Below are 288358 nucleotides of genomic sequence, written 5' to 3'. Positions count from 1 at the left end.
TCACTATGATGTTCAGGGCAACGGAACCAGCACACCGGCTGTCATACCAGACAGATATGATGGCAAAGGACCTGTGCTGGATTATCTTTGCCATTTCGAAGCTTGCGCTGGAGTTAACCGCTGGACGGAAGTGGAGGCTCTCCAGTACCTGGCTGCCAGCTTGAAAGGAGCTGCTGTCAAAGTACTAGCACAGCAGACGGGACGTCAGTTGACGTACCAAGAACTTGTGAACCGCCTGAAGCACCGCTTTGGACCTGTTTCGCATTCAGAAGTATTCCTGGCAGAACTGCATACCAGGCGACGCAGACCGGAAGAAAGTTTGCAGGAGCTAGGACAGAGCATTCGCGAGCTGACATCCATGGCATATCCTGAATTCGAGGAAGCGGGCCAAGATAAATTGGCTCGAGGTCACTTTCTCGATGCAATAGTTGACCGGGATATCAGAATCGGCCTCTTCCGGGCTCAGCCTCGTACGCTCGACGAGGCCATCCAAGCTGCTCTCAACACAGAAGCCTTCCTGCGGATGGAGAGCGACCGTCGGCAGTATAACCGTGTCTTGTTGTCACAGGAGGAAGAACAAGACGTGGCTGTGAAGGATGGACACGCTGCTGACAAGTCCATGGGGGTGTCTGAAAATAACACCACTCTCATGATCGAAGCAGTCAGCGATCTAATAAAGAAGAGGGAGAAGGAGCAACCAGCGCCAATGCCGAGAAACGACTTGGCATTAAAGACTGAGACACTCCCTAAAAGCGAACAGAAGGAGGACAGTCAGCCTTCTGACAAGGAGGACACATCCAAGGATGGTACGAATCCTTCAGACGACGGGTGCACACCAGCCAGAAAGGCACCCGAACCAGAGACATCTCAACCACCACTACCTAGTTCCGGAGCTTCACTTCTGTCATCCACGTTCCAGAAAGGATTGTACGTGAATTTGAACGTGAATGGGCAGGAGGTGATGTTTCTGGTAGACAGTGGTGCATCGCAGTCATATGTCTCAGAAGGAATGTACCTGCGAATGAGACCCGAGCGAAAGCCACCACTTGAACCAGTGACAAGCATCGTTCGTCAAGCAGATGGATCTCGGCTGAAAACAAAGGGACATGCTACCATAGAACTTCAGCTTGGCTCCTGCTTGTGCCATGTTGACTTGGTAGTAGCTGATATAAGAGCTGAGGGCATCCTTGGTCTGGATCTCTTGATTGGTCTGCAAACCGCGCTAGACTTCCAGAACATGCAGCTGCATACTCCATGGGTATCTCTCCCATGTATAAACAATGAGAGACAGAAATGTGCAGCAACGACAGCACCGACGTTGGTAAAAGGGACAGCGCCAGCCAACCTTACCAGCCTTGCTGAGAACGACACGGAGACCACGCCTCTCGACGAAGGCATATCTCAGAATCGTGTGCCGCCACATCTGGTGGACGTCTGTCAATGCAGTTTGACAGAAACTCCCCCAGAAAGCAATTCATCGGCATACCAGCTTCTGAGAGACGACTCAGAGGTGTTCTGTACAGGCCGAGCAGGGACACGTGTCAGCGTCAGCGCGACAGCACCAGTGGTTGCGGGAAAGCTACCTAGTGGACATCGCCGGTGTGACGACTCTTCCTCACCTGCACGCTATTCTCGGTCACCGGGAAGACCACCTGATTATCTACCCCGATCGAGGAGCCGCTCTCCGTTGAGGCACGTCCGTTCTTCTCGTCGTACATCGGATTCATTCTGGCACACCATGCCAGGGTAATAATGTGACATTTCTCGTGTCGACCTGTCTGCTGCAAGGGAGCAGCCCGGTCAGGAAATCAAATGAAGAGACTGTTGAACTCTTAAAAGATGAGTTTCTGACGAACAATTAGTCTATATTATGACAGTTTTGGACAGCTTTGAACTAAAGACTGTAGCTGTCTCATTACGTTATTATGGACTGTACGTAGAGTTTTGCAAAGGAGCAAAACGTTCAATAATGTTTGTAGTAGTATATTTTGTTGTCATTTTTTGTTCTCTATGGTTCGGCTCCAGGGACGAAGCCTGCATGGGGAGGGAAGCCATGTAACGAAATTCGGTGGAACCGATTCGATTTAACCGTTTCGATTATAATGCGTTATGATCGATTGTGCCTATAGCATAGAAAGGGGGCACTATTGGAACGTTTGGCAAATGCTGTAATGTGGTAGTGCATTATTATGAGTTTTAATATTTATTATTAGATATGTGGTTACTTGTTTGTCATGGGCAAGTTTGGATTATTTCAATACCAACTCCGGTTTAGACCGATGATACATGCCGAATTAAAGTAACCACGTACAAGAGATACTGCTAAAATGTATAATCGTTGTACGAATTTAATAATCACGCCAACATTGCAAATAATTTGAACAACTACTGCGGGTATTTTCCGCGGTGCTCACGGCCGTGCGGGATTGCCTCCTCATTCCGCGATAGGAGGAGAGGCATATAAAGTGGCCGTTATGTGACAAAGTCCGCAACAAGTAGCCCGTGTATGATACATTTCCAATGTGTTGTTATTGTTTGCTTCTATAAGTAATAAACTGTACATGTGTTCCTGTAATGCTGACTACACTGTGTCTTCTTGAGTGTTCTACCACGATACAACAGCTTGGAGAGTGGTGGTACATGTTCCTGAGAAGACCAGCTAACAAGTCATTGGATTTCGGGTATAATGGTAATGTGACTTGTCGCATAGTCCGTGCCCAATCCAAGTTCCAGCCGTCGCCATTGGATTCCGGGTATATTAGTAATGTGACTTGTGCATAGTCCGTGCCCAATCCAAGTTCCAGCAGTCGCCGATGGATTTCGGGAATAGTGGTAATGTGACTTGTCGCATATGCCCTGTGCCCAATCCAAGTTCCAGTCGTCGCCTGAGGAAGTTGGTAACGGTGCGATACAGCACTTTACCCCGTGCCATACCTGTGCCACTATATGGTTGTGAAAGGTGTTCCACGTTAGCGTGACTGAGTTGGTAGCAAAAGTTGGTAGCAGAACTTGGTAGCAAGAATTGGTAGTAACAGTTGGTAACAAAATAAGTGTACCAATTTAACATCCTCTACAAGTGACGCTTGGGAGTGACATACTTTAAGTGATGCTGAACTTGGTATGTGTGCCGCTTGTGTTGGTGAGCTGCTTCCGACACAACATAATACACGGTAGCATACAGACTACTGTAGTAGTTTTAATAATTTAAAGGGATCGTTGTAAACTGCAACAAAACGAACCCCGCCTACTCGGCCATCCTGACACGGCTCGCGGAGACATTTGTACAAACAGTCAAATACACTCTCTTACTTCACGACGAGAAGGCGAGTTCGTCACAATATATATATATATATATATACACTATATAATCATGTGTGTATATGTACATACAGTTATAATATGTAAACATATATGGATGTGTGTGTGTGTGTGTGTGTGTGTGTGTGATAATGATTTGATTCCACGCTTTGCTTCCAGTACTCAAAATATGAGAGGAGGAAATCAGTAATTCATTATTAGTGTCCAACAAGATTTTGTTATGGTTGCAACAAATTTTTACGCATCACGCCGTCTTCTTCCGGATTACAGACAGCAGTTCGCTGGATATCAATGATAGACTACTGATCTCTCCCTTGCATGAACACACACACACACACACACACACACACACACATATATATATATATATATATATATATATATATATATATATTTATGGGCCTACTTCGTTTCTAGTTTCCTTCCCGCTCCATCAAAAATTTGAGGCACTGTAGGACACCTGGAATAAATGAACAAAGAAACAAGATTCCATGCACCAAACAGAGTATTAAAATAAGATCTTCACTCCTGACACACAGAATAGATGAACGCAGAAACAAGTTTCCAAGCAAAAATCAAGTTGTCATAATCACAGGTTAAATCTTATGAGGAACTTGACTTTTGCCGGAAATGTGGACCTTGAATAAAACAAAATTTCGAAATCGATAATCATGGATATAACTCTAAACTACAAGACAAGACAATAGAATAAAAACGGCATTGCATTCATCCCTACAGCATTAGAGTTATCCCTAGTATGCATACACGTTTTGTGTTTGTTTATTTTTTTCTAGGTACAGACATTCTGGACATGCTGAATTTACTACATTTTGTGAAGATGCTCAAAGTCAAAAATCAGTTCGTGACTTCAGAAAAATTACAGGATATTTCTGATATGTAAAATTTACGTTTTACTTTCAATACATTAGAGGGGAAGCTCCTGCTCAATTTCAGATCGTATACTAGACCAACCAATTTGTTAAAATATCCAAGATGTCTTGCAAATGACTGCTATGAAATGTAAAAGTTATTATGTAAGAAAGTGTACGAGCAAAAAAAATAACTTTGACATGACATAAAAATGAATATCCATCAAAATATTGAAATGAATGACTGTTCAATTTCGCTTTTTTTCGACAAGATGTACTGTTCGAGATGTCATTGAGGAGAAGGAATTAGAAATAAATATACCTCAGTATCATGTTTATGACATAGTCGTACCTCCTTATTAAGTAATCTTTACCTCATACTTGATATTCTTCGGAGATCCAGAAAGAAGATGGAAACAGTTAGTTATTCTTATACCACATGTGCAATAGGTTTTATGTTGAGTAACATAAGACAACATTTTTTGTGTGTGTTAATATCTGGCTACCATTTATCTACCTACGTTAACAAAACGCATAATAGGAACAAAAATGTCGTCCCTTCATTCTGTGAAAAGGTATTTCTGTGTGATGTATTCACATACCATAACACGCCTTTTGAGTCATGTCAAATTTCTATTAAGAAAGCAATTTCACCAACAACAGTCCTCACCCTCTATTTTACAAAGAAAACATTATTGCGTGCAAGTTTTAAGCTCTTAATAAATTCATAACGCGTGTATACAAGACACATTAATGTATACCAGAATTCACTATCATATTTACAATCCCCCATACACCACACAATTCTAAAGGAAATAAAGCGTTCTTCCTATCTTTTGTTTAATTGTTTTGTTTTAGCTGAAGAGATTAACTCTACATCAAACTTGGTTATCAGATATTACTAACTGATATTAACAATAAAGGCAACATTAAAGTTTTTCTATATCAACGAATTCTTAAATTTTGCTTGGCACAAGCACTGATAATTTAGATAAGTTGTTCTGAGAAGATGTGTCTTTCCTACTTAGATTCCGATTAAACAAAATGATTCATCTTGTTTTTATATCACAAGTTCCAATCACCGAGATTAAGATCTGGTAATCCCCTTTAAAGAATCGCTCATATCATTTTCTTCATCTCGTGATGAAAGTGTTTAGTTCATCATGTCAGTTGAGTAGTGTTTCTTCTTCATGACGAAGACAAAGCAAGCTGCCATCCACAGGACGACAACGACGACGATAAGGGCGCCGGTTGTCGATTGTTCTTGGATGAATCCTTTCGAATGCTGCCAGGGATTGATATGCGCTATAACTGCTTGGAGTGACGAGAGTAGGAAAGATTTGTGGTTAGAACAATTTCAATTTTCGTGCAAGTAATCGTTTCGTGCGGTGGTTATTCATTATTGAACTTGCAAAATCTTCTTTTCCATGTTATACTCTGAAAAAGGCTACAAAATTAAATACGATATTAAAAAAAAAAATATATATATATATGTATACATATATAAAGGCCCTGAAAACAAAGGCTGCACATACGATGTTAAAAAATACATGTATATTCAAAGCCTTCACAAAGTTTCCTTGATTAACACGCAAGCAGACATCAAGATGTGCATCTAAAATACACCAAGCAAAAGAAAGAAAGTAAACACTTTTTCGAGTTCAAACTTTTCATAGAAATTTTTCATGAAAAACAATATATTTTATACCATGTTAAATCAACCAAGTAGGTCAATATAAAGGGAAACTTTAGGCATGAGTAAAAACATTTGTTTTTGTCCTCCAGGGCAAGAAAGTAAAAATTGGAAAAAAAATGACATGTTGTTTTATTTGCTAATGCCCTTTAAGATTAAAATGATAACAAAAGACCAGTTTAACACAATGAGAGACATGGATAAAATGGCAAAAATAAGTTTACTTTCTCTTTTTCTCTTTATAAACTCAAACGAAATCTAAGTGGAAACTTCAAAGCGGAAATGAAAATTTTCTCTCAACTCATACATAAAGTGGCATAGGGAGTAAGGGCAAAAAGATGAATAAATGAACAGAATATCTTTATTTTACTCATTCAGTTTGGTACCTTGAGAATTCATGAGACAAATTCAAGAACCAAATATAATTTACAATTGTCCTTATTTGAGAAATCAATTCAATATTCTGTCATTTTTGTTGATGTTGCTTCTTCTCTCATTTCGTCTGAATTTGGATTTGACAGAATATTTTTCATTTTTCTCCATTATTTTTAGCTGTTATTGATCTTTTGGGCTTTAAAGATATTATAGGGATCATAGGTATATTTTGTCAACTAAATCCATGTTCTTTATCGGGTTAAATTTGTCTTGTGTTCTTATTGTTACATGGAAGAGCATTTGCGCATGAATGAGAACGTGATCATTTTTGCAAAGAAAACAAAATGTTAGCTCATGGGTAAAGCTTCCCTTCTTATTGACGTACCAAGTCGATAGCCAATTAAGTTACCTTTCATGTGGTATATAATACGTTAACATTTTGCCAATATTCTATGAGAAATATAAACTTGAAAAAAGTGTTTACTTTCTTTTTCTGCTGAGTGTATGTTTATGACTGTAATGGGTAAGAACATTTGATTGTGCTACCTTACCTCCTGTACGAATTCAAAGACATAAAACCATTCAAAACTGTCAGATGTAGGTTGATTTAATTTTGATTTATTCACAAGATGCATATGCATCAGAAAAAAACATGTGTAATATTTCTATTTCTTTTTTAATGTTTACATGGAAAGTTATTTATATGTCATATGTGAATAAGGAGTAATTCAAAGCTCTTGACTGTGACGTCCATGCAGTGATAAACATCTATAAACATTGCATTAAGAAATCGTATTAGCAGCGTGTTTATTCACGTAATTATACTTCTGGGAACAGGAAAAACATCTGTTATATTGAAGTTGTGTGTCATTTGTAATATTCTACAATAGTGTAATAGTGGTAATAGTGTTCATTTTTACAATGCCATATTTCAAGTTTTCTTTTTAGGTTTGGCAACATATTCAAACTATCTTGTACTACAATACTGCTTTACCTAAATATTCCTCTACTTGTAATTTGTTCATTTAGATACTTCTCACCTATAGATTGTCAGTGATTACTAATCTCTTTATGAAACTTTATTGACCACTTACGGGATTTAGTTACTGCGTGAGCGGCTTTTATCATATACAGTTATGTTGTTGCTTTATTTTTTATTTGATTTGGATACAAAAAAAATAGCTTTTCAACAAATGGTTCAAGACACAATGGGTTACAGAAATGGCGATTTTGTTAAACGTTATTCAAACAGTGGTATCTTTTTCCCCTCTGCACGGAGTCAATAGTTTTCATGACTGTTGTCACACGAGCTGTCACTCCTGTGTTCAATTTCTTTAATCAACATTACAGTGCACGACTATGACGACATTCTGGTTACAGCGATATACAAATTTATGTCCCAAAATTACCATCTATATAGCTTAATATAGTTTAAATTTCAGTTTTAACGACATTTTGAAGTTACGAAAGAAAACCATTGGTCCAGAGGACTTCGTTACAACTGGAGTGCACTTTAATTGTACCTGTAGGGCAGAATGTCCTTGAATTTGTAGTTGATCCGAAGTCGTTTTGACCCGTACAGGTCACCCTGGTGCAGGTCTCAGGACGAGGGTCAAGGGTCACAGATGACGAGTTTGACGATGACAGTATTCCACCACTTGCTGTGATGAGAAAGGTGTTGATTGGTGGGGTGGGCTGATACCGATCTTCAACGTGACAGGAAATCGAGAGCAAGTTCCGATAATCTTCCCCTACCAGCTCCTCGAACTCAATATCTAGAACATCACCTGTCAAAGTTGTATAAAAATAAATTGAAAATAAAAAGGTAGCCTATAATTAATAAGATGCACCACAAAAATAGATAATGCGCAAACAATATTATTCAGTGATATCCCTACTGGAAAAAAAAAAACCATTGTGTTCATAATGTGATCACATTGTTGACTTAATGTGAAAATGCTCGAAATTTAACAGTGTGAAGACGATCTCAGATTGTGTTGTGAATTTTCACAGAGTATTTAAACAGTAATGCTCTGTTTCACGCAGTGTAGTGATGATTCACACTGTGAATTACTTATTATTGACATACAACATTAAATCTTTACAAGAGGGCTAAACATGGTTAATTTCCTTTCTATCAAAAAAAAAAGATTGTCACCGAGGATTTGTCACTATGTGAGCTTTTGCAAAATATTTCAAACGGATCCGTCTTCGTGACAATTGATGTCCTCTCATTCATCTTCTCTCTTAGAGAATTCTTCATTAAATTCGTTAAAAAAAAGACGCACTAAGGCATTGGAATCTGACTTAAGTCTGTTTTCGAGACGTTAATACCTCCTTGGCAATATACATCGGAAGAAGCCGTTACACCTAGGGTGTTTCTCCCCGTACACACCACGTTGATACACCTATCCGAACGTGACGTAAGCACGGTGTAAGGTGCATCTGAAGACGACACAATGACGTCATCAATCTCGATTGTGTATGAGTCGATAGGTATCAGTGATTGATGGGCAGGATCGATATGACAAGTGATCGTCAGGTTGTTGTTGTCGTTGTTATCTCCTGGTTCGTCCGTGTATTGTATGGTTATGATATCTTCTGCAGGAGGAGCTGAAAAAAAAAATAGTACATTAAACAGTTTTATCTCCTTTTCCTAATCTATAAACTCACAACTTTGAAAGCTTGATGTTATGTAGTTATTGAAAGCATTCAAAGACAGATTCCAGTAAAGCTATCAAATGTCTTCAGCATCTTTGTGATCTACTAATATGAAGGTATGTATGTAAAAAATGCATCTTTGAAATAAATAGATATAAACATATCAAATTTTGACCATAGAGATCATATTCATTTTATGAAGACTATTCAAACGAAGGAGAAACAAAGAAAAGGGACTGGGAAATGAATTATGACATTAAATGAAGGGCCTACAAATAGAAATCATAAAGCTCCGGAGAACTGCATCTATAGAACTGCATTTTCGAAACAAAAACCTTTCGATGCATACCTCCTGGACAGTAAGATGAATTTGATGACGTCATTCCGTACTGGTTTCTACCAATGCATGTGATATTAATGCATTTATTTGGGCGTGGAGATATGATGACGTAAGACTGGTCACGTGAAGCCCGAAGCGTGCTTTTGCCAGTCTGGACCTCATATTCCTCTATAGGTGGATACGGTTGGTCAGAAGGATCTACTTGGCAATATACAGTTATGTTGCCTGGGTAGTCCTCCTGTCGATTTTCCACAACTCGTATTGATATGATGTCAGCTGCTGGTGAATCTGTAAATTGAAATGACGAAATAGGATTTTGATTAGCCAAAGGTCAAGGGGACCATGCGAAGAGGAACCTGGATGCGGATTCTGGAAGAGGGTTTGGTTTGTGTAGATTGTTTTTTTTTCAGCAAGATGAAAATTTGGGTTTGCATGGTTCCGCAGCCCATAATCTTTCCGAGTTTGTTTACCCTACCTTTTGTAAAAATAGTAACATTCGGTACTATCATCATCTTTGTTTAAATTATGTCAATGCAATCACCAATAGAAGTAGCAGTAGCATCATCGTGATTTTAACAGAAGTTTAGCTGTTTAATGACTACCTTGAGGGCAAAAGTTTGTGTAGTTCGTCGACGATCCGATGTCGTATGACACGGTGCAGCTGACGTTGATACATTTGTTGGGATGAGGGGAGAGGAGGGCTACGGAGTTTTTCGACGACAGGGTAGTCTCGTTGACTTCGATCTCGTAGGTGTGGATGTACGGGTTGGGCTGGTCGTTGGCATCGACGCTGCACGTAATGAGGAGACTTCTCATTTTGCATTCTTCCAGTTCCCAAATGTCAATAGAGACAGCATTCGGACGAGGTTGGTCTGTAAAAGTACAAAGGGTTACATCCTTTTTCAAAGTATCCTTCGTGTAATGCTGTAATGCGTTTCTCATGTTTTCATGGTTCAATATTTCTTCCTTGATATTACTGTATTCCTTGAAATCATTCCGTCTATGCAATTATGGTGACGTCCTCAACAAAGTACACGGTAGGTCCCTACTATCAACGAAATGTCTACGTCACGCAAAAAAAAGAAGAAGAAAGTAATCGATGTGCAATGTCACATCTTCTTCAATTAAAACGAATAAATAAAGTAAAATTAAACAAATTTACGGTAGAAATTTGTGATAGGTTCGTAAAACACGGGGGGGGGGTATACTGAATGTGTTGTTGTCGATGGCACGACGAAAAAGTTGTCGATGGTTCTTGGATGAATCCTTTTGGACACTGCCTACTGTTGACTGCTTGACACAACAAGAGTATACAGATTCTGACAAGAACGTATTTGATTTAGCATTTCTTGCTTGTTTAGCACTAAGCAAGTAAAAAAGAGGATATTCTCTTCAGCCTTTCCAACAGAAAAAGAATTAATTTGTTTAAATCATATCTGTATAATTATATATGAACCTCCACAAGGTTGTCCATATTGAGACGCAAACATATCAAAATGAGAAAACTTTGAGATCCGGGCAGATATTTTTTATACTCCGGTTGCTTGTCAAAATATCTACTTTACGAATTAAAAGATATGCACTGGAGTATCGTTTCGGGTCCACAATGCCTTGCTTTACATTACTATAGATCGGTATGTTTTATAGAGTAATTAAAGTAAAGACGAAAAGGACGAGAAAAAGAAAACTGACATCTCTGGTAAAGCTGATTTTTTTTTTTTATGTATTATTCATATATTTCTTTTTATTTATGTATTTATTTATTCATTTACTTATTTATTCATGTATTTGTTTGTTTATTTATTTATTGTCACCCGCAGTACAAAATGTGGATTTTAAGATCCCAACTGCTGATCTACAATAACAAACGTGTCTGTTGCAGCACAAATTTGTGCAACAATTTGTGAAGAGGGCTGACGGCACAAATTGTCGTCTGCCCTCAATGCACTTTAAAGGGTGTGTACAGTTGTGGTTGAGGTGAGGATTTAACTTTTAAAGTTTTGCGAGAAATTCAGAAACCACTCTATAAGATGTCAAAGAGCATGCATTTCTAAGGGGTATCAAAAATTTATTTCATGAAAATCGGTTTGGAAATGGCTGAGATATCCCAAAACGAAGTGAAACAAAGAGATCCTAATAAAAGCGTGGCCTGTCGCCTTTTATAATTATCATTTTTTTTTTTTTGATATCTCAGCCATTTGAAAACCAATTTTCATCAAACAAACGTTGAATCCTTCAATCTTCTTCAATCAAAACGAATAAATAAAGTAAAATTAAACAAATGTATGGTAAAACTTTGTGATAGGTTCGTAAAACAAGGGGGGCGGGGATACTGAATGTGTTGTTTTCGATGGGACGTTAAGGCGGTGATATCATTATTGACATAGACATTGGAATACCAACACATAACGTACATGGCTACATGCATGCAAATAAGTCATGTTATAGGGCTCACACCTGTAAATAAAATGGAATGTCCCAAACGCCTTCACAAATCCGTACCAAAGATACCGGAATAAATGAAGAAAACAATAAGAATTAAAAACTAAATAGCTGCAGGTATTGAGTACGAATTCTTCTACAAACTGAATTTTGGTTGGAGGATGAAAGTTTTTCTCAAGGAATTTGAAGGGACTATATTTCATTGGGTGCATGTACAGAAAATAGGTGATTCTTTTTTTAATAAAAGGAACTCGTAGTCTGGCTTTGCGGACACTTGGATAGAATTTGAGCTGAAGAACATGCCTTGCGAATTTGATGGATGAAAGGGTATATCTTACTTATCCAGGTTAGTGAAGATGAAACGCCTCATTTCTCCCAGCTATTTTAGAGATATTTTTTTAAAATTTTGAATTTTAACACACGTCACTATTGAGACCGTGTGAGACCAGTGTCGGGCCGTTAACGATCGCCCCGACACTGTACATGCATGCTAACCTAGAAACATTGAAGTACACATTACTCAAATATAGGACCATTCTGAAGCAAATAATTTTCACACAACAGAGGATATGTAATGTACTCTTAAATGAATCCCACAAGGATTGGAACAATCAGTATTCCCACTTATTCTCACTGATCAGTTACTAGCCATCCCCTTTAATCTAAACAACTGGTTATGAAAGTTTTGTATTATTAAAACGCATGGAAAATAATATCAAAGTTCGAAATGTGTATGTGACGTATAATGACCCATGATAGATTATCAAATGATTTTTTTTTCTTAACAAATAATCCGCTCAATTCATCTGTTTTGTATAACTTTGACGGATGATAAGACGATGCATATTGCCAGGCCTCCAAAACCTTGACACCCCCCTCCCCCCCCCCCCCCCCATGGTCTCTATCGGTTTGAATGTGGAATGGCTAGGCAGAATGATTAATTTTACACGAAAATGGAATGAGCATTGTACGTGTATTTCACTTCATACAAACCCTAAGGAAATGCCATGCTTTTGCAGTGCACCATTTTCTTATTTTTTGTGCCAGTACTTTTGAACTATTTGATTTCTGATTGTTGTATAGAGCAGTAAGAGGTAACACAGAATTATAATCTGAACAACTGGCATTGAAAGTGTTGTAATATTCAAACGTATGGTTAAAAGAAAAGCAAATCAAGGTTCAACGGAAATGTTTTTTTTTTAAACAAAAGACCCACTAAAATCATCTGTTTTGTATAACTTTGATGGATGATAGGACGATACATATTGCCAGGCCTCCAAAACCTCGGCATACCCTTCCCCCCCCCCCCCATGAACTCTATTTGTTTGAATGTATAGAGTAATTAGTGGTAACACAAAATTTTAATCTGAACAACTGGTATCGAAATTCGAATTTCAAACACATGGTAAATAATCAAATCCAGGTTTAAAGGAAATGTGAATGTGAGGTGTAATGACCCTTGACAGACTCAAATGATTCTTTTTTTTTTTCATTTTTTCTTTTTTCTTAAAAAAAGATCCGTTAAATCTATTTGTTTCATAAAACTCTGACGGATGATAAGATGGTACATAAAACCTCGGCATATTTGAATGTAGAACCGGTAGGCAGAATAATTAATTTACACGGACATGGAATGAGCATTGAACGTGTATTTCACTTCATACAAACCCTTAGGAAATGCCATGCTTTTGCAGTGCACCATTTTCCTGTTTTGTGTCAGTGCTTCAAACAGTTTGGCATGTGTAATATCGTACGGATCATAACTATGCTTGGTTAATAGCTATACCTATTTTTGATTTTGGGACAAACCTTTATTTTGTCCACCCGCAGGACAAGGTGAAGTCATATCTGATCCTTGTATGATATAGATGATACATTTTCAGGAAGCGTGGCAAAATTTTAATGGTTTTGTATGAATTAGCAGTGATATATACGTGGCCCTGACATCATTGCATGCTTTTGATGGGGTTGTCTCGGCCTCCGAATTGGAGGGAGTCAAGGGACCCCGTGCCCCTAACCTTTTCGTTTTCTTCACTCTTTACACGAACGTACACGCAAATGAATTCTTACATCTTTATTTTTGACGATAATGTCTAGGAGTTGTTTTTTCTGCGCACAAACTCTTGCAATATAGCACGAAATTAACACGAATCTTTGAGAATGTAGCAGTGTTTGGATGTAGCAGTGTTGCATTATGTAATCCCGTGTTTGATGGAATGGTGTCATGTCTTTTATTTTCCTTTTTTTTTCTCCCAACAAATTGAATTGAATTGCATCGACACTATTGTTATTGTATATGATGCTACGGCACGCCACGTGTTTGGTTTGTTTTTTTTTTCTTTTGAAAATAGGGTAACACAAACTGCAGGCCTTGTTTCATATCATGTCATGCCCGCGGTCAATGGCGTCACTTTCTGTCACTAGTTTTTTTTTTTTTCTTTCCTTTTTCTCTTTTTCTTCTTCTACTCTTCTTCTTTTTCTTCTTCCTCTTCTGCAAGCTTTAATTCCTGTGTCATCCCTCAGCTGGGTGGCGTGACGTTGCCTGCTGATTCGCTGAATTGTGAATTAAGCAGAATGATTAAGGACGTACATATATATTGTTATACGAAAGTGAAAACGGGTGTTCTCATATGAGCTATCACTTCGTGTCGGAACTCATTTCGGGCTCTCCACCAGTCCTGGTGGAGTAGAGAGTGATGAACTGTAGCAAAATTATTTAATGATATGTAAAATTGTTTTTTAAAGACTCGGCAAGATGATATATTTTCAGATTTCGATGTAATGGATGTTTGTTTTTTATTTGCGGATCGGTTTATTTTGTTCCTTCTCTTTTGTTAGGAGGATTCTTGTTTTGACTCTGACTTGACGAATAATTGGACTTCTGTTGAATTTAAAGTTTGGGTTCTTCAAATTTTGATGGGGTGGGAAGGGCTCCATTTTATTTTTTTTTTTTGCATGTTCACTACTCATGAATAACAACTATAGAATTATGTGTAATAGGCTGTATTTCTTCCTTGTCTTTGTTGTGTCCCTGTTTATTGTCGGTACTCTGCTCTCTTGTAACCCTTGCACCTTGTCTTCTCTTGCTTCCCTCTCCCCCTTCTACTATTCCTACTCCATTCTTTCCGCAGCGATGCTCTCATTCTTCCGTAGGTTCTTCTGTTCTTTGGGTCATCACCTTGTGCACTCAAACGCACTCTGCATGGTTCTCGCTAAGACTCGAGTTCTGTCTTGCCATTCATCCTTTATATTTTAGATGACGCGCGTTGAAAATTTCCTTTTCAATTTATTAGATATATAGACGAATTTTTTGAAATGTTTTGTCAAGACCCAGTATCACATGCAATTAATGACCCCCAAAATTAAGAGATTCCTGTAGTTTATGATTTTGATTTTGATTTTTATGAAACAGGTGTAGAATTTGTATTTCATGAGAATAATAATGAACAATATTTAAGTTCCAAGTGTTATGCTATGAATCAGTTCAAGTGTTTAATTTTCATGAATGCGTTTGAACATAAGGAGTTTGAACAAGAATTTTGATTATTTTTTTTTTGTTTTTCGGACAATACTCATGACTTATCTTTTTTTTATCATAGATCTTAGTGAAACATGGATTACTCAGGGTATTGCTTCCACATATTCTGTTCCAGGCTATGATTTTATAGATAATAGTAGACGCGATAGAATGGGCGTAGGTGTTGGTTTATATATCAAACAAAACCTTGATTACTTTATGCACAGCGGTTTAAATCCTATGAATGAAGTCGTTGAGTCATTATGTGTTGAAATCAAGGTCGCTCATGCTAACGACATACTTGTATTTAAAATGTATAGACCTCCAAATTCTTATCTACCCTTTACCGGTTTCTGATATCGTTCTTTCAGATTTATCAGATCATTACCCTATTTTCACTCACGTACTCTTTAATAAAAAAAAATACTTCAAATGACCCTGTGTCAACCCTCGTTGGAAAATAAAAATACTTGAAAAGTTATCAATATCGCTCTCAATAAAAATAAGGACAAACCCCGTATTACATGCATTTAATATGATTTATTTGTTGATTATGTTTCTTTAATAGTGAATAGCTTTAATTAGTATTTTTCACATATAGGAAATAATCTTACCCAAAATATTCCACAGACTTGTCAGAATTTTCAAGATTATTTACAAGTCCCCAATCCTAGCTCATTGTTCTGTATGCTTTTGCATAGAATGAATTATAGGTTTTCCCGGTCAATTTCATACTTTTGTCATTCAAATTCATTAATGTGCATTCAATTTCACACAACGCACGCACGCGAAAATATTCGGGCATTCAAATTCAGAATCCGAGCGATCAATTTCATTGATGGGCGTTCTATTACGTTTCCGTGAAATCAAATTCACGATTGGGCATTCAATTTCAAAATGCGAGCACCGACTTTCCTACTCGTGCATTCAAATTCATGAGATAGTCATGTGATAGTTCCATCGAGCTTGTTTGGAGCGTTCAATTTCATTTTTAGGCGATCAAGTTCCTACTTCGTGCAATCAATTTAAGGAGGAAAATGGAGTAGACTTTTAAGAAAGGGAAAAGGGCCAACACAACCAATGAAGGCTCGCATATAGTGTATTTCTTGATTGTTTACAGGTTCTGCACTGTTCTCTGTTCATGTATTCTTTGTTTTTCATCTCAATAAATTTCAAATTGTAATGTCTAATCAGCAGTGCATCCAAACAACACGACAATTTAATCATATTTCGTGATGATACTGCATGCTGACAACGCCCCAACACCAACCACAGAATGACAATTCATTAATCTAGACAAGCTGACACATAGACCCCGTTTACAGTGCGAGGCTCGGCCGCGGCTCTGCCGCGGCCCAGCCCACCTTCATTTCAGTGTAAACGCGCAAAAGGCCAAATGCGAGGCGAAAACTGGCCTCGCATTTGGCCACGCTCTGGAGGTGGTCTCGGCCGCGACCGAACCGCGGCCGAGCCCGGCCTTTTCTCAGTGTAAACGTAAACTGGGCCAAATGCGAGGCCAATTTTAGTCTGGTTTCCAAACCCTCTGCCTGTACTATTTCGCTGTTCAGGATATTAACCCCCTCAACGTCGAAAACTAGTATAGTTTAAGGTGGTTTTGTCCTTCAAAGGATTTTTTTCCTTCAGCAAAGGCCTTTGCCCGAACGGCGACTTCGTCGCCACGGAATTCATTTGGCAAAGGGTCTGAAAACCAGACAATACCAAATTGCATTTGTTTACAAGCAGAGCGCCACTACGACAAAATATTGAAAGGTTTGAATCAAAAGCGCGGCCGAGCCCGGCAGTGTAAACGGACAAAATTGCGGGGCCTGGCCTCGCAATTGAGGCTGGGCTCGGCCGCGGTTCGACCCAGCCCCGCACTGTAAACGGGGTCATAATGATCTCACATAGTCCCGCAAAAGTAAACCAATAAGACAGCAATACACAACAAGAAAGACGTATTAAATGTTCATGTATCATTTTCAATATAGTCGAAATTGTTGGGGGGTTTTCCTCGAAGTTGTCAACTAACCCTCCGTATTATGCTCGTCTGTAGGCCTATACAGTGCCTATAATGTTTGTTTGTTTGTTGTTGTTGTTGTTTTTGTTGTTGTTTTTTTTTTGTTTCATTTTCCATCAAAGAAGATGCCTGGATAACCCATATTCAGCTGCAAAAGCTGGCCTTTCATATGGGGTCTAGTTGGATGTAAGCCTTTGCACCCTGCTCTTTGATGAATAAATGAAGTGGGATCTTTAACGTGCATGAGTTGTGACTCTCTCACACATGGGACCTCCATTTTATGTCCATCCGAGGGATATGTGCCTGTATATTCATTTTCGCTAAGCGTGAGTTCAAAATTTTCAATGAACAGGTGGATCTCTACTGTAAAATAAATAATAATCATAGATTATCCCAACATATTCAAAGCCAAATGAAAAACACATGCAAACACGGCCCCAAACTAACTAAATTCAGGACTTCCTTTAAATTGAATGCAGTTATTTGGAACATGGTTGCCTATTCACGAATTTGAATGACCGACGAGATTCCGTCGCCAGCTTGACATGAATTTTAATGCTCATTGATGAAATGCGTGCTCCTCTCTTAAATTTGAATTCTCCAATACTAAATTTGAATGTTCCGATAGTGAATTTGAATGTTCTGATAGTGAATTTGAATGCTCGGATAGTGATTTTGAATTTGATTGCAGATTCAGTGCTGCGAGCGTGGAATGCGTGCATTCGAATGCTCGGAATAGGAACTTGAATGACAAAAGTATGAAATTGACCGGGAAAACCTATATTAGATATAGTTTAGAATTAGAAAAATAAAATTAAAAAAAATTCTGGATATGACGGCATTTGTAATTTTCTTTTAATAAAGTATTATAGATTATATTGCCGATACACTTGTACATGTATTTGATTTATCCATAAGATAGATGTTGTCCCTGAGGTTATGAAAGTTTCCAAAGTAATTCCTATCCATAAAATGGGGGAAAAGGAAGACATTTCCAACTACAAACCAATATCTTTGCTAACTTATGTTTCGAAAATATTAGAAAGGGTGGTCTACACCAGGCTTTTGAAGTTCTTAGACACCCACAATCCTTGCCTTCCTTGATAAGGTTTCAGAAGCTATAGATAAATTTCCTCATACCATTGGAGTCTTCCTGTACCTCTCCAAGACCTTTGCTACCATAGACCACAGCATACTACTTCACAAATAACATTATGGTATCAGAGGAAAGGCCTTTGAGTGGTTCAGGAGTTTCCTCACCAATCGGAAACAATTTGAATTTATCAACAGTCACACATCGAATATGCAAAATGTTATCTGTGGTGTTCCTCAAGGAAGCTTACTAGGTCCTCTTTTATTTATTCTTTATGTCAATGATTTGTCAAATTCTTCGAGCATCGTTTCTTTTTTATAATTTTTTGCAGATGACACTAATGTGTTTTTATCTGGTTCTGATCGAGCAATTGATACTTGTAACAGTGAATTAATGAAATTACTTCAGTGGATAACACGGAACAAACTGTCAATTAATCTGAAGGAAAAAACTAAATGTCTAATGTTCAGTAAATCTCTGGAAAATTTACCGAGAAGTCTCTTCCATCAAATTTCCAGGCTTGATTCTGGATAATAAGCTCACCTGGGATTTACATATTTCATTTCATTTCATTTCATTTCATATTGATTCTGTATGTCGTGTTATTTCAAGGAATATAGGAGTTATAAACAAAGTTACATTTCATCTTCCCAAAAATGCTCTTTTTATGCTATACTCTACTTTCATACTACCTCACTTAAATTATGGGATACTCGCATGGGGAAACACTTTTTCTGCTCATACGGAAAGAATATTATTATTACAGAAAAAAAAAAGCTTTTCGTATCATTTTGTCACGAATCGTGGAGAAGTCATACTAATGATTCATTTCACGAAAATAATATTGTGAAAATTCATGACTTATATTCTTTGCAATGAGGACTATTCATGTATAAACTCACCAACCATTCTCTCCCCTTCTGATTCCATGTTTATTAAAAACGAAACTGTTCATGCATATCCAACCCGTCAATCCAATGAAAGTCATTTGCCGTTGATTATGACGGTTTTTGCAAAACCTTTATTCTCCTTTTCTGGACCAACATTCCGGAATTCTCTTGATGATAACATAAAAGAAGCTTTAAGTTTTAATAATTTTTCCTTAAAGTTAAAAAGTTATTTAAATACTTCTTATGCAACACGGTAAGTTACTATTTTTTTTCACTTTTGTTTTTCAAAATTGTTGTTGCTGCGGTACTCTTTGTACCTCAGCGAGCCCGAGCTTCTGACCCTCAAGCGCCCTGGTTGTGACCCACCGTTTCCTTCTGCTCCCCCCCCCCCCCCCCCCCGAATTGTCCACCTCTGGCTCACAACCTCCCTCACTTATCTTTTTATCTACTCATCTCTTCTCCCCTTACAAGAGAGCCGCCTCGTGATTGTTAATTTGCATCCTTGTGTGTGCATGTATGTACGTGTATTACTCTGTTTTTCCCCCTATCTCTTAGCCAAATTGCTTCTTTTTTTTTTGCAATTTGATTTTTCCCTTTTTATTAGGGGAGTGCATACTACAAGCTCTGCTTTTTAGCAGTCCCCTCCATTTCCATCAATTTTGTTTCTGCCTTAACTTACCATAATGATATAACATTTATTTGTATCTTTTTGATAATTTACCTGTGTCTTTATTACATGCTATATTCACCACATTGCTGTACCGATTTCGTACATACGTATACACACGCATATATGTATACAGAGAGAGAGGGGGGGGGGGACAACCGCCACCACTATCACACGCGCACAAACATCTAAACACAAACACACAGACACACGTACGCGCACAGGCACACTTATACACACAGACAAACAAACCACTACCCATATAGTCCATGGACCAAGACCCGAAAAATGGGTTATTGGTACCACCTGAGGTTGCGAAACCTTTTTGGTGTCATTTTGTTTGTCGGACATAGATATGCTTATCAAGCAATGATAGCATTTCCAAATGAGTAGCTTAGTCATAATAAATGAATTTTCAACCAATTTGGCCTCGTTTTTATATCCCTACACTTCTGAATCGAAACTAACCGCTATACAAAGCAGAGCAATGTCTTCTGTATGTCCACAGGTGTTCTGTTGTAAAGGCGGTGCGCTTAGTCTTTATTCAAGGCAGCGAAGGGAATATCCAAAGGGTTATGATGTCCACAGCTGTCACGCGGTGCGCTTAGTCTTTATCTAGAACAATGTACCGTTATCATATCTAAAGTTCCTAATAAAAGGGATTATCTACACTGTTTTTATACTACCATCTCAACAAATAGCTACATCAGTTTTAAACAAAAATCACTCTGTTCATTTACAAATTATTTATTAGAATGTCGTGTTTTCACCGGAAAATGATAAATGATTGAAAAATACGGTAAAATTCACGAGGAATTATTTTTTTTTGTAGATAAAGGGATATACACTGTATTATAAACTTTGGACATTCCCTTCGCCGTCTTGAATAAAGACTAAGCGCTGTGGACATCATAACCTTTGGATATTCCCTTCGCTGCCTTAAATAAAGACTAAACGCACCGCGTTTACAACAGAACACCTGTGGACATACCACAGAAAGAATAATTCCGTGGGACATACAGAAGACATTGCTCTTCTTTGTATAGCGGTTAGTCTCGATTCAGAAGTGTAGGGATATAACAACGAGACCAAATTGGTTAAAAATTAATTTATTATGACTAAGCTACTCATTTGGAAATGCTATCATAGCTTGATTAGCATATCTATGCCCGACAAACAAAATGACACCAAAAAGGATTTACCACCTCAAGTGGTACCAATATCTTGCCTGGCCCATGGACTAATATATGCAACCACCACACATGCGCACAGATTCCACACATACTCCAGACACACATACACAGGCTAAGCATACACGCATACGCACGTCACATAGCACCTACACAGCATACACAACACATGCCATGCAGCCCCCCCCCCCCCCACACACACACAAACACACACATACACGTCACACTTACATGAACAAGTCGTACCGACCCCACCCAAGCATAACACAGGAACACCCACCCCAACCATACAATTCGTAGTGCATCTTGGCATTATCTGCTGCAGCTTGGAGACAAAGATTGATGACAATTTGTGTAGCTACGTTTCATTTTGCCTGCACAAATTGTCGCCATTGAGGTCAAAAATTGGGAATAGAACGAGCAGCACAAATTGTCGCCAGGCGACATATTGTGCAGAGGCGACAATTTGTGCCGTCACCCCTTGCACAAACTGTCAGCCTGTGCCGGGGACGACAGTTTGTGCAAGGGCGACAATTTGTGCCGCAACCAACACATGTCAGAAAAAGATGACAGGTTTGAATCGTACCGTTTCCTTTTTCGAAGTGCAGATGAGCAGTCGCGATTTGACAGGTACATTATTTTTGTATCAAAAACCAAAATAGTGACAATTGATGGGGAAAAAATCAGCCATAGCACATCTTCACACTTCTCCAATATTAGTCTTCTTCCTTTCATCTCTAGTAAATGAGAAGCAAAAAACCTTGGCAAATATACGTATAGGACTATGGTCTTTTCAATAAAAGAAATCCTGTATACTCTTACCCTCTGGACAGTAAGATGATATTGATGCAGTCTCTCCGTACTGGTTTCTACCAATGCATGTGATATTGATGCATTTATTTGGGCGTGGAGATATGATGACGGAAGGCTGGTCACGTGAAGCCCGAAGCGTGCTTTCCTCAGTCTGGACCTCATATTCCTCTATAGCTGGATATGGTTGGTTGGAAGGATCTACATGGCAATATACAGTTAAATTGCCTGGATGCTCCACCTGTCGACTTTCTACAACTCGTATTGATATGATGTCAGCTGCTGGTGAATCTGTAAAATGGAATTACGAAATGGGATTTTGATCTGCCGAAGGTCATAAAAGGGCACTGAACGAAGAGGAATCTGGTTCTAGAACCTACAATGGGGAAAGGGTTTTAGTTTTTGTTTGCTTTTTTTTTATTAAACTGACTATCTGTTGAAATATCTGAAGGGTGGCAAATTATACAATAGCAGAACGCTAAGAGCATAAACAATGTCAATCAGTTTTGATACCCAAAGGATATCCATGACATAATCAGACGCAATTAAAAAGCTGTATCTTTTTTTCTGAGCGAGAGACAGTTACCATTTTGGTTCTCTTTTGGATGACGTAAGTATGTGTACGAAGTACCGGTGGCCTACCGGCGAGCTGCGAAACAGCTAGTCTAGCGGGCGACGTATTTTTAACCTAAATCAGTCGTTGATTGCCAGTCAATAGAGGGCGCGACAGTGTGGAAGTACTTGACGTCGCCCGCTAGACTACGAAACAGCGTGCACGCGCGCACAGCGGCCACGCACATCAGTAGTTGAATTGAAATGGCGCTGTGTTTTGGAACGCAGCTGCGAGACCTGTGGCTGTGCAAGAAAAACATAGAATATTTTTTTTTCCAGAATAATTCATAATATCGATAAGCCAAACATCAATTAACAATAGATTATGCTTTGTTATTAGACGTTCCATAAGAACTGATTCTATGAGGCTGAAATGCCCTTTTTAGGGCGTTTTAGCTGAAAATTGTAGGAATCAGCGCGAAGTAGGCCGTACGGCGTAGACCTAGTTCTGCATGACAATAAAGTGATAAAAAAGGTCTGTCTTTACTCAGGACTGACTATGTTAACATTATCTACCATCGTTAGGTAAGAAGCCCGATTAACGAGAAGAGACAGATACGATCTGTCTATTTACTGAGATGACAATTGATTTTGTATTTCGAAATGCATGTGAGTGTCATGTTGTCGCTCAATTTCTCCAAACATCTCCTTCTTAGCGAGTAATTGCGGCGTACGTACGTTGCATGTGATGCACAATATGAAACTGAACTTAGCTGTCTATAATTATGCAAGGATTCTGTCAAAATGGTCGTTAACAAAAGAAAAATGAATGTTCAAATGATTTATGACAAATTGAGGGAAGTGGGATGAGAAATGCAGTTCTTAGATCATACAAGACTACAAATAGTCAGACACACAAAACACACACACATTTCTCAATAACCGACTTCTTTTAGCTTGTTACGTTGCACACCAAAAACATGTAATCTCTGTGTTGCACACTGATTTTCAGCTCCCACGGTAGTCCTCGTTCGCAAAATATTTTAGTGTGGGGCAACACGCATCAATACCTTTTGGAAAAAAAAAAATATTATTGCAAAAAAAAGTCGTTGAGGGTAATCTTTAACTGAAATCTGCGTGCTCATACTGAAAATTTGTTTTGTGATGATAAATTGTTAAAGATAAATGATTTACACTCATTTCAGTTGGGTCAATTTACGATTAAATATAATAATAAAAATTTACCACCAATATTTGATCAAATCGCAATCATGCGGTACACAATTATCCTACTCGACATTCCAGTAAATATCATTTACCATTACTAGGTAAAATTCTCGGCCAAAATACATTCGTTTTCACTGGCCAGAGGTTCTGGAACAGCCTTGATAATACTCTAAAAGATGCTCTGACTTTTCCTTCCTTTAAATCAAAACTGAAAAAAAAAAAATCTTTTTCATCTCCACGAAAACGAATAAATAGATTAAAAAAGTTTTTTTTCTATATTTTCATAAAAGCAAAGAAATAAGTAAATGATAGGTATTTTTATATTATTATGAGTCTGTGTTTTGAGCCAAATTTGTATAGAATTTCAGACTTTTACTCATACCTTGGTGAACTTCCCAGGTAAAAGAATGTAGACCCTGTCTTGTTGTTTATTTCTCTCCCTTTCTTTTTCATGCCTATCTTCAGTTTGATTTCCTGTCTGTTCCGTCCCTGCTTTTGTTCTTGTCTTTGTCGTAGTCCCTTTTTTTCTGATTGTTTCGCCTGACGTTAGGATATAAAAATGTGCATACATGGAGTTCATTACGGATCTTGAGATGCCCTCATCTTCTAGAGTAATTCACTTTTTTTAATACGAGGTATGCTTTTCTTGTGAATTTCTCTTTTCAATGTAGAGTTACAAAATAAGATTGCATTGCTTACTTGTTTATTTATCCAAACCAAAGTAGATATGATTATATTATTGTATTCATGTTTTGTTGAAACTTGTGTGATTCAAAGTTTCGTGGAATATTATGTACTCATGTAAGCGTTATGTATATTGTTTTGTATTACTTCATAATGGAAATAATATCATTTGAATTGAATTGAATTGAATTGGATTGAACAATATCAGACAGCTAACTTCAGTTCTAGATTGTGCACGATCTGTCACGAAGGTCGTGTTTGTGTTTAGCGGCGCTTTCCCTCAACTGATTTCGTTCAAATTCTGGTGAGTGATTGGAAATAAATTATACCCTGTGATTTTCGAGTCATTTTGTTCTGCGGCATGTTTACATGGATATAGGGACCGGGCTAGCTGCTGCGGCACCACCATCTACTGCCGCTTGCACGCCGTCTTCAGCGTCCCCTAACTCCCCGAAATTTCCAAGACATCATCTTTGTCGCTGTCATCACCCCTGGTTTCAGGATCTCTCTACTCAGGTCGAGAATGTCTTACTTAGGACATTTTGAGTCAATAACAAAGTATCAGATTGCTTGTATTTTACAACTTCATTTAACGCGACTGGAAATGCACGCAAACTCATGTTTACAGAAACAGCCGGTGCCCTAATGCTTCGTAGACACAATGACGTCATCGAGTGAGTGGCTTTTCTAGACGAATTCTACACGAATTCCGAGTTGTCTAGAACAATATATTTAGAATGTTAGACTAAAAAACAAATTCGTATTCAGTAAAACTTCTAGTCTTGATGTATAACAAAATTGGCGTGGTAAAAAGTCAGTAGCGTGTTTTCACTCCGCGACGTACGGGGGTTTCAACGACGTGGGAGCGATCTCCTGCTATGTCCGCCGTTCTCGAAGAACACTCCCTACGAAGTGGTTTCGCTGATTCGCTGAACACGGACGTACGTAGACTGCCTCAGGAGTTCACACAAGTTTGCATGCATGCTGCATGCAGCTGCAGCTTGCAGATCTATGCAAACGATTCACAATGCACATCTCACGACTCATGAGCGGCGAGCCTTGTTCTTCGATGTTGTTAAGCTCCTCATAGTTCAAAGTTTAACAATATTACTCATTCAAATTTATATTACGGTATAACATTTTCATTTTAATTATACCCATACTTATAGAGCTCTGAATATTGGTCGAATCCATTGTGGTTATAAGGCCAAACCACCCGGTTAGAGACGACGGAACCTGGATCTGAATATAGAGGCTTGCAATGCACGTGTGATTCAATCATGCGTGCGTGGTGTCTACACTGCAACAAGCGCGCTGATTGGTTGTTGATTCTGTGTCCGGCTTCGTTGCGACCGACATAAATCTGGGCAAGACCCGTTCCAGATTTCTACGCTACGGCAGGCTGCCCGCTGTTACTATAGTAGCCTGGGAGTACACTGAATTGACGGCCAGCGCATAACCGGTCGTCAAAGGATTTGATTGTGCGCGTGTGATGTGTGCGCAAAGGGATGTCTTTTTGTGTGTGCGTATGGCAAGCCGTTTTTACATTTAAAGTTAATTTCTGATATCACAAATTCCATTTTGTGATATCAAAAAATCAAATTTTTGATATCAAGAATTCAATTTGTGATATCAAGAATTAAATTTGTGATATCACAAATTCCCGTAAGTGTAGCACATGAACTTAATTTGTGATATCAAGATATCGAATTTGTGATATCACAAAATCCATTTTTTGATATCACAAATTCAATTTGTGATATCAGAAATTCGAATTTGTGATATCTAAAATTCAATTTGAGATATCACTAAATGAATTTGTGATATCAGAAATTCGAATTTTTGATATCAAAAATAGGTTTCACGTGAAAAACCAATGGTAATTCGTGATATCACAAAATGATTTTTTGATATCACAATTTCGAATTTGTGATATCACGAAATAAATTTGTGATATCACTAATTTCAATTTGTGATATCAAGAATTCTTATTTGTGATATCACAAATGCGAATTTCTGATATTACAAATTCAATTTTGTGATATCACGAATTGAATTATTGATATCACAAAATCGAATTTGTGATATCAGTAATTCACAGGGAATTCGAGCGTTAGTTTTGCGCTGAAATTCAACTGTGAATTCGAGCGTTAGTTGAGCGCAGAAATACACGGGGAATTCGAGCATCAGTTCAGTGCAGTAAATCCCTGTGAATTCGAGCGTTAGTTGAGCGCAGAAATACAAAGTTAATTCGAGCGTTAGTTTTGCGCTGAAAATCAACTGTGAATTCGAGCGTTAGTTGAGCGCAGAAATACACAGGGAATTCGAGCGTCAGTTCAGTGCAGTAAATCCCTGTGAATTCGAGCGTTAGTTGAGCGCAGAAATACGAAGTGAATTCGAGCGTTAGTTTTGCGCTGAAATTCAACTGTGAATTCGAGCGTTAGTTGAGCGCAGAAATACACAGGGATTTCGAGCGTTAGTTCAGTGCAGTAAATCCCTGTGAATTCGAGCGTTAGTTGAGCGCAGAAATACAAAGTGAATTCGAACATTAGTTTAGCGCTGAAATTCAACTGTGAATTCGAGCGTTCGTTGAGCGCAGAAATACACAGGGATTTCGAGCGTTAGTTCAGTGCAGAAAATCGCTGTGAATTCGAGCATTAGTTTAGCGCAGAAATACAAAGTGAATTCGAGCGTTAGTTGAGCGCTGAAATACACAGGGAGTTCGAGCGTCAGTTTAGTGCAGAAAATCGCTGTGAATTCGAGCAGTAGTTTAGCGCAGAAATACAAAGGGAATTCGAGCGTTAGTTTTGCCCTTGAATTCAACTGTGCATTCGAGCGGTTTTGTTTGTTGTTTTTTTTAGCGCAGCAGTACACAGGGAATTGGAACATTACTTTTGAGCTGATATTCAGATGGAAGGTATACTACTGCTAACTTTTTTTAGAACAATGTTCAAAATACCAATAACTATATATGAGAGATTTACACATCCATCATTCCCTAAATGATCGTCAAGGTATATTCGATGAATTATTGATACAAATCAATTGTTTTGCAACATGTTATCATGAATTCAATGATACTATGTTCACTTAGGGCTTACATTTAATTCATCGTTTTGGTCCTCAAATTGTCATCTATTACTACATTATTGTTAATTATGATGCATTTTTCATGTGGTAATCCCCTTTACAGTAGACTCTTCCACCAAATCGATGATAATTATGTGTGGTTGTATGTGTGTGTGTGTTATAAAAGCATATACCATGTGTTTGTATTGCGGAGGACCGACCGAGGGCAATCAACCCTCTGGTCTGTGTATGTCAGCAGCGGAGAATAAGAGAGACAGAGACTGTGAGTCATGCGGGGTGCGAGAGGGAGTCGTAAACTTGCCAATTTAATGTCCACCACTGGTGTCGGCTGGCGGTCACATAAAGCAACGTGTTTCTCCTAAAGACATTTTCTCACTCCTCAAAATCAGTCCTCCAGAACAAAGGGGTGTATCCATTAAAACCAATTGTGTTGGGTGTACAGTTTGCCTGCCCCAGTATGTTTATGATTTTGTAAAATAATTTAAAGTGTAATCATATAGGCAAGTTATTTCAAGAACCAAAACCGGGGAGAACAAAACTGGAACGCACAAGCCCAAAAGTCTTCAGACCAGATCAAGAAGAGTGAAGATATCGAGATCTTATGAGGAGTTTATGCAGCAGTATGCATGGCAAACAAACAGTTAGAATTTGTAGTAAGAAAAAAGCAGTGGTACGAAGGACTTCAATTTTGTTAATCTGTGCAATGAGAAACTTCTCTTATTAACTCGGAGGAGTAACAGGGGGAGGTCGGGAGAGAGTATCTTTCACATGACAGAGTATTAAGAGAAACGCAAACAAAAGTTGTAAGTCAACCAGTCCCTGCCAAATCAGTGGCGAGAAATGGAGGAAAAAAAGAATATAATAATGACTTTGAAGTAATTGACAACATATAAATAATGGCATTTTAGATATGTTGCTAAACGATTTATTTTCATCGATTCTTTTAAAACCAATTCCTAATCACTTTAAATGAAGACGAGTTGCCAAAACTCTTCATTTAGGTTTTTTGTAACTATCGTTATATACTATGTAAAGATAACACCTGAAATTCCATAGGAATATCTGCGCTAAACTAATGCTCGAATTCACAGCGTTTCTGCGCTCAACTAACGCTCGAATTCATTGTTGAATTTCAGCGCAAAACTAAAGCTCGAATTCCCTGTGTATTTCTGCGCTCAACTAACGCTCGAATTCACATTTGGATTTCAGCGCAAAACTAATGCTCGAATTCCCTGTGTATTTCTGCGCTCAACTAACGCTCGAATTCACAGTTGAATTTCAGCGCAAAACTAATGCTCGAATTCCCTGTGTATTTCTGCGCTGAACTAACGCTCGAATTCACAACTGAATTTCAGCGCAAAACTAATGCTCGAATTCCCTGTGTATTTCTGCGCTCAACTAACGCTCGAATTGACAGTTGAATTTCAGCGCAAAACTAATGCTCGAATTCATTGTGTATTTCTGCTCTCAACTAACGCTCGAATTCACAGCTGCATTTCAGCGCAAAACGAATGCTCGAATTCCGTATGTATTTCTGCGCTCAACTAACGCTCAAATTCCCGTTGGTTTTCTGCACTGAACTAAAGCTCGAATTCCCTGTGTATTTCTGCGCTCAACAAACGCTAGAATTTACGGTTGAATTTCAGCGCAAAACTAATGCTCGAAATCAAATTATTTCTTTGCGAAAGATATATGCTGAAATTCCATGTAAATTAATGATATCACAAATTGGAATTAGTGATATCACAAAATGTATTTCTTGATATCAAGAATGTGAATTCGTGATATCTCGAATTGAATTCGTGATATCACGAATTGAATTTGTGATATCACTAATTCGATTTCGTGATATCAAAAATTGGTTTTACGTGATAAACCAATGGGTATTTGTGATATCAAAAATTGAATTTGTGATATCAGAAATTCGAATTTTTTATATCACGAAAGGGAATTCGTGATATCAGAAAATCTTTTTAAAAAGTAATATGGCTTGCCATATGTGCGCCTGTGCTGGCTGTCAATAATTCAGTGTAGCTCTCCAAGGTTCCTCTCGACCGAGTCACATTAAGTCATCAATTTGAACAGAAAGGGACTATTGGCAGAACCAAACGTTGCCCAAATCCTGTTGTCAATACTTTAACTTTACTGTTAAGTCTTCAAATTGAAGAAATATTTCGATTTTAAGTTGATATTTATCCGCGATGCTACCTTATCATGATCCTGAATGCTACAGTACGCAGTCCCATTACGCTATGTGTATGAGGCTGCTGGTCGCAGTTACCGGCGGCACGGTGCTATGATTAATGCCCCAGTCACACAGTGCTTTACGATGGATTACGTCCGCCGCGGATAGATACGAATGAGTGGACGCAGGGTGACGCAGCGTGGACGCAGGCATCCGCAGGGACGTATGTAGACGTTACTGTCCGTAACTCATCCGTAAAGAAACGCAAAATGACGTCGCCAAACCTGCGAAATTTTGAAATGTTCAAAATTTCGCAGAGGGACGCCACGGACGCAAACTTACGCAAGTAACCGTAACCAAACGTAACTATCCGTAACCGAACGTAAGTACCCGTGGCTTGGACGCAGACCATCCGCAAAAAAATTTACCTCCCCTCCGTTTGCGTTCGCTTACGTCTACCGTAAGTATCCGAAATTAATCGCAAGTTAACGTATCACAACAGTTTCGTCCGCTTACGGATATTTACGGACAGCTACGGATGCTGCGGACAATTACGTCCTTCGACGTTTTCCGTTTTCCACTCGCATGGGAACACAGAGACTCGTGGGAAGGCACACTACTCCTGTTGCCAAGCTGTGCCACAGCACCTTTGCCTGAAGGAATGCTACAACACAGTCGGAGCGGTGGAGAGGCAGAACTGCATGGTCAAATTATGAAATTTCTCCCACAATTAATGGCCATTTTAAGTGGCACCCATATACCATAATATATAATCATGACATCGGTTGACTCTTGGTGCTGAACTTTTTTTCTTGTACTCTTCGAATGCATATTTTTCGAAAAAAGCAATATTTTTGGTAGGGGATGGCAACGGCGTAGCCAGGATTTCATCTTAGGGGGGGCGGTTAGTCTGCGATGGAGCGAAGCGACCGAGCCCGAGCGAGCGGAGCGAGCGAGGGGGGGGGGGGAGGGTGTGGGAGGGGGGTGTCCCCCCTCCCACGGTAAGAACTTTTTGCATTTTGATGTTGTAAATGGTGCAATTTGATGCATGTTTTTGCGCGTTTTATCGACGTGAAACAGTCCCACTTGTTTAAGGTAGCAGTTTATTTTGATGTCGATTATTATTGAACAATTTGCCTGTAAAATGGTATAATTTAAATACACTTCTTGTATCAATTATTTTCACTGAATCATGAACGCTACTGAACCCGAGCGAGCGGAGCGAGCGAGGGGGAGGGGAGGGTGTGGGAGGGGGGTTTCCCCCATCCCACGGTGAGAACTTTTTGCATTTTGATGTTGCAAATGGTGCAATTTGATGCATGTTTTTGCGCGTTTTATCGACGTGAAACAGTCCCACTTGTTTAAGGTAGCAGTATATTTTAGTGTAGATTATTATTGAACAATTTGCCTATAAAATGGTATCATTCAAATACACTCTAGTATCAATTCTTTTCACTGAATATCATGAACGCGACTGAACCCGAGCGACCGGAGCGAGCGAGGGGGAGGGGAGGGTGTGGAGGGGGGTGTCCCCCCTCCCACGGTAAGAACTTTTTGCATTTTGATGTTGCAAATGGTGCATTTTGATGCATGTTTTTGCGTGTTTTAACGAGTTGAAACAGTCCCACTTGTTTAAGGTTGCAGTATACTTTACTGTAGATTATCATTGAACAATTTGCCTATAATATGGTATGATTTAAATACACTTCTTGTATTAATTCTTTTCACTGAATATCATGAACGCGACTGAACCCGAGCGAACGGAGCGAGCGCTGGGGGAGGGGAGGGTGTGGGAGGGGGGTGTCCCCCCTCCCACGGTAAGAACTTTTTGCATTTTGATGTTGCAAATGGTGCAATTTGATGTATGTTTTTGCGCGTTTTATCGATGTGAAACAGTCCCACTTGTTTAAGGTAGCAGTATATTTTGGTGTAGATTATTATTAAACAATTTGCCTATAAAATGGTATCATTTAAAAACACTTCTAGTACTACTTCTTTTCACTGAATATCATGAACGCGACTGAACCCGAGCGAACGGAGCGAGCGAAGGGGGAGGGGAGGGTGTGGGAGGGGGTGTCCCCCTCCCACGGTAAGAACTTTTTGCATTTTGATGTTGCAAATGGTGCAATTTGATGCATGTTTTTGCGTGTTTTAACGAGTTGAAACAGTCCCACTTGTTTAAGGTTGCAGTATATCTTGATGTAGATTATCATTGAACAATTTGCCTGTAATATGGCATGATTTAAATACACTTCTTGTATTAATTTTTTTCACTGAATATCATGAACGCGACTGAACCCGAACGAGCGGAGCGAGCGAGGGGGGAGGGGAAGGTGTGGGAGAACTTTTTGCATTTTGATGTTGCAAATGGTGCAATTTGATGCATGTTTTTGCGCGTTTTATCGACGTGAAACAGTAACATTTGTTTGGTATATCATAGCAGTGTATTTTGATGTAGATTATTATTGAACAATTTGCCTATAAAATGGTATCATTTAAATAATCTTCTTGTATTAATTCTTTTCACTGAATATCATGAACGCGACTGAACCCGAACAAGCGGAGCGAGCGAAGGGGGAGGGGAGGGTGTGGGAGGGGGGTGTCCCCCCCCCCCTTCCCACGGTGAGAACTTTTTGCATTTTGATGTTGCAAATGGTGCAATTTGATACATGTTTTTGCGTGTTTTAACGAGTTGAAACAGTCCAACTTGTTTAAGGTTGCAGTATATTTTAGTGTAGATTATTATTGAACAATTTGCCTATAAAATGGTATCATTTAAATAATCTTCTTGTATTAATTCTTACACTGAATATCATGAACGCTGTCTGTTCAGCAATCAAACAGAAAAAGCATGCACACGAGGGTGTAGATAGGGGCATATCCCCTCCCACACGAACGTGATTTTGCGTTTTCAGACCTGAAATTCAGCGATCTGGTGCACATTTTTGGTGCAATACTTTTTCATCGAAGTGTTAAAATCACGGAATTTAGCTCTTATTCCGAATGTGCACCATCTGTGTGTATGTATAAAGTCTAGTGAGGTAGAGCTTAGGGGAAGGGGGATTTCCCCTCCCGCTCGCGGAGCTTTTGCGTTTTTAGAATTGAAATAAAGCGATCTGGGTATAGCCACAGTCTACTTCTATGCATGGCGGAAGGGTAGGGGGGAGGGGCGGGCGAGCAGGAAGAAGGCGTGGGCGAGTGTTATCTCCACCCTTCCCTTCCGATGGAGCTTTTGCCTTTTTAAGGTTGAAATTGAGATATCTCGTATACGCATATTTGATGGAATCAACATTTGGGAAAGCACCAAAAAAAAAAAAAAACTGATGGGGGGGGGACTGAGGGAGGAAAGGGTCGATTAAAAGGGGAAACTCCCCTTATACATGAGGGAACCTTGAGTTTTCGGAATATAAGTGATAAGTCTTGTGCACTCAGAATTATTCATAATTTTTTTGCCAATCTAAAAAGTGTACTAAGCTAGGGAAAGAGGCACAGAGGGGGAGGGTTTGGGAGGGGGTATCCCCCTCCCAAGCACGAGAGATTTTGCATATTTTGAATTAAAATTCAACGATCTGGTGCACACTTTGAGTGAAATATTCAAAAAAATATCTTATTTGATGAAAGGTTGCAAAGGAGACCCGCTTCATGTGCATGCATACAGTATACACGCATTTTTTTTTTCCGCCTCCCAAATCCCCGGTCCAAATCTTAGGGGGGGCGACCGCCCCCATCGCCCCCCCCCCCCCCCCCCCTGGCTACGCCAGTGGGGGATGGGGTGACAGCATTTTATTCACTTTTCTGGCCGGGGAAGGTGTGGGACAGGCTGAGGCAACTATATAAAAAGAGAACGAATTTAGTATTTCTCTATAGTCTTACCCACTTTACGCTCCATCGAATGTGTATTACATTTTTTATAATAATAATAATAATACTAATAATAATAATAATAATAATAATAATAATAATAATAATGATAATGATAATAATAATAATAAAGGACATTTATATTGCGCAGCTACTACTATAATATACTCTACTGCGCATTACAAAATGACATGCATACAAGAAATTCAAACAGAAAATACATTACTTCAAGAGATGACTTGATATTGTACTTGGGTGTGGGAGGGGTGTTTAAAAGTTTTGATGTCTTTTATTTTCTGTAAATTTAATAAGCATTGCTTTATCATAAATATCTCCTTAACATAACCCAGTAAGTCACTAATATCGCTGAACAACGACAGCGTAACCACAGTTTGTCTATTCCATGACTGCAAGTAATATTTTCTCACTCTAATGTTTAACTTTTCGATCTATATTGTATTTAATTTGTGGTATAGTGATGCTATATGTGACCCTGCACCACAAAACACACAAAAAGTCGCCACACAATCATGAAATTTTAGTTGAGAGCATATTCTGAAAGAGGAGACTTTAAGCTTTAAAATGATGTTTTACTCAAATCAAATGGATTCTCTTAACCTATCTAAATACTGGAAAGAATGCACACACTCAGAAAAAGTGTAAACTGAGAAAAGAGGCTGTGAAGTACAGTGTCTATTCAAGCGCTTAATCTTTATCAAGCCGTGCTGGTTGTGCGATGAATGGGACAAAAACAGGATGGAAACCACCGGAGTAACAACAATGAGGGGATTATCAGATTAAACTGAAATTAATAATAATAATAATAATGATAATGATAATAATAATGATAATGATAATAATAATAATAATAATAATAATAATAATAATAATAATAATGATAAGGCCTTATTTACCCAGGGTATCCAAGTCAAGATCGGCTCGGTTGACCCATTTCACCTATTTTCAGTCCTCACACAAAATCAGTGTGTGCGACTTTTTGTTCGTTTTGTGATGCACTGTCACATATATTCTAGTATACACGCATTTTTTTTTTCCGCCTCCCAAATCCCCGGTCCAAATCTTAGGGGGGGCGACCGCCCCCATCGCCCCCCCCCCCCCCCCCTGGCTACGCCAGTGGGGGATGGGGTGACAGCATTTTATTCACTTTTCTGGCCGGGGAAGGTGTGGGACAGGCTGAGGCAACTATATAAAAAGAGAACGAATTTAGTATTTCTCTATAGTCTTACCCACTTTACGCTCCATCGAATGTGTATTACATTTTTTATAATAATAATAATAATACTAATAATAATAATAATAATAATAATAATAATAATAATAATAATGATAATGATAATAATAATAATAAAGGACATTTATATTGCGCAGCTACTACTATAATATACTCTACTGCGCATTACAAAATGACATGCATACAAGAAATTCAAACAGAAAATACATTACTTCAAGAGATGACTTGATATTGTACTTGGGTGTGGGAGGGGTGTTTAAAAGTTTTGATGTCTTTTATTTTCTGTAAATTTAATAAGCATTGCTTTATCATAAATATCTCCTTAACATAACCCAGTAAGTCACTAATATCGCTGAACAACGACAGCGTAACCACAGTTTGTCTATTCCATGACTGCAAGTAATATTTTCTCACTCTAATGTTTAACTTTTCGATCTATATTGTATTTAATTTGTGGTATAGTGATGCTATATGTGACCCTGCACCACAAAACACACAAAAAGTCGCCACACAATCATGAAATTTTAGTTGAGAGCATATTCTGAAAGAGGAGACTTTAAGCTTTAAAATGATGTTTTACTCAAATCAAATGGATTCTCTTAACCTATCTAAATACTGGAAAGAATGCACACACTCAGAAAAAGTGTAAACTGAGAAAAGAGGCTGTGAAGTACAGTGTCTATTCAAGCGCTTAATCTTTATCAAGCCGTGCTGGTTGTGCGATGAATGGGACAAAAACAGGATGGAAACCACCGGAGTAACAACAATGAGGGGATTATCAGATTAAACTGAAATTAATAATAATAATAATAATGATAATGATAATAATAATGATAATGATAATAATAATAATAATAATAATAATAATAATAATAATAATAATGATAAGGCCTTATTTACCCAGGGTATCCAAGTCAAGATCGGCTCGGTTGACCCATTTCACCTATTTTCAGTCCTCACACAAAATCAGTGTGTGCGACTTTTTGTTCGTTTTGTGATGCACTGTCACATATATTCTAGTATACACGCATTTTTTTTTTCCGCCTCCCAAATCCCCGGTCCAAATCTTAGGGGGGGCGACCGCCCCCATCGCCCCCCCCCCCCCCCCCCCCTGGCTACGCCAGTGGGGGATGGGGTGACAGCATTTTATTCACTTTTCTGGCCGGGGAAGGTGTGGGACAGGCTGAGGCAACTATATAAAAAGAGAACGAATTTAGTATTTCTCTATAGTCTTACCCACTTTACGCTCCATCGAATGTGTATTACATTTTTTATAATAATAATAATAATACTAATAATAATAATAATAATAATAATAATAATAATAATAATAATGATAATGATAATAATAATAATAAAGGACATTTATATTGCGCAGCTACTACTATAATATACTCTACTGCGCATTACAAAATGACATGCATACAAGAAATTCAAACAGAAAATACATTACTTCAAGAGATGACTTGATATTGTACTTGGGTGTGGGAGGGGTGTTTAAAAGTTTTGATGTCTTTTATTTTCTGTAAATTTAATAAGCATTGCTTTATCATAAATATCTCCTTAACATAACCCAGTAAGTCACTAATATCGCTGAACAACGACAGCGTAACCACAGTTTGTCTATTCCATGACTGCAAGTAATATTTTCTCACTCTAATGTTTAACTTTTCGATCTATATTGTATTTAATTTGTGGTATAGTGATGCTATATGTGACCCTGCACCACAAAACACACAAAAAGTCGCCACACAATCATGAAATTTTAGTTGAGAGCATATTCTGAAAGAGGAGACTTTAAGCTTTAAAATGATGTTTTACTCAAATCAAATGGATTCTCTTAACCTATCTAAATACTGGAAAGAATGCACACACTCAGAAAAAGTGTAAACTGAGAAAAGAGGCTGTGAAGTACAGTGTCTATTCAAGCGCTTAATCTTTATCAAGCCGTGCTGGTTGTGCGATGAATGGGACAAAAACAGGATGGAAACCACCGGAGTAACAACAATGAGGGGATTATCAGATTAAACTAAAATTAATAATAATAATAATAATGATAATGATAATAATAATGATAATGATAATAATAATAATAATAATAATAATAATAATAATAATAATAATGATAAGGCCTTATTTACCCAGGGTATCCAAGTCAAGATCGGCTCGGTTGACCCATTTCACCTATTTTCAGTCCTCACACAAAATCAGTGTGTGCGACTTTTTGTTCGTTTTGTGATGCACTGTCACATATATTCTTTACATTTATGACGTTTATTCATATTTGAGTTGCACAAATAAAATTCAAACTTCAAGTTCAAAATGTCATATATCTTTTATCATTGTAAAGCAAATTAAAGGTTAACGATTTTTTCCACAACTTGTACGTAATTCAATCAGTGTAATATAAGACAGTCCAAAATGTCATAACCTTGCTGTCATGATACACTGACTTAGCAGGGATCGTAAGAGAAAACCAAATTGTCCATAATTATTCATAACAATCTGTAACTATCCGTAACTATCCGAAAATATCCGCAACTCTCCGCAAGTGTTCAGAACTATTATGTGCCAATTCGTAAGAATATCCGCAAGTGGACGCAAGTATTCGCATCTGGTCGTATCTGTCAGTATCGCCCGCATTTTTTGCCCGCATGTTTTGTAAAAATTTCTGGTGACGGCAAAGGATCCGCGGGGGTCCGCGGGAAAACATGACTTTTTTGGACGTAACGCCGGACGAAGAACATTATGTGACTGGGGCTTAAGCTTGCGCTGGCGTTTCTTCCGCGGTTCAAGTTATACTGTCGTAATTTACCAACGTCAGACATACTCAACAGTCTCGGACAACAAGAGAGGCAATAATTCTGAAATTGACAGAGTGATTTCAGATTGTTCACACTCAGAAGTCGAAAAAAAACGATCGCGGATTGTGATAGCATTTGGCAGCAGCAGACGTAAATGTATGCCTGATCACTCTGATGACAACAATAGCCAATGAATTGCAATGATGGGGTGGACACCAATAAGTACGGCATAGCAGTATTACAATACATATAATATTTCAATAAAATGAAAATGTTATAACATTGCAACTATTTTACATTAATCTTTGACGGATTTTATATAGATATATACCGAAGATTATTTGAATAAAGTAATACAGCATTTGGCAACAGCACTCCTAAAACAGTGTACGGACTCCTGCGGTAGCGCCAACTAGGCAGACCTCGGCAGGCATGCAGATACCGCGCCGCAGTCAGCAGTGCAATTGGAGATCGATGCGTAGTTGGGCTGCGCTCGCGGTGCTCTGCTGAGGAAAGTGAGTCTATGACGTCACGCGCAATGCATACTGGGACAGATAGTACGAAGGGCTGCTCGCGACGGATTCGAACATGAAGAATTACCATATTTAAAAAAAAAAAAATCATAGTATATGTATCTGATGGTCTTTTCTCGTCGGGAAAAGGGTAATAGGTTCATGAAATACTGTTCTTTAAACGGGAAACGGCTGATAATCGTCCGGACTTTCCCTTTAACTTTTGGTAGTGATCCGAAAATTTTGGGGGAATTTATGAAGGATTTTTGATAATTTGGCAGGTAGGGTCAATGAACTTTGGAGTTCAGACTGCGCGTATTTGAGGTTTGCATGCGCGCACTAAATTGCGTGCTCTAGTTTCTGCTAGACTAACAAAAAATACTATGAATAGCATGGCTCTGGGAGAACTAGGAAGGCTTGAAATAGCCTGTACTGTTAAAGAAAGAATGCTTAATTTTTGGTTAAAGATTATTACTGGAAAAGAAAGAAAATATTCATCTATTGTATGTAATATCATATTACTTTTGCATAATTATAAGATATATTCATCACCATGGTTGTTGAAAGTTTATAATACACTAAATGAGTTAGGAGTGTCTTTTGTTAGGAATAACTTTGAAAACGTAAGTTCCTCGTGGGTTAGGTGTTCGATAAAACTTAGATTAAGAGACGAATTTGTACAGAATTGGCAGTCTAAGATAAGTAACAGTTCATGTTGTACGAATTACAGAATCTATAAAACGAATTTATGTTTAGATCCATATTTGTTAGAAATCCCTAGCATGTTCAGACAACTTCTTTCCAAATTTCGCTGCGCCAACCACAGATTGCCAATTGTAACGGGTAGGTATGCTGGTATCGAACATTGTGATCGATTTTGTAGTTTATGTAATTCTAATAGACTAGGGGATGAATTTCACTATTTATTTGAGTGTCATACATTGAATAATGCCAGGAATAAATTCATTAAGTCCTATTATAGAATAAGACCAAACACTTTAAAGATGTCTCAGTTATTTAATTCCAGAAATCGTAGTGAGTTGATAAATTTAGCTAAATTTTGTAAGGAAATAATGAAGCTCCATAAGAAATGATTATTATTGATATCATTATTTGTATTTTTTCATGTAAATATAGCTTTTTACAATGTTTTGCTTTATACTATTGAAATTGCTTTTATCTGCGTTATTGTTGCCCTGCTTTTTTTTTTTAACTGTTTTGTTTGTCTTGCTTCTCTCTTTCCTTCTCTCTCTCTCTCTCTCACTCTTTCTCTCTTCTGGGTCCTGCACCATTCTGTATATTTTGTATATTTTGTAAATATCATGCAATTTTCTGTATATATATATATAATTTACAATGTATTAATGTATTAATTAACTGATTTTATCTGTTACGATGTTTGTTTGAATTTTCTTAAATACCCTGACGTTGGGTGACATGAGAAAATAAAAAAAAAACATTGTCAAAACCATTGTCATTGTCATTGTCATTGTCATTGTCATTGCTAGAGCGAGGCGCGCCATGCAGCTGAGGGTTTATGACGTAACAAAGGCTTCTATATTGGGAAATCGGGCGACTTTCAGCACACAATGCTATAGGTACGTATAGGTGGAAATCACTGATATCTCTATGGAAGAACAAGATCAGTGGTGGAAATGAGCTGCATGCTTGGCGGAGGTCTGGGCTCTCAGAGTGCTTCCCTAGTTACATTTGGTATTGCCATCACTTTTGTGTTAATCATGTCAATGCAATCAACAGTGGCAGTAGCAGCACCATTATCATTTTGAATCATTACAGAAGTTTAGCTGTTTAATGACTACCTTGAGGGCAAAAGTTTCTGAAGCTCCTCGATAATCCGATGTCGTTCGACACGGTGCAGCTGACGTCGATGCATTTGTTGGGACGAGGGGCAAGGAGGACTACGGAGCTTTTCGACGACGACAAGGTAGTGCCATCGACTTCGATCTCGTAGGTGTGGATGTACGGGTTGGGCTGGTCGTTGGCATCGACGTTGCATGTGATGAGAAGACTTTTCAGCGCTGTGCACTCTTCAAGCTGTCGAATGTCAATAGCGACAGAGTTCGGACGAGGTGGGTCTGTACATAGTCAAGTGGTTACGTCCTTTATAATTGTATTCTTCATGTAAAACGTTTTCCATATTTTCAGAGGCAATGTTTCTTCTTTAATCTAAATTCGTTAGAATCACGACGCCTATGCAATTATGGTTACGTTGTCATGAAGGTACAAACTGGTAGATATATAATTTATTGTATGGTTGTTTAAATGTGTGCATGTATACAGGCAAACGGTTTACCTGTTAACCAGATTAGTGGAGAAGTTTCTACGTGGTATAGCGACAGTACATCCATGTGAAAAGAAAGAGCTCACCCAAACTAGAATGTTCTAGGACATAGGTGGTGCCTACATATTTGGCTAAGTGATGCAATACATACAGTGTACACTGTCCTTGCAGCTTAATGTGATTGGTAGTTATTATTAGGTAGACAGAAAATCAGGGTAGGGATCTGGAAGGCTCTTGATGTCACATGTATGTAGCCCCATCGGGCTGGAGAGAATTACAGAACATTCAAGAAGGGGTGAATGAACCTAATATTATAAGCCACAGAAATTCTGCAGTAAGCAGAGCACTCCATGGCCGACGGAACGGAGGGGGTGTGGGCAGGGGGCTCGCCCCCCCCCCCCACTTTTTGTGCACCACACAAAGGACTACATAAAGTGTCATCACTTTGGGCCCCCACTATTTTTAACCCGGAAGTACGTAAAGTGGCACTAAAAAAAATAGATAAAGATCATGAAGTGTGAGCGCGGTATTAAAGGTGATGTTAATGCGCTGAAGACTTTTTTGTTTCTTGATTGTCAGCTGAAGAAACCTGGAAGTGATAGGGGAGAGATGAGCTGAAGTCTTTTTTGCTTTGTTTCGTTATGTTTTTGTTTTGTGTTTTTTTTCTTTTGGCTTGTCAGATCATGAAACCCGGAAGTGGGATCCCTACTTTTGAAAACGCTCCACTGGCCCTGTACTCAACACCTCTGCTCTGAGAACTACGTCACTTCTGGCTCTAAAGAGACTTGTTACAGTCAGTCTTTTGTTACCTGCTGACGAAAAAAAAAAATCGTGACGGGTTATATTAGCGGAGACAAGGGCTGGGAGGCATTTTGGCTGCGGAGAACGGATTCACGTATGTCGGCAATCGACTCCATTCTCATGTCTATATGGACATTGCTACATTGAAGCTGTGACGGACTGGATTCATAGCTGGATATCATTTGCTGGATAATCATTCACGCATCGACTGGACGCGGTCGCCATAACGTCTGGATTCTACACGTGTCGCTGTGGATTTATACTTCGGGATTATACCTTGGATCGCAGTAATTAACCTGTGCCCATTGATTTACGTTTGAGGGATCATTTCATAAATGCATCGGAATCATTCATCTGTGCATCGAACATCATTCGTGAACATTTCCAGAGGATTTTTGTGATTGTGCATTTGGTTGTTACACACGTAAGTGATACTGTAATTGTTTGAATGCGTAATTGATCACTGTATCTGTCATATTGTACTGTATTGTCACAAATGTACACACTAGTAGTTATGTACTGCATACATGTACTGCATGCATGGTTGTTTTAATGTGTATGTACACAGGTTGACCAGGTTAATGGAAAACATTCTATTTGGTATAGATATAGTACATACAGGCTGACCAGATCAGTGGAGAATTTTCTAGGTGGTATACAGTGTAGCTACAGTACATGCATGTGACAGGAAATATAATAGCTCACTCAATCTAGAATGATATCTTACCCAATCTAGAATGTTCTAAGAAGTGCTTACATATTTGGCTGAATGATGCACTGCCCCTGTAGCCCAATGTGATTGGTAGTTATTTTTGGCAATGATGTTATGCACATAGTTAGGCAGTGAGTCATCCAGGATTCCTGGAACAGTCTTGGACTTGCTAGTATGTTCAAGTGTGTGGCCCCAGGTTGGAGAAAATTACAGAATGTACTAGAAAGGGGTGAATGGATATAAAAGCCGGAGAAATTCTGCAGTAGGCAGAGTACCCAACACCTCTGCTCTGAGAGTTACGTCACTTCTGGCTCTGAAGCGACTTGTTATAGTCAGTCCTGTGTTACATGCTGACCTGTTGTGTTTGTGGAGATAAGGCCTGGGAGACATTTTGCCTGCAGATAATTAATTTGCCTACATTGGAGATAGACTCTATTTCTATGTCAATGGACATTGTTGTGTGGATATTCATTCAACGCATCGACTGGACGCGGTCGTCATAACGTTGGATTCTGCACATTTCGCTGTGGATATATAACGTGGACTATTATAACCAGCAGCGCCTCTGGATTTACGTCGGAGGAATCATTCATCGGTGCATCAAGGACCATTCGTCTGTGAATCGAACATCGTATTTGAACATTTTCAAAGGATTACACTATGAACCTTGTGATTTCAGATTTGGCTGTAATGCGTGTAAGTGATTCCATTTCTGTTTTATAATTGTTTCTCTTGATCAGTATTGTACTGATGTGAAAACCGATTACCAGTCTCTACCCACAACATCAGTTGTTAATAAACCGCCTGAACATTAGTTGATTGGTTCTTTTGTGCGATCATTCTCAGTGTGATTTTGGTCGTAACAGTATTGACAAATCATTACGAGTCTGCACCCGCAATATCACTGTTGATGAAACCGTCTGAACATCAGTATATTAAATTAGTTCTTTTGTGCGATCAATCATGCCACATCAGCTTGAATTAAAAGTAACTAATATAGTAAAATCAAACAAATGTATGGAAGATGTTTATTTGAAATGGGACACGAAGTAAGGAGTCTGCGAATTTTAAATTTTCATTAAACAAGAGGAAGGTAATAAAGTTCTTTGCTTGTTAATGGGAAACTTAAAATCACAAACGCTACATCATCATCTCAACAAATTTGAATTTTTTTACCCAATACCAATGTTATTCAAAAGCACGTGAAACTTCAAATCCCATCAATCTTCGTTTTACGTCCGATTTTATTGGAACTAGATCTACTATTAATCTACTTTAGCTCATTTCAGCTTCTTTTGTTTTCCTTTATTTTACTCAACCTATCAAAATCAACGTAGGCATGGAGAAGCCTCGTGCTTAAATCATAGAAATGGGTAATGTTAAACTTACACTGCACGTCCAAGTTGTGCGCCGTCTGGTTTCCATAGACATTACACTGGAGAAGCTTCCCATTGAAATTAGAGTAGGGCATGAATGTCCAAACGCTGCGGACGTTGTACTGTTTAGCCTGATAGTCAGTGTACGTTGCAACCCTGTCGTTGTTGCTGTCAACTGAGGGCGCAAAGTAGGAACATACAAACAAACTAGGGGAAATCCAGTCCAAAAATAAGTTAGTCTGATTAAAGTAAAGTCTTACGAGTTCAATGGTAACAATTTAACTGAAAAAAAGGATAAAAAAATAAAGTTTTGAAATTTCTAAATCTTGCTAATTTCTGCAAAACAGTTCTTGTACAGTGGATATGAATATGCAAATGAGTGAGCTGACCATGTCATAACCTCACAATTTTCTATTGATCGTGTACAAAACAAAATGATGAAAAGTAAATGTTTCTGCTATTGAGGTCTGAAACATGATGTTATTCCTGGTTGAATCACTTCAGAATAGTGATCAGTTATATAATATATGTCAGGATTTGAGCGTCGGGCATAATGGCGTTAGAATAAAAAACTGGAACTATATGGCAAGTTGTGAGGGGATGGCATGCTCACTTTGCCATTTGTTTTATTCATATTGACCGTTCAAAAACTGTTTCCTCAAAAATTAGCGAGACTGCAAAATGTCATAATTACCTTTTTTTATCCGATTTAGATCAAAATTTTACAATTGAATTCTTTTAGTCTGTCTTATCAGACTAACTTATGCATGACTGAATTTTCCTTTTTAATACTCGCTATTGAGGGCCTGTTAATGGATTGTGTCGTTGAGTCATTGTGGAATAAAGTAGAGCGCATGCAGGGAAATGAATGGAAGTAGACAAATGAACGCCTCCTATCCTGTTATATTTGGAGAATGCATCACATATTGCTTTTCTTATAGGTCATTGAACAAGGGCAGTACAGTAACAAATAAGATTACCCCATCTTTTTTGTTATGAGAGAAGTAAACATGTGTGGTCCAAGTAAAACTGCAATAATTTACAATGATAGCATGCGGGGATTTGGAAGAATACATCGATTCAACAAGATAGCGATCACTGGCGATCAAGATTACCACGAAGCAAGGGAAGTACGAATAAGCAATATTCCAAGTAGTAATGCAATCCTGTTGAGGTAAATTACGGGTTTTACTACACTAACCTAGACATGCTGTTGGGATTAAAATCTTAATAATAAAAAAAACACAAAAAACCGTGTGTTCAGCAAAGACTAAGATCCTATCCATCTTATCAGATTAGTTATGCGGCATCACTTTTCCCTTCTTCAAAGGGAGGAGATATCAGCTCGGTTTGACATATTTTCGTTTTTATATAGGAATATTAAAACTAAAAATAGAATAAGATGAGACGGAATTGAAATAAATACAGTAGAGTGTAGCATGTAGTGCTTTGTTTAACGGCGGGCACGGTGCGTTCCTGTCACCTCAAACAATTTGTCATTTCTTCCATCACTACCGGAGCTTATCATTCAGTGTGTGCTGTTATTTTGATTGCTATAGGCCTACTTACTGCGTGTTCCACTGCACCTTACGCCTACGTCTTCATCATGGCCATCGTCAGCACTCTTGCATCCCCACGCTCTTTTGTTGCAATCTCCCAAGAAACTCTCATTACCAGAGCAATCGCAATAGTCCAACCAGATTTTACCGGTCCCTTGTCCAAAATGAGCATTCCCGAAGATTTGCTGTGCGGATTCGAATCCCAGCTGTCTACAGACCACTTGGGCATCACGAATATCAAACCCGTCATCCATCAGTGTGCCCCAAACACCATTACACAGAATCTCAACTCGACCTTCGTGATCTCCAGAGCCTCCTACAAGTCTCACTTTTAACGACAGACATAATAATCACAGAGACAAATTCATTATGTTATATCCCTTGCAAAAACATTTTAGAAGTGCGAAGACACAAACTGGATATCAATTGCTATTCAAAAGTTGACAGGGCTCAGCCTGGGGAATAATGTTCTTCGTCGTGGAAAACACACATAACAGGTGAAACATGAACGTATCGCATCAATTCCATCTTTTCTGATGAATGAAGTCTATTTTTGATATGTCAATCAAATTTCTACAGGTAGCTAAAATATGTTAACAACTACCCAAAACATAAATTGATTGATCATGGATGAGAAGAGTCCTCATCAGAACTCCGACGTGTTCTCCTCAGATAAACAGTGATCATATCACATTGTCTTCAAAGAAGTCATTGCTAACCATCAAAGAATATCAAAATGATGAAATATAAGCCATGCCATCATTCACTACACCTCTGATGCGTTAAATCATCATAATTTTTACGAAAAACAGATTGCTCAACCAGAATTAGCACAGTTAAAATCCCCGTATCATTTCTGCTCTGTACAGACAGAAACTAGCGGTGTGGCATAGTGGATACGACTCCCGACTTCCGATCGGAGGATCCGAGTTCGATTTCTGCTCAGTGCTTATGTCCCTGGACAAGATGTTTTTACCCACAATGTCCCTCTCGACCCAGGTGTATAAATGGGTACCTGGTAACGCCAGGGTAATGATAATAGCAGGGCCCTCAGGTAGAGCAGTGGCAACACTGAAGACTCTACCCTTGGTAAATAAGACCTTGGTTATTATTATTATTATTATTATTATTATTATCATCATCATTATCAACATCATCATCAGTTGCAATTATTATGTTCATGCGTTCATGCCAAATGCGATATTTTTCTCTGGACGCATATAGGCAGGTAGAATTCTTGCGAAGATGGCATGGCATGTAATGCCCCTCGAGACAAGTTGAACATTTGTTTAACTTTCATGGTTCATTCCATATCATTTTTATGATTCTTAATGATACTCCATGGCATCACGTTTGATGACATTACTGCTTCCTAACTGGCTTCCCCGAACTAGAAATAAGTCGAAACAATCGTTCTTATCACTCTATAAAATAAGCTCACTTAATATATTTCTTATTAAATAAACACGATTTCAATCAATCAACTTTAATGTTTTGAATACATATCTGTAAGTAAATAGGTCGATGACTTAATTCACAAATTTGGACACCCACGGACAAAAGGTTTACATTTTGTTGTAAAGACAGGCCATCAAAAGTGGCGAGATTGCAGGATTCATTGTTTTGAGGGATCCTATGAAAGAGATAATATTTGACTCATTCCACATGGGCCCTGTAAGAAAACACAAACTATGTTTTCATTCCGATTCTGGCATTTTTCCAAGTCATACATGATACTCACATTTTCCGCCTTTGCACGACCTATCACAGTCTCCATAGCACGTCCGATGACTTGCGCTCAATTTCTCTCTATTGCCCTACATGAAAAGGGGTAATCATATTGTCCGAATAAGGGTAATGTCGATGAAGTCAGAACAAACCGACTGATATCCAGAAATTGGCGAAAATGGAAGCATCCGAGTGAACCAAATTAGAAACGTTATTACCAAGATAACAAAAAACGCACATACAGATTTATTCGCAATCTCACATTACCAATATTGCAAATTTAATTGAACTTCATGAGATGATGGAACCTGATTAAGAATTAATAGTATCGATGGCTAAAAACTAAAAAAGTAGCGATAGTTGGCGATGTAATTCTGGCTGTAATGCTTTTGATGGAACCATAACAATGGTTTCTTGTTTTTAAGAATTTGATATTTGCGACAATAAAAATAAGTCTAGTCACAAAGGTATGATTTATTGAGTTTCATTATACCTGGACATCAGACTGCCTGGGGTAATGCACTTTGTCAGGAAGAAAATGCAGCTGCTCTAACCATTACAAATGTAACGATAAGTGTATTAAGCCTCGTGTTTTCAATTGTATTGGTGTTATGATTTGATTATTTGAAAGCTTCTTGGCCTAATGGAAGGTGATTTCTAATATTGTAGCCATATTCAAACTTTTTTCCGGTCATGCTATCATACCATCCAAAGTGGATGTAGCCATTTTCTTCAAACGTGGTGTCGACGCCATTTGTAATTTGGACGCCGTCCAAGTACCACGTCATGTCGATGGAAGCATCGACACTTGTAGCCGTGCAGACAGCCGTTGTCTGGCGGTTGGCGCGGAGAGGGGTCGGAACTTCCATTTGTATCGTCGTTGAACCTGAAAGATTAAGATAAGTTTCAGATAATGACTACGTAACATCATAATATTATTATGCATGTCGTCATGAACTGTAATATTTGTTTTTACTTTATAGCCACTAGATTTTGGTATCTAGATACTAGATATTATTTAGAAGGTGTCGTAGGTACCTATATGTAACACTGAAACTCCATGACGGATTTTTTTTTAAATCTATAATTGTCACCCTTTGTTCAAATGTATTTGTAAAATCGCAACTGCTGACGATTTTCCAACATAAAAATGTAGATCAGCAGTTGTGATCTTACAAATATACTTGCACAGAGGATGAAACTTGTGGGTTTTTTTAAATCTATAATAGCATATTTCCACACATCTGCAATGATATTCCCTTGCTTTCAATGAAAATGGACTTACCACCAACTTGTATGAGCAGTTGTAGGAAGCCAAGAATCAGCAAGGTTCGGCTTTCCATCTTGTTTTTGACAGCCCTGAAAGAGAGGGTAAGAGAAAATGTTTTCAAAACTTACACAAAAGAAATATAAAACAACGCAAAGCAATAGCCATAACAATCTATCATTTCTACAACTTCCTTTGCGAAATAGAAGATCAAAGAAGGAGGGAGAATTATTATCATAGCGGGAGCGATAGAAACCAGGGATGGAATGTAATGTGTAACCGAGATACGATCTGCTGGGTAGGCAGACGACGACATGTATCTCATGAAATCTCTATTACAGATGAGCAGAAAGGCTGTGACGACAATATACACTACGTGCAGACGTGAAAACAACGTTAAAGAGGAAGTTATATCGGCCAATATGGCATATCAATCCGCGGTGTAAACCGCCCTCAACATTCATTAATCCATAATGTCTTGAACAGCTCTTGAGAATGTCAGCAAGGGTTTTATCTCGTGTCAGATAAAGGAGTCTGCGTCATTTTATCAACACGGAAAAATATTGCATATCAGTCCGCCGTGCAAACGGTTCCCAACTTCAATTATTCAAGTTGCATACCACAATATATCGATTGGAATTTAAACATAAATGTCCGCGTGGTGTGTTCTGTCATAGACTAACAGTCCTCTTCGATATCTCTTTTTAGCTTTCCCCTCAATTACTATTGTCCTTCATTCCGTAACTTATGCGGTTTGCATCATAACTTCCTGAATGTCTGATGTGTAAATTCTATGTTATCATTTCATAGAAATGTTGATAGCTCCTCTGTGTCAACATGGTCAAAGGGACAAAATTCATACTTGTCATTCTATATTTCTCCTTTTTTCTTGCTGTGTATATATATTTGATGAATGGAAGGTTCTCACGAAAATCTGACAGTTCAGTTGCTGATTTCGATGGACAAAGTCGGAAAGACACATGGTAAATCTTGTAGGATTCTTAACAAAAAAAAATAACAAGGAAACCAATGAAATATGACGCCACATTCTTTGTTCTATATTTATGAATGAACATGTACAAGTGTATAATCATTACATATTAATAGGTATGTACATATGCGTCTTTAGTTGTTGTTGTTTGTTTTTTGTTTGTTTGTTTTCGGGAGGGTTGGGGAGAAGGTTGATCTTTGTATAATCGATAGATAGATAGATAGATAGATAATTTTGACTAAACCTAGTTCACATTAATTATTGAACGATGGCCCTGATGGCAACCATAACATTTATTTAAACTACATTGTGCTCATCTGTACATAATACACATTAGATACAATTATTGAGCTATATTTCGTTGCCGAAATATCATCTGCACATGTACTCTCCACTTAAATACGAGATGTCCATTTTTAGTTATGTGCGCGGTATCAGAGCTGAATTACAGCAGTCGATATCGTTAAAACAGACACAACAGAGCCAATAAAAGGCTTCATGCCATATCCATGCTATTAAGACATGCGTTATCTTTTTTTTTTCATTTTTCACCAGGCATTCAATTACTAACTCTGTGAAGGAGTCTGCGCCTTTGAATCTTTTTTTAAAAAGATATATGTTGAGGCACTTGACCTGAAATTAAAGATTTTCATTAAAATTTTCACAACACAATTAAAATATCAAATTGTGCTAGAATGTAATATTCTAAACCACAATGCTGGTGCTGTGATATCCTGTCGTAGAATCTATGATTGTATGTGTTTCGCATGGCTTGTATAGGTCTACGTAATACACTTAAACAGTCAGAACATAGTTTTGCATGGTCAGTCGTTCTCACGAATGATAGTCCTTTCATATCCTCTTCTTCCGGGTTTGTATTAATGAGAGCTTTCAGCATTTGATACCACTACTTCATATTACTACCTACTTTTAGATGATATGTTTGTCTCCCTGATAATCAGATACGCATGTAGTCCTACATAATATTTACTTATGTAGAATGAATCACAGTGCAAACAACTAACGAACTGTCTCAACTACGCATCATGTATCCAATCTCAAGATCGCATTACGAATAAAAATAGTGTGTTTGGTTCTCAGTGCTGTTTAATACAGGACGTATATTTTATCCATGATTAAGTTACTTTTAATACCAGAACAACAATTGTACTCACATCACTCTGTCACACTAAATGCATTTTTTTTTCTTTTAACTGTCTATTGCTGATAGGAGACAGACAATGGCTCGGAACTCAAAATACATTTTAGGGTTTGCCCTATCAATTTCTAATCTGTATCAAAAAAATAAATAAATGCAAGTTTCTGAACTTCCTTGTAAGTGTTATCATTTCACGTTTATGGTGTATGATATTATATCAGAGAGAGAGAGATAGAGAAGGAGACATAGAGAGAAAGATAGATAGGCGCTGTCTATATGAAAACTTGTAAAACGAACAAAACCAAATAATGGGGGGGGGGGACTTTAAAGTGGTGGATTTTATAACAGGTCTGACACCTGTAAATAAAGTGGAGCAGATACCCGAGATATTCTTTGGAAATCAGGGTAATCACATCGTTTCGGAGAAGGTTCAAAAATTTCTGGAGTGCATGTTACAAAATGCTTTTTGTAATAACCCATTTCCTTTAAGTTGAGTAACTGATTTAGTTATGACTTTTATAATTTTCCTTGCAAAGCCTTTGTTTCTAACTCAGTTTAATCAAGCCCTTTGGAAGGACATTTTTTTTTCTCTACTTATTCCTTGTAAAAAAGAAAACAAAATCTTTATTTGTTCGTTTGTTTAACCAGCCGGAAATTGGCGTATGAGGCGACTACAATCTCAAGTATTATATTTGTGCTTGTTTTGCTTTCTGTCTAGAATACTGAATGGCGTTTCTCTGTCAGACTAATTTTGCCACCCTAAAAGGCATCAACATGCATAATATCTTTCAAACATCAGATCATAATTATATGATGAAAAAAAAAAAGAGGTGGGGGGGAGATGGAGACAGAAAGTGAATGCGTCTGTAATTGTTGGATTTTCCTCATCAATTTAATTTGTGAGATAATTGTATCAAGCAATGATTAGAAAACACTAGAAAACGCTCTGTCAATGGTAAATGGGTTGAAACTCGCGTCAAATTGTAAACCTGACCCAGATAATCTTGTTCAATAATTTGCTTAGACACGTTTCTATCCTTGTAGGATTACGAACAAAGCTCTATCAAACATCTTAAATATCTTCACTGCGTTTTCTCGCGTATTGATTTTTGACGATAGTCTACGATAGCCTACGAATACACTATATTATAGTGTATTCGTAGATTCATTCAACTTGCATCTTCGTCTGTTATATTCGTATATCAAGAGGTGGAAAGAAATATTAGGTATAGCTATGATAATGTTTTATCATGCACCTACTACACACATGGACTATAAATGGGGGTCTTTCTTTGATCAGACCAGCATCGCCGCCACCTGAGTATGTGCATCTTGATGAGTACATTCAGATGTTTGGACAATGACGATTGAGTAATCGATCATTGTCACTGACAAAAGAACCGTTTCCACCATATCGGTTTTATTTTCGCTACGGTGCGGTGCCTTTTCAGACTTAACTGCCTTTGGAAAATCGACAATGATGGGGAGCAGCAAACCTGAAATCATGACAAATTTCGTGTCACAAAATTAGTAACTACTGAAGTGGAAGCTTGTGGACGCGCATGTAACGTTGCTTAATGGTAAGACATACATGTCGTCTACCATTACTGTCCATGTTTACTCTTGAACAATGTGCGAAGAATGGGAAAATTTTAGATTACAAATTATATCAAACCTACCGAAATAGGCCTCATTTCTTTCTCTCGTATAAGAGGGGCCCACATACTACAAGCTCTGTCTTTTTAGTGGGTCCCTCCATTTTTCGCACTTTAAGCAACGGTATACATGTACTTCACTTCGATCAATTCTGTTTCTCTTTTACTATACAATGTATAATTACTATAGGTCCTCAATTGTCGTACAGTCTTTTCATTTCATTATGTTCTATTTACCTTATTCTCTGTTATCAAACGAAGTGAAACATATGTTTTGTCGAAAAATGAAATAAACTTTGAATTGAATTGAAAATTGAATTGAAAATGTACTTGCATTTCCCAAATGAAATTAACTGAGCGATGATTTCCCAATGTATACTCCCACTGCACATGCATTTTTCTTGATTCAAGAGAGTTATAATCTTCTGTGCATGTAGTTTTTAGATTTCTCAAACATGTCAAAGCACCGTGGGTCTTGGTTTTACTCCAGGGTGGCTATCGGTGATGCACGGTGAGATCAAAGCAGGAAAACATCTTTAAAATGTTATTGTGACGCTTTTCACAGAAACGGGTGTTTGAATTAATAAACGAGCGATGTAAGTCCATGTGTGGTAGGTTCATGGTTTATCTATTTTTGCCATGTTATTTTTCGTCATATGGTGTGTCCGTGTATAATATATGCCCATTATATTCATGCTTATAGGCCTACTTTATATCCTTCATTATGTTATGTTGTGTAATTGCCAAATTTTTTGGCCAAATGTGTACTGAAGTCGTTAGCTCATGCTGAAATCACGCTCAATTCTTTATGTTTATTTCTCCATATGGTTTGTCATAATTATACTCAAGACTACTATTCCATGTTTGTATAAAAAGACTGTAAGGCTGCATGAGGAAGACCAATTTAAAGTCGAAAGCTCCTACCACCCGGCTGGCATCGCGTGACATATTTTGTCTTCATTGTCACATTTCATTTTCAGTATTTTCATTTCATTTATTAGGTTTCCACACAAATCATGCAGTGTTGTGTTTACAACATCCGTCAATAACAATGTAAAATGACACATAAGTTATAAGTTATAAGTTCAGTATATACCAAAGAATTTACATAGTACAAAATCAATTGAAATTATTCTCAAGGGTACAGTACATTCATGACAGGTAAGTAAAATTGTGTGTGGAGGGAACCTACATAGAGGCAGATGCTTGTATGAGTAGGTTCCCCGAAAGAAAATCGACACAGCACTCACACACACACTCTGCACGCAAGCAAGCACACCTGGACAAGTGTGCGTGCACTCACACACACACACACACACACACACACACACACACACACACAACGCACGCGCGCAACAAGAGAAGAGAATAAGAAAGAGGAAGAGATCACCAATTAGACCGTCATGGAGACGTAAATGACGGTACCTGCAGCTGCAAGAGGAAAGAATGAAAGACAAAATAAATAAAGTAAAACCATGTTTAAGCCTGTTCTACACTCATGCCGAATAATCCATATCAGTATCCATCATTTCAAATCATCACCAGAATATTGCGAAAGAAGTTTCTTTTTAAGCTTACGTTTGAATGTATACCAACCGGGACTTCGTCGTAATTTGGCATATTCAATTCGCCATACTTTGGGGCCATTATAAATAAAAGTATTCTGTAATATTCGTAACCTGGTTTTCGGTATATGAATCATATCATTCTGTCGTGTGGGATATCTACGTATTTCTTTATTTTTCTTAAATAAAACTCCAAAACTTCAGTCAAAGCACAAATATTCAAACTATCAAACTATACATCAAAACTCCCAAGTTCATTGAATACAAATCATCTATTATATACACACATACACACACACACACACACATATATATATATATATATATATATGTATGTATATATATATATATATATATATATATATATATATATATATATATAAATGTATAATGATAATAATACTGGTATACTTGGTATATACTGTGTGTGCGTGTAATGTGTAATGAGGATTTTTTTTTATTCCATTCATTACTTCCAGTACTCAAAAGGTGGGAGGAAGAGATCAGTATAGTGTGTTAATGGATGCAACAAATATTCACGCATCATGCGTCTTCAGGATTACAGACAGCAATTCGTTGGACCTTAATAATGCACTGATCTCTTCCTTTCATTTTTTAAGTATGTGTGTGTGTGTGTGTGTGTGTGTGTGTAGAATAATTATATATGTATATATGCATGTACGCATGTTTGCATATATGTATATATGCATGTATATATGTATGTATATATGTATGTATATATGTATGTAGGCCTATAGATAGTTTTCATCCCGCTGCCCGCTCCACCAAAAAATCTCAGACACAATAGACGCGATGTCGTGGAATAGATGAACGCAGAAACAAGATTCCAGGCATCAAGCAAATTGCCATTAATTGCAGGTTAAATCTTATGAGTATTAAAACTTAATTTATTATATTATTATATTTGCCGGTGATGTCGAATAATCAACCTCAAAAAGTAATAATAATATAAATAATTAAAATCGCAATGGATACTCCTGTTGCTGAAATCCAAGGCATGTGAGTACAGCTCTAAATTACAATATAAGCCAACGACACGATGGAAAAGGTTTTGCACTAGCAACCCTTATAAAGCATTATGGTTTTCCACAATACGCATGCATGTGTCTTCTTATGGGTATAAACATTCATGGACATATTGAATCTACCGTTTGTGAAGATGCTTAAAATCTCAATTATTTCGTGATTCCAGGATGAAAATTGCAGGATATTTCTAATAGTTTACCTATGCGTTTGCTGTATCAGTTATACTATGCTATGCTATATACTATGCTATACCAGTGACTGCTATGAAATGTACGAGTGATTATGTAAGAAAGTGTACTAATAGACGAACATATACACAGTTTAGGCCTATGACATAGAAAATTAATATACCCATCATGGTATTAGAATTAATGACTGCCCAATTTGGCCTTTTTTCGTTAAGATGTTCCGTCAGAAATGTCATCTATTAAAGAGAACGAATCAGAGTTTAGTACACACCAATACCATCTTTATGATAGAGTCGATCCTCGTTTTAAGTAGTCTTTATCACATAATTAATATTCTTCGACAATTCAGAAAGAGGATGGAAACGGTTGGAAATTTTACATGACATGTGCCATAAATATATCAGGTCACATAAACTACGTATTTTTTTTTTTACTTCATGGTTATCATTGCTCTATATATTCTAACAAAACGTAGTAGGAACAAAATTTCGTCCCTTTATTCTCTGGAAAGCTGTTTCTGTGTGATGCATTCACATAACATAACATGGCTTTCATTCAATTCAAATAACAAAAGAAAAGGAACCTGCTATTTTAAAGAATAGCATTATAGTAACAACGGTCCTCACTCTCTATTCTACAAAGAAAAGATTACTGTGTGCAAGACTCTAAATAAATTCATAACGTGTGTACAAATAGACACATTCATGTATACCAGAATTCACTATAACAGCATTCCCCCACATATACCATACGTTTTTAATGGAAATGAAACGGGCTTCCTGTGTTTTGTTTTATTTTGCTTTGTTTAAGCTGAAGTGATTAACTATACATCTAATTTGGATCTTACTAAATGTTATTAACAAGGACGGTTACGTTAACGGGTTAGTTTTGTTTTTGTTTTTTTAACGAATAACATTTTGTGTGCAAAAGCAATGATAATCGAGATAATCTGTGCTCAAAGCTTGTGTCTTTCCTATTTAAAACAGGTAAGATTTGATTTCCGATAAAACAAAAATTCAGCTCGCTGCTATATCACAAGTTCAATTCCGAGTAATCATTACGCAGATTAAAATCTGGCATTTCCCCTTAAAGAACCTCTTATATCATATTCCTCATCTCTTGATGAAAGTGCCTAGTTCATCATGTCAGTCGAGTGGTGTTTCTTCTTCATGACGAAGGCAAAGCAAGCTGCCATCGACAGGACGAGAACGACGACGATAAGGGCGCCGGTTGTCGATGGTTTTTGGATGAATCCTTTCGAATGATGCCAAGGATTGATATCCGCTATGACTGCTTGGAGTCACGAGAGTAGAAAGATTTGGTGGTTAGAACAATTTCAGTTTTCGTGCGAACAATCGTTTCATGCTTTGGTTATTCATCATTGACCATGTAAAATAATGTTTTTCAACATATACTCTGAAAACAAAGGCCACAAATACAATGCTAAAAAATGTAAAGGCTCTGAAAACAAAGGCTACATATACAATGTTGAAAAATATAAATGCTCTAAAAACAAAGGCTACAAATACAATGCTAAAAAAAGTAAAGGCTCTGAAAACAAAGGCTGCATATACGATGTTGAAAAATATAAATGCTCTGAAAACAAAGGCTACAAATACAATGCTAAAAAATACAAATGCTCTGAAAACAAAGGCTACATATACAATGTTTAAAATTTTTTCACAAAGTTTCCCTGATTAAGACACAGACATCACGACGTGTATTTAATAGCAATATTCATGATTGTAATGGGTAAGAATACGTTTGCTTGTGTTACCTCATCTCCTGTCCAAATTTCAAGTCCTAATATCATTCAAAATTTTCACATGTAAGTTGATTTGATTTTGATTTATTCACAAACTGCATATACATACATTATACCATAATTATGTTTGTTACATGGAGTCATTTATATATCATCTAAATGTATATGAATTAGGAGTGGATCGTCATAAGCAATTGAAAATTCGACTATGACGACCATGCAGTGATATACATCTATGTACTGCATTAACTTTATATAAGAAATTGTGTAACATGCTCTATGTGCAATGCATGTTCAGTTCATATGATATGCTTCTGGGAAAAAGGAAAAACACCTGTTATATTGCAGTTGTGTCATAAGAAATATTCTACAATAGATATGCGCTGGTATATTTGCTTACTTTTGCAATAGGTTTTTCAAGGGTTTTTTTTTTCTAGGTCGGGCAACATATTCAAACTATCTTGTATTATGATATTGCTTTGCCTAAACATTTCTTTCGGTGTATTCTACTTGTTTGGATACTTCTGACCTCTCAGGTGATGACAAGATTGCTAATCTCTTTAATAGATATATCTATTGGAGTTCGAAATCAGTAACCTCATTGACTACTTGCGAAACGTATAGTTACAGCGAGACGGCGCCTGTTATCATATATAAAAGAATGTTGTTTTGGGGTTTTTTCTTTCTTTCTTTTGATTTGGTTTTTTTTTTAAGTTAACATTTCAACGAATGAATCAGGACATGTGTGGTTACACGGATTCGGATGTTTTTGTACATTATTCGAACAGTGGTATCTTTTTCCCCTGTGAACTGCGTTAACAGTTTCCATGACTGTATTGTACTATGTTAAATTCATTTGATTTACTCTCGCTATATTAAACGACACGATTATAATGAAATCCTCGATACGACGAAATAAAAATTTAGGTCCCAAAATTACCGTCTGTATATCTTTTTATATTTTACTAATCAACTTGAACGAAATTTCGAAGTAACGAAATAAAACCGTCGGTCCAGAGGACTTCGTTACAACGGGAGTGCACTTGTACCTGTAGGGCAGAATGTCCTTGACTTTGTGGTTGCTCCGAAGTCGTTTTGACCTGTACAGGTCACCCTGGTGCAGGTCTCAGGACGAGGGTCAAGGGTCACAGATGACGAGTTTGACGATGACAGTATTCTACCACTTGCTGTGATGAGAAAGGTGTTGATTGGTGGGGTGGGCTGATACCGATCTTCAACGTGACAGAAAATCGAGAGCACGTTCCGATAATCTTCCCCTACCAGCTCCTCGAACTCAATATCTAGTACATCACCTGTCAAATTTGTAAAGTAAAAAGAAAAGACACAAAGATTGCCAAAAATTAAAAAGAGGCGACACAAAAATAAAAAGTTAGAGGGATGTATCATGCACAGGCATTATATTCAGTAATATCCCTGCTGGAAAGAACACAGTGTCTCACAGTGTGTTCATAATGTATTCACATTGTCGGTCATGTGAAAACGCTAGAAATTTAACATGATTTCAAGACTGTGGTGTAGTTTTTCACAGAGTGTTCACATAGTAACGCTCTGTTCACCTTGTGTAGTGATGATTCACACTGTGAACTGATTATTTACAATATGTTAACATTGTTAAAACGCATTAAGTCTTTACAAGTGAGCTAAACGTAAGTAATATCCTTTCTATTAAAAGAAACAATAATACAAGACTGAAACCGAGGATTCGTCACTCCGTGAGCTTTAGCAAAGTATTTTAAACGGATCTGTTTTGGTGAAAAATTGATGTCTTTTTATTCATCTCCGTCTTAGCGAATTCTCCATTAAATTCATTTACTAAATATGTATTAAAGATATTCAAAACTGACTTTAGTCGTGTTAGTCGTATCTACTTCCCAGACGTTAATACCTCCTTGGCAATATATATCGGAAGAAGTCGTCGCACCTATAAGGGCGTTTCTCCCCGTACACACCACGTTGATACACCTATCCGAACGTAACGTAAAGACGGCGTAAGGTGCATCTGAAGACGACACAATGACGTCATCAATCTCGATTGTGTATGAGTCGATAGGTATCGGTGATTGATGGACAGGATCGATATGACAAGTGATCGTCAGGTTGTTTTTTTCTGTTTTCTTCTGGTTCCTCCGTGTATTGTATGGTTATAATATCTTCCGCAGGAGGGGCTGATAAAAAAAAAAGATTAACATTAAAACAGTCTTACCTCCTATTCAAGATTTCAACACAAATCCATAGCCACATAACTTTGAAAGCCTGCTGGGAGTTGTTATTGAATGTATTTAAAGACATATTCCAGTCAAGCTATCAATGGCAGCATTATTTTTTTGTGACATACTAATATGAGAGATATTATATGCATCTTTGAAAAAATGAAATATAGAAATATATTTGTCTGACCACATATATTCAATTCAATTCAGTTCAATTCAAACTTTATTTCACTTTTCGAAAAGAACATAAACATTTCATTTTCTTTGGTAACAGAGAATAAGGTTGAATATAATCAACACAAAGTAAATTGAGAAAACATGATAGTGGAACCTTGGGGTAACAAATATGTTGTAATGAAAATTGATTGACTGAAGTGATATAGACGATATAACATTACACAAAATATCGAAAAATGGAGGGACCCACTAAAAAGGCAATGCTTGCAGAATGTGGGCCCCTCAGATACAGAATGTCAATAGAAAATGAACTGATGCAAAAAGGAGAAAAAGATTGGGAATAAAGTCAGGAAAAAAGTCTGGAAGCCCACTAAGAAGACAGAGTAATAGACTATTAGATTCAGACATATTAGATTCATGTTTTTCTTAAAGACCAGTCGAGGAAGGAGAAACAAAGAAAACCACAAGGAAAAAATGATGACACTTTGTATAAAGAGACATCATAAGGCTCCGGAGAACTGCATCTAGGACTGCATTTTATAAACATAAACCTTATGATACATACCTCCTGGACAGTAAGAAGAATTTGATGACGTCATTCCGTACTGGTTTCTGCCGATGCATGTGATATTAATGCATTTATTTGGGCATGGAGATATGATAACGAAAGACTGGTTACGTGAAGCCCGATGAGTAGTTTCCTCAGTATGGACTTCATATTCCTCTATAGGTGGATATGGTTGGTCGAAAGGATCTACGTGGCAATAAACAGTTATGTTGCCTGGATAGTCCGCTTGTTGATTTTCCACAACTCGTATTGATATGATGTCAGCTGCTGGTGAATCTGTCAATTGAAATGACGAAATAGGATTTTGATCAGCTGAAGGTCAAAAAAGGGCACCGAGCGAAGAGGAATCTGGTTCTGGAACCTCGAGTGGGGATAGAGTTTTTGTTAGCTTTTTCATGAAGTAAGATTATTATTTGAGGCGGTTCCGCAGCCCATAATCTTTTAAGTTTGTTTTACCCTACCTTTTGTTTAATGTAAAAATTACATTTGGCACTATCACCAGTTTTGTGCAAAATCATGGCAAATAAGCACTCAACAATTATAGCAGGAGCAGTATCATCGTCATCACCTTGATATGATGATGAAAGTTTACGCTGTTTAATGACTACCTTGAGGGCAAAAGTTTCTGGAGCTCCTCGACGATCCGATGTCGTTCGACACGGTGCAGCTGACGTCGATACATTTGTTGGGACGAGGGGCGAGGAGGGCTACGGAGCTGTTCGATGACGACAGGGTAATCTCATCGACTTCGATCTCGTAGGTGTGGATGTACGGGTTGGGCTGGTCGTTGACATCGACATTGCATGTGATGAGGAGACTTTTCAGGGCCGTGCATTCTTCCAGCTCTCGAATGTCAATAGAGACAGAGTTCGGACTAGGTGGATCTGTACAAATTTTAATGGTTTCATCCTTTTTGATTGTATTCTTCGTTCAAAGCAAGTAAAGCGTTTTTCATGTTTTCAGAGGTAATGTTTCTTCTTTAATCTAATTCTTTTGAATCACGCCGCCCCCTTAAGCAATTATGGTTACGTCCAAATTGCAATCAAATCCATTAACGTAGGCCCTACGTCACGTGCAAAAAAAAAAATCAAACGCCATGCAACATCATCTTCAATTAAAACTAATAAACTCAGTAAAATCTAAATAAGGTATGGAAGAAGTAAGAAGGAGTCGGTGAATGTTAAATCTTCATCAAACAGGAGAAAGGTAGTAAAAGTTCTGTGCTTGTTCTTGGGAGACTTATCGTCATAGACGCTACATCATCATCTCATCAAATTTGAATTTGTGGTTGCAACCAACACCAATGTTATGTGAAAGCACGTGAAACTTCAAACCCCATTAATCCTTTGGGGTTTTTTTTACGTCTGATTCTATTGGAAATACTATTATTCTATTTCAACTCATTTCACCTTCTTTTGTTTTTCTTTATTTTACTCAACTTATCAAATTCAACTTACATATGCAGAAGCCTCGTTCTTAACCCTATTAAGCCCAAGCTATATTGACCCTTCCCAGGACCGCCCCCCCCCCCCCCCCATGTAACTTTTTTTTAATCATTTGACGTATCATCGTCATATTGGGCACATGGGTAGAGCAACTCATATACTATACATGACCGCACATTTGAATTTTCTTAGGGTCACTCATGGAGGGCGCTATTTACCAAATATAAAGAAATACATAGGAAATATGCTGCAAACATGAATTTTCTGTATAATTTCTTTATCCCCACAATATATGTCTTATTGTCGACCAATCATTTTCATATTTGACACAAATGATAAGCAAGTAGAATCGTATTATTTGTTATGGTTGGAATTTCTCAAGGTCACCACATGGGGGCACTGTTCACAACAGCATAAAGAATACAGTATTAGACCAATGATGAAATGTTTGGGATAGGTACATGTATAGTTTAAAATCACATTTTATATTTGCATAATATTGGAATTTTTAGTTTGCAGATAATATGATGAACTAATGATATTACAGGCATAACTTGGCTGAAGGAATCAAAATGGCACAAAAAGAAGGGCATTCTTTGGAAAATACTACTGTTTTTAATTATGTCTATAATATCTATTTTTTATGCCTTTGACACATAAAAACAAAGGAAACAATACAAAACATTTCAGGACCCTAATTACGGGGTCACATTTTCCTTCTTCGGCAAAGAAACGCCAAGAAACTCCCATTTCATACACTGTAATACTGTTACAATGTAATTTAAATTGGAACAGAAAAGGAAGATGCAAAATCTGACTTACATGGTTGTCAGTTTATGGTTGCCATGGCAACCAGCATTATCAAATATAATTGAATTTATAACAAAATGTCTACAATAATATTTTAGGAAAAGTCACCAAATTTGGTTGAAATTTGATTAGGGGGGAAGGAGTGAAAAATGGAAATCTGGTAGGGGGTACAATGTGCCCCCTTCCCCGGCTTGAGCTTTCAGGGTTAAATCATATACACTGTAATAGGAGTGGGCAATGTAAAACTTACACTGCACGTCCAAGTTGTGCGCCGTTTGGTTTCCATAGACATTACAATGAAGAAGCTTCCCATTGAAATCAGAGCTTGGAGTGAATGTCAAAACGCTGCGGACGTTGTACTGTTTAGCTTGATAATCAGTGTACGTTGCCACCCTGTCGTTGTTGCTGTCAACTGAGGGCGCAAAGTAGGAACAAACAAACAAACAAACTTTAATACTCGCTTTTGGGGCCCACAAATGAATCTGGTCGTTGACTCATTGTGGAATAAAATGACGGGATTTTGTAGAGCGCAGGGAAATCAATCGGATATTGAAGTAGACAAATGAACGTCTAACTACCCTGTTATATTTGGAGAATGCTTGAAATATTGCTTTTCTTTGATCTATCACCTATCAAAGTCATTGAACAAGAGCAGAACAACAACAAATAAGATCACCCTATCTTTCTTTTGTTATGTAAGCAGTAAACGTCTGGGGTCTTAAGGCCCGATCACACAGCGCTTTACGGCTTAATCACGGCCAAAACACGTCAAAAAGTATAGTCTCCCGTGAAGCAGACAATGCTGCTCGCGTTGATGTCGAGTTTAAGACGAGTTACGGTCGATTTACAGACGTGGCAGGACGCGGGGATATATCGGAACGGCGTCGGACGCGGTAAAAAGTTTTGGACTACTCAAAATGTTATTCCTCGGACAACCACGGGCTGCACACGTGGTAAAGACGTGCAACACACGTGAAACACACGTGATAATCCTTGTTCCGGCAGTGATTAAAACTTGGGGAGACGCGGTAAGACGGGAAAGTTTAGCGGTCTGTCACGGGCAGAGCACGGTCATCTGACGCGTGTTACGCGTTGGTATCACGGGAAATAGCGTGTGTTTAGCGGCTTATCACTGACAAATGGATTTTTCCGCATACATACACGTGGCTGGACGTGGTTAGCCGTGCTTAGGCAGTGCTTCTGCAGTGGAACAGCCGCCAACGGCCATACCCGGTACAAAACACGGCCAAACCAAAATGGACCAAAAAATTACCACTTACGATTACGATTACGATTACGACTTACGATTTAGACGTTGAGTGCTGTGTGACCGGGGCTTAAATTAAAGTGCGATAATTAACAAATGACAGCATGCGTGGACTTGAAAGAATACATCGAATCAACAAAATAGCGATCGAGATTACCAGGAAGCAAATGAAACATGAATAAACAACATTCAAGGAGTGAGGCGATCTTGTTGAGGTAAATTACGAGTTGCACTATACACTGACTTGGACATGGTGTTGTCAAGATTTTACGCCGGCGTTGGGCGGAAAAACAAAAACAAAAGCACAATTAAAAAAAAAAAAACGAGTGTTCTTCAAAGACTAGGATTCTATACACCTATCAGATAAGTTGTGCGGCGTCACTTTTCCCTTCTTTAAAGGGAGGAGATCAACTCGATTTGATATATTTGCGTTCGCTTTTATATAGGAATACTAAATCAATAAAAAAGGAGAGAGAATAAGATAAGACGGAATTCAAATAAATACAATGTAGTGTACCAAGCAGTGCTAGCTGGACTCCTGTGAACTTCTTTAACTACAATGTACTTTATTTGACGGGACAGTACGTTCCTGTCACCTCAAACAATTTGTCATTTCTACCATTTCTATACCGGAGCTCGTCAGTGTATGGTGTTTTTTTGTTTACAATACTTACTGCGTCTTCCACTGCACCTTACGCCTACGTCTTCATGGTGGCCATCGTCACTACTTTTGCATCCCCACGCCCTGTGGTAGCAGTCTCCCAGGAAGCTCTCATAACCAGAGCAAAGTGAATGGTCCAACCAGATTTTACCAGTCCCTTGTCCAAAATGAGCATTTCCAAAGGCTTCCTCTGCGGATTCAAACCCCAGCTGTCTGCAGACCACTTGGGCGTCCCGAGTATCAAAACCGTCATCCATCAGTGTGCCCCAAACACCGTTACACAGAATCTCAACTCGACCCTCGTGGTCCCCAGAGCCTCCTACAAGTCTCACTGTTTAATGACAGACATAACAATCACACGCACAAATTCATACGTTATATCCCTTGCAAGAACATTTTTAGAAGTGGGAAAACCCAAATTGGACATCAATTGCTATTCAAAAGTTGACCCGGCTGGGGGAAAATGTTCTTCGTCGTGGACGTATCGCATTAATTCCATCTTTTCTGATGAATAAAGTCTTACTATGTCAATCAAAGTTCTACAGGTAGCTGAAATGTGTTGACACCTACCCAAAACATAAGTTGATTGATCATGGATGAGAAGATTCCTCATCAGAACTCCGACGTGTTCTCCTCAGATAAACAGTGATCATATCACATTGTCTTCCTAAAAGTCATTGCTAACCATCAAAGAATATCAGAGTGATGAAAAATAAGCCATGTTATCATTCACTACACCTTTGATGCGTTAAATCCTCATCATTATTACGAAAAACAGAGTGCTCAACCAGATTTAGCACAGTTCAAAACCCCGTATCATTTCTGCACTGTACAGACAGAAGCCAATGCTGTGGCATAGTGGATACAACTCCCGACTTCCGATCGGAAGACCCGGGTTCGATTCCCACCCAGTGCTTACGTCCCTGAATACCATGTTTTTACTCACAATGCCCCTCTCTACCCAGGTGTATAAATGGGTACCTTTTAACGCTAGGGTAATAATAATAGTAGGGTCCTTGTGTAGAGCAGTGACAACACTGAAGACGCTACCCTTGGTAAATAAGACCTTTTTTATTTTTGTTGTTATTATAATAGTATTAGTAATAATCATCATCATCATCATCATCCGTTGCAATTATTATGTTCGCGTTCATGCCAAATGCGATATTTTTCACTGGACGTATATAGGCAGGTAGAATTCTTGCGAAGATAACTTTTTTTGAGCTAAACATGGCATGTAATGCCCCTCGAGACAAGTTCAACATTATAAATGTATAAATGGGTACCTGGTAAGGCTAGGGTAATAATGTTAGCAGGGCCCTCTGGTAGATCAGTGGCAAAACTGAAGAAGCTACCCTGGGTAAATAAGACCTTATTATTATCATTATTATTATTATTATCATCATCATTATTATTATTATTGTTATTATTATTATTATTATTATTATTATTATTATTATTATTATTATTATCATCATTATTATCATTATTATTATTATCATTTTCATAAGTTGCAATTATTATGGTCGCGTTCATACCAGATGCAATATTTATCACTGGACGTATAGGCAGGTAGAATTCTTGCTGAAGAAAGCTTTTTTATCTAAACATGGCATGTGATGCCACTCGAGACAAGTTCATAATTTGTATAACTTTCGTGGTTAATTCCATACCATTTTATGGTTCTTACTCCATAGCATCTTGTTTGATAACATTACTGCTTTCAAACTGGCTTCCCCAAATTAGAAATAACACTAGTTTCTATCACTCTATAGAAATAATCTCACTTAACATTGCTTATTCAATAGACACAATTGCAATCAATCAACTTAGATGTTTTGAAAAAAAAAATTCGTCTATAAGTAAATAGGCCGATGACTTAATTCACAGATTTGGACACCCACTTACAAAAGGATTACTTTTTGTTTTAAAGACAGTTCATTATGGAATATACTGCAAAATCCATTGTTTAGGGGAGCCTATCAAAAAAATAATGTTTGAAAATGAACCCTTTGAGAAAACACAAACTAGGTTGCCATCCCGTCACTGGCATTTTTCCAAGTCATACAGGATACTCACATTCTCCGCCTTCACAAGACGTAGCACAACGTTCCTTAGCAAGTCCGATGACATGCGCTCATTTTGTGTCTTCTGTCCTACATGGAGAGTGGTAATCATTATGTCGGAATACGGGCAATTGCGATGAAGTCAGAATAAACCGACTGATATACAAAAAATTGGCAAAACGGAAGCACCCAAGTGAACCAGATGAGAAACGTTATTACCAAGATAACAAAATAGGCACGTTCAGATTTATTGGCAATCTCACACTACCAAAATTGCAAATTTAATTGAATATCAAAAGTAGATGGATTCTGATTGAAAATTAATAGCATCGATGGCTAATAGGTGGGAAAGTTGCGACAGTTGCCGGTGTAATTCTGGCTATGATGCCTTTGAAAGTTCCATTGCGATAATTTCTTGTTTTTAAGAATTCAGTAATTGAGACAATAAGGATAAGTCAAGTAACAAAAGCATTATTTATTGAGTTTTAATATACCTAGACACGAGTGTGCCTAAGCTAATGCACTTTTTCAGGAAGAAAATGTAGATGCTCTAACCATTACAAATCTAACGATAATGTACAAAGCCTCGCGTTTACGATATGTATTGGCATTATGATTTTATTATTGTATAGCTACTTGGTCTGATGGAAGACGATTTCAATTATTGCAGTCATTTTCAATTTTTTCCGGTCATGCTATTTCTCCTTAGAAAGTACGCTGAGCAGGCACAGCAGTCTGCTCGCTGTTTAAAAGATCGCGTTGGTTTTTCGGACATTAAAACACAGTATTAGGCATATAATAGAGATGCTGGTGGTGATATATGCCGTTTTCAGACATTTTCCTCTGTTTTGACAAAAGTATTTGATGGTTGAATTCGTTTACCCTTGCCTAAATGGTGAAATAGTCATGTCATTGTCAGAGACGTGTAGTGGATCATATCCGTCTGTCATTTATTGAATCGCGCAGTATTACTTCAACGTTAGCGAGCGATCATTGACAACACAATTACAACGCGTTTCATGCTGACAACGATTATACGCGTTTGTTAGCGAAGAAGGGGAAGAAAATAGAAGCATGAATGGGATATATATCTGGCGTTCCTACGTATGTACTGTACTTTATGCCGACGAAAACTTTTTCAAAGGGTATTTAACTTTGAATACATAAAGCCGGCCCACTTTGACAAATATCTTTGGAAAGGCTGTTTTCAAAACGGTGCCGTTATTGTAAAAGATAGCATATCCGCTGACTTCTTTGTCGTTTCATCACCAATTACTACTATTCAAAGATAATCATGTCTCTTACTTTTTCCATCTCATACTGTAGAAGTATCAGATATACATTTCGCATCCTAACGCCACCCAAATTAATAAAAAGTAGAGAACATCTTTACAACATATTTTCGTAGTTCAAGCCAGGCATTCACAGAGAAATTGCCAGTCGAAATGACTGACGCTCCACTGGATATAAGGGTGACTTCCGTCTTCGAAATTTCAATGTTTGACAAAGGAAGTACTCCTCATATTAATACGATGGTTCAGACATACATGGTAGTGCACAGGAACACTCGAAGTTCCTTTAACGCTTCTCATTTATAGTGTATGGAGTATATCATCAAGTATTGAAGCTTTATTGTCGATAGATCATGGTTTGGACAAGTTGGACGGGGTTTTGTTTCATTAATATGGGGTGCTGCCCCCTCCGACATCAGAGCACGTATGTTCCTTGACATCAAAAAGAACGAAATAATGTCATACATTGTAGGACTTATTGTGGAATTTTCAGCATTGTTTACAAAAATTTTATTTTTGAGGTTCCACAATCCTGAATGTATATCACATGAACGATCAAATCACACAGTCTACATTCCTCAAAGAGAATATTTTGTTATATGTCCGCTGTCTCTAAAAGTCGATGTAGCCATTTTCTTCAAACGTGGTGTCCACGCCATTTGTAATTTGGACGCCGTCCAAGTACCACGTCATGTCCGTGGAAGCATCGACGCTTGTAGCCGTGCAGACAGCCGTTGTCTGACGGTTGGCGAGGATAGGGGTTGAAACTTCCATTCGTATCGTTGTGCAACCTGAAAGAATAAGATGAGTTTCAGATAATGACTACGCGACATCATAATTATCATAAATATCGTTATTAACTGTAGTATTTGTTTTTACTTTATAGCCACTAGATTTTGGCAACTATATATCATTGATATTATTTCAGAATGTGTTGTAGGCACCTACGAGTAGCAATGAAACTCCGTGACCGATTTTTTTATCAATCATTGTCACCCTCTGTGCAGATGTATTTGTAAAATCGCAATTGCTGACGATTTTCCTGTATGGTTGTTAAAGATGTAGATCAGTGGTTACGATCTTACAAATACATTTGCACAGAGGATGAAAATTGATTTTCCAAAAAGAAAATCTGCCATTGCACAATCCCACACCTCTGCAATGATATTCCCTTGCTTTCAATGAAAATCAACTTACCACTGAATATTATGAGTTGCAGAAATCCAAAAATCAGCAAGGTTCGGCTTTCCATCTCGCCTCTTACAGCTTCCCTGAAAGAGAGGGAAAAGAAAAAAAATATTTTCAAAACTTATACAAAAGAAACATAAAATAACGCAAAGCAATATCCATTTTCTACAAAAGCAAAAAAGAAAAGCAAAAAAGGAGGGAAATTATCATGACGGGAGCGATAGAAACCAGGGATAAAATGTAATGTTAAATGTTTGTAACCTGGATACGTTTTACTGGATAGGCGGACTCCAAAATGCAGACGTGTATCTTATGAAATCTCTATTACAGATGAGCCTAAAGGCCGTGACGACGATATACACTGCGTGAAAACAGCGTAAAAGAGGAAGTTATATCAACCAAAATTGCATATCAATCCGCGGTGTAAACCGCCCTCAATATTCATTCATCAGTATGTCTTGAACAGCTCATGAGGATGTCAGCACGGGTTGTGTCTAAATATTATAGATACAGGAGTGTGCGTCATTTTATTAACACGGGAAAAGTACTGTATATCAGTCCGCCACGCAACCGTTCTTATCTTAAACTATTCAAGCTGCATACCATAAAATATCGATTGGAATTTACGCATAAATGTCCGCGTGGTGCATTCTGTCATAGACTAACCGTCTCTTCGATATCTTTAATACAATAATATGTTCGAAAGAAATCGATGATTACTGATGCAAACCTCTTTTTCTGTAAAGCAATATGAACTTGCTTCTCCAACTCAGTGCTCATTTCTACTCCAAAATATTTCATAAACGCACCCCTATAGCACTCCCCTTAATGACCATTACCCTCATTCCCTGACCTATGTACTTAGCGTCATGCCTTCCTGAGGGTCTCATGTTATGCTTTATCCTATGTTAATCAAACTTCGAAAGAGTGCCGCTTGATGTTTGTTTCAACATGGTCAAAGGGACCAAACTCATTTTATGATTCTTCTTATTTCTTGCCAAGCTGAATCGACTGATATGTATACAAAATATGCTTGGTAAATGGAAGATTCCCACGAAAATCTATGGCAGATCAATTTGCCGATTTGGATATAGACAAACTCAGAAAAACACACGATAATCCACACCACATTCTTTAAAAAAAGTAGAAAAACTCGACAAGAACTCGGAAACCAAATAAACGGTACACCACATGGCATATGGTCTACATGCTTTGTATGAACGTAATAACAGTTGGCATTGTATTTGTTTAATCGTGTATATGCAAATATTTGTGATAACTTTTTTTTTGTTTATCAACATTTTTGGGGGGTTGATCTTTATAAATATAATTATGTACATGTATATATATATATATATATATATATATATATGCAATAGTTTGCTTCATTCGGACTAAATCTAACTAACAGAAGTCATTTGCAGCCATAATATTCACTCCAACCATAGTGCACATCTATCAATAGGCCTACATCATAAACAATACAAGAGTTTAGCCACTTAGTTGCCGAAATGTCTTTCCGAAATCATCAGCTGGACTTGTAATTTCCATTGGCAAACGAGTGTCCATTTTTTTGGTCATGGCATGTCTGCTTTATCAGAGCTAAATTATAAAAAATCTATATGATTGAAAAAGAGCCAATCAGAGGCTTTCTATCATATCAAACACGCGTTATCTTTTGTTGAGGGATGCTTGTCCTGAAATTACGTATCATTATTTTCATTTGAATTTCACAATAAAAATGGTTAAATCGTGACAAAATTAAAAAAAAAATGCTGGTGCTGTAAACTTTTCCTGGAATCTATGATGCTATGTTTTTGCATGTCTTGTATGCGTAATACACTTACACAGTCAGAACAAAGACTCGTATTGTCAGTCGTTTTCATGAATATAGTTCTTCCATATCCTCTTCTTCCCAGTTTGTTAATGAGAGCTTTCAGCATTTGATACCATGACTTCATATTACTTCCTACTTTTAGATGATAATGTTTGTCTCCCTGATAATCAGATACGCATGTAGGCCTACATAATATTTACTTATATAGAATGAATCACAGTGCATACAACTAACGAACGGTCTCAACTACGCATCATGTATCCAATCTCAGATCGCGTTACGAATAAAAATATTGTGTTTGGTTTTCAGTGCTGTTTAACACCGGACGTATATTTTATCCATGATCAAGTTACTTTCAATACTTTGTACGCACATCGCTGTGTCACACTAAATGCATTTTTTTTTTTCTTTTTAGAGTTTCATCGAAGTGAAGACAATTCCGCTGTTCCATGAATCTTTGTTTGAAATCGTACAAGGATAGAAACGTGTCTAAAATATTGCTTGGTTGCATTTCTTTCTTGCTACGACTACGAACAAAGTTTCATCGAATTACGGTTATTATCTTCCCTACGTCTTCTCATGTATCTAATTTTTGCGATATACATCTATATACATCTTTCCCTCTGTGTTTCCCTCTCTGTCTTTGTGAAATTGAAAGTAACTCGATCATTGATAAAAGACGTGTCCGTTGTTAAACAACACAGAGAACCAAACACAATAATTTTATTCGTAACGAGAGGCTGAGATTGGTTACATCAAGCGTGGTGAAGAGAATTTGTTAGCTCTATGCAGTGTGATTCATTCTACTTAACATAAGTACATAACTATCATATGCATGTCAAGGCCTATATCTGCTTATTAGTATAAAAAAAATATGAATTTACGTGCAGACGTAATACTAAATGCTAAAAGCTCTCATTTACAAAGTGCCGAGAAGAAGATACAAAACAACTAATTTCGGGAGAACAAATGACCATGCAAAATGGACGTTTGTCCTGACTATGTATGTGTATTTCGCATGCATGCGAAACACACACAAGTATATAGATTTCTTAGATTCATATAGACTCATATAATAATTCATATATTCATTAGTCATTATAATACAGCATCGGCATTTGCTATAATTTTTCATGATTCGACTATTTAACTGTGATGTAAAAATTTTATTGGGCAATTCTTAAATTCAGGTCAAGTATATCTCAACGACAGAGAACGCATATTAGGAAATTATATGAAAACCTTTTGATTGGCATTTTTTGCAGTTCAACTCTCATAACGCGGACAAAACTAAAACAATTGACATCTCGTATGCCAATGGAGAGTACATGGTGCAGATGATTTCTCTGAAACGATATTTCGGCAACAAAATGAAATGAGAAGAAATTTATTTATAAATGGCTAAACACTTTTACAATGCGTATGATATACAGATGTGCACAATTCATGACAAGTACCCTAATATTTACTTGATTTATATGTAAATTCCAGTCGATATGTTGTGGTACGCAACTTGTATAGTTAAAGTTGAGAACGGTTTGCGAGGCGGACTGATATCAATATTTCTCTTCCGTCTTGACAAAATAACGCATACTCGAGACACAACCCGTGCTGTCATCATCATGAGCTGTTCTATATCGGCCAAAGAATGTTGAGGGCAGTTTACACCGCGGATTGATATGTAATATGGACTTATATAACATCCTCTTTAACCCTGTTCATCGGTTGTATACCTTTGTCACAACCTTTCCCATCGTCTGAAATAGAAGGTTGATGAGACACTCGTCTGCTTTTTGGAGTCTGCCTATCAGGTAGTTCGTGTTCAGCTTATAAATCTTAAGGATCATATTATCAATATCCACTCGTGGTTGTTATATGATGTTATGATGATTCTGGCTCCTTCTTTTCTCTTCTATTTCACGCCATGCTCAAGGCATTATAGATTGTTATGGTCAGCACCGATTGATTGGCATATTGTTTCACTTGCCAGTTTAGCAAATATTCTATCTTTCCCTCTCTTTCAGGGTTGTAAGAAGCAAGATGGAGAGTCGAACCTTTCTGATTCTTGGCTATCTACAACTTCTCATACAAGTTGATGGTAAGTGTTTTTTTATAGTGCCATGATAGTATACAACACATTCTCCAACAGCATCAACAACAGTTGTCACAATCTAGAGCATGTAAAGTACTAACAAATATTCAACAGTAAATGATTACATGAAAAATTGTCACGATATGCAAGAAAAATGATTATGTCAAGTATAGTCATTATCTGAAACGTATTTTATTCTTTCAGGTTCCACGACGATACAAATGGAAGTTTCGACCCCTCTCCGCGCCAACCGTCAGACAACGGCTGTCTGCACGGCTACAAGCGTCTATGCTTCGACGGACATGACGTGGTACTTGGACGGCGTCCAAATTACAAATGGCGTGGATACAACGTTTGAAGAAAATGGCTATATCATCATAATAGAGATAGTGGACAAATAGCAAAACGTTCTCTTTAAAGAATTTAGACTGTTTGATTTGATTATTCATGTCAGTTACATTCAGGATTGTGGAACTCCACACCAAGAGTTTTCGTAAAATTGCTTTAAATTCCTCAAAAAGTACCACAATATATGGCATTATTTCGTTCTTTTTGATGTCAAGGAACATACGTGCTCTGATGTCGGAGGTGGCAGCACCCCATGTTAATGAAACATAACCCAGTCCAACTTGTCCAAAGCATGATCCATCGACAATAAAGCTTCAATACTTGATGATATTCTCTCTATACCATAAATGAGAAACGTTATAGGAACTTCGGGTGTCCCTGTGCAGTGTCATGTGTGTCTGAACCATCGTATTAATACGAGGAGTACTTCCTTTGTCAAACATTGAAATTTCGAAGACGGAAGTCACCCTTATATCCAGTGGAGCGTCAATCATTTCGACAGCCAATTTCTATGTGAATGCCTGACTTGAACTACGAAAATATGTTAAAGAGATGTTCTGTACTTTTTATTAATTGGGGAGGCTTTAGGATGCCTAATGTATATACGATACTTCTACAGTATGAGATGAAAAAGTTAAGAGACATGATATATTTAAAAAGGAGTAATTGGTAATGAAACGACAAAGAAGTCAGCGGATATGCTATCTTCTGGATTTAACAACGCCGCTTAGAAAACATCCTTCCGAAAGATACTTGTCAAATTAATCAGGCTTTATATATTCAAGGTTAATTTTCTCTTTGAAAAACATTTCGTCGGCATAAAGTACAGTACACACCTAGGAATGCCTAATTTATTCCCCATTCATGCTTCTATTTTCTTCCCCTTTTTCACTAACAAACGCGTATAATGGTTGTCGGCAAGAAACCCATTATAATCGTGTTGTAAATGAGAGCTCGCTAACGTTGAAGGAATACAGCATGATTCAATAAATGAAAGACGGATATGATTCACTACGCGTCTCTGACAATGACATGGATATTCAACGATTTAGGCTAGGGTAAACGCCTTAAATCATCAAATGCTTTTGTCAAAACAGAGCAAAATGTCTGAAAACACCATATATGATCAACACCATCTCTATGATAGTCTGCAAATTTGTTTTTAATGTCCGAAAAACCAACGCAATCTTTTAAAGAGCGAGCAGACTGCAGTGCTTGTTCAGCGTACTTTCTAAGGGGCATTGCTAGCATGATCGGAAAATTTTTTGAAAATGTCTGCAATATTCAAAATCATTGTCCATTATGCCAGGAAGTTATCGAATAATAAAATCATAAAATCAATGCAATTGTAAACACGAGGATTTATACATCATCGTTAGAATTGTAATGGTTAAAGTAGCTGAATTTTCTTCCTGACAAAGTGCATTAGCTTAGGCACACTGATGTCCAGGTATAATGAAATTCAATAAATCATACTTTTGTGACTTGACTTGTCTTTATTATCGCAATTATCAAATCCTTAAAGACAAGAGACTCTTTTAATGGTTCCATCAAAAGCATTACAGCCAGAATTACACCGACAACTATCGATAATGTCCGAGATTTTAGCCATCAATATTATTAATTCCTAATCAATGTCCATCATCTGAACTTAAATTAAATTTGCAATTTTGGTAGTGTGAGATTGCGAATAAATCTAAACGTGCATATTTTGTTATATGGTGGTCATGACGTTCCCAATTTGGTTTACTCTGTTCATGCTGTTGCTTCCGTTTTCGTCAATTTGTGAATATCAGTCGTTTTATTCTGACTTTACTCGGACACTTAATTACCCCTCTCCATGTAGGACAGAAGACACAATATGAGCGCAAGTCATCGGACCTGCTATATGAACGCTGTGATAGGTCGTGCCAAGGCGGAAAACGTGAGTATCATTTATCATTTGGAAGGATGCCACTAACGGAATGTAAACCTATTAGTTTTTATTTTCTTAAAAGGCTCATGAGGAAAGATGCAAACAAGGATTCTTTAGGTTCAACCAAAGCAATAAATGTTGCAATCTAAGATTTATATCATTGTCACTTTTTAATGATCCGTCTTTACAATATAAGCTGTAATGAGCCCTTTGTCTGCATGAATGACATTACTATGATTTCGGAAGAGAGAAGCAGTTACTCAGTATGATGTCTAAGACATCTCATTTTGCGCTCCTACATATCTCTTAGATAGATTTTATATTATTAATGTGCAATATATGATGTCAGAGGTTCAGGCCGAAATTGTGTTTTACCAAAAGTTCCGACTAATTTCATGCATAGACGTTTATCTTATAGAGTGTTTAAGGTTTGGAACATGATACCAAAGCACCTGAAAGAAATCAGTAATTTTAAATCTTTTAAATCACACCTTCAAAAAATAGATTGAAGATTTGGAAAATTTTAGCATATATGTATATGAATTACTGTATATCTATGTTAGGTATATTATTCATATGTGATTGTATCTAGTGGAGATATATTATATTGTGATGTGATATTATCTATTATGTTATTCTTTACCTTGCAATGAAATAAAGCGATATATTTCTGTTTTGTATTCGCCAAACTAAACTGATCACTTTATATATAGGTACGTACATTTTTTCTTTCGTTTTTCATAATGTTTCACTTTCGCCAATGTTATTTCTTTTTCTTTTTTAAATTTATTTTTGATTCATTTCACTTGCACTATGTTATTACAATCTCATGTTAATGATAATTTTATGTACGATTTATTTTTTTCTTTTTACATTTCCTTATGTTGTATACATATATCTCGTGTTTTGATGTACTGTATGAAGTTTGTTTTAATCCGGTTTTACCTTTGAATTGTAAATTCTTATCAATTTTATGCACTGACCCACTGAAATACAGCTAATACTGAACGGGTCTTTCGTGTTGAAATGAATAGATAAGGACATGTGTCAACGTATTCTGGTAGCTTGTAGAATTCTTATTTTTGTGTAAGAGATTACAAAGTTGAAATGAATTATTCTGTCAATTTATTGGAAAGAAGGATTAAGATTCATTAAATTATGTCATGGGGCATGTCAGGAGGAGATTTCTATTCAAGTCTTTTCCAAATAATTTATATGAACTCCTTTCACAATGTATTGCTTCACCTTACGAAGAGCAATTTTCCGAGCTTGGTCAACATTACATTTTCGATCTGTAAACATGAGGATACAAAGTGCTCCACTTTCGAAATCAAAATTTAATCTGCATCTGTCAGTGTCGATTCATCGCTTCCATGTCACTGCAAGGGATTACTTTAGATAATCACTATGTCTGTTTTTGTCACGTCGGCACCTGAACAACCAGTGAGACTTGTAGGAGGCTCTGGAGATCACGAGGGTCGAGTTGAGATCTTGTGTAATGGTGTTTGGGGCACATTGACCGACGACGATTGGGACATACGTGACGCACGTGTAGTGTGCAGACAGCTGGGGTTCGAATCCGCAGAGAGATTCTTTGGGAGCGCTCATTTTGGACAAGGGACGGGCAAAATCTGGCTGGACGGACCGTGGTGTTCTGGTTATGAGAGTTTCTTGGGAGATTGCTTCCACAGGGCGTGGGGGTGCAAGCATGATTCACCAGATGATAGTCATGGCGAGGACGTGGGCGTGAGGTGTAGTGGACGTCGGGGTAAGCATTGTTATGTACTGCTGTGAGAAATGTTGTAAAAGTCATCATGCTGATCTTCCGTCATGAAACTGCGCAAAAAAATGGGGCCAATACAGTGAGAAAAAGATAATACATTATACTTCTGGGACAGAAAAGAGCAATGCGATTAATATGCCATTTCAAAGCCGCTTATAGTTCACAATATACTATATACATTGATATAATTATGTCTTGTTTAGAGAAACTTGCATTCTTAAGATCGTTGATTTCTTTCGACTTCAGCTGGGTTGTTTTATGCATGATGTAGATATAAATGCTACTTCCACTGTATTTAAGGAAATGTACCCAAAAAAAAGTTATGCATAATTACTCAACAAAGCAAACAAGGTTTGGCAATATAAATTTTATGTTTACCGTTCCTAAGCTATGAGTAGAATTCTTCCGATCAATCATTAAAAACAAACACGAAGCTTTGATAGCTTTAAGGTTAGAAATTTTTCTTGAAAAGTATTAACAAATAATTTTCTGATAGTTTTAAGTCTGTGTGCTTTAGCCATTGTTTACAAGTAGCATTAAAAAAGTAAGGTATAGTCGACTGAAAATATTTTGTTTAATTCATGATTTTGATCGTTGGCATATGTACGGCCGAAGTACCTTGTACATTATATAGATGATGACTGGCGGGGGAGGGAACATACCGAATGTTCCACCCGAAGGGTTTGAAATGCTATATGAGGGAGCTTATAAGTCCCGAGACGAAGTCGAGGGACTTATATCCTCCCGAAATAGCATTTCAAACCCTGAGGGTGGAACGTTTGGTACATGTTCCCGACAACAAAAGTCATCATCTGTTATATCATATGGGTTAGTCCAACATACGTCAACGTCAACCACCAGCAGCACAGCTCGTTGATCGCGCAGAGCCAAATGCACTGTCAGCTGACTGTGCGCGCGCGGTCCTAGGCCTTCTGTCATTTGTTACGCGTGAAAATGTTTTCCCATGGGAGAACATTACAAGTATGTTTGCCATGGGCGAACATAACGATTGTACCTCCATCACCTGACTGTGTTTAGCCAATTACTAACCGGTATTTGACTAACTCATTTAATATAATCCTATATGTAACCTTCTAAAATGTATTCATGCACAGGGCCCTTGTACATCGTTAGCATTTTGCTTTTTCTTTTGATATCGTTAAATCATATAAATTTGTCTCTATTCATTGATATACCAGGAGATCTACATTTTACAAGCACTGCTTCTTAGTAGTCTCCTCCACATTTACAATCATAACACTTTAACAAATGTCACTGTACGTTGTATGTATACAATGTCCACAAAGTGGAATATGAATAATTTCATTTGATTTGATATGGTTTGATCTGATTTGATTTCATATCATTTCATTAACACATTTATGCATTGAAATTATTGCGATGGGAGAAGTAAACACTGGAAAGCACTTTCAAGATAGATTTCGGCAATGGCTTTTCACGAATGAGTGTTCAATTTCATAATACAGATATGTATAAGCAAGAGTGATTTTACCCATTATTTTTATAATCGAATTTGACTCGTGATTTTTATTATCGGTCGGGTTCATTTCCAGAGTCTAACTAAGCAATGTTGCGTGTAATCATACCGCCCCCTGTAGTAAGAGGAAAACACTCAGTCCCTCGGATAGAACATAAAATGGAAGTCCAGTGTGTGAGAGAGTCATAGCTCATGCACGTAAGCAATCCTGCTCAATTCATTCATCGTAAAGAACAGGGTGCATAACTCCATAAAGTGGCTCGCCTCACATCCAACTGGACCCATGCAAGGAAGACCAGCTCGTGCAGCTGAATATGGGCTATCTAGCCATCAGATAGAAAACGACGCAAACAAAGGAATACGCAAATGCGCGTATGCTACATTATTTGATTAAAATGATTAAAAAGATTTTACAAGACAATATTTCGATGTATGAGTGTATTTGAAGTAAATGAATGCTCTTAATATGAAAAACATGATAAAACAATGAAATTAGTCAATCCAAGCCTGAAAAACATATCCAAGGCTCTCGACATTAACGGTTGCCCGATGTTTCGCGGCCCCCAGAAGTAGATGTTTGGTCACCATTACTGAAGAAATTAAATGTATTGGTGGCCCGATCGGGCTACCAAGACATTTTCTATGTGTACTTTTCGTCCAAAAAATGAAAGAATAATTTGTAACTTAGTTACTGTATGCATCTCAGTTAGAGGCCGCGACAAATTAAGGTCGCCAGCTCACCGCTACTCTTCGCAAACAAATACAGTCTAGTCAACAGCCAAATTTGGCCAAAGTGTTTTTTTTTCACGGCTTAAGTTTACTCCCAAATTTTATCTAACTGAAAACACACAAGGTATACCTTTAATCATTTCTTGAATGTACTGTGCCACTGAAAAATAAAAATCATATTTATGCCTCGGTTTGTGATTCAAATTGTAGGAGTTTTTAAACTTACTCATAGTATTTGAATCTCTTTTTCACACCTGAAATAATTCATATTTATGTTGATGTTTCTCAAATTAATCTATTTTGTTATTTTTTCTTTAGCACTTCCTAAGATCGTTACATAATCATCGTGGTTTATAAATTATCATATATTTGATTTTCTTTTCATTGTGTCGAGCCATCAAATTTCGTTCCGGCAAACAAGAAAGAAAAGTAAATGTCGAGCCTTGCTATGTCATCAATACTTCATCCCTCATATCTGGAATGAGAATACTATAGAGTTTTCAAGTTTGAATACCTGTCATTTCATTGCATAAAACCATCATTTAATACTGATTTACAACAAAAGGCTCAAAAAGTCGTAGCAAGGCGTGCATGTTGCTGACTTTTTATTTCGTGTACTTTTCTGTCTTTTCTGCCCCCCCCCCCTTCTTTCCGGCCTCAGTTCACAATAACAACGACAGGGTGGCAACGTACACTGACTATAGGGCCAAGAAATATAACATTCGCAGTGTTTTGACATTTTCACCCAACTCTGATATGAACGGGAAACTTCTCCAGTGCAATGTCTATGGAAACCAAACGGCACACGACTTGGACGTGCAGTGTGAGTTTTGCTATCCATTCTTTAAGTTGCTTATGACGTGAAAGTCTTCGCCTGTGTTTCATGCTACCACAAATTACATCGCCTGTGCTTCATGCAGTACCACAAATTACATCGCCGTATTACTACTGTACGAGTATGGTTTTCAAAAGATCAAAGAAACCAATAGAACAACAACACATAACACAAAGAATGAACTGAGGGAAAATATCCTGATTTTGATTTGTACAGACCCACCCAATCAGAGAGGAGTCTCTGTTCACTTTCGGGAGCTTGAAGAATGCACAGCGCTGAAAAGTCTCCTCATCATATGCAACGTCGATGTCAACGGCCAGCCCAACCCGTACATCCACACCTACGAGATCGAAGTCGATGAGACTACCTTGTCATCATCGAACAGCTCCGTGGCCCTCCTCGCCCCTCGTCCCAACAAATGCATCGACGTCAGCTGCACAGTTTCGAACGACATCGGATCGTCGACGAGCTCCACGAACTTTTGCCCTCACGGTAATCATTGAACAGCTAAACTTCTGTTATGACACAAAATGATGATGATGATGATGATGATGATGATACTGCTACTGCTATTATTGATTGCTTTCACATAATTTACACAAACCTGATCGATGATAGTACCGAATGTAGTTTTTACGTTAAACAGAAGGTAGAGTAAAACAAACTTAAAAGATAAGGAGCTGCCGAACCCACTCAAATAATAATCTTACTTCGTAAAAACACACACGCACACACACACACACACACACACACACACACACACACACACACACATAAACCCTTTCCTCACTCTGGGTTCCAGAACCAGATTCCTCTTCGCTCAGCGCCCTTTTGTGACTTTTGGCTGATGAAAATCCTATTTCATCATTCCAATGTACAGATTCACCAGCAGCTGACATCATATCAATTCAAGTTGTAGAAAATCGACAGGCGGACTATCCGGGCAACATAACTGTCCATTGTCACGTAGATCCTTCTGATCAACCATATCCACCTATAGAGGAATATGAGGTCCTGACTGTGGAAACTACCCTTCGGGCTTCACGTAACCAGTCTTCAGTCATCATATCTCCACTCCCAAATAAATGCATTAATATCACATGTATTGGTAGAAACCAGTACGGAATGACGTCATCAAATTCATCTTACTGTCCAGGAGGTATGTATCGAAGGGTTTATGTTAAGACTATGCAGTCCTAGATGCAGTTCTCCGGAGCTTTATGATTTCTCTTGATACAAAGTGTCAGCATTGTATTCCTTGTGGTTTTCTTTGTTTCTCCTTCTTTGACTATAGTCTTTAAGAAAAACATGAATCTAATATCTGTGGTCAGATAAATATATTTTTATGTGTCCTTTTTTTTTCAAAGATGCATATATATTCATATCTCTCATATTAGTATGTCATAAAAAATAATACTGACATTGATAGCTTGACTGGAATATATTGTCTTTGAATACATTCAATAACGACTCCCAGCTAACTTCCAAAGTTATGAGGTTATGGATTTGTGTTGAAATAGGAGATACCAATATTTAATGTTAATTCCTCATTTTCAGCCCCTCCTGCAGAAGATATCATAACCATACAATACACGGAGGAACCAGAAGAAAACAACAACAACAACCTGACGATCACTTGTCATATCGATCCTGTCCATCAATCACCGATACCTATCGACTCATACACAATCGAGATTGATGACGTTGTTGTGTCGTCTTCAGATGCACCTTACGCCGTCTTTACGTCACGTTCGGATAGGTGTATCAACGTGGTGTGTACGGGGAGAAACGCCCTAGGTGCGACGACTTCTTCCGATATATATTGCCGAGGAGGTATTAACGTATGGGAAATAGATATGACTAAAGTCAGCTTTGAATATTGTCCATTGATACATATTTCTATGAATGAATTTGGAAAGAATTCTTTAAGACGAAGATGGATCGAAGGACATCAATTTGTCACTAAGACAGATCCGTTCTCGGTGACAGTCTTGTATCAGTTCTTTTAACAGAAAGGATATTAACTACACGTTTAGCTTACTTTTAAAGATTTAATGCGTTTTTACAATGTGAACACATTGTGAATAATCAGTACACAGTGTGAATCATCATAACACAAGGTGAACAGAGCATTTGATTACTATGTGATCACTCTGTGAAAAAACTACACCACAATCTGTCATCTTCACTTTGTTAGATTTCGAGCATTTTCACATAACCGACAATGTGAATACATCGTGAACACACTGTGGGACACTGTGTTCTTTCCGGTATAGGGATATTACTGAATTTAATGCTCGTACATGATACATCCCTGTAACTTTTTATTTTTGTGTTTCCTTTTTTTTAATTATTTTTGGATGTCTTTGAGTCTTTTCTTTTTACTTTTATACAAACTTGACAGGTGATGTTATAGATATTGAGTTCGAGGAGCTGGTAGGGGAAGATTATCGGAACGTACTCTCGATTTCCTGTCACGTTGAAGATCGGTATCAGCCCACCCCACCAATCAACACGTTTCTCATCACAGCAAGTGGTAGAATACTGTCATCGTCAAACTCGTCATCTGTGACCCTTGACCCTCGTCCTGAGACCTGCACCAGGGTGACCTGTACAGGTCAAAACGATTTCGGATCAACCACAAAGTCAAGGACATTCTGCCCTACAGGTACAAATGCACTCCCGTTATAACGAAGTCCTCTAGACCGGCGGTTTTCTTTCGTTACTTCGAAATTTCGGTATTGCCGAGCAGTGAAATATGTAGACCCACATGTATATAGACGGTAATTTTGGGACCTAGATTATAGATTATCACCTGATAAGATAGGTCAGAAGTATCTAAACAAGCAAAAATAAAAACCACCAAAAAATAATGTTTACATCAGTATCATAACAGGAGATAGTTAAGATAATGTTCCCCAACCCAGAACTAACACTTGAAAACCTATATCATGTACTTAACACGCAAAATATTGTAGAGCATATTTTATATAAAATTTATTATGTAATGTTTATTTTCATATATGTATAACACTGCGTGGACTTTACAGTCAAGCTTTGTTATTGCTTAGGACGATCCACCCTAATTCAAATACATTTATATGACACATAAGTGACTATTCCATGTAAAAAAAACACACATTAAAATATAATATTATCATGTGTTTATACTGTGTAACATGCATTTCGCGAATAAATCAAAATCAAATCAATTTAAATCTGACAGTTTTGAATTGTTTTAGGTCTTGACATTTGAACAGGAGATCAGGTAACAAAATCAAATGTAATCTTACCCATTACAATCATATATATTGCAGTTAGATGCACGTCTTGATGTCTGCGTCTTAATCAGGGATACTTTGTGAAGGCTTTTTGATATTTTTTTAACATCGTATTTATTATGTAGCCTTTGTTTTCAGAGCCTTTATGATTTTTTTTAACATCGTATGGGTAGCCTTTGTTTTCAGAGCCTTTGTATCATTTAACATCGTATTTGTAGCCTTTGTTTTCAGAGGATAAGTTGAAAAAATATAGCTTACAAGTTCAATAATGAATTAACACAGAACGAAACGGTTACTAGCACGAAAATTAAATTGTTCTAATCACTAAATTTTCCTACTCTCGTCTCTCCAAACAGTCATAGCGGATATCAATCCTTGGCAGCATTCGAAAGGATTCATCCAAGAACCATCGACAACGGGCGCCCTTATCGTCGTCGTTCTCGTCCTGTCGATGGCAGCTTGCTTTGCCTTCTTCATGAAGAGGAAACACCACTCGGCTGACATGATGAACTAGGCACTTTCATTCACGAGATGAGGAAAATGATATGATAGGTTCTTTTAGAGTAAATGCCAGATTTTCATCTGCGTAAAAATTATTCGGAATGGAACTTGTGATATAGCAGCGAGCTAATTCTTTATTCGGAATCAATTGTCATCTGTTTTTATTCGGAAATACCATAGGTTTAAGCACAGATTATCTCAATTATTATTGCTTGTTTCAAGTAAAAATTGAATATTTGTTGAAAGAGAAAAACTTATAACCGAAGTAGATGTAGAGTTAAACGCTTCAACTATACCAAAGCAAAGTAAAGCAAAACACAGGAAGCCGCTTTATTTAATTTGAAAACATGTGGTATGTGGGATAATTGTCATTAAGATAATGAATTCTGGTACACGTTCATGTGTCTCTTTGTACAAACAATATAAATTAAGCGAGAGCTTAAAACTGGCACTAGAAAGTCTTTTCTTTGTCACAGAGAGTGAAAACTGTTACATGTTTAATTTGGTGAAATCGCGGGATATTTTGTTTCATTTTTTTTCGTATTGAATCAAAAGCTACGTTATGTACCTTCCCAGAGAATAAGAGGGCAATTTTTTTGTTGTTCTTACCACATTTTGTGAACGAATAGAAATATGATGACCAGAAAGAAAAAAAGTATTGTTTTCTTATGTTACTTAATTCATATTGCATATGTCATCCAAAAATTTCCAACTGTTTTCATTGCATATGTCATCCAAAAATTTCCAACTGTTTTCATCTTCTTTCTAAATTTCCGCAGAGCATAAAGTAGGCGGTAAAGATAAGGGAAAATTAGGAACCACTTTCGTAAAGATGGCATTGATTCGTTCTGATAGATGACATCTCTCTGGTTGAACAAGGCAAAATCGGGCAGTCACTAATTCTAATATCTTGACGGATATACTTACTTATTTTTATATCATATCAATGCCATTTTTTTTCTATTCGTACACTTTCTTACATAATTACTCTTACATTTCATACAAGTTATTTGCCAGACATCGTAGATCTGTTTACGAATTGGTTGGTCTCGATCTGAAATTGAGTAGGAGCTTCTCCCTCTAATGTATTGAGAGCAAAACTTAAAGGTTGCATATTAGAAATATCTTTTCATCCTGGGATCGCGAAATGAATCCAGATTTTAAACATCTTCACAACTGTTTTAGATTCAGGATGTCAAGAATCTTATTCCTAGAAGACATCGTGCATGCATATTGTGGAAACTCTAATGCTAAGGATGCAGTGCGGTGCCATTTCTATTATATCGTTGTGTTGTATTGTAATTTAGAGTTGTAATCTCGTGGTTTTGGTTTCTGCAACGTGAGTATCCATTTCAATTTTGTTTTCTCAGTGGTCGATATTACCGACAAACTACAGAATAGATGTATTTTCAGTGTGCTTGATGCTTGGAAACTCGTTTCTGTGTTCATTTATGCCACGTGTCTACTGTGTCTCAGATTTTTAGTGGAGCGGGATGTATACTAGAAATGAGAGAAATATATATGTATGTATATATATATATATATATATATATATATATATATATATACATATATATATATAGGTAAAAGGAAGAAATCAGTGATGCATTATTAATGTCCAACGAATTGTCGCATGTAATCCGGAAAAAGACGCGCGTGATGCAAAAAAACCGTGACTAAAAGTTGTTGAACGTTAATAATGAATTAGTGATCTCTTCATCTGTTTTGAGAAGTAGAAGTAACGCGTGAAATCAAATTCTCATTATCACACACACACACACATAAACACACACACACACACATATATATATATAAATATATATATATATATATATATATATATATGTATATATGAATCATCGTTGTAGAAAAATAAATAAATGGGTAAGGAGAGAGAAAAACAAACTTCGATTGAAAAAAAAATAGCGGCAAGGATCATGTCTTGAAATTAAGGACTTCGTATTGGGTATGAAAACATCAGCCCATATCATTTGTCATGTCATGACAAGTCATTTGCACTTTATAGTCATTCAAGGACCAGTGACAATTGAGATTTTGGAAGACAACGTGAAATATATCGGGTAAAATGCTCTAATGCAACTACCTGGTATCTGTTGGATGACGAGGTCATCATTTTTAATTACTTTGAGGTTGTTTCGGTGGAATCCAAAGGCAAAAGGTCCTTTGTCCGATGGGTTTCGTTGAACATTCAGCTATTTTTGCTGTTAGGTACCTCCCACCAGACGACCGTGAGTGACCCCGCCATACCTCTGGCTGGTCATGCGCATGCACGCAACTCGGCCGTTTTCTTGTTGAATAGGAGTTTAAAAAATGTGTTTTGCTGATTTTCCAGTGAAAATGGGTCAGCGCTGGAATTATTCATTGTCATTAATCATTTTCTGCTATTTTTTTTTTACCGTGACGTTGGTATGTCGTGTGGAAAGCCACAAACTAATCTACCATACTCTCCGTAGTCCTTACTTGTTTGTCATTCATTAAGCGTTCAGTCTATTAATAAATTTCATTTTTCTATTATTTTATCTTCATATTTTAGATGATATTGTACAGTATCGATGTGCATTTTCCTGGCTTGAAATGCTGTTACCTACATAAAGAATGACTATATGTCATCAAGCATCAAACTGAAAACGAAATGTTGTCATGGTATCAGATCGTACCCCTCCGCCTCTTACCGAGTTATGAGAATACAACAGGCGAAGCAAATGAATGAATCTAGAAATATACTGGCCGCCAGAAGATGGCGTTGTGGAACAAAAACTTGTCAAACGAACAGAACTTAAAAAGAGGGAACTCACTGATAGAACTCAAGAGGAGGCCCACATTCTACAAGCTCTGTCTTTTTAGCAATTGTTTAGTGGGTCTCTCCATTTTTCGCACTTCAAGCAAGGTTATACATGTACAAGTGTACTTCAGTTCGACCATTTCTGTTTCGTTTTTACTACAATGTATAATTACTATAAGGTCCTCAATTATTGTACAGTCTTTTCATTACACAATGTTCTGTTTACCTTATTCTATGTTATCAAAGGAAGTGAAACATATATGTTTTGTCGTAAAAAAAAAAAATGAATTGAAAAAATAACAGGTCTTACACCCGTCAATAGAGTGGACCAGCCAGCCCCTACATATTCTTGTAAAATCAGAGGACGTACATCGTTTCAGAAAACATTCAGAAATTTAGATTGAGTGTATGCAAGAAATGGTCGAATGATATTTTGATAACCCATCTTTCTTTCTTCTTCAAGATTAAGTAAATCGCAAAGTAATATGTAAATTACTTAATTGCAACTTACTTTGTGTGAATAATGAGGACTAAGGAAAACACATGCTGAAATTACCTTGGGGATGATTTCGTGGCATCGCATGATTCAATGGATTAAACTTAACCAAAATAAAGAATGTTTCATAGTTTCGGTCATTAGTTTAGTCATGACATATATAACTTCCCATCCAAGAGCCGTCATTTATAATTCAGTTAAATTTAACCAACGGAAAGAACATCAATTATTCTTTAGTAATTCCTAATTTAAAAGAAACAAATGACATGAAGATTTTTGCACAATTGCGTATGATGCAATGACATCTCCACAATATTTCCTTCGCTCGAGTTTTGATTTAAAAAAAAAAACATTTTTTATCTAAAATACTAAAATACAGCCATCAATATGCACAATAGCTTTCAAAACATCAGATTACAATCCGAAAGGGATAAACAGGTATATATATATATATATATGTGTGTGTGTGTGTGTGTGTGTGTGTGTGTGTGTGACAGAGAAAGACAGAGAGAGAGAGAAAAAAAGAATCTGTCTGTAAGTCATGTATTTTCTATCTGATTAGTGAGAAAATCTGATTGAAAATATGATAGCACAACAAGCGAAGCTAATCTGTCACTGGTATAGGTAAAAACCTGACCCAGGTAATCTTGTTCAGTAATTTCCTTAGACACGTTCCTAGTCTTCTACGGTTTCGAGCAAAGTTGCATCGAACACCTGAAATATCTTCATTGCGTCTTCTCATGTATTTGATTTTTGCGACATGCACTGTACATCTATATACATCTTTCTCTCTCTCTCTCTCTCTCTCTCTCTCTTTCTCTCTCTCTCTTTCTGTCTCTCTGTCTCTGTGGTATTTAAAGTAACCTGATCATGGATAAAAGGTATGTCCGGTGTTAAACAGCACTGAAAACCAAACACAATATTTTTATTCGTAACGCGATCTGAGATTGGGTACATGATGCGTAGTTAAGACCGTCGGTAATAGCTATGCACTGCAATTCATTTTACATAAGCAAATATCACCAGTGATTATATAGGCCTACATTTACGGTATCAGGAAGGAAAACTCATCATCTAAAAGTGCTAAGTACTCTTCGGTAATATGAAGACGTGGTATCAATTGCTGAAAGCTCTCATTTACAAACTGTGGGGAAGAGGATAAGAAAGAACTAAATTCGTGAGAACAATTGACCACGTAAATCTTTGTTCTGACTGTTTAAGTGTTTTACGTAGGCTTATGCAAGGCATGCGAAACACATACAATCGTAGATTCTACGAGAAGTTATTACAGCATCACAATTTTAGTTATTTCTACATCATTTGATCATTTAACTGTGTTGTGAAAATTTGAATGAAAATCTTTAATTTCAGGTCAAGTACCTCAACGAAATATATAAACGCGTGTCTTAATGGGACATGACGTGAAAGCCTATGTGTTTCAACAATACTAATTGTTGTAGTTCAGCTTTGATAACGTGGACATAACTAAAAATTAGACATGTCATATTCCAGTGGAGATTACTTGTGCAGATGATTTTTGAAACGATACTTCGGCAATGAAATGGCTAAATACTTGCATATTGTGTATTATGTATCGATAGATGTGTATAATAGTTGGAATGAATGTTATGGCTTCAATCCCTTTATGATTTCTGTGAGTTAGGGCCAGTCAAATCAGGAGGTCACCTCCCTGGTCAAATTGATGTAATATGTCTGTATGTAAACATACGTATGATATATATATATATATATATATATATATATATATATATAGATATAATATATATATATATATATATATATATATATAATGTACATATATTATAGGCCCTATATATATATATAATATACGCAAGATCAACATAACCCCCCCCCCAAAAAAAAAAAAATGTTGACAAAAATATATATATCTCATCATACGTAGTATATATACTATCATTACGTTCATACATGATCATAGTACAAAGCACGTGGTGTAATGTTTATTTGGTTTCCATGTTTCTTTTTTTTTCCTACAAAAATCTGGTATGGATTATCATGTGTCCTTCGCACTTTATCTATATCCCAATAAGCAACTTAAACTGTGGTAGATTTCCGTGGGAATCTTCCATTTATCAAGCATATAAACACATCGGTCGAATCAGCGAGGAAAGAAGAAGAAGAATCATAAAATGAGTTTTGTCCCTTTGACCATGTTGACACAAACATCACGCGGCACGCTTTCTAATTTCGATTAACACACAATATAGCATACACATCAGACCCTCAGGAAGGTATGACGCTATAGTATAAGTACATAGGTCAGGGAATGAGGGTAATGGTAATTAAGGTGAATGCTAAATAGGGGTGCGTTTATAGAATACTTTGGAGTAGAAATGAGCATTGAGTTGGAGAAAGAAATTCATACTGCTTTAGGGGGCGCTGTGGCATAGTTGATAAGACTCCCGACTCCCGATCGGAGGACCCGAGTTCGATTCCCGCCCAGTGCTTACGTCCTTGGACAAGATGTTTTTACCCACAATGTCCCTCTCGACCCAGGTGTATAAATGGGTACCTGGCAACGCTGGGGTAATAATAATGGCAGGGCCCTCTGGTAGAGCAGTGACAACACTGAAGAGGCTACCCTGGATAAATAAGACATTATTATTATTATCATTATTATTATTATTATTATTATTATTATTATTATTATTATTACAGAAAACAAAAAAGGTTTGCGATAGTAGTTATCGATTTCCTTCAAAAATATCATTATATCAAACATATCGAAAAGGCAGGTACAACAAAACCCAACATGTGGACATTTATGTTAAGATTCCAATTGATATTTTGTGGTATGCAGCTTGAATAACTTAACTTGGGAACGGTTTGTGCGGCGGACTGATATGAAAGATTTTTCCGCGTTAATAAAATGACGCACACTCTCTCATCTTAGAGGAGACACAACCCGTGGTAACATCCTCATGAGCTGTTCTATATCGGCAAAAGAATGTTGAGGGCGGTTTACTCCGCGGATTGATATGTAATATGGATCTTATATAAAATCCTCTTTAATCCAGTTCACAGGGCGTATACCTTCGTCACAGCCTTTCCTATCGTCTGTAATAGAAAGTTGATGAGATACACGTCTGCATTTTGGAGTCTGCCTATCAGGTAGTTCGTATTCAGGTTATAAATCTTAAACATTATAACATCAAATCCTCTTGTGGTTGTTACATGATGTTGTGATAAACTTGGCTTTTTTTATACTCTTCTATTTCGCGAAGGATGCTGTAGACATTATGGATCGATATGGTCAGCATCGATTGATTGGCATATTGTTTCACTTGTCAATTTAGCAAACATTCTCTCTTCCCCTCTCTTTCAGGGCTGTAAGAAGCAAGATGGAAAGCCGAACATTTCTGATTCTTGGCTATCTACAACTTCTCATACAAGTTGATGGTAAGTGTTTTTTATAGTGCCATGATAGTATACAACACATTCTCCAACAGCATTAACAACAGTTGTCACAATCTAGAGTATGTAAAGTACTAACAGTATATACAGCAGTAAATGATTACGTGAAAAATTGTCAGAATATGCACAAATGATAATTATGTATAGTCATTATCTGAACCATGCTTTATTTTTTCAGGTTCCACGACGATACGAATGGAAGTTTCGACCCCTGTCCGCGCCAACCGCCAGACAACGGCTGTCTGCACGGCTACAAGCGTCTATGCTTCCATTGATATGACGTGGTACTTGGACGGGGTCCAAATTACAAATGGCGTAGATACCACATTTGAAGAAAATGGCTATATCCAAATAACAGAGATAACGGACAATAACAAAACATTCTCTTTAAAGAATGTAGACTGTGTGATTTGATCGTTCATGTGAGTTACATTCAGGATTGTGGAACCTCAAACCAAAAGTTTTCATAAAGTTGCTTAAAATTCCTCAAAAAGTACTACAATATCTGGCATTATTTCGTTCTTTTTGATGTCAAGGAACATACGTGCTCTGATGTCGGAGGAGGCAGCACCCCATGTTAATGAAACATAACCCCGTCCAACTTGTCCAAACCATGATCTATCGACAATAAAGCTTCAATACTTGATGATATACTCCCTATACTATAAATGAGAAACTTTATAGGAACGTCAAGTGTGACTGTGCACTACCATGTATGTCTGAACCATCGTAGTTATACGAGAAAGTGCTTCCTTTGTCAAACATTGAAATTTCGAAGACGGAAGTCACCCTTATATCCAGTGGAGCGTCAATCATTTCGACAGGCATTTTCTCTGTGAATGCCTAGCTTGAACTTCGAGCAATTTTGTAAAGATGTTCTCTATTTTGTATTAATTTGGTGGTTTCAGGATGCGAAATGTATATCTGATACTTTTACAGTATGAGATGGAAAAAGTCAGAGACATGATATCTTTTAAAAGTAGTAATTCGTGACGAAACGACAAAGAAGTCAGCGGATATGCTATCTTTTGGATGTAACAACGTCGCCTAGAAAACAGCCTTTCGAAAGATACTTGTCATATTAAGCGGGCTTTATATATTCAAGGTTAGCTGCCCTTTGAAAAACATTTCGTCGGCATACAGCACAGTACATACCTAGGAATGCCCAATATATTTCTAATTCATGCTTCTATTTTCTTCCCCTTTTTCGCTAACAAACGCGTATAATGGTTGTCAGCATAAAACCCATTATAATCATGTTGTCAATGAGGGCTCGCTAACGTTGAAGGAATACTGCTTGATACGATAATTGACAGACGGATATGATTCGCTACTCGTCTCTGACAATGACATGGATATTCAACGATTTAGGCTAGATAAACGCCCTAAACCATCAAATACTTTTGTCAACACAGGGCAAATGTCTGAAAACGCCATAAATCATCACCACCATCTCTATAATAATCTGCAAATGTGTTTTTAATGTCCGAAAAACCAACGCAATCTTTTAAACAGCGAGCAGACTGCCGTGCCTGTTCAGCGTACGTTCTAACGGGTATTAATAGCATGATCGGAAAAAAAAATTGAAAATGGCTGCAATGCTCCAAATCATTGTCCATTGTGCCAAGAAGTTATCCAATAATAAAATCTTAAAATCAATACAATGGTGAACACAATGTTTTATGCATTATTGTTAGATATACATTGGTTACAACAGCTGAATTTTCTTCCTGACAAAGTGCATTAGCTTAGGCACACTGATGTCCACGTATAATGAAACTCAATAAATCATGCCTTTGTATCTTGTCTTATCTTTATTGTTGCAATTATCAAATCCTTAAAGACAAGAAACTCTTGTAATGTTTCCATCAAAAGCATTAGAGCCAGAATTACACCGACAACTTTTGCTACTGTCCTAGTTTTTAGCCATTGATACAATTAATTCTTAATCAGTGTCCATCATCTCATGACGTTCAATTAAATTTGCAATTTTGGTAGTGTGAGATTGCGAATGAATCTAAACGTGTGTATTTTGTTATATGGTGGTCATAACGTTTCCAATTTGGTTGACTCAGTTGCTTCCGTTTTCGTCAATTTGTGAATATCAGTCGTTTTATTCTGACTTTACTCGGACACTTAATTACCCCTCTCCATGTAGGACAGAAGACACAATATGAGCGCAAGTCATCGGACGTCCTATATGAACGCTGTGATAGGTCGTGCCAAGGCGGAAAACGTAAGTATCCTGTATCATTTGGAAAGATGCCAGTAACGGATTGTAAAGCTATTAGTTTTTACTTTTAAAGGGCTCATGCGGAAAGATACAAACCATTGCTTCTTTAGACTTCAACAAAGCAACGAATGTTGCAATCTATATCATTGCCACATTTTAATGAACTGTATTTTCAACAAAAGCTGTTATGAGCCATTTGTCTGGATGATATTAATATGAGATTTCGGAAGAGAGAAGCAGTTACTCATTATGTGTATTGTATAAGATATCTAATTTTTCGCTCCTATTATATCTCTTAGAGAGATTTCATATCATTAATGTGCAATATATTGTCTGAGGTTCATGTGCGAAAGTTCATTTTTTTTTCTTTACCAAAAGCTCGGAATGATTTTATGCATAAACGTATATTTTATAGAGGGGTTAAGGTTCTGAACATGATACCAAAGTACCTGAAAGAAATCAGTAATGTTTAATGTTTTAAATCACACCTTCAAAAAATAGATTGTAGATTTGGAAACTTTTAGCATATATGTATATGAATAACTGTATATTTATGTTAGGTATATTATTCATATGTGATTGTATCTAGTGGAGATATATTATATTGTGATGTGATATTATCTATTATGTTATTCTTTACCTTGCAATGAAATAAAGCGATATATTTCTGTTTTCTATTCGCCAAACTAAACTGATCACTTTATATATAGGTATGTGCATTTTTTCTTTCGTTTTTCATAATGTTTCACTTTCGCCAATGTTATTTCTTTTTCTTTTTTAAGTTTATTTTTGATTCATTTCACTTGCACTATGTTATTACAATCTCATGTTAATAATAATTTTATGTACGATTTATTTTTTTCTTTTTACATTTCCTTATGTTGTATACATATATCTCGTGTTTTGATGTACTGTATGAAGTTTGTTTTAATCCGGTTTTACCTTTGAATTGTAAATTTTTATCAATTTTATGCACTGACCCACTGAAATACAGCTAATACTGAACGGGTCTTTCGTGTTGAAATGAATAGATAAGGACATGTGTCAACGTATTCTGGTAGCTTGTAGAATTCTCATTTTTGTGTAAGAGAGTACAAAGTTGAAATGAATTATTCTGTCAATTTATTGGAAAGAAGGATTAAGATTCATTAAATTATGTCATGGGGCATGTCAGGAGGAGATTTCTATTCAAGTCTTTTCCAAATAATTTATATGAACTCCTTTCACAATGTATTGCTTCACCTTACGAAGAGCAATTTTCCGAGCTTGGTCAACATTACATTTTCAATCTGTAAACATGAGGATACAAAGTGCTCCACTTTCGAAATCAAAATTTAGTCTGCATCTGTCAGTGTCGATGCATCGCTTCCATGTCACTGCAAGGGATTACTTTAGATAATCACTATGTCTGTTTTTGTCACGTCGGCACCTGAACAACCAGTGAGACTTGTAGGAGGCTCTGGAGATCACGAGGGTCGAGTTGAGATCTTGTGTAATGGTGTTTGGGGCACATTGACCGACGACGGTTGGAACATACGTGACGCAGATGTAGTGTGCAGACAGCTGGGGTTCGAATCTGCGGAGAGATTCTTTGGAAGCAATACCGTTCATTTTGGACGAGGGACGGGCAAAATCTGGCTGGACGAACCGTGGTGTTCTGGTTATGAGAGTTTCTTGGGAGATTGCTTCCACAGGGCGTGGGGGTGCAAGCATGATTCACCAGATGATAGTCATGGCGAGGACGTGGGCGTGAGGTGTAGTGGACGTCGGGGTAAGCATTGTTATTTACTGCTGTGAGAAATATTGAAAAAGTCATGCCGATCTTTCTTTATGAAACTGCGCGAAAAAAAATGGGGCAAATACAGTGAAAAAAAAAGATAATACATTATACTTCTGTGACAGAAAAGAGCAATGCGATTAATATGCCATTTCAATGCCGCTTATAGTTCACAATATACTATATACATTGATATAATTATGTCTTGTTTAGAGAAACTTGCATTCTTAAGATCGTTGATTTCTTTCGACTTCAGCTGGGTTGTTTTATGCATGATGTAGATATAAATGCTACTTCCACTGTATTTAAGGAAATGTACCCAAAAAAAAAGTTATGCATAATTACTCAACAAAGCAAACAAGGTTTGGCAATATAAATTTTATGTTTACCGTTCCTAAGCTATGAGTAGAATTCTTCCGATCAATCATTAAAAACAAACACGAAGCTTTGGTAGCTTTAAGGTTAGAAATTTTTCTTGAAAAGTATTAACAAATAATTTTCTGATAGTTTTAAGTCTGTGTGCTTTAGCCATTGTTTACAAGTAGCATTAAAAAAGTAAGGTATAGTCGACAGAAAATATTTTGTTTAATTCATGATTTTGATCGTTGGCATATGTACGGCCGAAGTACCTTGTACATTATATAGATGATGACTGGCGGGGGAGGGAACATACCGAATGTTCCACCCGAAGGGTTTGAAATGCTATATGGGGGAGCTTATAAGTCCGAGACGAAGTCGAGGGACTTATAGCCTCCCGAAATAGCATTTCAAACCCTGAGGGTGGAACGTTTGGTACATGTTCCCGACAACAAAAGTCGTCATCTGTTATATCATATGGGTTAGTCAAATACGTCAACGTCAACCACCAGCAGCACAGCGCACTCGATCGCTCGCTCGTTGATCGCGCAGAGCCAAATGCACTGTCAGCTGACTGTGCGCGCGCGGTCCTAGGCCTTCTGTCATTTGTTACGCGTGAAAATGTTTTCCCATGGGAGAACATTACAAGTATGTTTGCCATGGGCGAACATAACGAATGTACCTCCATCACGTGACTGTGTTTAGCCAATTACTAACCGGTATTTGGCTAACCCATTTAATATAATCCTAAATGTAACCTTCTGAAATGTATTCATGCACAGGGCCCTTGTACATCGTTAGCATAACCATTGTGCTTTTTCTTTTGATATCGTTAAATCATATAAATTTGTCTCTATTCATTGATATACCAGGAGATCTGCATTTTACAAGCACTGCTGCTTAGTAGTCTCCTCCATATTTACAATCATAACACTTTAACAAATGTCACTGTACGTTGTATGTATAAAATGTCCACAAAGTGGAATATGAATAATTTCATTTGATTTGATATGGTTTCATCTGATTTGATTTCATATAATTTTATTAACACATTTATGCACTGAATTATTGCGATGGGACAAGTAAACACTGGACAGCACTTTCAAGATAGATTTCGAATAATTGTTCAATTTCATAATACAGACATGTATAAGCAAGAGCGATTTAACCCATTATTTTTATAATCGAAATTGACTCGTGATTTTTATCATCGGTCGGGTTCATTTCCAGAGTCTAACTAAGCAATGTTGCGTGTAATCATAATTATCGCCCCCTGCAGTAAGAGGAAAAACACTCAGTCCCTTTGATAGAACATAAAATGGAAGTCCAATGTGTGAGAGAGTGAGTCACAGCTCATGTACGTAAAAGACCCTGCTCAATTCATTCATCGTAAAGAACAGGGTGCATAACTCCATAAAGTGACTCGCCTCACATCCAACTAGACCCATGCAAGGAAGACCAGCTCGTGCAGCTGAATATGGGCTATCTAGCCATCAGATAGAAAACGACACAAACAAAAGAATACGCAAATGCGCGTATGCTACATTAGTTGATTAAAATGATTAAAAAGATTTTACAAGACGATATTTCGATGTATGAATGTATTTGAGGTTAATGAATGCTCCTAATATCAAAAATATGACAAAACAATGAAATTGTCAAATCCAAACCTAAAAACATATCCAAGGCTCTCGACATTACCGGTTGCCCGATGGTCTGCGGCCCCCGGAAGTAGGTGTTTGGCCACCATTACTGAAGAAATTAATGTATTGGTGGCCCGATCGGGCTACCAAGATATTTTTATGTGTACTTTTCGTCCAAAAAAAAAAAAAGAGGAAAGAATAATTTGCAACTTAGTTACTGTATGCATTTCAGTTAGAGGCCGCGACAAATTAAGGTCGCCAGATCACCACTACTCTTCGCAAACAAATACAGTCTATTCAACGGCCAAAAAGTGTTTTTTTTTTTCACGGCTTAAGTTTACTCCTAAATTTTATCTAACTGCAAACACACGTAGGTATACCTTTAATCATTTCTTGAATGTACTGAGCCACTGAAAAGTAGAAATCATATATGCCTCGGTTTGTAATTCAAATTGTAGGTGTTATTAAACTTACTCATAGTATGTGAAACTCTTTTTCACACCTGACGATAATTCATAATTATGTTGATGTTTCTCGAATTAATCTATTCTGTTATTTTTTAGCACTTCCTAAGGTGGTTACATAATCATCGTGGTTTATAAATTATTATACGTTTGATTTTCTTTTTATTGTGTCGAGCCATTAAATTTCGTTCCGGCAAACAAAAAGAAAAGTAAATGTCGAGCCTTGCTTTGTCATCAATACTTCATCCCTCATTCCTGAAATGAGAATACTGTAAAGTCTTCAAGTTTGAATAACTGTCACTTCATTGCATAAAAACATCATTGTACTGATTTACAACAAAAGACTCAAAAAGTCTTAGCAAGGCGTGCGTGTTGCTGACATTTTATTTCGTGTACTTTTCTGTTCCCCTTCTTTCCGACCTCAGTTCACAATAACAACGACAGGGTGGCAACGTACACTGACTATAGGGCCAAGAAATATAACATTCGCAGCGTTTTGACATTTTCACCTAACTCTGATATGAACGGGAAACTTCTCCAGTGCAATGTCTATGGAAACCAAACGGCACACAACTTGGACGTGCAGTGTGAGTTTTGCTTTTCATTCTTGTAATTGTACGATAAGCTGCTTATGGCGTGAAATTAAGTCTTCGCCTGTACTTCATGCTACCAAAAATTACATCGCCATAATACTACTGTATGAGTATGGTTTTCAAAAGATCAAAGAAACCAATAGAACAACAACACATAACACAAAGAATGAACTGAGGGAAAATATCCTGATTTTGATTTGTACAGACCCACCCAATCAGAGAGGAGTCTCTGTTCACTTTCGGGAGCTTGAAGAATGCACAGCGCTGAAAAGTCTCCTCATCATATGCAACGTCGATGTCAACGGCCAGCCCAACCCGTACATCCACACCTACGAGATCGAAGTCGATGAGACTACCTTGTCATCATCGAACAGCTCCGTGGCCCTCCTCGCCCCTCGTCCCAACAAATGCATCGACGTCAGCTGCACAGTTTCGAACGACATCGGATCGTCGACGAGCTCCAGAAACTTTTGCCCTCACGGTAATCATTGAACAGCTAAACTTCTGTTATGACACAAAATGATGATGATGACGATGATGATGATGATACTGCTACTGCTATCATTGATTGCTTTTACATAATTTACACAAACCTGATCAATGATAGTACCGATTGTAGTTTTTACGTGAAACAGAAGGTAGAGTAAAACAAACTTAAAAGATTAGGAGCTGCCGAACCCACTCAAATAATAATCTTACTTCGTTAAAAAAAAGCACACACACACACACACACACACACACATATATATAAACCCTTTCCCCACTCTGGGTTCCAGAACCAGATTCCTCTTCGCTCAGCGCCCTTTTGTGACTTTTGGGTGATGAAAATCCTATTTCATCATTCCAATGTACAGATTCACCAGCAGCTGACATCATATCAATACGAGTTGTAGAAAATCGACAGGCGGACTATCCAGGCAACATAACTGTCCATTGTCACGTAGATCCTTCTGACCAACCATATCCACCTATAGAGGAATATGAGGTCCAGACTGTGGAAACAACGCTTCGGGCTTCACGTAACCAGTCTTCAGTCATAATATCTCCACTCCCAAATAAATGCATTAATATCACATGCATTGGTAGAAACCAGTACGGAATGACGTCATCAAATTCATCTTACTGTCCAGGAGGTATGTATCGAAAGGTTTATGTTTAGATTATGCAGTCCTAGATGCAGTTCTCCGGATCTTTATGATTTCTCTTGATACAAAGTGTCAGCTTTCTTTTCCTTGTGTTTTTTCTTTGTTTCTCCTTCTTTGACTAGTCTTTTTAAAGAAAAACATGAATCCAATATCTGTGGTCAGACAAATATATTTTTATGTTTCTTTTTTTTTCAAAGATGCCTTTGTATATTCATATCTCTCATATTAGTATGTCATAAAAAATAATACTGACATTGATAGCTTGACTGGAATATGATATTATTGTCTTTGAATACATTCAATAACAACTCCCAGCAAGCTTCCAAAGTTGTGAGGTTATGGATTTTTGTTGAAATAGGAGATACCAATGTTTAATGTTAATTCTTCATTTTCAGCCCATCCTGCAGAAGATATCATAACCATACAATACACGGAGGAACCAGAAGAAAACAACAACAACAACCTGACGATCACTTGCCATATCGATCCTGTCCATCAATCACCGATACCTATTGACTCCTACACAATCGAGATTGATGACGTCGTTGTGTCGTCTTCAGATGCACCCTACGCCGTGTTTACGTCACGTTCGGATAGGTGTATCAACGTGGTGTGTACGGGGAGAAACGCCCTAGGTGCGACGACTTCTTCCGATATATATTGCCAAGGAGGTATTAACGTGTGGGAAATAGATATGACTTAAGTCAGATATGAATACCGTACATTGATACACATTTCTATGAATGAATTTGGAAAGAATTCTTTAAGACGAAGATGAATCAAAGGACATCAATTTGTCACTAAGACAGATCCGTTCTCGGTGACAGTCTTGTATCATTGTTTCTTTTAATAGAATGGATATATTAACCACGTTTAGCATTGTTTAGCTCACTTGTAAAAAAATTTAATGCGTTTTAACAATGTGAACACATTGCGAATAATCAGTTCGTTCACTGTGTGAATCATCACTACACAAGGTGAACAGAGCGTTACTGTGTGAATACTCTGTGAAAAACTACACCACAATCTGAAATCATCTTCACATTGTTAAATTTCAAGTGTTTTCACATAACCGACAATGTGAATACATTGTGAACACACTGTGAGACACTGTATTCTTTCCGGTAGGGATATTACTGAATATAATGCTCGTACATGATACATCCCTGTAACTTTTTATTTTTGTGTTGCCTCTTTTCAATTCTTATACGGCTATCTTTAGGTCTTTTATTTTTACTTTACAAACTTGACAGGTGATGTTCTAGATATTGAGTTCGAGGAGCTGGTAGGGGAAGATTATCGGAACTTGCTCTCGATTTCCTGTCACGTTGAAGATCGGTATCAGCCCACCCCACCAATCAACACCTTTCTCATCACAGCAAGTGGTAGAATACTTTCATCGTCAAACTCGTCATCTGTGACCCTTGACCCTCGTCCTGAGACCTGCACCAGGGTGACCTGTACAGGTCAAAACGATTTCGGATCAACCACAAAGTCAAGGACGTTCTGCCCTACAGGTACAAGTGCACTTCCGTTATAACGAAGTTCTGTGCACCGGTAGTTTTCTTTCGTTATATCGATATTTCATTAAAGCCGAACAGTAAAATATATAAGGATATTTAGACGGTAAGTTTGGAGCCTAAATCTTTATTTCGCTGTTACCAGAATTTCGTTATAACCGTGTTCGTTGTAACGGGTTTGCACTGTAAAACAGTCATAGAAACAATTGACGCCGTCTACAGGGAAAAAGATACCAGTGTTTGAATAATGCTAAACAAACTCACCATCTGTGTAACCTATGTCGTGAGCAATTTTTTGAAATGCTAATTAAAGTAATCCAAATCTAATGGAAAAAAAAACACACACAAACATTATTTTAATGGATACTATCCCCTGTCTCGCTGTAACTACGTCCCGCAAGTAGTCAATTTTGTTAATGATTTCGAACTCCAATAGATATCTGTCTCTCAAAGAGATTAGACATCTTTTGTCACCTGATAGGTCAGATGTATCTTAACAAGAAATATGTTGCTCAACCTAGAAAGAACACTTGAAAAACCTATTGCGAAAATGTACACATTTACCAGCGCATATCTATTGTAGACTATTCATTGTGACACAAAACTGTGATTTAACAGAGGTTTTTCCTGTTCCCGGAAGTACATCGACTGAAGGCGCATAATATAATGATATTAGATATATATATGTATATATATATATATATATATATATATATATATATATTGTAGTTGCTCCGCGTATTGGCAGTACTAGAAATATCAATAATAATGTCTCAACAGAGGAATGCATTAAATGCCAATCTTGATTTTAATGAATAGGATTATTCATTAAAATCATTAAAATCAAGATTGGCATTTAATGCATTCCTCTGTTGTGACATTATTATTGCTATATATATATATATATATATATGATACAATTTTCTGTTTAATGCTTGTGCATGTAGATGTATATAACACATTATGGAAGTCATTGTCTACTTTTGAATTGCTTATGACGATCCACTTCTAATTCATATAAATGTATATTATATATATGACTATTCCAATCAAAAAAAAAATAAAAAGACATTTATACGTATGTGTGTAAACGATGTATATGCATTTTGTGAATAAATCAAAAATCAAATCCGTCTGCATCTGAAATTTTTGAATGGTTTTAAGACTTTAAATTTGAACAGGAGATAAGGTAACACAAGGAAACGTATTCTTACCCATTTCAATCATATAATATTACTGGTAGATGCACGTCTTGATGTCTGCGTCTTAATCAGGTAACTTTATGAAGGCTTTTTATATTTTCTAACACCCTATATGTAACCTTTGTTTTCAGAGCCTTTATACTTTCTAACATCGTATAATTGTATTATGTAGCTTTTGTTTTCAGAGTATTATGTTGAAAAAGATTATTTTGCAAGTTCAATAATGAATTGCCACAGAACGAAACGGTTACTTGCACGAAAATTGAAATTGTTCTAACCACCAAATTTTCTTACTCTCGTCACTCCAAGCAGTTATAGCAGATATCAATCCTTGGCAGCATTCGAAAGGATTCATCCAAGAACCATCGACAACCGGCGCCCTTATCGTCGTCGTTCTCGTCCTGTCGATGGCAGCTTGCTTTGCCGTCTTCATGAAGAAGAAACACTACTCAACTGACATGATGAACTAGGCACTTTCATCACGAGATGAGGAAAATGATATAAGAGTTTCTTTACGGGGAATGTCAGATTTTAATATCGTTGATAATTATTCGGAATACAACTTGTGATATAGCAGTGATCTGTATTTTTGTTTTAATAATCGGAAATCAAATATTACCTGTTTTAAACAGGACAGACACAAGTTTTGAGCACAGATCTCAATTATTGTTGCTTGTGCCGAGCAAAATATGGGTATTTTGTTGAAAGAGAGAAACGTTAACGTTTTCTACTTGAGAATTAGCTTTAGTTAGATTTTATAACCAATTTAGATATATTGTTAATATTTGAAATGAAACACAGGGAACCGTTTTATTTCCTTTTAAAAATGTGTGATGTGAGGTGGAATCGTCATTACGATGATTCTGATATATACTCATGCGTCTCTTTGTACACACATTATAAATTTATTGAGAGCTTGAAACTCGCACACAATAAACTTTTCTTTGTAAAAGAGAGTGAGGACTGTTTTATGTTTTCCATGATTTATTTGATGAAATTGCGTTTGTTTGTTTTTTTAACTATTTGACTTGAATCAAAAGCTACGTTATGTTATGTGATTGCATCACACATAAATACCTTTCCAGAGAATAAAGGGTTGAATTTTTGTTCCTACCATGTTTGCTTAACGTATTTAGAAAAATTATTAATATAAACAAAAGACTTGAATATATTGGTTTCCTATATTACTTGGTACATATTGCATATGTCATATGAAATTACCAACTATTTTCAACTCCCTTCTGAATCTTTGACGAGCATTAAGTATGATCTCTCTGGGTGGAAAAGGCCAAATTGGACAGTCATTAGTTCTAGTATCTTTATTGATATACTTCTCAATTTTTTGTGTAATATCAAAGTTACGTATTTTATTTATTCGTACATTTTCGTACATAATTACTCTTATGTGTCATAGCAGACATTTGCTTGACATTTTGGATCTGTTTGCGAATTGGTTGGTCTATCCAATCTAGAATGGGTTTGGGCATCTCATCTAATGTATAGATTAAAACTTACAGGTTAAATAGGAATATCCTGTACTTCTCCATTCTGGGATCACGAAATGAATTCAGATTTAAAGCATCTTCACAACTGTATTACATTCAGCATGTCCAGAATGTTATACCTAGAAGGCATCGTGCATGCATATTGTGGAAACTCTAATGATGCTAAGGATGCAGTGCAGTGTCATATCTATTCTATAGTTGTCTTGTATTGTAATTTAGAGTTGTTATCTCGTGGTTTTGGTTTCAGCAACGTGAGTATCGATTCCGATTTTTTTTTTCTGCATGATCGACTTTACCGGCAAACGACAGAATGAATGTATTTACCGTCCGCTTGATGCTTGGAAACTCGTTTCTGTGTTCATTTGTACAAGGTGTCTATACTGTGTCTCAGATTTTTGGTGGAGCGGGATGTATACTAGAAATGGAGAATATATACATGTATATATATATATATATATATATATATATATATATGTATATATATATATATATATATATATATATATGTAATATATATATATATATATGTAATATATACATGTATATATATATATATATATATATACATTCGATTAAAAAAATAGCGGCAGGGATCATGTCTTTAAATCAAGGATTTCGTATTATGAAAACATCAGCCCATGAATGTCATTTGCACTTAGTCATTCAATGACCATTGACGATTGAGATTTTTTGAAGATAACGTGAAATATGTCGGGTAAGATGCTCTAATGGCAACTACCTAGTATCTGTTGGATGACGTTTGTCGCCATTTTTAATTTCTTTTGAGGTTGTTTCTGTGGAATCCAAAGGCAAAAGGTCGTTTGTCCGATGGGTTTCGATGAACATTCAGCCATTTCTGCTGCTATAAGATACCCCCCACCAGATGACCGTGAGTAACCCCGCCAGAGCTCTGACTGGTCATGCGTATGCTCGCAACTTAACTGTTCTCTTGTTGAATAGGATTTTAAAAATCCTGTCTAAAAAGGATGACAATATCTCATCAAGCAACAAACTAAAAACAAAGCGTTGTCACGGTAACAGATCGTACCCCTCCTCCCGTTCTTTTAAATCAATGTTTCAGTTGATTAAAGTAACAAATAGTTCATAGTCTCGGACATTAATTTAGTCATGACTTTAATTTCCCTTGCATAGGCCGTCGTTTGTAATTCAGTTCAATTCAGCCAATGAAAAGGACATCAATTATTCTTTAGTAGATTCTTAACTTAAAAGAAAGAAGTGACATGAAGATTTTTGCACAATTGCTTATGATGCAATGACATCTTCACAATATTTCCTTTGCTCGTGTTTTGATTTAAAAACATTTTTATCTAATATATAAATATATATTATATATATAAATATATATATATATATATATATATAAGAGAGAGAGAGAGAGAGAGAATGAAAGGATCACTGTGTAAGTGATGTAATTTTTTAATTTAATTATTGAGAAAATCCGATTGAAAATATGATTACACATCAAGCGAAGACAATCTGTCACTGGTATAGGTAAAAACTTGACCCAGGTAATCTTTTTCAGTAATTTGCTTATTCATGTTCCTATAGTCTTCTACGGTTTCGAGCAAAGTTCCTTCAAACAGCTGAATTATCTTCACTGCGTCTTCTCGTGTATTTGATTTTTGCGATATACAGTACATCTATATATACAATCTTTTCTCTCTTTTTTTTCTCTCTCTCTGCCTTTGGTATTGAAAGTAACTTGATCATTGCTGAATGACGTGTCCGGTGTTAAACGACACTGAGAACCAAACAATATTTTTATTCGTAACGCGATCTGAGATTGGGTACATGAAGCGTAGTTAACACCGTCGCAGCTATTACCGACGCGTCGGTAATAGCTGCATTCACTGCAATTCATTCTACATAGGTAAATATTTTCAGTGATTATGTAGGCCTAGATGTACGGTATCAGGAAGGAAAACCACCATCTAAAAGTGCTGAGTATTCTTCAGTAATATGAAGACGTGGTATCAATTGCTGGAAGCTCTCATTTACAAAGTGTGGAGAAGAGGATAAGAAAGAACTAAATTCGTGAGAACAACTGACCATGTAAGACTTTATTCTGACTTTTTAAGTGTTTTACGTAGGCCTATGCAAGCCATGCGAAACACATACAACCATAGATTCTCCGAGAAGTTATTACAGCATCACAAATTTAGTTACCACCATTTGATCATTTAAGTGTGTTTTGAAACTTGGAATGAAAATCTTTAATTTCAGGTCAAGTACCTCAACGAAAGATATCAACGCATGTATCAATGGAACGTGACGTGAAAGCCTTAGTGTTTCAACAATACTAATTGTTGTAGTTCAGCTTTGATAACGTGGACATAACTAAGAAATAGACATGTCATATTCCAGTGGAGATTACTGGCTTGTGCAGATGATTTTTGAAACGATACTTCGGCAATGAAATGGCTAAACACTTGCATATTGTGTATTACTTATCGATAGATGTGTATAATAGCTGGAATGAATGTTATGGCTTCAATCCCTTTATGGTTTCTGTGAGTTAGGGCCAGTCAAATCAGGAGGTCACCTCCCTGGTCAAATTGATGTAATATGTCTGTATGTAAACATACGTATAATATATATATATATATATATATATATACGCAAGATCAACATTAACCCCCCCCCCCCCCAAAGAAAAAAAATGTTGACAAATATATATATATATCTCATCATACATAGTATATATACTATCATTACGTTCATACATGATCATAGTACAAAGCACGTGGTGTAATGTTTATTTGGTTTCCATGTTTCTTTTTTTTTCTTAAAAAAATCTGGTATGGATTATCATGTGTCCTTCGCACTTTATCTATATCCCAATAAGCAACTTAAACTGTAGTAGATTTCCGTGGGAATCTTCCATTTATCAAGCATATAAACACATCGGTCGAATCAGCGAGGAAAGAAAGAAGAAGTATCATAAAATGAGTTTTGTCCCTTTGGCCATGTTGACACAAACATCACGCGGCACGCTTTCTAATTTCGATTAACACACAATATAGCATACACATCAGACCCTCAGGAAGGTATGACGCTATAGTATAAGTACATAGGTCAGGGAATGAGGGTAATGGTGATTAAGGTGAATGCTAAATAGGGGTGCGTTTATAGAATACTTTGGAGTAGAAATGAGCATTGAGTTGGAGAAAGAAATGCATACTGCTCTATGGTATAGGGGGCGCTGTGGCATAGTGGATAAGACTCCCGACTCCCGATCGGAGGACCCGAGTTCGAGTCCCGCCCAGTGCTTACGTCCTTGGACAAGATGTATTTACCCACTATGTCCTCTTGACCCAGAAGTATAAATGGGTATCTGGCAACGCTGGTGTAATAATAATGGCAGGGCCCTCTGGTAGAGCAGTGACAACACTGAAGAGGCTACCCTGGATGAATAAGACATCATTATTATTATTATTATTATTATTATTATTATTATTATTATTATTATTATTATCATTATTATTATTACAGAAAACAAAAAAGGTTTGCGATAGTAGTTATCGATTTCCTTCAAACATATCATTATATCAAAGATATCGAAAAGGCAGGTACGACAAAACCAAACATGTGGACATTTATGTTAAGATTCCAAATGATATTTTGTGGTATGCAGCTTGAATAACTTAACTTGGGAACGGTTTGTGCGGCGGACTGATATGAAAGATTGTTCCGTGTTAATAAAATGACGCACACTCTCTCATCTTAGAGGAGACACAACCCGTGGTGACATCCTCATGAGCTGTTCTCTATCGGCAAAAGAATGTTGAGGGCGGTTTACTCCGCGGATTGATATGTAATATGGACTTATATAAAATCCTCTTCAATCCTGTTCACAGGGCGTATACCTTCGTCACAACCTTTCATATCGTTTGTAATAGAAAGTTGATGAGATACACGTCTGCATTTTGGAGTCTGCCTATCAGGTAGTTCGTATTCAGGTTATAAATCTTAAACATTATAACATCAAATCCTCTTGTGGTTGTTACATGATGTTGTGATGATTTTGGCTTTTTTATACGCTTCTATTTCGCGAAGGATGCTGTAGACGTTATGGATCGATATGGTCAGCATCGATTGATTGGCATATTGTTTCACTTGTCAATTTAGCAAACATTCTCTCTTCCCCTCTCTTTCAGGGCTGTAAGAAGCAAGATGGAAAGCCGAACATTTCTGATTCTTGGCTATCTACAACTTCTCATACAAGTTGATGGTAAGTGGTTTTTTTTTATAGTGCCATGATAGTATACAACACATTCTCCAACAGCTTTAACAACAGTTGTCACAATCTAGAGCATGTAAAGTACTAACAGAATATACAGCAGTAAATGATTACATGAAAAATTGTGAGAATATGCACAAATGATAATTATGTATAGTCATTATCTGAACCATGTTTTATTTTTTTCAGGTTCCACGACGATACGAATGGAAGTTTCGACCCCTCTCCGCGCCAACCGCCAGACAACGGCTGTCTGCACGGCTACAAGCGTCGATGCTTCCATTGATATGACGTGGTACTTGGACGGGGTCCAAATTACAAATGGCGTGGATACCACATTTGAAGAAAATGGCTATATCCAAATAACAGAGATAACAGACAAATAACAAAACATTCTCTTTAAAGAATGTAGACTGTGTGATTTGATCGTTCATGTAAGTTACATTCAGGATTGTGGAACCTCAAACCAAAAGTTTTCGTAAAGTTGCTTAAAATTCCTCAAAAAGTACTACAATACCTGGCATTATTTCGTTCTTTTTGATGTCAAGGAACATACGTGCTCTGATGTCGGAGGAGGCAGCACCCCACGTTAATGAAACATAACCCCGTCCAACTTGTCCAAACCATGATCTATCGACAATAAAGCTTCAATACTTGATGATATACTCCCTATACTATAAATGAGAAACTTTATAGGAACGTCAAGTGTGATTGTGCACTACCATGTATGTCTGAACCATCGTAGTTATACGAGAAGTGCTTCCTTTGTCAAACATTGAAATTTCGAAGACGGAAGTCACCCTTATATCTTGTGGAGCGTCAATCATTTCGACAGGCATTTTCTCTGTGAATGCCTAGCTTGAACTTCGAGCAATTTTGTAAAGATGTTCTTTATTTTGTATTAATTGGGGTTGTTTCAGGATGCGAAATGTATATCTGATACTTTTACAGTATGAGATGGAAAAAGTCAGAGACATGATATCTTTTAAAAGTAGTAATTCGTGACGAAACGACAAAGAAGTCAGCGGATATGCTATCTTTTGGATGTAACAATGTCGCCTAGAAAACAGCCTTTCGAAAGATACTTGTCATATTAAGCGGGCTTTATATATTCAAGGTTAACTGCTCTTTGAAAAACATTTCGTCGGCATAAAGCACAGTACATACCTAGGAATGCCTAATATATTTCAAATTCATGCTTCTATTTTCTTCCCCTTTTTCGCTAACAAACGCGTATAATGGTTGTCAGCATAAAACCCATTATAATCATGTTGTCAATGAGGGCTCGCTAACGTTGAAGGAATACTGCTTGATACAATAATTGACAGACGGATATGATTCGCTACTCGTCTCTGACAATGACATGGATATTCAACAATTTAGGCTAGATAAACGCCCTAAACCATCAAATACTTTTGTCAACACAGGGCAAATGTCTGAAAACGCCATAAATCATCACCACCATCTCTATGATAATCTGCAAATGTGTTTTTTAATGTCCGAAAAACCAACGCAATCTTTTAAACAGCGAGCAGACTGCTGTGCCTGTTCAGCGTACGTTCTAACGGGTATTAATAGCATGATCGGAAAAAAATTGAAAATGGCTGCAATGCTCCAAATCATTGTCCGTTGTGCCAAGAAGTTATCCAATAATAAAATCTTAAAATCAATACAATGGTGAACACAATGTTTTATGCATTATTGTTAGATTTACATTGGTTACAACAGCTGAATTTTCTTCCTGACAAAGTGCATTAGCTTATGCACACTGATGTCCACGTATAATGAAACTCAATAAATCATGCCTTTGTATCTTGTCTTGTCTTTATTGTTGCAATTATCAAATCCTTAAAGACAAAAAACTCTTGTAATGGTTCCATCAAAAGCACTATTGCCAGTATTACACCGACATCTGTCGATACTGCCCTAGATTTCAGCCATTAATACTATTAATTCCTAATCAATGTCCATCATCTGAAGTTTAATTAAATTTGCAATTTCGGTAGTGTGTGATTACACATAAATCTTAACATGCATATTTTGTTATATTGTGGTCATGACGTTTCCAATTTGGTTTACTCGGTTGCTTCCGTTTTCGTCAATTTGTGAACATCGGTCGGTTTATTCTAACTTTACTCGGACGCTTAATTACCTCTGTCCATGGAGGACAGAACACACAAAATAAGCGCAAATTATCGGACGTGCTATAGAACGCTGTGATAGGTCGTGCCAAGGCGGAAAACGTAAGTATACTGTATCATTTGGAAAGATGCCAGTAACTAAATGAAAATCTATTAGGGTTTTTTTTTTCTTAAAAGGTTTCTGCGGAAAGATGCAAGCAATTGCTTCTTTAGGTTCCACCAAAACATGATGAACAGCCTTTACAACAAAAGCTGTAATGAACCCTTTGTCTGTGGCTCTTCAACTTTTCTACATGTTACCAGTGGTTACGTAGGACTATTGGCTAAGATTATTTCTTTTCCCAAAAAAATGTAAATTGATTGCAATTACGTCTATTGAATAAAAAAATAAGTCATAGAATTAATTGAGTGTACCTATACTTAGTTTTCTTTATGGGTGAAATTGATGTTATGTTATGTAAACATCAAAATGGTTTCATGGAGTTTGAGCACAAGCGACATTGACAATGTTATGTTACACTTGTGTCGAGGGGCACTGCCATTTCTCTTGACTCTCATCAACTTTCCCCATTTAATTCTAATAGTGAATCATGTCAGAATGTACAAACTCAGTGAATATTTGAATATTTAATATCAGCTCTATGAATAAGAATTTTGAGGATTTAATGTTACTATAGGAAGATTTACTTGAATGTAAATTCCATTTAATTGGCTTGTCTGAAGTGTGGAAAGTTACATCCCCGAACCTCTTTTTTTTTTTTGAGGGTTTTAAATTGGAGGTAAACTGTCGCAATGGCGGTATGTGAGGTGGTGGTACAGGTCTATATTTCATTCTTCATGAGAATATAAGGTACTACATGGAGATGTAAAGTATGCTGAATCACTATGGGTTGAGATTATTATCGACAAATTTTCTATCGTTGTAATGGTTCTTTACAGAAAGCCGAGTACTGATATTGAACAGTTTTAAAGTAGTTTGTTATCTGCCATGGAGAAATTATGAGGTTAATGTATATCGATAGGTGACTTTAGTATTGATATTAATGCTAGCGATAACATTCAGGAAACATTTCTACCATCACGTTGCTGTGTCGATTTGTCCCAGGTCATTAGTACAGATACAAGAATCAATGATCTTCACACATTGGTTCGATACAAGTGCAGTTACACGCTGATGACACGTCTTTATATTGAAGTGCCAAAAACGCTGCGTCACTGAAACCCATCAGGGTGGCTTATTTCCAATAAACTCGATTTCAATAAACAAGTTCGATATAAAGAAATGTGAATTTATTGTTATGGGATCTAAGCATAGAATCTAGAATGTTATCTCCTAATATGACTGTTGTTCTAAATGATGAAAATATACCCAGAGTTCGTTTATCACGCATGTTTATGTAAATATCTTGGTATGATTTTAGACCAGAATTTGGACTGGAGTCTACATACATGTAGATCATATTATAAAGACTGTACGCAAAAGTGGTCTGTATCTGTTGAAGCAAATACGCAGTTTTATTTCGCAAAAACAAGCAGTTATTTCTATAACCGCCTGTGAAATAACGAGAGAAGCAGTTACTCAGTATGATGTATGAGATATCTAATTCTCCACTCCTACATATCTCTTAGATATATTTTATGTTATTAATGTGCAGTATAATATCAGAGGTTCTCGCCGAATTATTTTTTCTTTACCAAAAGCTCGGACTAATGTTATGCATAAACGTTTATCTTATTTTTTATTGCCTTTTCTAAACAGATTTTTGTCAAACAAACTTTGAATTCCCCATAAATTTCAATGACCTTTTATATTTCATAAGTAGTTTGTCATTATCTTGCACACACAAAAAAAAATCGTCTCGACGTGCCATCATCAACCAATACAGGACTCGCCCTTTAAGGTTCGGAACATGATACCAAAGTACCTGAAGGAATTCTGAATCTTCAGCAATTCAGCAATTCTGAATCTTTTAAATCACACCTGCAAAAAATAGATTGTAGATTAGGAAATTTTTAGCATATGTGTATGAATAATTGTATATTTATCATGTATATCATGTATATGCGAATGTATCTAGTGGAGATATATATGATGTAATATTATTTGTTATTTTACTCTTTACCTTGTATTTGAATAAAGCGATATATATATATATCAGTTTTTGTACTTGCCAAACGAAACTTATCACTTATAATAGATATATACATTTTTTTCTTTTGTATTCATAATGTTCCACTTTCGCCAATGTTATTTTTTAAATCTTTTTTTAATTCCTTTTACTTGTACTTTGTTATTACAACCTCGTGTTAATGATAATTCTATGTACGATTTTTTTTTCTTTTTTACATTTCCTTATGTTGTATACATATATCTCCTGTTTTGATGTACTGTATGTAATTTGTTTTTATCCTTTTTACCTTTAAGTTGTAAATTGTTATGAATTTTATGCACGGACCGACTGAAAAACAGCTAGTACTGAACGGGTCTTTCGTGTTGAAATAAATAGATAAGGACATGTGTCAAAGTATTCTGGTGGCTCATAGAGTTCTCATGTGTTAGAGAGCACAAATTTAAAACATTTGTTTAATTTATTTAATTGGCAAGAAGGATTAAGATGCATTAAATCATGTCACTTGTATTCAAGTGTTTTTCTAAGTCTTTTATATGAACTCCTTTCACAATGTGTTGCTTCAACTCACAAAGAGCAATTTTCCGAGCTTAGTCAACATCCCATTTTCAACATGATTGTAAACATGATGATACAAAATGCTCCCCCTTTCGGACTAAAAATTTAATCTGCATCTGACAGTGTCTATACATCTCTTCAATGTCACTGCAAGGGATTACTGACACTTACTGTGTCTGTTTTTTTTTTTTTTTTTTTGTCACGTCGGCACCTTACCAGTGAGACTTGTAGGAGGCTCTGGAGATCACGAGGGTCGAGTTGAGATCCTGTGTAACGGTGTTTGGGGCACACTGACCGACGACGATTGGGACATACGTGACGCACATGTAGTGTGCAGACAGCTGGGGTTCGAATTCGCAGAGAGATTCTTTGGAAGCAATACCGTTCATTTTGGACGAGGGACGGGCAAAATCTGGCTAGACGGACCGTGGTGTTCTGGTTATGAGAGTTTCTTGGGAGATTGCCACCATAGGGCGTGGGGGTGCAAGCATGATTCACCAGATGATAGTCATGGCGAGGACGTGGGCGTGAGGTGTAGTGGACGTCGCGGTAAGCATTGTTATTTACTGCTGTGAGAAATGTTGAAAAAAGTCTTGTCGATCTTCCTTTATGAAACTGCGCAAAAAAAAATGGAGCAAATACAGTGAAAAAAGATAATACATTATACTTCTGTGACAGAAAAGAGCAATGCGATTAATATGCCATTTTAATGCCGCTTATAGTTCACAATATACTATATACATTGATATAATTATGTCTTGTTTAGAGAAACTTGCATTCTTAAGATCGTTGATTTCTTTCGACTTCAGCTGGGTTGTTTTATGCATGATGTAGATATAAATGCTACTTCCACTGTATTTAAGGAAATGTACCAAAAAAAAAGTTATGCATAATTACTCAACAAAGCAAACAAGGTTTGTCAATATAAATTTTATGTTTACCGTTCCTAAGCTATGAGTAGAATTCTTCCGATCAATCATTAAAAACAAACACGAAGCTTTGATAGCTTTAAGGTTAGAAATTTTTCTTGAAAAGTATTAACAAATAATTTTCTGATAGTTTTAAGTCTGTGTGCTTTAGCCATTGTTTACAAGTAGCATTAAAAAAGTAAGGTATAGTCGACAGAAAATATTTTGTTTAATTCATGATTTTGATCGTTGGCATATGTACGGCCGAAGTACCTTGTACATTATATAGATGATGACTGGCGGGGGAGGGAACATACTGAATGTTCCACCCGAAGGGTTTGAAATGCTATATGAGGGAGCTTATAAGTCCCGAGACGAAGTCGAGGGACTTATAGCCTCCCGAAATAGCATTTCAAACCCTGAGGGTGGAACGTTTGGTACATGTTCCCGACAACAAAAGTCATCATCTGTTATATCATATGGGTTAGTCAAATACGTCAACGTCATCCACCAGCAGCACAGCGCACTCGATCGCTCGCTCGTTGATCGCGCAGAGCCAAATGCACTGTCAGCTGACTGTGCGCGCGCGGTCCTAGGCCTTCTGTCATTTGTTACGCGTGAAAATGTTTTCCCATGGGAGAACATTACAAGTATGTTTGCCATGGGCGTACATAACGAATGTACCTCCATCACGTGACTGTGTTTAGCCAATTACTAACCGGTATTTGGCTAACCCATTTAAGATAATCCTATATGTAACCTTCTGAAATGTATTCATGCACAGGGCCCTTGTACATCGTTAGCATTGTGCTTTTTCTTTTGATATCGTTAAATCATATAAATTTGTCTATATTCATTGATATATACCAGGAGATCTAAATTTTACAAGCACTGCTGCTTTAGTAGTCTCCTCCACATTTACAATCATAACACTTTAACAAATGTCACTGTACGTTGTATGTATACAATGTCCACAAAGTGGAATATGAATAATTTCATTTGATTTGATATGGTTTCATCTGATTTGATTTCATATAATTTTATTAACACATTTATGCATTGAATTATTGCGATGGGACAAGTAAACACTGGACAGCACTTTCAAGATAGATTTCGAATAATTGTTCAATTTCATAATACAGACATGTATAAGCAAGAGCGATTTAACCCATTATTTTTATAATCGAAATTGACTCGTGATTTTTTATCATCGGTCGGGTTCATTTCCAGAGTCTAACTAAGCAATGTTGCGTGTAATCATAATTATCGCCCCCTGCAGTAAGAGGAAAAACACTCAGTCCCTTTGATAGAACATAAAATGGAAGTCCAATGTGTGAGAGAGTGAGTCACAGCTCATGTACGTAAAAGACCCTGCTCAATTCATTCATCGTAAAGAACAGGGTGCATAACTCCATAAAGTGACTCGCCTCACATCCAACTAGACCCATGCAAGGAAGACCAGCTCGTGCAGCTGAATATGGGCTATCTAGCCATCAGATAGAAAACGACACAAACAAAAGAATACGCAAATGCGCGTATGCTACATTAGTTGATTAAAATGATTAAAAAGATTTTACAAGACGATATTTCGATGTATGAATGTATTTGAGGTTAATGAATGCTCCTAATATCAAAAATATGACAAAACAATGAAATTGTCAAATCCAAACCTAAAAACATATCCAAGGCTCTCGACATTACCGGTTGCCCGATGGTCTGCGGCCCCCAGAAGTAGGTGTTTGGCCACCATTACTGAAGAAATTAATGTATTGGTGGCCCGTTCGGGCTACCAAGATATTTTTATGTGTACTTTTCGTCCAAAAAAAAGAGGAAAGAATAATTTGCAACTTAGTTACTGTATGCATTTCAGTTAGAGGCCGCGACAAATTAAGGTCGCCAGATCACCACTACTCTTCGCAAACAAATACAGTCTATTCAACGGCCAAAAAGTGTTTTTTTTTTCACGGCTTAAGTTTACTCCCAAATGTTATCTAACTGCAAACACATGTAGATATACCTTTAATCATTTCTTGAATGTACTGAGCCACTGAAAAGTAGAAATCATATTTATGCCTCGGTTTGTAATTCAAATTGTAGGAGTTATTAAACTTACTCATAGTATGTGAATCTCTTTTTCACACCTGAAATAATTCATATTTATGTTAATGTTTCTCAAATTAACCTATTTTGTTATTTTTTCTTTAGCACTTCCTAAGATCGTTACATAATCATCGTGGTTTATAAATTATATATTTGATTTTCTTTTCATTGTGTCAAGCCATCAAATTTCGTTCCGGCAAACAAGAAAGAAAAGTAAATGTCGAGATTTGCTATGTCATCAATACTTCATCCCTCATATCTGGAATGAGAATATTCCAGAGTCTTCAAGTTTGAATAGCTGTCATTTCATTGGATAAAAACATCATCGTATTGATTTACAACAAAAGACTCAAAAAGTCGTAGCAAGGCATACATGTCGCTGAATTTTTATTTCGTGCATTTTTCTGTCTTTTCTGTCCCCTTACTTTCCAACATCAGTTCACAATAACAACGACAAGGTGGCAACGTACACTGACTATCAGGCCAAGAAATATAACATTCGCAGCCTTTTGACATTTTCGCCCATCTCTGATATGAACGGGAAACTTCTCCAGTGCAATGTCTATGGAAACCAAACGGCACACGACTTGGACGTGCAGTGTGAGTTTTGCTATCCATTCTTATAATTGTATGATAAGCTACTTATGGCGTGAAATTAAGTCTTCGCCTGTGCTTCATGCTACCACAAATTACATCGCCATAATACTACTGTATGAATATGGTTTTCAAAGGATCAAAGAAACCAATAGAACAACAACACATAACACAAAGAATGCACTGAAGGAAAATATCCTGATTTTGATTTGTACAGACCCACCCAATCAGAGAGGAGTCTCTGTTCACCTTCTTGAGCTTGAAGAATGCACCGCGCTGAAAAGTCTCCTCATCACATGTAACGTCGATGTCAACGACCAGCCCAACCCGTACATCCATACCTACGAGATCGAAGTCGACGAGACTACCTTGTCGTCATCGAACAGCTCCGTGGCCCTTCTCGCCCCTCGTCCCAACAAATGTATCGACGTCAGCTGCACCGTGTCGAACGACATCGGTTCATCGAGAAGCTCCAGAAACTTTTGCCCTCAAGGTAATCATTGAACAGCGTAAACTTCTATTATGATCATGATATTATATTATGATCTAAAATGATGACGACGATACTACTGCTGCTATTTTTTATTGCATTGACATGATTGACATGACTTACACAAAACTTATGATAGTATCATATGTAATTTTTACATTAAATAGAAGGTAGAGTAAAACAAACTTAAAAGATTATGGGCTGCGGAACCGACTCAAATAACAATCTTACTTCATGAAAAAGCAAACAAAAACAAAAACCCTTTCCCCACTCGAGGTTCCAGAACCAGATTCCTCTTCGCTCGGTGCCCTTTTATGACCTTCGGCTGATCAAAATCCTATTTCGTCATTCCAATGTACAGATTCACCAGCAGCTGACATCATATCAATACGAGTTGTAGAAAATCGACAGGAGGAATATCCAGGCACCATAACTGTTTATTGCCACGTAGATCCTTCTGACCAACCATATCCACCTATAGAGGAATATGAAGTCCAGACTGAGGAAAGCACGCTTCGAGCTTCACGTAACCAGTCTTCAGTCATCATATCTCCACTCCCAAATAAATGCATTGATATCACATGCATTGGTAGAAACCAGTACGGAATGACGTCATCAAATTCATCTTACTGTCCAGGAGGTATGTATCGAAGGGTTTATGTTTAGATTATGCAGTCCTAGATGCAGTTCTCTGGAGCTTTATGATTTCTCTTGATACAAAGTGTCAACAGTCTTTTCCTCGTGTTTTTTCTTTGTTTCTCCTTCTTTGACTAGTCTTTTTAAAGAAAAACATGAATTTAATATCTGTGGTCAGACAAATATATTTTTATATTTCTTTTTTTTTTCAAAGATGCCTATATATTCATATCTCTCATATGTCACAAAAAATAGTACTGACATTGATAGCTTCACTTGAATATATTGTCTTTGAATACATTCAATTACAACTCCCAGCAAGCTTCCAAAGTTGTGAGGTTATGGATTTGTGTTGAAATAGGAGATACCAATGTTTAATGTTAATTCTTCATTTTCAGCCCCTCCTGCAGAAGATATCATATCCATACAATACACTGAGGAACCAGAAGAAAACAACAACCTGACGATCACTTGCCATATCGATCCTGTCCATCAATCACCGATACCTATTGACTCCTACACAATCGAGATTGATGACGTCGTTGTGTCGTCTTCAGATGCACCCTACGCCGTCTTTACGTCACGTTCGGATAGGTGTATCAACGTGGTGTGTACGGGGAGAAACGCCCTAGGTGCGACGACTTCTTCCGATATATATTGCCAAGGAGGTATTAACGTGTGGGAAATAGATATGACTAAAGTCAGATATGAATACCGTGCATTGATACATATTTCTATGAATGAATTTGGAAAGAATTCTTTAAGACGAAGATGAATCAAAGGACATCAATTTGTCACTAAGACAGATCCGTTCTCGGTGACAGTCTTGTATCATTGCTTCTTTTAATAGAAAGGATATATTAACCACGTTTAGCATTGTTTAGCTCACTTTTAAAGTTTTTAATGCGTTTTTACAATGTGAACACATTGTGAATAATCAGTACACAGTGTGAATCATCACTACACAAGGTGAACAGAGCATTTGATTACTATGTGATCACTCTGTGAAAAAACTACACCACAATCTGAAATCATCCTCACATTGTTAGATTTCGAGCATTTTCACATAACCGACAATGTGAATACATCGTGGACACACTGTGGGACACTGTGTTCTTCCCAGTAGGGATATTACTGAATATAATGCTCGTGCATGATACATCCCTGTAATTTTTTATTTTTGTGTTTCCTTTTTTTTTAATTTTTGGCCATCTTTGTGTCTTTTCTTTTTACTTTTATACAAATTTGACAGGTGATGTTCTAGATATTGAGTTTGAGGAGCTGGTAGGGGAAGATTATCGGAACGTGCTCTCGATTTCCTGTCACGTTGAAGATCGGTATCAGCCCACCCCACCAATCAACACCTTTCTCATCACAGCAAGTGGTAGAATACTGTCATCGTCAAACTCGTCATCTGTGACCCTTGACCCTCGTCCTAAGACCTGCACCAGGGTGACCTGTACAGGTCAAAACGACTTCGGATCAACCACAAAGTCAAGAACATTCTGCCCTACAGGTACAAGTGCAATCCCGTTGTGACGAAGCCCTAGGGACTGGCGGTTTTCTTTCGTTACTTCGAAATTTCTTTATAGCCGAACAGTAAAATACATAAAGCTATATAGACGGATGATTTTAGAACCTAACTTTTTATTTCGCTGTAACCAGAATTTCGTTATAACCTTGTTCGTTGTAACTGGTTTGCACTGTAAAGTGAATCAAAAGAACACAGGAGTAACAACACGGTCATGGAAACAATTTTGACGCCGTTTACAGGGGAAAAAGATACCAGTGTTCGATAATGTTAAAAAAAATCACAATCTGTGTAACCCATGTCGTGAGCAATATTTTTAAAATGCTAATAAAAGATAGAAATCCAAATCAAATGAAAAAAAATCACAAACATTACTTTGTGGAATAACATCAGCCGTTTCGTTGTAATTACGTCCCCCAAGTAGTCAATTTGATTGATGATTTCGAACTCAAATATCTGTCTCTAAAAGAGATCAGCAATCTTTTGTCACCTGATAGGTCAAATGGTTACAGCTCGTTATTCCGAAGGTTCTTTAGTCCGAAGGTTCGTTATTCCGAAGGTTCGTTAATCCGAAAATGTGATGAGGTTTGTTATTCCGAAGATTCATTGATCCGAAAATGAAATAAGGTTCGTTATTCCGAAGGTTCGTTAATCCGAAAATGAAACAAAGCTCGTTATTCCGAAGGCTCGTTACGGACCCTATATCATTTAGGATCAACGAACCTTCGGAATAACGCACCCTATTTCATTTTCGGATAAACGAGCCTTCGGAATAGCGAATCTTATTTCATTTTCGGATTAACGAACCTTCGGAATAACGAACCTTCGGAATAACGCCACAACTGTTCGGCTTAACGAACCTCTAGGTATAGGGAATTTGTGTGTTTCGGATAAACGAACCTTCGGAATAACGAACCTTCCGAATAGCGAGCCTTCGGAATAACGAACAGCACCCGGTCAAATGTATCTAAACAAGAAAAATACAAGGACAGGAATATTGAGGTAAAGCAATGTCATTCTACAAGATACACGTAGTTTGAATATGTTTCCCAAAAGGACACTTGAAAAACCTATTGCGAAAATGAACACATTTACCGGCGCATATCTATTGTAGAATATTGATTATGACACACAACTGCAATATAACAGATGTTTTTCTGTTCCCGGAAGTATTTCATAATATTATGTGACTGAACGTATAATATATAATATATGTATATATATATATATATATATATATATATATATATGTATATATATATATATATATATATATGTATATATATATATATATATATGTATATATATATATATATATCATACAGAATTATTTCTTGTATAATGTTGTTTATATAGATATATAACACTGCATGGACGTTACAGTCAAGCTCTGAATTGCTTATGACGATCCACTCCTAATTCACTTATATATTACTATTCCAAGTAAAAAAAAAACAAAAACAAAATAAAAACGTTTCATATGTGTTAATGTATGCATTTCGTGAATAAATCAAAAATCAAATCAACCTACATCTGACAGTTTTGAATGTTTTTAGGTCATGAAATATTTGTACAGGATATGAGGTAACACAATCAAGTATATTCTTAACCAGTAAAATCATATACATTACTGTTAGAAGCACTTTTTGATGTCTGCGTTTTAATCATTGTTACTTTGTGAAGGCTTTTTATATTTTTTAAACATCGTTTACGTGACCTTTTTGCAACGTATAAGTTGAGAAAAATATTTTACAAGTTCAATAATGAATTACCACAGAACGAAACGGTTACTTGCACGAAAATTGAATTGTTCTATAACCACTATATTATTTTCCTATTACTCTCGTCTCTCCAAACAGTCATAGCGGATATCAATCCTCGGCAGCATTCAAAAGGATTCATCCAAGAACAATCGACAACCGGCGCCCTTATCGTCGTCGTTCTCGTCCTGTCGATGTCAGCTTGCTTTGCCTTCTTCATGAAGAAGAAACACCACTCAGCTGGACGCTAGGAAGACAAGGGAAACTCGTTTGCATACAGGGCTCCAGATGTGAAATTCATTTGAATCTTTCAACATGAGTTTCACAGATTAGACACCTTATCACTAGATAAGGAAAATTATACAAGGTTCATGTATACGCGATTTTTTTTTTCACGCGAATACATTTCATATTTTAATCTCGGTCACCATCGTCGGTAGGCCTAATGATACTCGGAATGGAACTTGTGATATTGCAATGAGACAAAATACTTTTTAATCGGAATTCAGGTCTTGTCTGTTTTAAGTACTGAAGACAACCGCTTTGGGAACAGATCATCTCAAATATTGTAGGTTATGGCAAACAAAGTTTGAGTATTTCTAAGAAGGGAAAACCTGCTAATTTAGTTTGAATGTGAATACCGTTCATCAAAATTTTATGACCAAATCAAATACTTAATTACTTCAGATTTTTAGTCGAATCAAAGCAAAACAAAAACAAAACAGAATCCCTTTCATTTCATGTTCTGTTAATGCCGTCAATGCATCACGCGGAGATATCTTTCAGAAAATAAAGGGACGAAATTTTGGTTCCTGCTATAATACATTTAGTTCTCGTATGTTAAAAAAATGACGACCATAACGTAAACTTAGTGTATATTGTATAAGTCATACAAAAATGTACCACTATATTTTTATCTTCTTTCTGAATTTTCAAATAACATTTATTTGCATAAAGATTACGTAAACCTAGAGGAATGACAATCTGTAAAATGGTACTGATGTCTTTTGATATCTATTCATTCTCTTCGATGACATTTCTGACCATTCATCTTGCCGAAAATGGCCAGATTGGGCAGTCATTAATTTCAATACCTTCGAGCATATCCATTTTCTATGTTGTATCAAAGTTATATAATCCTTCTATTTCCACACTTCGTAATAACTCATACATTTCAAATTTTTATAGCAGTCATTGGCCAGACGTGGATCTGTTTACTTTGCATATCACATCTAAAATTGTGTAGATGCTTTGCACATTAACTGTACAATAAATGAATAAGAATAGATAAATTGATAAGTCTTATAGGCTATACCATATCAGAAATAATAAAGTTATTTTCATTATCACATCTCAAGCTGAATTCCCATTTTATGCATCTTCACAAAGTAGATTCAGCATGACGATTGTCCAGAATGTTTATACGCAGAAGAGACGTGCATGTAAAAAATGGAAAACGAAAATGCATTATTAGGAATGTCCATTGTAATACCATTCTATATTCTATCCAATAAAAAGAAATGAACATCTGCTACAATCAGTGTAGAAGAAAATTGTGTCTCTTGTCTTCAGGTTTGCTATGTTTCCATATTTTGAGAGCTTTGTATTGTAATTTAGAATATTGTAATCACGTGGTTTGGGTTTCAGCAACGGGAGTATCAATTCATTTAAATGTTTTCTCCATGGTCATGAGAGGAAGGTTTTTGGCACAGCTATTGGCCTTTATGTACTAGTATCGATTTCTTCATCCTGTGTAAACGATTTTATACCTATACAGATGTAAATTTCAAAATAACTTGCCTTGTTTTGATCACCTCATTTCTTTCATTCGTTTGAAATACAAAACAGAGCACTCCGTGGCTTCTAAACACTGGAAGTTCGGCACTCACATTAAAAATGTATTGTTTTCCTGCTTCGATCATAAAACAGATATTTTGTATAATACTCATCATTATGTATACATGTAGGGCCTACTGTGTGGTTTTATCATAATTCAAATTTTAAAAAAAGACATGAGAGCACTTTGGGGCGAGTAAGTCTCACTGTGTTGGTTATATGAAAGGTACTTTAACCTGAAACACAAACTAAGACAAGGCAAACTCAGGGAAACTTTATAAAGGTACCAAAACTTCATATTATCTTTAAGTATGATTTCAGAGCAAGCTAACGACTTCAGGGTATATTTGGCAACACATTCGGCAATTGCAAGAAGGAAAGTTGATGTCAACAAACATAGGTCCTATATAATACGAACATATTAGTAACTAGTATCATATAACGGAAATGAGAAACAAAATTAAACAAAGATATTACTTTAAGTATATTTGTAGCGTAAGTTAACTGCTTGGCAGACGTGTGTGTTGCTTGGGTTGTGTTGTGGTTGTCTGTTGTTGTTGCTGTTGTTGTTGTTGTCATCATTTGGTGTCCATCTTTTTATATGATTATCTCATCGTGAAAAACACTGTTTGTGTACAAGGTACAACGTGCAAGTGGGATATAAGTCGTTTCAGTAATTTTATTCGTTTTTCTTTTTAATCTATAGGATACTGCCATACCTTTTTGGCAGATTACATTACATTGTATATCGGATTATTTTAAACCAGCCAAGATACACAGTGCAGAACATAATGTGGAAAACAAAAGCAGCAACAACCAAAAATATTAAGGACCTGACCACATTTCTTGCGAGTAATTTATTTTACTATTAGGCTTAGGCCTATATCAAAGCTGCTTATAAAAACAGTGCCACGAAATGTTCCAAGTTATAGCTCTCTATGAAGAAAATGCAGTGGTAATGAAACTGTTGTGAAACGATTTTTAGACAGAAGTCAGGTAGAAATAGACCCTCCCTCTTCTCATGTCACATGATGTGCCTTCTCAGCAAGATTTCAGCGGAATATGACTTCTTTATCTTCTTTTCACAAAGAAAATTTACTAAGATCTGCCACTGAGGTGGACTCGGCACTAAATCTAACTCTTACACGATAATAAAGTCACTGGACAGCTGGTCCAAAAATAACTTTGTACTTCACAGTCACTGTGGTCAAAAAAAAAAAAAAAAAAAAAAAAAAAAACTGCACAGCGCCATCTCTTGGCTGGTCCTAAAAAGACGCCAGCTAGCTGTGTAATATGCCACAGCCGTGTGGATGTGTACAAACTGGATGATACATGACGATGACCACGGTAAAAGTTATTCCGTGATCGTGTTTTTGTTGATTAATGAAAGAATTCACTGAAAACCTTGTCTATTATCATAGTGCCCAGTCTACTAAGTACCGAGTCAAAAGGTGATTAAATCCCTCAGCTGGCGGAAGATGGCTGAAGAACTCCGCAATCGAAGGAAGTTGGGAGGAGAGGAATCCGGTGGTACAACGCCTGAGAGTGAACACATTGCATCAGGAACTGAAAACCAAAGGAAAGAAGACAAAAATGAGCCTGCGTCTGCAAGTAACAGGCAATTTTCCATGTCCGAGTATTGCCAGAGTCTTCGTACGTGGGTTTTCATGTATCAGTCTCACATGTATATACAGCAGCACATGATGAACATGGTGCCCTACATGGCTTGCGCAACCTACATGCAGCAACTTCAGCAGCAGCAGTCAACGGTGTCGTCGACAAGTGCATCAGCGACCGGCCAGAGCTCCGGCGGGGTTGCCGGCGGTCGTCCGGTGGGAGATATACAGCAGCAGCAGCAGCAGCAGAACGTTCAACAAAACCCGCCTGACAGAGGAGGTTTTGCCTTTGGATTCCGCCAGCACCACCTCGGTAATGCAGCTCAAAATGTTGACAACGTCATTCCACAGATACCAGGTACAAATCTTATCGACTGTATTGCAGTACAATGTAGGAAAGATACCCATTAAAGCCAAGGTTACAAAAACTTTGTGTTTGGTGGTGCGCGTGCGCGGTGTTATTTTATTTAAAGAGTTCTTTTGTTTGTACAGAAACACTCTGACACAGAACCTCTAGTACTAAGTAGTAGCTAAATAAATACTCAGGTTGTGCCTTCTTGTCAAAAAAAAAAAAAAAAAAAAAAAAATCCAGGTGAGGATACTTCAGCCTACACATTAATATTACAGTCATGACACAACAGTTTGCATTTTGGCTATCCTGGGTTCAGGGGGCTAGAATATTATTTTAGGCTTCTAAAGGACTGCCTGCATTTTTATCGCACGTATGGATGAAAAGAAACACAGTGTATTTTTAATGCTCATGCTGCGATTGACACATAGTTGATGTATGTACAAATGGTTAGAAGTCTATGTGGATTTTATTATTTAATGAATGAAACATTAGCTCTCCAAATCCAAAATTTACAAGCAGTTGCCTCATAGAGAAATTAGGATTGTTTATTTCTGTGTTAATAGATCTTTTTTTTTAACCCCATTACACTTTCCGTTTCAGTTCTTGAGTTTAGCGTGCCATCCATCTTTCGCCGGGTGGTAGCTGAAATGATCGACTTCTTCCTACTATTCACTGCAAAACTCGGCTTCATGCTGGTCATCATCGACTACCTTGGCATCAGGTTTGAACTTATTGCATTTTTGTTTTTAGGTCGTTTGTCTGTTCTTTTTCCTACCAGGGCTCAACATTTGGTAGCAGCAGTGGTCTGAGGCCACTACAAAATCATAGGTGGTTTCTGTTTGAGCTTTGCTGAATACTTGTTGAACATTTGTATTTCAAAACATTTTGGCCTCTGGAAAAAAGGTGCTTGAAGTTCTAAATGGACCCCAGCCTGACCTTGTCATGGCTCATGCATAATATAATCAATCATGCTTCTCTTGTACTTCAGCATATCAAGAACAGTCCACAAGCAGTCTATTTCTGTGCCTGAACAGTTGTAAACTCTAGACTCATATAAAACATGTTTCAAGTGACAAACATTTGTAGTTTTCTTAAAAGCAAGAAACTCTTCAACAGAGCTACATGTACAAAATGCCCCTAGTTCTGCAGGATGTATTTTGAAAACTTACCCTTGGATATTTCTTTTTGTCCTGACAAGACCATATACAATGAATCATGTGTATGTCTCCTTGCCTGTTTTGCACATGGAGATGTGTGTAAAAGACATGTATCTCCACAGATAACTCTTGGACCTTCCTGATTTTCATGCTGTAATGTTAAAATCCCTGTCTTTTTTTTTTCAACACGAGTTCATAGCCACCACCCTTCTACATGATCTGCTTGATACTTCCTCTCCAAGCAGTGACACCACGGGATTCATGATGCGATTTCTTGTGGAGGAGATCGAGGACGACACATCCCTGGAGGAACTTCAGCAGATGCTCCTCTTCGCCTTCGTCTACAGGGTCATCGTCTGCATGTATGAGGTGAGCGTCATCAGAACCTGAAGCTCGAAGGGGGTTTCTGGACAACCAGCTAGATGGTCTGCAAATCATATTGAGTCCTGTATTTGAGTGGCCTTGAAAATAGATCATTGAGGATATATTCAATCGTAGTGTTGAGATATACATATTTCGACAGACCAGTTGGATTTCTATTCAGATTTGTACTATTAAGTGACTGTCAAAGCCGGTATCTGTCTTGTAAAAATTAAATCTGTATTTATAATGACAAGTGTGTAGCTAATATTTGATGTCAAAAGAGCTGATCTCATCACTGAGATGTGCATGCAATTTATGGCTGTTCATAAATGTTCATTCAATAAATGCATGCATCAAAGTCTACATGTATGTTAAGTTTTGATATTCAAAAGACAAAGTATCACAAGATGTTCATAAAAGTTTAATGCCAGCATAGATATGAATTTGGTTTCATGAAGGATTGGCACCTCTGTGTTTAGATAAATTCTGCCGCAGTACAAATGCCATATTGTTATGCGACTGCATTGTCTGTATTTTCTGTATCTTTAGAACACTATTTAGATTGCAGCATCTGAAGTTCATAGGTGGTTTTTAGATGATTCATTGTTGAAGTAGATAACTGCTCTAACTTCTTACTGATGACTTATGATTGATACAAGCAGTTCTAAATTCCAGAATGAGACACTCTTCTTGGCTTACATAGCCATATTTAAGTCATTAACAATCAGCTGCATCTGGTAACATCCTGGACAAAGGCTGTGCAAAGTGTTGTTTCACTGTGATGGACAAACGATTTGGAATCTCCCGGACTGGAGATGGACTGAAGGAACACTAACAGTACTGTGAAGGAAAGAGGATGTCTCAAGAATTCAAACTTGTTACATGAATGGAACAGGACGGATCTTACTTGCAAAATCCTCAGCGGTTTAGTATATCTCCTCTGTCTTTCTTAAGTTGATATCAAAATATTGTTGTACAACTTCTCTTTTAGTTATCAATCGGATGGGAACTCTTATTCAGTTTGCACCATTGTTCCCCATTTCTTTTTCCTGCATCCGCCACTCCGGAGTAGACCTTCTTCCTGTGTAGTCATGTCAACCGTTTCCTCGCTGGGGCCACGCCCGGCAAGTTTCTGATGCGGCTGAGGGTCATCTCGCTGGAGCAGGTGCAGAGTGCAGGACCAGGGCGTGTCCAGGTCACCCTGCCGGACAACATCTCCTTCACTCAGTAAGTTCTCTTTTTTAACCTCTTTATTCTTGAACTTAGGTTTCTCGCAGTGAAGGAGTGGTATATCTCGCACTGCAGTGGATTGTTGCTATAAGAAGCATTGTCTGACCAGCAAAATCAGTTTGTCATAATGTAGGTTTACAAAGCAATAAAATATGATTACTTCTGGAATAAGAAAAGTGGCACGCATAATATGATTATATTATATACTATATGATATACAATATATTATGTATTATATGAGCTTATATTATATGACAGGCATGATATTGAACAAGTGTTGTTTATAATAAGAGTCCCATATTTTGCAATGGGTCCAGAAGCACTAGATTTATTTGTGGTGATTACATTGCAGAGCATGTTGATTAAGAGGAAGATGTCAACCTGGCAATGAAACACAAATTTTCACTCAGTACACTCCACACTGTATCAGGGCAGTTACCCCCCGGCTAAATACTGGTTACTGATAAGGTTGGAGTAAAGATTAGGGTTACGGTTAAGGTTATGTTTAGGGTTAGAGTTTGGGTTAGGGTTAGGGTCAGGGAAAGGGTCTGGGGTAATTGCCCACGGGGTAATTGCCCTAGACCCCTCCACACATGCACACATGCAAAAGCAGCCTCAGGCAGTTTACTGGCTAAAGACTTACCTTAAATCATTTATCTTTCTGTCAGCAGTATGTTTGCCAGTTTAAAGGAAAGTATCTTGAAATAAATGTGTGTCCAGTTCAAATGTAAGCAACTTGTTTTGTGAATGCATAGTCTGTGCTTTTATCTAAGAAGGAATTTTGTAGATCTTTACAGGTCAAAAGTAGAGCAAAATGGATTTGATATCCATGTATGCACAGTAGATCTACAGACATAGTAGTGTGACATGTCTGTATAGCATTAAATATCTTTATGTGTTTTAGTACTTTGTTGTTGCAGTCTTCTGTGACAGTTATCGCTATATGACTCCAAAATAGGTGTTTAAACAGTATGAAAGTGATGGCACACATGTATGTTTATGACCAAGACTCAAAATTTGTTTATACTAAGAGAGAAGGAGGGCAGACTCGTCACAACATGTGGAGATTCTTCCATACTCATGCTTCACAGTTTAGCTCACCATTTAACTCCTTTTTTTGTTCAGTACTCATGCTTTTTGCTTTGTATTGTGACCATTTCATACTCAAAGGGAGGAGGGTGGATGTGGCACAACCTGTGGATGTACAATGTATTCTGGGTTTTTTTTTCTTCTTCTTCTTTTCTTTGTGCTGCATTTCTGAGCAGTATGAGTACTAGGGTTTGTTCTTTCACTTGTATAAGGGGAAAGGAAAGCCTAGAACCATGTCATCACTACCGATGAGTTAGCTCAGTCAGTAGCGTGTCTGCCTCTCACCAAAGCGACCTGGGTTCGATACCCGAGGCTGGACTGAGCAATGTTGTGTGTAATCATACCGTCCCCTCTAGCAAGGAGCAAAACACTCTGTCCCTCGGATAACACATAAGATAGAGGTCCCGTGATTATGAGAGTCACAACTTATGCAGGTAAAAGATCCCGCTTCATCCATTCATTCATTGCAAAGGGCAGGGTGTTCAACCAGTGAAGTGGTCCCGCCTCACATCCAACTGGACCCCATTGAAGACTAACTTATTGTAGCTGAATATGGGCTATCCAGCCTTCTTTTGAGATGGAAATCAAACAAATCACCAACATTTGCCTCTGTATCTATTTCTCTCTCTCTATCTCTCCCTCTCTCTCTTCATGTAGGGCTTTCCTCCGGTCTGTCGTCAAGAACTTCTCCATGGCCTTCTTCTTTCCCGCCTGCGTGACGGTCTTCTTCAACCCCCACTTCCGCGCCGCCTACGAGGTGCTGACGAGAACGATGGTTGTCGGAGCCGAGAACTGGCCGGATCTCGGACCCAATCGCCAGGCTGGAGACAGGCCACTCGTCAGATGACATCTCAAATGCTTTTGAAGCGGAGACAGGTGTCTCAAGATAAGATGTGTACTCAAATATCAGTGCAAGGTTTGATATACTATGTAGCTCAGACAAGAATACAAAATCTTTATCTTTATCACTTGGGGACGAGGAGTTTGTACCGTCATTAGACAGTTAGATCTTTATTTAATGTGAATGAAATTCTGCAAACATATCTGGTACTACCACATAGTTTAACAACCTCTTTTCCTTGGTGTCAGTAGAACAGTTCCTTTGCCTTTATATTATTTTTCAGCTACTTACTTCACGATGAACATTATTTCTTGGTCCTGTAGACCTCCTCATACTGAGTATATGTGGTTCTGGAGCATGTGTGAAATGTGACCAAAACTTGAATTATTTTATCAATGCAAAATTTTAGAATATGTTTAGTTGTCATCAGCAAAATTTGTACAAAGTCCAATCTTAGTGCAGAAGGGGAAAAAAAAAAGTTGTGTAGCAACTTTTGACATTACAGGCAAATGTTTTGTATGTGTTTCAGAGTATGCTTTCGGTATATTTGAGAGTCAACATGAGACTTTCAAAGTTCAATTCTACACCATGCTCATGTTGTGATCAATGGAGAGAGTGAAATGAGTTAAACAGAACAGTAGAGATATCAGGAAAATTGAATGTGCAACAACAAATATATATGTGAAAATTTCAATATCTGTATATATATAACACCCTAACTGGAGGAGGTTATATTGTTGCCACTTTACTAATTCTCCCACTGACATATTTGTTAATGTTCAATGAATTTCCTTTTTAGACATGAAATCAATAAGATTTAGTCATATCCTCTGCGTCAAGTTATTGTAGTCTGGTATTCAGCCTAGCTATGATGACTGCAAGAGGGAAAGGGGGAAGATAGGTGGTACTGTAAAAGTGGAAATTTTTGCGGCGTGGAAATTTTATACATGTTTCACACAACCAGATACTACCAGTAATGCAAAAATGAAAGCCTGTGAGCATTTTTGCTTGCCATATCTTCTAGTTAAAGTAATGTCCTGATCCGGCAGAATTAAAAACATGCAAATTTCATATTTCGCAGCTGAGCAAAAAAAAAAAAAGAAAAAAAAAAACTACTTGCTCAAAAATATCCACTTTTACAGTACCTTGGTATATGTAGTTGCTATTAAAGTTTATATCAAATCCTAAACAGGATTTTTAGAATAATGGAAGAGTTGTGTGTGATTTCCCACTAACTTCTGTGTTCTGTGAAAACACACTGAACTTGAGATTTCATAACTTTCTTACTTTTAACTCTAGTTTTCATTAAATTTCTACATGTAATTCTGTCATAATCAAATGTGCACATGGTGTGGCATTGCATGTAAGATGAGCATTACTAGATATATATCAGGTAGGGGTAGAAAAAAAACCTTGGTCTCATTTCATGTTTTATAGAAAAATGTGAGGAGAGCAGTTCTTGATGGAATAGCAACTTCTTGCAGCAACAGCCAACCAGGAAGCAAGATTCTTGTCAATGTCATGGCACTTGCCATTGCAGCAAGAGTTGCTGTCTTAGCAACTTTCTCTAAAATGGAGCCTTGATGAACTGTGTCTACTTGTGTCAGATACATTTTTCAGGCTAAATGACAAGATCCACCATGTACATCACTCCATCATGCATAGTTTTTGAGACCATAACTTTCAGGAAACGATGTGCACTTTGAGAGTTGTTTTCATCAATGTTGAGCGTTTCTGGCGCAGTAAGTCTTGTGAATTTCGTTCAGATGGATTGAATAACTATCATGTACTATGCAACACTGCCTCTTCACAGCCTTACATTGTTTGGGCAGGTTTGCTCCGTATTGTTTACCGGCAAAGAGATGGTTGTAGGGATTCAATATACTGTAAAAGTTTCGGTTTTTTGAGGTGTTCTGTTTTTTTTTTTTTTTTGTTCAATTTGCAAATCACTGTTGGGGTGCCAATTTAACAACATGCAAAAATATTGCCACCTGGTCTTGATGGATGGGGCAGTTGTGAACAGGCATGGGGTTTTGAAGCAGGGAATTAAACAGCAGTGGACTATGTGTATGGTACCCCATCCATTATCATCGTGGAATGCTTACGTGAGTTTTCAATATATCCGAAGCATGAAAGCATGTTAAAAATTGGGTGGAAAATCTCAATTAATTTTAAATCAAACTTTGACATGCAGTGTACAGTTGTAGGCCCTACATGCTGTTTTGTCACCTTTATACATGTGTATTTATACTGATGTGTTGAAGACTGTGTATAATTTGAGATCTTGCCAAAGTATGCTATCTTTACAAGCAAGTGTCCACGGATTTGTGGAATTGGCAAATGTCTTCTCGAATTTAGTCATCTGTAGCATAAAGTGATAAATCGTCTTCAGCAATTTTTTCTTTTAAAATAGCTGTTACGCCATAAAGTATGCTTTTAATGCTCTGTTATGTATATAATGAGATGAATAAATCTATGTAATTATGAATATTTGGCAGTCATTTTGTTTTCATTGCGCACAATGATTTATGTACTGCTTTCCATTCTCGTTCTCAACCCTGTTTTATCATTTTGGCAGCTAATATATTAGATTTGTTCTAATTTTGACCCTCTGCCTGTACTAGGCATCCTACAGGTAACTCCCATTATTATGAAGTCCTTGGGTCCGGCAGTTTTCTGTTGTTATATCAAAATTTCATTATACACGTAGCCGAATAGTGAAGTATATAATGATGCATACAGTGTACGTAAATGACAGTTTGGGGACCTGAATTTTTACTTTGTTGTAATGAGAAGTTTGTTATTATCGTGTTTGTTATAACGGGAGTTCACTGTACAGTGTACTAGGCAGGTCACTTGAAAGATAGCCACGCCCACACACACACACATTCTTTTACGATGCTTCAACCAGGGATATGTTGGTTTGCTCAAGGTAACCAGGAATATTCCCAGAGACTCCAACTCTCCCGTTCTCAACGGGAGATCTCCCGCCGAAAGCCCATTTTTGCAAAATCTCCCGTTCTCCCGCTTGAGATTTGATTTATCCCGCCCTGGCTCTGTGTCTCCCGATGGAAAGGATTTCTTACTTATTGCTATCATATGTTGAAAAAATAAGCCTTAGATAGCACCAGAGAACATCTAGAACCCTAGGGACTTCATGCTTCGCACACATCAACTTGGAGTCTCCCGTTTGCTAGGGGTTTCGGGCGGGAGAATCTCCAGATCAGAAGGTGCTTGGGGTTGGAGTCTCTGATATTCCACTATTTGTTTCTCAAAAAAAAATTTTTCTCTTTTCCAATTTATTGATCAATTTATTGATAACTTCAACATAGTAAGTAAAATAAAAATAAAAAAATCAGGCTTCATGTAGTGTATAGGGGCATATTCAACAATCGAGGATACATGTAAAAACTTTCAAATTTCTTCATTTGAATACAGTATGACCTCGATCATCCGGCCACTTCGGGACCGGCAGGCCTCGGGATAATCAATTTGGCTGGGTAAGAGAGATATGCTCAAATACAGCACTTTCTAGCATATCATGCTCGGGGTATATACGTGTTATTACCAATTCACTTATATTATGATTATCTGAGTGGCATTTTCATGTTTCATACTTCAGAAATTGATACAGAAATGTAACAAAATACGAGTAAAATATCCCTTCATGTAGGCCTATTGTTCGAATGATTGATATTGACAGACAATGAAATCAATATTGCGACTCCTTGAATACTGCTGCTACATTGTATTGTAACCACTGCTGTGCACTCACTGCCAGTATTAACAAGAGCAGCACCAGTCTTTGACATTGTCTCACGAACTGACTGTAAAGTTACAGTCCGCTGCGATGATTTGAATTTATGTCCCGTTGTGTATTCGCACATTAATGGTTTATCCGATCGTGTGTTTGTTTTGAGTGAGATTTGGCACTGAAAATACATGCAAAATTTAAAAAAATATTAAAATATATATATTCAGCAGTCAATGTCCGGATAACAGAGAATCAGGATAATTGATGGCTGGATAATCGAGGTCGTACTGTAACATGAAAGCTATTCCCCTCATACAAGTCCTAGATACTGTAAAACGAGGAATGTTCGCATGCATTTTAATTTCGCGAATTTCGCGAGAGCCAAGATATCCCAAATTTAAAATGCATGCAAAAGTTCTTGTCTACACTATATGCATTGAATGTTAGAGGCAGCTCACGAAAATTTCATGCCGCGAAAAAGGCCGTCGGCTCCAATTCATTAAAATTTCATGCCACGATAATATCGTGTTTTACAGTATTCAAAACAGACAGGTGCATTGTACACCCCTTAACCCACGGAGGATGAGCTGATTTTGCTAAAACACGCATTTCCCACAGACCCCTGCCCGAGTATACTCGGGACTCGTACTCAATGGGTTAAAGGTACCCCTAGGGCCTTGAGAGGGCGCTTTTTCATTTGTTTTAAATACATCCCCGGTTGCCTGAAGTTGCCTCAATCCCCAATTGAAGCTGATCACAAGAACACACAAACACGCATGCGCACGCACTCGCACACACACACACACACACACACACACACATTGAAGCTATATATGAAGAGATTGTTTGCAAAAACCGATAAGTCCATATTTGCCGAATGGAGATATTTGCGATTAAAGGTCAAGAAAAATAAAGAGAACAATAAGAAAATGTTTGCCTCTTTTGACCATAACTTTAAAAATGTACCTTCATATGTAGTGACCGATATATCATTTAAAAGGCATTGTTTTGTACTTTAAGACAGAGACCATGCTTTAAGACAGAGACCATACTTCAAAACCTTCAAAAATGGACTTATCGGTTTTTGCAAACAAACTCTTCATATACACAAATACAGTAACAATACACATTCTAGAACTGACATGCTCGGGCTTGAAGTTTAAAGATGCCAAAGATGTATTCATCTGAATGATCATACAAATCTCGAACCTCACAGCCATGTTTATGTCACTGCAAGCATCCTCAAGAAAAGAACTAGAATGGATGTTTTGTAGTTTTCATTGATGGCTTTATTTTCATTAATATGACAATCATGCAAAGAAAGCCCAAGAGATGCAGTGTATGCCAAGATTAACATTGTTCCCAACTGTCATTTCATAATACGTGTACAAATGCAATACAATGCATTATGTTCTAAATCATGGCTACCATTTCATAATGCAATTTGTAACAATAACAACATGGAATAATTTGGTTCCATGACAAGAGGAAAGCAAAGATTTCACTGTCGACTCCCCCATTGTAAATACAGACATTTTTCGCAGTACATTAATTTTAGGTATTTTGCGCTGCTTCTGGCTAGCGCAGATTCTAAAACCCACGAAAAATATCTTCACAATTTTCTCTGCTTATTTTGAATGAGTTGACAATTGCTCGGCGCGAATTCAAGAACTTGTGGATATGTCGAGTCGCTCAGCATGAAAAATTAATCACGCAGAAATATCGACATTAACAGTTTAAAGTGGAAAGAACTATTTTTTTTCTTTCTGCAATATGACGCAACCATTGTAGATTTTTGTTAAGACAGACATGGTCACTAGTTCATTAAACATCTGTTTTTGTATGTGATATACTGTATTTGGTAATACATGCGTATTAGAAATGGTAATGTGTTACATGACACTTTGGAAATGAAAACTTGTATTGCACGAGGGCATGAACAAGAGCAGTTGATACCTTCTGCTTCTCAGCAAATCACATTCACCTCGTAGCTGCATAAGGTCAACCTCGCCTAAGTTGACTGTGCACACATTTAGATATTGGCCAAGTCTACAAATTACTCTGATGGATCTCTTGCACAAGTCAAAATGCACGCAAATCAACAAGTTTTCTCTGGTATATTTGAATTTAGCAAATAGTAGGAGGTTGACTATTCATCTCATTCGTTTCTGTTGCTTTACCCTTTAGTGGGGAAAAATGCCACCAGTGTTCTTTTATTTGTTACAATTCAACCATCAGCATTCCCAATCTTTGAGAGCAATGTCTTACCATTCAAACAACCAAAGGCAAACCAAACCCAACAGGCTTTTTTTTTAATGATTGAAAAGTTTAATATAAAGGCACAGTGATTGTGAGTTCCGCAATATCTCGGCTGTCACAACAATTGTGAAGACATTTAAAACAGTTACCACAAGGTAAAACATTTACACAGAATCCAACTATTCATACATATTTTATACAAGCAATTACAATTTTCTTCATTAGACATTACATAACACAATATATTCTAAATAGGTTCTGATCATGTTGCCACCTGGGCCCCATTTCATAAAAGATGTCAGGATAGTAACTCTTGCTGGAATGGCAACTTCCAATAGCAACAGCCAATCAGGAAGCTGGATTCTTGCCATTACCATGGCAACTGCCATTCCAGCAAGAGTTCAGTTGCTATCATATCAACTTTTTATGAAATGGGGCCCTGGGGAGATAAGATTTGCCTAATGTGGTACATGCAGAGAATTTCCAACTCCCTCATTTCTACAAATGTTCAGGAGACATGAATATCTTGAAACGTTAATAATAAATCTTTTGTCTAGCATCCTGCAAAGAACATACAACAAAGTCCACAACACACATAGTCGGGAACAAATCCCAGTTTCATTAACTCTCCATGATGTAACTGGATGCTAGAATCATTGTCCATTCAAACATTCAAGTGCAGTGATATTCTAGGTTGCACAATTTCATTTAACATTCTCTACAACAAAGGGGAAAAAAAATGTTACAATCACTCATAAAATGTTGCCAATCCTTAACCTGTCCTTTCTTCGAGTGACAGGAAGCATACATGGGTACATGCAGTGATTCTCAATGATTATGAATGTACATCCAAATTCTCATGTAGCATACACTCGTCGGGGAAGAAAATCTCCCTTCATACCAGTGCCTGAGAGAAGTCGGACTGTGTTCTGAGTAGGAAAGGTAAAATCTTGATACGTGCACTTTTAAGCCTTTTGTTTTTCTGATTACACAAGATTTGAATTTGCAGTAGTACCTTTCATTTTGCTTTTTCTTTTGTACACCTTGAAGAATGACCACACTTGCACAATACTTCAATTCTAATCTCAAGTGAAATTACAGTATATGTCACATCCGACAGTCATTTGACACTTGGCCACAATTATGTGTAATCGTGAATAAAATGACACCCATCATTCAACATAAAAATACTCCTAGAGCTTTTTTCTTTCCTTTGAGCATTTCGCAGATGCTTCATCCTAACCCCAAGGATTGTTTCCATCGTACACTATATTACTCCAGTGAAAACGCCAATGTTTTACATGATGAGTTGTTATTGATGATTAAATGTCTTTCTGTCCCCATTTCTACCACTACAAATCTTGCACATTTTCTCAATCAAAACCCTTTCAAACTTTCATAAAACAATGGACAACATTCAACATTAACTCAAATGCCAACAAAGAATATGTTTATTTCTTTGGCAATTACAAGGTTTTGGCATTACTCCATTAGATTAGTTACATCTTTATAATAGCATTCCAAAGAAATCATCATCGGTTGACTCATGGTGCTCCCCATTCACATGTTAGAATATCAACTTTACCTTAATTGGGAACAGAGCTGAAAGGAAGTTTGCTTGATCAAGACCTGCATTTTAGCATTTTAATATCAGAAGTACTGTACCTAATAAACTCTTCAGAACGGAACAACAACACAAAGTCAATGTAAATGTCAACCTCAATTGTTGGTATTGTGGAAGAATATGTACCGGGCCATGTATCGTATTAGCTTCCTATTAGAAGTGAGCTGCTCCCGGGATGACTGTTTCAAGAATTAAGTCAGTGACTGTAGAGGCTACATTGCACCTCCTCATCAACACAACATATCGTCAGCATGCACAGACTATTGTGACTTCCACAGAAAAAGAAACTGTGTGCATCTCGACCTGACCCATCATTAATCCATGTGGCTAATAGATACAACAGACACTCCAACTTTGAGTTAACTCCCCTGTATTCCAACAATCAAACATTGTAACATACCATGGCACTCAAAAATGAGGCAGGTATTGCTGTACACTTTGTACACAGTATACAATGCACACGCTGTAAATAGCCTGCATACATTATGTACAAGTACATGCATAATACAACTGTAAGTGAAAGCTAATTGTACAAATGTCCAATTGCATGGAAAGCATGGTATCAAAAGAGAAGTTGGAATTGTGTATAAATAGCATTGATTGCGGTGCTCTTCAGCTGTAATATTGTGCACTCACAGCATTCTCCCCTCGACAGAATTCTTGCAAGATAATAAAGAAGTTGTCATGGGAGATTTCCGTGTATCATTTATATCTGGGGTTCGTATACATGACTCTGTCACTTCACCTGCCTAAAGGGTAGACACAAAATATCACACAATGTAGCCGATGTGCACATTACCAGTATTTCCTTTCATTATAAAGAGGCTCTTTTGCTGAGCTGTAAAGTACACAAGATGTGCAATTAAACAAACAGGCAACCACAGTTTAACATGAATATAAATGGTCATCGCTTTTAACCTTTGGCCTGTGTTTGAGTTCGATACACACACAAGTACGCCTCTCTGCAATTTGACACTCAAAACATGGAATGTTAACAATCTTGGTAGCATCACGAACATCCTCAAATATCAAGCACATATGTTACTATTCTTTTACTGTTATTTTTGCACAATTTGTTCAAAGTTGTTGCTTCTTTTTTAGGGTGGGTAAGCACTGCAAAGTTTATAATGCTCTCTTCACTAAACTACGTTCAACAACAGTCTCCATTAAGTCCATCACTACAAAGTCACAGCTCATCTCTTTACACGTAAGCACACCGGGAACAAGGACATTTATGAAGGCATCAGCCAGCCACGTCTGCTGTCACACTCCATCAAAATACTCTGGTCAGAATCTCACCGACAGGGGAAAGATTATAGTGTTATAGGGTATGGTTTTTTCTGCACCTTTAAGCAGCTCTTGAAAATTTAAATGCATGGTATTTGCAGGCTAAAGGCAACACCTCCTATGCATGGCAACATTTCTTTCTTTCTATCTCTCTCACTCTCACGTACACACACACACACACATACACACACAGACGGCAAAGCCATTCTCAAAGTGCAAATGCGCCGGGAGCATTGACAGCTTCCTCAGAATTTACAGATTACAGGCGGAGGATTGTGGGTAGCTGGCATGGTTATCTGGGCCCCCGTTTCATAAAACTTGCTATCAGTGACAACTGCCACATTTCTGTGACAAATTTGCTCTCAGCCAATCAGATGCAAGGACCGGCTTGTGACAATTATCACAGCTTGTCACTGATAACAAGTTTTACTTAGGCAATGGGGCCCTGGTCTCCTAAAGTTCTACATAATTAGATAAATGAGTAACATTAAAAAAAAAAAAAACAAGAGGGAAAGCTTAAAAAAAAAAAAGAGATACCATGAGCATACGTGCTAATGGATCAAGATTATATCATGAACAGGTGTCTATGCGCTTTGGGTGGTGGTCCCGACGTATCCATCAACCTTTGGCGGGCATTCAGTTTTGAAAGTTGACAACAGATGAGCACTGGTGACTGGATTACACAATAATGCCAAATCACGTTCTCACAATTCAGCTCTTGAAAGAATGAAACAGCTGGTGATATATACATATGACACAACAATGACTCTCGATATACCGGACACTATTTTCACCCTATTCTTGCACAATCAAATAATTTTGTGTTGCAATTTTCACAGTCACTGACACGTTCAATCTCAATTTGGAGCGGCCCATCACACCGCCACTACAACCACCACCAACGACAATAAAGACTTTCTGCCGTTGCTCTCACAGAAACTCCTTTTGACAGGGAGAATAGCTCAACCCAAAGAGGAATAAAAAATGTCATCTACTCACAACGATCACTATCTTTCCCCCCAAGATGTAGTAATACACATTTGATAATCAGATTTTTCCACTGACAATCATACAAAATGGAAAAGAAAGAAAGAAAGAAAGAAAGAAAGAAAGAAAGAAAGAAAGAAAGAAAGAAAGAAAGAAAGAAAGAAAGAAAGAAAGAAAGAAAGAAAGAAAGAAAGAAAAAGAAAGAAAGAAAGAAAGAAAGAAAGAAAGAAAGAAAGAAAGAAAGAAAGAAAGAAAGAAAGAAAGAAAGAATAATAAACAAACATGGATCACACACAGGTATCCAAGATTGATAAATACAGACAAGAATGCGTACGGAAACGAAAAAATGGGACTGAGGAAGGTACAATATGTTAGCTGGTGGGGTAGGTTTCTGTTGGTTTGACGTAGATCCCCTCGACAGCCCTCCACTGGTTGGCACTGCTAAGCGAAGACAAAGCACACACCTCCTTCTGACCGTGGATGGGTCTCCCGTACGTCTGGCTGGACACGGTGAGGTAGCTGATATCAACACATACACAAACAGAAAAAAGGCATGCCATCAAGATGCTATAACACACAGTGGATAGTCATATAAGATGTTCTGCCCAAGAGAGACATAGCTCTAAGTAGAAGGCGTGTCATAAAAGTGGTCAACACATAATGTAATATAAGTTATAAGGATATGAAATGAATGTGAAGAACACACATCATTTTGAACACTGACTGCATTGCCTAACAGATACATCGTATGTCCTAAAACTCTACTGAACCATTTGTGACCCGCTACAACAAAATGGTCCTAAAGTCGCGCACGGTCGAAGCCGTGAAAATCGAGTTTGAAGTCAGAGCATTAAAATTGGTCAAAACTTACGATTTTCTGAATTTGACATATTATTAGAGTCTGACATGTCTTCTATCATCTGTCGAAATTTTGAAGCAAAATGATGGAAGGAAAGACTAAAAAATAGTGTTTTTCTGGGCCATGTTTTTTTGGCGTTTCAACGAAGCAGAAACTGGTTCGAACATTTGGATTGAGCGCCACACATACGCTCCGCCTCTAACAACGACCAGAGTGATCTCATTGGTCAGTTTGCTGCTTGCTGCTAACCGAAGCGTGAAGCTCGCACACTGCCCAGTCGACTGGTGCGTGCTGGCGGGGTGCGCTATGCCCAGCCACTTCTCCTGGCCTCCTGGTCACTGATTGGTCGGTGAGGAGACCGTCGACGCTGTGTTTGAATGAACATTTCGGGGGTTGCTAGGGCTTACCTTCTATTGTCCGGAGGTGAATACTGACTTGTGTGTCCCTTGATCGTGATTGCGTCGCAAGGAGAACTTTTAGGGCGCTTTTCTCGAAACAGTGATTTCCCAGACGTCTCAACATGCTCTTTTTTAAACATCGATATCTCCGCAGCCGATTATTTTCATAAGATGTGTTATATATCAATTTAAAGCAGAAAGATTAGGGAATTGTGTCATGCAATTTTCAAATAATCGACCTCGCCCGACTTTAGGATCATTTTGTTGTAGCGGGTCACATTTTATTGCAAACAAGAAATTGAAGTCCATCTCACGCATTCCCAGATCTCTAACTACATATTTCCTCAGCAAGCTCTGACATTATCTGTATACCATAGTTGCCACTTGCCAGGGTATGAACAACACCCCTATAATATCAATCACATCTCTAATCTTGCCAGTTAAAAAATAAACAAAAAAATAAAAAATAGACAAGAATGTATAAATGTGAGGGTGCTCCAATATATCATCAATATCTATTTTTAAAGATTTCATTTTCATTACTTTGGCTTTGAATATAGCACAAAAAAACTTGTCCAAAACCATTCTATTATGCCGGTTCCTGCTCACGAGCGCACTGTAACTGTTGGTTTTGTATCAAAGCTCTGTATGACAACTGTACAAGCAATGCCTGTAGAGGGCAGCATACCATTAATGGCTCATATTAGCTCATATTGACATGATATGATCCACTTAAGTTTAGCTCCATGGCATTATCTTTCTGGCATCCTTCACCAATCACCTTTGACTTACTTTTCTGTCACAACATGCTTGAATCGCACTGGCTCATTCCTCTTCCAGTATGTTGTTGAACACGTAACTGCCCAGTGGTCTCCTAAGTAAGGAAAAACAAACAACCAAATAAAATATTAGCATTTGCAGGAAACGAACACCAAAATTCCAAACAAACCCACAAAGATAGTAAGAATGAAATATGTTCAACAAAGTAAAAAAAAAGAAAGAAAAAAAAATCAGGTCTTAAATCATTACTCATATATCTTTGAACGTACTATATTTGTTTGACTATAACAGAATCTTTATATGATGAAAGAAAACAGACACTCCTGAAAACTTCACTAAAAGCAAGAGTTGCCTGTATCATCCATTGGAAGTCAGTTTTCATTTTAACATATTCACCAATGTATTCATCTGCACACCATTCACATCGGATGCTACCATTTCAATTTTTGAGACTGTTTAGTTTCACTGTTTTCACAGAGGGCTTTAGGGTGCTTCTCAGTGTGTCATCGGTGAGAAAAAAATCTCTCCAAATGTCACACAGTTCTACTGACGTATATTATGCAGTGTGCCTAGTGATGCAATGGGCTGCTATTGTTGGCCATCGCACTACCACTGCACCGCACCATTAGGTGCAGTGACAGGCCACTGAACTCACTGACAACTTTATTTGTCCACGCAAGCACATATACCCAATAGTTCTCGCCATGTTTAATTTGCACCAGATGTCAAACACCGCGTCAATCATCAAACGAAAACGCTGTGACAGCTGGACTATGAGAGCAGACACCATGCGCAGCTTTGTTTTTCGTTACCCTTCTACCAATGTAACAATACGCTCTACCATGAAACCTGCACCACTGTCAAAACTATAACAGCAAACAGTAGTATAATTTGGTCGTTAAGTATTTATGACCAAGAATCATACTAACTGTATGATGTGGTACTGTTAGTTTTCTCTGTTTGCCCATCATACAATCGAAAGCAATTGAGCCACTGTGATCAATATTACAAAGCTCATTAAGCAAATAGTTTTGTTTAGCTTTTTGTTTCTCTTCATCATCTCAAACACTGTTAGTCCAACAGAATCCTGCAATTATTACTAGTCTGTGAAATATAAGACATCTTTATATTGACAGATGGGAAATTTATGATAAAATAGTAAGTCATATTTCTCATACCAGTTAAAAATTAACCTCACCACACCATACTGACGGACAGCCTGTTTGCAACTACAAAGTAAGTCCAATCAAACAAGAAATCTAATGTAAACCATATTCCTGTAGGACTTGAACATAAATCCCTCCCTCCTCCCCCCCCCCCCCCCAAAAAAAAAATACAAAATTACTGACTGACCATCTGTTCACAGTGGCTGGTGCAAACTTGGCCAAAGAGTAAGTCTATCTGGTGTTGTAAACCATACTCCTTATACACTTCAAATACATGTATGAATAATTCAATTCAAATACATGTATGAATAATTCAATAGTGCCCCCCCCCCCTTCCCCGACTTACATGGGCCATTCTTTTTACATACTGCCTCACATGAGTAAGCATTTAAAGAGACAAACACCATTAAAAGGAGAGAGATTAACAGTTTAATCAATATGCTGATGACGGCAACCAAGGTGGCCTACCTTCATCTCCAACACCGTCCTCCCCAAAGCAGCTGACCTCCTGGTTTTGGGAGAGGGGCGACTGGAAGTGGTGGCTGTGTGCATTGCGTTTTGTGGCTACGTGATGAAGGCGGATGGTGCTACCACACTTGATGGGAGTTCTACGAGGAAAAATCAATGTGTCAATGATTTAATAACAACCATACAGAAAACAGAGAACAAAACTGACGAGACAAATCATAAATTTAGATTTAAAAAAAACATTAAGTTGCAATGACTGCATTACAACACAGAATACTAAGGTTTTACATGACAGATTAAAACCCTTACTCCTCCCCTCCTTCCACACAATCCAAAATTGTTAAGCATTGCGGCAGATGTTTGTGTAGTTTGAAGGAGGCATTACTGTCACATTATAAGCAGTCCATCTAATGAAGTGCTACACTTTGATACTTCAACAACAGCTGGATGTCACACATTTTTATCACTATCCAAATACTTCACTTGAGGCTGGGCTAGTACGCACAAAGAGTTGAGTAACAGGCCACACTTGATCATTCGCTGCAAACTGGGAACACAGCTGGATACTTAATGCACATACAGTGTACATATTTCAGACAAAACGATGTTATTTTGATTGGGGAAGTTGATAAATTCTAATTCTACAAATGTACTAATACATGAACTGTGATCCTACTAATCATGATTTACAACTTTTACAGACTTCATGCCACCAATGTACTTATTACCTCCGCCAAGGGAGGAGGTTATGTTTTCGTTGCCATTGGTTTGCGTGTTCGTTCGTTCGTTCGTTCGTTAGTTCGTTCGTTCGTTAGTTCGTTCGTTAGTTTGTTAGTTAGTTTTTCCGTGTACAAAATAACTCAAAAAGTAGTCAACGGATTGGGATGAAACTTGCACGAAAGGTTGAGAATGACACAAGTAACAAACGATTAACTTTTGGTATTGATCCGAGAATTTTGGGGGAATTTATGAAGGATTTTTGATATTTTGGCAGGTAGGGTCAATGAACTTGGCAGTTCAGGCTGCGCGTATTTGAGGTTTGCCTGCGCGCACTAAAGTGCGTGCTCTAGTTTCTGCTGGGGTGAGGCGCGCCGTGCAGCTGAGGGTTTATAACGTAACAAAGGCTTCTATATTAGGAAATCAGGCAACTTTCAGCACACAATGCTATAAAGTACGTATGGATGAAAATCACTGATATCTCTATGGAAGAACAAGATCGGTGGTGGAAATGAGCTGCAGGCTTGGCGAAGGTCTGCACTCTCAGAGTGCTTCTCTAGTTTAAATAGATACATGTATACTGGCACATTGGCTCTGTTATGTGCCAATTGTGAGCGCGAGGACAAAGAAACATCACTCAGGAAGGATCTATTATGCAATCTTCAAGGAAAGCCATACAATGGGTCTAAGGACATTCATGTGAGAATTCCTCTTTTTAAGTCTAAAGAGATTCATGCGAGAATTCCTCTTTATTGGAGAGGCAAACTACAGTCCACGACATCATGATGGTTTGCTCACCAAGCCCTTGTAGGTCTTTATACCCTCAACCCTCCAGAGGTTTAAGCAATTGGTCTGAGCAACCACAAGGTACACTGTAACCAATAACACTAAACCTAGAGACTTTCCAGAAACACTAGTATCCATCCCCTGCAGTAGCAGGCACAACACAAGGACAAACACAACTGGAGTTAAAGGTATAATCCCCTTGTACAGCTGTAGGTGCTGGATGTAACCTTACAATCTCATATAAATTAACAGAACATTGATACTGAGGGGAACAGCCTAGGAACAAGAAAATACACATAAACGTTATTACTTTGTTGGTATTTCTGTTCATTTTTCATTTATCTACTTACCCTCTAACACAATTTTTGTCCTGTTTTCCTTTGATTTGCCAATAGCTATTTTTATCTGTTGTAGATTCCACTGCTGTCACAGACTGCCAAGAAAGAAACAATGAAATAATGAAAAACAAATCATCAATGCCATTGTCAACTACAAACATTGCAACTCAACATACAATATAGTCTGAAGCTCTCTAATATAGAAAAATCAGTTCCTTGTTTACCATGATTGGGGAATTACTACACAACATACACATGTTATTTCACCAAACTTTAATAGGAACTGTATTATTTCTCTCATATTTGTTTTACTTTTCTTTTTAATGTACTTTTACAGTATGTATGCACATAGATGTATTCATGCAGTGTATCTGTGCCCACTGAATCACTTCAAGCATTAAAATCCTATGCTCAAAACAACAATGTTTATTTGGAAAGGCAAAGTCAGCAAAAATCTGAGCATATAATGCAACCAGGTGTAAAGTAAATGTAACTTTGTCATCTAATTCATATTATGAACTTCATAATATGAAGTGCATCTTTTAATGATCTGTTTTTTATTCTCTTACGTTCCTTGCAGGTATTGCACTACCATTTGTCCTGACATGTACTTTTTGATTGAATAGTGCACAAATAGACATTTTAATTTTGCTCCATTAATTTGAAGGTGTTGTGTTATTTTTTTCTTGCTATTCTTGATTTTTGTGTATGTGCCTTTCCTCTCAATTCTTCCTGCTAGTCAAGCCCTTTCAAAATCAGTCACATGGCAGCATTACATTAAAACTTATCTGTGTGCAAAAAACAAGTTGAGATATAAAAGAGTGTGAACATAGATCTACAATATGCCTATTTAAAGAAATCCATGCAACAAGTGAGAGTAAGACAGGAAAATGACATGTTGAATGCCACTCAAGGGTCTTGAGAGAAGATCATTTCTTAAATCACACTTCCTTGTTGTGCGGATGGAGCAGCTGCATTCTCTGTATGCAGAACAAACGTCCCAGTGCCTTCACATGACTTCCTGCTTGTATGGATGTGTGATATATTCTTTATACTCCTATCAAGTGTTCATAGCAGGCTGCAATTAATCACGTTCTCTGAGCACCTATGACCCAAGACGATTTCTGCTTTACATGGATAAACCTCATGCAAATGCAGTGATGCCCAGGCCTACGGCATATAACTTTCCCAATGGTTTGTACAATGAACTTACTGACCTGGAAATGGTCAAAACAGTTCAACTAGTTATCTCAATTCCAATTCCCCACCCATCCCACACTTTGCCCCACTGACCTTGATTTATTCAGCAGAGCAATTGTGGCCAACCACACAGAAGTCTCATTTTCATCATTACTCCCATGAACATGTTTTTTATCAAATGCTAAATAATTTGAAATTGAGATGGTGCTTTTAAAATTACATTGTGTACTTAAGAGCCTATTCAAATCTTTAGTGGCTGTTTGAAAATATTGTGGTTAATTTTAAAAAAAAAGTATGAAGCACCCTGATAAATAGACAGTAAAATTTTAACATACTTGTACAATACAATGTACACAATTCATTCACCAAATTCTTGTCAAGAGCCAGGATAGAATGTACTCCAGAAGGTCAATGGATTCAGTCATGAGTATGGGTTTACTCTAAGAACTTTGGATTTTAAATTTTCTTCTTTAATACTGCAATGGGAAATTATTCTCATTATAACAATAAATTTGTAAGTTTGAGTTATTATTCCAAAGACAGAGGTACACTGTATAATTGCTTCCCATACAGTAGCTTCTGTCCACTTTGCAAAATTAACACTAACTGGTATTCATATTACAGACTTTATGAAGAATTATAAACTGACCCCACTGAAATGCAGCAGAACACCTATTCTTTTTTATTTTCTGACAGGAGCTTATAAAGTATATCATACTTGCAGTATTACCAGTATCTGCTTTCTAATACTGTATGAATTGTTCTTTCTCATCATCCGCAAGATTGACAAAGATCTTAGTTCTACACTATACCCCTAAATGATGTGTAAAACTGAACTACCATATTGGATATCTCACCTGTTGACCACTCCCTGAGCCGTAGTGGATGTCGTGTGAGTGTAATCTGACGTTGTATTTACTATTAATGAGTTTGACGGTTGAGCCACAGGTCACATACTCGTAGTCCATTTTTTCTGTGCAAAGTAAAAAGGAAAGCACATTTCATTCACATACAGAAAAATGGCCCTTTCTGGCAAATGTTGCAAATATATCAACATTGTGTCAACAACCAATAAATACATACAATGTACTGTAAAAGTGGATATTTTCGCGCGACTAATTTTTCGCGCTTGGCCAAGTCAGAAGAGTTTCACGTGTTTTTAATTCCGTGGAATCAAGACATTACGCACAGGAACGTATGGCAGGCAAAAATATTCGCGTTCTTTTATTTTCGCACTAGTTTCTGGTTGCGCGAAATGCGCAAAAATTTCAACAACGCGAAAATTTCCACTTTTACAGTAGTAGGCCCTACTACACTTTAGTGCCGGTTGGATTTCAGTGAATTTCACTCGTTTATACACGTATCAAGTTTGTGAATACTACTTAAGGACAAGTTCACCTTCATAAACATAAGGATTGAGAGAATGTAGCAATATTAGTAGAACACATCATTGAAAGTTTGAGGAAAATCGGACAATCCGTTCAAAAGTTATGAATTTTTGAAGTTTTTGTGCAGTAATCGCTGGATGAGAAGACTACTGCAGTGTGTGAATAACTTAGATGTCACATACTATGCGTACAACAATATAAGGAAAATATAAAGAGAATTTCACAAAATTTCATCTTTTGAAAAAAGTACACATTCGTCCGACTTGTTACCGACAAATGTTATGGGTAATATTATTCCCCCTGCCTTTAGAAAGAGGCAAGTCAAGTGCTCTTTTATTATGCGAAAAAAGTGTAAATATGTTGAATTTTCTTTACATTTTCTTTATACTGTTGTACGCATATGACTCACAAGCTGTAGTAGTCTCCTCATCCAGCGGTTCCAACACAAAAATTTTAAAAATTCATAACTTTTGCATCGATTGTCCAATTTTCCTCAAACTTTCACTGATGTGTTCTACTAATATTGTTGCATTCTCTCAATCTTTATGTTTATGAAGGTGAACTTGTCCTTTAAGAGAATTTTTGTGTGTGATGTCTTTACAAAGTAAAATGTTATAATGTTTACAAAGTAAAAATTTCCTGTTTTTTTTTCATGGTACATGTACTTTTAGTTCATTTGTAAACAAAATGCATGCAGACTTTCACCATACACTACTGTACATCTTTATTTCTTGTCAAGCAATACCAAATGGCATATTAACACACTCGGGCATCCTTGCCTTGGGACACAAAGATGGCCAGCACAAATGTGGCTACTGAAACTTCAAACTCGCAAAGGATACAACTTCAACTAAATGGTAAAATACATGTTGTAGGTGATACAGCTGTAGGTTACAGACTGTAGACCCCCCCAAAAGGAAACATACTTCATGTGCAAATAAATAGGATGAACTCCTTTCGCACAAGCGTCCCGTGGTATCCAGCAAATGCTGCGTGCGAGCCATCAAAAAGTTTTGTACAGAAATCTCTTCCAATGCGCACGCACGCAAGCTCACTCTGAAAATCTCATGTGCAGCTTGCATGGCTTGCATGCTGTCAAACTGTCTGCGCTGGATGCCACAGGACACCTGCACAAAAGGCGCCCAAAGGCTGGTGGACAATAGAATTCACAAAGAAAGTGAACCCGTCCGTAATACCTACAGTACAAAGTGATTAGCTTGCTGACAAATTTGAGTAAATTTACTCACCAACTTTATCAGCTGATCAGTGGGGAATAGGGTCTACTCTAGTAATTTGGAATTTGGTTATTTTATAAATGCTCAAGATCAGGTTATTTCTGGATATTAATTTTTTCTTTACGAATATTTGTAAAGTGATATCAGAGGCAGACTTCTTTCAGTTTCATGTGTTCATCCCTATGGCGCCTATGGGGCTGATTCGTGATATTCGCGCAAGGAGAGGCGAGAGCTGCAGATAAAAAGCACCAAAAATTTCGAGTCTGATTCGGCCGATAGGTAGTGCGGCAGCAATGCACTGAGCGAACCTCTGGCTTCGGTGATGATGGGTCTCTGCACATCAGTTGATTAAAACTTGCTTCACATCAGTTGATTAAATTAATTTTAATTACAACTCAATTTTTGTCAAAACGAACAGACTGAATTTTTTTCTTCTTTTCATCCTGGCTGGAGAGTGGAAATGCAACAATAATCAAATAGTCTAGAGTCTAGACCACGTCTAGGCACTATGTCAGATGTGAGATGGATGAGCAGTGAAGAGGATCCCTCGATCATGTGAGCATCCCGCGGGGATCCCGCGATCCCGGGCAGGCCAGCAGGGGCCTCATGAGCTGAGCACTCCAGGGACAGGATGCTTGTGAGGAGGGGGAGAGCATTTTAACATGAGCAGGAGCCCTAAATCAGCTGAAATGGGCGAATTTCCCTTCGGGTGTAAGGAGAGGACGCGGGTAAGGCACAGTGTCAAATGTCAGGAGCCTAATTTAGCCTAATAAATAGTATTGTAATGATTAGGACCCTTGGCCTTAGCGGAATTAGCCTTCGGCCCTTTTGTCAGGGACAGGGTCAGTCTTAACTGCGACAGCCGCCACACGTGTGGCGGCTGCGCCGTGCTCCCATAAAAGATCTTCATGTTGAACAAACGGGTGCCTTTGCGGGGCTATATTTCCTTAATTTTTCAACAGAAACTACTAGGAATACTTACATGGGTCGATGAAACCTAAATGACTATCATCGGCGACTGTTTGATGCATTTCATTGCTTGTGATGCACAAAATGATGTCTTATAAGCAGCTCACCGATGTTCACAGAATTCACAATCACTTGCACAAGCGCACAGAATACTTGAACTATAACATAAGCGAAACTGCGGGGAAGCCGCCAGGACCGCGCCTGGCGGCGCGGTCTCCGGGGCTAGGTCAGTCTGAGTCCGCTTGTCAAAAGAAAAACTAAGAAGACTAGAATGTATAAGAGTAAAATAAGACTAAAAAGAGTAAGATTACAAAGATCATGATGTTAGCTTACACTACAGTTTAGCTTAATAACTCTTTTTAGGCTACATACTGGCACTCTACATGCCATTGTAGTTCAAATGACCACATCCAGACCCGGAGGGTACCCATCCAGGAGCGTATAATTCAATCATAAAAAGAAAGAAAGCGAAAAAGTGCTGCTATGCCTACCTGCTTCTGTCCATGATCTGCCGTTTTCAGCCAAGAGTATCAGAAAAAATGCCACAAGGCTGCACAGAATATCTGTAACAGTCGGCGCCATTACGGCCTGAAGAATCGCCTCACTGATTCTACGAAGATTGATAGAAACGCAGTGATGAGACAGTGTTTGTCATCTAGACAAGAAAGTAAATTAAAGTTAAACCGTGGCGTCTTCTCTCAGAAAGACAGTTGGTAACGAGCTGCCAGCAGCACACACATGTGTTTAGTACGATTCGCAATTAGGGCGGCAGCTCCGCTAGCAACTGCGCTGCACACAGGGACGGGATGTCGACGTGTATCATGTGTGTGAGTAACCAAAGCAGCTCCACATATTGAACTGAATACTATCCAATGAGACAAACGTACGTATCCGGATACGGGCGGTCCAGCTGGGCACTGCAAGTTTACTTTTCCCACAGGGATTTTCAATGGAATGAGAATGGTGCATAGTCCTTTCTTCGTAGTTCGTTTACTCTTGGGTCGGATCCGTATTTTCGCGACGCTGCTGGCTGGCTGGGATCCACCTCTTCTATAATATACGCAGAACTTCGTGTCGTTCTTGCGGGAGGTCGGGGGGGGGGGGGGGGGGTGGGGGTGGGGGGAGGGGGGTGTGGTTGAATCAATTGCCCCTCGACATTTTCCGCGACCATTCTGCCCCGCGATTTTTTTTTTTTTTGACTGCGCCGCTTGCTGACTTTTAAATTTCAAGTCTCGCACATCTTATGACACCATTTTCGCAAAAATCGGACATACCGTTACGACGCTGCACGACCTTTTTACATGCTTGTCAGACCGAAAATGGTTCAAAAACGTGATTTTGTGTACAAAGTCTATGCAAATACTGTTTTCTCACCTTATTCAAAAAGATATGATTATTTTCACTTTCAATGGCTGAAATCAATTAGTTTTAGCATAATTACGCTTGAAACTTAGGTTCTGTAATGAATTTTGTGGAAAAAACGAAAAAAAAATGCAAAAAACAAAGAAATGCATAAGAAATTCATAAAACAATAGAATACATAAAAAAATTAACTTTGATACCAGATTTTTTTCGGGTGCATTGTTAGGAATGCTTCAAGGAATAATGTCACCAAAAATAAGATGCCATTAGCTTTATTTTCAGAATTAGAGCACTGTGATTTCACGCATATTAATTGATATAAAATATATAAAAGAAATTATTTTTTTTTCTTTTATAGTCTGGTAGATTACGCGACAAGTAATGTATGTGCCAATTTTCAGGGCGATTGCGCGATCGACGGCCGAGGTCTTGGGGGGGGGGGGAGGGTGAATCAGGCCCTCCCCCGGCCACAGAACAGGCCAAAAAGCCCGGCCTGGTTAGGGTTAGAATTGTTTCAGGATCAAAAAAATCTATGTGATAGAGCTACTTCATGAAGAAAAGTAACAGCAGATAAACATAATGTTCATGTATGCATTCGTGTGGGTGACTGGGTGTAAGCATGTGTTTATGCCTATATAATTTTATAATTTTTCCTTTTGTATATAAAAACATCATTCGTTTATGACGTGTTGTTCAGGATTATACGAAAAAAAAAAGAAATGAAGAAAGAAAAACATCACAGAGACCAGATAGTAACTGCACTTCGTCATCTAATGAGTGGCTAGGGCTTGTTTCTTTTTAATTTTTATATAAAAGTGTATTTCTATAGCTGTTGAGTCAAGCGATATACAAGAAGAATCACAGTAAAAGAGCAGACTCTAAAAGGCGTACTGATTTCGCGACCTTTACAAAATACACTTTCGACGATATCAAAGAAAATCGGACAAAAGAATAATGGCCCGCCGCGGCACCACAGAAAATTGTGTCACAGTGTTCGGAATCATGATGTTCTTTGAAGGTTTCATATCACTGGAATATAAACACATAAATCATCATAACAGGTTTGGCTTATTGATGTTGTATTCAATTTAAATGGATACTAGTTTTCTCTGAAAGTTCGTTACAAGCCATTCCTTCATCGCGAGATTTGCTCAGCTGGAATACATTTGGCATGATGTCTTTATCGTTGCTTCATCGGGCAATGGGCCACAGGCAAGTTTTATGTTCGCTATTCGCTGGCAACCTTTTATACACGTGAGACCTATAAATATTCGGATTTGAAACACTGGAACATAATTATCATGAGTGATCTCCTGTAGTTAATCATCCTTGAATAATTAATTATGCCATCTGTTGCGGAAAAAAAAACTATAAAAAAAACTTTTACACCGCACCTTTCCAACTAAAGCCTTCCATTGAGACAGCTTGAGTTATGCCAACATTGTAATCAATCTACAACAGGAGAGCATTGGTAGTATCCTTGCTGGACTGAAATTTTCGACACATTACCATTTAATGCTCATTTCCCCGGTAGGCCTATGTATGAAACACAGACCTGGAACTGACTTTCAATTCAATTCAATTCAATTCAATTCAATTCAATCATAACCCCCCCCCCAAAAAAAAGCAACAACAACAACAACAACAACAACAACAAACAAACAAACAAACAAACAAACAAACAAACATTACTAACAAAGGAGTTTTAATGCAAAGAGCAATCATGTGTAACTGTATCAGATTACAGTATATTCTTGCTTTTTATACCCGCACCTTTCTAACTAAAGGAAGATAAATTGAAACTAAATATGAATTGGCTTGTGACATCGGGGCCTATGCACGGACGAAGGAGTCGCTGAAAGAAGTGTCAGACACCAGTCACATGTACATGAACTGTACCTGGAAAAGAAAATGCAACCGATATTATTTGCGATACACTCCTTCCACCATGTGTTTGCGCACGTTTCTCGTACGATCGACTTTACGGCTATTGATCGGTCCGGCGAAACGACAATTGCCGGTATTGAGAGCAATTTGATTTCAACGTAATTTTATAATCTACGCCCATTCTTATTCATTTTCTCTGGTAAGAATATTATTATTTGCACAAGTTGAATTAATGTAGACTATTTTAGGAGGCATTTTAGTTTTGTATATATCATGATGGTGAAACTGCACAGAATTTAAAGCCCTGACCTTCTGTCGACAAAAATCGTGGGTGGATAGCTTTTGCTTTTGGCAACCAGCGGCTTTGTTTCTCTACGTCATCGATCACGACACACCCCTTTTGAGGACAGCCACTCGGAGCGCGCTATTTTGACTAGACTGATTGACTGGACACGAGGACACGGGGTTCGTTTGTCTCACGGAACCGGTCGTGACCAGTTCGCTACGTTTTTTTTCCCCAGGTCAGTCATAGCTTTCCCTCCTCGCTGGACATTACAGTGGACAGCAAATACAGTGACCAGGGAGGTAAAAATAGAATACATTCCTTACGATGTATTTGCACGGTTCGAGGCCCTTTATCATCTTTGGTATACTACTGTCTCTCCCCGCTCTCTCTCTCTCTCTCCCTCTCCCTCGCTTAGGACCCCTATCTATTTTCGTCTCTCGTTGTATATTCACGCGCCACATTCATTTCAGAGTTGCAATGTTTACTGTCGATTACAGTTGTACGCTGTGTGCGTTATAGGCATTTATAGGCATATAGAGATATATTATATTGACGTGTTATATATAGACCTATACAAACATTATGTAGTAGGACCTATATCCAGGGAGGTGTATCTCAACGGTCATACGTCGTTGTCATATCACTGTGGATAATTAATACACGAAAGACCGCCAGGCAAAGGGATAATCTTTTGGTCCCTAGCTGGCCGGGCTATCTCATACATATTTTCCCCCGCTCCCATCCTTATTACGTTAATTGTGCGCAGGCCTTTTATTTCAATATTTATGACAGTGCATTTGTCTCCCAGCAAGTTTAAAAGGATTGAGTGACTGCATTGGCCTACTATAATAATACGGAGCTACGTGCATGTGTAAATATATACATCGAGGATGCACTGAAAAAAAAAATCCGTCCACGCCTCTCCACCCCCCCCCCCCAACACACACACACACACACACACACACACACACACACACACACACACACACACGCACGTATCTATAGGCCCCTTTGTACTTTTATGGGCAGGGTAAGGATAGATCAGGGAGGTGGGAAGAGACCTCTCTTCCCACCTCCCTGGATAGATCTATCCCTTTGAAGTACGTTCAGTCCGGAGTAAAGGGAAATGGTTAAGAAGGAAAACATGTGATGCAATAAATACAGAAATGATATTAAAGAAGTATATAGGATATGTTGACTAGCAATGCCAAAGTCGATTAATAACCAAAACCGCAGGAAATAATCTTATTAACGGCACGTCGAAATAATCACAAACTATATAGGCCTATAGCATGCGTTGTGATAATTTTACAGATATCCACTGAACTTGCATGGTGTTAGGGTTAAGAGTTGTTTTAATCCCTTTTATCTTATTATGCCTAATGGACCAGCCCCGAGTAATACGTTTAGAATGATGAGCACGAAACAGCTTTCGAAGAATCGAGATTCGGCAATTGCAATGGGGAAAATAGTCTAAATTTTGCATCATTCATCCTATAGATCCCTTGCGCATGTCATGCCTGTAGTATAATAGATGTGATGAATATTTTTGTAAAATATTCTGGCATGAGTTTCAAAAGTGATTGCAAATATAACTCTCGTATATCGTTTGCATCTAGAATATTTTGTAACGTTAACAAGAAAATGATTTATTTTGTTTGCGACAAATGCGTTCATTTTTGTTTATAATATGCACTGACAGAATCAGTAACGTGCTTTCGTCGTAAGGAGCCTGCGATTGAGCAGAGCTTACTAAACGGGGTAAAGATACCAGCTGGTGGTATACGAGACATAATACATGTCGTATAGGCAAATGTAATATACCTCAATTACTTACAACTCCGTTTTTCGAGGTAAACGGCATGGACAGGCAGGGTTTATTCTAATGAAAACTTACCTATTTTGTAATGGAGCGTGTATATCATAACTTGTTAAAACAATGTATTGTGTAATCCTGTGTCTAGTTGTTTGTTTCTTTTGACCCCTCTGCATGCTCAGTGGGTTTGTCACTGTGGTATTGTTCGTGCTTTTATTGGCATCGGTGCTATAGCTCCAATAATCTTGTATCAATATCATAATATCGCAAAAATTATGATAGGGATATAAAATCCTGTATCGTTACACCCATGATGCTAAAATGTTGCCATGACCTGAAGTGACCAGACAGCGATAACCCAATTACGACCGCCCCGCTGACCTGGACAAGATGGTCGGAATGCATGCATGGTCACGTTATTGGTGGCGTGATCAGTAGGCGCCTTTTTATAGATGCTGCTTTGTTATTTCGGGCGGGAGGCGGGGGGGGGGGGGGGTGGAGGGGGCAGAAATCCGGAGGTACATGTATATACAATACGCGAGGTCATTCGTCTTCTCACGATCGATGTCATGCGCCCAGAGACGGAGTTTGTTTACTGGCCAGGCACCGTCAAGGCTTCATCGCTGACCGCACGCCTGGAGAAGGGGGGGAGGGGGGGAGAAGACAAAAACTGACCCAAGCAATCAATGAATTAGGGAAATGGCGTACCCATGGTACAGACTGCATCATAATATCATAAAATAGAAGCATATACTAAGTACACGGAGCAGCCGCACATCAGGGGGTGTTTCATCATGGTTTCACAATATAGTTTTGGTTGAGACCTAACTTCATGACTGTTTCTAACATTTTTGGTTAAATAATGAAGAAACCATGCATTCATGAAATCTGAAAGAACATACTTCCAAGAGGAAATCAATGTTTATTTGATGAATTGGTTTTGAAATGGCTGAGACATCCAAAACAGAGCAATCCTAATAAAAGGTGAGACCCATATGCACTTTTTATTACAATTGCGTTGTTTTAGGCCTATCATACTTTGTCTTTTGATGTTTCAGCTGATCCCAAACTGACTTTCGTCAAATACATACATGAACTTTGAATTCCTCGTAGAATGGTATATGCCACACTACTGTGTTTTCTTGGTATCTCATCTCCACCAATACTGTACATCCCTTTAAAAGGCCAGGCACCGTCAAGGCTTCATTATAATATCACTGACCGGATGCCTGGTCCAAGAAGAGGGGGGGGGGGGGGGGGCGTCGAAGACAAGTGACCCAAGCAATCAATTACATAGGGAAATGGCGTATACCCAGGGTACAGTATTCAGGGTACAGGTATTACTATTTATATATATATAAGAAGCGTATGCATGGACGCGGATGGAGAAGCCGCACATGAGAACTCATGTTTCACTAAAATCATCGCCAAGTCATCGATATAATATCAGGAAAATACACAGTACTGTTGTCCCTTCCGATTGCTCTGTCTCAGAATGATCATTAATTACTTTCCAATGCTGTAGAAGAAGGGAGGTACTGTCAGAAAACAGACACGAACTCCCTGCATGGTTGTGGTAACGCCACGCAGGGAGGGGGGAAGAGAAGCTTATCCAAGAGGAGATACAGCCGAGCACCTCCTTGATATAGGGCCTACTAACATAATTTGTTTCTGTTTTCCCTCGTTTTTATGCCTCCGCCACGAAGTGGTGCCGGAGGCATTATGTTTTCGGGTTGTCCGTCCGTCCGCTTTCGTTTACGCAATAACTTACGAGTAATATTTACTGGAATTTTACCAAACTGCTGCTGTCGTTGTTTTCCAGCATTATTGTAATTGGTTCTACACTGTAGAATTATGCTTATCAAATTTTGAAAATAAGAAACAAACGAAATCGAACTACAGGGCCGGCGCAGCCATGGGGGCCGTGGGGGCTCGGGCCCCCACACTTTTTGTGCACCATACAAAGGAATACATAAGGTGTCATCACTTTGGGCCCCCACACTTTTTTCAACCCGGAAGTACGTATGTGGCACTAAGATAGAAATAGAGATCTTGAAGTATGGCGGAGGTAAGCTTGTGTGTTTTCTCTGAAGACCTTTTTTTTTTTAACACCCGGAAATGTGAGGGGAGAGAATGAGCTGAGGACCTTTTTTTTTTTTTTTTTTTTTTGCTTGTCAGCTGAAGAAACCCGGAAGTGGACGGGGAGAGATGAGCTGAGAACCTTATCTTTTTTTTTTTTTTTTTTTTTTGCTTGTTAGCTCATGAAACCCGGAAGTGTGCCCCCACTCTTTTGAAAACACTGCGCCGGCCCTGAGTAATAACCGTAGCTTCCTCTTAATAAGTGTTTCTTCTTCTTCTTCTTCTTCTTCTTCTCCTCCTTCTTCTTCTTCTTCTTCTTCTCCTTCTTCTTCTTCTTCTTCTTCTTTTCCCATGTTGCAAATTAAAAGGCAATATCATCTTACTGTGCTTTTTGAATGTACAGGGAGGGGGTGCTTTGGACACAATACCTCAATCACCTACGGGCGATGTCTGCATGAAGTGGACAACGATATGGAGATCGGCTGCGACGCGGACGTCGACGACGGAGTGGGCGGAAGCCTGAATAGCCGAATCGCCAAGTGGAAAGGCGTGGAAGAAGAACATCGGCAAAAACAGCTCATCAACCCATTCTCCGAGTGGGAGGGCGCCTCCACACGAGCGAAGTTGGATAAAGATGACCCGAACTACGCGCGCCCCGTGGAGGGATCGAAGACGGCAATCCGAGGACAGCAGGCCGGACAGCGCATCAGCGGCGAAATACACCAGCTCGTGCGCATCTTGCAGGAGTGCGCGCGGCGCGAAACCCTCGCCGACGGACGCGTGCGCTTCGCGATCACGTTTGGCAAACTCTTCGAAATCTACGCCAAGATCTCCAACAAACTGGTCGGGATTCTGATGCGCGCGAGAAAGCAGGGGCTCGTCCAGTTCGAGGGCGAGATGCTTTGGCAACGTCGGGACGACCACGTGGTGATTACCATGTTGTGTGATGTGTGTTACTGAATTAAGGCTTTTTATTGTTACCGAAACTCATTTGATCTATGACACAAAATCCTTTGATCAATTTTGCTATTCAAATGAGTGTATTGTAAGGAGTTCATTAACTTGTGAGAACATAATATAACCACGCATTTGAAAAGTGGACAGAAGTTTTGTGCCTAAAAAGCATCTATCTGGGTGGCTCAACGGACAACCATTCACAGGTCTTTTTGCCAAAATTTATTGAATTCTACCAGTCTTAGATAGGGTCTACAGCAGGGGTGTGACGATCAAACTTATGAAGAAAAAAAAAGTCTTTGAAGTGCATTTACATATAGATATTTCAATGCATTTGAATTGCCAAAATTTATGAAAAGTGGGTTTTGGGCAGAGTAAAAAAAAAAAAAAAAAAAAAAAAAAAAATCTGAAATCAGATGACACTCGAACCCTATTACTTGTATCCCTGATACAGCCATGTATGGTACAAATATCATATATTCGGTATAAATGACTCTCACTACGCAAGAACTACGCAAGAACAACCTAACTACGCTAGGCAGCAACAAAATGTCCAAAAAGAAAACAAAGTATTATATGCATGTGTATTCATGTCATCTCATACGGGTGTTCAAGAGTTCAGGTTTGTTTCTATGTTTGAAGTGCAATTACATTTTATTTAATTTAGACTATCTTTCTGAATCAATTTCTCTCTCTCTCTCTTTCTCTCTGTAGATAGGTAGGAAATAAGATATTCATATGTTCACATATTGTACTAACAAAATGCAATTACAGTACGTTAGACACGGTAGCATAAAGCAGCAAGTGTAGAGATTGGTATAGTCTTGGCAAAACTGGCATTCAAAATCTGAATAACTTGTGTCCAGTGTCAATGGCACTAACAGCATAAAACAGCCTGCTTTGCACAGCTTGTGAAAACCTGTCATTTTATTTACATGTAGATTGTCTGTGTATCTTCTCTAGTGTATCTTTTCATTTTACTCATGTTCGTATTCTCACACACTATATTTAATTATCTTTTATTCCGTATATCTCATGTCATTATGTATAATCTACAAGAATTGTATTCACTGGTTTGTTATACAAAGTTGTGCTATTCTTTGTTTGTTTGTACTCTCGTACCCCGAGAGGGGGTCAAGAGTCAATAAAATCCTAAAATGTAGTTCTAATTCTGATTCTAATCTATATTATGTATGTTGACTTATCCATGGGATTCCCATACTTCTTTCTAACATGTTCAAGGCATCTTCAAATTGCTTTACAATGTACTTATTTTCCAAAAGGCATATTTTTCCTCTAAACAGGTTAAATGTGGATTTTGTGAAAGCAGATATTGTACAATGACAAATGAGAATTGAATAGGAATTGAATAAGGTTTGAATTATGGAGAGTAACAAGTTGAATAAAATGTCGTGACAAACAATTTACTATAAAAGCTGATATTTTCGCATGCAGATATTTTTGCTAATGAGGTCACAGACATTTTCTCAAGATATAGTTTTTACAATTTGACACCGAGTGCACTTTACACATCCATTCACTCTACAAATTGAATGTGATCAAGATTAGGTGGGGATACTTTCGCATGTAGTCAAATTTGCAGCCCTACAGTGACTCAAAAAATTCACAAAAATTAAACCCCTACAAGAATACCAGCTTTTACAGTATGTCAAATGTAGACTAGTGAAGATATTATGTGATCCAATTGAGAAACAATGAGCTTACTGCTGACAATACTACCCACTGTGACACTTTACAACAAAGGAATGACAGCCCTACATTGATGGAAATAAGCACTGAATTGATCAGTGCTTTAGCAGAAGCCATGATAAAAGAAATTATGGGGGTACCGGTACATACCTAGGCAGGATTCGAGCAGGAGTATGTACGCCCATGATTTCTTTTATCATGGCTACTATTAAAACACTGATCAATTCAGTGCTTATTTACATCAATGTAGGGCAATTTGTCAATCAGTTGGAATGAAAACATCTTGACGGAAGAATTTCATGAATTTGAAGAAAGGAATAATACTTTGTAATGCCTTTTTAACGGGTGAAAGAAAGACCACTCTCCAACACCATTACCTACTAACTACTTGCAGTGACACATCAATAGTGAATAAGGTGTGACGCTAAAGAGGGAAGAAACACACAAGAAAGCTTGGTATATTCACATCTCAATGTTTAATGCTGCAACATCTCGATCCAGCTGTGGTATGACATTCAATAACTTTACAACGTATGTACGCATCTGAGAAGTACAATCTTGCTTTATCCTTGTTAAGGGTGAACTGCTTTTGCTTTTTTTTTTTCAAAGAGATTTTAAAATCTACACTGCAAGTGACAGACACATCAACACACAAGAAAAAAAAAATAAATCAATCACTGTTGAAGTGGGAAAAGAAAAGCTTTGGAATATATACTTGATAATCTGTACATCAAGAAAGACGATTAAAATTGATATTAGTTTAATACTCTTCAAAGCCAACGCAACATACCCTCCATTATACAGGTGTGTTCTTCTGATGTGCAAGTAAGTGATTGTAGGTGTATGCCACTATGCAGTGTGTATTGTATGTTTATCAGCTTTGCAGCTGTACATGAGTTGAATTAATGAACATCGAAACCAAGTCACATTGTATGTAAATGCATATATACAGGTACATGTGTTGTTTTGGCATCGTACATGCAGAAATGATTGTATCATATACGAACGAGAACTGTGCACTGTTCATATCCGACTATAATTATTTTAGAGGCATGTGTTCATGACGATTCATAAGATCAAGTCATGTGACCTGCGTATATGAAAGATAATATCGCAACATGAACCACATAGGATATTACAGGGGATGACGACTGTATGAAATGCTGGCACAGGAATAACATGCATGAATATTTAGATGTACAATGTATTCAGGTTTGGCAAATTTTTTTTTGTCTTGGCTTTCCATAGTAAGATGGTGCCATAGGAACATGGCTGAATAAAGTTCAACAAACACACAATGTTCATGACCTTTTGTTCTTCTTCCTGTACGAGAGTTTCCATTAACCCCGACATGAGATTCTGCTTGAAACTATGGCATGCTTAATCATCACGGAGTACGAGTCCGAGATTGGAAACTAATAGATAAAAATCTGTATTGTTAGAACCCACAAGGCATGCTGACAACAATACCATTACAGAGCCTCTCACAACAATCAACATTTTTGAGAAGTAGTATTTTTTTTTCTCTCTCCCTCATTAGGATACTGTGTAATGCAACTCTTGGAATACTGCAATTCTTCCACATAGCATCATTGATTATAAAAGGTCTGAATTCTCCACACAATTTTATCAATACAGTGGGACTGTAGCATGGTTTGAGACTATAAGAGTGCCACATGTACAGCAATATAGAAAACAAAGAAGTTTCTAGTAAACCAAAAGAATTACAAATGTAGCATCGATACATATACATTTTACCATGTAAAATTTACCCAGACTATAACGTTGGCACATCACTTCATGTGCTGTCTGTATCAACTGTGAAAAAGACATGAATTTGATGAGTAAATATCTGCCAATATTCAATTTGTCCATAAACTAAAGGGCACTTCATAATCATAATCCTGGGACCGTCAGAGTCAAACTTCTTGTGCAGACTGGAGCCTCAGCACTCCAATCTTCATTTGGGAAACATATATGTCATGAAATGTACGAGAAAGGAATAACTTTTGGCGCACACTTCTCCAAACGCCGTTAATGCTGATACGACATCATGATCATGGATATGTCCATCCATGTAGTCCTGTCAGAATTCAGTGACACTATTCATAAATGTGTGGAGACTACAGCTTGTGGGGAATACAAGTATTACTGAGAGCGTGATTTGCAAAGAGTACCTTACGAGCACAGCTTGTGGCATTGCATGTGTAGACTTTTAACCTTTGTATTACATAGAACATGTTAGGAATTGTTTACACAGGAATACTGCAACCAGGTTTATTGTATGTAGAATTTTACCGTCAAAGAATGTTTTAAATCTTGATAAAAAGCTTCACATTAGAGTACCTTAGATATCCAACTGATATACATACATCTTAGTGCAAGATCGCTGCATTCGAGAATACATGGGGACTTATTGATAGACATTTATCAGGGGCAGTCTTTCTGTGCTTGCATTCTGTCTTTACAAGCTCCATTACACTAACAAATTGACTAATGACACGGAAGTACACTCTTCAAGGCAATAAATTTCATTCATAATCAACAATGCATTTTTTTTTTTTTAAGGCTGTACATTCCAGTTTGGTATCCATATACACTCTTCATCCTAAGCTGAAATAATAACATAGTTTTTTGACAGGTGCATGGCATTAAATCACAGGAGAAATGAAAACAGCAAAAATATATAGAAATAAGCTCGTGCAAGGATGGCACCCAACAAATAATAAACTCTGTCAACAAGTTATGTATTCCCAAAATACAATATGCCTCTACTAGAAATTATATTTCATCATAAATGAACTCTATAAATAGCATTCTATTGTATTTAGTCTATGTCACAGGGCATTATACTTTGAGATTATTTTCAATTTTCTATTTCTACACATTTCAGCATTTCTCTTCTTTGTTTGTTTTGTTTGTTTTTTCTGGGACTGTACAAGAGATAATAAACTGTACACAGAATTTATATATCACTGTGTCTCGTTACTGTACAACATTATGGACACTAGTATATTTACAGGTTAATATCATTTACACAATATTTACATGCATCAAAAAGCGAAAAACAAGTGGACAATTATTTCTTCATCCAAACTTAAAACGCCATTTCACAAAGAATCACAAAACAAAATCGCCACTTCCACTCACCTCTTCTTCCTCACACACACAGCCAACTGAGATGTTCTCCAAAACATTTTGGTATTTCTACAACTCTTTAATCCTTCTGTTTTGGGCAGTGTGAACTCACCCGTTCACTCAAGCAGTGATAGGTTTTTCACGCGCTGACGGCATCACACGATTCTAAAACGTTCCATATCATGACAAAGAACTGGACCCAACTCTTGAATTTTGCATCACAAATAAAACAAATGTCTGTTCTCTAAACATCTCTTCATTCTCGTTCTCATGTATGCGTCATATAACAACACATTTCTCTTACTAGTTCAAAATAAAGAAAGCAGTTCCTTGCTTTTTATTATCATGTGTTTCTTTTTTAACTTTCCCCCTTAAACTATGATCCAGTTTTACTGACATGACATACAACACAAGAAGAAGTATGCATAAATTCCATCTAGGTCACAAAAAAGTCTGCCTACTAGATTGAGTTGTATGAAACTACAAAGTCCTATGCAGCGCACTGCTTTATTCCACTCCTAATTCAAATAAAACACTTTGGAGTTTGAAAGATAGATAAGCACACCAATGGAATGTTTTGTTCCAGGAAAAAAGAAATGAAAAGAGAAATGGATGATATTGCTCACCCTGCAAGACAGCTTATCATGTGACTAATCACATGACATGACATGTCATGTGACCTGCCACATGCCACCTACGGACAAAAGCGATGTCCCCAATCATGCCGTTTCTCAATACAGAACTCAACGCTAACTTAATTACAATACCACATTTCCCTCATGCACAGTTTCAGCTGAAGTACAAGTCAACACACTATCACTACCGATGCCTACTCAAATGTATTAAAGTCTTCTTTTCAATTTCTTTTTTTTTTCACTAAAATCTCTGACATTCCTGAGAATGCTGGATACAATGTACCGTGATGACAAGAATTTATTGGATCACTCTTCAAAACGTGAGCCAACCCATGCTGCGACACTCGTGTTAAGAAGAACTACCATAATTTACAACTTCAGGAGTTTATTCAAATTCATGAAATTCTTCCGTCGAGATGTTTTCATTGCAACAGATTGACAAATTGCCCTACATCGACGTAAATAAGCACTGAATTGATCATTGTTTTAGTAGTAGTCATGATAAAAGATATCATGGACGTACATACTCGAGCAGGATTCGAACCTGCAACCTCCCAGTTTCTTGCTTTTTATTATCATGTGTTTCTTTTTTAACTTTCCCCTTTAAACTATGATCCAGATTTTCCTTACAAAGAAGTAACAATCTTACAGGAGTCCTCAACAGCTTGGCACACAAGTATCTGCGTAAAGTGTGACCTCTGAGTTAACTTCTGGACAGAACCTGGGTGGTGACGTTACATCTGACAAATGCATCCTTGGACATTGATATAGAGCCCACAATCGCCTCCGTAAGGCTATTCCTGCACAAGCAAAACTTGTCTGATAAGAGAAGTCTTCTATGATAGTCATGCAATATAGAAGTCATTAGACCCAGGATACATCACAAACTACATGCAGATTAAAACACACAGCTGCAGCAACCAATCGGTATCATAATACCATATGACTATAACACACAAACCTCTTTCAAGAGAAAATAACACACTTTCATAAACTATATTTGCAAAGAATATTGGAAGCCCGAAGAACACTAGAAATCTTCACGTTGACAAAGTATACAAATGTGCGTCTACTGCAGTAAAGAGACATTTGGTTGTGAGAGATCAGACAAGTGACAAGAGATAGTGCCCGCTTCTAATTTTTCCACAACAATCTGGAATTTTAGGTCTCAGGAGTAATCCCTTCTCATTATTGTTAACAATTATCAACAAAGGAAGTTTGAGGAGGAATGATTAAAGATTACCTGATTTATGATCTAAATTAATCAGAGTGAGCACACACAAAATTCATCAGGAGAAATTTTATCATTCCTCCCCAAGGATGTAATTGGCCCTTGTTTTGGTTTGTCTTGGTTTGTTTTGGCTTGCTTTTGTTGTTGTTTTCTTTGAGGGAGTTTAAGGGGAGAAAGGGGCTTTACATCTTTTCTTCTTTTTTTTTTATTGTGTCTTGCATGCAGCCATCCCATAAAAGGTGATGTCTTGTTTCAGCCGAGCAGGAAAAAGAGCAGGACGTATGAAGCTTACTGCGGGTAAACTAGACATCCCGAGGTCCATTTCATAAAAGTCTTATGAGCGACTTTTCACTCATAAGACACGCCTATGAGAGACTTCATGAAATGGACTTGAAAGTCTTATATAGTGACATATGGGCGACTTTGGCCATTCTGAGATTTATGTAAAGATTGTTATGCAATGGCTTGATGAAATGGACCTCTGGTCCCAACCCAACCAGCTTACATCCTACTTTTATCCTACAATTCTGTCTATTACCACTCCACCTGTTTACTTGTCTGATCCAACACTATAAACTTTACTACAGCCACTTCTGAATCCAGCATCCCTACATCAAAACAAGATTTTGATGAACTCCATTCAACTCAATCAGAAGAAAAAAAGCAACAAAATCTGGACTGAAAGATCTTATCCAAAAAAAAACAACAACAACCACACACAAATAGAACAAAATGTGCAGCTAAAATGGCATAAGACTTAAACCTTTCCAACCACACAAAGGCAAACCTATCCAGTCAACTACAGATTTGTTCCCAAAGTTGATTACATTGCACGGTACAATGTGGACTCTACACTATAGGGTTCAAGAACACATCTCAAGGCCAAGGAGGCAAATATAGTCAAGTAAGACTATAAGGGGCACTTCTGACCCCAAATAAATCATGGTAAGGCAAAGATAAATAATAAAGAGAAAAACAAACAAACAAACATATGATTAAATTCTGGACACACAGTTTTGCAGTCTTTTCCATCTGTGATGGGTGATTCACACAAGTTTTCCACTGTTTGATAGGGTAGCTTCAATGCGAAAAATCACATTGTGAAACTGATAAAACACATCTGTACGATTTTACACGATAATATTGCAAGAATGGTCTGGCATGCTCAAGTTTGATATGATTAGAGTGCAGTGCATTGGTCAATGAAGAAGATATTAATTCAACCAAAAAATATAAATAAATAAAATAAAAAAATACATACACACATCTAGTATTTGGATTGGGCTTTGTATTTCCTTTCCACTTTAATGACCTACATAATAGACAAATTAAGTATTGCTCATTCTCCTTACAAATTTGGCCAAACAAACTTCAAGTATATCTTGCCATATGTCTCGCCATGCTGAAGAGATAATACATGTCTTACAGGAACAATTGAGTAGCTGATAGATAGGAAAGTTTCATACACAGGAACTGCCATAAATTGATTGCTTATAAATTCCATCTAACGTCATCGCAAATAACTTACTCGTCAAACCAATCATTCCTGAAAATTGTTTTGCGGATCTTTTTTTTTTTCAGTCGTGTCAGTGGTGGGGTCTGCTCTCATGGAACTGTAGCTTAGGCTGGCTATTTTGAGTCTTACAGGCTCGACTCTCAGTTAGCAACCAAGCCTTTCAATCTGAGAGCCCGGGTATACAGCAACTGATCATCCCAAAACCAGAGCACTAAAATCTGCAAGGTCATTTGGGTTATTTTCTCCTTCTTTCTTCTTTTAATAAGTGGAACATCTCCTCAGAAACTGCAATAAACCTTTTGTGAAAGCTACTGCTCGAGGAAATACTTATTGCTCTGTAAAATTTGAGCAAATTCTGCATATTGATGGGAATACAGATTCACGAGTTTCATTTGATACATACATTCCCATGCCACACGTATCCCATCAATAATTCAAACTTTAACCATTCAATAAAGGTCTTCCACGTACTTGATATCGACTTAATACATTTCTCACTATATATCATGAAGGAGTGACTAAAGAATCTTGTCCTGTGGCAAAGAAACAAAAAAAAAAATACAGTTAGAGTGATTTACACTACCTTTGAATAAATACGAGTGATTGTTCAGCACATTTTGATACAGAAACAATTCAAGTATTTACAGACTCCCTTGAGACTCCTACAGATGATTGCACAATGGGTTGAAATGCGATTAAATCCGGCATTCTACACGTACCAAATCTTTATCTGCCTTCCATGTCTTGTTCGTAGTTTCCATGCATCGTATCAGCACTCCTATTGATAAAACGCCTACACATCGAAACGCAAAGTTAACACTTCTATAGTTTCGCCATTGCATTCTAGGAGAGGCCTAGACATTTTCCACATTGCTACAGGAATACCGTGATTGGCTGCAAAACATGAAGGCTGTATCCAAAGTACTGTAACAAAGGAGCTTCCATGGTACTGGTTGTGTCACATGTTAACTATCTACAGAGCTCTCTGTTCGGCCCCTCGACCATCTGGATGGGCTTATGCTGCCCTCATTGGGCATCACCGTCCAGGTTCGGGAGACTACCATATCAACTTTCTCCTATTCTGGACAGGAAAGGCAGGCTATCAAGAGGAAAACTTCAGGTATCACATATTGGCATATATCTCCTCCTCAGCTCATTTTGTCAAACTCTCTCTGGAGTATTTTCATTCTTTTTGTTCGATAATGATGGTGACACTCAGATGCTAATACAAATCTGAAGTAACCACCACCATTGACCTCTGACCTCTGTGACCTGTTAATCAGGGTCACCCTCCTGCCCTTGTGCTTTCTCTAGTTACACATCTATCCTATCTGGTGACGAATGTGCCACTACGGCAACCTTCCTATAAGTTGATCTTTGGCATGATTGTAGAGTGCAACCTCCAGGCCTCAGTGCTTTTTCGTCGTTGACGTTTTCTTGGGCTGCCAGAAGGTGCTGTTTATCGTGAGACCGTCGATCTGGACGGACATCGACTTTGAGGGCACCTTCACAAACTGCTTGCCACCGGAATTATACCTGGAGAGGAGAATGTCCCAAAGCGAAAAAGCCCACAATTAACATAGCGTGTTTTAGCATCTTAAAACTTCAAATCCCGAATCGGTCGAGGACCGAAGAAGTCTCCTCTTGAGACTCCGTGAACAACTATCTCCTTGTATCCGTACAATATAAGTGATACAACAATATTAAAGTAAACAGTAAAAAGTTTGAAATGAGTTGATTGCACTATGGGTGATTCAGACATATACACACATGTCATTACTCTCAGTCTTTCTCTACAAAGTAAGTGAAAGCTGGCGGAATAGACAAATATTTAGAAGACAAAAACATCTGGATGCCATATCTGTGGAGCATGTACGTGTAAGATTCAGGAGAAACAACAATTTAAAGACATGTGTTTCACCATGCCCCTAAAGAATGCATTGTATCAAACATCTGATCAGCTTTAATAGTCACATCAACAACAATGACTTTTTGCAGCCTAAATCTAATTGTATAATATTGTTGAAAAAAGAAGCTTGTCACTGCAGAACACCCTAAAGTGACACTTTCTTCATTATAAACTGAAAGAAGTTCTACTTTGCAAAAAAAAGAAAAGAAAAAAAAGAAGCCATCCACATGATGACCAACAACAAATTATTACAGATGTTTATTAAAGTTAACATGTTTCAACTGCAATGTAACTACAGTTGATATTGTATGAGGGATATACATGTACTCGTAGATTGTCAAAGTGGGCCACGTACTTGTAGAGGGAAAGGGTCATCTTGTTGGTGATGTGTCGGGGACCCGTGCCAAAGACCTTGGTCAGTTCCTCCGACTCCGGCGAGAAGACGTAGAGGGAGCGGAACTGGAGGCTGTGGTCTCGGAACAGGATCATGAAGTGCTTCTGATCGGACTTGGCAATTTCCTGCAAGATATAATGTCGGATGATGCATATGCATATCACTTGATATCATTTATGTGTATGAAAGCACACCCACAAAGACACAGGCCCAAATTCACAAAGGTGGTTTCACCTTAATCCATGGTTTGTGCAACCACGGTTTATGCAAATTTCATCTTTGTAAACATGACTGACAGATTGCCCACGCCAACTGACGTCCAGTAATGAACGCACATTGATACGCGCATGGTCCATGGTCTAAGATTAAATCACTTTGTAAAATTGGGCCAAAGTTTTTCCACAACACTAATACACATTCTTAACCCTTCCTTTACCAAGCACTTTGTACAGTGTGTACAATGATATGGGGTTTTCTGGGCCAATCAGCACTCAGAGCACACAATGGGTTAAAGCACAATGCTCCTCCATGTTCAGGGTAATTTTCTTTTCTCTCTTCTTTTCTTTTTTGAAATAGAAGAGTGAAATCACTCAAGAATGGGAGATGTTTAATAAAATTCAAACGTGTCACGATACAGTTCTGTAATCTTAAAGTCAACGAAGTCTAGGCCAATAATCTACCAGCTACAAGCCTGTCATGATTGCCAAGTCATCATAACAGAAGAATAATTTGATGCACAGGACGTAAATGTTTCTCTTTGGTGAAAATTTGAACACAAGTGTGTGGTGATGACATCACATTGTCTAATTTGAATATATGTGGTGTACAGTGTCCATACATTTGACAAGTCTGAAGTGACCTACTCGTTCTGGGGTTTGCACTTTCCCTATCAATGTTTCCTGCCCTGGTTTCCCATGTTCTTTCCACCACAGCTAGTCTTCAATCTTGTCTCAATGTGAGCAGATAGATAGTAGAGATTCCTTTTCCCCCTTAGACTTAGTCTCCAGCCTTCAAGGCATGATTGTAAAATTTGTGCTCTGACTTTGCCAAGACATCATTTCAGGAGGTAAAGAAAGATTTGAGTTTCTCCTGAATAGTTAATTTTGAACAGAATCCCTGAAAAAAATTAAAGTGTGCAAACCATTATGTGTCTTGTGCAAGCCAGATTCCCTCCCCTCCCCCCCCCCCCCCCCCCACCCCCGCCCTATCATGGCATAAAGATTGAATCATATCTGAACACAGGTTCACATCAACAATTGAGCCACTGCTTGCAGCTCAACAAAAATTTCGTGTGACTACCTAATAGAGCATACAGGCACCTTTGCAGCACACCACCTACTTCATTGAGACCAGTCCTCCAACAAACAAAACAACACCACAAAACTAAGCAAACAACAGACCCGGGGGATGAGATGGGCTACACATTAATGAGCACTGTATGTACTGTATGTGTATGCACTGGGGGGGGGGGGGGGGGGGACAAAATTTGGACATGTGCAACATAGAAACTTTACCATACTTTGAGCTCTATGCAATTTTGTGTGTGCAGAGCTTGTTTATCTGATATCTCGACATAATGGTACATCCTTGAGAAATTTAGACAATGCCCAAGCCTAATCTTCACTTCTCAGAACAAGAAAGAAAGACAAACAAGCTAATGTACCCACAGTGATGAACCGGTGGATCTACAATTAAAGTAAGCACACAATGCTTACACTCATTTGCATGACAGTCTCCTTCTGCCCTTTCCAAAGCATCAACTTTGCAGCAAATGTTTCATAATACCTTGTAAATTGCTTCTGTAGATGAATATTGACACAGCTACCAAAACACTCTTTTTTTTTTAAATAATCCCATTACATACAACAGGGCTCGACACTAACGGTGGCCCGGTGGCTTGGGGCCACCAAAAATGAAAGTCGGGCCACCAAATTTTTAAAAAGGGCAAATTTGGTGGCCCGCCTCGGGCCAACAAAATATTTTGAAAAGTATGTCAATAAATTCGTAACTCTTTGCGCCGGAAATTAGCACTTAAATTTGTTCAAAGGATGGATGAAAAGGACTGAATGAATGCCTGAGAGTGAGTGTTGCAAGTTTGTTGAAGTTTATTTATGAGTAGATATGTCCAACTTCTAATTCTTACTATCATAAATCTTACATATTTGACTCATTTAAAAAAAAAAGGACTTTTAATGTTTTTTATTGTTTTTTTTTCGGGACACCAAATTTTTCTCTCGGGACACCAAATTTTTCTCTCGGGCCACCAAAATTTGAAATTTAGGATTTTGGTGGTCCCATCGGGCCACCAAACAAAAAAGTTAGTGTCGAGCCATGCATACAATCAGAGCTGGACAAAATGGCTTCTGCAAAGGTCACTGCACTTTAATTCATGCAGCAGTGCCTTTGACCAACATGAACTTCCAAGTTGGGCAGGCAGGCACAACTAAGTTTGTGCAGCAGGACCCAGGATTTCTCCCACAATGCACTGCAAACAAGAGCTAACTTCTTTTTGAACAATGCATTTAAACATTACTGATGTCAGCGTGAGGACAAAACTTGCCAGGAAAACTAGATTTTTGCATCATCCCCAGGATTTCTCCCACAATGCAATGCAAAAGAGAGCTACTTCCTTTTGACTGGTCTGTAAACAATATGCTTCATTTACACCAAGTTCCCAGTGGCCATGGCAGCCCTGACTGCCTGAAACATAGTGCACCTGGGGGTAGGTGGGATATTCCCCTTTTTTTTTTTCCTTCTCTGTATTCTAGTCTCGGCTGCTTCAGTTCTCACTCCAGTGAACGTATAGCTATCAGACACCGTTCTCACAGCATCTGGTCAGGCTAGACTACACATATTTCCCATTGCATCTCACTTCAGATCACCTCCACTTTTTATTACAGCCCATTTCATGCTGTAACGTTTCGTTGCATCCACCTAGTTTTACTACAGCCTATGAGGTATCTCATAAGCACCGGGATTGCAGCGGCAAATTTTATGACAGCTTAGAAATCTAACACAGCAATCACAGTCTATCACAATTGCCCATCCCCTCCCCAGAAATGTCTCGCGTCCATCTCAGTTTGTCCTTGGTGGCATGTTGTATACATGTCATTACTGATCTGAAGGGATGGTATAGCTTCAGATGGGATGGGACTTCAGGTTTTGAACTTTCTTTCTTTTCTTTTCTTTTTTGATGACGATCATTTTTTATATCGTGAAACCTCTTTTAATATGAAATATGAAAGAGCATATAATTCTAAGAGGAATTCAAAGTTTATACGATGAAAACTGGTTTTGAAAATGGCTGAGACAACCAAAACGAAGTGATCCTAATAAAAGGCGGGACCCAGCTTTTATCAGGATCACTCTGTTTTACTTTGTTTTTGGATATCTCGGTCATTTCAATACAAATTTTCATCAAATCAAATTTGAATTCCTCCTGAAATTGTATGCTCTTTATCATTTCAGAAAGTGGTTTCTAAGTATCTTGAAAACAGTTAAAGGCTGAATCCTCATCTCAACCGATACTATACCATCCCTTTAAAGGGGAAATCCAGTCTAAATATGAGTTAGTCTGATAAAAAAGAGTAAAATCTTACAAGTTCAACAATAAAAATTTGACTGACATTGGATGAAAACTAAGGAAGTTATGACATTTTGAAGTTTTGCTAATTTCTGCAAAACAGTTCCCGTACAGTGGATATGAATACGCAAATGAATGAGCTAACAATGTCATACCCTTACAATTTTCCACTGATCGTGTACAATGAAATGATGAAAATTCAATGTTTCTGTCATTGAAGTCTGAAACATGACGTTATTCCTGGTTGAATAACTTCAGAATAGTGATCAGTTAGATATACCAGGATTTGATATTTTACTCTTTCTTATCAGGCAAACTTATATTTGGACTGGATTTCCCCTTTAAAGTTGGACGATTGTCACCCCTAATGGTACGTTATTTCGTAATCTCCCGAACGACCGAAGTTTGTGCATGCAATTGCGCAATGCCAGACTCTGTGCTATATCCACAAATGTGTGGGACAATGCTGCCACTGAGACACGTGTGTGTACCCATCATACACAAACATTGTGACCGTGAGCTGCGGTGATTGGAGGAGAGAGGCCAGAAGACGTGTGGCTCTTTTGGCCTCTCTTCATGCGCATGCGCACTGAGAGTATGCGTCCATTCGGAAGCTCTCGTGACTCGGACAGCCATTTTGGGTCAGGAGATTTCTAGTCTAGTGTGTTGTTCGCTGACCCATTGAGCCAGCCCTATTCTCATTCGGTGTCACTACATTTGATACCGAATGGGGGAGGCAGCGTGTTGCGTTCGTCTCCGTGCCGCACAAACCACTCGCCACGATTGTAAGGCTTTAAGGACGTGACTAACCTGGAGAACCTTGTCTTTCATCTTCTCATTGACGGTGCCTGCCAAGATACAGTGGCAGATGGAGTTGATGATGATGTGCCGGTTGGACTTGGCAGCCGGCTTCACGAAGAGCTTGGGACCTGCCGAAGAAAGATCACAAGATGATAACCTTTCTCCTCTCCGACATCTCACTATTAAGATGGAAAAACATTTTACAAATTCCCATATTCTTCAAGCCATCCTAATACTACAAATAGCTGTATTGGAATAACAAACAATGACAATTCCTTCACGCCTAGAAAAAAAAAATGAAACAAATATAAAGTAAAACATAAATTCTAACGAGAGGGTGTCTCCCAGTTCCAAGCAGTGTGTTTTTCTTTTATTTTCTTTTTTACTGCTTTATTATATTTGAATTGAAAGGCCATAACTTCTAAAATCTATGTTGTTTTGGGATGTCTAAACAGCAAATACTGTAGAATTTTATGGATTCTACAACTTCCACATTATTCACATTTGCCTATCATTTTTTATGCCAACTCTTAAACATATTAACAACCTAAGATGTTTTACCGACTCACTCTAAAACATGACAAATAAGTCATTCATACTTATTAGATTCTTTCTTCTGCTTTGATAGTACAACAGTTCACAAACTACAATCAAACCCTTTGCACTCATAAGCAATGTCTACACAAATATATACTTCTTTTTAAAGAGAAAACTGCCCTTTAGCTTCCTCCTCATGGTAAAGATTGCACATATTCAAATCTCTAGGAAAATAAAATACAAGAGCTAACTACAAAAGAAAACAAAATAAAAAGTAAACAATCGCTAGTACCAACTTTTGCCTACTAAAGCTGTTCCACAAGACAATCAAAGCTTTTATTGGGGGATACATCGATCCAGTTTGCCAGGTGTAAAGAAAAATGCCGAGTGTAAAGATATAATTTATTTGGCTGGGGATGATTGTCATCCCAAGTCGTGGAAACTGACAGAAACTGATTTCAAACAGTCACAAACTGGCCTCGTGTGAGGCCATGTGTTGTGATTCCCTGCTTTATTGTGTTTGGTGACCTTGTTATGGATTTAAGAGCAGGATATAAAAGAGATAGTGCCCTCGCTTGAAGACATGTGACAACTGTTTTTACTTCAGGAGAGTGCTTGAAACAGCAGGCTACACAATGTGCATTTGCAAAGGAAAACATCGAGAGCCAACCGGTGATCAAATCAAATATTTAGTCGCCACGCACTAGGGCTCTAGACGGAAAATAAAAAGAGATAGACAGAGAAAAACCCACCCCTTTATGGGAAGACAACTGAATCAGATCCTGAACCATCAAAGAAATATTGTTACAGATTTTTTTTTTTCAATGTCTCTTCAAGCAAGCTTTAGACATATTCTAAATCCATATGCATCTATTCTATGCCACAGAGTTTGAAAACACAAAAATGCAAAATAAAGACTCAAGAAAGAAAAGAAATCCATTAAAACAAGTATATATACACCATTTTCACCTACCTCTCAGACACACACACACACACACACACACACACACATTCATTTTGATCATACAAAACAAGATATAATACAAAATCAAACAGGCTTTATACACAAGTTTTTAGTCAAAATAATAAGGTTTTGATGGTTAGAATACTGCGCATTAATTGTGAGTGTCAAAAGTACAATTGTAAATATGCTTATTTGGCTGTCAAAGCAGCAATAAGCTATTAGATATTTTCTTTCACGGGAATGGTAGGTGCGTGACATATACCTGTATGCTGTTTAGATGAAGCATTAGTTTGCAAATTTTGTTATTTCAAATGTTATAGACAAAGACAACAAAAAATAAAATCATAATCATGTCATGCTTGCAATGTAAACATTGAAATAAAAAAAAAATCATGACCAAACTTAAAATCTAAACTTACATAACTCAAATGAAAAGAAGTGTTTCAAAAGAAATATAAACAAGCTGCTCAATACACATGAAATAAACTATTCAACAAACATAAAAATTCTACCAGCAGAGTCCATAACAAACTGCTGCTGTAAATATAGAAATTAGGATGAGATGGCAAGGCGTCTTGAGGTAAGGCTAGAGACTTGTGGGAATGAGAAGACGAGAGGGGAATGCAGTGGACGAAGATTGAGGGAAGCCCTCAACTCAGGCAGGGGGGAGGGGGGAAGTCATTCAGAGGATTTGGGCACCATGCATATAGCGAGCTGCGACTTCGCCCATCGATCTGCCTACATGCAGCTGGCAAAGAAAAACCCATGCAAAGAGTGCACGACAGGACGTTGGATGCAGATATGGCTACAAAAGGAAGACAGAGAATGCCTCGCTGATCCACAAACCAGAATAGTCCAGCTGGTGGTGACTACCGCCGGAGCCGCTGCTCTCCTGCGACGCAACGCTCGAAGCCACAGGTCCAGCGGCACCCTCTGGGGGCGACATGGGGCTGGCTCTGCTGCTCTGCGGCCCGGACTGGAGAGTGCGTGGTGCAGAGTCCTCGACTGGGGACTCCGCGGGGGTGGTGCGGCCCGGTAGGGTGTTGGCCCGAGGCCGGGGGGAAGGGGGCCTACGCTTGACCGCATCGGGGACCGCCTTCGTGGAAGAGGGGGACTTCTTGCTCCCGTCATCGCTGGGCGGGACGGAGGGTGGGGCAGCGGCGTTCCCCTGGGATGAGGGTTGGGCAGTGCTGCCATGTGCTGCAGGAGGTGCCGAGGCACCCGGGGCACTACTTTGATTTTCTTTTGAATTAATGTCAGAGATGGAGTGGGCATGTCCGGGCAAAGAACAGGCAGGCAATGGACAGAAAGAACGGGAAGAGAAAAAATATTGTGTACTTTAGTACACCTGGACAGCAGACACTCTCAGGATTTCAGTGGATACTAATAAATTAACTTCTTGGATTACAGATCTTATGATTGTTAATCTTATGGCCACAGTGTTTAAAATGAATCCATGAATGAAGTTAAATTTATTGAATAAAATTATCACTTGCAGTATCAGAAACACAATTTTCCCACTAAAACCTGTATACAGCACTGAAAAGCAATTGCTTGGCAATGTTTTGATACAATAGGATGTCTGTTGAAGCTCACATCTTTCTACATGAAACAAAGAAATGGGATCAAAAACACTAGTGTAAGATATCAAAATATATGCTTGTACACTATAGCAGTGATTTACAACAAACAATCCTGATATACATTGCATCAGGTACAGCACTTCATATTACTTTCATGTCAGTGTTGCACACTTACATAATAGTACCTAGGGTTTTTGTATAAGATGCAAAGTCGAGGTCTGCATAATATCAAAAATAGGTCAGTAACTCAAGGCAGGTAAAACACTGCATTGAGCATTTCTTTCTTATCGTATGATGATATTTTCGAAAAAATAAATCAATGGGGCTATGACATTGTTAGATTCAAGGAATCCCTTCAGGAGTAATGTGAGACATAAAACTTCCAATTCAAAACGTCCAACCCTCAACAGCTCATGCGGGTGTGGCATGTGCATGATGTACACACAAAACACGAAAAAGGAGACAAGTCCTTTATCTCTCTTTCAGTTGCTGCCAAATGCTTGGGAACCCTTTTTCACAGAGTTGCATATCATCTTCAAGCGAATGCACACTTGCCACCTTTTTTGTGCTAAGGCTGTGGGCCTGAAATCTACTGATTCACAGGAACCTTGCACAGTGTATGTTGAATGATGCATGACTTAATTCTATGGAAAATTCTACAATGTTCACTTCAAACTTGAAAAAAAAAGTTGTGTGCCCAGTAGAACAACGCAAACGCACACAAAGTGCGCAAGATATCTTACACACTGGCTTGCACTCGCATCATTCTTCCGGGCACGCAACAAAAAGTCAATGTAATGATAAGGGAATGACGTCCCCTGAATAACACAGTGGTATTAGTTGGGTGTAACAAAGAATGCTGTGATTACAAATCTATTGACAGAAACATATAGACAAAGAAGATGAATCTTTGATTTGATGGAAAAAAAAAGAATACAGACAAACTGTTTGGGGAAAAGGGAAATACACAACAGTATGAACAAGATGAGACATAAAATACTTCAGAACAGACTAAAATCTTTGATGATCTGAAAGAGAAAGAGAAATTCTACTGTGATTGGCTGGTTAATCTGTGGACAGTTCAGACAAGTACAGAGCGCTCTTATTACAACGAATATGGGTACAACGAAATTTCGTGGCCATGAACTAAAAATTCTGGTTATAAACTTATCACATATAAATCTTTATATCTATCATTTGTTCGGCTATGACAAAATTTTGATACAACGAAGGCAAAACTGCCAGTCCAAAAGACTTTGTTACAACCGGAGCCGCCTGTAATAGTGACACACAAATGACATTATATCACACCAGGAACCAATTTATGGCATGAAGAAAGAGGATTTCAATTTTTGTAGACGATAATAACGGTTATTACAGTTATCAGAGCAGCAGCTGGGAAACGTGGGATCAGTTGCAAGAATGCAAGTTTCTTATTGAAGAAGGTGCGAGCATTGGACCGTGCAACAACTGCCAACCTCTTCACCAAACGAGCCTCCATATCAAACATAATGAATGCAGTTGCTGCAGAAATGTGGTGTAATTGCTCTACAAGAGAGGTTTTTTTTTTGGGGGGGGGGTTGTTTTGCTCTGTTTTTTTCTTGCAGTCAAGTGGCTTTTTTGATGACAGCTTTTTTATTTGCATCTATTGCAACGCATTTGATTACACTCATGAGAATAAATACAGTATATCTTGACAGCCCTCCTCAGTGATATACACACCATACAATATCATCCCCAGGAAATACCGACATACACACTCTGGCTTTCCAAGTTTAAAGGATTCTTAAATTTTTCCTGAGCATGTCTGTTTCATTTGAAATATGTATATCCCTTAAAGCCGTGCTTCTCAGCCTTTTTTAACCCCTGGCCCACTTTGGCTCCAACAGATTTTTTTGAGGCCCATAGTTACATGAAATGATGAATCTTTTTTAATTAACTTTTGGCCAACATCACAGCCCACCTGCAAGAGCTTTTCTGCCTGACAGTGGGCCACAGCTCATTAGTTGAGGAGCAAGGCATTTAAGTGTCTTTCTTCAATCTAACATTTGTGATCATCTAACACCTGAACCTTCCTACTCGCCAATCTCTTTTTACATGGTTACTTTAGAAAACAAACTGATCAACAAACATCCTTCATCCCTCCACTTTGAATTTACCAAACTAATTTGAAGTAAAAGTCACTTCACTGGTTCCCTACTAAAATACATCATCACAACGAAAAAATGTCACTTTTGTTCAGTTAGCCATTGCTTCCCACTCCTACTGTAATTACATTAAATCCAAAATTATTGCACTATGTACTTCAGGTTATATACAGATTAGATGTGACATACTCTGTATCAGAATGATTTTATTGGCTCCTCTGATTCCAATCATAATGAACACACAGCGTAATTAGTCACAAACACATTGAGTCAGTCAAATTCTGCAAAAAAACTGCAACTTAAGTAGGTGTAATTGGGCTGTTAGAGGTGGGTACAACAAGAAGGGGTTAATGTATGGTGAAGTTGACAACGATGAGGGTGCTTCTGCAAGACCACACTCTTTACATACCAGAAACCGGGGCGGCTGCCGCACCCGCTCGGGGCTCCCCCTCTGATGACTTAATGGTATAGGACGTCTTCTGTGCACCTGAATGTGAGTGCATTGAATACATAGGGGTGTTTGCATGCATGACTACGGGAGGGACGGAGGTCAAGTGCTAATTCAACAAAGATAAGTATCTCCAGGCTTGGTGACATGCACACAAGAGAATTATGGGAATAACATTCAGAGAAAAAGGTAGTGCCATCTATAAAAAGAAATTACAAGAAATGAGTGGAAACTTATCGATAAGTCAAACTGCTCCAATACGTGTACTTCTGATTAACAATTATGTAATGATTACACTTCAGGAGTATGTCATCAAAACTATATCTTCATTTCTTTGATGCTTTCGCAGGCTGCATTTTGTCCTTGATTTCTTTCAAACAGCATCATTTCGACAAACTTGCCCTCTGGCTATAGCTAAAGGAATAATTTCCTTGCATGCTTAAAATTGTAAGATACCGTGTCTAAGACAAAAATCATCACCCCTTTTTTGCACCAAAATAATTCAAAGCAGTATTCATTCTTCAAATGCAAAACAGAAGGTATGTATCCCATAAACACTCACATTATCATAATCTAACCTTATTGAATCATGCATGTACTGAAATCTTTAACATGCAAAATTTGAAGTCACTTCACAAGATGAAGATGGCACAACACTGAAACATGGAATGCCCTGTCTTCCTTTATTGCTTCAAGCATCAGATTTTATCATTTAACCATCAATACTGTCACTGTCTTTGTAGCAATTGTGGCAGGTTATCAAATTTCAAAAGAATACCATGAACATATCACTCATTGTACTTAGGAGGTTGAGTGCCATCTGAATGCACGTTTGATTGCAGATTGACTGGCAGCTGAGTGTAACTTGATTGCAAGGCAAGTGCACTTTCAGAATGGAGTACAATGGATCAAAAACGCATCCTCGTACAAACATTCTTGTAAACCAATTGCACACGTCCTTCCCTGCCTGATGCACTCTTTCCAAACTCTCTTTTATGTCAAGATTCATGAAAAGAGCACAACCAATGTGTGAATCAAGGCAGGTGCTGCATATTCATGCTACAATGGCTGCCTACGGTATGAAGTGCTACAAAGCATACTACTTCAGAGAGAGTGAGAGACATTATCATTAGTTACGAGGGCTTTGCTGAAGGAAAGAAAGACTCTGTTTCCTCTATGCCTAGTCAGATACTTAGTGGAGAAGCAAATGATAGAGCTGCCAACTCTGCAGATTAAAAAAATTAAAAATAAAAATAAAAAAAATCACTGATGCGCAGTCAATGTTTCTAAAGGCAAAAATCATATTTTTGTCCCAAAATGGGAATCAATTTCTAGAACGAGGCACACTACATCAACTGTACAAAAACAAACAAGGTCTTCAAATCATGTATAATATATATTTTCTGTCATTGTGGATGAGGGAAATACATGCTGAATATTGTTTAGAAAAAAAACAAACGATAAACTTTCTAGCTGGCAGCTCTGATGAGCTATAGAGAAAGCGATTTGCTCAAAATACCTGAAAGCTATGTAAATTAACAAGGTTTAATAGGCGATCTGGATTAATTTCTACAAGCATAGAGTAGAGTAGATCACACAGCTTCCATCAGCTAAAACTTCACGTTGTCTTCTTTCCTGGTGAGACAAAGCATGGTAACAAAATCATATCGTCGCTGGGGCGACAAGACCTCATATCTACAAAATGTCAAATGTTCAGGAGAGCCAAAAAACATTGCGGCCAAAGCACTATAGCGAATGGGATAGCCTTTTCCTTTGACATGCCGTGGTGGCTCCATTTTTTGAATAAGACAGTTGGGATTTGGACAGGACATCACTTAACCCATTATTTGACCATTAATTGGAAAAAGTTATTTTCACCAAAATTTCAGATACAAGGTCTTGTCACCCCAGCAACGATATAAATTATGTCTGAATTCCCAACATATAGGTATATCCACAGTAAAGGACTTTATTTTTCCATAACTAGATAATACCTACCACTATTCCACTATTGGCCCTTAAAAATCAAAACCATGTATTTCTTTCCCTCAAACAGGGACAGAAGAGCAAGTTCATAATTTGGGGAAAAAATGCTTTTAAATCTGAATATTATTATCAAGCACAAAGTTTTCAACTAAGATTTTTAATGAAGACAATCAAGTGTTGAGGTACATAAAATCTTGCTTTAATGCCAGTGGAAGTTGAAGTTTTTGCAAATTTGATTGTTTTACTTGCTCTCAGAAGAGAATAAAATGTTATGTAAAATTTTGTTTCAATGCCAATGGAAATTGAAGTCTGGGGAAAAAAACAATCTTGTGTTATTTGCTCTCAGAAGGATGTTTTATGAGATATTTTTCAATCTTCATGTAACCTCCAATTCTGATGGCTTCCTGGAGAGATCCGATATGGCAGTAAAGAACAAATTCCAGAAAAAATTTTTGCTCCCAATCTCGTCACATTTCCATGACCTGTTACAGTGGATATACCTTTATATATGTGAAGTACAAGACAACTCTCTTAAACTCTTGTAATACGCGGGAGAAATCATATGGCAGAAAAAAATTACTTGTAAAACCTTTTTAAAAACATACCATATTGCAATTTTGCTGCCCTGAAGAGGACATTCTTTGATTGCTACTGTATGTGAAGCAGCCAAAGGCAAATTCTCTGGCGGGCGATATACATGGCAAGATACTCACTTAAACCGACTTCCGAAGCTCCGTCCAGCGCCGAGTAACTCGGCTGGCCGTGGCTGTGGGCGGGGCCGCGATCCGAGGTGACCATTTGGGACTTGGGGCGGGGCTTGCTGGACTTTTGCTTCCTCTGAGGGGGTGGGGGAGCATTGTCCGGATCCTGCAGAGGAGAAAATGGGAGCTTGGTGATGCATGAAGTTAGTCACGTGGGTTTCTCTATTCTTATCTACAGTGCACCCTCTAATCTCTACAATCTGTATCCTCTACTGTTTGATTTGATTGATGTAAATCTATTTCCACTTTGTGATTCCAAATAAACAGAGGCAAATACAACTGGATTACAATGATTATTTCAATATAATGATTTTTTTTTTATAATGTATATGATAGCAAAAACATATATCTTAGCAACAACAAAAAATAATAATACAAAACAGAAACTAGAACAAACGGTGGGGGGAGCTAGATTCAAACAACAGCTTGTATTACTTAGGCCCTTGAGAAATTATGTCTCCCATAACCCCAACATGTCCACTGAATACGGACCTTGGAGCTGGATCCTCATATCTGTTAAGTTTTCTGTTTCTGCAAAATTTACTGATTCTCTCTGTTTAGCAGAGAGGTGATGATGCTCAGGTTTAGTGGTAAAATGATTTGACTTGTGAGAAGGAACTTAGTTCAGTCCTAAGTTGAGATTGCACTCATATTTGAACAAAGTGGCATTGACTCACAATGGCTCTTTTCACCAATCAACAAATGGATGCTGTAGATGTTGGATGTAAATTTAACTAAGTCATAGTGAATTTGCAGCTGGCAAACAAAGTGGAGATAATGCACATATCATGTGCTAATAAAACGCATCTAGTGACAGCAGGTCATATCTGGAAAGCACTTGTGACTAGAACTATGCATCACCAAAACACAGTCCATCAATCACCTCTATATCAATTAAGTCCTCAAGGCTTAGAATAAGAAATGAATAACAATGCTAAGCATGGCCCTACTTGTAAGAAAGAAAAACTAGATATATCGCTACGGCTACTGATATGCCTCCGCCATAATGCATGGTTCTCCTAATAGGTCTATAGTACAATGTCTTGACAATGTGTGATGACAGTTTCACACAATTGGCAAAATATCAAAATGACAGGTTTGCCACAAATGTGATGAATGTTCACTTTCCTAGAACTAGGTTCAATTGGATGAATGATTAAAACGTCAGAGTGCAGGTATTTGGGGGAACTGATGATTTTTACTTGACTTTTGACCCTTTTATAAGTTTATGCATTGAGTAATTTTCAAGGTATTGAGAAAAAGTATAATTTCAGTATCAAATGGTAAAATAGTATTATCTAAACCTGGCCTTTGACCTTTGACCTCACAGTTCCAAAGAGAATCACTGTTAGGCAGAACATGCATAAATATGTAAGTTTCATGATAATACCTTGAGTTACTTTTGAGATATGGAGGAAGAAGTGCAATTTAGCACTTTCACTTGACCTTTGACCTTTTGGCAAGAAACTTCCCACAGAATATATATTGGGTTATACATGCATACATCAAGTCTTAAAAAAATCCTTCCGGCACTGCATAAACATAAGGAAAGTAGTGATATTTTGAGGAGTTGACCTTGACCTTTGACCCCCTGACCTTTGACCCATGACCCCCAACTTCCCTAGATAATCACTGCCCATCGGTACATGCATATATACTAAGTTCCATGAAGATATCTTGAACCATTTGCGAGATATGTAGAAAAACATGAAATTTCAACCTTTTTTCACAAAATAACCTGTGACCTTTGACCTTTGACCCCATGACCCTAAAATCCAAATAAAGTATCATCCCCCCAGGATATACCCTCATACCAAGTTTGATGCAAATCCACCTCACGCTTCTTGAGATATCGACAAAAACAAAACGGGACGGACGGACGGACGGACGGACGACCCGAAAACATAATGCCTCCGGCCACTTCGTTGGCGGAGGCATAAAAAAAAAACTACACCACACTGGCAACAAGAAAGTCATGTTTGCACAGCTCTGGAATCACACATGAGAGTTTAAGAAGGTTGACTGAAGAGCCCTGCCAAATCTAGCATTCATTGAAATGACAACACACCAGTTCTGCTTGCTTCTTCCTCTGGTACTCCAGCCTGATCTGTTCTCTCCTTGCCGCTTGCTCTGCCTTCTTCATCTCTGCCTCCTCCTGCTTTTTCCTGCGGTTGAAACCACGAAGCATCGTAGTGAGTGTCAGACACATTGTCGCTGAATCTCTAGAGTATTTTTACAATATGAGTTATCTCTATGCATTCTTACCGCATGAGTAGGTGCGCTGTGAAAAGGACAATTCCTGAAGACAACCTCCCTAACTTTGTTCTGCATAGTTGCTTTCATTGAGAAGATGTAGATCTGACAGAATTCTTTCCCAAGTATGTCTTCTTACTGAAATATATTCTTTTTGGTTCTATTCATTTGGTCTGGTTTATCTGTTACTCACTGGAAAGTGGCACTACTGACTGAGAGTTGGGTGAGCTGTAGTCGGTTCCTGGCAGCGATATGGCAAACGTGAACAAAATCCAACATACATGTACTTCATCATTTCTTCTTCTATTTGGTCTCAACAATAATTCATGAGTTTTCAGGAAGACATGAATAATATGATAAGACGACATTCAATCTTTTCTGTAATTCTAAGTTAAGAAATATCACTCATATACAACCTATGTCCTCAGTGAAGATATATGCTTGCCTTCTCTCTCCTATATCCATGACTTTCCAACCATCTCCTTTGCCCTCTCCTCCCTCCATTTTGGTTCATCTTTCTCCTCCCAACGACTTCTGAACCATTTACCTAACTCTCACTCTATTCTTCCTTACAATTGTCCGTCTCCTGTCCTTCGAGCTTCAACCCTCGGCTCACCACTGCCCTTCAACTGTCACTACAGTTGAACCCCTCTTATCCGGCCTCCCTTTATCTGGATCTCTCTATTATACGGACGCAATCTCGCCGTGATTTTTTTTTTAATAATTATGGGAGGAAAGGGGGATTCCCAACTCCTTGAGAACTCCTACACAAACACACATGAATTACATATTACTTCCAACATGATCAACATACATTACATCAAATTTCCTCCCAAATTGCTTACCTTCAGACATTTTAACATCCCCAAACATCCCCAAATGTAACAATGAAAAGGTTTCAGTATACACATTACTACATGTGGTACAGTACTACAATGGGCTACATCAGTACATGTGTATGTATATGTACATGTATAAAGCATTGAGTCTCCCGTATCCGGCCAAATCCCTTATCCGGATGAGCCCTGGTCCCGACTTGTCCGGATATGAGAGGTTCAACTGTATTTGCCTCCCTTATACTCTCCCTCTGCTGCTTCCCTTCTTCACTCTTCTTTACTAGGGTCTTCCTTCACCAAACAACAGTCCTTTCAAGGAGTACGCACAGACAATTTTACGGCAAACCTCTCTTCCTCAAGCTCACCTCAGTTCCTCTCTCTTCTTCTCCGCCTCAGCTTCTCTCGCCGCCTTCTTGGCTTTCGCCTCCTCTTCTCGTTTCAAGCGGCTCTTGAGAAACATCTCCTTCTTCTTTGCCATCTCATCCATGGCTTGCTGTTGTAGCGATAATGAGACATAAAAATATTTCAGTACAATTATGACGTTAAGAATGTAAAAGTCTTCAAAGAAACTTTAGCAAGATATGACTTCAAGCTTGAAAACACAATGATGAATTGAAGTATAGAGTCATAGATAGGGCTAAAGAAGTAAATTGTGTAAGATATCCCAAACGTGAGGGTCAGTAGTACCATACATTTTCAAAAATTATTGTAGACCTGGCCAAAAAAATTTAAGCTTTCAGATATTATGGTACAAGTAAAAACAGCCACGTAGATGCAGACTGCAATCCAGTATTTCACACCTCTATCGAAAACTTTATGTTCGTGTACAAAATACATGTGGTGGTTGGTGATTAAATAAAGATTGCAAAGCAGACAATAATTCAATGGCCAGTCGGAAGGCGACATTTCTCGATACAACCAGAATTCCTTCTTCATTATTCAGCAGCAACTGAGTAACAAAGCAACTCAAAACGTCCAAATGTCTCAGTTTATCATCCAGAAAATTTAAATGTACACTATGCAGGACACACCCAAAATGGATTTACTTAGGACAAAGAAATTACTCATTCCATCCATCAAAACAAACTTTGGATGCCCATTATTAATACAAAATAGTTTGAATTCACTTTTGGCAACAGATTGCACAAAACTACATTAAAATAAACAAAACAATGTACATGTCATAAAATTTTGATTGCAATGTTGAAATTTTTGGAGCATAATTTTGAAAATTTTAGTCACCAGTGGAAAAGCTTTCAAACAAACTAAGAGCTAGATACCTGCTGTTCACCGATGATGAATCCCGACACCATGGCGTTGCCATCCGTATCATCCTCCCTGCTCACACTGGCTGGCTCTAGAGGGCGTACTACCAGATCCACCTGGTCCTGCGGGACTTCCTCCTCTCCTTCCCCGACGATTTCGTACACTGACGGCGCTGGCGCTGGCGTCTTTGTTGGTGTCCGTGGTGGTGAGGTCTTCTTCTCTGGCATCTCCACAACTTTCTTCTTGACTTCCTTTTTCCTCTGGTTGGCCGGGGGTGGCCTAGATTGCTTGGGTGACGACATGTCAATGTTGAATGCCATGATCTGCTGCCCTTTCTTTTGGTTGGCTGGGAGCGAGTCGTCCTCATCTTGCATGGGTAATTGATTGAGTTGCGTCTGGGTGTCATATTCACGCTCTAATATTTGCTTTCCGACAGTTCTTTCCATTTCCCTAACATCACCGTCACCTCTGTATGCCTCCTCCATTATGTACTTATTGTCGCTCACGTCCGACTTCACATAGGTGACATCCGATAACCGGTGGCTCGTCACAGGTTGCTTCTCCATGCCACCCTCCTGGGATTCACTGGGTGCATAGGGGTGCCCCTGGGGTGACGGCTGCATGTGCTGCTGCTGCTGCATTCCCTGTGGACTCCTCTGGGGCTGCCCTTGCTGCAGAGTGAACGCTGGGTTTTCCTCCAACAAGTACGCCTCGCGATCGGTTCTCGTCTCTGGTCTCTGGTCTCCGGCATCGACGTAGAAGCCCTTTGCTTGGCTTGATGCATCTGCCAGAGGCCTCGAGGAAGGTCTTTGGACATCTCTATGTTCTGGAACGTCATGCTCTAATGCATCCCCTTGTCCCACATGTCTCGGAGACTCATGGGCCTGCCGTGGCGAGTCTTGTAACCCCTTCTTCATTTCTTCCTGCTGAAGAGACAGCCTCAGGATCTGGTTCTGCAGCTGCGAGAGGTTGGCATTCAGTTTCTCCAGTGAGATGTTGTATTCGTCCTGCGTCAGGTGCGGTGAGTGTGAGCCAGAGCTGGAGCCTGGACTGTCTGTTCTCCTCGGAACATCCCCAGGAACTTGCGGAGAGTCCGACCTCATGCGAGGGCTTTCAGAATCTCGCCCGGACCTGGGGCTCTCCGAGGACCGACGGCCTCCCTCCGCCATCTGCAGCTGGTGGGCGTGGCTCTGTGGACTGGGCTGCTGGGTTCTTTGGTCTGTGTGCACGGGCTGGTTCTTGGGATACTGATGTTGGGCGGGCTGGTTTGCATCCTGCTGGGCAAGCTGGGCTTGGTGTGCCAGGTAGTAAGCCTGCGTCAGCTGGTTGTGCTCAATAAGATGCTGCTGCTGCTGCTCGGTCATTTGTGGCTGGGAAGCTGGTAGCTGAGCGATTTCCCTGTTCGCTCCCAGGGCGGCAAATGTGGTCATGCCCTCCTGGACGCGGGGTTCCCCCTGCCACTGGGCGTTCTCCTGGTTCCTCTGCCTCTCCGCCCTGTGATGAGCATCACTGCTGCCTTCCTTCTCCTGCTTCTTGTTGGCCAGTACCTGCAGGAAGGCCGCCTTGCTGACTCGCTGCTTCTGCTTGGCAAAATGCCTCTCCAGCTTCCGCTTCTCGTGGTCCATCAGCCGCCTCTTCTCTTCCAGCCGCAGCCGGATCTGAGTCAAGTCGGAGTTGGCCACCGGACCACCTCTCGTGCTGGCTGCCGAGCTTTCGTTGAAGCCGTTGCCGTGTGCACCTGTGTTAATGGGGATGGTGGAAGTGGTTGGGGTGGTGGGAAAATCAGTGTTTGGTGAGTGTTTGGTATTGGCTGACCATGTTGTCATGGAATGGTTGGCTGGTTCCCTGAAGGCTGACTGACTGGACTGGAGATGTTCCACATCAGCAGCAAAGGAGTGGACATTACTAACGGCACACGTCTCCCTATCTTGCCACATCGGGCAGACATTAGTCACATCACGAACACTCGGACTAACTATGTTAGATACATCACATGACACAGGATAAGAACTGACAGGACTGGACTGAACATTATGAGTTAGTAAAACACCACTGTGGGGCAGATTAACGGGGGCATCCCTTTCAATGGAGGCTCCTCCATTCTCCTGCATCACAGGACTCAGATTATGATTGTAGGCAAAACTGACGGGCCGCTTATCCTCCCTCTCGGAGTGAATGCTTTCAGCCAGGAGCTTGGGGGACTCTTTTTCATGGTGTGGAGATGAATGGGTAAGAGACATGGACTGAGACATACCTGTGTTAGACATGGAGGCCGAGTGTGGATGAGGCTGTTGTGGGTGTCCCCAGGAGGAGACACCAGAATGCGCTGGGTGATCCAGAACATAGGCCTCGGGTTTGGCTTGCAACACAAAAGGGTTAGGCTGGGCGTGGTGGGGATTCTGGGAGTGGTGGTGACCCTCATGGTGGGGGTTGGAGTGGGTGCGTGCATGTGGATTAGAGTGGGGATTGGAGTGTGGATTTGAGTGGGGATTAGAGTGGGGATTTGAGTGGGGATTAGAGTGGGGATTAGAATGGGGATTTGTGTGTGCATGGTGAGGGTTGTGGGAGTATTGGTTAGGTGCATGCAAAGAGAATGGCAAGGATGTGGGTGCAGCGGCTGAGGAGCCCGGATTCTGGAAAGAGTGGGAATGCTGGGGGTTTGGCTGGTAGATCTCCTGGTCCGACACACTGGTTGTCAATCCATCGGGTGCCATGCGGAAGCCTTGCTCACTGAGCCCCTGCATAGATCTTGATGAGGAAACCACTGGTATACCAGCTTGCCTCGCATCATCGACAGTCATCGCCCTGTCTGATATCGTGAAGCTCCTCGCCCCAGGAGGGGCACTGGTGCTGTGAGCATCACTGCCTTGAGACGCCGCCTGGCTTCCACTGATGAAGAAAGCTTCGCCGTGCCTCCCCTTTGCGAGCTGGGGTTGGTCGCTCTGACTGGCCGGAGCAAGCACAAAGCCACCCATTCCTCCCCTGGCCATCCTTGCTCGATGCAGCGCCAGGTCACCGGCCAGGGAATCTGCGATGCTCTCTCCACTGAGTGGGGTGGTTGCGTCGACGCTCTCTGAGGAATCACTGCCGTGGTCCTGTGAGTGCTGGGACTGAGTTGGTCGCGGGTCTGCAGTCCTGTGCTTGCTCCTCTGCCTGTGGTGCTCCCCTCTCTCCTCCATCTTTCTGGTCTGGTGCGACTTCTCCTTCAGCGGTCTCAGAACCGCCGGCATGAGTTCATTTGTGGGACCTCGAGGGGAGCCGAGTATATCTACCGGCCGAACATCGAGTTTGAGATTCTTTCTCGAAATTGATGAATCTGTACTGCCAGTGTCAGATCCTGCTGGACTTGCAATGTCCTCAGATTGATCCCTATGATTCACACGATATGTTCCTTGATAGGGAAAATGACTCGGCTGACTTCCGTTGACGCCATTGACAAATGGTTCAGTTCTCTGTGACGAGTAATGATTGCTCTGAACTCGTGGATCGCCAAACCCTCGAGGCTCCTGTGAGGCATGTACAGACATCCGGGATGAAGCTGCTGATGTCAGGCTCTCCACCTCAAGATCCTCGCTCTCGATGTTGCCGCTCTGGGTGAGTGGCCGTTGCTGGATGGTGGTCATCATCCTCTCAGACTCATAATGCTGAACGCCTCCCAGGGGTCCCTCTGGACCTGCATGCTCTGGCAGCGGATTGACCTCGATGTCAAGCCCTGAGAAGTCCTGGCTCTCGTTCATCTCGCTGTCGATGCTGACATTGGCCAGGAGACTACCTGCTCTGCTGGACTGCATGCTGACCACAGGCGAGTCGTGGGACCTTTGGGGTCTTGTAAAGGTGGCAGTATTTGGCGTCCTGCACAGAAAACAAATGAAGTCACAGTTATTAGAGAGGCAATGTCCAATACCCTTGTTAGTGGTAAAGAGTAATGAGGCTAGATTTCATAACAGAAGATTCCAGTAAATTTCCTACTTAATGCTAACATCCACAGACAGGATTTTCAACCAGCCTCATCTGTCTTAGAGCAGGATGTACAAAATGGATAAAAGGTAATTTCCACCTGTAGCAATAATGGAAGGACCCTCACAAAGAAATGAGTTTGACTGGGAAGGAGCAACTTTCTAGGTAATGATGATAAGAGTATAAAGATTATGGTGACAATGACAATCGTTAATGGGCCGTTAACGATCGCCCCGTCACTGTACAGTCATGCTAACCTGGAAACATTAAACTGCACATTACTTGAATATGAGACCATTCTGAAGCAAATGATTTTCACACAACAACAGGTATATAATGTACTCTTAAATGAATCCCACAAGGATTGGAACAATCATCCTCCAGCATTCCAATGGATTCCTACTGATCAGTTACTAGCCATCCCCTCTAAATAGTCCTGACTACGCACCCTCTCTCATCTCTTTCCTCCCAAGCCAAGATGGATTGAGAGCCGGGTGGTTTCTGCTCCCTGGAGTTTGGGTGGGGCATGGCCTGTTGGTGTTGATGCTGGTGGTGGCCTGGGGGTGGGGTGTTCTCATCCACCTGGCTGTCCCCAAAGATGCTGCTCCTCTCCTGCTGCTGGCGATTCAACAGTCTCCTCTGAGAACTGTTGGCATTGAGGGAAAGGCAAGGGTATTGGTTAATACTCTGGCCCTAGCTCAAAACGTCATGCAAGCTGGCCACATGGCCTTACTTAACCTCTAAAACTTCCCTATTCTCACAGGGGTATCCATGCATTTGCAATCAAAACATGTCACAAAGTGGTTTTCTGAATCATTTCTTAGACTTTTTCACCACACGGTTACTCCGGGTGGGTATGAAGGGCACAAACCCTGCCTCACTAAATATCATTTTGTTTTTGTTACTGACGTTGTTTTCCCTGTCAATAGTAGAAATGCAAATTTCACCCAATGTGAAATTGTACAATGCAAAACAACGAAACAATCAAATATATACAGGAGAGCCCTGACCTGTGATTTACTTAATTGCATCTAGCATGTATTTTCATCTACTCACTTTGGACTAGAGGCCACTTTGGTCAGGTCCACACTCTGTTTCTCCAGCTTGGGGGACATGGCAGGGGACTGGAAGCTCTTCTTCGTGGCATCGCTGATCGGGAGAGGAGGCCTCCCATCGGACTTACTCGGCGTGAACGCAGATGACTGACGACCAACTGTGTGCATCAAAGAGCAATTTGGGAGGTTCGTTTCATCTACTTTTACGGCATCATTCGCACCCAACAGAACGAGACATTCTTTAAAGATTTGAATACAACTTGAAGCACGGTCATAGGGACTTTCTTAGTCAGGTATCAATTCTGTTTTACCCCCATAAAGTCAAATCTGGTCTCAAAGATTACAGGGAAATAAACAGCCAGACCTCTGATGGAAGGGGTTCTCAGAACAGGCGAGGCTCCCAACATTCAGCCATCAAAATCTGGGAGATTCCAAAGGGCAATCGGTGAGATTAAAAAGAAACCACTCACGAAATATGAAAGAGTGTACAATTCTAAAAGGAAGTCAAAGTTTATTTGATGAGAATCAGCTTTGAAATGGCTGAGATATCAAACTGGTCCTAATCAACAAGTGGGATCAACTTAAAATAGGAACACTTCCTTTTTGGATATTTCAGCCGTTTCAAAACCGACTTTCATTCAATAAACTTTGATTTCCTTTTAGAATTGTATGCTCCTTCAAATTTCATTAGTAATCTCTCATTATCTCACACAAAAAAGTAAAAATCTGAAGCCCAATCTCAACCAAAACTATACAATCCCTCTTGTATTACTGACATTGGTCAATACACATTTCAACTGTCCTTAGTAATATGTCTATGACATAAAGTAGTAACCACTTGTAATACATTTTACTGTGTTGTCTTAAACACAGGCAAGCACATAATCTAAAACTTGCTCAGGATCTGGAGAAAGTGCATCAATGTTTCATACTCTTCTTGATATCTTGGTAACTGTACACTTTGTACTTACTTTACATGCAAATTTGTAAAAATTTTGCATAATGAAAAAAAAATGAGAGAGTGGCTATTTGTCACAAAAGTTCAAGGCAAGTGTTTGTCTTTGTTTAAGAAAGCAGAAGAAATATGACCTTAGACAACAGTACTTAATTCGGAAAGTTACAAAATTTTGTATACTGACTGTGTCCTTTGTACATGAATACTGCCTTTTTTTCATGGCACTGCTGATGGATGTAACTCAAAATTTTGAATTATGTCGCAGAAAACCTTCAAACTATTTTGAAGCAATCCCATATTTATATCGTCGCTGGGTTGACAAGACCTTGTATCTGAAATTTTGATGAAAATGACTTTTTTGGATTAATGGTCAAATAATGGATAAAGTGATGTCCTGGCCAAATCCCAACTGTCTTACTCCAAAAATGAAGCAGCCACGGCATGTCAAAGGAAAGGCTATCCCATTCGCTATATTGCTTTGGCCGCCATACCTTTTTGCTCTCCTGAACATTTGACATTTTGTAGATATGAGGTCTTGTCGTCCCAGCAACGATATGTGTCTTCTTCAACACAGTCTGTCGGGTAAAAATCAAACTCAAGTAGTTTGGTGTATCTGGAACATTGCATGCTCTGGGCGTTTGCCAAGACCTTCTTTGTCCAATGCCAAGTCTAACATGACCAACAGAAGACACTGATTGGTCAATCAAGTCATACTGTGAGGACTTTCAGATCTCACCACAGCTACATGCATCAAACTGATAAGTGATAGAGAGTACTTCTGAACACCACCACTCACCATCTACATTTCTATCTATATCTTTTTTATTTTTATCTTTATTTTTTTGCTGGAAGGAAGGATAAAATCCATGCACTAGAAAGGATAGGACTGCTACCACCTATAGCCGAGAAAAAAAAAATCCTTCCGAAAAGAGAAGGATACTTTGTGAGACTCGGACCATGCATTCCTCTGTGACAAGTCACCAATTTGGTTCCATCCGTCTTACCTAGCCCACCAAATGGTGAGGGTGTTTGGCTGAAACACCAAAAAGTCTGTGCCACTTGAGAGAGAGAGGTGGGAGGAGTACAATTGTTAGAGTTAAAGGGAACTACATTCTATACACAGTACAAACAATGATTAGTTTGACATGAGAAATCCCCAAACTGTGTCCATGAATTCTACACTGTGATGTATTATGAGTATTGTTTCCACAGAGAACAAAAAAGAAACATGTACACTGTATGTGCAATCAACAGCCATTCTAAAGTTGACAAGTTTTGTCTTTAATATGAAATACACACAGAAACAATTATGACTTTAGTATAAAGCCTGTTGTATTATGTGTATTACTACTTTCTTGACAACCAATATCCTCAAATGCAATTATACTTTGGTGGTTTTGCAATGGGAAAACTCATATTTTAGTTTCCACAAATAATTAAAAATGAATTACTAAAATAATCTTAAGTCATCCAGAGATGAAGTCTTGTTGAACTATGGTGCTCACATAGGATAGCTGTGACCTTCCACCTCAACTTACTCTAATTGCCTATAATCTAGGCGGAGGATGCAGCATGGTCTTTACTGTCATACTAAACGTCTGATGCAGCGAGACTATTGTCTTTGCAAACTGATACATCTGATGTGGCGAGACTACAAACAGAGGATGTGCGTGAAGCATCCACAGCCTATATCCACTCGTCTTGCTTTAGTCACTGTTTTCTTATTACTGACTATGAAACGGTGGCAGCATTTCGTAGTCGATAATAAGAAAACAATGACTAAGAAAAGCAAGACGAGTGGATATAGGCGGTGGATGCTTCCACTGTTTGGAGTCTCACCGCATTGGACGTATCGCTTAGCAAAGACAATAGTCTTGCCGCATCAGACGTTTAGCGTAACAGCAAAGACAATAGCTGCATCCTCTGCCAAGATTAGAGGCTACAACTTACTCTGATCAGCCTCAAGATGGGCGGGCCTCTCCACCTCAAAGCTCCAGAACATCTCGGCAACGAGGGCCAGGAGGTTGGGTTTCATCGTCTCCTCGCTGTAGAGCAGGTCCTCCAGAGTGAAGTGTAGGACACCAGGCAGGTTGTGCTGGAAGAAGGCCGTCACCATCTGCAGGTTGTGGAGGGAATCGGCGAAGGACATCGTCTCGTAGAGGGCGACATCTAGAGGGTCACGAAAAGTTGAGATAAGAACAAATTGAGGAAGGTACATGTACACTTTGCTGGCATTCTTTTTTTTTTTTGTCTGTTGTTGTTGTTTTTTTTCCCAATGAAATTCTGAGGCAGGAAAATCACATCTCACAAGGAAACTGCACACCGCATTACTGATTATTTTACAGGAGGTTGCGGAGGGAATTGGTGAAGGACATTGCCTCCTGGAGGACGACATCTTGAGGATCGGGGAAAGTTGATAATAAGAACGATATTAAGGAAGGCATGTGTACAGTGTACATTCCCAGCATTCCTTTGGTTTGCTTTTCTATGAAATTTTGAGTCAGGAAAATTGCAGCTGAAAGGGAAACCACACAGCACATTACTGATTATTGCATATACTGGAGGTGGTTGAGGGAATCAATGAAGGACATCTCCTGCAAGGTGACATCTAGAGGGTCAGGTAGAGTTGAGATAAGAATAACATTAAGGAAGATGTGTGTATATTCCTAGCACTGCTTGTTTTTCAATAAAATTCTGAGGAAGGATAATACATCAAAGAAGGAAACCGCACATCATGACACTGATCATATACTGGAGATTGTGGAGGAAATTGGCAAAGGACATTGTTTTGTGGAGGACAACATCTTGAGGGCCAAGGACGGTTGAGAAGAAAAAAAAAAAACATTGAGGAAGGCATGTGTACATTCCTAGCATTCTTTTTGTTTGCTTGTTTGTTTTTCAATTAAATTCCAAGGCAGGAAAATCACATCTGAAAGGGAAATCACACACCACTTTGCTAACTGTGATCTTCCATGCGATGTTATAACATTTCAGTCGAGGTACAACTAGAGTGACAATCATTTCTCACACGCTGTATGAGGACAAATACTTTGAATCCTTACTCCTATCAAAGCCAAATAATAGGGGAAGGGCTTGCAAGCATACAACGTAGGTTTTAACCTTCCAAAATCCTTTCCAACATTGCTGCTGCATGAAATTACCATATCCATAATCAGCTCCTAATTTTTCTTTTCTTTTTGGTCGGACGGACACAAAAGCATGGAAGTTATGGTCTTTCAATGACTATGCTATTCAATACTGTGAGATCCAACCACAGGGACCATTTCACTATTTTTCATAATTGATAACTTTCAATTCTTTTGCAGTAACTACAAAAAAATAAACACACAAAATTTCAACACATCAGATTCACTCAGTGATCTAGTTTGAAGTGAATTTCTGAACACTGTGATTAAGCCTACTGCAAATCAAGAGGCCAGCTATTCAAATTCCCTTAGGATTTTTGGGGCACCAACTTACCATCTAGAGAGAGCAAGTGAGGATAGTAGTAATGGATGATGGTTGCTAGGCAACATCCATCTGACAGTTCTTTGGTCAGGTCCCCCAGCTGGGGGAAAAAGTGTGGCTCCTTGGGCTGGACTTGGTCTCTCTTCACACGAATCTGAAATGAAACAAAGACACTGTGTTCACTGCTGTCATGATTATATGATGAAGTTTGATCCCACATTTTCATAAAAGGCTATATAAATATTCTATTAAATTTGTTTTTGTTTGTTTGTTTGTGTTTTTACCTTGAAATGTCAGGGCAATGTTTGGCGTCTTCAGTCATAAACTTAAATACCAGTTTGTAGCAGTGGAGTTTGCCATATATACTATGAGTGATAGCCAATATACAATAAATGCCATGAACAAATGGTGATACTGCATTTTTGGGGGCTTCTTTATCTTGAGGGTTTGTTTGTTCTCTTTTTCACCATTGCTTCCTGTTCTGGCATTGCTTACCTCTCAGCAGCAATGACAAGAGATATGAGAAAATTAATTTAATCCTGAAATTTGCTCATGTTTGGGGTTAAGTTTTGAGATCAACACAAAGGGAACTTTGACACAAGCGAGCCTTTGATGCTTTTTTTTTTCCTAGAGTGTTGCATGAAATTGATTACCACCAAAAGACAAAAATTATAAGATACATCACTAGCCAAGGAGTATCATACTGCTCAGAATCTGAGTATGACAGTGACTTGACACTATTACCAAACTACAGTACTGTTAACCACTAATAATGCAACCCTGACTTGACTATTACTTTATGAGCTTATCAATGAAACTACAGTACTGTTTAAAATATAACCACTAATAATGCAACCCTGACTTGACTATTACTTTATGAGCTTATCAATGACCCTGGTATACACACTGAGGGAGCCGAAGACTGGAAGATGCTGGCTTGACTACAACCCTACTATGACCCTACTATGACCTTATCTATGACCCCCGGACCTTATCAATGACCCTGGCATACATACTGAAGGAGCCGCAGACTGGATGACAGTGGCTAAACTACGACCTATGACCTTACTGATGACCCCGGTAAATGTACTGAAGGAGCTGCAGACTGGCTGATACTGGCTTGACTACGACCCAACTGTGACCTTATCGATGACCCTGGTATAAAGTAAGGAGCCACAGACTGGATGACCCTGGCTTACCTACGACCTATGACCTTATCAATGACCCTGGAATACATACAGAAGGAGTCACAGACTGGATGATGCTGGCTTGACTACGACCTTTTTATGACCCTGGTATACATTATCCCTACACATACTGAAGGAGTCGCACAACGGATGGCACTGGCTTACCTATGACCTATGACCTTATCAATGACCCTGGTATAAATACTGATGTAGTCACAGACTGGATGATTCTGGTTTGACTACGACCTTATCTATAACCCTGGTATATAATATCCCTACACATACTGAAGGAGCCGCACAATGGATGACCCTGGCTTCACTATGACCTATGACTTTATTGATGACCCTGGTATACATACTGAAGGAGCTGCAGACTGGATGATGCTAGCTTGATGAGACTTCCTGTCCCTTTCCACCCGGTGCCTGACGGCCATGCACACTTTGTTGACCCAGAATAAGAGGGCGTCCTCCAGGTCATAGGGCAAATCGCTGGAGGCATTGAATGTGGTGATTTTCCTGCACAAGGGGAGTGGAAAATGATACCATATGGTCAAGAACAACAGGTTCCCTAAAACATTAACAGCTACCATCACAAAAAAAGTAAGAAAGTAGCATTATCCAAACATATCATACAGTATCATCATGGCATAATGGTATAGTTTGCGAGTTAGTTTGTTCAAAGAATGCTTCTGAATGCTGTGCTTACTTCAGAGGCATTATGGACTCTGCTTTTCTGCAAGTGAACGTCTCTTCCAAAAAAAAATTCAATGAATACAGTGATAATAAAAAAAAAATTGAGATGGCTTTGTGCCAGGGTGTACTAATATTTCTATGAGATGTATTTTTGAATTATCACCATGTTGATATACATTTGGTATATATTTGGTTAATATACATCTATTACAAGGGGCCTGTTGCATAACTTCTTTCTTTTTTTGTGAGAAAAACTCAGGTTGAATTGAAACAGAATCTTTCCTGTGTAAAGTCAATGGCAGAATCATACTAACCTGAGTTTTCAGTTCTTGCCAGGTTTTCTCTGGTTACACACATTATGCAATGGGCCCAAGGTTTCCATTTTTTGAGTCACAAAATTTCTCAAAACAGATACTTCTCAAACTGTGTCGGAGGATATGAGTTTGTATGTCACACTGACTACGCTCCATTTCTTCAGTTTCCTTTTTACCATAACCTTGTGCACCTTTAAACAAGCTCCTATTTGAACAATACAGTTGGTACTTTTCTTGGTATATGACTCTGCTCAAGTTCTTTTTTTTTTTTGCCCAATCAACAATGTCTCCTCATGCTCTGAGTATTTGAGTCTGAAAATAGTCTCTACCCAAGGGCACACTCCCCTGTAAGCCTCATAAGTTGCTAAAAAGTATCAAAGTGATTTTCTTTTATTTCTGCAAGGAAATCTTGCTACTGTAAAGCCCCATTCTTCTGGTTCAAGCATGCATATTCTGTGTACAACCTCTCTGAAGCTGTAGTATCAAAAGGCCTTTACTTGCACAGTATCCTAATCTCATACAATAATGCATCCATTCCGTGAAGGAAACACATTGATCCTGATAATCCACTCTAATCTATTTAAAAGCAAATCGCATATAAAACTACTTTTTCAGCAGTATGCTGCAAGAATGAGTATCTACAGCCAAGTAAAAGCTTTCTTTGGTTGAAAATAGCCCAGACCCAAACAGGAGCTGGGTTTAAACATTCTTTGCACAAACTTTCCACAAGTACACGTAGACAGCAGGCAATGAGAAAAGGGTTTTTGACATCGTCTTGTTCACATGCACTTAACCATTAATAGATTTCAATTAAACCTTAAGTTGGAGGCTGCATCCAGCAGTCAGCACAAATCTTGGTTAGACTTAATTTGTCATGATAAGGTCACGATTCCAGAACTGTTTGCATTCGTGATCAACTCAGTTGAGTCTTCTTTCTGTTTAAATAAATGCTGGAGTGCAAAATCATTACGCGCAGATATCCTTTCTGCATTGTAAAGCACTGCACTTAGTTATAAAGAAGCACTGAAGTGTAATACAATTCCATTTTCAAGTTGCCTTTAATACAGAGAGCAAAATCACACAAACAGGATGGAACAAATTTCATCATCAAAGGTGGACTGCATGATATAGCTCTGGTAAATTCAAATATCACCATTTTGTGAAAATGTTTAAAATTGAAAAATCGTACGTCTTTCTTTTTTTGAAGTCCAATCATGATGAAATTTCTGCAGTTGAATTCGTCTAATATTATGCTATTCACTAGAACAGTCCACTTTCATATGGAATTTATTCGTATGTTTACCTCTTTATGTGTCATGGCAGAAACCCTCCATGTGCCACATTATTCTGAGACACCAACGTAGTCATACTTTCAAAAAACATTCTGTTCTTCAAATCTATGTAACTTTAATACATTTTTGCTGAATTGGACATGCAGTATTAGCAAAGTCGTAGAGGAAATGTCAAGCTTTGCTTTGATGATAATTGTATGACAAATCCATCATTGTTTTTCTTTCAAATGCCCAACAGCTACATTATTGTAAAGGCATGATTTTGCACACCAAACAGTGGCAGAAACTTAGAATTTACACACAATTCCAGTAGGGAACACCGCTTGCTAGTCAATCACCAGTGTCATAAAATGCGAGCTACCGGTATTTGTGTAAGAGGAACGGAATCGCGAGAAACGCTTTCATTGTACTGTGACATTTGCCGATTTATCAATCAGTTTGGGCGGGTTTGTGCGTTTGAGCAGATTATGCGAAGTTGGCATGCTGTCGACTGAGTCGGGCGTGCGAACATGGCACATAAAGAGTCAAGGACTTGATAGCGTGGGGATTCATGGGTAGCCCGATTGAATCAGTCTTCGTTCGCTGCCCAAAGGGGTATATTCGATGACCACGAAGAGTGCTGGTCAGTTCATATGACCTGCATCAAAGCGTGTACGCTCGTTGGAAATGGTTGACTCCAGTCAAGATTCTTTGGTTGTGTGTGCACTCACATAGATATCGGTGATAAAGCTGCACAGAGTGTGTTATGGGGGCTTACAATTACTGTAAAACCAGACGTGTTTGTGAATTTTGCAAGAGCCAAGATTCGCAAAATTGAAATGCAAAAGTTCTTGTCTACACTATACGCATTGAATGGCAGTGTTAATTCGCGAAAATTTAATGCCGCGGAAAAGGCCGTCAGCTCCTACTCGTTAAAATTTCATGCTGCAAAAAATACTTTATGGTAAATGTGGGTACATCTGAACCGGGCCAGCCTTACCACTCCATGGTATCCACACGCTACTGGACCTTTTAAAGTGTCTGTCTCTTACCTGACGGCCTGAACGACCTTCTCGATGGAAACCGTCTCTGTCACGTAGGCCCTCATTATCGAGTCCATCATCGCGACGTGGCCGTTCTGAAAGACGAGCAATGAAAGATAGAGACAATAGACGTTGAGAAGCAACGATAATATGACAATTTATTTAAAGCTACCGGAGCATCATAACAGGAAATGACACAACTCTATGGGGGCATGCAACATATTGCATTGTGGGTGAATTAGAAACCACATATATCCTAGAGAAAAGATGGAGTTACCAGGAAAGGGGGATAAGGAAATAGCAAAGTCACAGTTAAAGTACAGTCCCACACACTGGTCTTCTTGTCTGAGAACTGTTATCATCTTAAACCTTGATAAACCTATTGGAGACTAGTCCTGAGTATACTCGAGCAAGTACAATTTATCTATGGGAAATGTGTGTGATAGCAAAGTGTTTTTTTCGAGAAGTCACACTTTCATTCAGGACTTTTGTGTTGTTTTCTTGCACACCAGGACAATGAGAAGATCGCTATCCGCGAAATGAACAACTTGCGAAAATGTCCTATAAACTGCCAACCGTAAAAACATATTCACGAGAAAATATCAGTATGTCCAGAATTTCATGAGCAGCACATTGTCCAATTTCATTTGAAATGATATCCAGATTAGAGCTGATCGCATGACCGATGCAAATGAATGCTACATGTACAAAAGCAAGTCACCGAACCACACTGTGGGCCAACGCAAGCCATACACACACAGCAAACCAATCATCCATTACAGATCTGATTAGCCATGATTCTCCCCCACTCAACTCTCTCTCCCTTTCCCTAGTCATTAATCCATGTTTATTGCTTATTATCAGTCACATGCACGTCTGGGGTATGGAAAAATGAGACCTACAGGTTCAGTACGGCACATGATATCTCTGGAAAAGTTACTTGTAGCATTATAGGAAGCTTGACTCTTGTCTTCATTTCCCTTGTTATCCAATCACTTCCAGGTCGCAGGAAACTTGTGTAAAACCTTGGCGTGAGTCTGTGTGCATTGTGAAGAATAAGCTACATACCAGGTGTATACACTGTGCACTGAAGTATGATCCTGCCTTAATCCAACCCTACTGGGATCATGGTAGACCAAATCATGGATCAGAAACTCTATGGTATTATACATGTACTATGTTGTAGGAATCTGGATGGACCAGCTAATACACATGTATGTAAAATCTCACAATATCTAGCTTTACATGTACTTGTACGATGTTTCACTGTAGTGTGTACAAACAGCTAAAATATATTCTAATTTGTTTCACATTTACTTTGCAATGATATTCAAACTACACGTATAAGCATTGAGCATACAGTGCTTGCACAAGTGTGTACATAACCCACACAGTGAAATCTCACTGTTGTTGAAACATTTTCTATCACAGTTTTCTTTGTGCTATATACTCTACGGGCTCCTGCATGTTTTATGCTGCATGATACATGTACATCTACAGTACGTACATGTATGTATGTCACAGTAATATCCTTTTTCTTACTGTTGTTTAATGATTCAGACAATACTTAATAATTGCACAATCATTTCACTTTGCAGATGGTTAAATTTTTCTCAGTGACTGATCACCAGCTGGTTGGATCTCAGTGCATTCATAATCAATTTTTTACAACCTTCACAGCTGCTGCATTTACAATCTATGATTGGCTTAGACTGGCATTGAATAAACCACTCCCAAACACTCAGTAGTGTTTATTATGATATTTCAATGATAACACTGATTGATTTTCTCTTTTCTTTTCTTTTCTAATTTCCCATCTGGTTTACTTCCAAAGACTGAGTCATATCTCCATGGCAATTTGATGAAATTGTGGCTCTAACTTTTCATGAAGATATTGGTCATAAATGCACTACAATCTGTAGTATTTTCGATCTCCTCGACAGATTTTGCTTGTTTTCTCATTATTCTTTCTAATATGATAAAATTCAAATTCCTCTTTACTTTTTTTTTGTCTTTCCACATCAAGTTAATTGACCATCATGCTACAGTGTAGATTAAGATCACACACAGTTAATAGGCATGGGTGATAGTCTTTGTCATGAATCAGCCATAAGAATGAAAGTGTCACTGCAACTGTTAATGCTTTATTGCTTAAATCTGGTAGCACCCATATTATAACTTGCACTGTGTACATAGCATTTCGTAGTTCATGTCTATACAGTATAACCCATTATTTTGTATGGTATACAACATGATTTTTTGCTTAAAGTACAGACAATTGTAACACATAAAGTGGTATTGACATTCATCATGGCTTACCACAAACCCTTAGTTGTGCAATGTACCATAAAACTAAATTTACAATTTCAGCTGGCATCATGAGGTGGTATTGCAGTTTAAAATGGGTTCAAATTACAGGTTGCAGTGTGTCCATGCAAGGTGCATGTATGGTGTACATAAAGTACATTGCCCTGTATCATAGATTCCACTAATGAAACCCTACAAGCAGACTGAGTAGCAGACACACTACCAAAAGAGCGGTAATAACCTATTCAAATTTCAAGCACGCTTTTCATGCAAGCTTTTCATGCAAGCTTTCTCCTGCTTTACCATCCAGAAGGCATGCCCATGCATTACCCAACATACAGCATAGCACAATCACTAGATTCCCAGTGCTGGTGGCTGAATTTATGAATAACCCTTACTGTGATATGGTCTTTGAACAATGGGTACAATGATATGGGGTTTTCAGTGCCAATCAGCACTCTACGCACACAAAATTAAACACCTCATACAACTTGGTCTTCACCACACAGTTTTTAATGACTATGATTATGAAACAATCAGGATACACTGGAAAACAGCCTACTTTTATTCCCTCTACATTGCACATGACAGTGCACTGTACATGTACATGTACAGCAGTGAATGTTAGGTGGCACAATGTGCTATAAAAACATACCATACATAAGGCAAGTCTAGCAGTACAAGGATTACCGGGTAATCTTCTTTTGCCATCTTGTGGTGTCCCACCATGCCAACCTCTGATCAATGAAGGAAGCACTTAATTTCATTGTTTTGACAGGGTTTTTAGCTAAATTGCCTCGGTATCCATGGATATTGAATCACAGATTAGAGTATACAGGGATGATGTGAGGAGGCAAAGATCACACACACAATCTCTCACAGGCATCTCACACTCATTTGTACAATGTACAGTCTACATATTATGTTCTACATGCACGAACAGTCGCATGTGGTTCAGGGCCGAACGGGTTAAGATGGCTTTGGAAAATATGGTGTGCAAGTTTAATGAGATGTGCCAACCAAAGCTCATCACTCGGGATGGAGGCTGTACACTGTAGTCTCCCCGCCCAGACGTTTCAGAGATACGGAGAATCTCGCCAATATTAGAATCTAGTCTTTCGTGGGATGTACACGTACATACAGTACAGTATGTATTCCGTATTTCCCACACACAGTATGATGCAGATAGTGTGTACATGGAAGACAAACACACACACACACACACACACACACACACACACACACACACACACTGAACAGAGCATACAGCATCAGCTGGCACTGCTGGAAGAGAGACTAGTCCTACACATCCAGCACAGCACACCTGCACCTGAGTCCAACGAGTCTAACTACCCCTGTATTGAATATGACGACATCGTCTCATAGCAAACGAACATTGCACAATCTGCTCATTGTGTAGTGAGGTAAACATGTTTACCTTGTATGTTCAGGATATACTGTAGCTATGAATAACTCAAATACTGTAAATGTCACTATTTTTGCATGAATAATTTTCTGCACTGAACAGCTCCAAAACATATTCACGAGTTCTTGAATTTAAAAAAATGATCAAAATCAGTTTTGAAATGGCAGAGAATATCCAAAAACAAAGTAAAGGGTCTCACCTTTTATTAGGATCACTTTATTTTGGATATCTCAGCCATTTCAAAGCCAATTTTTATCAAATAAATTCTGAATTTCTCTTACAGTTGTATGCTCTTTCATAATTCATAAGAGGTTTTTCGTTATCTCACAAAAATAAAGTTGGAAACCTGAAGCCCCATCTCAATCAAAACTATATATCATCCCTTTAAATAATAAATGGAGCCAGTCCCATGTTATCTTTTTAGAATACTAATTAAAAGACGGCGAAAATGCAGAGTTGTCAATCTGTAAAACGAGGATGCGATGATAATCTCTACAATGGCAAAATTATGCCGGGACATGGTGGGTTTCATATTAAAATCCTCCTCAATCACCCCTCCTCTCCCTACCAGCACGTGGGAGACATAAAAAAATATATTACAGTAACTGGAGACATAAAAAGATATGTTGACTGGTGCAGTGGTCTGACTCACTGACTCACACTCTGGGACGGCAGACCAAATGTGGAAAAAAAAAATAGATTAACATGGGCACATGATACTCGTCAGATGACGGTTCCTTGGGAGCAGATCATTAAACAGACTGTCGCCATAGAGACAGATGAGGCTAGGGCGTGGCAGACAAAAAAAAAATCATCTGAGGGTGAAGTGTCCCACAGTGTTAAGCATACACTACCAAGAAACTGACTGGATTTTGTACACAATATTCAAAGCGATGCTTATTCACAAGTTTCTGTATGAGGTTGCAGGACTACAGTAAACTGTTGAAGATTGTTATCCATGCCTATTCTACTATCTGCTGGGATATTGCCAAAGACATTGTTTTGACAAAAATAATTTGGAATGCCCTAAATACTGAAATAGAAGCACAGAAGTGAGTACATGCTCTATACACTCATGTGTGATCAAGGGCAACCATCACAATCACCTGCAATAAAAATGCCTGAATGTAATGTTCATGTTTACTTGCAGTCTTTCCAGCACAATAGTTTTGTATTGCCAATTGTACCACGCAAATAACATTTCAAGCCTGAGTGAGTGAGCCAATTCTTTAGTGCACACTCCTTTCTGACTTTTTTCACCTTGAGAGACTCAACAATAAGAAGAATATTGACACAGGTGATTTTTGACACTTAACTTTAAGGGGGGCATGGCTTTAAAGGGACTAAACAGTACTGGTTGAGGGGAGAATTCAGCTTTTCAACGTTTTGCGAGATATTTAGAAACAAGTCTATAAAATGCTAAAGAGCATACAATTCTAAGGGGAATGAAAAGTTTCTTTGATGAAAATCAGTTTTGAAATGACTGAGATATCAAAAAACAATGTAAAACAAAGAGATCCTAACAAAAGTCGTGGCCTGTCGGATTTTCTTGGGATCACTTTTTTGGATATCTCAGCCATTTCAAGACCAATTTTCATCAAATTAACTGTGAAATCCTCTATTACAAAATTATATGTTCTTTCATATTTCATAAAAGGTTTGCCATTATCTCACAATCACATACACAAAAGTTGGAAACCTGCTGCCCCGTCTAAACCAAAACTGTACCATTCTTTGAAAGCGAAGTTCTGCAGTATGTATGTACTACCATAACACAAGATGTAAAATTTACAAACAGAATGGTACTTGTTTCCCCAAAATTATATCCCAAATATGCAAGTAATGGTAATTTAAATTTTCCACACCAAGCAGCAGTATCTGGCAGCAAAGAAAAAGAATCATTAGCACATGCACACAGGCAGTCCTCTTCATCACGATATATGGAGAACAGAGAATACAAGTATGATAACTAAACTACAAACAGCTCCATCAGCATCATCATTTCAATTATTATCATCATCATCATCACCATCACAGAGACTCCAACCCCAATCACCTTCTGATCTGGAGATTCTCCCGCCCGAAACCCCTAGCAAACGCGAGACTCAAAGTTGATGTGTGCGAAGCGCAGAGTTCCTATAGGGTTCTAGATGTTCTCTGGTGCTATCTACAAATTGTAAGGCTTATTTTTTCAACATACGATAGCAATATAATGTAAGAAATCCTTTCCACTGGGAGACACAGAGCCAGGGCGGGAGAAATCAAATCTCAAGCGGGAGAACGGGAGATTTTGCAAAAATGGGCTTTTGGCGGGAGATCTCCCGTCGAAAACGGGAGAGTTGGAGTATCTGCCATCATCATCATCATCATCACCACCATCATCATCATTGTCAGATTACAGTGCACACACAGCTGTAGGTAAAAATGAGTGTAAATTCCTCAGTAGCATTGCAGGCTACCAGCATACAGAATGAACGTCGTGTAGAAATTGCATGCATGTCCAGTTCAGAAATCTCTAAAATGAGTGTTCTTTAATACACTGGACATTTGTAAGGGTCAAATCAGTAGCTTTTCACACAGTAAACTCACCGAGCTCTTATTTCTCTCTTCCTCACTGACAAAATGCATGGCTTTGTATAGTAAACAGCACAAAACGGGAGTGCTACTGTCCAGACAAACACGTTCTGAGCAACGACAACTCACTGTCCACTGAGGAAGTACAGCATAGTGCGCTTGCCTCTGTTTGTGTTCAAATTTTTCACAATTTCCTGCCCTAGTGAGTGGGAAAACTGCTATTTATCTTCTCACTACTGCTTGTCAAGTGCAATGTATACTACCTATTTCCCTTTATCTGCGACAAAGAGGCGATAACTACTAGTAACAAGTAAAGTGTTACAAGGTGATATCTACTTTGACAACCAAAGAGTTACAAGACTAACTGACAATACAGCTGTAACCTTGTCCTACCATGGTAACGCCACTTCCTGGAAGTGGTTCACTATCAAAATAAAAACAAAGCTGTTTTTCACGAGATTAACAGTGCGCAAATGCATTATGTCAGTCACAAAACACACTTCATATTCAGCATATACCCATATCTATCCTCAGTATGCCACAATGTATCCACATCATACCACAATCGTACCTGCAATATACAACATTATACCCACAAGACAAGATAAACTACTGTGGTCACTATTGAATTTATAAATAAATGCCAGATACATTGTATGTCTACTACACTGTACACTATACACTACACAATTATCATACATGTGTATGTGTATAGTGCAGTGTGCACTTGAACACACTGCATAATGACAATATGGGCACCCACTGCTATTCATAAGAATATTGTTGCATTCATGTACCAACTTTGTACAACTTCATTTTTTTTTTTCAATACTTGTAACAATTGTCAAAACTGTAAGATATTTTCTACGCTTGGTGTATCAGTGCTATTTTCATTGCTAGCTTGTTTAAATGCATTATGGACAGTGTCATTTTGTTTTAAATATCATTTTCATGACATTTGTTCATCAAAAGCACCTTAAATACTGAATAGGACTTCCAATATTGATATAGCTACGCCCTTGGAAAAAGAGAAAAGAAAATGTGAGTGAACAAAATTGAAAGAGATCATACAACATGAGAAGTGGACAAGGCATTTCAAAACAGGCTTGGTGGTTATTAGAGTCCACTCCATAAAGAGATGTACAATTTGCAATTAATAAACTGCAGTTGCTGCATGTGTATACAGCACCTCAGTTCAGAAAGGATAATATCAGCTGTGCATTTTCTAGATATTGATGCTGTAACAATAAATACAAAGCCCTATAATAATTGCAATAATCCTGAGGTAGAAAGAATCCTGTGGTCTTCCAAATAGTACATGTGTCGCATCACACCTACAGTGTAGATGCCTTTTTACCAAGGACCACGGATACGCAAAGTTTTGATTCATGACACGTCCCTCCCTTTAATCTCAGCCAAAAGCTGAATAGGAGGTTGCTTGATGGTGCATCAATTGATCAAGAAAAGGGGGCTTTGTCATGCATGGAATTATAGTGTCAGTAGACATAAGGGGGGAAGGAACCCCCTTCAGAACCTGCCCAGGGGACAGGGGACAAAACAGAGAAATAAACAGCGTGTCAGAATGAACTGATCCATGCACTGCGATCACTGACAATCTCACTCTATGTAACACCCACAGATATCGTACAACGCACACTAGCATTAGACAGTCTTCCTCCTATTATTCATGTGGTCGTATATCTCGGAGCGTTTCATGCGCCCACAACCTGTACTCGAGTGAGTGCCTGTTGGCGATGCTCGTTAATTGTACACACTACGATGAGGCCACAGCGCAAAGGTGCAGGATGCGACTTTCACACCATGACAGTCACATATTATCACATTGTTTCACAGTAAATTTGATTGACTATCACTCAAAAATATATCTGTTCATTCTGTGTTGTACCAATATGCATTCTCCTACAAATGTATTTAAAATTGATACAAAACTTATTTTGTGCCTTGGAAGACAATGCCTTCATTCTGATAGAGGAGATCTAGATTTGTGGAATAGTACAAAAACATTTTGTTTGGTTATACATTGTACATAAAAATATTGTTGGCCTGCATTTGTACTGGAATCAACAAATCAAAATCTGATGGAACAAGGGTCCATTCAATAGTGCCCAAATGACACTTGAGCATAAATGGCTTTTTAGGTTGTAAGTCCTTTCCACAAACCATGATGGAAACAGAAAAGCTTTAGAACAAACTTTGGTGGTTTACAGGAATTCTCCTTATACACCGTATTCTCCTTGGACAGACATTCTCCTTGGTGTACACACACACACACACACACACACACACACACACACACTCACACTGTATTCAACAGCTTTAAGCAATGAAGTGGACCAGTGCACTTTGTGGGAGGAGTTTAAAAGCTTGACAATAAAGGAATTAGAGAGAGGTGTGGGGGGGGGGAAATATTGTAAAGCAGGTTGTTACAGCTCTTGACACATGTTGACATTTCTCCAGGGTCCAGCCAGCTTTCAATCAACCTTCCAAAGACTTTATGCACACATGTAGTCAAAGAGCATACATACTGTACACAGATGGCCATTCTCAAGAGGAAATGAAAATGCAGCAACATAAAAATGAAAAAAAAAAATCAAAGTGCGACTTGCAGAGAATAATTTTTCTGGTATCCCATTGTTGTAATCATCAAATATTCAAAATCAAAATTTAAAAAAAAAAACCTCTGAAAACCCAAATTTACTGTACAGTGATTCTTCTTCACAGACAACTGTCATAAAATTTTATAATCATCAAATCTGTAAAATCCAAAAAAAAAAAAACTTTGAAAACCCAAGTTTACTATGCAGTGAGTGATTCTTCTTCATAGACAACTGTGCTACTGCATGTATAGGTCATACAGTGTATCAAGCACTTCCCGTGCAATTCTCAAAATATTGCCTACTGCATAAAAACACATTCTCATTATTAAAAAAAAATGAAAGAAAAGAAAAAGAGACTCACATTTCCAAGTTCATCACATAGGTATCGACAAATGTCCATGGCTTGCAACACTTTGTACATGTACAAAAATGTACATGTGTACAACCTCCTCGGATAAAAATACAATCAATGGACGCTTTACAGCATGAAAGTACAAATGTAGAACTTAACTATAAGCTGTGATCTGCGAATGTGATGCCTAGTCCAAAGTGAGAAAGAGTGTGTGTCTGCTTCTTGTATTTATACCACAAACAGCAATTGCTGTGAAGTATAAAAGGAAATGGCATTCCTCCATGATTTAAATCAATCAAGTTTCAATCAGAAATAATGATGGATTTGGGTGTAACAAGGAGTGGTCACTTAAAGATAATTTTTTGCATCATTAGCAGTGTGAGCAGCATTGACCGGTGATGATGAAGTGTTGGTAATCCATACAGTGACTGAGAGAGAGCGGACACATCTGTGGAACAGTCAGCAACAGCTAAGACTACAGGTGGGACTACACAACTTCAAATATATTAGCAATTACTGCAGCGACCTTGGATGCCAATCAAATATGGCAGTGGTCATGCATGACACAGTGATCAAATATTCAAGGCGTGCAGTCTGGAACCTATTAGCGCAAAATTGATGATGAATTCACGGGCACTTCACAATCATTATCGTAGCCGGTAAACTGAATCAATGACAGGACGAATAGCAAGGGTACAACTACAAGCTGTATAATGTACATTGTACAATATCTCATCTACACACAACATATAGGAAATTGGTTCCCATCCCAGTACAAAGTAGGTTCATGGGGCTACTGGCTTCCAGGCATTATATGATGTACTGTAATGCTGAATTCTATTCCTTATTAAGTGAGAAAACATAATTGTGCAAAAAAGTAAGTAAAATGATAAATAATAGCAGTTGAATAAACAATAATAATAACAGCAATACTACAATAAACCCCAAAATCTACACAAACATTTGACGTATGCTATCTTTTTTTTAATTCAATTCATTTCCATTCAATCTTTATTTCTGATTTAATATATTTACATGTACATGTGAATATGAGCAAAAATACAAAATGTACAGATATAAAACAATGAAAACATTGATGAAGACAAGGTGGGATCCTGAAAATTTTTTTCCTTCATAAAATGTGTAAACAGAGTGTCTTCAATGGGCACAACAAGACACTTGTGAAAAGTTTCGAAACTAGGAATGTTCAGAGGGATCATTCATTCTTGCTTTTCCACGAACTTCTTTGACAATGTGTATAGGGATCTACACAGTGCATCTCCTGCAGATTCTTGAAATATAAATATGGTAGGCCGTAATGTGCTAAACCGTACACACACTGCTTGTGCACCCTTCATACAAAGTCATTTCCTGCTGTACATTGTGGTCATATTACCGGTATGTGTGTACACACATTACATTCCGTGTGCATTAACATTCTTGCGATTGGACTTTGCACAAATAAAGAATAATTGGACAGTCCTTTGCTGCCCATAATTAATTGTCCAGGCACAAAACTGAGGAGTGTAGGAGGCATCGCTTGGCCTGAAAGCTTTGTGTGTGAGTGTAAACTTGAAAAATGTACAATGAACCATCTCCATTGTCTCTGTTTCTTTTCTCAGTAGCAGAAATATTCAAGTGTTTAGATTGTAGGGTCTACCTTCTTTTTTTTTTCACAAACGATTCCTACTTTACTTTAATGTTAGAACAAGATGTACTACATTGTACTGTAGGCCTACAGTGTGTAATTTCAACACCCAAAATTGAATTGCCGGGACTGTAATTCTGTAACATGAAACTTTTCACAAGTGTCTTGTTGTGCCCATTGAAGACACTCTGTTTACACATTTTATGAAGGAAAAAAAATTTTCAGGATCCCACCTTAAACAATGAAATATTATACATCATATACACACGAAACAGAATTGATGTTATTCCATTTTTCACACATCACTTCATCCCAATATCTGTGTCAACACATTTCTACCAGCACTAGAAAATTCCTTCACAGCAGAGGTTGTTTGCAAACACTGGGCTGGCTTGCTTCCATACTTCAGTGTGCGATAGATAGCGCAGCAGACTCTAGACACAATCCCGCCCATCCCTGCATTGTGCTGGGTAAGCCAATTTCATGGCTATACAGGCACAGTGGGCTTATTTTCACATCACATGGCAAGCTGCCGTCTAATCAAGGTTCAAGGATGCCTTCAATATCCACATCTACCACTTTGCGTGGAAGTGAACACAAGAAATGGCCTTGCCTTATACTGTACAGTCTGCCTTGGATAATTTCAAGTCTCCTTTGAAGTTTTAAATATCAAATACTGGATGTAATGATATGAACAACTATAAACACTACAATCATGCGTGGCAGTATTTACTACAATGCATAATGCATACTGTGATAATGATACATCAGTACAACATCTGGGGTATTGATACTGAAGCAGAAAAATAAAAGATCTTGAAAATAACTGAATTTCAAGAAGATCTTGGGCACATTGAAAATCTTGGGCATAGTAGCAATGCCGCCTAATATGCAAACTTACATTATATCAAGCACACCAGGGTTTTAAAATTTGGCAATTTGGTATTCATGTGCAACAGTACTCAACTACTGATACAGTGTATTTTGCAGACTTCACACAGTATGAAATGAAGACCCTATACTGTCTTTTGCAATATACCATGGTACATATTAAAGACAAATTATGTACTGTTAGTGTAACTGTACGTACATTGGCTCTTCAGGATATGACAGAACAGACTACTATAGTGCAATGATTTGTAGATGTTACAGTATTTGTACTGTGCATTCTCCATACAGCATTAGGGTTGTAAATTTTGCAGCTCCAGGAATGCCACACCATAAGACCTTGAGTACCGTATTACCGTTTTCAATCAACTTAAAAGGCTATGATTAGAAAGGGGCAACGAAGAGGAACTCTGCTATTGTTTACACTTGCAAACAATCAATGTATCTAACAATAGCATGGATTACATTATCAACCCATTGTAATCTGTATTGTACTACCGTTGCATTACATCATAGCTGTCGCATTTGTGGATGGTGGCGTTCACGAAATCAATTCAAGGACATCAGCAAAAGTGGGGGGGGGGGGTGCTACATGTTATCATCACAAATGTTGGATGTCAAATGTTCTAGTTTACTCTGCCCTGAATATGATTTGTAAAGGTGCCTCTTTGTAGGAGTTGAGCATGAGAAAGAGAAAACTCATAAAAATGAAAAAGAGCAGGTAGAACTGTAAAGTATGCTTGTACCAACAGCAGAACAAATACCATCTTTGTGAGCTCAAAGATTTCAAGAGCTATTGAGGCCACCTACACACTATTCAAATTTACAGTGTACACTTGTACATGTACAAAAATATTTCCATGACAACTTGATTATTAAGGACATTAAGAACATTTGTGTAGTGTACAGTGTTTACATACGTTCCCAAAACAACTACAAAGATGTATAAAACACAATACACATTTCATTCAACAGGACTTTGATAGTCTCTAAACTTTATCAGGTAGGCCTACATTTGTAAACCTAGGATTTCAATTCACCATGATGAGAAATATCTGTTTAGTGTAGTAGTAGTACAGTTTGTTGGTATAAAAAAGGAACTTTAACTCAATACATACAATGAAATACAGCAAAACAATTGACAGGGTGCACTGTGGCAAGTTACAACACATCATGTGGACTAGCTAATATCAAAGCTCTTTGGTACTGCAAACATTATTCAAAACATGTACCGAGGTGTTCCTCAATACCAAGAGCTTGTGTTGCAATCCAGCAGTGAACGGAACAATGTTTGGGGGAGGGGGGGGGGGGGGTACAATGAATAAGAACGCTCAAATGAAACACAAAGGATGCTATCCAAGGGTCAATGTGCCATCTTTGCGCTGGATGAAATATTCATGACATAATAGTGTTTACCACTGGTAAACTCAAAAGCAGCACAAACACAAACACAGTCTGCAAATTCATTTACAGAGTACAAAATAACTTCCTCCTCCAGACAAATGTAATCTTCTGCCAGCACTGAACTTATTCAGAGATCTGTCAATGTGGTACAGACACTTGAACAGTTCTGCAGATTTTTTTTTTTTTTTTTTTTTTGGGGGGGGGCTTATTTGATTTTGTTTAAATTGTTCCTTTTCTTTCCTCAAAGGACACCATAAGTCATTGGTTATTCAAATGTTAATACCCATTGATTAATCTTTACAGTTGTCTGTCTGTCTTTTGGTGAAATATTAACTTTAATCTTTCACTCATATTCTACCCTATAGTTATTTAATACACAAGGCCACACAGTATTTATCTTGAGCAAATCCCAAAGTACACTGTATTTGAGCGAGCGTGAAGTTCCTACTTGTATACTCAATAGGCCTGTCTTCATCAGATGGAAGCTTTTAAAAAGCATGCTTTTTTTGTTGTAAGGAAATTAGCCCGATGTCAAATTAACCCACTATTTGTGAAGTGAAGATGCAAATAGCGCTGGCTTTGATCGCGAAAAATTCCCCCAAAATTTTGGTCTACATGTAGTTTGTGAAATAGTGCATTAATTGGGTTGCATCCACTTTTACAGTTACATTTGTATTTTCCTAAACCCCAAAAAGCCCCCTAGTTTGAAGTTAAAGATAATATGAAGTTTTGGTACCTCAAAAGTTTCCCTGAGTTTCCTTGTCTTAGTTTGTGTTTCAGATTAAAGTACCTTTCATATAACTAACACTGTGAGACTTACTCGCCCCAAAGTGCTCTCATGTCTTAGTAATCATGCAATAATGGTTTCGTACAATACGTGTATATTGATTGTCGCGGTACCGCGTCGAGTAAAACTAATGGCTCATTCAAATTTTTCAGAGCCTGCTCTGCTCTGGTACAAAACCATTATTGCATGATTACTAAGACATGAGAGCACTTTGGGGCGAGTAAGTCTCACAGTGTTAGTTATATGAAAGGTACTTTAACCTGAAACACAACTTAAGACAAGGAAACTCAGGGAAACTTTTGAGGTACCAAAACTTTATATTATCTTGAAGTCTGATGAAGACACGCCTACATAGATAGTCTTGTCCTTCCAAGAGGCTACAAGTGTATATGCAGCTGTGGGTTCTGTGGTAGATTGCTCATCTGGCATTCCACAATTGTACTATGAAGAGTGTGCTCAATGCCTATATAAAAATCTATACATAAATGACTGCAATCTATGCATGTATATTATTCTATGATACAAGTAAATTATGCTTGTAGCAAATTCTTATAAAGTGGCACAAATCAACCATGCCTGCCTCTTCTGTTTACTCTATTTTCCCTTTTCCTTTTTTTTTTTTGGATAAGTTAGAAATTCCTGTGGCTGACATATTTGTCCATTATGATTATTTGCAAGGTGGGTGACAAAATAAAAGCCTTTAGAACCATATCAGCTATTATTCCCACCCTTTAACCTAGAAGATCACAGTTCGCTTGCAATCTACAATGAGCAAGTATTCTCTGACTGCAGCAGTTTTTAACCTCCATGCACAACCACAGTGTTGTGCATTCGAGGCAAGTTTGCTTTATACATTTTTTTTTTTGAGTGGCTTTCCTTTCTGATTCTCTATCTTGTTTGTAAATTTTTACCTTGAAGTGGATCAACTGTTTGCAAACACTGTATCCTGGTATCGACAAGGCATACATGTAATACATGTACTGGGGCCCCTAAAAATGTGCATTCTACTGGTGATAAATGAATGAGAACATAACCTACCTTTGATACCCTATAAGAAATGAAATACAAGTACCATGCTTTCAACTGATGGCTGCTGATTAGTTCTGATTGATTGACAGACTTTTACTGTAAAACATGATATATTCGTGGTACAAAATTTTCGCGAATTGGAGCCGACGGCCTTTTTCGTGGCATTAAATTTTCGCGAATTGCCACTGGCGTTTAATGCATATAGTGTAGACAAGAAATTTCGCGTGCATTTCAATTTCGCGAATCTTGGCGCTCGCGAAATTCGCGAAATTAAAATGCACGCGAACATTCCTCGTTTTACAGTATACATTCAGATGTAGGGCCTACATCTTTGAAACATATTCAAAAAGAAACTCAGCACTTCATTTCAGTGCATCCACAGAATTAGTTTATATACACATGACTATGTGACCAATAACATTGTACACTATTTGTACACCGTGCAGGCCTACATGTACATGCAGAAACTTCAGATGAAACAGAATTGTGTTTTGCTATAGTAGACAAATAATACCACAGTATTCAGATATAAGTCAGAGCAAGTGTAGAATGCCCCCCCCCCTTTTTTTTTAGTAAATCTATAATTTTAGTTGAATACATGTAGGCCTACAGACTGTACTCACATAAAATGTACTTAAATACATGTACACTTGTATGTTGTGTAAAACATGTATGATGCAGAAAATACATTTGAAGTACAAATTGTAACATTTCTGAAACAGTTATTGTGCCATTATAGCGCTGGAAATAAATTATGCAATGTACATGTAGTATACACATAGATTCCTACAGAATGTTAACCCACAAAGAATAGCATGTACCGTACAATACTGTTCGCAAACCAGATGCCTCCTTCCCACCCCACACTACGATGTCGATCCTACTAGATGAAAACTGTTTAACCATTTCTGTAGGTCTACATATTCAACACATTTCACTACTTGTAGTCAATGTTCTCTGTTCTCAAATTGAAAATTCCTGGGACACTCCATTCCACTCTTGAAATGTGTTTTTCTGAATGGTGTCAATCTCAGCATTCTTCTGTATCTCATCCAGATCCACAGTGTGCAGGTTTCAGGGTCACCTCCATTGTTCCTTTGACCTTTGACACATCGGAGTGTGAAGACTAGCCACAGCATCTGGCCCCTTTGTACGTAGGTAATAATGAAAACATACAGCCGCCACCTACATATAAAATGTATGGCTCACTACACATCACAGAATAGAGCTCTACTATTAAACAATGTAGGACTCCCACTATATCTTCATTGCGAACTACCATGCAGTTGTACAGTACAGTGCCCACGCATGGCACTTGGTACAAGTGTAGTACAACACACGTATTACAACACACTGTGTACCGTATTAAAATCTTCTTCTTTTTTCAATCTTTATCATTTGGGGCATTTTTTGATAGAAAGAGGTCTGTGGAGTTTCATATGTAGCAGCAACCTGTGCAGGAGATACATGTAGCATCACCTCATTTAAACTTGAGATCAAATTGAACATTTAATAGGGAGTGATCAAGCTTTTGCTTCAAATCAGGAGTACAAAACTGTAGGCATACAACAATGTACATATGTAGGCCCTATGCCTCAACCACTCAAACATGTGAGGCAATAACAATGATCATTCCATCACGGGCTTTTCTTGTTCAAAGTTTGTTTTGATCTTTTCTCCCTCAAAAACACAGGATGATGAAATGCCTTTGAAAAATATCAAACAGGTTTGTTCAACGATGGTCCTTCTTTCAGAACCTGTACACACTGTAATACATGTAGTCATGATGAAGCACCAAATAAAAGACAGAAAAATAATCATTTTTCAATCTCACTAAAACAATGTAAAACAACCATACATAAAAAATGTGCACATGTTTGCACAGCTTAGACAGGAAAATCCTCAAATTTCAAATATTCTATCCATTACAACAAAAACTGTAAATGACATTCGATACAGGGGTAGTCTTTTGCATTCAAATCAATGATGGTACATGAAAGCATGATACACAAATTCATAGGCAGCACAACTACAAGAGTAAGCAATGAGTCATTTATTCAGCCAGACAGTTTTTGTTTTTTGTTTTCAAATGAATTCTTGTCTCTTGGGGACTTCAGGACTTTGGTTTTCAGCTTATCTTGAGTGAGCATGAACACTTTTTTTTTACATTGATTGTGTAAAATTTGTGCCTTTGGCGGCAATGTCAAAAGGTCTTATGATCACAACATACAAGGTGTACAGTATTAAACATGCAATATATGCCCCCTACCCACAACCCATGGGCATTTTACCAGTTTTGCAGACATCAGTGCTGTAACAGGCACATGCTTGCTGCAACTGTGAAACACCTGATTGTAGGTTTATGCGGTGAGCAGGGCTGTCACTTACACCACATTCTCTCTTTGGAACAAGTGCAGGAACTGACCTGGGGACTACATGTACATGTAGTACACCATGTCAGTATCACACTCTCACGCATACCTCTGCATCAATGGCTACAAGAGATATACATTGTAGGCCTACATGTATATGTACAGAATGAGTTAACTTCAACTGCTGTTATTGTCTTAAAGAACGAAAGAAGAGAGAGAGAAAACTTCAACTGGGATTTAATCCCCACCCCTCCCCCCTTTCAAATTAAAGTTGTACAATGTAACACTACACCAGACATTATTGAACATGAAGTACAGGTGTCCATCCATCAACTTCAAATTCAATGTTGCACACAATGGTTTGATATTGCTGAATTACGTACATTATTAATGTGCCTAAAGCCCGCCGCACACTATACGACTCACTACCTTACGACTGACAGACTTTGAATCCGAAATCAATCATAATACAATTGTAGCTTCAGAATAAACATGCTTGTTTATTTCAGATCCAAAGTCTGTCAGTCATATACTCATGAGCTGTATAGTGTGCGGTGGACTTAATAGTCACAAAAGAGTGTTATACACATCACAGTTTATCAACATCAATTCATAACTGTATCACTGGTTCAATGTCACTGGTTTCAGTCACAGAAGCAGATTTCCAGTAGATTAGCCTACACTAGTATAGCAGAAACCGAGATCGGCAATTTGTAATCAGATCACAGCAAACACTGTACATGTAAATTTGTTTGACCTACATATACTGCACTGTATTATTGTAAACAATTTCAACAACATCAAGATTTCCCTTCAAGTGTTTTTCAATGGACAGTGACATGTGTTACAGAATATGAGGGACGTATTTGACAGGTGGGTCAATCCATGTCAAATCATCCAGTGCTTGTCACCCGACCCCCTCCAATTTTCTTTAAAATCGCACCAAATGTTCCCCAAAGTGTCTGACGGAAAATCCCAAAATATTTTGCCCCAAGGTCAATTGGTTGCTAAGATACAGCCTCACATAGCAACTGATGCACATTCCAAAATATTAGTTAAAAGAAAATTATGCGTTTTTGATTGATTGTGGTAGCATGGATATTTATGCAAAAGTGTTCATTATCTGGAAATTGGAAGAACTTTATAGTCTTTGCAAGGAAAAGTGACTGTGACGCGAAATTGACTTTTCGTCAACGTGCACGAGGTCACCGAAAATGGTGTTAAATGCTAATTTCGAAAATTTTAATGCATATTTAGAGGCTAATATCTTCCACATTTAATCACCTTAGGTTCTAAAATATTATGCTGTTGAAGACTTTGACTTGCTCAGTAATTTTGAAAAAAATCAGCGGATTCGTGCCCACCGTTTTTACGGAGAGCGCCCTCAAAGTTGACAAAAATGAAAAATGTGCCAAATTCAAGGTCACGGATCACCCTTCGTCCCACCTAGGAATTGCCTCAATTTTTTTGTATTGATAGACATTGACCTATATTATCTTGGGTTACCAAAGAAATTTTGCTACCGAAATGTTCAATGGTAAATTTACCCCACTGAAAATGGTCATAAACGGCCAAATTCCCATGTAATATCACATATTGGGTTTAGAGGATATTTCAAATGTCCATGCTTTCAAGATGAAAAGCCCTAGCCCTGTGATATTTGCAGTAGGGGTAGTCTGTTATACATATTTTAGTAATTATACCACAAAACACTTTTATTGCATTATAATGACCTTGAAATTTAATCCAAAATTTGATAAAAACAATAGTCTCTCCATTTTCCTCATTGCACTGCACGTAATTTATGTGTTTTGAAAGACTTCACAGAGCAATATTTCAAGAATTATGAAAGCTGACAGCCTAACATATCAAGGTTCTAAACTATTTGTGCTCTTTTTTCAGATTTAGTGTCAATTTGATTATGAATGTTATACCCTTGACCTTGAAGTGCTTCTAAAAATAGCTGTAAATTTGTTAACAACAAATTACACACAGACAGGTGTTTTATGGCATGATATACTTGTGATTCTTTCACAAACACAAAAGCTTTTTATAGTGTGAATGTTATATACTGGAATTAATCTATATGTGCTTGCAAGATATGTTACAATTAATTACTTTGTTCTGACAATGACCCTCAATTTCAATCACAAAAGGGGACAGTAATATTTTGTGATTTTGTGTGCATTTCCTATGGAAAACAGTGCTTTGTGGTGAAACTCATAAAAACTTGACTATTTTTACTATTTATCACTTTGATTGATTAATTCTATTCAAATTATGGTAGAAAAAGTGGGCTGTGACAATTTCCAATTAAAAAAAAAAACACAAATGCTGTAGAAAATAAAAAACAAAGAAATACATAACAAATATTCCAAAAACAAGAAAATACATAAGAATGGAAATGATTTTGGATGTTGTCATAAGCTACAGAACAAATCCCCCCAAAAAGATGACTCTCAGTGCTTTTAATGTGCGTTTCACAGGCTAGAATAAGAATCATTCTTATGTGTTGGGCGCAATGTCCATAATCAACTATTATTACTTTTTGTACTGGGGCAGGAATAGGCATTTCTCCCGACTTTGAACGTGATAAATTCAGGGTCAATGTCAGAACAAAGTAATTAATTGTAACATATCTTGCAAGAAACTATAGATTTATGCCAGTATATAACATTTACACCATAAAAAACTTTTGTGCTTGTAAAAGAATCACTAGTATGTTATGCCATAAAACACCTGTTGTGTGTGTAATTTGTAGTTAACAAATTTACAGCTATTTTTAGAAGCACTTCAAGGTCAAGGGTATAACATTCATAATCAAATTGACACTAAATCTGAAAGAAGAGCACAAATAGTTTAGAACCGTAATATGTTAGGCTGTCAGCTTTCATAATTCTTGAAATATTGCTCTGTGAAAAGTCTTTTAAAACACATATTACATGCAGTGCAATGAGGAAAATGGAGCGACTTATTGTTTTTATCAAATTTTGGATTAAATTTCAAGGTCATTATAATGTAATAAAAGTGTTTTGTGGTATATATTACTAAAATATGTATAACAGACTACCCCTACTGCAAATATCACAGGGCTAGGGCTTTTCATCTTGAAAGCATGGACATTTGAAATGTCCTCTAAACCCAATATGTGATATTACATGGGAATTTGGCCGTTTACGACCATTTTCAGTGGGGTAAATTTACCATTGAACATTTCGGTAGCAAAATTTCTTTGGTAACCCAAGATAATATAGGTCAATGTCTATCAATACAAAAAAATTGAGGCAATTCCTAGGTGGGACGAAGGGTGATCCGTGACCTTGAATTTGGCACATTTTTCATTTTTGTCAACTTTGAGGGCGCTCTCCGTAAATACGGTGGGCACGAATCCGCTGATTTTTTTCAAAATTACTGAGCAAGTCAAAGCCTTCAACAGCATAATATTTTAGAACCTAAGGTGATGAAATGTGGAAGATATTAGCCTCTAAATATGCATTAAAATTTTCGAAATTAGCATTTAACACCATTTTCGGTGACCTCGTGCACGTTGACGAAAAGTCAATTTCGCGTCACAGTCACTTTTCCTTGCAAAGACTATAAAGTTCTTCCAATTTCCAGGTAATGAACACTTTTGCATAAATATCCATGCTACCACAATCAATCAAAAATGCATAATTTTCTTTTAATTAATATTTTGGATTGCGCATCGGTTGCTATGTGAGGCTGTATCTTAGCAACCAATTGACCTTGGGGCAAAATATTTTGGGATTTTCCGTGAGACACTTTGGGGAACATTTGGTGCGATTTTAAAGAAAATCGGAGGGGGTTGGGTGACAACTTTTCTGAAAATTGGATGATTTGACGTGGATTGACCCAGTTGGACACTTGAAGCAGGGTTAACATTATGCACAGGGTACACTTTGTATACTTTGTCAGTGTGGGCAAGTCTCAAATGGCCCACATACATTGTAATATTGTATGAGCATTGTACTCAAGTGGTAATGATGCAAACACACAAGCAGGCACACACACAGACACACAGAATGCATAAAACACACACACACACACTTTAAGTGGTGACCTCTCTTTTCAATACCCCCCCCACCCCCCCCCCCCCCCCCACCCCATCAACACCCCACCGCTCCCAATTCATTGAATGTTTACTGAAGTTTGAGGTTTGTTTTCACCTAGCTTTGAATGAAAGTGGGTCAAGCTTATTTGCAATGACAAAAGAGAAACAGAAAAGAAAAATCAAGGCCTGTTGAATGGAGATGACTGGACATGGAACAACACAGAGGTGGAAAGGGGTCAGGGACTGAGGGTGGGGAAATGGGAAAGGGGAGTTCTACTGGCACTCAAGCACAGTAGTAGTTGGATTCAAGGGGTCATACAGTTGTACACCATACAGCGAGGTTGGTAGCACCATGGAGCTACTATAGTAGCTCCATGTTAGCCAGTTTATAAAACTAAGATGATTGTCATTAAAAAGTATGTGCCACATTTTGACAACAAAGTCAAATTTTTACTCACTACACAAATGTCAACACAAATTCTCAGACTGAAATTTGTCAAATGTGCAGTCATGAGATCTAGAGTACACTATACAATGTACGTGTACACATAAGATTGAATGTTGCCTAAATGCATGTAATATAGGCCTACACTGTACATGTGGATCCATTGTGTGTATAATCATGTCCCAATAGAGCTGACTTGTAAAAGTGCAACAGAGTTTGTACTAATGTCTGAAAATTTAGAGAGTTTGAAATGGTGTTTTGAGAGGTGGAAGATGAAGCCTTGTCCTACAGGTCTGTATACCGGAATTGTTCCACCTGCAAGTCGAGTCAGAGTAACACCTTTGAAGCAAGACAATGCCAAATTTCGTAACAGAAATTTTAAGAATTGCATTGATAGGGCACGAGGAAGATAGATTTTCATTTCAATCTACGTACTTCTCTACAGTGGGCATAGTAATTTAGGGGCCTACACTTGAAGATACATTTCAGAAAAACAGAAAGGAAAATTACAACTGTGATAAAAACATGATACAGTTGTAGCTATTACCCACATCTTATAGCAAGTGATAACAAGGTTGAATCAAGTCTGGTACACCTACCACAATAAATGCAGCCATTCTGCAGAATATACAGTGAGCAAAGTCTACACTTTTGATAGGGAGTGCTGACTCTGTACCTTGACAGTGCCCATGGCAATGGCAGTGTCTTTTTATCCACACACCTTTAGTAGGCTGTGTCTGTAATGTGAATGGATACATTACGGAACGCATTATGTATGTACAGGAGCGGGATGTACTGAAAAGCACTGCGCCTGTCTGTTATATTTACATGTACTCCCTGGCAGTCACCCACACAGTATACAAAATGTCACATTGGTGCCCCAATCTTTACCCCACCCCACCTCCTCGCCCCCCCCCCCCCACCCCCAACTCTATTCTGAGCAGAGAAGATGGATTCTCACACATGTACAATGTACTAGCTTACCCCACACCCAAACATCATCCCAGTGCATACAAACTTGTACGTGCATGCAAGTGTGTATGGTGTGTGTGTGTGCGTATGTGCATGACTCATTCCTACAAATGTATGCACAGACAGTAGAGCAGCCCTATCGCGACTCCACAGCCCACATCACATTATAACGCCATCAACACTGGGTGGACCGCCACGAACATTCCTCTGTGTGGACTCACTATTAACTTAACAAGTGGTTACGGGGCTTTGCTTTATTTTTAAACACAGAGCCAACCCTGGCCAGCCCTGGAGATAATTGGGAACGTGGTCGGATACCCTGGCAGCGTTCTCCAAAATATCTGAATCATACGACCAAGCATTCTACACACATCATCTGTTCTACACACATCGTCTGTTCGAGCGGTAAACAAAATTCTGAATCATCCAGTGTCGTCGCCGTGTCACATGATGCTGATCCCAAGTTTTGTACGCGTATACTTTACCTCTCATGCCCTCAGTAGTTTATGGGTACATTTTACACCAAACATGTGAGCCCGTCCACATTTCAAACTGTTTGTGCAATTACCGGTACACACTTGTTTAGATAACAAGCAACTGATAAACAGTAGGGCTTTTTATACACCATGGTCTTTTTCTTTTCATTTCTTTTCTGCTGTTGTCTTTTTTTTTCTTGTGAGTAAACAGTGGGTTGTCCTATTTACTGTTCATTTCACATGCATGACTAATTGCTGATAACAACATGAAGATCACATCAAGCATGCCTTTTGGGTGTAAATCTATATTTTTGGAGCTTGCATAACTATGTACACAACACAATACAATAGCTCATGTGAATATGACATTCCTGCATTCCAGAAAACACTCACACATATTCAATGTCAAAGACAGATGCACACATACACCCACACATCATGCACACACATCAGTGCACAAACATTATGTACCAACCCACAGCGCCAACCCATCCCCTCGCTAGAATTGTACCCAAGCCACGGCTATAGCAATTGTGCAGGTCATGCAAAGACCATAAACCTTTATAGACCTACAGTGTACTATGATTTCAGATTACAGACTAAGCTGAAGTCTAGCCGGAGTAATCTAATTTTTGCCAACTGTGTCAAAAACTTGACCTTATAATACATGTAGCTCCCCCTGAATCATCCACATTTTCACAACTGTATGCCAAAAATATGCACACTGCAGTAAACAGATCTAGCCATGAAGCCCTATGTACTTTACTGCTGTGGCTGGGTATTTAATGCCTGAATTGATTTTCATTCTTTTGTGGAGATTTTTTTTTCCCTCCTCAATTCTATCTAACATCAGATTATTTTGGTAGTAATTCTTTATAATTTCTAATCTTAGTAACTCTTCTCTGACAAAGACAAATTTCAACACTTCTGAATAAGACTTTCCTTTTCATTATGGATAAAATTTTTAAGCATCTCCGATAAATTTAAAAGCATGTTTGAAAAACCCAGAAGGACTACAGTGTTTTCAAATATTAAACAAAAAAGAATACACTGTCTGACTAGCTGTTGCCATGATAATAACATACTGAAAGGATTCACTGAAGACATTTATTCCCATCTGAGATGAGAGAGTGACAAATCATTTTCAATTTTAATACTGATGTTTTGTCACTGAAATACATACGTGTACAATTCCAAATTACATCTGCTGCTACACAAGACTTACCATCAAGATATTTTGATAGGCCTAGATATCTTTCCTAATCTGACATATTAAACGGAAAAGGCACATTGCATGGGACTCACCAATTTGATCTTCTGCGTCTGCGACAGCATCGACTCGGTGACCGGCTGGCCTCGGTCGTCGACGACGTAGATGCCGCGTCTGGACAGGCCCTGGATGATGGCGACGTGCCCCTCCCAGGGGTGGATAGAAGGGGGAAAGATGTTGGAGCACACCCTGCTGTAGAGCTCTCCGGAGGCCAGCTGGTAGATGACCGAGGGTTTTACATGGTCCTCTCCCTGTGGGTGAATTCACACAGTACTGTAAAAGTGGAAATTTTCGCGATGTTGAAATTTTCGCACATTTCGCGCAACCAGAACCTAGCGCGAAAATAAAAGCACACGAATATTTTTGCTTACCATATGTTCCAACAGTTGAAGTCTTGATTGCGCGGAATTAAGAACACGCGAAACTCTTCTTACCCCGCTGAGCGCGAAAAATTAGTCGCGCGAAAATATCCACTTTTACAGTAGTTCGGTTCACACCACATTTGTAATCTTCGAAGTTTCGACCTTCGATAGCTTGGAGTTGGTTAAGGTTTGAAATATTTGGGCAAAAACATACAGACACATGATAGCATCCCAGCTTGTTAAAAGGTTCTCTTGTATACAACTACACAGCATGGCAACTTTATTTAAACCCTTCAAGTTTATTTTGTGGTAGGTGTTTTTTTTTTTTTTTTTATTATATATATTCTTGAGACCTACACATAACACATTGTAAGTCACCTGAGCAAATTCTTTATAGATATTCACATGTTGATTCTTCATTCAGATGACAGGACAGACATGTGAACATCCTGTACCTGTACATCCAGGTACATGTACATTGTACAAGCACATTGAATTTCTCATAAAACTGCTAAACTGTATACTGTAAATCTTTTGAAAATCCATGTGAAAAACATGTACATTTACAAATACAACTGTTTTTATTCATGGGTATACCATCTACATTTGTACATGTAACACATACTGATTTACAATAAGTGTAGTTTTGTACCCATGTTTTAACTATCATGATGTACAATCAAGTATGGGTATAGAATTTCATCCCTAAAGGTGCAGTGTACAGGTACAATGTACAGTGTATACATACTGTACTACACAGTACATTTGCTAAAAATCTATGTAATGGTAGCATAATAGCGTAATGATAGTAGTGGAATATTAAAGCTAATTTACTATACTGTATATTCAAACATACTGTACAATATACATCGTACATGGGTCTGTCAATGTAAACACTTGCTTGAGCTTTTGCTACCACTTAGAGAGAAAACAGCTGAGGTCTTATAGTTTATATGCTGAAGTTTGGAAATTGTATACACTGCAAATACTGACAAAATGATGCCCAAGTTTATTTTTCAATTCTTTTGTGATTGATAAATTTCTGCAGGCAAAGTCGAAAGAAGTTCAAAGTCTGTACGGACTGATAGCAGATATGGCAAATAATCTCTTGAAGTACCAATACATGTACTCCATAATTTGATAACAGATTTCACATACAAAACACTACTTAAACATTATTCCTAATCCCTTTGTATGGCTGCTTTGATACTTCAATATTTTTCTTGTTATCATTTTCACATCTCCCTCGAGACAAAGACTTCTTCTACAGCATGCAGGTGCATTATCAACACATTTGTGATGGATGCAACACTTGTACAGCAAGTACACTATGTGTATGTTACACTAAAAAGCAGCAGATTCACAAGTTTTGGATACATTATACCCTGTCATTTGTTTCAATTGTGTGTTTTTTTTTTATAGCCCACTGATACATGGGACTATTGCATGGCAAAACATCAGCTACAGATTGTACCAGAATTCACTCTAATTCTTTCATCAATTTTGCAGCTCTCTCAGCTCCTTCAACATTTTGGCTATTGCTTTTGTTAATTGTAACAACAGGAAAATATTCACAATTATCAAGTCCAATATGTGGCTGTCCCTCAAAATATCACATTTCAATGTAAAGAAATCACAGGAACATGTCATCACTTTCAATAAGTTACTTACGATAATAACTACAGATAGGTTCCTCAGCAGAAACTTTGTAAACATATTCTCATGGTCAGGTATACATTGTACATGTACAATGTACAATGTACAACTATGTGTACATCACTTCCAGTATACAATGTACAGTGTAGCTGGAGTGAATACGAAATGCTTGTGTGCGGAGAGTACTAAAAACTTTGTATCTCGATATTTAAATACTGTACATGTACAATGTAGCTAGAGTGTGAAGTGAATCTGTGCGAATGCTGCATGCACAAGCATACAGTGTACAAAAAAAAAAACACACCCCGTATGTGAACGTCGTGATAGTCTTTATATGGCACGGTAAGCACTCAGAATCCTCAATCTACCAATACCATTCTTTTCTGTCGTCTATCAATAACATTTCTTGTGGCTATCAGAAATAAAGATAGAGCATATCTGACAGTTTCATGGAATTGAAAAGCCAATTGTGGAAAAACAAAATAAGATTAAATTTTATCTTAAAAAAACTGATCATTGGTTTGTTTTCACTCGAGCTGCCAGTAAATACCTGGATGCCCGACCATGAGAATACTGGTAATGTATTTTCATGCCATCACAACAATATATTCTAAAATGACATTTCATCAAATGACCTTTCATAAAATGAAATTGGAAGACTGCAATGGCTACAAAGTAGTCTTCATTTTTATGCCTCGTGTTGTGAAATACATTGAAAAACAAAATCATCAAACCACAGAAAAACAATACATGTAGGCTTACTGTATACAATGACAATAACAAAAGAGTTCAAAAAAAACAACTCCATTTAAATACTTACAGGCTGTTGCATTGTACAATGTACAGACATGTATGTTTTGATCAGAACTCCCCTATACTGTATTACATGTGTGTGTAAAATCCTACGTTACATACAAACCATGCGCCCTTCATGAACACACCCATATCAAGAAAATAACCTTCTGCTGGTATTGAACTCAGGAAATAATATTGTACATGTCCATGGACAATGTACAGTGTAGATAATCCTAATCTAACAGAGAAAGGAACAAATTATTATACAGGCCTACATGTACAGAGATTAGACGGCTAGCTCACCTCATTATCTTGATAGAGCGGATCAAGCAGGTCAGGGGGTGGGTCCTCCCTCTCTCCGTACGCCCTGGACACTAGCCACGCCACTGACGAATTTAGCTTGGCCTGTCAACGCAAGACAGCATTATCGATCACTACCTGTGGTTCTAGCACGCACCATGCTCACACTGTCAATAAGATTTCCCATCTTACAGAAATAACAATCTTTCATTAACAATAAACAATGATACACTATGTACAACCAAAATTATACAGTGCATACAACTTTAGTCTTTATGGGTCTTGATAAAATTCATTGGAATAAAAGTGAAAGACTGGCAAGAATTGTTGCACAATCAGATGGTGTGGATATGGATGCTCAATTTGTAAATTACAAGTGAAGTTACACTGTACATTGTAGGATATGGATACACATCGTGACCACATTTGTAAGATACAAGCGTATTTAACTTGAAATAAAGAATTTCATTTGTATTACAGACTACATGTACATGGAATCAGAAATTAAGATCACTGGGAAAATATTTATGAAATTCCTGTGACATTTGTCAAATGTCTGCAAAGTCATTTTAGAGCATTCCATGGGTAGCATAAAGAAAAATAGTACAAATAGTATAAAATAGTTACATGAGTGAGAGTGCTTGCTTGGCAGTCTTCTTTATTTGTTTAATACCTCTGAATCATATATTCAGCAGTCATGATTAATATCTGTTAAGATTATAAATCACTTCCTCTATTCAAAATAGTCTAATACTCAAATTAAATGCCAAGTTGCAACAACAACAACAAAATGTTCACAATACCCTGATCAAGACAGGTCATGCTTACTGAATGCGGCAAAAGTTGATATTCACTTGCATGAAGCCTCCAAATTAGCCACATTTCACCTACAAATTTGTACACAGAATGTTCACTGAACAATTGCTTTTGTCATGCAATATCCATGCAAAATGCAGCTTTCTGACTCTGGGTACAAAGTATACACTGTATTCTCCTTAAAACTTCATGTTATAATAATAATTGTTGCAAAACTGAATCTAGGTAAAATAAAGCGAAAATATAAGAGAAATTTAGCCTCCTCTCATGTAGAGTGTACTAGTGGGCTTTTTGAAGACATCAAACACAGAGAGCCAGACTTTAAACAAAAGAGACTATTAAAGAATTACTTGTTGGAGTATCAGCCAGTTCCCTATTCAAACAAATTTACAAGCTTGTTAATAAGTATTACAACTGTACAGTGCACATCTGCATTTGTCTACTAAAAATCAAACAAAAGGGCATGAAACAAGTTCCAAACTGTTTCTAATGGTCAAAACAAAAACCATCTATAGGCTTTGTGCAAAGTCAAAGGCATAATTCATTACGAGCCAGAACAGCACATCATCCACCTATTCTGTACGTTTAAGCACTTACAAATTGTACAATGCATGGATGCACAACACCGAGGGGCAAATAAGTTTGGTTTAACATTACGCCCACTTCCAAGGTAGTTATCTATCAAAGGTATGTGTCCTGAATGCATATTGCAACTACATGTACAGTTGTATGGCACTCCACATCAGAACATTTTTCCAAGCTAAATTGCTATCAAACAGCTCATGAGATTCACTCAAAAAATCAAGTGTAGTACATAGCCATGGCATTCACAGAAAGATACCATTTGGCCTCCCTCATCAACTGGCCACACACTTTTAGTTTTACATGTACACGTACTGCAGCACCTGACTCGCAACAAAACAGGGAGCACAATATCAGGTACAGGGTCAGGCTTCAGCCTTACCTTTCTGAAGTTGTAGTTTTTAAGTGGGACCAGGTCTGGGACAGGATCCATGGTGAACCCTCCCCGCTCTGGGTTGTCACTCATCAAGTAATAACGGCACACAGACTCAGCCAGTTAGTTGACAGAAACAGACCACAGATCCCAGTAAGTCGGATATTAGGCAATAGAAATCAAGCTTATAATATCCCAAGTAAGTTTGATCCATTAGCATGGTAAACATTCATCTTCTGCTGGCTTGTGCAATGAGTACCTGAAGACAAAAAAAAAAAAAAAATAGATTATTAAAAACATAATAATAATAAATAAAGCAAGCTGCCCATAAATCAACCATAACGCTGTCCAAGATTTGACAGCCAGCTACTGTAGAAACCTATGTTTTTACGCACAGTCAAATTTTGACACAGGAGGTCGAACCTTGGTGTGGGTTGTTGTTGTTGTTTTTTTTCAATAAAACATAATAAATAGATAGCCACAGGTTCAAAATTAAGAAAGTATAACATTCAAGGTTAATTTCAACTAAAACATTGTACAGCGTGTATGTATGTCTCAGTGAAAAAAACAAACAAACAAAACAGATAACCACAAGACGCAGACCATCCATGTGTAACTGCATTCTAATGTGTGCTTGAAATCAATGTATGCAACACAACATTTACATCGTATGGCATTGATCAATAATGACATCTCAAAAAATATTTGTCATCAATGTCATACACTCACTACTTCTTCTATAGATACATTGTATTAGCTGGCCTAGATTGAGATGTACTGTAGTCCCAACATTCATCATGCATGCAACACACATCGCATCTGATATTTGATTTTGAGGGCTACAGTAGATGCCATGCCTTTGTATGATAAAATGTCCAAAATGTTATAAACTCCGCATCTGACAGATTTTTCTGTCAAACAGTACATGTAGGGTGTCTGATCACACACTGCCAACCTTCAGACAAAACGCGCCTTTATCTTACACATATAACACACAAGTCCCATAGAACACAATGGAGTTGCGCGCCAAAGCTGTTTGACCCCGCATTTTTGTGGCAAAAATCGCCTTTATTGCAAAATCACCAGTCCATTCCGCTATCGAATCCTACCAAATTTGGTATCATATGAAAGAGGACGTTTTGCTCCATATCTTATTAAAGCGCTGGTACATGACTCCGACAATAAGATTTAATTGGTGAAAATGTCGTTAGAATCACACCTAACTCGATATCTCGGCGTCTGCTTTGCTATTTGTACATAGTATTGTACCAGCGTGTGGCATGCGAGTAGTTTAGGATATGCTGAATCTGATGGTGCAGTTACAGTTGTAGTTTTTCACTAGCTACACATCTTGGGGAGTGGATACTGCCTAGAAGACACCCCTTGCAATAATTTTTTTGATCACAGTGAATGTTTCAGACGTGGCTTCATATGCAAGATCCACAGCAACGTCCGCGCAAAGGCGCTCACTCACTACCCAGCGCTGTCACATGGCCTTTAATAGACATTAATTTAAGGAATACACATAGGACCTAGATCTATATTTCTCTGAAGGAAAACCAGGGTAAAAGGGACATGTACAAATGTAGGTGGTCTAAATTTTAGATCTACTTAGGGTCTATATTTTCATAACCAGCACCAGTTTTGCATCATGCAAACTCGTTTTTCCCAAGATTGCAAGAACAGTAAGAGAATGGAATAATGAATCTCCCCTCATCCCATTTAGCTCATCACCATGAACTCTTTCAAACAGAATTAGGGATCTAGATCTACCAATGGTAGAAAAGACCATGGCAATTGTGCACTTTACAGCCCTATATTATCGGTACCTTATTCGCAAGGTGATATCCCATAAACCACCACGTACTGAGCAGCTGGCGAGCTTTTCTTGCTGTATGAAACGCCATTTGACAAGTGATAAGGTCACATACTCACTAAAAGCCCGCCTCACTCACTGCGCTTAAATTCTGCGGCACAGACACATCGAACACTGTGCAATCGCGCGAACCAACCACGCGGGCGAGGCTTGTGTGTGTGTGTGTGTGCCCATGTAATGGCTGCCCGTAAATCGGTAGCACATGTAGCGGTTTTCAATATCCTTGTATTATATTGTCTGGTATTCTGGCTGCTGTAAATTACGCTGTCTGGCAACCTCAGTCATCTTGTCAACATCCACGCGAACTTTCTTTGTGCGCCGACACACGACAGGTGCGCACTAAATTCTTCGCCTTTGTCATCGTGCTGATGTACGCGTAACTTGCATTCCAACTGTGGTCGGATTTCTGTACACACACCTCTTGTTTTGTTGTCATGGACACGAACTACCAATTAGTTGTGAGCTGCACAATCTCACTAGCCAATTACAACTCTCTAAGCTCCTGTCCGTGACGATTTTCCTCCGACCACGCTGTCACACATTCCATGCTTCCTCACTTCACGATTAGCTTTCATCCAGAGAGCACGTCCTAATCGTTGGAGTCACTTAGTCCGTATATCACATTTCTTCCAACGTCTTTTCTCGCGGACGATACCTCGCGCCATGGACTGTCATTGTATGCGGATAATTATACGCCTTTTGGATTACACTCATACGGATTATACGCCTTCATATTTCTCCGATTTCGGATTTATACATCGCGATCTTCGCTACATCCTACATCGTGATTTACATTTCCTTCTATACTCCATCTGGGGATTTTTCATCGCTACTTTCACCGTAATCTACGCCTCGCGATATAGCTGTCTTGGTCCTATTGGCGTGCTGTACTAGTGGTGTTGCAGACTCTTCCAGGTACCTAGCAGTTTTCTACCCAGCACTCCAGCAGTGGACTACTCTCGCTTGTCCTATTGGCGTGCTGTACTAGTGGTGTTGCAGACTCTTCCAGGTACCTAGCAGTTTTCTACCCAGCACTCCAGCAGTGGACTACTCTCGCTTGTGCTAGCCGCGACACTCAGAGGCTATTCCACGCCGTCGCCGGATCTTTTGTATATATACATATTTATGGGACACTGTCGTCTTAGGACACCCAGTGCATTTTCGGAAGTGCAATATAAGGACACTGTCCACCTCATCAGGTGCCCTAGTGAATGCCACTTTTGCTACGGTCGTCTACCTCTCCTACCGGCGGTGCCCTTAGCTCTACGTCCCGTTGGCCAATTGGTGAGTAGGTATTTCATCATGGGCCCACATACAATTATACCTACACACACTTCGCACGGCGTCTGGTTGGGCTCGGGGAACAGTATAGGCCTGGACGAAATAAACATTATTAACAGACTGACGAATCAGGATAAAATTTTGGGGGGTTTTTTATTATAATTTCACTGAATAATTTCGCCAAGGCCGCGAGTGGACATATGTCCTCTGAAATAGGTTAATTAGTGATCCCCTGCTTACGATATAACGCAGAATTCATTCATTTAAAATCATGATTGAAGCACGGAAGTTTACCGTTGCGTTCTGTTTTGTGCCAATGCACAACACCCTTTTTGTCTGAGGTCTGCTCGCGCTCGATCACAACGCGCCTCGCAGCAAAAGGCATTTATAGAGCAATCATGTGGTGTACCGTAAGTGCTTTCATCACGGACACACACACGTTGACACATTCACACACACACTGCATCCCAACGCGAAATCTCACACACATGTACACAGTACAGTGCCGGAATACGGAAGACACGCTGTCGAACCCGCGGTGCCTGATAGGTACTCAAATTCGCATGCACTGCTCGATTAGGGTAAAATCTCGCACCGATAATATAGGGCCGTAAAGTGCACAATTGCCAAGACCATAAAACTAGCACCCCTACCTTTCACTAAATTGCAATTGTGGCGACTGGCCGAACACGACCACGACACACCCCCACCCACTCTAGTCTAAAGCACCTCTTTAGTCTTACACAGGGGCCCAGGGCCTTTTACAACATGACAATGTTTTAGAGGATATCTAGACTCAGAGACTCCAACTCTCCCGTTTTCGACGGGAGATCTCCCGCCGAAAACCCATTTTTGCAAAATCTCCCGTTCTCCCGCTGGAGATTTAATTTCTCCCGCCCTGGCTCTGTGTCTCCCGGTGGAAAGGATTTCTTACTTATTGCTATCGTATGTTGAACAAATAAGGCTTAGATAGCACCAGAAAACATCTAGAACCCTAGGAACTTCGTGCTTCACACACATCAACTTGGAGTCTCCCGTTTGCTAGGGGTTTCGGGCGGGAGAATCTCCAGATCAGAAGGTGCTTGGGGTTGGAGTCTCTGTAGACTACCAAGTATAATACCAAGTATACTCAACAACACGATCGTGAATGATTGATTCGACTTCGTCCGAGTGCAAAGTTGCACACAACCTTCCCCAACCAAAATACACTACAGCAAATGAATGAATGCAACCAAGCAATTGCCCAGTGCAGTGCAGCGCACCTACGCCACGGCCAATACGCACAGTGGCAGACATAGCTAGGCAGCCAAGCAATGACAAAATAATGTTGATGTTGAACGGCGCGGCGTCTGGGAATGTTCAGTTTCTCACAAAATATGCTAATTTTCCGTGCTTCCTTCAGTCCAAATTATTGGATACATAACTTAATGTACACTAAGTCAATGGATCTATGAAGAACATCACCTTACTTACCTCAAACAATCCTTGAGGATCAGAAATTCGATAAAATAAGGTGAGTTAAGAGACCTCTTCAGCCCCTTCCGTTGAAGAAATGTACGAAGTGTCGATTTCGCTGCCACCAATACTTCGGCTTTCCTTCAGAGTGTACCCGTAAGGGACAGAGAAGGACCGTTTACTTACACACGGAGCGAAAACAGGAAGCAAAATTTAGATCAGCGAAAAGAGATATTGTGCGCATGCGCTCTAATATCCAAATGAGGGAGCTAGCTGGAGTTTGTACACACGACAGGTGGCAGCATTTGCCAACTTCAACCAGAGCCTTCTATTACACATTTGTAATAGAAGGCTCTGACTTCAACTTCGGTCTGTCGTTCCAAAGTATCCAACTGCAGATTTCACTCTCTATACAATTAATCATTTCAGTTGTGCCTGATTACCCTATGCAGGACATTGACAAGGGGATAAAGTTCATGTAGGTTAAAATAAAGTATAAAAGCATTTGTACACAAACAACATACATGTAGGCCTTAATTACATATGTCAAGACTGAGATTTAAAAAATAAAACCTGTCGATCATGCATGTTGTTGACAATCTTATCTCATAACTGCACGCTATGGACTTTGGAAAAAGTCTAAAAAAAGAAAGCTATCAAATTGACGCGTTATCGTTAAGATTATCGGGATTATTGACAAGTGATGTGAGCGGAAATACGACTGTTTGCAGTGTTACCCTTTATTTCTGATACAGTAGTATGTTAAGTTTCACATTACCTTGCGGTGATCACATGTATACAAGAATAAATGTTTGGTTCCAAACAGCATAATCAAGGAGTAGTAATGCTGTTACGATGTTCCAAAGCGTTCATTTATACCTGCTTATGGAATGCAGATCACACACAGCACTGAATTCTTTGTCAAATGAGACTTCGTGAATGTTTTGCACCAGTGGTATAGTTTCGTATTGTCTACGGAGTCACTTTTACGCAAGGTGTGCGGCATTATTGTGTGTAGACAGTATTTTTTTTAACCTGATTGACGAGATTACTAAAACTATTCATCACACAAGCGTCGCTAACGATATACTCTAGACTGCAAATGTCACATTTCACGGTGTTTGTAAACCTTGAATATCGATTTTTTTTTCTTAATATTCATTGTATGAAAAAAAGAGAGCATCACGCACTTGTTCAAACATTTGGAGTGGTCTTTCAGGTTTAATTCAAATGAATTTTCTTAAGGAATATTCCCACCGTATGAACTACGTGCCTCCGCATAACGCGTGGCAACAGATCTATTGATTTTTGAAGGCTCATCCTGTTCAAGTAAGCTACGGGTTTAATGCATATATCATTTTAGTGTAATTACCGTATTAAATTAGCATATAACTCTCTTTGTGCCAATGAGTGAACATGCGCACAAATTACACACGCATACATACACTGTAAAAACATCGGTGTTAGATTTAACACCACGGTTGTTAAATCTAACACCGATCAAACTTCAATAAATGACCATAGGGGAGAGCGGGGAGAAGTGGGACATTATTTCAAGTTCGCCGATTTTCTTCTTATATCTTTTTATAGAAGAGATGATTACACTTCCTTTCGGGCTTGCATGAAGGTTCATATGGTAGGTAACATAAAGAGCTATAAACTGGGGGTGGCACTGTTTTCAATTTTCTGAAGTTAATAAAAAGAAAAAACCTTATTTTGGGGGAGAAGTTGACCCACCCGTGGGTCAAGTGGGACAACGGCAAGGGAGAAATGGGACGGTGTTTGTAAAGTGTGACATCCTATAGAAATGTCGGAAATGCCAAAGTTGGAAGGCGTAATGAAACATTGGTAATGAAAACAGTCAAACATGCTTTAAAATGATCTTTATTTTAACAAAACAAGTTTGAACAACATGTTTGAAAATCTGAACTGTTTTACATGTAATGCTATTATTAGGGACAAATGGGACACGTTGTCCCAACTGTCCCTCACATGGCATATACATGAATATGTACGACTGCTCAGTAACCACGCAGGCATTTGTCAAAAACAAGTTATATTAGTTGCATATCAATAAGGCTCACCACCAGCTTCAATTGTGTCCTTGAAATCATGAATACAAAGACAACAGGTTAATTAGCCTGATTTCAAAAAAATGTCATATTTTGGGGAAAATTTTCAATAGCAATTTATACATACTTAGAATTTGCCGAGCTGCATGGCTTTCTTAGTGTGATGTATGGTTGCTAGGGGCTTATTGTAGATATAAGCCAATCGCTGATTGGTTGAACAGTTTTTGATTCAGAGAACGTGTCCCACTTGACCCGCGTCCCAACTCACCCCGCTCTCCCCTACCCACAGGTGTTGAAAATGCACTGTGATGGTGTTGAAAAGTGTTCACCTGACACTTCGTGGTGTTAATTTGACACTGTAGCTGGTGTTATTTTGACACTGTACTGGTGTTAATTCAAAAATGACACCACATGGTGTTTATTTGATATTTGTTGGTGTTAATATCAATGGTTTAACACCCGTCCAGCTTCAATAAGAGACCACAGTAGCTGGTGTTACTTTGGTGTAAATTTATTTTCACATTTTTTCAAAAATCTAGTATTTTAATGTAAAATTCTTGATCGTCTTGTTTAAATTAAAAATCAACAAGAAGTGCAGTTACTAAGAAACTCTTCAAAAAACAGTTTAAAATTTGGAAATGACACCCGGAGGTGTTAATTTAACACCATAAATGAGCACCGAAAATTTAACACCAGCTCGGTGTTCACTATTTAACACCGGACTTTTTGCAGTGTATGGACAAGAAATTAATGTGTCACGCAGGGAGTTAAAGGGTGCGTACAGTTCTGGTCGAGGTAAGGATTTAGCTTTCAACGTTTTGCGAGATATTCAGAAACCACTCTATGAGATGTCAAAGAGCATGCAATTCTAAGGGGTATCGAAAGTTTATTTGATGAAAATCGGTTTTGAAATGGCTGAGATATCCCAAAACAAGGTGAAACAAAGAGATCCTGATAAAAGGTGTGGCCTGTCTCCTTTTATTATTATCATCACTTTTTTGGACATCTCAGCCATTTGAAAACCAATTTTCATCAAATAGACGTTGAATCCTTCTTCTAATTACATACTCTTTCATAATATTTCATAAGAGGTTTCTCATTATCTCACTTAGGAATGTTCAAAACATGAATCTCCACCTCACCAGTACTGTACAGTCCCTTTAACCTTAATTCTCCCGTGACAACGTCAGCACCTTGTTAACGCCCTTTATAATATATATATATATATATATATATATATATATATATATATGTACATATATATATAGGTGTGAGTCGATTGATGCATATATACACTCCCACCTGTGTAATTATTCCCTGCCGTCTCTGCCTCTTTCACTGTAGTTATCAGTTCCGCTATTGTTTTGATCATCATTATTATTTTCTATTTGTGTATATGATATCCATGTTTTGTATTTTGTCCCCAGTCTTGACAAAGGGCAGGAAGCCCGAAAGCTTGAGTAAAATCACTTGTGAGGATTAAGCAACGTCTACCGCCTCCTTACTCTCGTTTATATGTATATATATATATATATATATATATATATATATGTGTGTGTGTGTGTGTGTGTGTGTGTGTATATATATATATATATATATATATATATATATATATATATATATATTATATATATTAATATATACATATATATATATATCTTTTTTAAGGGTAAATTGCCATCTGATCTCTTGGCCCCCGAGAGAAATGATAGTTAAAATAATGATCATCACGCAACTCCCCAGCATGATAGCATAAAAATTATAAAAGTTATGTTATTCAATAGGTACCTATTATGATTAATTTTTAGCTATAAGATGATTTATGGGATGAATTCACTCTAGATACAATGTTATTCAACTCGGTGCCATTACCAAATGTGTGTGAGTGGGGGTTAATACAAAGAAATGTGATTCAATTATTGAGGCAGTTCTTTTCACATAATTCTTTAAAATATTGTTTTCGTTCCACTTATTTGTTCTGCTCTTATCAATGAACTTATGATAAAAGATCATCATGAATTTGACTTTAAAATAAGTTTTCAATCGTAGTTTCAATTTCTTTATATTCTGCTTAACTCCTTAAATGTTCTGTATTGCTATTATGTTTTTGCATTATGTGCGCGCAATGTGTATATGTGTGTGTGTGTGTGTGTTTGTTTAAAAGTATCTAACTTTCTTTTAATAGCATATATTTCAATTATCATATTTACGTGGATAATAATGATTGACCCTTGTTACTTTGTATTGTATTTTCATATTGAGTTATGATTAAAATAAACTGAACTGAAATGAACTTGACTTCAACCACTGGGGAAGTAAAATTTGTTATAAAAACTGATCAGCATATACCTGTGCACATCCCGTCCTTGTGTTGGAATGTGGATAATGCAATGGGACTTGGCAGATTTGGTTTAAAGTGGAAATCCACTCCGTATATGAGCCAGATATAGACACCAGAACACTGTACGCAGGACGGAAACAGGAAAATAGCGGGATGTTAAATCCCACATGTTGATCAGTTGCAAACACACGTGCAAATTACAATAAAATACGTCCATATTTTCCTCAGTTTGAGTTTTAAATGCATTTCTAACATGCAAGTTTAATGTCATTGTATGTTTTGTTCTGTTGTTTTGTTTCCTCTCTTTTGTTTAGTTCAGTAAATAATATATTGTTGGTTCCTTGTATTTTGTTGTAATTGAGTGCTTTGAATCTATTTCGAAAAGGCGCTATATCTGATACTGGTTATTATTCTATTATACGAATCAAATATCTTTTTATAGAAAATTATTACAGTAATATGGATTTTCATACTCTGATATTATATCATGCTGGGACAAGTATTCTCAACTCAATACTAGAAAAAAGTCAATCAATTTTATACTTGCGTATGTATTTATATACATATAGTATATAGGCCCTATATATGTACATATATATTGTGTATACGCATAAGCAGTTTTTATATTTCCATTCATTCTTATACACGTACACACACTCTTTCTTCTTCGTATCTTGATTTCATTTTAATTACTCCTATTATAGATAAGGATGGGATCATTTCAGAACAAAAATGACAATAGTGATTTTACCCGAAGGTCATTTATTGAATAAATACATCATCATTATAGATCAGAACAATTCATAAAGAGCAATATAGATATATCAGAAAACAAAGTAATTCATATTTTGTTCTAATACTTCCTCCAGAGAATGGAAATTAAGCCTACTGTGAAACTATGAATTGAATATTTCATATTCAAGTCAGTTTATTAACAACCGAGTCGTTTTACTAATCATGAAAAGTTTGGAAAAAGTGTTTACTGGAAGTTACAGTTTTCTAAAAATCTATGTCACCGATTCTTTCACGACTGTCGAGTATTGGTCCACGGAAGCAAGCATGATAGGTAAATATACATTACAGTTTCGGGATTGGAAAATCCAGTGGAACTGTGATTTAATTTTCACTAGGCGTGTGTTTCGTTAAATTGTTTTGAAAATCTCCCCCTCAACAACTCAAGGTTTACACGCCATTTTAAATTTGATCAGGAGGCAATTAAAAACTTCCACAGCAAAAGCCTAAAGCTCCAAATTTCATTCATCTAATCAAATTGAATATCATTACGTCGAAAATAATTTTGAACTCATTCACAAAGTTGTCACACATACCCGTATATCATGACGTGCGAGTCATCTCCTATATACAGTTTTGTTTGTCAGTGTTTGTTATTTGGTTTCATTTCATGATCGTTCATCAATGAAATTACATTCACAGTGGGTTTTGCATTTACTCCACGATTACTAATCAACAATATCTCTTCAATCTGCTTTTTTAAAAATGTTTTCGTCCTTCACTCACAGTACGAGGCTAGCCGATATCCATAGAACACAGAAATTTCTACATTGTAGATTATACCTAGTATTTTATGTTGAATATTGCGTTTCAATTCATCATGGTAGTGGATGTACCTTAATGTATCTAAAATCTTTAGATATTACCCGCTGTGTATAGCTACAAGCCGGAAAGTCACTTCGGGTTGTTACTCTCTCACCCGACAAAATTCCGGAATAAACATTTTATTTAGTTCTGGTTTGTTTTGCTTTGTTTTTCGTTGTTTCTTTGTTTGTTTTTGGTGGGTGGTGCCGGTAGCGCGTGGTGTTGTAATAATCTTTACTACTCGTTATTAGTGTTCCATTAGATATATAGAGTATATAAGGGATTCTCTTTCTCCAGAGCCAGGTGTTGTTCATAATCATTCTATGCTTTGATTGCAGAATTTCCAAATGTCTGCTATTCTCTGAAGTAGTGCTTTTTATATTGGCAACACATTTTTAACACTTAAGTTCCGTTCGTCCCTCGTATTGACAAAATGCAAATTCTTTGTGTGTGTGTGTGTGTGTGTGTGTGTGTGTGTGTGAAGATTTTATGAACATAAGCAGTTCAATCGAACCTTCTCTAAAAGATAGGGTGAAATCCAGATGTGCCTGGGCACTGTTAATGAAGACAATATACTTTCTGCAACAAAATTCTCCTATATAGGATTTGATGATTCAAATTCATGAAATTCTTCCGTCGAGGTGTTTTTATTGCAACTGAATGACAAATTGCCCTACATCGACGTAAATAAACACTGAATTGATCAGTGTTTTAGTAGTAGCCATGATAAAAAAAAAGTACGAACGCCCATGATTTTTTATCATGGCTACCACTAAAACACTGATCAGTTCAGTGCTTACTTACATCGATGTAGGATTTGATGAGTTGAATAACGACTATACTGGGTAAGGTCAGGAAGGCTGTGACTAGGGAGAATGTTGGGGACATTCAGCTGCCTTGGCCCAGTTGTGATTGGAACATTTTCCGGATACCAGTGTTGTGACATAATATTTGTAGAGTTAACCGTTTGGTGTTTGATGTGTTCACTTCCTTAACGTTTTACGGGAATATAGAGATATGGGCATGAACAGTAATCTTGCTTATTTGTCATTCACTGTCCAAGAATACTGATCCTTTGTGACGTTCGTGATGTTTCAGGCAAACATTGTTGAAGATTCCTGCTGCAGGAACTGAGTTCGCGTATAACCTCGTTACTGGATCCTTTTGATAACAAGACGACACACAGTTCAACCTCATGGCTCTGTGTAGTAGAACGCTGTCATGGATATGACGTTCTGAGAAATTTGCACTGGAACACGTCAAAGATGAAGCCCCATATTAATGGCAACCGTTAGAAAAGCTACACCTCATCTTGTTACTTAATTCTTTTTTAAGTATGAAAACTTATCCCCAGCTAATTCCAGTTGTTGTAGACAGCTTTTGTGAAAACGCCCGATCCATATGTACTGTAGTCGTGTACTGATGAAAAGAATTGAGATACATATGAGTAAAGTTGTCAGTCATGCTCCGGATTATCAGGGAGGCTTCGGACAAAGTGGCTGTTGTAGTGTCACCAACTTTTGGATTTGGATCACCTACTACATACGAGACCTCATAGTGACTAACTGTATCGCAACGGGACCGATCTGTGTATGGCCACTGATTGACTGATTTTATTTCAGCCAGGTAAGACAAATCTTAAGATTGTGAAGTGGTTAATAATCGCTTTATACGACCTTCAAGAATTGTAATTTATCTACTTTGAACAAAAATACTACCTTTGGTTGATCACTGCCTATATCACGAACAATCTACATAATTAAGCTAATACACGTAAAATCGCGCGGGCAACCGTCGTTCACAACCCCGGGTAAAGTAATATATACCCATGAGATGAACGTAGTGCTGTAATAGTGTCCGGTACAAAAATAATCAGAAAGGTACACTGTAAAAACATCGGTGTTAGATTTAACACCATGGGTGTTAAATCTAACACCGATCAAACTTCAATAGAGGACCACACCTACAGGTGTAGAAAATGCACTGTGATGGTGTTGAAAAGTGTTCACCTGACACTTCGTGGTTTTAATTTGACACTGTACCTGGTGTTATTTTGACACTGTACTGGTGTTAATTCAAAAATGACACCACATGGTGTTGATTTGATCTTTGTTGGTGTTAATATCAATGGTTTAACACCCGTCCAGCTTCAATAAGAGACCACACCAGCTGGTGTTACTGTGGTGTAAATTTATTTTCACATTTTTTCAAAAATCTAGTATTTTAATGTAAAATTCTTGATCGTCTTGTTTAAATTAAAAATCAACAAAAAGTGCAGTTACCAAGAAACTCTTCAAAAAAACAGTTTTATATTTGGAAACGACACCCGGAGGTGTTAATTTAACACCATAAATGAGCACCGAAAATTTAACACCAGCTCGGTGTTCACTATTTAACAGTTCACTATTTAACTTTTTGCAGTGTATATATAGGGAAATTAACACATTATGAACTTGAGAATGACTTACGATTGCAATTTCATAAGATTTATGATTGCGTCATCTAAGACACAGATGAAGCGCTGGTATTCTTCTACATTCCGTTCTTCTGACAGCCTCACAGCACAAGGCTTCATCAGGGCATAATATGAATAACATTCATTACTGCAGAAGTCTTGCCTACAATATTGCTGAATGAGACTGAATGAGAAAATCTAAGCAAAGTGAAAATTGGTCGCTCGAAAAGAGTGTCTCTTAAAAACATATTTTGTGCGACTGACAGCAGAAATTCATCTCCCCAATATGATTCGTATAAATGGAAGTTACAGTTCCTTCTTTCTTCATAAATATAAGGCTTTTGAAATTACAGTATACAATGATTATTTTTACAGTGTTCATGAAGTTCTTTTAAGAACAAAAGTAAGCAAATATCAATGGTCAAGTGTTAAGTTACAACCATTCAAACGTGATTCTCTCTTTCTCCACGCCTTGGAAGACTACAAAATGCTTTGTGCGTTTACTCTTTGATGTATATAAAACTTGCTCTATACGACACACAGTGTTTTTTGTCTTCTTTCTCATTGTTACCCCCATTTCTTAAACGCCTTTGATGGGATTAAATCCCCATACTGACATCTTACTAAACTTATCATTTTCAAATATATCTATCTAGATTTCGCTTACGTCTGCAATATTCTACAAATAGGACAGATGACGCCCAAGAAAGGGAACTCTTCCATTAATGTCCACCGAAGATGTAAGACACTCAAACATTCACTGCGTGTAAAGCTGATTTTCGCCTCTTGTCATAATTCTGATTAGCAGTTTATCAGTAACGCTGGAGGTACTATTGTCTGTTTGCTAATCACGTGTTTCCAGTCACGTGATATCTGAGTGTAGCTGCACCGTCTCGTCTCGCTACCGGAGCGAGAACCGCCGCCGATTCAAATTCATTCGCGTCACTCCAATGTCTTTCAAACGCGGGTCGTCGACGCCGCCCAGCGAGTACATGTTATTGTTCAGGGGCAGGTCGAAGAGGGCGCTCTTGAGCTCCTCGCTCTCCTCCACGATGCTGTAGCGGGCGTCCTCTATCAACTCCTTGTGCTCGTCGCTCGTCTTTTGTAGTTTGAGCTCGTGGATTTCGGCGCGAAGTTTCATGAGCTGCATGGCCAACTGGTGGTCCTGTGACTTCATATCCATCTAGAACCAGAGAAGAAGACACAAACAAAGGAAATTTACTTTTCTTAGTTGTATGGAAAGATACCATGCATGTTTGGAAAGACTAATGTTAAACGTGAACAATGTATTGATGTCTGATTTTGTTTTCTTTGTTTGATGTTGTTCTTGTTGGTAGTCGTGTTCGTGTTGTTGTTGCTATGGGGAAGGTGCATATGACGGAACAGCCACAGTTGTATGGATTTGTTGCATAAATGGAATACTCGACATACTAGTATTCACTATATAATATTTTGACAACGACTTCAAGGATGGATTATAACAATTATACCCATAAACATGTACGTGGATTCAGTGAATACAGCAATATGAGTAAGAAACACCAGTGACGTTTAAGGAAAAATGAACAATCAGTTCAAAAGTTATGATTATTTTTACAGCTTGGTGCCACCATCGCTGGATACGAAGGCTCACGCCAGTGCACGATGTCATAAAAGTTTAACTATGTAAAGGAAGCAAAATGTACAATGTATGAGTAGAATTCAACTTATTTTGATTTTCCAGCTTAATAAAAGAACAACTGACTTATCTCATTTAGAGAGCAGGGGAATATAATACATGTACTAGTAGTGTATAATATTTTGATATGTTGTAGAATTGTGGCATACTCGCAATTTTGAAAGCCTTATTATTCGGTGATGACATGCTTGGAAGAAAACAAAACTTTTGAAAATTCCTAATTTTTGAACAGATTGTCATTTTTTTCATGATGAACGCATGCATGAAAAGATTTTATTTTTATTTCACGTAGTATCAAAGCCATAATATCAGGCGGGTGCAAAGGAAAAATCAGGATACCTTCACTACCCATCTTTCCAATCATTGTTTGCGGAGGCCTCGAGATAATCCTGTCTAAGTGCTTCAATTGGGGATAATCCTAACGAGGTGGTTTCAGTCCAGATTTTTCTACCCCTATGGAGGGGCTCAAGGCTGATAATCTACGGCCGACTAGTTTTATCGTGTTTGATGACGTCATAGCGAGATAGCGGGAGGGGGGAAATAAATGAATAACTTATTTTCATAATACAAAGTGCATTTTACGATCGAGGTGTAAGATAGTTCATTCCTATATAAAGCATGAACATAATAAGAAATCGAGCAGAGAACACATCTGAATGAATAATAAAGCGTAAAATATCTTCTCTATTAGTCATGAATTTCTCCATGAAGATGTGAGCAAATTTGTGTCGCATACCCAAAACTTGGCGATATTTTCTGCAGCAAAGCGAGTCAAACACTCAACAGAAAACGAGAGAATCGATGAAAAAAGTAGCACCTTGAATATTTTATCTATTGGTTTGCAGTCACCATGACGATTGTGTGGTCACACAAGGCTGGTGTCAAAGAACTTGAATTGGTTTGTACTTGCAGTGCCCTCTCTCGCCCACTTTTTTGTAGGGGGTATCTACTCGTACACACGCAGACTAAAAATCTACACATTATGCCTGGATCAACGTCAGTGTAAGCTATATTCATATCATATCTGGTTAATCACGCATTGCAAAGGAATACTTCAGAAAACACGAATGATTGATTTAATACTGAACAAGACTAGAGAATCGCCTGAAAATATTACTTGTAACATTGTGCCACGTTGAACCAAAATAGGAATTAAGAATCAGTGCAGTGTTGTTTAACTCTACACAATACAGTCTACAAAAACCATTTTGCTACCATCCAAAAAAAAATCCAGATTCCCTATAAAATAAAGAAAGGAAATAATGTGTACAACATGTCTGAAAAGCCATGTCAAGTTATGCTCCCCTGTAAGGCAATTCGATCTGAAGACGCTCCCATAATTTCCAGAAACTGTCTCTTAAACGACCGTGAAATATCCCTTATAGATGATATATGACCCTTGAATGGCATAAATCAAGTCGTTGACTCAAAACAACCAACTGAATTCTGCGTTGTCTCTTTTTATCAAACGATCATAAAGCATCTCCTTCTAGTTGCCTAGGAGGGGGAAATATCAACATTGCACAAGTGGGTAATGCGTTACAGGGTGATTAATCAAACGAAACACAAGGAGCATCGGTCCTGGCTGCTGTGTGGAGAAACAAAAAAAACAAACAAACATCGGTTTGAGCCTTCCCAAGATGCAGCACGAGTCTGTGCTATATGAAAATATTCATACAAACATATGATTTATATTGACATACGACATGCAAAAAATATATCTGTATGTAAACATCGCGTCCGTGTCACTATATAACTATATATATAATTGTACGTTTATTAGGCCTAATGATATAATAATCATTTCCATCCATTTTCTTTTTATGCATTTCATTTATTTTACACTAACGTGTTTTATGATGGCACGAGTATGTAGACGCAATGAAAGAGAACGTGGACCAAACGCTATTCAAATCACCTGAAAAAGATTTTTTTTTCGTTTCTTCTACAAAAAAAAAATAGTTGTTTCATGAGAGGAATATGGACACCACAATGTTGCAGACAGCTAAAAATTATACTGTTATAATACAAACTGACACAGCAATATGTCTGAGCAGACTGCAACAGATTCATTAAAAAAACAACAACCGCGTTGATGTCACAGAAAATGGAGAGTGCGCCGAACAGTAGATAAAGCAAATGTATAGGAGGACCTCACAGGCAATCAAATTTTGTTATTTTGAAGCATCAATCTTATTCAAACGGTTGTCGAAATAGCATTCCCCCCCCCCCCCCGGATTTCATTATGTATAAGTGAAGAGGAGAGGCCTGACAGAAATCGGCTTATCATAGTTTTTACTTATCTCATCGTTGCTAATCGAGTGGCATACAAATACTCATAACACTTAATCTGGTCAACAGAGCTAAAATTATCACAGGGATTAGATACTGACGTGACTGAGGTGACGAAAGTATAAATGACAAAGAAGAAAATCTTTTGAATTCTGTTTTCAGGGATTGTACACCAGAATCTGAGTTAAAACTGCAACTGTGATTCGATTTCTTTCATGTCTCTCTCTCTCTCTCTCTCTCTGAAAAGTTGGTGGATATATATTATGGGGGAGGAGGGGGTATTGAAACTGGACCCAAAAGTACCTTGGTTGGGAAAAATGCCTAATCTGAAAAATACTGCCTACATAAGGTCTGTTCATTTGGCCTTGATAGCACACATTACTTCTAAAGTCTCGGAAGATCATAGATTTGCAAAATCTTTTTCTTGAAAGAATCGGGTTCTGTTTTTTTTTTTTTCACAATGAGGCATGATTGGTAAAGTTGTTATTTGTAGACAGGGAGGTAGGGAAGACAGGGAGCCTTCCCACCTCCCTGTTGTAGAAGAACCAAATTTTCTTTACTTCTGAGAGATGTAGCGTGAGTCAGACAAAATAAATGTTCGCGATATCGAGAAAGTTTTTCGTTTCAATTTATCTAAAAAGAGACCGAGCAGACGACGTGACGCGACTCACGCAGTGAATGTCATTCGCCCCTCCCCATGTTTGAACTGACAAACGGCACATACCCCAGTTGGAAACCCCCCATACAATCTCTTTGACCCCAAGACCCCAGGCCCCCTCATGAACGACCCCCTGTGCCCCTACTAGGAGGATCGAATTACCCCCTGTATGGGGTGTTGTCCTCACACGCAAGGTATATGCCGCAAAGCCCCGCAGAGCCAGACGCTCTTCGGGTGCAGACACTGGGTGCAGGTGGGCGTTATTCGCTGCTCCCTCAAGACTCAGCTGGTGCAACAAACATTGTTGCAATTAGCGTAGGAAGATGTTTAGGAAAGTGATGAGGATGGCGAAATCAGCGTGTTACTAATCAAACTGGCTGGACATGATAATTCGCAGCGCCATATAAACTCCTTTCTGTGACGACATATTAAATAAAAAAACACAAAAGGAAATAATGACTAATTTTCATGGTCTAAAAATTCACGTTCGTAAGACACTGACAGTAATGATAAATGCCGGTGTACTCCCGCCTACTTTGAGTATATCTTTGATATCTCTAAAAGCGTGTTTCCGTGGACAGAGATTTTCATTAAAATGAGATGAATGCTTTCTTTTTTAATATATGTCTAATATTATGTCAAGCAGCTGTTGTACATTCATACTCCATTAGTCGTGATTTTCCTCTTTAGCTCCCTAACTATGATACGCAACATAATCTTTAACATCCTGCACTCATAATGCATGGTTACCCTTACAAAAAATAACCATGAAATTTACGGTATTATACCATGGTAAAACCTCAATTGCCATAGTAAAACCATGGTATCGATGGTATTACTACGAGTATCACAGAAAAAAGATGGTAAAACCTCAATTGCCATAGTAAAACCATGGTATCAATGGTATTGCTACGAGTACCACAGAAAAACCATGGTGATGCACGGTGATACCACAGAAAAACCATGGTAAACTATCAATACCATGACACGACCATGGTACTGATACGTATACTGTAGAATAACTGTGAAGTCTATGGTATTTCCATGGTTTTACCATAGGCGACACAAAATAACCATGGTAATAGTATGTTATAATTTTTATACCATAGCACTACCATGGTATTACTACCAGTACCATGGAAAAACCATGCCATCTACTGTATTTGCCTGGTATAACTATACAGGTACAATAAAATAACTATGGTGATGCCGGGTTATGGCCATCATACCATGGCATCACCACGGTATTACCACTTGTACCATAAAATAACCATGGTATATAAGGAATTTCCCCAGTATCGCTGCACTAATTAACCATGGATATACCATGTAATAACCATCATACCATGGCACGGTTCTGGCACTACTAGGCCTACTTGTACCATAGAATAACCACGGAGATACCATATGATAACCATCATACCATGTACTACAACCACAGGGTCTTTAATCGTACCGCAGCATATATAACCATAGTCTTTTTGTCATCTTCTGTATTTCTAAGGGTACACAAAAATAGCCATGGTGATACCATGGTTCAACAACAACATATCAATTATGATATTCTTATAGCTGAAAGGGACTGTACAGTAGGTACTGGTTGATATGAGGATTCAGATTTACAACTTATTTTTTTCTGTTAGATGATAAACCTCTCATGAAATAAAGTGTATGAAAGAGCATATACAGCTGTAATTTCAAGAAGGATTCAACGTTTTGAAGAAAATTCGTCTTGAAATGGCTGAGATTACCAACCCCCCCCCCCAAAAAAAAAGAAAAAAAAATCAAAATGAAATTGACAGGCCCCATCTTTCATTAGGAGTTCTTTGTTTTAATTTGTTTTTAGATATCTCAGTCATTTCTCAGCCTGTTTTCATTAAATAAACGTTTGAGTCCTCTTCTGCTCTTTATCATTTCAAAGAGTGGTTTCTAAATATCTCGCAAAATGTTACAAGCTGAATCCTCATCTCATCCAGTACTGTATACTCCTTTTAAATGTCAAATAATGACGAAAAAAGGTACATTCTCTACTGGTATCACAAGGAAAAAATGGTCCCATTATAGCTATCCGTTTGACCCAACTTGTTCAAATAGTTGCAAACTGGAAGTAGGCCGATACTCGTTCACATTACCATGGTGTGAATTACCATACAATTAAAGATGAAAATTAATACCAACTCACGCCATTCCAGCTGACACTAAATTGAATGAGCTGGCACACTCTGAAAAAAAAACCCCAATCAATTCCAGCTGAATATTATGGCCTGGCTCTAAATCATTGATTATGAAGTTTTATTTGTACCAACTGGAAAACATGTCGTTCAACTGGCAGACTCACTAGTTGACTCCACTTAGACAAGTTGACTCCAAACTAACATTTCATTCCAACTGACAGACTGAAACAAATGAAATAAACTAGGCAATTGTCTACCAATTAGAATTCATTGACATAACCTACAGATTCACCACTGGATTCCAATTGCAAGAAACGGAATAAAGTGTCATACTGAAATATCAACTACCCGATTCCTGTATAGATACAATAATTGTATTGAACTTGACTAGACACAACTGGCAGATTTACCAGTTGATTCCACTTGAAAGCGATGGAATGGACTGGTACACTGAGAAAACATAGATGACTCCAGTTTGAACAAATGGATCAAACTGTGATGAGTGAGTTACATGTGTGCAATAACAACATACCTAATAGTAGTAGCATAGTGGTACTGGTGATAATAATGATGATGATAATAATAATAATAATAATAATGATAATAATAATAATAATAATAATAATAATAATAATAATAATAAGGTCTTATCCAGGAGAGCCTCTCCAGTGTTGTCGCTGCTCTATACCACAGGGCCCTGCCATACCACTAACAGTTGAACTGTTCTAATGAAAATGACAGATTAAAAAAATTAGATCTATTGTGTAAACTGGAACATTAAAGCCTATTGGTTGATTCCAGTAGGAAGAAATAGACCAAAGTATGCCCTTACACAAAGTGGGATCAACTGGACACAACAAGCAGATTTTTCAGTTGATGATCCACTTGAAAGAAATTGTGTGAAATGGCATACAACAACCAGTTGATTACAGTAGAAACAATGAGTGCACATTCGAGTTCGACACCCACAAATCATACAGCCAACAAATCAAACAACCCATGAATTTGACACCTAGCGAACAAGGCCCACATGACTGCGACACTAGGTAAATAAGGCCCACGACACTTTTACAGAGACTCCAACTCTCCGGTTTTCGACGGGAGATCTCCCGCCGAAAACCCATTTTTACACAATCTCCCGTTCTCCCGTTTGAGATTTAATTTCTCCCGCCCTGGCTCAATGTCTCCCGTTGGAGAGGATCTTACTTATTGCTATCGTATGTTGCAAAAATCAGTCTTAGATAGCACCAGAGAGCGTCTATAGCCCTAGGAACTGGAGTCTCCCGTTTGCTAGGGGTTTCAGGCGGGAGAATCTCCAGATCAGAAGGTGCTTCGGGTTGGAGTCTCTGCTTTTACAATAAGCCCCATGATGTAATGTCGAGCTTGTGGGCCGTATGACTTGTGGGATGACCCCGAAAAAATTGGACCAATTTGGTGCAGGTTGAATCGACTGGACACAACTGGCAGATTTACCAGTAAGAACTGGCATACTAAAACATCAACTCCATGATTCCAGCAGATTCAACTTTTTTGAACCAGGCTCTTGTATACCTGTTGCAAATGACTTGACACAACTGATAGATTTATTCAACTTCAAAGCAATGCAGATTTAACCTACATGCACTTTGATAAAGTTTAGGCTGTAACAGTTAGTAGAACCCAGCCGGGTAATGTATCAAACTGGCATGACTGGGGAAGTTCATACCAGTTCATCAAATCTGGCAGTTTTACCAATTGATTCCACTTTTTAAACGATTATAAACGTACCAATACATTACAGTCAAAACTATTGGACCATTATGAGTATACTTGCAACGAATGGGAAAAATCAAAATATATATCAACCGATTCTAAAGGTAAACCCCTTAAACTCTAAGGGACGTGGCAGGAGAGGGAAGGGCGGAATCCACCCTCGATGTTTCGAGTCTGCGATGGAAGAGACCCTGTCATGAGACATTTTCCTGACTTTTTTTCAAGTTCAACTTCAAATTCATTGTTGTTTTTTCCACAGCAAAATAATCTATTTGGTGAACATAAATCTCGCTTTCTTCAATGAAAGTAGAATGCATGTAATTTGTACAGAGAAAGCAATAATTGAAAACCTAAAGTAGGGGTACAATGCAGTGGTTGCTGAGGTAACAAAAGTGAAATAAATGAAATATGCATTGTGTGAAAAAAGCAGGGACCCACTGAAAAGACAAAGCTTGTGAAGTACGGTCCCTTCTCCGATTGAAAAAAAAAAATCGACGCAAAGATTGATTGAAAACAGCAACAAAGAAACTCTTTAAAAATCTGACTATTCTTTATCGGAGCAGATCCAGGAATTCCGTAAATGGGGTGGGGGTGGGGATGGGGGAGGGATCTGTCATGGTGCCACTTCCGCAATTAAAGGGGGCAGACACGCCCATTTTCATTTTGTTTTCTTTTTATTTATTTATTTTTATCTTATCAAAAATTAAAGAAGGGGCCCCCTGGAGCTATCACTGCTGTAACATTAATCACTGCGATTGATTGATCTTATGCTAATTATGGTATAAATGTGGTCAATGAGAATCTCATAAGAAAACAAAGGAAACAATAAAAAACAAAGAAATACATTTGAAACTCAAAATAAAAATCATATACATAATAAATTGGCTTTTGGAAGTCCTTTAATGTCTGATGCATGGTCTTTAAACATGTAAAAACAGACTTACAAATGATTAAGAAATAGACTCTTAATGCTTTTAATTAGGCTAAAATAAGATGATGGGCCTAATTTGCACAAATAATTAATTGATGAATTAAAATTAGAAATTGACAATAAAAAAAATATTATAAGATATATAACACATAATTTTGTAGATTACAATGTGGTTGTAACTTGGGCCAAATTTCGCTACGATCGTAATACTAATGGTCGAGATCTTGTGGAGGGGGGGGGGGGGGAGGCGAAATTCCCTCCCAAAATGCAATTTTTAGCATTTATAGCCAAATAAGCCTGGCCCGTTAAAGATAAGCAAAGTTTTGGAACTAATTCACATTGTGTGTTATCTCATACAAATTCCAAGTACGACCCAAAATATTATACCGGTATGTTCATGTAATAGATGTACTACAGCCTGTATTTAGTATATGTGTGAATGTGTGTAGTGTGTGTATGTGTGTATGTGTGTGCTTGTGTGTGCGTGTGGGGGGGGGTGTGGGTGAGTGCAAACACCCGGTTAGTACTAATATATCCATGGTACCAAGAACTGACTTCTTCCCACGCAGTTTAAACCTCATTAACCCAACTGGAAAATGTAACACAAGTTGATTCAAGTTGCACGAACCATGTTTTGACTTGGTTTCTGTATCGCTCATGAATATTCATGAGAGAGCATCTAACATGCAAAAGGTGAGAAAATAGATAAAAGACATAAAAACCCAAAGTATATATTCTGGGTTTAAACTTTGAAGTATGTTGGGAAATTTCTCTTTTGTTACCAACTATTTTAACTTGTGTTATAACAATGCATATTCATATTTTGATAGGACTAATATTATGCATGACATGTAGTTAGTAACCATGCCTTAAACCTTTTCAGATATCGGCCCATATATAAAGAACTGATACACTAGCAATGTATCTAGGAATAGGATGTATACACTAGGTATACAGATAGGTATAAAAACCTGTGTAGATTAGGATGTAGGTCTTGTACAATAGTGTAGAAACAGGTGTATGTGATTCGAGGCCAGGTTATGTAGGTAACATACTAGTACTGCATGCTGTAAATACACGACCATTAATGTTATTTTTCTTTTCAAATTGTAAATACCATGGTAATACGATGGTAATACCATGGTAATACCAGGGTAATACCAGGGTAATACCATGGTAATACCATGGTAAAATCACCTCAGAAATACCATGGTATTGTACCATGGTACCGGTACCATGGTATTTGGTAAGCACAGTAATACCATGGTAATATACCATGGTACATGGTAAGAGCAGTAATACCATGGTATTTTGCCATGGTAATACCATGGTAATGTACCATGGTTTTACCAGGGCAAAATTACCAGGTTTCCATGGTTCATTACCATACCATGGTATTACCATGGTAAAACCATGGTTCTTTTTTGTAAGGGTATGGTGTTTTCTTGCAATGTGCATTACATATCACACACATCGCACATGGATAAACCGCCTCCGTCCTTTCCTCACAGACGTTTTACACGGACATTCTTCGCTGAGTCGTCTTTTTGCTTCCAGTATATGCTTTCATCCACCCGGCCATCCCACCCCATCAAGCAACTTACCCTCAACTTACGCCAGACCTTCATCTATGCATGCACCTGTATTCACTGAGAGCTGAGTTCAAAGCAATGAGACGAGATTGCCCGACCGTTTCAATGATCAAGGACTCTATAGGTTCTTACCATGGAGCGACCCGGGAGGACGAGGATGATGACGATGGTGGTGATGATGAAGATGATGAAGATGATGATGATGATGATGATAGTGATGATGGTGATGATGATGATGATGATGATGAGGTGATGGGGATGAAGAGGAGGAGGAGGAGGAGGAAGGGAGCAGATTCTAGATGGGGCTATTCCCTTTCTGTCCATAAGTCCAGATATTATCAGAAATAACGCAGACTTAACGTGGTTTCGTATGCAGGTGACAATAGCCATATACATCTCATGTTTTAAAAGATTGTCAAAACGATGAAAGTTCAATCGAAATGTTGTCTCAACATATCAAGAAAACTAGCAAACATAACGTATACCAAAACAATCTACAGTTTAGGTTTACATGATAGCAAGCAAGTATGATTGTCTTTGGCATAAAGACAAACGCTGAATCATGAATTGCTTTATCATTTATGCCTAGTGTTGCCTAAATCCACGAAATGCTAGTAGCAGTGACAGGCAAGAGGAAGTGATGATTTAGAATAAAAAAGGTCAGTCACGTACGACTATTGACTGAGACAGCATCGCTGCTAGTGAAGCGGTACTCAGCCCACCCCTTCCTCGAAAACCATAATGCTAAAATCAACAGAGAGGGCGGGCCAGTCATGTAAACCGTACGTGAAATAAGCTATCAGAAAAGGGACCAATATATGGTTCCTGCTGCATGCCGACGGAAAATGAAATCTGCATTCCCACAGATATGGATGTAAATCACTTGCAGATGCCTAAGCACGAAAGGTTATGCGCCTCCCCCTGGGAATACATCCTTGGGCATTCTCCACTTCTCGACCGTCACTCAATCCTTGGGCACACGTCGAAGGAATCACACACCTGTACCCAGAGTTGTTTTCCCCTGCCAGCGATCTCAATTAGATCGCGATTTCATCCTGCGTCCCTATGAAAACACTCGAATACACCCGACTATGTTTGAACACCGCACAACGCTAACACCTTCAGGCATCTGCGTAGTGTTACGGAGAAGACACTCCATTATTGTCTCCCGGCGAATCTGCGGTGGGGTTTTTTTTTCACAGTTTTTTTTTTCTTTTTTTCTTCGCCAATCCTTTGGGAGATAACCTTCTTCATAAAGTGCAATATCTATTGACCCGTCATGAACTAATCATACATTAAATATAAATATACATTTAATTACCCTGCTTTCACCGGCTACCTCGCTATTGAGTGATTAAAACAAGACAATCCATACATAAATGATACAATAACTCATTTTGGATGTGCTAAATATCTCATACGCATGATATATTTATTATAGATCTGTTTTATCTTTCTGCAACACCCCAGGGACGGCTATATAAGACATTCGTGTAAAAAATTAATGTATCTATTTCAACACTCTGTCAATCCGAAGAAAAACTAATAAACATAGGAGTGTTTAGGCTCGTTTGGTGTAGTAGAGTAGGTATACCTTTTCATGTATGGATAGCAATATCTTGTCTTGCTCTAAATATAAAGGGGTGATAAAAACCCCGAAACACAATCAACCATCTCCCATCATAAAAGGGTCTTACTCCAATGGTATTACACCTAACATTTCATCCGTTGCAAGGAATGTTACTACATGTGTATTAAAACTGCTATCGTAACATGAGACAAAGAAAAGGACGAAAAAAAAAAGCTGATGATAATATATTGGCCAGATTCAGGGTGTCAGAACCACAGGTATACATTATTATAAGTGAAAAACATTGTCACCCTCCGCTCCACCCCCCCTCTCTCTCTCTCTCTCTCTTTCTCTCTCTCTAAAAAGAAATAAAAAATGCACCTTTAAAACTACACATGGGCACTCCATAGCTACCACCATTGCAGACGCTTTTTCTCGCTTGAAAAGTAGAGTGAATGTTGACGTGGGCGTCGGTCATAGCTCACCCCCCCCCCCCCCGCCCGCCCCTTCCACCGACCTCTAGCTTTGTCTCATGTCTCCTCAACGAAGTCTCATCAAACGCGAATGAAGCATCATTAACATAGCCTGTACCTCTTGAGTATCGTAACAAAACATCCTGCTCTTCAAGAAAGACACCCATCTCAAACTCCGCCATCAATCTTTTTGTCTACCTCTCCCTTAGACACTTTCTCCCTTCCCTTCCCTTTCATTCATCTTTCTTGTCTCATCACTTTATCTGTCTCCTCCTCCTTTTGCTTCTTTTTGTTTCCCTCTCTATCTAATTCTCTCCATCCATCCTTAAATCGCGTGCGCTGGGAGGATGGTGATTGAATCATGATGCGTTTTCAAATCAATTAGCCGTAACGTGTCGACATACAGTGATGCGGTAAAGGTGATGATGAATGATCGGTCTTCAGTCTATGCGATGAAAGTGCGCGCGCGCCGATGTATGTCCTCTCATGCATCATTATGAGTGTACTTCATAGACTAAAATAAAATAGAAACAATGCTTGTTTGTTTGTTTGTTCATTTTCCATCTGAGAAGATGGCTGGATAGCCCATATTCAGCTACGTTAAGCTGGTCTTCCATGGGGTCCAGTTGGATGTGAGGTGGGACCACTTCACCGGGTTAAACACCATGCTCTTTGCAATGAATGAATGAAGCGGGATCTTTTACGTGCATGAGTTGTTACTCGCTCATACAAGGGACCTCCATTTTATGTCCTATCCGAGGGACAGAGTGTTTTGCCTCTTGCTAGAGGGGACGGTATGTTTACACACAACATTGCTCAGTCCAGAGACTCGGGTTCGAACCCGGGCCGCGTGATCGTGAAGCAGACGCGCTACCGACTGAGCCAACTCACCGCCCAATATAAAGAAACAGATATAAAAGTCAATTTCCATTTATAATTCAGGAACGTGTAAGATCACGTGATAATCAGGAAGTGCCGACTCAAAGTGCGATGGGTAAGTTCAAAATTCTGCGGATGAAGGAGTTTTGGCATCAGCTCATTGCAGCTCAGTCATTAATGAATTCCTGAATGGAGGGAGCCAAGAATAACACGGGATGAGCCCTGAATCTCTACCGTACTTCGCTGGCGCCGACAAATAAATAACCATGCTTCTGAAACGTGCGTGGCAAATTTTACGGAGTGGTGCTGTTGAAATCTGCTTTAGGTTCTCGTAACTATCTTTGCCTAGCCCGCCCATATCCGGGCGCACGTCAGCTCTCATGCGAATCGCCACAAAGAGTGACAGTGGAAATCAAATGCCATATAAACAATTTGTAAGAACTGGTTGGAGCTCTCCCAAGGCGATGAAAGAATGTATATTTTGTTTCAATGTCCTTCTTTTCGAGCGATGTATATTCTTCAAGTGAAACATTTTATCAGTCACAGATGATCAGCTCAGGGTAAAAGTGATACATCGACAGCCTTCATCGAAAGCTGCGCTGAGTTTATTTCTGCTACTGATCGAAAACGCCATGCACCCTTTACGAACAAATCTTACCATGCATCAGCCAGCGAACGGAATATGATACTAAGTCTGGTACCAATAACAAAGAAGCATTGCCTTACATGAATAAAAGTTATATAGTTGATTTATGGTTATATAAAGGCAGTCTCCTTGTTATGATTTATCCGTGTTTTCCGTGTTACTTTACAACAGACGTGCTTTGGTCTCGACCAGCACAGACGAAGGTTTGACAAGAAGGGAGGTCAGCGGGAAGAAAAAGGTTTAAACTGAATAACAAAATATCCTTGCATATAATTTGCAATGATCATGACTAATAATCATCATATTGCAATGATCATAACTAATAATTATGTACTTAGCTGAATTACCATCGATTCCTTCATTATTCTTTACATTTTATTGATTCGTTCAACTCACACGAATGTCTCACTTGCTCCTCCCCCCGCAACCCCCAAACCAAAACATAACAAACCAAACCAAGCGAAAAAAACAAACAAACAAAAAAGCAAACAAACTTGAAACCTTACATCCCTGGAATGATTTCATTTAGGATGTGTTTTTCCCTGCTGAAAAGAACACATTGTCCCACAATATGAAACTCAGTGTGAACACACTGTGAACACATTGCGAATCATCAGTTCACAGCGTGGAAGAGAACATTATGCCATAAAATTTGAACACCCTGTGAAAAGGCTGCACATCATACACAATGGGAAATAATCTTCACACTGTTATTCTTATCGGTCAACTATATGAACACACTGTGGGACGTATACTGTGGGACACTGCGTTCTTTCCAGCAGGTGTGTGCGTACGAGTGCTCGTTTGTTGTTGTTGTTGTTGTTGTTGTTGTTGTTGTTGTTGTTGTTGTTGTTGTTTTTGTTTTTGTTTTGGCCTTTTTTCTCTCTCTCTGATTTCAAAATATGTGTTCATAGAATGAGCAAGTCTCGACTACGTACTGTACTAAGGTGATACCATCATCGCGATCTGATGAAAACGTGTGAATCTTCAAAATTGCACTTTGGATTGCTTTGAATAGAGCCTTTATAGACGCGCCGCAGATATGTCACGATCAAATCCGCCACATCGTCGATGTTGCGCTGTAAATAAGTGGGTCGTTGGTATAAACAAACGTAATTGCATTTCGCTTACGAGTCTGCATCCTCGTCCGGATCAATTTGCACCTTCCGCAACGAAAATGGTTAAAGGACCAGATTGAGTTCGGGTAACGAAAATCATTTTCGCAAAAAAAAAAGTGTAATTATTCTGTTCGAAATCGGTGATCACTAAAAATGACAATAATTATGAATTCTATTCGGTGAAGAGGCGTATTGAAACGGCACGGTGCGACTCTTATTACATTGGACAGTGAATTCGCGACACAGATCCATACGTATAATGTAGGAACATTGTCTTAATTTCTTCCCCAGAAGAGACATCGGGAGCTTGCAATGAGCCAGCAATAAGCAATAAAGATATGCTATTCTTAACGAAACATTCCTTTCTTAACCCTCGACTGAAATTACGGTATATCTTTCCTTTCGCAAGAGTATGAACGAAGACCGAAGCTTCGTCATCTTTCTCTCTTTGCGCGAGTCTGATTTTACAGAGGCATGCTCCATGCTCCATGCATTAAATTTCACATCATGCAATAACCTATCGACAGAATTGATAAAAACCGATGTTTTATTTTAAGTAAGTTTGTTTAGCTTATGGCATTGGGGAAAAAACAAATAGATCAATGTCCATAGCTACGATTTATGATTAGAGCTGTCCATTCCGGCATAAAATGAAGCTCACATTTTAGCCTGACCACTACAAGGTAATGTCCAATTAATGTGCGTAGGGAACGCAGAGTGGGGAGAAAAAGGAGGAAGGAAGGAAAGTCATGAGTTATCATTTTCTGCGCACAAAATGAACCCGACAAAACAAATCAAATTCCCCCCGTGGTGCCTCGGCCCCCATCACCTAACGAGCATCGGCATCAATCATAATCATGACCGATTGCAGCATGCACGCGGGATAAAATATTACGCCATCGATTTTCATCCCAAGAAAACGAGTGGAGAGGGAACGCTCTCTCATCCTTAGGTTTGTTTTGTCAGAGTGAGGGGAATGGGGCGGCTGAAATGCCAAGTCAGATGTGTCCAAGGCGTGCACTTTCTTCATTGCGCACGAAGACAATCAGGTGGATTTCGAAGTTTTCCACTGAATAAAGATCTGTTATCAGGAGATTCAAGATTTCAGTGAACACGACGTAGCACGTCATCAAAGTATTCATCATTTTTACTGCCACTAATAACCCTCGAAATTGATGGGAAAGTTGCTTTCATTCAGGTCAAAATCAATAATTGTTCACTATCACTGCAAAAAGAAAAAAAGGTGATATTGATAACGTAAGACTGTTGTTTCTTGAATTAGGCATTATAATTATGAAGAAAATTTTACATAAAAGTGTATTCTATTGACACTCTTCGAATGAAACTGTCAAATAACAAGAAACTCAAGGGAAAGGGGAAAAGAATAAAACTCTAAAATCATTCGGTCATCGGTTCGATACTCACCAATTCTTTCTTTATCCACTCAATGGCGTCGTCTATCTTCTTCCGTCTGTCTTGATCGTCCGCCGAATCGTCGCTGTCGTACCTCTCATCAGAGTTCGTGTCCATGTCGGGTTCGTCGACCGGGAGCTCGGTACCCGATCGCGATGTGGAGCGGGCAAGGAGCCCGACGTTCTCCTGGAAGTTGGACAGGTTCTCCCGCCACTGCATGATGGACGGTCGTCGAGTCGACAATCGTAACCTGGTCGTGATCTTCTTCAGTTCGTTGAGGCCGGCGACCTCCTCGTCCTCGTTGATGGGCTGGAGTTCGTGCGAGATGAGGAACTTCGGGCGAGTGCTGGCGTCGGGCAGGGCCACCGTCCCGTTGATGAGGATTTGTGGCGCGCTCATGTTTGCTTGGCGCGAAAGAGTTCTCAGGTTCATGTACTTTGGTATTTGTGGAAGACAGACACGCCAACAGCGAGTCAAAATTAAAGTAACTCTTGTACATTCATTTTAAATCAAATTCAAAAAATCCTCTACCTGAGACTTTGATTCCGTCAATCAGTTTTGCTCAACGACGTCTGATATTCCCTTGGGAATAGGAGTGTGTCTTATTTTTCCTAGTGTTCTGTCAAGCACAACTGTTGTCCAGTTTTGGCTTCAAGTTAGCGCGTGGCAGTTTTCCCAGTATACCATTGCCCTCCTAGGTGATATGTCCATATTGTCTACTGGTTTATCTTACACCATACACACGTCATTTCCGCTCACTTTGTCATCCAGTTTGATGGTGATTCTCATTACGAAGAAAGAAGGGGACATCCCCACTTTCTATACGTTTGTTGTGGTTCTGTTGTCCGTGAAAAGTAGAAAAGGGTCCGTCAGTGCTAATGCTGAATTAAATTGATCCTACAGCGACATTAACTGTAACCTTGACAATGTTGAGGAAAGTATATGAGTTAATTGTTTGGTCCGTTTTACCGTGAGAGCTTAATTGATGAAAGTCAATAACTGCGCATCAGATATTAACAGTGTAATGGACCGTCTCGTCCGTGAGTTAACTGGGGCGCCACTTTCGTACCGCGTTTGCTGCGTATCTCCGACGCGTGACGTCCAGCTTGCGTTCCTCGTCGCTACGTGACGGTTTGCGAATGGCGCCTTCAATGACGTGTCGTCCACATCGGAGATGTAGCTCTCCAGTTCCCCCTGCCACCTGAGTTCGTTGTCACGGGATGTGTGCGTCCCGGATTGCTCCGCCCCTCTCACTGTTGAACACTCATGCCTGGAATTACCATGTGCACAGTCGCGTGTTCACGCCGCGGCGTCCTTTCACAGGAAATCCGAGCGCGCGGCGGGAGGATGCCGAGGTAAGTTCTTCCGAAACCTATCATGATGAAAAAAAAGGTCAAAAGTTCAAAATTATATCCATTACAGCCCGTTACATCTATTGAATCTTTAAAACCAAACGGATGTGACAAAGTTAGAATTCACCAGTACACAGTCAGAGCGCAACAAACTCGTCACACAGTAATATGCTGACAAGCTGATACTTTTGACTTGCACTAAACACTGCTGATTGAACAGGAGTTTCGCATTGGTATTGCGGTAGGATCTAGTGTTACTGGACATCAACAAAATATTACGAAATGTTTGTATAGTACGAATGACATGTTATATCACTTATCACTCCTTTACAGTGGTCATATTATACAGCTAAACTTTCTATACATTTGGCTGAGTCGGTTCCTAATTATTAAATTCTTCATGCCAAGTTTACGCACTTTGACAGTATTCGTGCTTTGACAAAATTTTCCTACTGGTAACATTATTCTATATACTCTTGAGTGAGCAAAGCTTCCCTCTCTTTTTTTTTACATTTTGGATTGTCTCGGTTGCTGAATCGACAACTATGTACATGCAGCGTTTGGGAAAATGAAAGTGTGTCGTGATTTTGACATCTGAAAGAAGCTATTATGTAGGGGGCGGACTCACACGGAAAATGCTATCTTGGCATCCATACAAACAATGAGTGACTCATAGCAGACAATCTGCGAGGAACTGCTAAATGTCCTCAACATTTACCTTTGTTTTTGATTCGTTTGGATTGTTTCTGCCAGTAGTTTGAACTTAACGGTCCGTCTGCCCACGGATATCGTATGTCGATATCTTGAGAGTTTACAGACAAAACACCTAAGACCATTATCATCCTACGCTCTATCAGGCCGCATGGCATTTTGTGGCCTTCAACACACACGTGTCAATAATCAACACACGTAATATTGTGACATGAACTTGACCGTGTTAACAGGGGATCTTTTCGACAACTTTCTTCTTCGCGCTCCAATGTACGATGAAATAGGGGACCCACAGACAGCCTCACATATTTTCATGCTTCTTCGAAGAAAGCTGCCATAACATAAATGGTTTGTTTATACGAGCTGTGTTTTTAGGGAAGGGGTGGTGTTCATTAGCTCGTTACCGTTCTCTCTGTCGTTTGGTACAGGATTTGTTGACATTATTCGCACGCGCACATGTTCGTACATATAGACAAACTTTACGAAGAAGCACATAAACACACACGAACGAAGCACGTACACATTCATATCTACAACATCTATATCAAAGAAATTTGACCTCATGTGTTCTCGCTTCTGTTTTCTGTTCCGTTTTCATATGTGGGTCAGGTAGGGTCCTATACAGGCAACAAAACTACAGACGCTCCCGTTATAACGAAAGTCATCGGGACTGGCCATGGCGGTTTTCTTTCGTTACATCGAAATGACGTTAAAGCCGAACAGTAAAGTATATAAAGATAAATAGACAATAATTTTGGGACCTGAATCTTTATTTCGTTATAACCGTATTCGTTATGATGGGAGTGCACTGTATCAAAGTTTCGTAATAGCCAAACAGTAAAGTATATAATAATGATACATACGGTAGATGATAATTTTGGAAACTAAATCTTTACTTCGTTGTAACGAGAATGTCGTAATAACCGTGCCCGTTCTAACGGGAGTGCACTGGATTTGTGGAAAGAACAGAAGTTAAACGGGAGAAAAAAGAACGGTTTTTTTTTTCAATAGTGAAACTTCGAGCGAAATACAATAACCAGCAAGACAGTAATGACTGTCTGTCAGTTCATCGTTTAGCGTTACTTTTGTTTCTTCTGTTTTTTTTTTCGGGGGGGGGGAGGGGCTTCAAAACTTGACCACCGACCTTATGCATACATGTTCGCAACAGTTTCTTGTGTGCTATTTGCGGTAAAACATTTTAAAACAGGTATGAAGGTATTCATGGTATACAGTATTTTGTGTGTGAATGTGTCGCACAAGATATCTAATAGCACAATTTCTTTATATTTCTTTAGTCGAGCCGCAACGTGAAAGTATGTGAAACTGAGTAAAATTGCTGTTACAACAAACAAGGAAAACAACATGATTTATAGACAACATCATCACAATCAGAAGCTTATTGTGTGTAGCTATTTCGAGCGGGAGTTAACTGATTTCCAGAGGCTAAATGTTAGTAATAGCCTATACAATGTCTTTGTTATACTCGGAGAATTTGAACAATTTCTCACAGAATCATTACTTCTGTGTCATTTTAAGTTTGTTTCATTCCAAAATAGAAAGCAAAGTTTCCCCGCACGCATATTTTCCTTACAAGGGAGCCACAAACAAATCTATAATAAAGTTTATCTTACGATCACAGCTTTGAAGAGCTTTCAGAACACTTTTAATTTGGGATAACATACATATTGACTGAAACACTCCGGCGTGCGATACGTGGTCGAACTGTGACATGCCTTGAATGTAAACACGGCTTAAGGGCTTTTTACACTTGTGTTTCTTAACCCCGGACTTTCTCTGACCCAGGACTATCGTTAGTCCCGTACCAATTTTTTCAGCTTTTTACACTCGCCAATTAGTCCCGTACTATCTCTTGTCCGGGGCTAAGGAGAAAACTGACCTTTTTACACTCGTATTTCTTAGCCCCGGACTTTCCAAACCACATGAATATTCATAATTACGTTGTGTACTGTACACGTACACGCACGCACCGGCAGCACTTGATTACCTCGTTTCTGATTGGTCAGTGAGGGTCGGACTTCGTCTCCGTCGCTTAGCCCAGGATTATTTTTTCGTTCTGTTTACACTCACTTGCTTGGCACCGCAATTGCGGTGCTAACCCCTGCTATTTTGCAGGGCCAGATAGTACCGTACTATCGGTGGGGCTAGCCCACTTTGGCAAAAACGAGTGTAAACAGAAAGTGGGCTAAGGATAGTCCCGTACCAACGGTGGGGCTAAGGCCCCCCCCCCCCCCCCTTAGCCCCACCGTTGGTCCGGGGCTAAGCAAAAATTTACAAGTGTAAAAAGCCCTTTATTGTGCATGCTGAAGCACCACCGTTACTATGAGAATTCAAGAACGGCGAATAGCCATTCACCACGGAGCTACTACAGTGCTAGAAGTATCACCTATGTTTTTTGTCGTCGTTTACGCTACACCACTTCCTCTCCTATAGAAAAAAAAGAAATGTAATGAAAATAGTATTTAGAATAACCTATTCTTTGAACACTTTAGCACAAAGTGTCTGGTGTTTTTTTTTTTATAACAGAAACAGGTATTATCCCTCTGCGAGCATTCAATTCATTGTATCTTTCCACATCTGCAACAGGCGCAACAACTTAATGGTTTCTAAATACATGAACCATAAAGGAATTCAGCCTTCAGCAACGTCCACAAAATGCATGGTATGTGAAAAGATATCATCGCTGACTCTTTCCTGAAGGAACGATTCAATGAAATAAACTGTATATTATTCAGTAAAGTTGGATTTGGGAGTCGCTTTTAGCAGTACGCGTTTTTCCGAAATTTACTCGGTAGCAAAATGACAACTTTTCTTGCCCTATAATCGATTGATGTTCCTTGTCGGCTCTGGAATGATTTCTTAAAAGAAAACCAAAAGAAAATATAAAAAGAGGAAGGGAGAGGAGGGCGCTGTTCTCGACTCATATAAAATCACTTTTGGTTATGGTGACACCAAAGAACAAGAATTCTCTATACGTGACAGAGCAGACTCAAAAGTGTAAATAGCTACAGAAGACTGCATAAATCAAGTATATTCTAATACTTTACGTGAGATTATGAATTAGCAGATAGGCAGTGGCGGATCCAGAGGTGGGCGCAACCAGCGCACGCCCCCCCCCCCCTTTATTTTTCGTTAAAAACGAAAGAAATAAAAAGAAAAAAATGAAATGTAACCCGGAAGTGGTACCAGAAATATTAGTTGCGCCCCCCCCCCCCCCCCACCTTTACAGAATTCCTGGATCCGCCCCTGATATAGGTACTGCATACAATGATCATTCACAGCCTGTAAAGAGTAGCACGTCATAGATTTGGTGAGGGCGTATTTCTCTACCTGAATGGGAGGTATGATGGACAATACTAGTTTCAAGGTATTTGTTTGACAAGATGATGTAACTGTCGCACCTCTATGGATTTTCCAAGACGATCTAATGGTAATTACTGCAGCTTTGTATTTAGCTTTCCCTGCTGCGATGTTCGCAGGGAATATGGATTTAGAATCTCATCTGCTCTTATAAGACTCTTCATTTGAATTGAAACATGTAATATTTGCAAACTTTCGAGAAAGAGACAAAATCATTCATGCTGTTTTTAGAAATCCAATTTCATCGCACCAAATGGTAATCTGCAATTCAATGGATCTGATTCACCGTATGGTCAATATACATTTGTTAATCCTGATATGAGGAACCTTTTGTGATGCATGTGTTGTTTATTATTGTGCTCCTTTCGGAAATGAAATGAATGCGTCCACTTTGTCGGAGAGTAAACAATATTGACACTTAAGGTCGAATAACAACAGATGCAATCATGAATATCTACCCCTTATAATATGGAGAGTGGATACGATTTCAGGAAGTCCGTGTAATATTATTGGTACATGCAGGCACCGTAGGGTATCAAGACTCTATGTATCCTTGGATCCAAACACAGCAGTCTGCAGTCTGTTGTCATCTTGGCATTATAGCATTTTGAATCAATTAAGAACGGCCTGAATGCCAGACTAGCCATATATACATAAATACATACACACACACACACACACACACACACACACACACACACACACACACATATATATATATATATATATATATATATATATGCGTATGTGTGTGCGTGTGTGTGTGTGTAGATAATTCCTAGTATACATCTGTACTGTGTTAGAGCAGACGACGTGATCAAGGCTGTCGATAATATCTTTTCAAGGCGCCTAATTTTCGTCAAAATCATTTGTCTTTTTATCAGAAAGCGACTCGTAGCGGTAACGATCTAATCAGGGAGGCTCACCTCCCCGATCCAATGCACCATACACATATCAATGGACGATATTTAAAAACGCCTTGATTGATATAAACAGGGTGTGTAACAGCCATTTGATCAGCAACATGGCAAAATCAATTGAAGAGAAACAACAGCAGAAATCAAAGTTTGAAGAAACTTACATTGGATATAATCAATAGCAGACCCAGAACTAATGCAAACACTGAACTTTATCATGAAAATCAATTGTAAAACACACTGGCAGAAGGTCAACCATAGTGGTTTGTTTCGTTTGCGTGTTATTTCTTAAACTTGTCATCTTGTAATTCATTTATTCATCAACCTTTTCATTCATCATGTAAATATCAGCGCAACAACATAAAAAAGCTATATATCTCTGGAAAACTTACTTCACACTGCAATTCATTTCTTTGAAGTCAAAATAACTTGCATTTTCTACATTAAAATCTTACTCCTGAAATATCCCTAAGACTGTGCGGCTCATAGGCATGCGATAATTAATGTCGTTAGTCATAGGCCTATAACTTGACAGGCACAAACTGTGCACATTTCTTGATATCCGACTCACAATACGCTCGAGGAACTTATTTTCCGATGAATTGCTTGACTAGGCATGATAGAAAAAAGGGGGTGTATTAAATCACGACAAAGAAATTCGTGAAAAAAAGTTTCTCGCTCTAACAAAATGCAGATTTTTATAGCCAGGTGGAATACGGCCAGCGCTATAAGTCTTGGCGTGTTACACGCCCACATTCATTATTCGTGACAAATTTGACAATGTGAGGGGTCACCCAAGGTCACGGGCTCATCTATCAAACTTCATGAGTGCTGGTATTCGGTAGAAAACTACGTCAGACGTCCCGCGTTTGTATGATACGGAAGACCAACAGCGAACAGACACACTACTGGGTCCCTAACCCGGGTGATGTTTGTTATTTCGGGGGTTCGCTTAATCAAAAAAAAAAATGAAAAGGTTCGTTATTCCGAAGGTTCGTTAATGCGAAAATCTTATAAGGTTCGTTAATCCGAAAATGAAATAAGGTTCGTCATTCCGAAGATTCGTAATCTAAAAATGAAAGAAAGGTGCGTATGTAACGTACTTTCGGCAATGTTCGGAATTACGAACCTCATTTCATGTTCGGATTAACGAAACTTCGGAATAATGAACCTTATTCCATAACGAACTGTAATCCCCTAACTCAATATGATATAGGTACTACTTCTTGTGTGCTGTCTCGTTATACTTTTTTTTTCTTTGGTATAATAATTGCTCTCTCTCTCTCTCTCCGTATACTCTTGTGAAATAACCATTACGATAATCATAATGACAAAAGTTACAATCATAACAGTTGTAACAAGCTTATTGATAAGAATTATGTTAATAATGATATACTCTCATTATCAATTACTTTATCATTATAATCATTATCATTATCACTGCGATAACAATATAAGCGATTTAATGTCTAGGCTGTTTAAACGTCACTATCTTTCTCCCTCCCTGGTATAGTTATGCTCTTTTGAATTTTGTCTGAAGCTTCACGTTGTCACATGATTATGGTGGCAAATACGATAATGATAATCACACTCATCATGATACCACATAATTGATCATTATTCGTACATTACATTGTACCTCAACGCATCACCCATCTCTTGAACAATAATAGACATAAGAAACGCAACATTTGAAAGAAAACTTGCGGTCAAAATTAACAAAAAACACAACAACAACTTCTTATCCAATACACTCTAGCAACGATTTGGTTATTATGTAGGTCTACACATATATCGGGTACATATGGCAAGATATACTTCACATCCCCTACAAGGAATTAAGTCTGCGTGGGGTCATTGTCAGGTCATCTCGGGTCATTGTCAGGTCATTTCGGGTCACGGTCAGGTCATCTCGGGTCATCTTGCTCTTTCCGCTACAAAATGACACGATCCATCACGGCCTTTGCTGTTTGTTTGTTAACTTGTTTGTTAAAGGGTATGGGAACGTTGCTAGTTAATGAAACTTGACTGTTCGTAGATTACCGGTGACTCAAATAATATATTTATTCAAAAGGCAGATTTCATTGAAATTTAGCAATAAGTTTTTAGTGTGTATCCTTTTTGCACTCTCTGCCTTCATGTTTGTGTGCGTGTGAACTTGCTTCACTCTGCTGACTGACGGACCAGGTTGACATCGCGCACAATTTCATATTATTTCCTGAGTCATTCTGTCAACAATCGAACTTAAAGAAGATGTTTGGACTCCGAAGGCCGAACTACACACGATACTTCGCGCCGTGGGGGTTATCGATCTGTCAGGCATCCATCATGACATATTGTGACGTCAAGAGGTCAGCGGGTGACACAAACACACAGCTGTGAACATTTTGGAAGAACAAACAGCGCTGAACTGAATTATTGAGGGCGAGGGAATAGAACTTTCTGGATATGATCCTTCATGCATTTTTACTTTGGAATTGATTCACACGCACGCACACTCACACACACACACACACACACACACACACACACACACACACACTAGGATCTGCTTTGAGATGAGTATAGACATTGAGAGGTGATAAGTTGTGGAGTGGCTGAATACACACGGTGGCAAGAAACGTACCACCGATGAAAACGTATCATAAAGTTTTCATAGTAAACAAAGTTCAAGTAGATCCTTCATCGAGATAAATCTGCTGAGATTTAAAGACTTTAGGCTTGTTGACATATTCTATCAAATAAATAATTGCATTATCTACATATTGAGAGGATGAGGTTTATGTCATTGCTGAGAAAAAAAAAATGAGTATCGGCTGATATCTGCACCTCCGATCCCGGATAATCGTTGCTCAGAATCATCTTTCAAGAATTCAGAAACACCTGAATCATGTGAATTCTAATAGTTTTCCATCTCGACCAGTATACGGTACAAAATGATGCATAGTTAGATTTTGCCCGGTATATACCCTATAGGCCTATACTCATTCCCTCATCCTCCATTAAAAAACAAACAAACAAACAAACAAACAAAAGAAAAAAACACGCACACACACAAACACAGTAACAAACAAACAAACAAACAATATCATAACACGAAATCAACGTAACAGTTAGGTATAAGCAGTATAGAAGTAACAGCAGATCATGCAGATGTAGGCCCGCAATTGATAAGTACTCAATTGTCGAAGTAATTCCATGGTATAGTCGTGACAGCAGTAATAATCACAACAATTGGAGTTAGAGGGATGTTTGAGAGCGAGGGTATGTCATGTACTACATTCTGGTAGTTGTATAACAGCAGGATTAGTTCAAAGCCGTAGTATAATACGTGGATGTATCTGCAAGCTAGTAGTACAATCGAGCAATGATAATCGACCCGTTTTTCTAGAGCTCCCTGCATGTATTAATGTACACAACCCCTATAACGATTTGCTATTCACGGGGTCGCAGGAGGTGCTTTAGAAAGCTCAACTTGGATTGGAATGAAATGAATAGGCGAGGAGTAATCTATCCACCACTAGTCGCGACGAAAACCTCAACGAGAGAATTGTATGTACACAAGGTTTGTTACATTAGCTACGACTCATTCATAAACTAGGTCGCCCAAAGTTCACGGTGGCAATCAAATTGTGTCCCGGTACGTCCCCGGTGGATCGTTTGATTGATTGATCGCAATCTTTCGACTTCGGTTGCACTCGTTATTTTCCATTTATTGTGCTATTATCTGCCCACAAGGTGATAAACTGATGTCGTAATTAATTACGAGCATCTATATAAACCTTGCAACTGTAATTAAACTTTACAACTGCAATTGTCACCTCCAAGTCAAAATGTGTTCTAAGCATCGCCTGTTTGTGTGATGCAATCAATTTACAACGAGTGATTGTCCGTCACAACAACAGCGACGCCCCCGTCTTTCGCTCGTTTTGAACAAGACGAAATGTTAAAGGCATTATTTACCATTTGCACATGAAACAAAAACCCAGCTTTAGTGCTTCAAAATAGCTCTAAAATATGAGTTAGAGATAGAAACAACCAACGTCAAAATTTTGATCAGGATAATCAATATTAAGTGTTAAATATACACAATGTGAAAAATAGTTACAATAAAACTCTTTCTAGAATAAACCGTCTGTCTACAGTTGTGATTTATTGAAAGAATAAAGATATTTCCTACATTTTAGGTTTAATTGCGAAATCTTTATGGTATGTTTTGTGATACAACTGACCAGCTCATGTGCATCAAATGTGAGAACTCGAACATTCTTAAAATCACTGCTCCCCAATGAATTAACTCTACCTTTAAAGTACTGCATTGGTTGTCCCATTTCAACCACGCTGCTCATGCAGACTTATATCCACTGATGCTTTGAAAATGTATGCATTTTAAGTCCCTCATTTTTAAGGGAAATTCCATACTATGTTTCAATTGATTTTTGACTCTCCCCCCCCCCAAAAAAAAAAAATAAATAACGATGATAAAGAGAGGAATGTAGTAAAGTTAGACTGACAAAAGAAGGGGTTCAGCAGAATCAGACGAGAAGTAATACAAGATACGGACTTTTAAAAGTTTCTTCTGTTTTTGCGAACAGTGACATCATTCATACATACGTCACATATTGGTCCTTATCACGTGAGTGATATAGATCTGAGACGATGAATTCTTCTAGAAAATTCTTCTATTCGTTTGTAGATATCAAGCGCATTATAATTTCATTTTATGTGTTTCTCAACAGCTACTAAAGTAAATAAAATGATACATCTGCACTTCACGTGTCATTGTAATGCGGAATCGTTACAACGTTAAAAAACATGGTGCAACTGATAAAATTTCTTCCCGTGGAATTTCCTTAGAGCAGCCAAGTTTATAATATTGAAGACTTGTATTCGAGTTACTGGCATTGATTGGGGATGACGTTATCTCAAAACAATTGTAATCAATATCATTTTTTCCTACCTCCATATGCCCGATATAATAGATGGAAAATTAAGGGGATGGTGTTTGCTTCTTTTTGTTGCTAATACATTTGTTCAAATACATATTAAATCCAACAAGAACAATTATGGAGTAGCAGTTTTTGTTTGATTACATTAAGAGACCTGTCTGTTGTAGATTATAAACGATTCTAACAGGACCCAGATGTATACTCGGCTTTTGACTCGCCCACCCCAAAGCGCATGCAGCTGTGACTTCGGCGCGCATTGAACAACTCGCCCCCATGTCGTGACTATTTTGATACCTCTACATGGCAATAGCACCAGGAATCAAATTAGGTCGCAGAACACATATGCGCCACGGTGTGGGGGCGCCAACGTAAAGATCTAGTTTGGCTGCTAATTTGATTTGAATTGAATACTTCCAAAACACTTAAATCGTATGCTTAATTAGCTTGTGGATATTGAATGCAGTGAACTTCCGGGATTGTAAGCAGGGTTAAAGTAGCATTACAGATGTGTGATATTGACTTCCACACACATCTGCTCTGACCAACAGATGATCTGCGGAAACACTTGGAAGAACTCTAAACAGATCAGCCGCGGGGTCGACATTAATTAACGAAATCGGCTCTCCGGACAATCCCGGATGCGCAAGAGGTCATCCAGCGTGCAAGGATCTTTCGTTGTCTCCAAGCCAAAGCCTAATGAAGTCCAATAAAAGAAAAATCAGGACTGACCAGGGACCAATGCACTCCATCCCACTCGTACTGGTCCGAGAGCCATGTCTATTGTAAAAAAGTGAGATCTGTATTGTGTCGTAAACCCAGTGCAGTAAAACGTGAACTGAAAAAGGAGAGCGAATTCGGACAATCGAAACGACCAGACACAACTGGGCGTTGTGTCTGTAAACGCAACTTTCGCTAAATTGCACCTGACGATAAATGACCGAGCGAAAAGGCTTTCCGTCTCTGTGGACTACAGAAAAATGAAAAGTGATATGAATGAATTTTGTTTTATTTATTTCATTAGAATATATTCAATATATTCAGGTCTTCCAAGGAGCAGAAGGCTTGTAGTAATGAAAAAAAAAAATCTAGGAGGGACAAAGTAAATGTTACAATCATCTATATTCCAACAACAAACAAACAAACTAACAAAACAGAACCAAACCCAAAACCAAACCCTCAAATTCCACAACATAGACACATGTTTGTGCGCAGCATTTAATTCGCCAAGGACCGACGCATGCCAATTACAACGGCAAGAAATAAATATGACGAAAAACACGCAAACAAGATTGTCGAGTTGGACAATGAACTAAAATATCAGCATACCGTGAAATTGACTATTCACTGACAGATATTTGAGGCCCATTTGCAGAAAGCCCTCATCAACAAATCATTCTGACCCATCGCCGTTTGAATCCCGTGGGAGTATACCGTTATGAATTTCCATGTGTAGGGTTGATGAAGAAAAACACTCGTGAGGAAAGCATGCAGACTATAGAACGGCAATTTATTGTAGTGAAAGCATCGAGGTGATTGCACATTGGGTGCATAGGAATGAAGCCTCTTGTTAAGTTTTCCAGAAAGCCAAGGTTGGTTGTGTGTGTATATGTGTGTGTGTGTGTTTAAGGTGTGTGTATCTATGACATTGTGTATGTGAATGCAAATGAGAAGAGGGCTCGGGATTCACAGCGTATGTCATTGCGAAGTACCACTCACAGAGAGTGTTAACACAAAACTATATAGCGGCGGATGCAGAAAATTATATTCCACATTGTATCAAGAATAGTGAATTGAATTGAATTGAATTGAATTGAATTGAATTGAACTGAATTGGAATTGGAATTGGAATTGGAATTGGAATTGGAATTGGAATTGGAATTGAATTGAATTGAATTGAATCTAAAATCTTATCTATATGACCAATGCATTAACTTGATTCTCGACCTCTCTGAAGAACAGCCCCACCTGGCTGATCGAGGGTAAATTTCCCTGTGTTAGATAAAATCAAACAAGTAAACAAACAAACCACTTTTAATATAGACGCTAATTTCTTACATTTTCTCCTTTTGCTCTTCCTCCTCCTCCTCCTTTTCTGGGGTGCTTTTTCTTGTCTATTTTCGTTTTTTGTTGTTTTCTTTTTTACTTCTTCAACTTTTCGTCTCTTCTTCCTCCCCCTCTCTTACACCGGCAATGTTCCTGCCCATCTTTTTTAGGGAGCATCATCGCAAGAGAGGAGTTTAAAGGTTATGCACCTGCGAGAGCAGTCTTATCATTATCTCCATGGCGACCTAGCATGTATGCAATCTTCACCGAGCTTCTGTTCAGATAACATTCCATCGTTGCCATAATAAATGCAGGAGTTTGATTCGGAGTGCATCCCCGCGTTCTGCTGGCGCTGTACGCAGTCCGAGCACAAAATTGAGCCGCATACACCGAGATTGATTTAAAGGCTTGCAAGAACTCCATTTATCTGCAAACTTAGACTGACGACTCAATAAAACACTTAATGGAGGAGGTTATCTTCCCATTGTACTCCCAACGTGAATTGTGGGGAGCCGAGCGCTTTCAGCTCCATAAAGAATAGCTACATAGAGAACACCTTATCCATCCGAAAGAGTGAACTCGTGTGCATGTGCGGAGAAAATCATCATTTTAGAGAATCTACGATAAAGATTATGATGATGGAGAAAGGGCCAAATATTACCCATGCTATTATCATATACGATGTCGAACTTAATGATAATTATGACGTCGGGTGGACATTTCAAAGCAGTCAATGCCACCATAGTCTTGACAGTGATGACTTTAATTAAATTTTTGTTCTTTTTGATGTATGAATAGCAATCATTTCTCTACTATCGGGATATAATAAGTACAAGTTTACTTCCTTCGCGATATATCCATGACAGCGTGTTCTTTTTCCTCTTTAAATAGCTAATGAGAAAACAACTGCAAGAAATTTTTGTTTGTTTGTTTGGTTGTTTTTGTGTTTGTTTGTTTGTTTTGTTTTTTTTTTTTGGGGGGGGGGGTGGACCGTACCACAGAAGACACTTTAAAGTCACGTGATCAAAAAATGCTGATTATTGAACGGTTATTTATATTCCCTGCAAAAATAACGCAGTGGCAGCAAACGGCCACTATTACACTTCCTTAACGTTAGTCCGGTTTCACCTGGCTGATAGTTTCCACCAGACCTAAATATTATTTCCACACATACGACGGTTTTCATTAAAAGTATGGTTCATTTGGTGCATGGTTACATCGATTTAATCCTTTAAAAAGTACCCTAAATGTATGTTTATAATTCACACACAAAGATAAATAGACGCAAATACAGACATATAGGCCTATATCATACATATAGATAGACAGACAGATATGGGATATATATATATATATATATATGGAGAGAGAGAGATACTGAATTGGTTTTGACCCCTCTGAGTAAGAAAGTAAATTATATGACGGACAGTAAATCATTGCATATACACATAATCTATGGGTGTTAAAGAGTGGATTGAGAACAGCCGAATATTTTACTTTTTCACGTAAATGTACAGCAGATTGACGAATTGACAAATATTGAACAGACTCTGCGGAGGGTGGCTTTTCATCCGCGTGAAATATCACGCAAAAAAATTGGGTTGTTCAAACAAAACTCTACCCCAGCCACGAACCTTCGAGCCGTTGGCATCATTGGTGATCATTCCAACTGTGATTTAACACCCCGAGGTATTAATATAAGCAAGCATACAGAAAAATACAATTTTGCTGAATGTTCTGTAGGCGAGTTCATTCCTGACAAATTTGATGTAGCACACATTACATCGGCAAGGGGCTGCGAGCAGCAGAAATGAATTCAATTTGGCGATTCGTGAACGCCTCAATACGTTCTTCCAGTGATTGTGCGCTGCGGCTGTCTGTGTGTCTTTATTCGCGATTTTTCTTTGAAAAGATTTCGCGTAGCAGCAATAAAGTGCAAACACCTGTGCCCGCCAAAGTAATCAGTTAACCTCCTTGATAAGAATGTAAAGATTCTCGCTCGTAAACGAGAATTAGCTCTTCGAAACGAATACCATCGAAACGCAAGTACAGGCACTCTCATGAAGAGTAAAATCTTTCCTTTTGGAATGGATACTAGTAAGGATATTACATATTGAGTATCGATTATGAAAGGAATAGAAACTGCCTTTAATCTTCAGCAAGTAACCGCATAGTGTATATATTATGGGTTATTCAAACAAAATAATACTGGCCGATTGACGCCAAGAACTTGTCCCACCCATGTTTATCACAAAACTTCTTCGCTCCCTATACACATACACACAGGTATACACGAATACACACATACACACATTATATTCATACATTTTTATTCATATTAATTTGTTTGTTTGTCTATATATAAATATATCTAACATTATATATTTATATAGTATATGTGTGTGTGTGTGTTTTAAATGTATACATAAGGTCCATATAAATTCATAAAAGGAAAAAGAGAAAGCGAGTGCCTGAAGAGTGACGACATGTAAATCGCTTCTTATACGATTTCATCTTTAACCAGACATATTTCGGCAATACACAAAGAGATTCTGTTCCAGATTTCGTGTTGAAAATCAACACGCCGCATCCCAGCGGCCCACGAGTAAATTTGAGCTCGCGTCGCCAAGTTAGAGACCCCGCCCCTCGGATTATCGTGCAAGAAAAAATACATACAAAAGCTTACGTGCGTGGGATATACGCGATGACGAACTTGTGAGATAGCACGTAGATTGCAATGGATCGTTAGGAGTTGTAAAGGTAATGATTTAGAATGATTAGAAACTATAAATGGAAGGACAATGTGATCCCCCACCCCCAGAAAAACAAGGAAAAGTAGAAATTACGCGGTGCGTAATATATGTCCCCGCCGGAAGTAGCATTTAGTAGCAAAATGTACAATATAGGTAAAAAGATGAAGGTCAAAGGTCAAAGAAGTCAAAGGTCAAAATTCTATGTAGAAGTTTTGAAGCCCTCACCTAGTGCCATCACATAAAGCAAATGGAATCGAAATCGGGTTAGAAATGGCGAAGGAGTAGCATTTTGTAGCCAATGTACAATATAGGGGAAAAAATCAAGGTCAAAGGTCAAAGAAGTCAAAGGTCAAAATTCTGTGAAGAAGTTTTGAAACCCTCACCTAGTGCCATCACTTAAAGCAAACGGAATTGAAATCGGGTTACAAATGGCAAAGGAGTAGCATTTTGTAGCAAAATGTACAATATAGGTCAAAAATCAAGGTCAAAGGTCAAAGAAGTCAAAGGTCAAAATTCTGTGTAGAAGTTTTGAAGCCCTCACCTAGTGCCATCACATAAAGCAAACGGAATCAAAATCGGGTTAGAAATGGCGAAGGAGTAGCATTTTGTTAGCAATGTACAATATAGGTCAAAAATCAAGGTCAAAGGTCAAAGAAGTCAAAGGTCAAAATTCTGTGTAGAAGTTTTGAAGCCCTCACCTAGTGCCATCATATAAAGCAAACGGAATCAAAATCGGGTTAGAAATGGCGAAGGAGTAGCATTTTGAAGCAAAATGTACAATATAGGTCAAAGGTCAAGGTCAAAGGTCACAATTGAAATTCTGTATAGAAGTTTCAAAGCTCCCATGTAGTGCTATCATATAAAGCAAACAGAATCAAAATCGGGTTAGAAATGGCGAAGGAGTATTATTTTGAACATTTTGATCACACACGGACGCACACACGGACGGACACACGGACGGACGGACACACGGACGGACACACACACGTACGGAGCCCGTTTCATAGTCCCCTGCTCGAACTCGTTCGGCGGGGACAATAAATGCAGTCGTTTGTCCTCAATGATTAAAGGGACTGTACAGTACTGGTTGAGGTAGGGATTCATGTTTTGAACATTCCTAAGTGAGATAAGGAAAAGCCTTTTATGAAATATGAAAGAGCATGCAATTTTAAGAAGGATTCAACGTTTATTTGATGAAAATTGGTTTTCAAATGGCTGAGATATCAAAAAAAGTGCTAATAATAAAAGGCGACATGCCCCAACTTTATTAGTATCTCTTTGTTTCACCTTGTTTTTGGATATCTCAGTCATTTCAAAACCGATTTTCATCGAATAAACTTTTGATACCCCTTAGAACCGCACGCTCTTTGACATCTCATAGAGTGGTTTCTGAATATTTCACAAAACGTTAAAAGCTAAATCTTCACCTCGACCAGAACTGTACACACCCTTTAACACTCCATATTGGCCATGCTTTTGGAATAGGGGCCTAGCTACTTGAATAGCGACCAATCGAATGCCTGAATCATTGGGTGCTATTCATGTGTGTGTATGCTTGACTATGTTTTTATGTTGTTGGCATGAGGGGGAGGGGATCTCAACACCAGTAAAGTTTTCAGTCTACCACCACGAGGTATAGATTGATCTATATTTGAGGCATGTACATTGATCTCATTTGCCATCTATAGAGAGCAAGAGGGTTGAGCGAGTTTGCTTAGACGGCTTTCAACAACGATACATCAAGATCTTTTACGCTATGCAGGAATACAAAGGGGAACCTAAAAATGATAAGGACAGAAAAAGAGGATCCCTGACCCCCCTCTGTATGTTCCGTCTGAACGCACCTGTATCGCCATGCTGCCGTGCATCTGTCAAGTGTTGTCGTTGGTAAAAATATAACTTACCGCTAATCTTCCATTTGCCCGGAGAGAGAAAAACAGACAGACAGACAGACAGACAGACAGACAGACAAATAAACGAACAGTGAGAGGAGAGAGAGAGAAAGAAAGAATAAAAAGAAAGAAAAAAAACTTCAAGAAGGAGCAGAAATTGCACACAAACAAAACACTTATAGTTCGTGTCATTGTGAATCGCATCCCGGCAGGAAATTTGGTCTCAATTAGCTCCAATTTCTTTGGCAACAACGCGACCTACAAAGAATGGAAGCCAACAACTAAAGAACACAAAACAACGAACAATCGCAGCCGAACACCTGAGCAAGTTATATTCTCCTTTTCAACAAACTATGGGTCTATACGAAGGTGTAAAAAAGACAGTTCAATGATCTGTGATTTACCGATTGTGTTTGCTGGCAGCAAACTGTGTGCACTATGCGTCCATCGCTGCATGTCGTGCCTGTTTTGCATTCGACGTGCGATTTATTTCCATACGAGAACATGGCCAATTTTTCTGAATAAACGAAAATAAAATAGCTTGCCCTCCTCTTTTCTTTTCTTTTTATTTGAAGTATAATGTGTCGCCTCTGTTTTGCGCCAAATTTTGCCAGAGTGTGTTTTGGCACGTTCGAGCTTCTCTGCATTTATCTTAGATTTCGTTATTTCTTGATGCCATTTCATGGAATTAAATCAACTCGACCTTCGGCCATCATCTATTTTCTTGAAAATCATGGACATTCAATACTTAAACTTTATATCCCTCTTAACGAGAGTCGTCCCAGTGAGTGCAGGGAGGTGAGAAAAAAGTAAGAACCGACAATGTAATATGAATACCGTTCACTACCATGACGCGAGCCTAGATGATATAATTGATTAACATCATTAATAATGATAGGTTACCTCTCTGATCTTATTCACAATGAAAGGCAAATCGATAAAATCAAAGGAACAAGTCAAAGTAAAATCCATCAAATGTTGAAAAAGTCATGAAAAAGTCTCCATTTAAACTTCAATTTCTCCAAGTCATCTAACATTGCTTCTTACATGATTTTTTTTTTTGAGGGGGGGGGGGGTCTCTTTGGTGACCATTGTCTGACGTCATGTGTGCTGGATTCCTAGAAATTTAAACGGTACATCGATTAACGCAAACATGGCAAAATATAATTTCACCATCTAACATTGGTTGAGAAAAACAATTCTTTTCTCTTCGCGCCTTTACATGATTAATACCTTCTATATGTTGATGCATCTTGACTCGAGTTGTGAAGAATAACATATTTTTTTTTCAAGAAAATGATAATCACGCCACCAATAATGATGAGCGTAAGCCAATCGACGTCACAACCGAGTGACGTCAGACTATGCAGACTTGAAGTTGGCACTGAATGCCATGATAGCGTACTACATCATTATTTTGAGTGTCACATAAATGCTCGACATCTCAGATTTTTCTTTTTCTTTTTTTTTTTACATTATACACCCACTGCCTTTATCCACCATTCTATTGAGGCAATGTCCCTCGGGGTGCGTTTTATGTTTACTAGTATTCCCCAGATTCCTTGTGCATTTTTATCCATTTTTTCGTATTGTAAACTGTTTTGTGTCCCCATCGATGCTGTGCGCGTTTACCAAATACACAATGATGATTTGAAATTCCGAAGGCAAAGGTTAATGTTCTGTTCAAACTACTCATCATGGAGGTGAAGCAAGCAAAGTCAACAAACAAAGAAACAAATATTCTCACAAATGACGTATATACATGCATAAGGGGTATAAACAACGCGTTTTTTGTATTGCACACTTATTTTACAGGCACTTGAAATAAGACTTTATACCTGTGAGTATTTGAACATGATGAAGGAGCGGATTTGAAAACGAGTGTGCAAACAGCTTCAAATGAAAGATCTGAACCAAAAAAACACACAAATATTTTTTATGCCAGGAAAACATCGCGAACGAGCACGAAGTGCATGTTCTTCCTCACTCCCTATACCATTTGAGACACTGTGGTATGGTGGACAGGGCTCTTGATTTTCACAGGAAGGTACCGAGTTCGAATACCGTCAAGTGCCTAGACGAGACGTTTTTAATCATGATATCTCTCTCGCTCCAGGTGTAAAAAATGGAGACCCTTAGCAACACTGGAGCAGAATGGCTGGGCCCTCTGAAAGAGGCATGTTAACAAAGAAGTGACTCCCACCCCCTCCCTCCGAAATGGTTTTGCATAACATCAGACGATTCATGAGATAAGTAACGATTATCTCATCACCTGTGTAGCGAACGCATCATGAGTTGTGAGCAAAGTAAGAGGCTTCTAATATCAAGTTTCCAGCTGTTGATGACAACTTAAGAATCATTTAGTCACCCTGTCCTGGGAATAGGGGACGGATGGAAGGGGGTACAAGCCACTTTTACGTCTGCTGTAATGAACGTTTGTGCCCAGGGGCTTTGTTATTCCTTGCTATCCTGAGGAATCAGTCATGAAGGATGATAAATGGAGCATGTACGTCATGCATCTCTGAAGTGAGATAATACCTCATGTTCCACTTGACTTACCAATGAAAGGAGTGGGGGGAAAATGGAAGAAAATTTCTGCAAATCGGGCAAGCAATATAATATAGTTATTATGATAATAAAAGTCACATGTTTTCAGAAAACAGGCATACTGGTTGCTAATGGCATATGCAAATTAGTGTATTGACGTCATCGCCTTACGCATTTTCTCATTGGCATACACACTGATGTCACCAAACTTCGTTCTGAAATACCATTGGCAAGGAATAACTGATAAATTTATGTTAGACCACATCATTGCAGAGATGCAGTCGTCGACCAACAGTGACCTTCAGGGTGACGATTTTTGTAACTGTACCTTTATTGACCAAGTTATGTGATTGTGCCTGCAAGTATGTCTGTGTGTATGTGCGTGTGAGTGCATTTGCGCAATGTGCAAACCAATGTGGGAGCTGTGAGTTTTTCTGTATTATGTGGCTGCGACCAAAATCATTCACCATTTCGTGCAGAAATGCGAAAATCTGAAATTCGATTACGTTACTCTCCGATTCCATGTCCAATTTTAATGAAACTCCTGCCGTCATGTTTGTTTGATTTTTCCCCTCTTTGTTTACTGACGTGAAATAAAGTCAATCGAGCATGGAGTGTATACAATTTCACTTTAACCCTTTCTGCGCTTGAGACTTTTGACCGTGTGTAAAATGCCATGGGGTTTTCTGCGCCAATCGGCACTCGTAGCGCACAAGGGTTATGCACAGCCTCATTGTTGTGGCTAGCTGTGCAAAATGGTATTGACTGAAACACAAATCACGCGTGATGACCGCCGTCTGCTAAATTGTTCAAAATATAGGAAAATACATAACTCTTCGGGAGGACTCTAGATATTACAGAACAAACTGCAGGGTACTGTGAGTAAAATAATTCGCCCTATAATAGACCACTTCTTGCACTGTAGTCACCTGTTACGTACGCTCAGTGAGTTCATACAAGCGATATGCGTCTATGCAAATATTTGCACTCAAAATCGGGCGCGATTAAAAAGAATAAACATGGCTTTGTATAGTCCCCAAAGTTCAAGAACAATTTGACAACTAAATCGCTGTAGCATGACATAACAAACAACAACGTGTGATTTTAGAGTGGAACGATCTGTTATATAAAAATATTAAAAATGAATTTAAAAAGAAACGAATTCAATGTTGCCGTCTGCAAAATATAAAGCGCCATTCAAGGTTGGGAGCAGCGGGAAGTGCTGATGTTTTCAAAATTTCAGGCGAGAAATACTGTGAAGTCAAGGTGTGACGAGTAGGGCAAGAGGAAAATCAGAAAAGATAAACGCTGCCACAGCAGGAAAGAGAAATTTTGATTACAAAGGCACGTCGAGTGATTTTGAGGGAAATTATGGAATGATATTACCTCGATTATCTCCAATCCGGACGGCTGGTTGCATGTCGGGTATACAATAGGAGATTGAAGGGAACGACCGCAGCATCGGAAATCGAAATGAATATACAAATCGAAACCTTCAGTCTACAAATGATATGCCTTGCATGGCTCCGAACATTATGAACGACAGCGGAAATGTCAGTTATTCTCATCAAACTTGGAAACTTGCGTTTGAAGAGGATACGAGATCGATGTTGTATATTCATTATCTCTCTCTTTCTATCTATATCCCCTATCTCTATGACTCTAACTATCTATCTATCTATCTATCTATCTATCTATCTATCTATCTATTTCTATCTCTATCTCCTATCTCTCTCTCTATCTATCTCTATCTATCTCCTATCTCTCACTCTCTATCTATCTATCTACTTACCTATCTATTTATTTCTATCTATCTCTTATCTCTTATTGTGTTTTACTTTTCTTTTTCACTTTGTTCATCTTTTGTTTTAGTTTATTGTTTTGATATAGGATGTTTCTCACGCAGCCATTCCCACGCACATCTGATGGTTGTTATTTTTTCTCTATTCTTTCTTTGTTTCGAGTTCCCGAGAAACATACCCCGACAGATGATCTGAGTAAGCTTTTCGAAGGACATTAAACTTCTACGTCAGTCGGGGGGCTTGGATCGCGATTACACATAATCCGAAGTCAAGAGTCAATCCGTTTACCGTGTAGGATAACAACACCTCCACCATGTTCCACCGAGGTTATAGAGCAAGGAAGAAAGGATGCAGAAAATACGGAGATGAAGTCTCTCACATCTCCCTGTCTGAACGGAGAACAGATAAGCACTTGACGTACAAGATGACAGACAGGTAGATGAAAGATATGAATTTTCGGAAGCATGTGCTTAGGCTAATTTGCATATTTGATTGTGATCGGATTTTCGTTTGGTTTCAGTTTGTCGAATAACTCTGCGTATTAAAGAAAATTTGCAAGTTGAGCGGCCTTTTCGAGAAAAGTGTTCTACAAGGTTTGATCATGGACAGTGATGGAACTACAAATTATTGTAGCTCCATTGTATGATTTGAAAGAAGGATTAGCAGTGACGAAGATCGCATGACATCATCAACATGACATGTAAACTTTTTCTCACTGTCAAATTACAGCATTCGGTGATTAGCGACTTACTGCTGCCACTCCTATAAAACTTGCAATACAGTAAATCATGCTTGTCACTATTAGCTACAGGACTATAGCTCTGCAAAACACATTATACAGAAAGACCTGCATGCCAGCATATAAATGGAAATCATTAAACGCTTTGATGCCCCGGTGAAAAGCCCACACGAGTACTATAGTACCTGCCCATGGTATATTACCCCTGTCATCATTAATTATGCTTATCGTTATTTTCATCGAGCTACTGTCAAGATAATTACATCATTATCACCACAAACTATAGCTATCACTAGCATATAAAATCAGGGTTGAGTTTTTTTTTTTCTGCATTGATGAATAGACAGGTGTATGAAATCGGAGGGATGGTTTACCGTAATCCGGTAATCTTGTCGAGCATTTTCATTGCATGAATAGAATGAGAGGTGCGGTCAGGGTGTGTGGCTTTTGGCTTGTGATGGGGGATAGTTCATACAAAATGTCCCAACTGAAAATGAAATGCACCGCTCCGAGCCCCATTTTCGTGCAAAAGATGCTTGAATTAATCTGAGAAAAAGAAGATGATTCAAAAAGATAAGTCATACAAGCCTGTTAAGAACTAGTGGTTAATAAGAGGGGATCCTTCTGGAAAATACACAGGTCTGATTTGGAGGCTGGATACGCTTTTTTTTTAAATCTAGGATGACTGCACTTGTTTTGACTTTAATTACGAAATCCACACATTGTTTGAGAGGTGAAATCGTAGTCTTCCTTCAAGGACCTCTGAGCAGAGTTTGAACAGAAAACCCCCTTATCTCCGCTCCCCTTCCCCCTCCCACCCCCCCCCCCCCTTGCAAATTTCAGGACTGGAGTGAAATGAGTTGGTCTCTGCTATGAAACACAAAAGACACTTCGGCTTATATATCTTCTATAATCTATTGTCCTCTTCATTTTTTCTTTTTTTTTACGAGTGTGTCGAAAGAGAATTATTCTACTGGTGTGAGACCTTGCAGTGTATGTGCACGGAGTTTTGGCTGGTCAAGGAAGAGTCGCATCTCCTTGGGCTTGTGATGGGAACGTTCCTACACTAAGAATCTGGCTGCTGGATATTTGACGGCGACCATTTTAGGAAGCAGTTTGTTAATGAGATGGTCAATCTTTTGGCCTCGTGCCAACGGACACTGGTCCTATACTCGCTGACCCATCTAATCTGTCATGGTCTGAGGACGCTTCAGAAGCTTAATCACATGCCACATGAGATTAAAAGTGCTGGGCTACGTCTACAAAACTGGACATTAACCTCAAAAGAACTCGAAGAGGTTCTAGGTTATAATACTTGATTAACTTTCTCTCTGGATCTGGCGACTGAAGCCCCTATTGCCCCCTCCCCGCCCCCCCCCCAAAAAAAGAAGTAACATACATACATCAACAGAGTTATTTCATTTTGGTAATTACAATCCCACGTACCTTCAACTGATTGACATCACGCCTTCTTCAACATGCGCAGTGCGTTGTTTCAAATACTCAATTTGCGCATAAAACAATACCTATTTTCCTGATTCATCTGCATCCGAGGACATTTGATAGGATTAACATCTTTTGATACGTAATCATGGACAATCCAGAGCCCTCCCATGGTTTTAACGAAACCACCAAAAACAATTATGACGGATGAAGAAGCACCTTACTATCACAGTTACTCGAAAGAATCATTGATTGACAAATAGAATTCGACAAACAGTAGGCCTATATCCAGTTGTGTACAATACACAACAAACTGTAAATCACACAGAAAGGGTATATATATACAAACTTTACTACTTTACTAATCACGATTTTACGAACCTTACACGTCCGACGAATTTTTCCTCAACGCACGTCACAAAGTCCCCGCCCACTTTGATCGCGGTTGATGGAGCATCAGCGATTTAGCTGTACTTGATTATCATGTTTACGAAAATCAACAAAATTGGAAGATTATTCATGCTTGTTGCGTAAGAATATTGCGACTACGTGCAGGCAAAACAGTTACGAAACACAATTTATGAAACATGAAACGATAAATCAGCTATGATAAAAGGGTAATGACTTGAGTTGCCACCTGTTTTCTTGTAAGTATGATAATGTGACATAATACCGCTGTAATCCCCTGAGATACGACACGGGGAGATGAATCGTTATATGACGGTGATATGTGTTGTACTTTGCTCATTATTTTTCAGCGCAAGTTTTGGACGATAGATGGTCTAAAACATGATGTAATACTTTTGCGATTAGGTTCTAATCAAGAAAACTGAAGTCTACGCGGCTGGTTGATTTCATAAACTAGTAACGTGGTTTCGGCATAGATGGGATGCAGCCATTATGAATACGTTACATAATTAGTGTGGACCGTGACTGCACGTGCGAGTAAACCCGGATTCCATCGGGTTTAAAAAATGGTCGCTTCATCACTCTCTTAAATTTTAAGATCAACTTGATATCATAGTATGCCATTAGATATCCCTATTTAGCTTTTTTTTCAAAATTCACTTTAAATTATGATGGAGATTTACCGAAAATTCCTTTTTCGCTTAGTTTATTTTGTATGTTAATGCCTGCATAAAAAAGTCTCCCAAATCTTCATGTTCATCTGGAAGTTAGAATATCATTCAAGACACACACAGCACACCATAATCTTACGTTGATCTTAGAATTTGAAATCGACTTAAAATCTTCGTGAACCCCCCCCCCCCAATCTCAATTCAAACATAGGGTGCATACTGGATACACTTCAGTGCTGTCATATGGAGCACACGAGAATCCATCAGGCGTCCACCTGTACTACTACACTGTATACAGCCTGAGATTTCTGAAATCTACCTTGGAACTTCACAAATCAACAAAATCAATATCGCGTTGTGTCACCGAACAAAAGAAGTCAAGGTGTTCCCTCTATCAGGCATTATTTCCAAAACATCATATGGAGCTCGGGATGGCAGCGAACTAATGGTCTGTATCTTAAAGTGACACCCAGGTCTCGATCACGCATGATAACATTTGTTTCCTGTTCAGAACCTGACATTAGCTAGGACATAAATCCAGCATCGATACTTTGCAAATATAAAACTGGACGATGTCTGGAGCAGTTGTCACAAACGTAGGAGCTATGGGTGATTGGGAGACTTTCGCGTTCTGGCGAGCAGACTTGAAAGAATTTTGGCTAGAAGTTTGAAAATATTATTGAAAATATATGCCTTCATTTGAAATCTGACGAAATTCGGAAAAGCTGACGAAAGCCTCATTTCAGTCTTGACGAAAATAATTTCCAACGATTTCCTCTGAAAAGATTATTAATGCAAATATCAATTCATTGTAAACTCAGAGATGCGATCTATGTTTGAACACGTGGTCACGACCGGTTACTGATATACTTGTTTTACTGGTGTTTAAGCAGACTGGAAATATATACACAGGTGTATATACTTGTTGTACTGGTGTATTAGCAGACTGGAAATATATACACAGGTGTATTGTAAACACACATAGTATTATCATTATAATGATCTTGCGCACACGAAATCAATGAGATGCGATCTTTCATAACCACCTACACAGAACAATTCATGTCTGCAATTTATTAGCGAAAAACATAATTCAAAAGCAATCTTCAGAATGATCTATTCTGATAGTATCTTTCATATGAAGCTTTACTTTCTTTGTGTTCCGTTCTTATTCTCTAAGTGGTGGTCTCCAAAACCTGATCTGGCTTTAAAAGTTATGGACCTTTGTTATTGATCGCCGGTAATATGACAGCGACGTGCCTCGTTAGGTCTTCGATCTTATATAGTGCAAGACTCCTTGCTAACTATAGCACCCATTGTTACAACATGTCGGTGTAAAAATGCGAGCCGAATTCGGAAAAAAAAGGTCGCTGTTGTTTACAAATATTTCTTATGTGCTCTTTTTTTCATCAAACAGTACGTGATCAACATCTTTTTAAACTGGTTGCTACGAAATGTTTGATAAAGTGATAATGCATAAATTGCAAACAAAAAGTGTTTATTCAACAAAACAGCATCAGATGAAACCATTCACATTCGCAAAGAGGACATCGCTGCCTATAGGGCAGTCAAGAATAAGCTCCTATTCATCCTCTGCGAATCGAGGAAATCAATATCGAGTCGTGTCATTGTCAAAGAGAATGAATGAAAGAAAGAACAATATCGACTTCCGCCATTGATGTCCGCTAATTTGTCTTGTCACGCCTCCCTCGTTTTTCGATCTTCCACGTACGCTGGGCTGCCCTACATATCTGATGTGATAATGGATTTAAAACCGGAAAAAAGAAAAAGATAGCGGTACAACTGTACAAGATTAACGATGTAGCATTCTTGGTTTTAAACGGTTGTGGGTTAAAGGTAGCTCGTGGTGAGACAGCGTGTTGTCGTGGCGTATCGCACAACAGTAGCGATTGGCTAAACTGTCGAATGATGATAATATGGGATATTCTTCTTTGCGAGTGAAAGGAAAAACGATTTTCCCGGTTGCCAGTTTCATTGCGTGACAAACGCAAGATGGGTAAAATTAATAACTTGAGGTTTTTTATTAACACCATGGTCCCGCGTCACGTGCAAGTCTGTGTAAGAAATGGCACAGGTCAGTAAGAATTTTAATTAGGTTTGGATAAACCAGCGGTGTCTTACACTATCCACAAATGTCCAGTCACTCGACAATAGACTGCAGTGGGTGAGGATGAAACAGTATACAGAGCATGAAAAATATGCTAAGTATTGTTACATGAATGGGAATTCTCAGTATAATTATGTACTCGAAATTCGATATTCATCTGTGTAATTCTCAATCACAGGCCTCTGTAATTACAGGGACGGTTAACAGGTTACTCTAAAGTAAAAATACTAATCACTATTGATTCGGATTTTGTCTGATCTCCCTTATTAACATAGCTAGAACAGTCCAAAAAAAATATGTGGATTGTCTTGCATACTCATAAATATAGTACCATTTTCACCATGAAAGTTCAAATTTTGTCGGATGCCGGACACAGTATCACGTGGATAGCATTATTGATCATTATTGCATTGAAATGTCTTCTAGGGATAAAGTTACTGAAAATCATTCAAGTGGGATCACACGAAAACAGCAAAAACAGTTACACCCCCCCCCCCACTTCACAAAAAGTAGTATAATCGTGGTATAGTCAAGTAGTAGTGTCAGAAAGTTGTTACATTGCACATATTCAAAATAAAAATGTTTGGGAAGATGTGATAGGCTTTATCTATTACCAAGGGACCCGCGGGTCTAGCGCTCACCCGAGTATCGCAAGTTCACCTTTCACGCAGTCACTATAATACTCTAAATTATTCACAGCTCTACCAAAATTTGACCAGGCATTCTCAAGTAGACGATGAAAATGTACAATAAGGGCCCAAATTTTTAAAGATTCCTTAATTTGGGGGGGGGGGGGGGTTGGGGCCCCTTGGCGCCCTCCAGGTGGGATACGGTGCCCATTTGAACAGATTGAGATCCTATGCCCCTAGGGATACTACCTGCCAAGTGTGGTGAAAATCGGTCATGGGGTTTTCAAGAAGAAGATGAAAATGTACAATTTAGGCCCCATTGGGACCCCTCCCCACCCCCTCCCCTGGGTCCCAATGGGGGCACCCCTGATTCCGCCATAAACAAACTTAAAACTACAGTCATCAATGTACTAAGTCATAGTATTAAGTTAGCTCTATCACTTCTGGTTCTAGAGAAGAAGATTTTTAAAGATTCCTTACTTTTGGGGGGGGGGTTGGGTCCCCCTGGGGGCCCCCTGAGTGGGGTATGGTGCCCATTTTAACAAATTGAGATCCTAACCCCCTTGGGATGCTACCTGCCAAGTTTGGTGAAAATGGGTCACGGGGTTCTCAAATAGATGAAAATGTACAATTTAAGCCCCATTAGGACCCCTCCCCACCCCCCCCCCCTCCCCTGGGTCCCAAGGGGGGCACCCCTGATTCTGCCATGAACAAACTTGAAACTACAGTCATCAATGTACTTACTCATAGTATTAACTAAGCTCTATCACTTCTGGTTCTAGAGAAGAAGATTTTTAAAGATTCTTTTTTTTTTGGAGGGGGGTTGGGCCCCCTGGGTGCCCCCTGGGTGCCCCCTGGGTGGGGCATGGTGCCCATTTTCACAAATTGAGTTCCTAACCCCCTAGGGATGCTACCTGCCAAGTTTGGTGAAAATCGGTCATGGGGTTCTCAAGAAGAAGATGAAAATGTAAAAAGTTTACGCACGACGGACGACGGACGACGGACGACGCACGACGGACGACGCACGACGCACAACGGACGCCGGACGAAGGACGATCGCAATAGCTCACTTGAGCCTTTGGCTCAGGTGAGCTAACAAAAGCGACTCTACAGCCTAAAGGAGACTTCAAATACTATTTATAAAACCATGTATAGTAGGCATTAGTAGCCCGGGATAACAGCTCCATGATAAAACATTATTTTCATTTGATGTTAGAGATTCGTTATGAACAGAACAGTATCTTTAATGCCACTTAAAAGCCGCTGAGAGATGTAACTAAATTGCTATATGCTCATATAGACTGTTTTAATACCTTACATACAATGTATCCGTTATGTACAGTTTTGTTTTTTGGGTTTTTTGTTTGTTTGTTTGTTTGTTGTTGTTTTTTGGTGTGTGTGTGAGTTGTTTTGTTTTGTTGGTTTTTTTTTTGGGGGGGGGGTTGGTGTGTGTGAGTTGGTTTTTTTTTTTTCTTTTCTTTTCTTTCTTCTTCTTTTTTTTGCACATGCGCACACCGTGACGGCGCACTGGCGCCGTTTCCCCCTATTAGCATAGACAGAGGCGCATCTCGCTTTCACAACGCTGGCAATCAATATTTACCATGCTATCATCGTTGCCGCGCGAAGGTCGCCTGGACTCCCACGTGCTCTCCTCGTTGGCATGAAATATTTGTATGCGCAGCGGTGCGAAGTTATGCGGTTCGGCGTAATGAGGGCGCGATGTTGCCCAATGTGAATGAATTTTTCATTAAAAAACCTACACACACACAAGCTGAAGAACATGAAGAATATAAAGCTGCTCGTACGAGATGCATGTCTAATCTTCTCAAATTCATTCCGACGCCTTTCGTCTCTCGTAGAAATCCATCGTCTCCACATGATCCTTTTTATCACTGTGTTAATCAAAACATAAAGTTGTATTCAAAACGAATGCCTTCTATGATTCTGAGCAGACAACACGCCCTGGCGGGCAGTATTGATTACCCGTAATTTCATTCTTGGACCCAATAGTTGCTCGCGCCAATGGATCTACTGTGTACTCTCAATCAAAACGAAAACATCGGCAACACATGCAAACACACACCTACACACACACACCTACACATACACACGCACACACAGACATATACACACACACACACACACACACACACACACACACACACACGAGGGCATTTTTTCCATCCCGTTGTGGAGCCGAGTTAAATCGGCGTTATTCTTTTATATTTTGCTGCAAGAAGCACTCTTTTTTTTATCAAATTTCAACAATTGTCCCAAAACGCTGCCAAATACTTTTTAGCTTATATATCGTACATAAAAAAAAAAAAAAAATCTTTCGGTAGCTTTCAACGATACTGCTTAGCAGGATATTGGTGAGAATCCAAATTTCAGAATTTTCAGGGAGAAAAGAAAGGACGTTACTAAGGACAATAAATGTGAACCGAAATTTTACGCTGCAGTATTTAATCAATAAACATTGATGGCACAATGTCTCGTCGCAGACAAA

The 288358-nt window shown here is 38.4% G+C and overlaps 8 protein-coding genes and 3 long non-coding RNA genes across 12 annotated transcripts; 7 read left to right on the top strand and 4 right to left on the bottom strand.

The window, feature by feature from the left end:
- Window positions 1–44964: 44964 nt before the first annotated feature.
- On the bottom strand, window positions 44965–47371 carry LOC139730018 (uncharacterized). The gene is made up of 3 exons (XR_011710901.1): window positions 47233–47371; window positions 46541–46616; window positions 44965–45127 (listed from the first exon to the last, which is right to left on the bottom strand). It is a non-coding gene; the product is annotated as an uncharacterized lncRNA (long non-coding RNA).
- Window positions 47372–75468: 28097 nt separating this feature from the next.
- Window positions 75469–79409, top strand: LOC139730028 (uncharacterized). Its single transcript, XM_071640944.1, has 3 exons — window positions 75469–75829; window positions 78733–78894; window positions 79123–79409. The coding sequence occupies exons 1-3, from the start codon at window positions 75469–75471 to the stop codon at window positions 79407–79409; spliced, it is 810 nt and encodes a 269-aa protein (XP_071497045.1).
- Window positions 79410–79932: 523 nt separating this feature from the next.
- Window positions 79933–82808, top strand: LOC139730017 (uncharacterized). Of its 2 annotated transcripts, none has more exons than XM_071640937.1 (4): window positions 79933–80065; window positions 80464–80703; window positions 81311–81574; window positions 82544–82808. In XM_071640937.1, exons 1-4 carry the CDS (start codon window positions 80032–80034, stop codon window positions 82699–82701), a joined length of 696 nt encoding a protein of 231 aa, XP_071497038.1. In that variant the 5' UTR covers window positions 79933–80031; the 3' UTR covers window positions 82702–82808. The 2 variants fall into 2 exon arrangements, with proteins under 2 accessions (XP_071497038.1, XP_071497037.1); XM_071640936.1 differs by having other exon boundaries at window positions 80464–80739.
- Window positions 82809–89072: 6264 nt separating this feature from the next.
- LOC139730016 (uncharacterized) lies at window positions 89073–90060 on the top strand. Its single transcript, XR_011710900.1, has 3 exons — window positions 89073–89140; window positions 89355–89428; window positions 89622–90060. It is a non-coding gene; the product is annotated as an uncharacterized lncRNA (long non-coding RNA).
- A 3020-nt stretch (window positions 90061–93080) lies between these two features.
- LOC139730026 (uncharacterized) lies at window positions 93081–101234 on the top strand. The gene is made up of 7 exons (XM_071640943.1): window positions 93081–93447; window positions 96343–96504; window positions 96716–96991; window positions 97365–97643; window positions 98051–98290; window positions 98909–99172; window positions 100690–101234. Exons 1-7 carry the CDS (start codon window positions 93081–93083, stop codon window positions 100845–100847), a joined length of 1746 nt encoding a protein of 581 aa, XP_071497044.1. The 3' UTR covers window positions 100848–101234.
- Window positions 101235–105798: 4564 nt separating this feature from the next.
- On the top strand, window positions 105799–106782 carry LOC139730015 (uncharacterized). The gene is made up of 3 exons (XR_011710899.1): window positions 105799–105847; window positions 106061–106134; window positions 106333–106782. It is a non-coding gene; the product is annotated as an uncharacterized lncRNA (long non-coding RNA).
- A 15371-nt stretch (window positions 106783–122153) lies between these two features.
- Window positions 122154–127506, top strand: LOC139730014 (uncharacterized). Its single transcript, XM_071640935.1, has 5 exons — window positions 122154–122800; window positions 123395–123515; window positions 124194–124320; window positions 125387–125541; window positions 127291–127506. The coding sequence occupies exons 1-5, from the start codon at window positions 122305–122307 to the stop codon at window positions 127478–127480; spliced, it is 1089 nt and encodes a 362-aa protein (XP_071497036.1). The 5' UTR covers window positions 122154–122304; the 3' UTR covers window positions 127481–127506.
- A 10121-nt stretch (window positions 127507–137627) lies between these two features.
- On the bottom strand, window positions 137628–148511 carry LOC139730035 (stromal cell-derived factor 2-like). The gene is made up of 6 exons (XM_071640951.1): window positions 148181–148511; window positions 144955–145070; window positions 142910–142992; window positions 141057–141196; window positions 139435–139516; window positions 137628–137904 (listed from the first exon to the last, which is right to left on the bottom strand). The coding sequence occupies exons 1-6, from the start codon at window positions 148269–148271 to the stop codon at window positions 137757–137759; spliced, it is 660 nt and encodes a 219-aa protein (XP_071497052.1). The 5' UTR covers window positions 148272–148511; the 3' UTR covers window positions 137628–137756.
- A 7079-nt stretch (window positions 148512–155590) lies between these two features.
- LOC139730025 (actin-binding Rho-activating protein-like) lies at window positions 155591–156079 on the top strand. The gene has a single exon (XM_071640942.1). The coding sequence runs from the start codon at window positions 155591–155593 to the stop codon at window positions 156077–156079; it is 489 nt and encodes a 162-aa protein (XP_071497043.1).
- Window positions 156080–164351: 8272 nt separating this feature from the next.
- Window positions 164352–231958, bottom strand: LOC139730034 (uncharacterized). Its single transcript, XM_071640950.1, has 20 exons — window positions 231869–231958; window positions 227248–227497; window positions 225471–225572; window positions 222363–222605; window positions 221200–221205; window positions 197724–197809; window positions 194753–194909; window positions 193219–193360; window positions 191689–191907; window positions 188785–188941; window positions 188177–188374; window positions 183786–187623; window positions 182871–182998; window positions 181485–181581; window positions 179369–179522; window positions 176631–176708; window positions 173338–173733; window positions 171000–171118; window positions 166568–166731; window positions 164352–165839 (listed from the first exon to the last, which is right to left on the bottom strand). The coding sequence occupies exons 2-20, from the start codon at window positions 227329–227331 to the stop codon at window positions 165713–165715; spliced, it is 6495 nt and encodes a 2164-aa protein (XP_071497051.1). The 5' UTR covers window positions 227332–227497; window positions 231869–231958; the 3' UTR covers window positions 164352–165712.
- Window positions 231959–241137: 9179 nt separating this feature from the next.
- On the bottom strand, window positions 241138–257971 carry LOC139730013 (protein FAM167A-like). The gene is made up of 2 exons (XM_071640934.1): window positions 257503–257971; window positions 241138–241497 (listed from the first exon to the last, which is right to left on the bottom strand). Exons 1-2 carry the CDS (start codon window positions 257920–257922, stop codon window positions 241216–241218), a joined length of 702 nt encoding a protein of 233 aa, XP_071497035.1. The 5' UTR covers window positions 257923–257971; the 3' UTR covers window positions 241138–241215.
- Between the last annotated feature and the right edge of the window lie 30387 nt (window positions 257972–288358).

This window comes from Diadema antillarum, unplaced genomic scaffold (genome assembly GCF_040938485.1).
Source record: "Diadema antillarum isolate AM-2024a unplaced genomic scaffold, OU_Dant_1.0 seq00000286_RagTag, whole genome shotgun sequence".
Classification (NCBI taxonomy): domain Eukaryota; kingdom Metazoa; phylum Echinodermata; class Echinoidea; order Diadematoida; family Diadematidae; genus Diadema; species Diadema antillarum.
This window is presented reverse-complemented; position numbering and strand designations above follow the sequence as displayed.

Bases quoted from the DNA above. Each gene is read 5' to 3' on its own strand.
- LOC139730017 (XM_071640936.1), top strand. From the start codon at position 80,032: ATGACGTCATCAAATTCATCTTACTGTCCAGGAG. The intron at 80,066-80,463 runs GTATGTATCGAA...CCTCATTTTCAG, and splicing joins TTCATCTTACTGTCCAGGAG to CCCCTCCTGCAGAAGATATC. The intron at 81,575-82,543 runs GTACAAATGCAC...CTCTCCAAACAG, and splicing joins AAGGACATTCTGCCCTACAG to TCATAGCGGATATCAATCCT.
- LOC139730034 (XM_071640950.1), bottom strand. From the start codon at position 227,331: ATGAGTGACAACCCAGAGCGGGGAGGGTTCACCATGGATCCTGTCCCA. The intron at 188,942-191,688 runs GTAAGTTGTAGC...TGATGCACACAG, and splicing joins CCATCTTGAGGCTGATCAGA to TTGGTCGTCAGTCATCTGCG. The intron at 171,119-173,337 runs GTTTGTGGATCA...TTTCTTCGGCAG, and splicing joins CCACCAGCTGGACTATTCTG to GTCCCAAGCTCTTCGTGAAG.
- LOC139730026 (XM_071640943.1), top strand. From the start codon at position 93,081: ATGTCTGTTTTTGTCACGTCGGCACCTGAACAACCAGTGAGACTTGTA. The intron at 96,505-96,715 runs GTGAGTTTTGCT...TGATTTGTACAG, and splicing joins ACACAACTTGGACGTGCAGT to ACCCACCCAATCAGAGAGGA. The intron at 96,992-97,364 runs GTAATCATTGAA...TCCAATGTACAG, and splicing joins CAGAAACTTTTGCCCTCACG to ATTCACCAGCAGCTGACATC.
- LOC139730013 (XM_071640934.1), bottom strand. From the start codon at position 257,922: ATGAACCTGAGAACTCTTTCGCGCCAAGCAAACATGAGCGCGCCACAA. The intron at 241,498-257,502 runs GTGAGTATCGAA...CTCTGGTTCTAG, and splicing joins AGTGGATAAAGAAAGAATTG to ATGGATATGAAGTCACAGGA.
- LOC139730028 (XM_071640944.1), top strand. From the start codon at position 75,469: ATGTCTGTTTTTGTCACGTCGGCACCTGAACAACCAGTGAGACTTGTA. The intron at 75,830-78,732 runs GTAAGCATTGTT...TTCCGGCCTCAG, and splicing joins GAGGTGTAGTGGACGTCGGG to TTCACAATAACAACGACAGG. The intron at 78,895-79,122 runs GTGAGTTTTGCT...TGATTTGTACAG, and splicing joins ACACGACTTGGACGTGCAGT to ACCCACCCAATCAGAGAGGA.
- LOC139730014 (XM_071640935.1), top strand. From the start codon at position 122,305: ATGGCTGAAGAACTCCGCAATCGAAGGAAGTTGGGAGGAGAGGAATCC. The intron at 122,801-123,394 runs GTACAAATCTTA...TTTCCGTTTCAG, and splicing joins CGTCATTCCACAGATACCAG to TTCTTGAGTTTAGCGTGCCA. The intron at 125,542-127,290 runs GTAAGTTCTCTT...CTCTTCATGTAG, and splicing joins GACAACATCTCCTTCACTCA to GGCTTTCCTCCGGTCTGTCG.
- LOC139730035 (XM_071640951.1), bottom strand. From the start codon at position 148,271: ATGGCGCCGACTGTTACAGATATTCTGTGCAGCCTTGTGGCATTTTTT. The intron at 141,197-142,909 runs GTAAGTAGATAA...TTTTCCTCGTAG, and splicing joins GACAAAAATTGTGTTAGAGG to AACTCCCATCAAGTGTGGTA. The intron at 137,905-139,434 runs GTAAGTCAAAGG...TGTTGATATCAG, and splicing joins AAGCATGTTGTGACAGAAAA to CTACCTCACCGTGTCCAGCC.
- LOC139730025 (XM_071640942.1), top strand. From the start codon at position 155,591: ATGGAGATCGGCTGCGACGCGGACGTCGACGACGGAGTGGGCGGAAGC.